The sequence below is a fragment of the Danio rerio genome, chromosome 17 (assembly GCF_052040795.2).
Source record: "Danio rerio strain M-AB ecotype USA chromosome 17, GRCz13ab, whole genome shotgun sequence".
Lineage (NCBI taxonomy): Eukaryota > Metazoa > Chordata > Actinopteri > Cypriniformes > Danionidae > Danio > Danio rerio.
In genome coordinates, this window is record NC_141037.1 from 35,279,135 (window position 1) to 35,519,279 (window position 240,145).

The 240,145-nt window shown below is 36.4% G+C and overlaps 3 protein-coding genes and 4 long non-coding RNA genes across 11 annotated transcripts; 1 reads left to right on the top strand and 6 right to left on the bottom strand.

Annotated features, from left to right (window-relative positions):
• Window positions 1-7,855: 7,855 nt before the first annotated feature.
• LOC147833125 (uncharacterized) lies at window positions 7,856-13,507 on the bottom strand. Its single transcript, XR_015513593.1, has 2 exons — window positions 8,460-13,507; window positions 7,856-8,354 (listed from the first exon to the last, which is right to left on the bottom strand). It is a non-coding gene; the product is annotated as an uncharacterized LOC147833125 (long non-coding RNA).
• A 4,815-nt stretch (window positions 13,508-18,322) lies between these two features.
• On the bottom strand, window positions 18,323-39,670 carry tedc1 (tubulin epsilon and delta complex 1). 4 transcript variants are annotated; one of them, XR_015513575.1, is made up of 8 exons: window positions 39,476-39,670; window positions 37,887-37,977; window positions 37,595-37,806; window positions 33,462-33,638; window positions 31,201-31,290; window positions 26,978-31,057; window positions 21,712-21,918; window positions 18,323-18,887 (listed from the first exon to the last, which is right to left on the bottom strand). XR_015513575.1 is itself a non-coding variant. In XM_087290773.1 (8 exons), the coding sequence occupies exons 1-8, from the start codon at window positions 39,605-39,607 to the stop codon at window positions 18,525-18,527; spliced, it is 1,359 nt and encodes a 452-aa protein (XP_087146899.1). In that variant the 5' UTR covers window positions 39,608-39,670; the 3' UTR covers window positions 18,323-18,524. The 4 variants fall into 4 exon arrangements, 2 of the variants coding, with proteins under 2 accessions (XP_087146899.1, XP_087146900.1); XM_087290773.1 differs by having other exon boundaries at window positions 26,978-27,064; XM_087290774.1 differs by lacking the exon at window positions 31,201-31,290 and having other exon boundaries at window positions 26,978-27,064.
• A 1,205-nt stretch (window positions 39,671-40,875) lies between these two features.
• On the bottom strand, window positions 40,876-48,857 carry dnal1 (dynein, axonemal, light chain 1). The gene is given in 8 exon segments (NM_001003442.3): window positions 40,876-41,932; window positions 43,711-43,851; window positions 43,922-44,048; window positions 45,335-45,390; window positions 45,466-45,521; window positions 45,635-45,744; window positions 45,897-45,935; window positions 48,822-48,857. Coding segments are annotated over 8 exon segments (579 nt in total). The 5' UTR covers window positions 48,825-48,857; the 3' UTR covers window positions 40,876-41,885.
• A 2,714-nt stretch (window positions 48,858-51,571) lies between these two features.
• Window positions 51,572-226,427, top strand: fut8a (fucosyltransferase 8a (alpha (1,6) fucosyltransferase)). 2 transcript variants are annotated; one of them, XM_087289657.1, is made up of 11 exons: window positions 51,572-51,699; window positions 99,426-99,500; window positions 144,206-144,748; window positions 188,220-188,338; window positions 194,093-194,255; window positions 198,019-198,133; window positions 208,924-209,161; window positions 216,441-216,687; window positions 220,422-220,598; window positions 222,329-222,479; window positions 225,060-226,422. In XM_087289657.1, the coding sequence occupies exons 3-11, from the start codon at window positions 144,546-144,548 to the stop codon at window positions 225,390-225,392; spliced, it is 1,746 nt and encodes a 581-aa protein (XP_087145783.1). In that variant the 5' UTR covers window positions 51,572-51,699; window positions 99,426-99,500; window positions 144,206-144,545; the 3' UTR covers window positions 225,393-226,422.
• LOC147840008 (uncharacterized) lies at window positions 159,812-164,796 on the bottom strand. Its single transcript, XR_015513594.1, has 3 exons — window positions 162,252-164,796; window positions 161,487-162,063; window positions 159,812-161,450 (listed from the first exon to the last, which is right to left on the bottom strand). It is a non-coding gene; the product is annotated as an uncharacterized LOC147840008 (long non-coding RNA).
• Window positions 166,786-172,892, bottom strand: LOC147840009 (uncharacterized). Its single transcript, XR_015513599.1, has 3 exons — window positions 168,908-172,892; window positions 167,116-167,519; window positions 166,786-166,822 (listed from the first exon to the last, which is right to left on the bottom strand). It is a non-coding gene; the product is annotated as an uncharacterized LOC147840009 (long non-coding RNA).
• Window positions 175,489-177,368, bottom strand: LOC148679561 (uncharacterized). Its single transcript, XR_015945089.1, has 4 exons — window positions 177,269-177,368; window positions 176,530-176,718; window positions 176,109-176,266; window positions 175,489-175,596 (listed from the first exon to the last, which is right to left on the bottom strand). It is a non-coding gene; the product is annotated as an uncharacterized LOC148679561 (long non-coding RNA).
• Window positions 226,428-240,145: the final 13,718 nt, after the last annotated feature.

The following is a 240,145-nucleotide window of genomic DNA, read 5'->3' on the forward strand; positions in this document are numbered from 1 at the left end:
ACATCACCAGTGCATATTCTATTCAAACATCAAGGGTGAATGAACATGTCTGCTTATGCTGAATACAGCAATTTTCCACAAGTTTTGCTTAAGGAAAGCATCCCCAAGCAAACCTCGCTCCGAATGGTTTACTTAGACACTTTTGGCCAAGTGATGCTCAGTTTAGTGGAAACATCTTTCTGGATTTTTGCATGAACCACAGAGATTGTCTCTATAATCATGTTGCTCCCTTGGGCACTTCTCTCTTGATACAAAACAAAGCCACAATAGATTTTTTCTTCCCTCACATATACTGTAGAGATTGAGTCTTAAGCCATAAATCTTCCCAATTTTGTCATCCAGGTCTCAACTAGCCAGCTGAAGCACAGATTGCCTTTCTTTTTTCACTAAAGCCTGAGGGCCCTTTGTTTTTTTGTCACAGAAAATGTAAGCATGAGTTTATAGATTGTATCTGACCATTGTGTTGTAAAACATACGGCATGTACAAATCCATGACCTACTTCTATTACAATTGTACTAGGATGTACAACAAATGAGCAGTGCACCACGTTGAATTCTATTTCCCACAATGCAATATAATTTGAAAAAACCATAATCAATAATGATTAAATGTTTATTTTTGACAGTTCTTTGCTTATTAAAAAAAAGTGATTTAAAGTGCTTTTATTATCCTCATTTGTATTGTAAGATTTTAAAATATTGTAAATGCAATCTAATTATATAATGCACATGTATGTATAACATCCAACACCCACCAACCTGTCAAATGCGGGTAGCTTTCAGCTGTGGCAGGTTAGACATTTACTCCCACTAGCCATTCTAGAGGGTTAAATATACATTTTAAATGGTAGTTTTCTTATCATTCATTCATTCATTCATTTTCTTTTAGGCTTAATCCCTTTATTAGTCCCTCTATTCGCCACAGCGGAATTAACCTGCTTATCCAGCACATGTTTTACGCAGCAGATGCCCTTCCAGCTGCAACCACACAATCCTTCACACACATACACTATGGACAATTTAGCTTTCTCAATTCACCTGTACTGCATGGCTTTGGACTGTGGGGGAATCCGGAGCACCCGGAGGGCACCCGCAGGGAGCACTAGTGAGCACTAGTGAATAATATGTCAAATCAACGGCGCTTAAATGTTAGCGGGAAATGGATGTTTTAAAATTTCAGTACCAGGAAAACACTAATAAAGACAACTCGGGAGTGTGCTACAGAGGACTGCATTGTTTTATCTCTAACTGAAATGATATTAAAGTGATTACATCTTACATCTTTTCTGGAAATTGACATTGCGGCAACAGCTGGAGGTTTGTGCAGTAAGCCACAGCATGATACAATGTTTACAGTGCTGATCCTATACTTACGGGTTTCTTCCTACCGCAGCCTCGCTTTTGTTTTTTAAAATGGTGGCTACATAAAATAAGCGCATCGGATTTACTTTTTTTAAGGTAAGTGGTTCCAAACAATTTATATGGGCTGAATTTAAACAAACAAGTTAAATTTAGTGATGCTCAACTTAATTTGTTTGCTTAAATTCAGCTCATATAAATAGTTTGCAACCCTTTACCTTAGAAAAAAATCTGTAAATCCAATTAATCATATTTTTTGTGTACTATTTAAAACACTACAGGTGCAATACTGTAGTATACACTGTGTAACATACCTTATATCTTTGCTCTTGGACATTCACACACAGAAGCTGGATCAACCTCAAAAAAAAAAGAAGAAATTCAAGAAATTGTAATGGTTATTTGGCATACTCTGTTTAAATACACATAAACTGTTCTGGCATGACTAACAAACAGCTGCCAAGTTCACTGCCATGTGAATTGACTGGCTTAAGGAGGTTTTTAGCTTAACTCAGGCTGGATTTTGATGTGTTGTGTTGCTCTTCAGCAGTCTGCTGCTCTGGTCTGTATCATAGATCCCTCCAGGCCACATTCTCCCCTCAATATGATCAGTCTTTCACGCTCAGCTGCTTTGGTCTGAGGATTGCTTAGGAGTTACAGGAGGGATCAATGGGCGGCTGTAAATCCTCCAGCCATTGTGATGGTTATTGATTTAGTGCTCAGAGGCTGTACTATCTGCTCCATGGCACTACCACAGCCGCACTCTCTCATATGTGCCATTGATGTGCCCCGGGGTGAGATCTCACCGCTTTAGCGCTTACTCTGCCTCTTACAGACACAACAGTGCATTAGTCTGTTCTAAAAACTGCTTTGTTACTGAAGCCCACTAGAGCTGATGGACTAAAGAGTCTCTTGGATAATTACTCAGAAAATGAGTCGAATGAGACATGTGGAGAGTTTTCATCTCATTTCTTTGTAGAATTATCCTGAACTTGGAAGTATAATTAAATTGTGTCGTGATTTTAGTAGGGGCATCTTTTTAGTTGTCAGTTAATTTTGTAAAGAGCACTGAGTTTTAAAGGAACACTCGACTTTTTTGGGCTCATTTTACCTATTTTTAAATTTCAAGTCCCTATTAGTTAAACAGTTTATTAATCCATTCAGCATAGCATATCATAAAATCGCACATCAGTCTAAATATTCAAAAAAAGTTTCAATAATTTTTCTGTTTAAAGCTTGACTTTTAATTGTACTTAGACTGACAGAAAATGAAAGTGGCCACCTTGGTTGCAGTAGGCACAATGGTATTTTTTATGGCTCATTCAGACGGGGCATCAGCGTCAATGCTTCCCATCAGTGTTGCCAGATTGGAAATGTCAAATTATCCAGCCTGATCTCACGAGAAAACGTAAGTATTTTACGTTTTGGCAGTTTAGTGGCTAATTCGTTCGAATTCAGTCGTAAGAAATTGTACGATTTTAAAAAGGAGGCATGGCACCTAACCCCACCCCTAAACCCAACCGTCATTGGGGGATGAGCAAATTGTACTAAAATGTACGAATTAGATCATACGAATTCGTACGAATTAGCCACTAAATGAAAAAGTTACGAATTGCTGTGAGATTGTGTTGAATTATCGTATCAGAACCTAAAAATTATCATATTTAGAGGAAAATAATCATACTGTACACGAGTGAAACTGAGTGTATCAAGCTATTATCTAGACAGTGTCTGACACAATGTGCAAATTACCACAATACGTACAAAATAAACAAACAAACAAAAAACAAAATACTAGGTGTACCTTAGTATGAAGGTTCAAACTCCACCTCCAGGTCGCTGTTATGGGATATCGGATGTGTGTTGCCAGATGTTAAGGGATTCATTTTGCAGTACAAATTGGTTGCCGTCATGGACCGCAACATAGTGCTGGTTGGCTTAAAAGCAGTGTACCCAAATTTTTAACACACTCTGAGGTGTGCAAGGGCCCATTTAGATTAGCTGTAATGAGTTGATTTCGTGGTTTTGTTTTGAAGAGATTATCTTTGGGAAAACACATTCACATGATGCATTTAAATGGGGAAAAACAAGAACATGAAGGGCAAACTCGCCTGTCCTTTTCACCTTCCTTTTTAGCACTTTATTTTTTAAACGATCAACCTCAACCTGAAAACGCATGCGGCAGGAATGTTATCTCAATTCTCTATGTTGATTGGGTAAGAAAATGTAACATAAAATGAGATAGAAAACATGCGTAACTCTACGTTCTCCTCACAGACAAAAGATTCCAATAAAATTGATTTTTAAATGCTATAAAATTCAGAAATTATCGTATATTTTAGGACTTTTTTATTGATCGTACATGGCACAGAGATCGAAATTATCATAGAAATACAATAATTACCTTATACTGACAACAGTGCTTTTCACTTTGAATGGGTGATGCCAAGCGTTGCCGAACTGAACTGTGGAGCCAATCAGATCGCTTTATGTAGATACCCCAGCTCAGACAGTAGCCGATTCCAATTGAGTAATTTAATTGGCTGATGCTGCTATGATGATCGCGTCAGCCCCAACTTCAGACAGGCCCTCGGTCAAGTGTTGATGCTGAAGCCCTGTGTGATTGCACCGTCACACAATGCTGTTACTTTTAATAAGCTAAGCTAAAAAAAGCTTAAGCCAGACCTGGAGATCAGTTGAATGGGATCAAAATGGTAAAACTTAATAGTTTAACTCTAAGGGAGTTATAAAATGAACCTGTCCTAAGGCTCATTTTTAAGTAAAAGATGAGACATGAAGAAAAATTGCAAAAGCTTTTTCTGATAAAAGTTTGGCTTACAATGTTGCAAGGTTTAATACTTGAAGGTCTATAGAAACACCCTCTCTAATAAATATTCAAAACAATTTTTTTGAAGGTTTTTATTTGTTGAAAATAACTTTTTTTTTTGTCAAAATTAAAGTTGTTGATATATTAGGGTCTTCTCAAACGAATAGTTTACTCAAAACTAATCATTTATTCTTCTTTCACTTGTCAGAAACCTGTTAGAATTTTTTTTCTATATTAAACAAAATAATATGAAAAAAAAATGTTGGTGATGCAGTGGCGCAGGAGGTAGTGCTGTTGCCTTACAGCAAGAAAGTTGCTGGTTCGAGCCTCGGCTGGGTAAGTTGGAATTTTTGTGAGGAGTTTGTATGTTCTCCCTGCATTCGTGTGGGTTTCCTCTGGGTGCTTCGGTTTCCCCCACAGTCAAAAAACATGCTGTACAGGTGAATTGGGTAAATATTCCGTAGTGTATGACTGTTAATAAATGTGTATGGATGTTTCCCAGAAATGGGTTGCAGCTATAAGGGCATCCGCTGCGTAAAACATGTACTGGAAAGTTGGCGGCTCATTCCGCTGTGGCGACCCCGATTTAATAAAGGGATTAAGCTGAAAAGAAAATGAATGAATGAATGAATGAATGAATGAATGAATGAATCAATGAAAAATGTTGAAAGCTAGTAGGGCGTCATGATGGCGCAGTGGGTAGCATGATTCCCTCACAGTTGGTTGCAGTTGGAAGGGCATCCACTGCGTAAAACAGATGCTGGATAACTTGCCGGTTCATTCTGCTGTGGCGACCCCTGAATAATAAATGGAGTAAGCTGAAACGAAAATGAATGAATGAATGAATGAATGAATGAATGAATGAATGAATGAATGAATGGAAGCCAGTCATTGACCTCCATAAAATAAAAAAAACAAATAGCATTAAAGTTAATGGTTACTGGCTTCCAAATTTTTTTAAAATTAACTTACTTTAACTTCAAAAAGAAAAAGAAACTCAGTTTTCTGACAAAGTGAAGGATGAGTAAATTAGGAATTTTGAGTAATTTGAAAAATGTTGAAAGACAGTAATCATTGACACTATTTGTTAATTATATTATGGAAGTCAACGGTTACCACTTTCAAACATACTTTAAAATATGTTGTTTTGTGTTTATGTAACAACAACAACAAAAAAAAAAAGAAACTCATAAAGGTTTGGAATCAATTCCAATTGTGAGTGAATAAAGAATAAATTTTCATTTTTGGGTGAACTATTCCTATCAGTGAAATTATTCGTCTACGATAAACTGAACATGATTTACAGCATTATTACCTTTAATCCACAGCCTCTGCAAATACAACTTCACACTAAAACCCAAAATGTGACATTTTCCAACCCATTACTGATTTTGCAGTCCTCTTTAAAGTTTGTTGGTCAGAAATAGATTAATGGTGACAATACTGACCTTTATAAAGAGGCACCTGTGAGGAAACATCTCCCCTGGGATCAATAAAGGATAGCTTCTTTCATCACCATAAATCTGCTGCACAGACATACAGACATGTGTCGAATAGTTGTTGAACCAGACACATGAAAGTCTCCCAGTAGACCTGATAACCAGTTCTTTCGCTTTCCAGTTCTTTTAGACTACAGAACATGTTCCTTCTCAACACTTTTTGGGTCAGTGCTTTAGTAACACACCTCACGCCTTTCGGTCCTTGAGGGGTTTGAAGTCTCAAATTCAGCCACACTTGTGAGGTTATGTGGGTCATACCATGCATTAGACCAGGAGGTTTCAAACTTTAAGATAACAAGAACCCCTGAATATACTTTCTGTGTGATTTGGCAATTGTGTCATGGTTACATCCTTTTCATTATTAAAGAATACAGTATAAAAAAATAAAATAAAAAAATAATTATCTAAAATTTGAAAATTAAGGGTGTACTTTGCATTGCCAAAGTATTCAATGAATTCAGAAAAATATTTCCTTTTACTGCTATTTAATAGCTTGGGATTAGTCTTTCTTTCTTTCTTTCTTTCTTTCTTAATTCCTTTTGCTTTCTCATGTTAATTTAATTTGACAAAAATACAGCAAAGCATATATTGTTAAACATATTACATGTATTCTAAAACATATATTATTCATTTATTTTATAATAAAGCATTTTATCCTCACCAGGGCTATTTGTACTTGATAACAGACGCAGTAAAAGTTATTGTTAAAAATGTTTTTATTTACATCAATTATAAGATAATTATGATGAATTTATATTTTTAAACATATTGATAGAAGATATATATTTTTTTTCTTTCAGTGATAAAAACTATTTTCCTAGTATGCTCACAGTTATTTAATGTATACAAAAGCAATTAATTCAATTAATCAATCAATCAATCAATCTATAATTATTGGTGACAAAAACCATTATGGTCACTTTAAAGGGCACCTAGGTTACCCCTTTTTTCAGATTTAATATAAGTCTTTTGCGTCTCTAGAGTGTGTATATAAAGTTTCAGCTCAAAACACCCATATGATTTTTCATTATACCTTTTACAAGATGCTGTTTTATACACATTTCCAGCAGGGGGTGGTTTTGTCGTACTGCGCCTTTAAGGCGAGTTCTGCCCGCCTACTTCTACATGCCTTCCCACGTGCTTTAATCTCCTCCCTCGGCTGCGTCAGACAACAGACTGACCTAAAGGAAGAAGGTCTCACGTAGCGTTTGTGAGAAATACTACAGTAAGAACTAATCTTTACTAATCAGTATTGTGAAGTTGCATTGATGAGTCACACACAATATCGTTACAAAGTTCACGCGCGCACAAGCACACCACAGCTGACACACACACACACACAGGCAGGCAGGCAGACAAACAGAGCGTGCTTAGCTTAGCACTGTTTTTGCACTCAAATATGACAGGATACAGGCTAACCTCCACTGCTGCGTGGATATCTGTTATGCTAATGTACAAAATAAACCTGATTTAACTTCCACAAACCACTGAAGCGTCTTCTTTTATAATTGTTCTGACACGCGGCTGTGCTGATGAAGCAAAGCTGAAGTAAATCGCTGTAATTAATTACACACGTGCACACGTTTTAAAACACTTTAAACATGTAAAACTTACTCTTAATCACATTTGATGATGATTGCTGATCCTAGGGAACAGAACAGACCTTTAATTCCCGGTTGCTTTGCGTATGTCTGGCTGGTCTTGTTGACATATACACATGACTACCGGAACATGTTAATGCGCGCAGCTGTCAATCAATTCGGTGGGCGGGGGGACCGCACTCCTACATAAAGTTGCGGTCGGTCAGAAAACCGCTCTGGTCCACCGTTTTTATGTTGTTAAATTGATAAAAAAGGACTGGGTGTGTTTATATCACCCCAATATGATGGTCTATACTCTATAGATACACATATGTTTGTCCAAATAGCTTGAAAAGTAGATTTTTCACCATAGGTGCCCTTTAATGAATTTAACACATACTTGGTAAAATGTATTTATTTCTTACATTTAAATAGATAAATACATACAGTACATGCATGCAATTACTGACCTCAAACCTTTGAATGGTAGTTTATTAAAATTACTTAAACTTTTTTATTGACTTCCCAGAAGTCAAATATTAGTTCCATAGAAAGTAAATATTACATTTCACCAACTTAAAAAGTAATTATTTCTTCTTTCTCCCAACTTTTTAAGCACCTCCTGCACCCTCTTTTAGCTCTGGGGATCCCCAAACCAAAGTTGACAACATCGGAACATGCTGATATATTCAGAAGAGATTTTGAGTGAAATACTGAGCCAGCAGCTCCCAATAAATCAAGTTCCCAGCCTCTGTATTTGATGAACTCATAAACATTTCCCCATCCTCAGGTCCTTTCTTATCAGTATTATGTCCCTGAGCTGCAGAGGCACCCGTATTCCATGTTTTATGAGAAGTTCAAAACCCCCCGCCTGCGGTAAACTCTTCATTTTTTGCTTGTCACTATATCTGGCATTGACGGTTAGATGGCTTTTGTGCTCTTACACCTTTGAAAGTAGATGAAAGCGATGCGTCAACCCTGTGTACCAAACACACCTCGCTTCATTAATTAGTCCGATGCATCTCTCCGCTCGCTCAGATCTCCAAGAAAACTTAAGAGTCATGCCCCTTCGACCCTCTTCCTCTCTGCCTGCAACAGAACGCAAACAGAAAAGACACAATTTAGCCAATTAAAAAGATACATTGCAAGGTGATTCTGGCAAAGCTCTGCAGTTCTGCACTGTGGGCTACTTACCAAGGCCCCATCGTACATCAGGGTCCTCAAGGGTAAAGCGGTCTTGCTCTAAGTCTGTGAAGAATGGCTCAAGTCTCTTCCTCTCTCTTTCCAGCCGAATACTTTTCGGAGGCATCACGGCAATGCCCTTTCTAATGGTCTACTGTCTAAATGAGCAGCGTTGGAGTGTGCAGTGGTGCCGCTCTGACCCCGTCGCCATCCATTAGGCGCTGTGCCTTTGAAAGCACTGTCTGTCTGTGCCACGCTCTCATTTGTGGCACTACGGTGCCATGCTCATCCCCAGATGGAAGCTGCCGTTTTGTCATAAGTAAAGAGTGCTGGGACTGGCTTGGATGTGGACTGGAAGAATGACTTTGGACCTCCAGGGACGAGCCTAATCAGGCTTCTGACTGAGAGCAGCAGCAGATAGCACTGTGTTTTTGGGGCTGTAACAGCAGCACATTTAGAGGCTCTCTCACACAAACAGCCAACTGTGATTTCTGGGTTGCCATGTTGAGCAGTTCCTTTGATAACAGATATAAATTATAAAGCAGTTATTGGAGAAACTCTAACACACTGCTGTTGATCATGGTAAATTTCTTTTACATGAGTCAAGGGATTATTTTATATCCAAATGATAAATAAATGCTAAATCCCAACAGCCGCATATTATTAGAATATTCGTATGTGTTTGAGGGTTGAGTTTACACACATGCTGGAACACTGCATGTATTGACTCTTCTAGAATAAATGTTGTTATTGAATGATGATTAAATAATGACAGAATGTGCATATTTGCTTTAATATTTTAAAGTGTAGCTTTAGATAAAGTGATGGAATCATCTGGATGAGTTTCACAGAATGTCAAAAATTCCACTAAAGGAGGTTGAGCCTTCTCATTTATGGCTCCTAAACTCTAGAATAGTCATTATGATAATGTCTGAGTCTCAGACACACGCACAGACCTATCTTTTTAGTAAAGCATACACTCAAAGCATCACATAACGGTATGATGCATGAATGTGCTCCACACAGGTATATGCACTTGACAAACCACCAGTAGGACACACTCTTCCTGTCCTAATCTACCTTTCTATGATGGTCCAGGATCAACCTTAATGAAATTATAGTTTTTAAAAGTTTTTTAAGGTTCAGGATTGACATTAGCAAAAGTACACTGTGTTTTTAGAGAGTTTTCACATTTACTTTATAGGTTAGTAGAGAAAGGAACACATATAGAGCAGAAGGATCAACCTACGACGTGGAGGTGGGTATCGAACTCAGGTCGGCATGACCATAGGATTGCTATGTTATAAGCACTAACGACTACACCATTGGTTTTTACATGTTAAGCTGTATTTAATTGACGATGGTCCAGGATCAACATTAGTGAATTTACAGTTTTTAAAAGTTTATGATGGTCCAGGATCAACTTTAGTAAAAGTACACTGTATTTTATAAGCCTTTTTGCATTTAATTTATAGGACAGTAGAGAGATGAACACCCATACAGCATTGAGAGGGGAGGAATCAAGCTTGGGAGGTGGGTATCAAACTCGGGTCACAGTGAACATAGGAGCGCCATGTGTTAACGCAGTTACCGCTACACAATTGGTTTTTACAAGTTACACTGTATTAAAAATAATAATGGTCCAGGATAAACATTAGTGAATTTACACTGTATTTAAAAGATGATGGTCCAGGATCAACATTAGTGAATTCACAGATTTAAAATGTTTATGATGGTCCAGCAAAAGTACTATGTATTTTTAGAGGGTTTCACATTTAATTTATAGGTCAGTAGGAACACATATAGAGCAGAGAGAAGGAAATTATAAACCTACAACCTGGAGAGAGGTATCAAACTCAGGTCGACGTTGTTAACATAGTAAAACCATGTGTTAATGTACTAACCACTACACTATTGCTTTTTACAAGTTACACTGTATTAAAAATAATGACGGTCCAGGATCAACATTAGTGAATTTACACTGTATTTAAAAGTTTATGATGGCCCAGAATCAACTTAAGCAAAAATACAATGTATTTTTAGAGGGTTTTCACATATAATTTATAAGACAGTAGAGAGGGGAAGAAACATAGAGCAGAGAGTGGAAGAATCAACTCAGGGTATCGAACTCAGGTTACCGTGAACATAGGAACGCTATGTGTTAATGCACTACCCACTACACCACTGGTTTTACACGATATGCTGTATTAAAAATAATGATGGTCCTCAACATTAGTGAATTTGGTTTTTAAATGTATATGATGGTTCAAGATTAACTTTAGCAAAAGTACACTGTTTTTAATTATATTTAATTTATAGAACAGTATAGAGCAGAGAGAGGGAAAGGATCAACCTAGGACCTGTAGGTAGGTATTGAACTCGGGTTGCCATGAAAATAGGAGCGCCAAGTGTTGACACACTACCCACAACAGCACAGGTTTTTACAAGATGTGCAATAAAAATAATGATGGTCCAGGTCTGTATTTAAAAGTTTATGACGGTCCAGGATCAACTTTAGCAAAAGTACAATGTATTTTTAGAGGGTTTCACTCATAATTTAAAGACAGAGGAAGACGTATAGAGCAGAGAGAGGGGAAGGATCATCCTATGACTTTGAGGTGGGTCGAACTCGGGTCTCCATGAACATAGGAGCGCTACATTTTAACGCACTAACCACTACACCATTGGTTTTTACAAGATATACTGTATTAAAAATAACGCTGGTCCAGGATCAACATTAGTGAATTCAGTTTTTAAATGTTTATGATGGTCCAGGATCAACTTTAGCAAAAGTAAACAGTTTTTTTATGAGGGATTCCACATTTAATCTATAGGACAGTAGAGAGAGAATCGCGTATAGAGCAGAGAAAGGGGAAAGATCAACCTTGGGCCTGAAGGTGGGTATCAAACTCGGGTGGCCATGAACATAGGAGCGCCATATAAAGCTGGATTGAGAGGGGCATAGGCGCAAAACTTGAGCCCGCATACTCCCTCAGTAAATGTGCAGTTGCACCCCTGGTCACATCTGAGAAAGGCTTGAATTTTTTTTTTTTTTGAAGTGTGGGTGGGGGCATGTAAAAGATCTGCAGAGTGGATGGCAACATCTACAGCCTGAGGTATCAAGACATTTGTACTGCCCATTACATTACACATAGCGCTCTTAGCCTCAAGTTCCTGAGAGCAAAGAAGGTCAAGGTGCTCCAGGATTGGCCAGCCCAGTCACCAGACATGAACATTTTAGAGCATGTCTGGGGTAAGATGGAGGAGGCATTGAAGATCAATCAAAAGAATCTTGATGAACTCTGGAAGTCCTGCAAGAATGCTTTCTTTACCATTCCAGATGACTTTATTAATAAGATATTTGAGTCATTGCAGAGATGAATAAATGCAGGCCTTCAAGCTCATGGGAGTCATGCACAATATTCATTATTCTATGTATTACTATTTTTTTTCTACTGCACAATGACTTTATATTCTATACTGTACATTATTTCTGTTAAGTGACAAGACTTTTGTCTGAGCAAAGTCAGACCTTACTGTCCTAAATAAATAAAATCAAGGCATGAACATATTTTATTTAGGTAAAATAAGTATAATCTAGAGGCCTTTGCCTTTCATATCAGCTACTTTTGATACCAAATGATCAACTAGAAGTCAAGTTGTTATTTGTTGTTTCTAAAACTTGGATGCGCAACAAGTCTTTTGTCAGGTAGAGTACAACATGCCAAGTAAATCACTTTCATTATGGTAAAGTTTTAACGCATGGCAATTGTAATAAGAGTAAAAACATTTGTAGTGACAACCAGCAATAGTACATTATGTTATAACTAATGGAAAATAATTTCAATAACAATTTAAAAATCAACAAACAAAATAAAACATAAATTAAATAAGATTTTTTTGTGTTAATGCATGATAAAAAATCTAAAATCTTTTCTGGTTTCACTTTGTCAAAAATGTCCTTAAAAGAGTTCATTTCATAAAAAGTCCTTCTGGAATCAGTAAAAGCAGGACAGTCCAGTAAAATATGTTTTACAGTAAGAGGAGTTTTGCAGCACAAACACTGAGTAGGGTTTTCACCTTGGAGCAAAAAACCATGTGTTATTCTCGTATGCCCAATACGACATCTGGTAAAAACTACTTGATCAAATCGATTCTTAAAATGTCTTAAAATTCTGTGTGAAACTTCAGGTTGGATTTCATGTAATTTATGGTTTTCTAATGCATCCCATTCCTTTTGCCACTTGTTTAAAATGTAAGCGTTGATAAAAGGTTTCATCTCTGACGGAGGAATTTGGCATTTGTTCACTACTTGCTTCAAAGCATCTTTAGCAGCTGCATCAGCTCGCTCATTGCCTAAAAGTCCGACATGTCCTGGAACCCAGCAAAAATGATGTGATAAAACTGATTTTGTAGTTGGTGAACTTTAGTTAAAATATTATCAATCAAAGGATGATCATTAGTTGAAGATTCCATAACTTGGAGGCATGATTTAGAGTCTGTAAAAATGATGGATTTCTTTTGTTGGGCATTTTCTATATACTCCAATGCTAAAAGCAAAGCGCGGGCTTCAGCTGATAACTAATGGAAAAAATCCTGGTTTGTGTACATTCAGAGCATCATCTGTTATCATTGACATTATCATTAATATTTTGCATTAACAAACATCAATACCAGCGTAAACATCCACATCCATGTCTTGCAAATTTTATGAATTATGTAAAGATAAGCTTCAAACCAATATTCCTATAAAAGTCACTAACCTATAGCAAATATTAAATGACTTGGAAATGGAGATTTCCAGTGTTTCCAAGCAGTCTGAAGAAGAAAAAAAAATAGTCCACAGTAATCAAAGGAGTTACGTACAAATCAGCCAATCAGATTAGAGCTTGCCAGAGGAGAAAGTACTTTCCAGTTTTATCTGCAATACACATTACACGACAGTAAACAAACAGTGTGTGGTCATTGCATCTGCCATCTGAAGCTGTGTAAGCTCAAAGGGTGACTAATAAGATTTTTCTTTTACTTTGTTTCATATCTTCTGAAATAAAGAGTGCATCATTGGGTCAACACTACATTTCGTCACGAGTTCAGCATGCCAAAAATAAAGAGTTCAGGGGTTCAGCTTTGAAACTGTGCTTGCAGAGTGGTTACGCTTCAGCTATGCAGCACCTTAAACACGAAGTGGGAAAACTGCAAGCTATTAATATTGATGCCAACATAGAAAACGTGCCACTTAGACCCCTTTCACACATCTGTAGCATCTAATTATTGAAATATTCATTAGAGAGGTGAAGGTAGAGAAAAACCCACCCACACACACCAGCTCTTGGCTTGACATTGGTTTGACCCTCTTCATAAGAGCATAATTATAAGCCTGAATTCCAGCTACATAAGCCTCAGTTCATTCAGAGCACACATCAAACATAAGGGAAATGGACCCAGCGAGTCTGTGTGTTTGCGTTCCCTCAGTTGTAAACAGCAATTTCTGGCCTAGATAAGGAGGCCGAAGGTAATGGAGAGAAAATCCTTTTAGAACTCGTCATGCTCTGTACAGCGTCTAGATTAGGATTTCTGCTCATAATCCTAATGAAAATCGGTGTTGGAAATGACTTTCTTAATCAGCTAATACTGCGGTCTGCGCCAGCTTCTATAGTTTGCCCAGCAGCTCATGTTATCTTGCACACCTAGTTTGTTTACAGCTCCTCCGATGTAATTGAGACCACACCAATTGGCTGGTAGTATCAGTCTTGCCCTTGAAAAGACGAAATCCTCTCATGTTATGAATCGCTCAGTAAAACTGGGTTTGGATCTCGGCAGGGAGCTGCTAATCATTACTGGGGTTTGATTTTTCCTAACTTCGATTCTAACTTCCACAGGTTCTGAAAGCAACAGACAGAATGACCTACTTTGGAAACTCTGTGCTGTTTTGCTCTCTAAAAGTGGCAGGGATTTTCAAAGAAAAAGATTTCAAAATGTCTGCCATTTCCTCTAGCACGCCGCAAAGTACAGGGATGTTCAGAGGTCAGCCATTTGCTTGAGTCTGAGTCATTAGAGTCGTTTTTTAGAGTGTAGCTTAATGCGTTTTTGTTCTCAAAACAATGTTTTTCATGACAAGTATTCACGTACAGACAAAAGTCTTTTTAAGCCATATTTATTTTCCAAGTAAGGTCATTCACATTGCAGCAGACATTTTAAATTCCCAAAAATTAACAGCAAAATAGTCCATAAATAAACAAAGAGATAATTATTCAAAGTTTCAAAAGAGATAATTATTCCAAAATGAAAATCATCTTGATTTAATTCCAGGGCCATATATTTTTCAGAACACAAAAGTAGAACAAAGAAGCTAAAACTAACCTCAAACCTAAATGTAATAGTTTTTCATTGTTTACTTACTATTAAGTTGTTAAAAAAACTTATTTGAGATCTGTTACCTGTGTTGAAAACAAAACAAACTATTTTTAAAAATGTGGGTTGATGTAATGGTGCCAGGCCCATGCAGAGACCATCCAAAGGGCATGTGCTGGAGAATTTTTTTACAGAGCGGTGGGGTGGGGGTGGGGGGGGGGGGGGGGGGGGGTTGTTGTTGTCGCGTGCGTTCTGATCAGCTGTGTTGTCACGCGCGTACTGTAGAGCGGGGGAGGGGGGGTTGGGCGCGCGTACTCAAGATCAGTGTTGTCGTGCGCCTACTGAAGGGCGGGACGGAGGGTGTGTCGCGTCACGGGGGCACTTTTGATCATTTTGGAAGGGCACTTTCTATCCAAGACTAAAAAGGGCATGTGCACTGCACAGGTTGAGCCCTATGTGTGCACGTGCCTGGATGGTGCCCACTGACTTCTATGCTGTAGTGTTTTTCCTCCTATATGGACGCCAATAGGTACCATTAACCAGCAGTTTGTGAAGTGAAGTTTATTTATAAACTATTTTCAAGAGAAGCATGTGCTTACGATTGACCGCAGCTGGTCCTGCATTAGCTAATGCATAATTCACCAATCTGATGATTCTTAACTCACTATAATTAACCAGAGTTTCTTACTTAAGTCATCTTCGCCTTGAAGAATCCCCCCTTCTACCCCTAAGCCTCCTTTGCCTTAATAGGGTGGCACTGCAGCTTAGCAGTAAGCACTGTTGCCTCACAGCAAGAGCATTACTGGTTCAAGTCATTAACAAGCCAGTTGATGTTTCCATGCAGAATTTGCATGTTCTCCCCATACTCGGATGGATTTCCCTCAGGGTCTCTGGTTTCTTCCATAGCCCAAATACATGCATCATAAGTGAATTGACTAATCTAAATTAGCACTATAGCCAAGCTCTTCACCAGCAGTATACCTCTACATAGAAATTCCTAATTTGTCATTAGCTCTAAATAGAGGGGGAGTTTTTGAGACCTACCTGAGCTCAAACTCCCCTCTCAATCTGCAACTAGAGAAAGCCCTGGGTTTGAGGATCTTATGAGCTCAGGGCTCTCTTCCAGGACAGCATGCCAAACTCGCTTTAAAATCAATCATCAGCTAAGTGTGAATTCTTGAAATATCTTATTACATGTTCAACAGAAAAAATAGGGCTGTCACTATATCACAATATCATTTTTGTTGTACGATATATTACACCAAAATATATTGCAATAAATGATATTATTGTCATTTTAAGACCATTTTATGCCATTATACAATGCCAGAATGACAGTATAATAGCATCATGAAGCAAGTACACTCTTCCAAAGAACACGTAATATTTTATTCTTAACAATATTTTATTTAATTAGTCATTTTAACAAATTAATAATTAGGCATTGGAAGCAGAATGTGAAAACACATATCTTAAACAAATAAATAATAATAAATGTTAACAAAAAAGGAAAGGGAAAAAGTAACAGAGATTGTGATATCTGGTACTAGATCTTCTTTCAGTTGTCAGACACTCACATGAAAATATAATTAAGTATTTCATAGTCAATACTATAGTGTTTTTTTTTAACCATACTGACACCTCCAACATAGACAGAGATGCTGCACAATCATCTGAAACGTTGCTAGAATTGTTTTTATGTATTGGTGATATATATTGCATCACCAAAAATGATTAAGGACATGTCCATGTGTCGATATATAGATGATAGTGACAGGCATAGAAAGAAGCACATAATTGTTTAAAACCCCACGAGGGAGAGTAAATGGTGAGGTAATTTTATTTTTGGGTGAACATCCCATGTGGTTGTTAACTCCAACTCATATTCTTGATAAGTCAAACTTTAACACCAAACAGCAAGGTTACAAATGTCCAAAAAAATTATTTTATTAGTGTTTCCTTCACTAAACTCAATATAATCCCTGAACTAGAACTCTGGTTGTCAAATGAAAGTAAACATGCAGTTGCAGTGAACACAATGCATATATTTCTCAGTGAAAATAAAATAAATAAATAAATAAATAAATAAAACAACTGGATCATGTTTTGTGTTGCATTTCTAATTATCTTGACTTCTTATAACCTGAGCTCTTTCTGGGATAGTCAGAAATGAACAGTTACACAAACGATAACAGTCAAGGTCAGGATTTTCATTAAATATACAATAAAGTTTGTTTTCAACCAAACTCTACTGTATTCCTTTCGAACACTTGGGATATATATGTCACGTGGATATTGTTGTGTGATATTTATAAAGCTTTAGCTCCTGTTCGCCAATCCAGGGTTTCTGCAGGTTTCAGCAAGTTAAATTTAAGACTTTTAAAGACATTTTTAAGACCATTTCGAATTAATTTTAGACTCATACAGGGCTAAATGCTAAATGATAGTTTTTCAAAGGGGCCAGTTGGAAAATATTTTTATTTGCACTATTAAACTTTTTAAGAATAATTGAATACATTTAATCATACAACAATAATAATTTAAAAATTAAAAACAAAATACTTTAGTTTATCCTCAGCAAAATATTTAAACTATTGTGTCAAAACAAGCAAGCTCTAATTGTATACATACACTGGGTTAGGGTTAGGGTTAGGGTTATGTTGAAATAACAATTGAAGAGAACTCAAACCAACTGAGTACACTGCAAAAATGCTTTTCTTACTTAGATTTTTTTGTCTTATTTCTAGTCCAAATATGTAAAAACTCTTAAATCAAGAAGAATTTTCTAGACAAGCAAAACATACTGTCTTGTTTTAAGATATAATATGCCAATATGAGTTTTCCCTTATAACAAGCTAAATAATCTGCCAATGGGGTAAGCAAAATAATCTTATGTCAAAAGGAAAAACAAGATTAATTTGCTTACCCCATTGGCAGATTATTTTGCTTGTTTCAAGGAAAAACTCACTTAATATTGGGATATTATTTCTGAAAACAAGACAATGTATTTTGCTTGCCTAGAAAATGTTTCTTGATATAAGAATTCTTAGATATTTGGACTAGAAACAAGACAAAAAAATCTAGGTAAGAAAAGCATTTTTTGCAGTGTACTGTAAAACCCAATAAGTTAAGGCAACTCAAACAGTTTTAGTTAAAAAACTAATCTGTATAAGTACTGTAAACTTACTCCATTTAAGTTGAAGTAATGAGTTATTTAAATAACTTATTACCTATAACACTGAGTTCAAAACTCTTTTTTTTTTAATGAGTAGAATTATCTTTCAGTACATTTTGAGTTAACTACATTCATTTCAATTTGATAAAGTTGACTGATGGGCTTTATGGAGAATACATGATCAAAGGAAAATTAGTCCTGTTTACAAAAGATGTAAGACCTACAACACAATATTTCAGTAAATTTAAGACTTTTTAAGGCCTAAAATTTTGTTTTTGATATTTAAGATATTTTAAGACTTTAAGACCCCACGGACAACCTGTATTCACACAAGCTTAAAAGCAGGACATTTTGTTTTATTATATCCTTTAATCGTGCAAAAAGGAACAAAGGCACACAGAGTTAACACGGTATGGGGGGTCCCCATCTCATTTTGGGGTGAACCATCTCGATAGTTCATCAGAAAATGCGCGAAACCAAACTTCACTTATTTAGCCTTTCAAAATGAAGCTTTAAGTCCAAGTCAATATATAGTGGCCTAAAAAGTCTGTTTATCTCTTAATTGGCGGGATGAGGATCACCCCCTCCATTGTGCTGGCCTGTCTTTGCAATTCCACTCTCATACTTTGCCTCAATCGCTCCAGCTGCCATTGCAGAACAGCCTCTCTCTCCCTCAGCTCGCCCAAAACCGTAGATGCCTGGAGCTTCCCAGCTGTCACTGCCAGGCCAGGTTCTGCACTGTGGAACCTGCGAGGTGGCTTTGTGGGCTGTGGATCCTGGAGACATGGCACAAAGCCTTTTGATGTGATTGCGGAGGTGTTACTAAGACGCAGACCCTCTAAATAACCCGCAACCGTCTTCTCCACCTCCATTCTCTGCCTGTCAGAAAGCCGAGAAGCCCCCTGATGTCCCCCCTAATGAGAAGGAGAGCTTGCTTAGACCAATGATCTGGAATACTGATCAAACATCAAATGAATGCTTATATCAAAAAGAACTGTACTGCGGTATCCCAAATGATCAGGTGTGTGGGAGCGTAAACGTCAGCGTATGTCTTGCATCACAAGAAATGCGTTTAGAATTGATGGGAGGAAAAATCAGCCTCAGACATTCAGAAAAAGACCTCAGTCCAGACAGACGGTCATTTATCATAACAGGTTATGGTTGCTGGTGGTTGTGCCACCTAATTATCCATCAGACCAACCACATTGAATTTCCATATAATGAAGCGTAATACATTCAGGCAACATTAGAACGCAATGGTGAGATGACCTAGTTATTATCATTTTCTTTCTTTTTACCTCATTATCAGGATATTAAAACACCTCTGAATACAGCTAAAAAGCCTTTGAACAGGTAATAAAAAAAGAGGTGAGTTTCATACGCACAGAATAAATCATTTTCCCTGGGGAACTAAAATCTATGGAAACATAAATAAGGGAATAATATTTATTATTATTATTATTATTATTATTATTGATAATAGCATTACTTTCATATTATGAAAACCCTAGAAGTAGATTTGTACAATAATAATCGTTAATCACTGATCTACAAATCTACATTATTACTATTAATATTATTATTATTATCATCATCATTAAGGATTATAACATTACTTTTATATTATGAAAGAGCCCCTATTGTGGGTTTTTGTAAATGACCTTCCATTAAGTGTGTAACACAGCATTAAGTGAATGAAAACATTGAGCTGAGGTTTAAATCTGACAGTGCACCGTGTTAAAAACATGTTTAGAATATTGATTTATCAAAATAACAAAAATTTAATTTAACGTTTTAACAAAATAGTCGACTCAGAGCTGAATAAATGAATTGTGTTGGGTTTGGATGTTTTGTCTGAATGCGTCAACATCGATACAGTGTGTCACCAAACATAAAGTGTCGGTTCCGGTGAAACGTGTACGCGCCTTTCCCTTCACACACTAGCGAAGTGCAGGGGATCATGAAACGAAGATGATGATCACTGACAGATGGAGATTTGGCTGCTGGGAATAAAGGGTTAAAGTTCATTTTCACAACAATACCACAGTATAGCCAATCTAGTGCTGTGTGTGACGAATACGGGATTCATCAGCCGTTTGCAATTAATGGAAGGAGACTATTTAATATGGGACTTTGTCAGACTTTGACAGGGACTTTGTCAGTAACTGTTACAGTTCATATGAACCAGTTTCTTCTTCTTACGGATCATAACATGCAAGTGTAATTAAAAGGGTTGCGTCATTTTCTGTAGTTTGCAAAATATTTATTTAATTGTGTGTTGTAACTTGTAATCACGTATCTATTATAGATCAATGCTTGTACTGAATCTCTTAAGTTAAATCTTTATGGGCTTTTTACATATTATTTCCAAAACCACATTGAAAACATGACGTGTGCTTTTTCCTTTACCGATTCAAATGCGTTTCTGAACTTGCAATCCTCTGCCATTTGTCTTTGCTGTGGCAACCATAAGCTGTTACTACACACGGGTGGCGTGGTCAGTGGTTTAAATTTTGCCCGTGGAATAATATTGAATGCGTGTCGTTGCCATTACTTTGGGTTAGGTTTAAGAATAGAGTAATATGCTGTGTTTAACTGCATTGCTTTATTACATTCCTGCATTGGGTTCTCACATACTCTGTGTGCAACTTCATAGCTCTGGTGGGAGTTTCACTTTGTCTTGTGCTGATCCCAGTCAACCAATCACAACAGACTGGGTCATTGGACCAATCACAGCAGATTAGCCTCCCGCAAAGGAAGGGTTTGTGAACAAATGAATTGATGAAGGATTCATATGGGAATAATTGGGATAGTTAGATTTTTAAAAATGCATATAAGACAGTTTTTTGACCTTGCATACACATTAGCCTGTTGTTGGAGACCCCCAAAACTAAAATATGACCTCTTAGAACTTATAATAGGGGCTCTTTAAAACCCTAGTAGAAGATTTGTTCCATTGTGTTTTATAGCAATAATATATTTTTAAAAAATAATAATAGAAATAAAAATAAAAGATCATTAATCAATGATCTACAAATCTACACAATTTTCATGATTATTAATATTATTATAGATTAGATTAAAGTTTATTGTCATTCCACATGTACAAGTACAAGAAATGTAGTTTAGGTCTAACTAGAAGTGTAGTAGCAGTAACTGCAGGATATAGGCATAAGCTTTAATGTGCAACTATAGAAAAACTATGGTGATATTTACAGATGGATGTACTATAAACATGATATAAAGGTTGTATTAACTATGAACAGAAATTTAGAATAGATTTATATATGTACAGGTTGCTTTTAATAATCAGAAGTATGCAGATAGATATTAAAATTAAAAATGCATATGTTTGGTGGATATGTACAATTAAAAGATGAATTAGTGCAACAAAGTGCAATGAATATTTACAATTTTAATTATTATTATTATTATTATTATTATTACTATTATTGTACTTTCTTTGTGTATTTGTGTGTTTGCAATATCCCATGTAACACATTAGAAAAACTGAAATGGAGAGGGACAGAGAAATAAAGCATAGAGGTATCCTATCAGTGCGGGACTGAGGTTATATAAATCTTAACTTAAGCTGTCAACATCTCAAGCACCCAAACTGACAGAACTTGAAATTGAAAACTTTATGAATATCATGCTGCGAAACCTGACCTTATTATAAGTTGAAGTCTTCCCGTCTGCACTTATGCGGGTGGATCTTGCCTAGTGGCTAGTCATTACCTGTGAGGCGAGCGCGAGTGTGGACTGCTCTATTCTTCTGGCTCTCAGTTCTGTCTGCAGCCTTAGCAACATCTTGTCAAGTTGTCTGACTGCTCTCCTGGTCTTGTCGCCATGGGGACACGTCGCCGTGACAGTCTGCCCCCCTGGTGGCCAAACGGCTGGCTTCACCTCGGACGCATCAGTAAGGGAGCTGTCCATCACACTGTCCTACACAGAGAATTGCAGAATATGGCATAAGTGCAACAGGTCAGGCAGGAAGAAAAAAAACATTTCTGAGGTAACGGAGATGCACTGTGCTCAAACTCGAGAATTCGACTAAAGCAATTATTTAGTCTTTGGATAAATTCACTACAAAGCTACACAAAAATTCTGTTTGATGCAGATTCTCATTTGCAACCAAAACACAAAATGCCTACAGTATTTCTGTCATGATTCTCTTAAGCAAATCAATCAGACATTCAATCATTCATTCATTTTCTTTTCGGTTTAGTCCAGGGGTGGGCAAACTCGGTCCTGGAGGGCCAGTGTCCTGCATAGTTTAGCTCCAACACTAATCAAACACACCTGAACATGCTAAACAGTGTCTTTAAGATCACTAGAAGTCTATTGACCTTATTCTAAAACGCGTAAGTGCGCCTGTTTTCGCGATTGTCTTAGAACTTCCGATTCAGTCGCCTATGGGAGAAATGACTAGGAATAATAAACGGCAGAAAACGGTCAAACTACTTGCTCTACAAACAACTGTTTACACAGAATTATAATTATTTTTTATATTATTATTTTTTTATATATTTTTTTGTATGTATGGGTGTATATACATAAGAAGGGTGTAGATATGTGCTGTGTAGGCTGCATTGTTGTCTGTATGCCTAGTTGATGGGGTGAAAAGGAAAAAAATCAATAAACATATTGGGAAAAAAAAAACTGTTTACACAGACCAAGTAGAATAATATAGTAAGAAAATATCAAATTGCAACATCAAGCAGCGTAATGAGCAGTTTTTAACGTCAAAAAATTAATGGAAGTGAATGTGACCGGAAGTCGTGAGACAAAAAGATTCAAATAGCAGTGCCCGCTCGTCGGTGGAGAATAAGGTGAATAAGCAGGTGTGTTTGATGAAACTGGAATGAGGGCTGCACGATTAATCAAAAAAAGATCACAATCTTGATTCGACCCCCCACACAATCTCGATCAATCATCTCTATGATTCAGCCAGTTATATTTCAAGTTCAGGAGAAGCACAAGTCTTCACATTGTTTTACATGCGTTGCTCAGCATCGTGGACACCTCCAAATGGTGTTGGAAGTACAATACACCCTGAAATGTAATGTCTGTGTAAATGAGCTGATGCACTGTTTGTTTACTACTGAGAGGATGCACGTGTGCCTGCCAATGATGTCCACTTTAGTGAACAGAACCTGCATAGGCTGTGAATACCAGGTAACACAGTTGTACATAACATTTAGTTAGTTGCACTGAGCAATCTTTTGAGAGCCACATGGGAGTTATGATTTGCATGTATGTTTTTTTTTTTCACAAAGTGACGACAGCCATGACATAAACCGCACTCTGCAGTGAAAGTGAAACCAAAAGTGAGCACATCATTTAAATGACCATATCACTTTTAGAGTTATGATTACGACAATCATTTGAAATGTTTTTCCTTTATACTAACACAGTGTTGTGCATGCAAATAAATGTTTACCAGTGTCACTATAACTACTCTAGCCTACTTAATGTTAAATCTAATGCATGAGGTAATCTGATAATGACAAATGTTTGATCTTGCCAGTGAATAAAATGGACTAATAATGTTGTCAAGGACAGATTGCAAACATACATCTAAAACATAATAATTCAGAATTATAAATAGTTGTATTCTGATGTAATCACTTTACTGTGTATTAATAACCAGGAAAAATGTAAAGTCTGTTCAAATCCACCATTCAGAGTCTAAACAAAACTTAGCATTTGATCCAACAGTTAGAATTACACATAGGCCTAATAGTATTATAGTTTATTTTACTGTGTTAACAATAATAATAGGCCTATTACTACCAAAAAAAAAATGTGATTCTCATTTTAGCCAGAATTGTGACTGGAACTGGAACTATAGCTCTTGATTCATGGTTTTTGATATGAGCTCTTGGTAGCTTCTTAGTTAAGGGTTGGGCACACCAATTCACATTTAGCTATCAAACAAAGTTGTGCCATTATTCCGAAAAAGTAAAAATACTAGTAAAGTAGGGATGTAACGGTATTGTAAATATTAATTTTTTTCGATATTACCGAAGTCGTATGACTCGGTAAAACTATAGGTCTTCTGAGAAAATTTGCTCAGGCGAATGAAGCGAACGGGAGGTAGCGAAAACTACAATTGCCATCAGCCCATGCTTGACCATCATCCCTTGCGGTCTTTTGTCGCTACAGATCCAGTAATGCGGAAATGGAGTGTGCTGCTAGAAGCGGGGATGAAAAGAGCTGGAAAACTCTAAAGCAGGTCGCACACCAGAAGCGCCGCTCGGCGCCGCGACACGGCGCGTACATGACAGATTAAAGTATCGCACACCAGACGCGCACATTCGAATGATATTTAACATGAAACTAATCAGATGGCGCTCTGTGGCGCGGCTGAAAAATGAACTGCGTCCTGAGCCGTCGCCGGGCGCCGCCGACTTGCGGCGCCGGTGTGTGTATCCTGATAGAAACCTATGATTAGAATTCTAAAATACATGGCGCTGCGCGGCGCGCCGCCGAGCGTCGCTTCTGGTGTGCGACCTGCTTTACACGCACAGTTCAGTCCTGCATCCTCTCCGTGTAAGTTCAGACTTCGCAAGTTTGATCAAGGCTGCAGTCTCTTCTTCTCAGTTTGATATGGAAAAGCAGATTATACCGAGGACACGGGTAAATCTTCAAAGAGAACAGTGTAACGTTACTTTATAACTTCAGTCACATCACCCTGGCTTCGTTGTTTCACTTTCTCAACAATAAAATGTAAACATGATTTAAGGAACTGCCTATTTTCATTTTAATATTAGCAACTTAGACAGCAGACATGTTGAGGCGTCGTGCTGCATATATGAGCGTCATCTTCACTGTGTGGATATTTATAACAAAACGGAGCCGATAACAACTGCCTCCTTTCAATTTCAGTGAAAATACGAAACATCCCCTCTCTTTTGCTGAGTATCAGTTTTAAGAATCGATAATGGCCATTTTAAAAGTATAACATACAATAAGTTTATACATTATAGGAAATAAAGGCAAGCGATCAGTCAATATACAGAATGTACGTGGTTACATTAATCTTTAACTTATCTTTGTGCTCAGCCAAAACACGTTACCTGAGAACAAGTAATAGATTCCAATGCCCAAAGTCAGGGAATATGTCGTTAGATAAAGACAACAAGATAAATGAAATATCCCGTTTAATAAATATAGTGAGATTAGATCCAGCGGGAGATGCTTGATGAGAAGTCCGACTAGCAGAGCTCTCATCTGGGTAGATGGGCTGAGTGTGATTAAATGTTGAATGTGATGAGTTTTCAACAATAAATAAATAAATTGAAACTTTATTTTTTTACATGGTTTAATAATTTTTTGTTATTAAAATTGAAGTTCCTGTTTCAAAGCTTACAGATAGATGGCTAATTTGTATGTCATTGACACTTTTGGCACTTTTGTGGAGTATTTTCATAAGTTTTGTTTTTTCCTGTAAATGATTCAATAAATATCGTACCGTGACATTCATACCGAGGTATTACCGTACCGTGAAATTCTGATACCGTTACATCCCTATAGTAAAGTAAAAATAATTTAGGACAAAAAAAAAATACATCCAAATATGTCGTTTTAAATTGTAAAGTGTAAAATCAGTGTCTTTAAAACTACCGAAGAGAGCAGAAGATCATGATTCATTTTCGTTATTCAGCTTGACATGTTTACTGCTCCAAAATCATTTAAAATGTTCCTCATAATAAAATATATTGTTCAAAGGGAAAAAAAGTTTTAGTTTTTTTACCCAGACATACAAAAACAATATTTTTAAGGCAGTTATCACAATACCGTTAAACTGTGATATGTTTATTCAGGGTTATCATACTGTCAGAATCTCATACCGGTCTAATGCCTAAACCCTTCATATTAATGTTTACTTGTTAATACTATTCTATATCAACATATTACAATATGTCAGAATAACACTGTGGGTGATGTTCTGGGTAGATGTTCCAGTTCTCTTAAAGTCAGACTTTGTAATGCATCTCCCCAAAAAAAAAAAAAATTGTGTAATAACTTAATCAACAACGGCTCAACCGATAGCCAGAGCTCTGTATCTGCTATTCTATGCCTCTTGTGTGGACAGTGACAAAACAATCTTGCCCAAATAGCACTCAATCCCCAAAATGTTTGGTTTTCATCAAGGACTATAGATTTCTCATTGACGCAGTGGGCATGCTATTTGATTTCCATTTCCTTTCTTCCTGTTCTTTGAACCGGGGATCTTCAGTCTGCGTTTCAAGAACCCAGACTAAATTTCTCACTAAAAGGCTTCAAAAATTGAATTAGCAGTAGTTCTACAACAGCGTTTGACAAAGGCTGTAATTGTGTGAAACATCTTAATGTGCTTTATTCTGATTGTGTGACATCGAGCCACAACATAAAAAGACTTGTTAGAGTAAAATAATCATTGCAATAGTCTGATATGCTGGAAGTGGGAAAACAAAAGCCCTCCAACATTTGTCCAACTTAAAGACACCCATGAGCTCACCATTCTCGCTGAATGGCAGTTAAAACATTGCGTTTTTACTTCAAAATGCCCACTGAGAGTGAAAAATGAAACCACTGGCAAGTGCTCAGGACGCACTCCTGCTAGTCGGGGACTTCTTTACAACTTCATTTCAAATTGGAAAGATGCCAGTGTGAGTAAGGGCTCTTTTCTGCCAGATTCACAGTCCTGGAGTGCCAGTGCATCACTGTGAGTGACAACTCAAAGCTGGACAAGGTTACCGCGGGCAGACCGACAGTCTGGCTCTCCCAAAAACAGTGGGCTAATATACATATTAGATTTAGCATCGCTAGTAACTTCTCAGAGTAAACTAATTTGGTCGTGTCGAAAAACCTTACCCATCTGTCTCCACGAATTGCTCATGTATAAATACCTGGGGCTGAGCAGCAATATGACAGAGTGAACAAACAGAATATTACATAAAGAAGCATGAGTGTGAATCTCACATTCTTCCCTGCATAGAAAGCACAGCAGACATACCATCCAGCACCAGAATAAAGGCTCGTGGAGTTTCCAATCCAGATACGCCTCCAGAATTTCATTCAGCGCTTGAATCCGCTCCAGGTCCTGAAATAAAACGCAACAAACAATCCTAAATTACACGCAGGGCAGCTCTGTTGTTTTTAAACAATAAAACCCCCAGTGGCTCTACAGTGTAAGTACAGTTTTGTGCACACTTGGCAACCGCTTTGATCTGTACTCAGAAGCAATTTTTCCCCTGTAGGAGCTTGACTAATACTGCACGTCTCTGCGGTTAGACAGAAGTGCTCCAGGGACTTAGGCTGATAACTCCTCTCAGCACCCCACACAGGCTGAAGGGCAATGGGGAGGGAGAGTGATCCCTGAGCTGCCCAGCATAACTTATAGAAGAGAGATCTATTAGCCTGTGTCTGAACGCATCTCACACTGTATACTTCACACACTCAGAGCTGACAGACCAAGGTCCAGACTACCTGGAGAAAGCTATTAGTTAACAAGCAGGACTTTTGCCGGTTGACACTTGACAGCAATAGGAGGTTGTTTTGAGCGAATAATACATGAAATTTGACTAATTATGTTGAAGCTACAGAAAACAAAAGAATGGATGATGGCACAAAAATGTGCAAAGCGACTATTATGGATAGGAAGAACTTCAAAAAGAATTGGATGGTGGTAATAAATCTAATATGATATAGTGATGACATTAAGTTGCTCAATGATGTGTTAGTAGGCCATTTTATTCCTGTTACACTGGAGAATGTGTCAGTATGCAATAATGGTGCAACATGACACATTTTCAGGAAGAATGCTGTGAACTTTGACAGAAACATTCAGTCAGAACATATTGATATTTGAAATACAGGTAAAGGTGAAAGAGATTTCACTGTTGCTTTCACTGTCATTCTGAAAAAAAGAAATTAGGCAAATAATAAAAGCATTTGAGTGCACATTGCAACTGATTAGGATAAAATGGTCCTAAAAAAGCAATACAGGTCAGTTTTAGTCCTTTCATGAGTCAGTTCCTTTAGTCTTATTGTCTATCTGTATTGATAAAGCAAAACATTGATTGATGTGGATAGTTTATTTACAAATTGTTTAATAATTCATAAATATATTTTAATCTAATGTTTAGCATAATGTTAATTTATGAATAGACTTTTGTTCAGTGGTTTGGTGGGGTCCATAAATCTGCATATATTTCATAAAAACAGTGATATCGTGCAACATTTTTACAACTTAACATACTTTGTTTCTAGTTTAATACATCATTAATTCCTTTGGTGGAAAAGCTTAGTTTTTAGCAGTCCTTTCTATATTGTAGTAGTCAATACTTTTATCTTAAAGCGTCAACTCAACCTTCAGAAATCATTAATTTCTGTTCATTTTCAATTAATTTGATTAATTTATAAATTAAAAACAAGGATTTTGTAACATTCATTTATTCATTCTTTTTTTTCAGCTCAGTCCCTTTATTAATCTGGGGTCGCCACAGCGGAATGCACCACCAACTTATCCAGCATATGTTTTATGCAGAGGATGTTTATCCAGCAGCAACCCAACACTGGGAAACATCAATACACACTCATTCACACCCATACACTATGGACACTTTAGCTTACCCAATTAACCTATACCACATGTTTTTGGACTCGTAAGGGAAACCACAGCACCTGAAGAAAACCCATTCAAACACGGGGACAGCATGCGAACTCCACACAGAAATGCCAACTGACCCAGCCGGGGCTTGCACCAGCAACCCTCTTGCTTAGAGGCAAATGTGCTACCCACTGCGCCACCGTGCTGCCCGATTTTGTAACATGACTAATTAAATTATATGATTTCAATCCATCAATCAATAAAAAAATCCTCATCTTCATGTTGAAAACAAGTGGTCACATCATGTCACCAGTGTTGGGCACGTTCCTTTAAAAGAGTAATTACTCATAGATACTAGTCACTGCTCACAAATAGTTACATAATTATAAAGGTAACTAATTACCAGAGAAATTAACTATTACGTTTCTTTAAAAATTGTAATTTGTCAAATGCCTATACAATAAATATAAAACATTCATTCATTCATTCATTTTCTTTTCGGCTTAGTCCCTTTATTAATCTGGGGTCGCCACAGGGGAATGAACTGCCAACTTATCCAGCACGTTTTTACGCAGCGAATGTCCTTCCAGCTGCAACCCATCTCTGGGAAACATCCACACACACTCATTCACACTCATACACTACGAACAATTTAGCTTACCCAATTCACCTGTACCACATGTCTTTGTACTGTGGGGGAAACCGGAGCACCCGGAGGAAACCCACGCGAATGCAGGGAGAACATGCAAACTCCACACAGAAACGCCAACTGACCCACCCGAGGCTCGAACCAGCGAGGCGACAGCAGTAGTATAAAACATTGTACACTAATCTACACAATTTTTATGTTGTTGTGGGACAATGTGAGAGACAAAGGCAGCATGTTCTCAACTATATATCTAGATATTATTTTGTTTAATTCTGTCTGAGAATGAAATGTTTGTGGTGGAGAAAAATGAAGTTTTATTTGTTTAAACGTCATGGCTTTACTGTATCTCCTCCTTTGGTAGCGGCGCTTACGCTATTCACCTGCGCAGCCACTAATTTTGTGGTGGCATGTGATGACATGAGTTGATTCATTAGATTAAAATTACTTGTCACAGATGCAAAGAGACTGTTTTTTCCAGGGCATAAGTTGCACAATGCATAAAAATTCTTGTCTTTCACCTCAACGAGGGAAAAGTAGTGCTTATATTTAGTAAATTTTTGTCTTTGTAGGCATTATTTTAAACCTAATGTGGTGACGTTAAGCACATTTTGTATGTTACAGTGAGCCTGCAATGCATTAAAACTTTTTCTTGTAAACAACAATTGTCAGTAAGCGCGCACACAAGCACAATTTTAATGTATTATGACAAATGTTCAATTTAACGTTATAAGGTCTAAATAGTGGCCTGTATTTTAAAATATATTGCTACATATGTAGCCTATTGAGACAATCTGCAATTTCTTGTTAACCTTCTCTCTTGCTTTGTTGTAAGCTGTAGTTTGATTATTATGTTTAAATTGTTATATGTTTGAACTTTAAAAACAAACACTGCCCACTCGCTGTGCACATAGCTGTGTCTCATTTCAGAGCTCTTTCTTTAATCGTAGTTGCCATGGTAGCATGTAACATAACCGATGCACCTTTGCTCGACCTTCAGGTTTTCATGACAGTAACGTGCACAAGCAGTTATCCAGATTATTTAAACTTAACTCCGATTAGTTAGATCTTCAACTTGCTGCTATAAAACCAATTTAAGCGTGGACGTTTATTTCGGCTCATTGAAGTCAGGTTTGTTACTTTAATCCCAGCTTTTCTAAATGACTTTTATTAAACAGCCCCCAGGTCTTTGGTGTGTGCCAATGACTGTGCATGTGCTTGTGTGTTGTTGCACTAAACATTTTGCTTACACCCATTACATTGGCTGTTATAAATAATAATCCTTCTTGTTAAAAAAAAAAAGAATCTGATCCCTAGGCAGAAACATAAAAAACTCATATTTTTTACTCACTTTCACTTTTTCCCACCTTTTTCATACTTTTTCTTCACATAAACTCTAAACAACCTGCTTGACAAAAACAGCCCCTTCATTAGATGTCAGAAGGGAGACTTTTTTCTGAGATAAAATACTCTAACAAAGCCTCTAAAGAACAAGAGAACAGAAAAGGGAACAGGAGAAAGTAGGCCTTTTGACTTTAAAGATCAAGATCCACGCTGTTCAAACAAGCAGGATTTCCCACCTTGTCAATCTGTCACACCAAAGAACGGGACGGCAGCTACGCTGAGGTAGATGCTTCATTACAACCTTCTCTAGAAAAGCCAGGGGATGAAAAATACATTGACAGCTGCGTGCAATCATTCGCCGATTGAAATGAGCTTGTTACCTAGCTTACGGCAGTTATTATCGAGCGCTGATCACCATATGCGCTGATGACGGATTGAAGCACTTAACCCACACCGAAGGAATACAAATGCGATGAGAAATCTCTGGAGAGAATCTAAATGAGTAAAAAGTGTCACATGTCATGTAATAACAATGATCAAGGGGCTGAAGTCATAACACTTGCCCAGTAGGACATCCTAAGACTGACATGTTCTGGTGTCCATATTTCATTAAAATGCTCCAGCGTTTTCATGTCACCTTGTCAAGTGCAGTGGATGTCATGTTGGTTTGATGGGAACCAGTAGCATGAGGATGACGCACAGCAGAGGAACTGATACTGGAGATGACCTAAAGAAAGAGATCACAGGTAGGGTTGTAACAATATACCGGTATGACGGTTTACCACGATTTCAACGTGCACGATTATCATACCATGAACAATTGCATATCAACGGTTTTAACCCTTAAAGACCGAGACAGCCGCCCGCGGCTAAAAATAAGTATTGCTCTTAAATGTTTAATAACTTTTGATCCGCTGATCCGATTCATACAATTCAAAGATTGGCATAAAGAAGAGAATCTCAGCTTTCCAGTGCTGTATCACATAACATTCGCCGACTTTCAGAGGCTCCGGAATCAGTGCGGTTACGTCATCAAAATTTGACAACGCTGATTTGACAAAGAAACGCTCGTCACTGTGTCTCCGGACAAATCAGACATGATACATTGATGCATTATCCCTCCTCCATGCCCAGATTGGTTCAAACTCGATATATTACAACCAATAAGCATAGGTTTCGCTTTTGTTTGTGGACCAAGCTTTTTGAACAACACGGAATGAGAGAAAGGCATAAATTTATGCGCGGCTAAATAAAACGCAAAAAAAAAAGTTTTGCATGAAATAATTCTCATACTAAGTACTTTTGCATGCACAGCAGCACAGAAACATGACAAAACAGTGACACAGCAAAGACGAACTGCTGCTCCTGCTGTTTTCAAAAGACGCAAATGAAGATGCAGCTGTTTGTCTGCATTGCAGACAACCATATCCATAGACAACCATATCCATGCTGGCACATAAAACCTAAGGATGTTCCATATTGAATCTAGTTTCGTTATGTAACTATTTATAGTATAGTAAATATTTATATCTATTTTTTACTGAGGATTTGCACCATGTTTATTTGGACTTTATTTGGACTTTGACACATTATTTATTATTTTCTTATTTTTATTTGTTCATTGTAAGTGGTGTTGTTTATAGTAACTAAAAATATATTATTTGGAAAAAGTCAAATTTGCTTCACTGTTCTATTATTTTGTAACATTTGTAACATACCGTATACCGCGAAACCGTCAAACCGTGGTATTGTTTTAGACGATTATCATACCGTGAAAAATTCATACCGTTACAACCCTAATCACAGGATATTTTTTTTACATTATAGAAAAATATTTTCTACAAAAACCACTACCTACATGCCTTCTACAACTCAGTGACTCATTTCCTTTTTTCAGTTCCTTCATGACAATTTGCATTAGTATAATAACATTATTATTATTTATTATATGCATACTTATATTTTTTAAATAAAAACTAGTTTAGGCGAGGCAGTGGCGCAGTAGGTAGTGCTGTCGCCTCACAGCAAGAAGGTCGCTGGTTCGAACCTCGGCTCAGTTGGCGTTTCTGTGTGGAGTTTGCATGTTCTCCCTGCCTTCGCGTGGGTTTCCTCCGGGTGCTCCGGTTTCCACCCACAGTCCAAAGACATGTGGTACAGGTGAATTGGGTGACTAAATTGTCCGTAGTGTGTGAATGTGTGTGTGAATGTTTCCCAGGGATGGGTTGCGGCTGGAAGGGCATCCGCTGCGTAAAAACTTGCTGGATAAGTTGGCGGTTCATTCTGCTGTGGCGACCCCGGATTAATAAAGGGACTAAGCCGACAAGAAAAGGAATGAATGAAAAACTAGTTTAGATGTGTCCACCTGTTAGGTTTGAGAGACGTATGGGGCAATAGGAAGTGCTTGGATATAACTTATAATAACGCTATTATTGTTCATTTATTCGTTTGCTAGAAATTACGACTGAATTTATAAAGAGTTTTGAAAAAAATCTTGGCACGTAACAAACTAAATTGTAGGCTAATGAATGTCTTCAGTGGAGTGCGTACAACACGTTTCCTTATCCACAAAAGTAAAGGAGTAAAGTAAAGAATAAAAGTAACGTAAAGAGAAAGTAAAGAGGCCAAATGGAGGAGGTTCGTTCTTTATCCTTGCGCAGATGGTCTGTTTAACTGTTTTCTCACTAGTGAAGCGTTCAGTTTTCACCATGTAAATTGCAAATGCACCACAGCGCAACACACTGGTTGGTTTAATGCATGTTTTGCTCAAAACACACCCATAACTTATTAAGAAACTAATCAGAATTGTTTTATTTTTTTGCCTTAACTGTGTGGAAAAAAATCTAAATTGTACAACGTACGCTTCATTTTTAAAACAGTTTTTATAGTTGAGTGACTCACCCTATGGGTGAATTTGGACCTTTCCTCCTGGGCTGAAAGTAAGCTTTTCCACTGTAGTCTTAGTTTCCCATGTTGCCACTGCAGTGCCTGAATTTCTTGATCCTTCTTCACCGTGAGTTCCTCACCTGATCCACATGCCATTAGATCATCCAGCCCACTAATTGGACCCTGGGGGATCTTCGAGGTACACAAACATGTTATAAAAAACAATTACAATAACTATGGAGAAACCTCTGTAGGCAAAACGTTCAAATCCATAAAACAAAATTAAATTTAAAAAAGAACAATCCTTCAGTAAATAATGTGTTTAACCCCAATGGAGACATGCACCCCAAGCTGCTTCCAGGGGAGATTTTGATTTTGCTTTTTTTTTTTTTTTTTTTTTTTGATTTTTAATTTTGCTAAAATTATTACTCAGGGATGATGAAAGATTAAGAAAAAAAAAACAATAGTGCTTTTATCCTTTTTAGTAAATACAGTTTAAAACTGCTGCTTTCAGCGATGTTTTAGAAGTTAATTACAGCGGTCTATAAACTACAGTATCATTTAAAAACATATTGTCACCAAAATAGTTATAAGATGTTTCTAAAGTCTCTTATGCCGCTACCAAGACAGCATTTGTTTGATCAGGAATCCAGTAAAGCTGTGCTAATGTGAAATATACTGTAATTACATATAAAAAGAAATACATTACTGTTTTATTCCCTTTTAAAACATTAGTCCTGTGATAGCAAAGATAAATTTTCAGCTGCCATTAGTTCACTCTTCAGAGTCACAAAATCCTTCCAAAATCATTCTAATATGCTGATGTGGGGCTCAGTATGCTGATTTATGTGCACATACATACAGAGAGACATTATAAAGACATATATTCATGGAGCAGGTGTTTTGAGAAACATTGCAAAGTATTTTTTTTTGCCTAATAGATGTCTTTATGTTGGTATTAAAGAACAATATATTTTTTTCATCTTTTACGTTATAATATGCATTCTATTATTATCATCATGATACTAATAAATGCTGATAAAAGCTAGAAACAAAAGCAACACATTTTTGGTTTGGTATAATAATGGGTTTTGGCAGTGCATAAACCAAGTCTGAAAACACTGACTCATCTAATTGATAAACTTAAGATTGATCCAAAAATCTAACAGGATTTTAAATCATTCTGCTCTCTTTCAAATTCTTTTAAAGACAATTCGATTAGTTCAAATAAGAGTAAGCAGGAGCTAAAGTGATCAGTGCTTGCCAAACTCACCACCACAGTGGTTGCCAGGGTGTTGTTATATGATTTGTGGGGTGTTCTGGGTGGTTGCTAGCTTACCTGCTACAAACAAAAGAGCTCACCTTAAGAAAATTATCCTCAAATGTACGTGTACAATGTTTTTTTTTGTCCATGTTTTTTTTTTTAATTCTCACATAAATCAGATTCCTTTTATTCACAGTACAATACTTCTCCACAGTTATACTATTTGTGAATTAATCAATGTCTAAAGCAAAAACATTAAACTGATGTATACTTAAAGAGATAAAAAAAAAACTTTTCTCCCTGTTCATACTCCCTTAAGGGGTTTGAAAGCTTAATGAGGTTCCTTCTGTTAAACACAAAATAAGATCCTTTGAAAACATTTAGAAACTAGTAACAATTGACTTTCACATACAAATACTATAGAAGTCAATGGTTAAATGTTTCCAACAGTTTTTAAAATAGCTTCTTTTTAGCTCAAGAGAAAATATAAACTTAACCAGGTTTGTGACAAGTGAAGTAAATAATGGCATCATTTTCAGTTTTAGGGGAATTATTACTTTAAGAATAGTATCATTAGCATCTGATCTCTTAGGAATGTCCCCTCATGCAAGTCTTGATAAGTGCAAAATGAGGCTTTTCAATTTTCTAATTTTTAATGCAAGAAAATGTATACTTTTACAATGGATCTCAGATAAGGCTCTCTCTGTTAAGATGTTGCATCGAACTAGTCTTTAATATGTGTCGTTAGATTATCTGACCTGTATTGGCCATGATAAAAGTGGAGTTTTTCATAAAGTTTGGGAAGATTTCCTGGCATTTGTTAATTTTGAAATTGCTTCTATCCTGTTAAGAGGATTCATTTTAAAATATTATGGCTGTTTAACACTTACTGTTAATACTTCAATATTCTTTTTTCCCCAGATCTACGGAATTACTATGTACAGTTGAAGTCAGAATTATTAGCCCCCTGTTTATTTTTACCCAGATTTTTAACAGATTTTTTTCAAAACATTTCTTAATATTGTATTTTTAATAACTCATCTGTAATAACTGACTTCTTTTATCTTTGTCATGATGACAGTCAATAATATTTGACTAGATATTTTATTAAGACACTACTATACAGCTTAAAGTGACTTTTAAAGGCTTAACTAGGTTAATTAGGTTAACTAGGCAGGATAGGATAATTAGGCAAGTTATTGTATAATGATGTTGTGTAGACTATCGAAAAAAATATATAGCTTAAAGGGGCTAATCATTTTGACCTTAGAATGTTTTTTTTTTTTATTACAAACTGCTTTTATTCTAGCCGAAATAAAACAAATAAGACTTTCTCCAGAAGAAAAAAATATTATCAGACATACTGTGAAAATTAGCTTGCTCTGTTAAACATTATTTGAGAAAAAAAAAAAAAACATTTCAAGGGTGGGGGGAGGGTAATAATATTATATTTGTGCATATACATTGGTCAGTAATGAAGCCAAATCTGGAGCTTATCTAACAAAATAACTCACAATAATGGTCCAAAAACTAGTCCATCCAAATTTATATGTTATAAAATAAAATTAAATACAAATTTGAAAAAGAGGAAATCAAAAGAAGCAAAAAATTTGAAAAACTTTTTTTTTGCAATATTTTGCTTGAATTTAAATATATTATCTTCTAATTTCTAAATATGTTTGGTGACTAAAATAATATTTAAAAAATGATCCGTTTAATAAATCTGTTTTGTTTAAATGCACTAAAATACATTGCCTATATTCACTGATAAATAAATGAAAATATTCATTTTCAAAATGTGGTGTACTCAATTATGCAAAGAACTGTACATACATACATACATACATACATACACACACACGCACACACACATATGTATATGTATATATATATATATATATATATATATATATATATATATATATGTATATATATATATATATATATATATATATACGTATATATATATATATGTATATATATATATATGTATATATATATATATGTATATATATATATATATATATATATATATATATATGTATATATATATATATATATATATATATGTATATATATATATATATATATATATATGTATATATATATATGTATATATATATATATATGTATATATATATATGTATATATATATATATATGTATATATATATATATATGTATATATATATATATGTATATATATATATATATATATGTATATATATATATATATATGTATATATATATATATATATATGTATATATATATATATATATGTATATATATATATATATATATATATATATATATATATATATATATATATACACACACACACACATACACACACACACACACGCACGCACGCACACACACAGAAAAATAGTATCATTCTCCCTATCTACAGAGTGATCAAAAGTCATGTTTGTCTTAGCAAATACCATCACTAAAATGATGAAATAGACACTTAGAATACCTCCATTAGATTTGTTTTTTTGTTTTTCAGACTAAACCAATTAGGCTTTCAAAAGAAGTGAAACAGCCTTACAAATTGATCCTAATTGTAAACAGAATTTTATTCCGTGTGTTTCATTCATGATTGCTTTTCATTAGAATTGTATTAAATTAGTCAGCCAAACCACAAGTTAACTCTTTAGCATCTTGTGTAATGATTTTGAGAGGCTGCTAATGTGATTTAAAAATCAACACAGTTCCTTTTTTAAAGAATATGTGGTAGAAAAAAGGTGTCTGTAGTATTATTCTGCTCTCTGCTGGCCTTATATAAAACAACACATGCTCTTCTTACATTACCAAAACTAAAAGCAATGAGCATATTTTGTTATTTTCCCTATTATCAGACCCCCAAAACCCCAGGTCTCACCGTTGGTGCAGAAGAGAGCGTGTCTAACTGATAAACCTTCTCTGCCAGCAGGAAGTCCAGCAGATTTCCCGATGCCAGCAGCCAGCCAAGCGCCAACAGCAGATCTCGGCTCTCCATCTCCTCTATGTGACTCGTGGGCCTGGGCTCCACCACCCAAGGAGCCCCATAGCCACAGTAACACAGAGCACTCCTCACAAACAGCAGCTGTGTGTCTGCAAGCACAGCACTGTGGGTAGTACAAACAGCAATGCATCACATATGGACTGCAGTTACAGGCAATGATCAATTTTACCAAACTCTTGGTGTTTAGAGTCCCGGCACGCACAGTCCAGTGCAAACGCTCTCTGCAGAAGCCTATTTAACAAACTCCACATGTCCACCACCTAAAAGCAAAGCAGATTTTTAAGCACACTAAGCAAGGTTTGTCTAGTTAATCATGAGTTATCTATAAAATTATAATAAATTAAATTATAAAAAGAAAAGGGTATGCAGTGCTGCTGTATAATAATGGTGCTATCAATCAAGCCTTTATTTGTCACTACACTTTCGTATAGCAAAATTGGACCCCCCAGACCATACACAAAACATCACAAACAACTTTTCAGGGGAGACAGATCTTAGGAGGTAGCATTTAGAAACGAAGAAAGATACATTTGGACAGTTAGGCTAAAAAACACCCCCTCAGCTTGCCCTTGATTAGGACAAAGTGAGAAAAGGGAGAAAAACAGCCCTATCTTAGCATAAGCACACCGGCAAGACACAACATAGACAGAGGAGATGGGAACAGGGGTAATGGACGGTGAAACCAAGTTTGATATTTATATAACATTTTAAATTGGGGGTTTAAAGTAGGCATGGGTTTCAAGATTTACCGTGGTTTGAAAAAGTCAAGGTTTTAAAACGGCAAAAGAAAATAATAATAGTAATAATAACAAATAAATGTTATATAATTTCTAAGGTATATTTAAAGTGTTTTTGAAACTAATGAAGCTAGCAGAAGTCAATAATTTATTTAAATTATTTAGCCTGAAATGTTTCCTGTTACAAAATATTATAAATGTTTCCTAAAATGAAATATTGTGTATTTAAAGGGGGACAAAAAGTTTTCTTAAGACATTTTAAAAAATTGTTATTTTAGAGCAGTAATCACAATACCATGAAACCATGATATTTTTATACAAGGTTATTATACCATCAGAAACTTATACCGGTCCATGTCTAGTTTAGAATCTTTTAGATGCCACATACCCCAAATATGACCATTCAGGTGCGAGGGACCCTTATCCTAAGTTGTAAAAAAATATCTATATAGATGCTTTTATAAGAACCCAATTATACAATGAAAAATAACTATGCTAATTGCTATGCTTATCAAACGTGTATATAATGTTTGAAAAAGCATTGTTTCTAATAAGTTACAATACATTTTTTCTATTTAATATAGTACTATATTTATTCATTCACACATCTAATGACATATTGTGGCTTTTGTTAACTATTTTAAACAAACTGTTAACGTTACATATATAATTTCATATACTCCTAATTTACATAAGTATAATGTATCATAAATGTATTATTAAGTATTGTTTTATAATCAATTTTACAATCATAAAGATTATTTAAAAATAATTTCTGTTTTACTTTCTGTACTCACGTTTACTCTGTCTATCTATCTAACGTTATATCTATCTAACGTTATCTATCTATCTATCTAAGTTATCATCTCCGACTGACTAAATGAATTGTACACAAAGCGTGGAATTATCATGACATTTTATGGGTAACGTTAAATAATAAACGTTAAATATCTATCATATCATTGTATAAGTATGGTTTAATAATTACAAGAAACATTAGAAATAGCCATTCGGGTCTTACCGCATCTTTTCTGTTGAACTTGGCTCTCCTGAATATCTCAGCTGTCGGAATCGTCTCAACGTTTAATCCAGAAAGTAGTTTACAGAGAGACGTTATGACTTCTTTCACTTTAACGCTTTTTGCGCGCTGCATTTTGTTTACAATACTAATATTTTGCTTGTTGACAGCAGCAATGGTCGTTGAGCAAGAGTCACTTCCTAGTTGAGGGACTTAACGCTGTTTTGATTAGTTGTCGTTTTGGCGCGGTAAATGATTGACGTGAGTTCTGACCAATAAGAATTGTAGACAGCCCACTTTTTCCGGAACGTCATACTATGCGCAGTTGATTAGTCTGTTGAGTGTTTTATCTATTTTACAACAAAGAGAAATTCATTGATGCTCTCCAGACAAGTGTTATCTTAAAAGGCTTAATGATAGTAACACCAACTGTTCTTTTTGCTTAGTGAATCCTGATACTTCTGTTAATTTATTTTAAACTCCTTCAATGACATTTTGGTGTGATGTTCTTGATTTTATTAAAGATTATGTGAAGGCAGATTTTAAATTTACATATAAGAATGTTATCTTAAGTTTCCATGAATGCGAAAAAGGGAAATATTTATTTCACAGGCCTAAACCTTTTTTTTTTTTTGGCCAAATTTCATATTCACAAGAGCAAGTTTTGTAAGTGTAAACCTTTTTTTCTAATTCTTAAAGTGAAATGAAAATGTATTTTGAGCCTATTGAGGGATCAACAAACTTAAAAGCAAAACGGACAAGGACTTAGATGAATATATTGGCACGTATCTTAGACTAAATGACTGAAAACCCCTGGATTGTTGTTGTTTGATTGATGACAATTTGTTGTTAATGTTTTTTAAGCATTCAATAAAAAAGTATATTGTTTTATTCTTATTATTTATATTCCTACTCCATGTTGTTATATATTTAAAATGAAGAGGTTCTTAAAGAATCCGAAAGCATTCGAGTTAATCGGTCAGTATTATTTTATTGACTGCAATCCGCTAAGCAATTTGCTTTTTAACAATATTGAAGTTGCAAGAAAATGTGTTGACATGTAAATAATGACCAAAATCCCTTTTCAGTCACATGAATTCAAAGAGGACAAACAACTTATTAAGATGTAACATTTATGATAACAAAGCTTAATACAATATATATGTTGTCATTTTTTGCTTAGTGTTAAGTCAGATGTGTATTTAATGTACATACACATATACTTGTATTATTAATTCAGTAATTCAAGTAAAGGAAGATTGTTTACACCGTTACATTTTAAAGAACTTTATTGCCCCCTACTGTTAAAGGCTGGTCATCCCCCCCCCCCCCCTTTAATAAAACTACATTTAATTCTCTGTTAAAAATAATAATAATGAACAGATATATACACAATACAGTATAACTTGTGCATAGAGGACAAAATAGTTTATTTTCTTAAGTGAAACACAGTAAACAACAAGAACAAAGTTTTAATGTAGTAGACAGGTTGAACAAACATTAAAACATGCTTAGCATACAAAATGTAATCATGCTTATAAATTTGTTTACAGGAAAAGATTCCAAAATCTTTTAATTACAGTATTACTATGGTGCCTTTGGCTATATTAAACTCAAGTTACTCGTGCTACAAAGTGTTAAATTGTTTTCGTTGTGCAACGTCCACATACAAAGTACATTAGTGTGATAAAACACATTATTAAACTGTATGGAAATTGAATAACCTGCATATACATTACATTTTTTGCTAATGTTTAAATATTTTAGCGGGAAATACAAAAAAGCAAATGCATATAATTAAAACAGTCCTTTTTTGAAGTCATTAATGTAGTTTTGTTGTAAGCAGACTCCAACAAGAGAAATACTAAAACATAACACCACTAAAAAGAAACAGTTCAAGCCTACAGTGTGACTTACACTTAATGCATAAATCTTTTTTATTTTTCCTGTGTGCAATTTAACATGTTATTGGTCACCCTGAAGAATGTACAAAGTAAGAATGCTTTGTCTTTACCTTCTAATGTTTACTTCATATGGCAACATTTAGATTTTGTGATTATTCAAGTCAAAAGGTTGAATCAAGTTCTTTTAAATGGTAATATGGAGTACAAATATTGGTTTAAATGACAATGACAGTTTTTACAGTGTAAGAAATTAGTACTATTCAATCAGTACTGCTGCATGAATTTAATGATTGTATATGTCTCTACTTGTGCTAAAGCTAACAAAATGGCCTCAAGTGTGCTTTTCAAATATACTCAAACAGTGTTGAATCTCAAAAAAATTGATCTTTAGCTTAATTCCATATAAATACACATAAAAATGCAAATATTGCACATATTTTAAATAGTTAAAATGCTGGTGTTTGAAGAATAAAAATGCACCAACTTTAGAATATTCTAAATAAATTGATTTAACTCTCCCCTTCAGCTTCCTCCTCTTGTTTGATGACAGGGTTCCCTAAAAATGAAAAAGATTATTGTTATACAATGCACTTAAAAACTAGTTTCAAACTGAATAAAATTAAAATAAATAAATCTACAAATTTCAACAGAATTGAGGTTGATAAAAATGGAGTTTTAAATTGCACCTATGATAAAAAAATCTACTTTTCAAGCTGTTTGGACAGACGTGTGTAAGTATAGTGTATAGACCGTCATATTGGGGTGATTTAAACACACCCAGTCCTTTTTTTCAATTTAACAACATAAAAACTGTGGACCAATTGGAGCGTTTTTTAGTGTGGCCCCCCCCGCCCACCAATATTGATTGACAGGTGCGCGTCACCATATCCTCAATTTGTTGTTTCACGTCCGCAATTTTCAGCGTGTGAGTCAAAGCGATGTCACTACAGGAACACCCTTGCCCTATTTTTAGATGTAAGGCTCACTGGGCTCAACAAAAGATCAACATTCACCACATGATCATTGTAATCAGAATTATTGTTTGTAACTTAGTTTGTTTGTAGGTAGGTTTGCAAACTAGTCTACTTTTGGGCGGCGCCCAGTAAGGATTCGGGACACTTCGTGTTTCTGCCGCGCCACAGAGCTCCATCTGAATAGTTTTATTTTAAATAACATGCAAATGTCCGTGTCTGGTGTGCTGTCGCGGCTCTAAGAGGGCCATCCGGTGCCTCAGTCAAAGTTAATTCAGTGTGCGTGGTTTTTAGTCTTGGTGTACAAGCTCGGAACTTTAAACTAGCACACAGTTGGCTGTAAAACTATCCGCTTGTTAAGTGTGATGTCACGCGAAGCAGCTTCCGGGTCCAAGCACTCTATTCAACTGAATGGGGAGATTCATGAAATGCTTCTAATAAACGTTTACAAAGCGATTTAATACTTTCGAAAGTCACGATCGCAATATACATGTCCATGCTTAATATCCAATGGCCAGAAAGTGATTAATTTTTTTATAAATTGTTAAATTTTTGGTATTTGTTATGCAGCAAGCCCAGAGATTGTTGTGTACACTATGACTTTATATAAAATTAACTTTAATGTGTGATAGGAATAAAACGCGATCATAAACAAATGATTTCTCCACTCAAATGAATGGCGGCTTGGACCCGGAAACAGTATACATACGTCACAAACACGTCACCACTTAACAAGGGGATACAAAGACACAGATGATTGTGTACTTCCTGCTTGGTCTGTGTCCGAGTCGTACATGTACGGCTGAATGCTGACCCTCTCATTCATGCTGCTTCTCTCTGACTGCCTGTCTGTTGCCAAACACAGAGCAGGGCAGAGCCTTGTTACGTTGGGCGGGAATTTGAAACTGATTTTCATGTGACGCAACACGCCCCTAAAACAGCGAGCTGTGTACACGCTCCCTAAATGAAACTTTTTAACACATTATAATAAAAAAATCTGAACTGTGATTTGACCTGAACCTAAACTGGCACACTCAGAAGAATCATAATATTAATATTAAATCATAACAAAAAGAGTTAAACTATGTGCCCATTAAGTTACAATCTGTTTGGGCACAGTACCAAACAATCACTAGATTAAATTAGTTAACTTTTTTGGTCATATTGGACTACAAGTAAACACATATAAAACATTTAATCTTTCTGAATCATACACATTATTGTTTTTACAGTATTACTTACCATATTGTAAATATTCATGTACCATATTCACATAGCCATAACCAAATTTTGCAAGATTTTTGATAAGTAAAAAAAGGTAAAACAATCAAAGAGCAGATAGAGGGTTAAATATGCTATTTACCATCTAGCTTTTTGAGTTTGGGAAGTCTCTTTGTAGCCTCCTCTATCCAGTTGCCATCTGCAGAATATTTTTCTTCTAATGGGTTTCCCACAAAGACAAGGTCAACCAGTGATGGAAGATCTGCCAGTTTCAGAAACTCCCCTAAAGAAACAAACAGCTTCATAAATGTTCATCTCTAAAGCAACGTGATTAAAGCTGCTATTAGACTCACCCCACTCCTTCACCAAGTTGTTGGACATGTATAAGACTTTAAGTTTCTTCATGACATGAATTCCCTTCAGTTTTTCTATGAGGTTATAAGAGATCCACAGCTCCTCCAGAGTATCACCCACTGCCTCCTATGACAACAGAAGACATTCTGAAGTTGATTTCTAGCTTTTAGGGTAGTGTATGTTAGGGCTGCATGATAATGGAATTATCTGACATTGCACTGTCTTAATAAACAATGAAATCATAAAACATCCCTTGAAAAGTAAGTGAAAAAATAAAAAGCACTATTTTGTTTTGCTGCAATAAATAAATAAATAAATAAATAAATAAATAAATAAATAAATAAATAAATAAATATATATATATATATATATATAGCAATATGAATCTAATTTCACTGGATAATTTGAATAGCTCTATTTGGAAAGATCTGCATTGATCTGCACTTAATATAATATAATATAATATAATATAATATAATATAATATAATATAATATAATATAATATTATATTATATAGTATAATATAATATAATATAATATAATATAATATAATATAATATAATATAATAAATTACAATCATAAATAAATATGACAGAGCAAAAATAACAATTAAGTTAAAGTAAAAAAATTAAAACAAAGTTAAATAAACAGTGCTTTAGGTTTTTTTGTGGAGTTTACCAGTATTCAGATACAAACATTTAACCATCAATCAAAATAACATGCTCATCATCCAATAAATAATTTTTTACAATAATGTAAAAATTTCATCTTTATATGTTATTCTTCAATAAACAATCTATTTCAGCTAGATTAATCCAACGATGTGACTATTGTAGATTTACACATTGCAATATCTATGCTCAAATGATATACAGTATTGTTCAGCCCTACTGTATGTTTACTATGACATACACATTTGTTTTAATGCTATACAAATGCTATTAATATCTCAAAAATAAATGTTGACATCAATTAAAAAATAGTGAACTATGTCAAGTACACATGGGTAGATTAAAAAAGAGCACAGTGATACAATGAATAATATTAACAATATAAAAAATATAATTTGGAAATAATATTGATTCACAGCTTATAAAAATAATTCAATTGACCACTTGCACACACACGTGCACAAAAGCACAAACAAAAAAATTTATTGAGACATCTTTTTTATTGCCTTGCCATAGAACATGTAATGCACATGCATAAGATGTCAACGTTTTCAAAACAAATATTTTTGAAGCTTTCATGGAGATAATAGTGGTATTATTTTTAAAAGTTTATTTTTTCAGGCCCTACTGCCATGTAAATTATTGGCCAAATCGCAAAAACAAAAAGAAAAAAAAAATAGATGAAAATATGTTGTGTAAAGGCCTCTCATATGTTTTAATGTTCTTTTACTTTACTTACGAGTCCATTGAGGTTTTTGATGTTATTCCGCCCCAAGGACAATATCTTAAGGTTTTCTAAGAGAAAAATAGAAACATAATATTCAGGGATCAGAAATGCACATAAGTTATGCTCTTGAAAGGTGTACTTACTTAGACCATTTAAGTTGGCAATTTTTTCAATGCAGTTTGTAGACAAGGACAATCTCCTGGAAAGGACAGTACAATAAAGATGTAACAGTGAGTTATTATCTCTGACTCACATGGTAGCTGGTGTATAAGACAATACACACAAAAATTAGAGATGAATATTTAGACTTACTCGCAGTTGACAAGATTAGAGAGAGATGCATCCATTTTTTCAATGGGAGGGATTTGACCATAAAGCTTTACTGCCGTGGCATCATTTGCTTTTTCACCAGTTTTTTCCTCCTAGTATTTAAAAAAAAAAAAACAAGTAAAATATTTAAAATCATTATATATAATTCCTAAACTAACACAAATCAGATCATACATTTTACTCAAGTAATGTTTAAAATTTGGAAAAGTTAATCAATAAACTAAATTGGCAAAAAATGTTTTACCCATTTCACCAGGGCCTCTTTAATAGTTGTTGCTTTTGCCTGAAAACACAAACAACAGACATGTGACTAGTCACTCACAACAAAGTGAAGCAATGTTTTGCCCAAGTCGTGGCAAAAATGAAGTTTGGTTTTAGAGCACGTCATTCTACGGAGACCGCAAACTGTTACTTTATTGAACAAACCAGGGCCGGAGTGGGACTCCTTTTCAGCCCTGGGGTTTCAAGCCTCAGACCGGCCCACCTAAGTTCACGACTCACTATATTAAAATAAGGTCATTTCCAATTCAGTTTCTAATTACACTATCACGTCTTTTTTTTTTTTTTTTTTTTTGAGAAAACAGCTGCTTTAGAACTTCAAATGTTCGACAACCCAAACAGTATTATATGTCTCAACAATAAAAATGAAAATAATAATTTACTCAGGCGAGGATCAAACCCGGGTCGGCGACGTTGTAATCTAACGTGCTAACCACTGGGCCACAACGGTTGTATAATGAGTAGTGACTTATAACATTATAAACCTGCAGGCTGGTTATATATGAAAAGAGCAGAGAGCTGTATTAAATTAATGAATAAGAAGACTGTGGTCAAGTAAATGAATAAATTAATTTAAAAAGTGTGACTGCTTAGAGCAACAGATTCTGGAGCTAGGGACACCGGCCCTCGCGGCCAAAAAACGGACCGGCCCACCGGGAATTCTCCCGGTCCTCCCGATTAGCCAATCCGGGCCTGGAACAAACTAAATGTAGTTGTTGGTGCTGTCTTTCTTGATTTTAAAAAGGCCTTTGATAATGTTAACCACAATGTACTTTTAACTAAATTATCGAGATTGAATTTTTTTTCGTTAATGCATTATTATGGATGGAGTCATATTTAAAATCGAGAAAGCAATGTACAAGAATTAATGAGACACGCTCACCATTCATCAATTGTAATTTTGGAGTTCCACAAGGATCATTTCTTGGACCAATTTTGTTTAGTTTATACATTAATGATTTGCCTTATTGCTTCAGACTGGTTATACTGTTCATGTCTCACCCTCAATGTAAGTAAAACTGTGGGAATGTTTTGTTTTTTTAATTAAGAAAAACGAGCAGCATTACTCAGATATTTTAGTTAATGAAGTAATAAATATAGTTGATCATTTTAAATATTTAGATATAATTATTGACTCAAATTTAAATTTTAAAAAACACATTAAGAAGGTTTTCAAAAGTGCTAGAGCAACCCTGAAGATCTATAGAAACATTAGGCATCAGGTACAGTACCTATGGCTGTAGCTAAACTTTTTATGAATACAACGATTTTCCCTCACTTATCTTTTTGTGCTACAAGCTGGTCCCATACGAACATTACAACATCAAAACAATTGTATAAACAAACTGTTAAAATTTTAGCTAAAAAGCCAAGGAGCTATCATCATTGTAATTGTATTGCACAACAAAAATTACTAACATTGGACAGTTTCTTATGTTATGCTGATGTGTGTTTAATGTATAAAATATTTAATGATCTTGCACCACCACCCCTCAAACAATGTGTGATTGTAAGCAAGGAAAATATACGATATATTCAGTTAAACTTAAGAGAACTGTGTTTGGACAATCCGTTTTTTCAGTCACAGCAGCAGAAAGTTGAAATAAAATACTAATGTATATCAGAGAGAGTACCACTTTTAATCATTTTTAAATTGTTCTCAAAATTTGACTTAAACAAAATCAAACATGCAGCGGCTGCATATTTGATTTTGTTTAAGTCTAATTTTGAGAACAATTTAGCAGCCACTGATTTGATTTCATTTTATTGACAATGATGTATTGTATTGTATTGTATTGTATTGTATTGTATTGTAAGTGTATAATGTATTATCTGTTAAATTTGTTACAACTTCCTGCCCAGGGACTACAGATGTAAATTAGCTTTATAGCTAACTCTGGCACAACATGTCATGTTGTACATTGTTCCTGTATAAATAAAAATAAATAAATACAGTTAAGAGGAAATAATAACATGCTACTGTATGTTATTAACAGTTAACAAATTATTTATTAACAAATGACCCTCAAAATAAACACTGTTCTTTTGTTACTTTAAAGCAATTGTTTTTTATGTTATAAGGTTATGTATAGAGCAATTTAAGATGTCAAAATACCTAGTGTGAAATGATCAATATAGTATTGATGTAAACCTTTGTCCTGTAAAAGAGTGTTTTTTTTTATTTAAACAAGTATCTTATTTGTTTAACAATTGGCATATATATGCCAATTGTGTGTGCGTGTGTATATGTATAAACACACACACACACACACAAATACAAACACACACACACACACACACACACACACACACACACACACACATATGCAGTATTACTATGGTATACATGGTAAGATTCCAAACTTTTATAGTTTCACTTTTACTAATTAATAAGCAGTTAATTAGATCAAAAATAGTTTTATTGGAATTTTTTTAAACTTTTTTATTATAATAACGATTCAAGGGTCTAAACGTACCCCTAAATGCTAAAAATACCATAAAGATTCTGCATTTTCAATATTGAAATCAGCAACTCTCAAGCTGATAAACGCAGATGCTAATTTACAAGCTGGCTATCTTCTCGGTTATGTGTGTGGTCTAATCTTAACCAAATGTAATTACTCAGCTAAAACTAATGGATGCATTGCATTTAAAACTTAACTACCTAATGTTTAAACAGCTAGCATTGAGGCTAAATGTTTATGTGCTGCAACTGTCTGACACAAGTCATGAACATCAATGCAGCTTGTAATTCTAGCCTGCATAATAGCTTCCTGTTACATCCAACACCAAACACCTGATTTCCTCCTTTTAAGGAACATATATTTGGTCTCAGTGACATCGCATTATAAATCGTATTAAAGGCAGAAATAATAGGATGGAAACTCACCATGTTGTTCTTTGCGGTTGCTATGGAACTGCCCTCACGCACGGCGCGTGCGCAAAGGGATGCTTCCGACATTCACTGAGCCGCGTATCCGCAAGCAGAAACATAGCGCTGGCCGCGTTGCCATGTGAAAATTTCATTATATAATTATTCTAAAGAGCAAAATGAACCAAAAATGCGAAAATGACTATGAGAGCGAGCTAGGATAAATAAATATAAATAATAAATTTTAAACACCAGTTAAAACATATATAAAAGGTATGAAACACTTTTGGGAATGTTATTCCTGCAGCTCGTTGAAATACTGAAGCTTTTAACTCCTTTTATTTTGTTGCCCTCGATCGCCTACTTTCATGTTGAATAAAAGTTTAAATTCGTGTAAACGTGTGTAAAACGCATTCACACGGTCCAAATCTTGTATTATGCTTTAAAGCAGCTATACAGGAAGTTTTATTGTTGCCTCTATAATGTCGTAATATACCTTACACTGAACAGTTTTAGGACTGGGATTGTATGTTGCAGTATATGTTCGCCATGCATAACATCATTATCCTGGCTTTATGTTTACAAAATCCAACTGAGTGGTTCATGGTGTGATTCCTTAGTTAGACCACTGGGTGGGAGTGATGTAATAATGATTGCAATCACAGACACGCACGCACGCACACACACACACACATGCTTTGGGGTGCTTTGGGGGGGTATAAAAGACGGAGTATGATAAATGACTGGAATGCTAATCATTTCATCTATCATTTTAAAATAATACATATGTCATAAAGTTGTAATAACAGATTTTTATCCTAATTATGACTTTCTATTATTTCTTATCTCATAATTATAAATTATGTCATACAGTAAGGGTAATTTATAAAGTTTTATGCATCATTTTTATAATTTTATTATAACAATTTAATGTTTCATAATAATAATATTACAAAATAAAGTACCCATTATGGAGCAGTCCAGCATTAAATTGTATATATATATATATATATATATATATATATATATATATATATATGTGTGTGTGTGTGTGTGTGTGTGTGTATTTTCTTTTTAGTTGTACATTTATTTTTACAATAAAAACATGTAAAATGTAGAGATTGCATTACTTAAAATATTGAAAAGAAGATTGAGCAATATAACAAATAGCAATATAAATAAAAATTAAATAAAAGCAGAAAGGGTGCATTTTAGGACTTCAGCCCCATAGCTGGAATTGCTTATGGCCCCAAAAACACTAAATCCGCCCCTGACTACAGGTAAAGCTTTACATTACGTGTTAATTTGTCTGTCAAACTTAAGATTCGTAAACTATCAATAATAAATATTATAAAGTTTGATTAATAAAATCAAACTATATCTGTATATTATTTAATATGCTCTGAACCAACATATTTTGATATTTTGATTAACATTAGCTTTCCGAGTACTGGGTTGCAGCTGGAAGGGCATCCACTGTGTACAACATATGCTGGAAAAATTGATGGTTCATTCTTTTGTGGCGACCCCTGATAAATTAAGGGACTAAGTTGAAGGGAAATGAATGTCTGACTGAATGAATAACATTAGCGATGGTTAATAAATGCTATAAAATGTATTGTTTACTGTTAGTTATTGTTACTTATTGAATTAACTATAGGTAACAAATTAGATCTTTTGTAAAGCAACACCCAAATATCTATTTATTACACCATTTAACCAATTTATATTTAGGACAGTGTTCTGAATCATTAATCAGTGAATTAAAAGCAAAATATAAAATATCTAAATGTTAAAATCAGAATTATTAAACCCCCTTTGATTTTTTTTTCAAATATTTCCCAAATGATGTGTAACAGAGCAAGGAAATTTTCACAGTATGTCTGATAATATTTTTTTCTTCTAGAGAAAGTCTTATTTGTTTTATTTTGGCAAGAATAAACGCAGTTGTAATTTTTGAAAAAACATTTAAGGTCACAATTATTTGTCCCTTTAAGCTATATATATATATATATATATATATATATATATATATATATATATATATATATATATATATATATATATATATATATATATTTTTTTTTTTTTTTTTTTTCTTCCCATTTAAATGTCACTTTAAGCAGTATAGAAGTGTCTTGAAAAATATCTAGTAAAATATTATTTATCATGGCAAAGATAAAATAATCAGTTATTAGAAATGAGTTATTGAAACTATGATTAGGAATGTGTTAAATCTGTTAAATAAACAGGGGGCCAATAAGTCAGGGGGTTTAATAATTCTGACTTTAACTGTATGTCTATAAACATATAAACTTCTGCAAAATGTTACATGTTGTAGTCTATATAGACATTGCAAACATAAAGTTCCCAATACAATCTAATGTGTTCGGAATGGAAGCACTACATGGGAATATTGCATTTTCAAGCCTGATGTCAGACTGTATGTTCATTAGAAATTGAATATGTGTTAATCTGTACCACCCTACTGTGTCTTATATTTGCATAATAGTTTTTTTCATTATTATTCTTTTTTCATATAGTCCCCCATGGTCGGTCGCTTTAAATTGCTTTGTCTGCGGTCTCATTAGTTGAATGCCTATTTGTCACATTTATACGGAGGAAATCAGTCGCATTACGCAGGCAAAACCATGAATAATGAGATCCAAGAAATTGTCCTCAGTGCCGAGGAACACTTGTATCTTGGTGATCTGACACACGCATGCGCAGTGCAGCCCAGTGACAGCCGAGCAGCCTCCTCAAGAGCCCAGCAGTGAGAATTCAGACAGCAGCAGTCAAGCTCTCCAGTTCCTGTTTCCGCCACGACTCGCGAAGCATCCCTTTCATTAAAAACATACGCGCTGTGGAGATACCAGTTCGCTAGTGCCAAATCAAGGTAAGTGTATCGCTGTTACATACGACCACATTGTGTTGAGGAAAACGACGTTTTTCTCGCCGGCGAGTTCGCTCCATCCCGGCCTGTTGCTAGCAGCCTTGACTGCTGAACGATAAAAATAACGGTCAGGTTTGCAGCTCGGGTGCATTGTGCTTTCGCGCCGTTATACTGAAGTCTGCTCTGGTCACATAGTCATTATATGGTCAATGTGATCACGAAACAACTGTATAATGTGTTTATGTACTAGAAAGAGATGAATAGGATTGCGAATGGTTATAGAGGTGCCAGATATGTGAAGCCTTCTTTCAGCAAATCCTATAGCGCAAACGAGTCTGCCATGCAAATATGCCGTTCGACATTATTAATGAATTGTTTGTATTATCACGGCTTCCGAAGTGATGCAGCGTAAATGGACGGCATGTTGGACAGAAAGCAGAAATCACAACAGCAGCGCTAGAGTGTCCATGTTTATGTGGGTAGAGAGGAGAGAGAGGCAAGTTAACGCGAAGCCACTGCAGAAAGCGGAGTGTTTACTTTTATGCCACTGTGAAGAATGCAGCGTACTTGGAAAGGAAATATGCTCAAAGGGATAGTTTGCTGGGGTGGATATGAGCTACCTGGTGCTGTTGTTCTTATATCTACATGAATTTGTTTTCTATAAAACAGACATTTTGAAGAATGTTGTGTATATCAAACCTGACGTGACACTGAAAGGGGGCTGAAAATGTCAAGCCTCGGAAATGGTCATAAATGTGTAATAAAGTAGCCAACAGAACTACTTGACGATTTTCAGTTTAAAAAAAGTGATCAAAAGAATTATTTTTTAGTTAATAGCCTGTATATGTGATGACTGATGAGAGGAAATCCTCTAGACTATTTTATTTTAAATGTTTATAAAGCTTATATATAAATATATTAAATGAAATGTTATCTGAAATTTACACAACACAAATATTAACATTTTACTTCAAATTCATTCATTTATTCTTTTTTCTTTGGCTTAGTTCCTTTATTAATCATGGGTCACCACAGCAGAATGAACTGCCAACTTATCCAGCAGATGCTTTACACAGCAGATGCCCTCCCAGCTGCATACTAGCAAACACTATGGCCAATTTAGTTTATTCAATTCACCTACTGTATGTCTTTGGACTGTGGAGGAAATCGGAGCACCCGGGGGAAACCCACACAAACAAGGGGAGAACATGCTAACTTCACACAGAAATGCCAACTGACCAGCCAGAACTCGAACCAGCGACCTTCTTGCTATGAGGCCACAGTGCTAACCACTGAGCCACCATGTCACCTTACATAACCTAAACCTAGTTAATCCTATATTCTGTGACGTTCTGCACTATACATTTCTTACTCCACTATACATTACTACTTCGTTTCTATGGTCAAGTTCTGCAGTTTCAGCTGGATTTTCTTTGTAATTACATTGTTAAATAGTATACATGTCAAAAATGTACTCTCTTTGCCTGAAACATAATAGATCCTTTTCACATTTCCAGGTTTTTAAATAGTTGTGTAAATAGTTGAGAAAAATTAGAGCGCAGTGAACCAGAGAGTACGGCAAATATTTATTTTTCTACGATCCCATTTGCTGAAATAATTTAAGAAAAACTCCACGATGGTGTTATCAAGACTTTCAGAATTCAGAGATTGATGACGGCAGCCAGAGGAGAGAATAATGCCAAATTTACTATCAGCCCCGTAGACGCTGCATTAGAAACACCTCTCATTAGCGGTAATTTGTTTTTTATAAGTTGACACAAAGATTCTATAATACAGCCATAAATGCATATAATATGTTTAAAAAAAATTTTATTAAAAACTTTCAAGGATTTAAGATTTGGATGACCATTAAACATGTCATAACAGTCTTGTGAAAAGGGTCCGTAAATGTGAGTCAATTAAGACAACATTTACATTTTTTAATGAATTATACCCAAAGAAAGAAGCAGGTAGTAAAAGCATGTTATGCGCTTCGATGACGCATGGAATGCTTATTCCGGGTCCAAGACGCTACTTATTTGAATTGAAAAAATATTCATATATGGCCACTATGTGTACAGTATGTGACAGTCTCTGGACTTGCTGCATCACAAATACTAAAATTTTAACAATTAAAAAAAATTGATCACTTTCTGGCATCGAATATTAGGCATGGTTATATATATAGCGATCATGATTTTCAAAGGTATAACAACGCTTTGTAAACATTTATTATTACCATTTAATGAGTCTCCCCAAACAGTTTGATAGAACGCTTGGACCCGGAACCCACTTCGCGTGACGTCACACTTAACAAGTGGATTACAAATATGATGATGATGACGTTTTCTTGTCAAAGTTCCCTCAAGTCTTTTTGCTTTACTGTACAGGGTTTGTTCTCAACTGCAATTGAAACAGAATTAAATGTTATATAGGCACAGGCATTATTTGTCTCCTCCAGTGCTTTTCTTTACTTAATCCACTGCTATCAAAACTATTAGACACACTTGAGGACGTGCACCATTAATTATCATCTTATAACAATTTGGCTTCACTCTTATAAGGCTACTTTGTGGTTTTATCTCCCGTCATGTCATCTGCTGTTTTAATCGATGCTTAGAAAACATTTGCCTCACTTAAGAGCCTTGTAAAATCAATGTGTTCTACAGATGTTCGGCCATAATGCCCAGTCCCTGCTTTTCCAAGCGTACAGCGATTAAGTGCCTTCATTGTCAAGTGTGTTATTACATCTACTAAGACTCATGTGCATTCTTTCAACATTCATACATCTTTAATAGTGCTTTTTTGCACTGAAGCAGCTTATCTCGCTTGACTTGAATTAATGATATAATTAAATGTGCCGTTTTAATTGATACCTCCACAAGCTTGGGTATCTGGTTAGAGATGATGAGATGTTTCTCCTCTAATGTCAGATGGCCATAATTAAAAATTAAACTGCTTTCTAAATTTGCCCTGGATCATTTGATTTGTGTGATATTTCTCTGTTGATAAGCAACAATGTATAACACAAAATTGTGAACATTTCAATTCATATTGTAGCTACATGTTATGTGTATGTTGTGACACAGGGTATACAGGTCTATTCTTGTGTCAGTTAAGAATACTATCTCAGTCAATATACTGTGTGATGATGACTATTTGTTCAAATAACAAATTTATGCTTGGCTTTTAATAATACACCAATATTTTACAGATGATTCTCTATCTGGCCATCTGAGATTTTCAACACAGACTCATTTTGTAAACGGAGGCCTATTTACGTTTCTAGAAATCATGAATTATGTAGCCAGAAGTACATATGGCTGCGTTTTGCATTTAACCCTCTATGGCACAGGTGTCAAAAACAACCCTCCAGGAACTGAATTTGATATGTGCTCTATGGCATTATTTGCCCTCAGGCAACAAACCATTTTTTTTTTCCTACAAACGCCCCGTTTAAAATCTAAAAAATAAAAAAACACAAAAAACTAATAATTAGTTGGTCACCAATACAGTTTGATGTGGGCGTGGGTTTGATCTTTCTTCTGGGGCAAAAGAGCCGTTTTTTGGACCATGTCGTGCTTGAGCGTGCTTGCTAGCTGGACGCAAGATAGATTGAACTTTTTAAACATATTTATATTTAAATATCTTTATATTAAAAATATGTGTGATATGCATGGATATGTGAAGAAGCATATTTGATTGAGAAAAGACACTTTTTGTTATTATCCATATACTAAAATGGTAGTTTGTCATTTGTTGCCTCAGGGCAACATTGTGCAGTCAGACCACTTTTGTAAAAACAATAACATCCTATGAATGGAAATGTGCAGAAATGTATAGGTATCACCATAATATATATTTTTTGCTTCACTGTATACTACTCACAAGAAAATTTATGTTGAAACATTTCATTGAAGTAAAGAACAAGATTGAGAAGTTAGGCTCATTCCTTCCGACTGCGAGCTTGAAGAGTCACATTAGCTATGTTTCCATTCAAAGATGCAAATTAAACTTACAAAAAGCTACAGTTCTGCACAGTTTATGTTTAACCCTGAATAAACAAACCTGATTAAACTTGTTGAGTTCTTCAGGCTTGTTTGAAACCTAGTGTGTTGAAGCAGGGTGAAATATTTCTTCCTCCTAAAACAAAAATTCATGCCATAGAGGGTTAAATCAGTGGTTAATCAGGTTAGTCAGTGCTTTTAAAACCAATATTGGTTGGGTTTAGGGAAAGTGGAGGGTGGGTCAGGTCGATCACTCAATCAGACAGTCAGTTAGTTGACAGCGGCCTCTGATGGATTTACGTGAGAACAGCAGGAATAAATTGCACTCGCAAGTTAAATTTAAGATCTTAAAAAGCGTACACAGTGGCCTCTGGTGGATTTGTGGTTCCTGTCTATGGTTCCTGCATGTGTAGTACTGCCAAAAGTGCCAGGAGTAAAAATGTTAATACCCCACCAGCGGGGCAGGTTGTAACAGGCAGAGCGTTAAAAACCAAGCGGCAACCTCCCGCTCTCCCTCGGAAAGCTAATAAGGAAATAACTGAGACTGCAATTCATCGAAATTCCGCTAGTCCTGGCTCCATAATAGAGCAAATTTCAATTGAGCCCACTGTTAGAATGGCCAACTTTACTGCAGAAAAAAAGGTGTTTACAGCCTGATACAAAGAACGATTTTGGTTCATATTGCTAATATTACCCTTGACAACTGTGAGGGGGGTGATTTTTTTAATAACTCATCTGTTTCCTTTATATTAGGCTATATTAAGTTTGCATAATTAAGAGCGTGGCCACTTGAGTGACAGCTAGGTCTCGCTGGTCACCGTCACTTCACCTCAGCTGACTCCGGCAGATTAGCCACTGAACTCAGCATATTCATCATATTTTTGTGTTGTTTTATGTGGCTTTACACAGTCAGTTGCCTTTTTTACTTATTTCTTACAATTATCAGATGATTTGGGATGCTGTATGCACTTAATTGTGCTCACAAACCATTCATGTGGCCTCTGTTTCCCATGTGAGTAAAGTTATATATTTATACACCATCTCTATAAATTTATTTGTTTTATTATAGATCATTTATCGTTTATATTTTTCTTTAGAGCTGTAAAGCACTCCAGAATCTGACAGATTGATTAGCTGTAGGCTCTAGAACAGTCATCTGAAGCGTTGTCATACAGTTTTATGCTGGATTTCATCAATAGTCTTGCATTTACTCAGACTACATACACACAGACTATATCTGAAGTGTTTGGAAGTGGTTTGCGTTTTCCTCTGGTAGAGAAACGTCATAAGAACAATGCTTAGTTGCTTAGTGTATTACAGCAGTGTTTTTAAAAGTCTAAACACTTTATTGATATAGTGTACAGCCACGCACATGTGGTCAGAATACAAACGAGTCACAGGTAATAAAGTATTAAGCAATATCCCAAAGTAACGTCTGTCTAAGCCAGATCCAAGCAAAATGCCAGCAGGTGTCTGTAGGTCCGCTCACTCTCCGCCTTTTTGCCCTTGTTTGGTATCCCGCCGTGGGTGCGATAACGCGCGAACAAAATGGTGACGGACGCAGATTTCACACAATGAATTTGAATTCAAATAGTAGCTATATTTCCACACCACTTGGCACTTTTTAAAAAAAATTCTACATAGCACAGTGTTTATTTATTTACTTATTGAATAACACATTTTGATTCATTTGCATTAAACAAACGTAAAGCATTTTTAATATAAACATTTCTCAACATTACGCTCCAAATTGACAAATTACTTTGTTAGATTAATTGGTGTCCAACAGTGTGTGGCTTATTTGTAACACCTTGTTACAACTAACCCCACTGTGTCATGTTTTCCTATAAACTGGCTACCAGTCACTTTGTGTATTTTACATCTTTCTAAATGATTTCATTTTTCAGCTTAGAATACGGTAATCACAACAATATAAGATTTCACTAACATACTTTCACAGATTTTTTTAAATAAAAAAATATAGAGTATAATAATAAATACTTTTATGCTGCAAAATTGGTTTCTCCTGTATTTCTCATCCAAATTTCGCCAAACTTTTTTAAGAACTGGGAGGAAGCCTTCTGCCGACACTGTGGTGAAAACCTTGGAAGCATTCCATGGTAAATCCTAAGTAAATACCCTAAAACTCTGTGTTACATTTACCTTCCGTTTTTTTGTGACCCATGCTCCTATAGGCTACAAAGGTTATTTTTATGGGTCAGGTAGAAGTCCCTCCTTCATCTTTCACTTTTTACATTATAGTCAAAGAAACTGAATGAATTTGACACTCTTTTGCTATGTTTGCTATGTAGAGCTGTCCTATCCAACAGCAGTCCCTGTAACCTCCCTAAGGGGTGGCTAATTTAGCTAGGAGCCTTTTACAGGGATTTCTCTTACAAATACACAAACACATAGACTTTTAAACATGTTTTGTCAGGTGTTTACATTATGTTTATTATTAGTTTGCATTTGGTGACCTAATATACTACACTAAGTACACTTAAGTCATTTGTAAAGGTTAGATCAGGTACAAGTTAATAATAACCTTGCAGGTAAGATAATAATAACCTTGCAGGTTAGATTAGGTAACAAATTTATCCTTTTTTGTGCAGTATCAAACAGCTTGCTCTTGTGCAAACAGTACCAGTTTTAAAAGGTGACAAATGATACATCCGTTCATGTTTTCATATTTAAATAAAACTAGCTGTTAGAAAGGTTGTATCAGGGTGTGATGTGACCTTACTTAAATTACCAGTCAGTGAAGAAGGCCAGTATGTTAGTAGTCTTCATTTCTTTTGGTATTGTAATTATCTCTCTTGTTGAACGTTTGCTTTTAATCTTAAAGTTATTTTCAGTCAATCACAACTCTTGTAAATGAACCATAAATATGCATTAATTTGTCATATGCCCCTGGAGTCTCTTTGCAGTTTCTGCTTCATAAGTGTCTAGTAATGACTCACTCGACTCACATGGTTATGGCCGTGAAACATTAACTTGCAAACATAACATGTGATTATGGGATTTCCATAATGTGTAGTTTTGCGTTCCTGCGTGATCTAAAGCTACCTTGGCCCATAAAGGTTTTGCTTGTTGTTTTTTCAAATGAATGATACATACAGTTACAATCTGAATTATTAGCCCCCCTGTTTGCCCCCCACCCCTTCCTTTTTTTTTTTTTTTTTTTTTTAACGGAGGGAACACATTTCTAAACATAATAGTTTTAATAACTCATTCATGATAACAGATTTATTTTGTCTTTGCCATGATGACAGTAAATACATTTTTCAAGACATTATATACAGCTTAAAGTGACATTTAAAGGCTTAATTAGGTTAACTAGGCAAGTTAGGGCAATTAGGCAAGTTATTAGCCCCTTTCACACATATAGACCTTTCTGGAAAATTACCGGCAATTTTCCGGATAGGTCTGTATGTGTGAACATGCCTTTTTTCAAAATAATGGTACATTCGTTCCGGCAATTTTCCGTGCTGCATTGTGTGATTGTAGAAGAAAGATTGCCGGAAAGAGCGCGTTCTAGACGTGGAACGTCTACTTTAGACAATTAAAACACTCAGACACATTCACATCCGCATGGTTTGTGAAAATAAAAGCCTTTGAATATTTTTTCAGACGCATTTAGCTGCTAGATGTTAGCCAGTGGCATTTCTATGTTCCTTCTTAATGCCAACTGTGTTAAAAAATTATTGATAAAATGTTTTAGGGTTGTATTGATAGATGATGCCATCGTGCATCAGTGATGGTCAGTAGACAACACAATGCTAAGCCGGCATCGCCAATACTCCGCCACGCCCCCGTCGCAAAGCATATGCATGTGGAGGCAGTGAGGCAGTGAGTGCCAGCACACACATATTAGGAACTATATTAGGAACACACATATTAGGAACATCTCGAAATCTGAAAGTGTTCCTTCATATGTTTTCATATAAGTTGTTCACAATACTAATCCATCCACAGAATTTGTAATGTTGTCAAGTGTGTAAACATTTAGCTGTGGTTCACGTTTCTACATTTGGATGTCTCACAATGCAGCTGCATGAATGCTAAAGCTAAAAATAAAAGTCAAACCATCAAAAAAAGGCCATCTATGTGTACAAATATAAGCGCAGCAGTGTATAGGTCATTTCTGGTTAACGATGTCAGAATTTGCCTGTATTTTGGAATAGATGTGTGAATGGTCTTTTTCGTAAAAATTCCAAAAAGTCCGTGCCTGTGTGAACACCTTTTTTATGAATTTACCGTGAATTTTCTGGATATTTATCGTTATCACTGTATGAAGGGACTATTGTTTAACGATGGTTTGTTCTGTAGACTATTGAAAAAAGATATAGCTTAAAGGGGCTAATAATTTAATAATAAGAAATTTTAAACTGCTTTTATTCTTGCCGAAATTAAACAAATAAGACTTTCTCCAGAGGAAAAAATATTATCAGACATACTGTGAAAATTTCCTTTCACTATTAAACATCATTTGGGAAATATTTCAAAAAGAAAGAAAAAAAAATCAAAGGGGGGAAATTATTCTGACTTCAACTGTATGTGGTGACTGCACATGGTCATGTAACTGAACACTTTGCCTAGTGGAAATCCACTACACGCATGTCTGTCTTGTCACATTTGTCATATATGAGTAATGAACTGAGAAATCTAATAATGCCCTCAATAGATAATTGTCTCCTGGGGTGAATTATGAAGAAGAATTATTAACCCAAGGAAAGACAGTTCTGGTTTATGCTCATTTTATTGAGATTGAATGAAGGAGTAATAGAGTGTGGGGATTTGCTACTTTCTTAACATACATTCGCCCCGTGCTGTGAAGTGAAGGTCAGGATGGGGGCTGTAGTAAAGCTCAAAATCACGGATCAGACAGGAGCAAAGGGAATCTCTTTCCCCTCCCCCGCTCCCCGTGCTCATCTCTTCTATTCTGCCAATATCAGGTGACTACTCTTGGCTGAGTTTCCATAGCAATGTGGGCAGTGGGCGGGGATAAAGAGGTTCTGATCAGTTTTAATGATAGTGTAGTTTGCCTCTCTGAAAAGGAGATGGAAAATCTCTTCCAGGAGGTTTTGATTGGAATGGCAGGGAGATGTGGGATTGGACGACAGGGACCAGCGTTTACAAGTGCAGGTGTGTGTGTGTGTTTGCATGAGATGGATGATGAAGCTGCGGTGGGATAGGATAATCACATGGATGAGATCTCTGGCGGGGATCCTAATGGCAGACCATGTAGCTTTCCACATGATGAACATTCGCAGTCACTCTTTCCCCATTCTACCTCAGTGGCGGTGGACAGCAAGGAAGAACGACCCAGCTATTGTCTTTACTTGCTCTCTCTTTCCCAGGACAAGGGAGACCATAAGTCATTCTTCAGGGCCGTTGGAGAATATAAAAGTCTGTGTGTGTGTGTGTGCATGCTTGTGCATTTGTGTGTGTTTTGCTGGTAGGTTCTTGGCTCACTGCTTTTGCGCCCATCAGACTTGACAGTGGCCAACGACAGGGAGCTGTTTCATCGGCTATAAATACCACACTGCAATGTGGAGCATCGCTGTGGCAGCTGCAGGGGAACTGCTCCGCCATCGCCCACACACGAGGAGAGGAAGGGTCAGGATTACACCAACCACAGACCTTGTTTGACCCCTGCAGGAAAATGATATGTTTTTGCACAAACATATGGTTTGAATGATTAAATTGGCATATTTGCGCTGGAAGCCGTGCATTTGCAGTCATCATAGTCAATGATTACCTACCTCAGGGCTTCATTTAAACCAGAGGAAATTTGTCGCACAACGAGTTCTCCATGCCCTTGCCATAGTCACAGATGAACGGGAGCGATTGTGCCAAATGCACATCTGCATAGGCAGTTGGTAGACTCTCTCAGATGGCAGGGTGAACAGTCCTCAGCAAATTGAGTTGAGACCCTTGTTTTGAGTTGCGAACCCAAAGGCGCTCTATTTGCACAATAATCGTGTCTTCTGCTTGAGCTTCTTGCATACAATCAGGCCAAGGTTAAGAGGCAAAAAACTAGCAACAGAAATAGACTCTAACATTTTTTTGCAGGTCCTCATGTATTTGGTTTTTGTTACACCCCATTATTCACCCCGCTTCTTCATCTGTGCTAGCAAACACGCATCAGCTCGCGGGAAATTGTTGATAGGTACAGTAATGCGCAAGGTTGGGCAAGTTACTTGAAAAATGTAGTATGCTAAGCTATTAGCTCTACTTAAAATGTAGCTTAACTACACTAAAAGCTACTCTCTGGGAAATGTAGCAAGCTAAGTTAAAAGCTAGTTTTAAAATATATAATTTTTATTGCAATAAAAAAAAATACATCCTAGCTATTTTTGCAATTTTCATTTTTAAAAAGAAGCAACTTAAATCCAAGTCAATCATATGTTAGTGATCAATAAAACTGTCAATGAAACATATGAGGCATAATTACACAGTTCAATTGTTTACTGCAAATAATATGCTGTACCAAACAGAAACAAATTATAGTATATAACAGCAAAAAACGAAAAAATCTAATAAAACCAGGTGTTACACATCAAAATGCCATTGTTATTTATATTAAAGGGAGATATTTAGCAACAAGCATTATATTGTACATTTACAACTCTTTATTAATGAATTAATAGTAATTAATACTAATAGTTATTATCAATGTATACATTGTATACTCCTCTTCCATAGTCATCTTTGGTAGGCAATATTACAGACCAGAGTGAGAGATGGCAGTAATGCACCAAAAAGTTTGCTGTCGACCACCATAAAACAGGTAGAAGAAAAAAGTAATCACTCTCACTGTCATATGAATTTACTTTCATCGGCTAAACAACAACCTCACAGCTCCGTGTATGTCGGTGCCGTCACTTATTATTCTGCGATTGGTAAATGAAGCTTGTGTGGACGTTTCTGCGCTACTTGACAAAAAATAGCTTTGCTACAAAAAACTATTTGATTTATAAAGTAGTGACGCTGCTACCACCACGCTGCTAAGAAATGTAGTTAATGTAGTAGCATCACTACTTTCCCAATGCTGGTAATACACTGTTTTTGACTAGATTAGTTTAGAAACAATTTTAACAAGTAGCAGAAGACTTATATGAATGGAATTGATATTTCAGATCAAGCAGATTTTTTTGTGCAATTTGACATGCTTTTTTTTACAGCGCATTGTGTTCTGCATCCTGATTGACTGTAGACCATTGCCAATCAATCTCCTCCATGCCGCGTCACCTGTATAGTACAGAATGTGTTTAGCTTGCCAAATTTACATACATTTTCGCTAACAGTTTGCCTTTGAAGTGCTGTACTGTGTGTTTGCAAGTTTTCTTCCTAACAAAATCCGTAATTATGATGAAACCTTCTGCACCATCAAAGGCACCTGCGGTAGCACCCAAATAGCATAGGGAGATGCTAACCATTGGACAGAAATGACTTTTGGACATGCTAATGGAAGGTACCCTGCAGGCACAGGATGTCAACATGACGTCATATTGACGGTGTACCACAACGTTGTAGGGATGTTGGATTTTGTTTGGAAATAAAAATCGTGTTGATGACAGAACCCAATGTCATGCTGACATCAATGTCCAACGACCAACCTAAAATCAACCAAATATCAATGTCTAATCATGTTACACCTTGATGTGGTGTGGACATTACCACTTTGACATCTATCAGATGCTGGATTTTGGTCACTTCTAACTTAACCTAAAATCAACCAAAAATCTATGTAATTTGACATCATTATTGGACGTCGAAACAATGTGGTCCTTGGACACTGGCTAGACATTGAATTTTGCACACTTGACGCCATGACCTAAATCTAACCTAATATTATTGTCTTATGATATTGTGTGCCTGCTGGGTAGAAGTTACGTGAGTGTTAAATCAAGAGAAAAGTGTGAAAATGTTAATGTCTATCTAAGAAATGTGTATGTGTAGTGAGGGGTTTTACAGCCTTAAAACGTCTATAAAAATTGTATAAAATAAAGCTGACTACTTTGTGGATTTCACCTATTGCAGGCTACTTTTGAATAACTCTCATGATTAATGAGGGAGCACTGTATACTAGGGATGTAACGGTATTGTAAATACTGTCATACCGCAATATTAATTTTTTTCGATATTACCGTAGTCGCATGACTCGGTAAAACTATAGGTCTTCTGAGAAAATTTGCTCAGGCGAATGAAGCGATCGGAGGTACTGGAAACTACAATTCCCATCAGCCCAGGCCTGGCCATAATCCCTTGCGGTCTGTTGTCGCTACAGATCCAGTAATGCGGAAATGGAGTGTGCTGCTAGTAGCGGGGATCAAAAAGAGCTGGAAAACCCTAAAGCGGGTGTTGTCGCCGCGCGCGTACTGAATAGGGGTGTTGTCGCGCGAGTTCTTATCAGCTGTGTTGTCGCGCGCGTACTGAATAGCGGTGTTGTCGCACGAGTTCTTATCAGCTGTGTTGTCGCGCGCGTACTGAATAGCGGTGTTGTCGCACGAGTTCTTATCAGCTGTGTTGTCGCGCGAGTTCTTATCAGCTGTGTTGTCGCGCGCGTACTGAATAGCGGTGTTGTCGCACGAGTTCTTATCAGCTGTGTTGTCGCGCGAGTTCTTATCAGCTGTGTTGTCGCGCGCGTACTTATCAGCTGTGTTGTCGCGCGCGTACTGTAAAGCGGGGACGGAGGGTATGTCACGTCGCGGGGGCACTTTTGATCATTTTGGAAGGGAACTTTCTATCCAAGACTAAAAAGGGCATGTGCACTGCACAGGTTGAGCACTGTGTGTGCACGTGCCTGCAAGTTGGGGAATACGACTAATAATCAGTCATGGGGACTGCAGAAACACAGCACACTGTTCAGATTGATGCAGACATGAGATCTCTATCTCACTCATGGTTTGTCCTCTCAAGTGGGGGAAAGACAATGCACAACATTACCCACTGCTGTCAACCTGGGCCAAGTCATATCTCTCTTGTCCCAGAAACCTCAGTCCCAAATGAGAGGGTTTTTTTCTGTTGCAGGGGACATTGTAAATACCCAGAGATACCAGCTTTTACCAGATTATATTTATATGATAATTTTCCTTTAAACCCATCTCAATCTAAGTGAGTGAGTGATTAAATGTTGAATGTGATGAGTTTTCAACACTACTAAATTGAAACTTAATTTTTTTACATGTTTTAATTTTTTTTTGTTATTAAAATTGAAGTTCCTGTTTCAAAGCTTACAGATAGATGGCTAATTTGTATGTCATTGACACTTTTGGCACTTTTTTAAAGTATTTTCATAAGTTTTGTTTTTTCCTGTAAATGATTCAATAAATACTGTACCGTGACATTCATACCGAGGTATTACCGTACCGTGAAATTCTGATACCGTTACATCCCTACTGTATACTCAGTGGTGAGTGTCTGGTCTGGATAGTAGCATTACAGAAGACAATCAGGAAACCCATTGCAATAATCAAAAGATATTTAAAGTTTGTTGGATGAGTATTGTGACATCCAACTGAACTGGAATAGTGGATCAAGGGCTCTCACAGCAATGAGATGAGAAATCTTTCTATGGTGTTATGACCGAGCCATCAAAATTATATCGTTAAAGTCTTTACTTTCAGAACAGAAGCCAATTTTTAGATTTTGGTTGTCAATTTTGATTTCATCGTGACTTAAAATCCACAAAGAAAGTCTAGTAGGTAGTTCAGTAAAAACAAAATACATCCAATTTAATAAGACTTAAGAAAAATTTGGAAATTGTGATGTAGTATACCACAATCACAAACATTCTTTTCTTAGTGAGATGAATTAAAAAAAATCACAATGTTTTCAGTCAAACGGATCATTTTCTATGCAAGTTTTACTGGGACTGAATGAGAGGGAAAACACATGTATGATCTGGAGAGGATTACAAAATGCACACATGCGAAACACAAATGTACTTGACCTTTTTAAAGAAAGCTAGTCCCATCCAAACAGGCTTTATGCTGAGTACCCAGGGGGCTGTCTGAGGTAAGGATGATGGAAGCATTTTTAAGGCATCCAGTCCGCATTGCTAGTCTGCATTGCTTAGCTTTGACCTGAGTGAGACTGCTGCCTCAGCTCAACTGGAGCATGCTCAATGGCATCCCTAATGTCTTGTGGATCGCTAACGGCTTCTCTAGGACAATTAAGCATCTCTGCAGTGCTTACAAAGATGGATGGATATCTGCATATACAGCACAGAGGTAGGCTGAGAGAGCAACCATGGTGTCTTTTGGATTAATAAACAAACCAGATTTGCAGGGTTAGGGCATCTCATCCATCAAGTGGCAGTTCTCAAGAGTCATCGGGTCAGGATTGGTCAAGCTCAAACATTGCTACGCTTCAAGATTATCAGAGTTGGACTGTACGTCAGTGAGTTGTTATCCCTGTTATGCATGAAGCAGGGGTGAGGGATTGTTATACTAAGAGGATTCAGGAGGTTTGGCATGACTGGATTTTAAAGTGTTCAGACTGATATCTTTAACAGCTTCAAGCATGCTGACTCTCGGAGCACATGATACCGGTAACAGAGGGCATGGAGGGTAATGCAGAGAGTAGCCTAGTTATAGTAGCACGGGCTTTCTAACCCGGACTTTTTGCCTTCTTTTGCTGTACCTTTGTCTCTTTGGGGCTTTTTTCACCTGGTCACTTCATGCATTTTTTCTTATCGGAATCCAATCATAAAAAGACAAGGTGTAATTGCCTTCAGAAAAGAGATAAACTGTGTCAATCCAATTGCTTTACCTGCAGGAGGTGGTTTGGAAGGCAAGTCTAAATGCATCTAGTTGTTAAAATCACATATGTAAAATTTACTCTTCTCAAAATGTCAAAAACAATGTGAGATAAAAGCTGTGACATGTAGGGCTGCACTATATTGGAAAAGTCTGATATTGCGATATTTAATTTTTTTGCGATAAATATTACAATATTAATACATGCTTGACTAGCTCTATTTGATGGTTTTCTGGGTAGTCTAACATTATTCAGGTACAGCAATAAATAAATACACTACAATACATGCTTTTCATACTTTGTCTCATTTCTAGTCCAAATATCTAAAAATTCTTATACCAAGCAAAAAGAAATAATCAAATAAGTCAAAATTAAATATTTTTTTTTGTACAAGCTAAATTATCTGCCAATGGGGTAAGTGAAATAATCTTGATTTTGCTTTTAAATGTAGATATTTGGACTAGAAACATGACAAAAATAAGTAATCTAAGTAAGATTTTGTGGTTGTTGCATGAATATAAATTCTGTATAAATAATTAAATGCAATATTTTGATATGCAGTCGCAGGCCTTAAAAACACATGCAAATGATAAATCTTAAAGTACTCCGTGACTGACGTCTTTAAACACAACCACGCGTTCAGTTTTTACTGTTGATATTTGGCCCCAATTAATCAAGAAGCGATGATTTTGTTCTCTTTGACAACTTGGATGGACTTGGACTTTTTCTAGATATGCGCATACATTTAATTAGCATCTTTGGATAAAAACATAGCTGCTGACTCTGTAAAATCATGTGTGTTCTGTAGGTCCTGGTAAACTATAATTTAGACTTAACATTGCATATCTTGGAATGTAACTTTTGCACATGCTCACATTGTGATATCAATTCTGAAACGATATATTGTGCAGCCCTAGTGACATGTATAAATATTGTGACTTTTTTTATTGACAAGAATATGACATATTCAGACTTAACAATGCTAATGCAAGGAAAATATCAAAGATGACAGTTTGGGATTTTTGTTTTGTTTGATTTTATATTTTAGTTTCATTCTATTTTTACCATTTACCATTAAGCAATAGAAATAGTATGCTTAATTGTTATTAATCGACAGCTTTAACATCAGAGACACATTACATCCTATAGCCTGTAAAATAGCTTATGTTTTTTAAAGGGTGACACGGTGGCTCAATGGTTAGCACTGTCGACTCACCAAAAGAAGGTGCAGTTAGCATTTATGTGAGTTTGCATGTTCTCCCCGTGATGGCATGGGTTTTCACTGGGTACTCCAGTTTCCTCCATTGTCCAAACTTATCTGTAGGTGAACTGAATAAACTAAATTGATCGTGGTTTGTGTGTGTGAATGACAGTGTATGGATTTTTCCCAGTAATGGGTTGCAGCTGGAAGGGTAAAACATGCTGGATAAGTTGGCGGTTCATTCTGCTGTAGCAACCTCTGGTGAATAAAGGGACTAAGCTGAAGGAAAATTAATGAAATCAACGTTTCTTAAAAAAGTCATAAAAAAGCAGGGTATCTGATAGGGATGCTCAAAATAATCGATTAACCGTTAACCGAAAGGGTGCGTTTGTAACCGATTAATGCTATCAGTTGAACGATTAAAAATATTATTTTATATATTTTTAGTTTGGCTGCATAAGGGGCCGTTTGAATGTGCCTTTGCGTTAAGAGGGGCATCTTTTGCATGCGGCTCATCCCAGAGCAGCAGTTTGTGTTGTCAAGACAACTACAGAGAACTTTTAAAGAGCATGGTTTCCGCACCATATAATCGCACCAAAACATATTAAAAAGTAAGTGAATTATAACAGCGTAAACTTTTCTGTAACCGTATAGTGCTGTGCGCTTTCTGTTTAACCCTTTGGCGTTACTTGCTGACTGACTGACTGACAGGTGCGCGATGCGTGAGGCCAGCAAACTCGACGAAGCTTTCAGTTGAGATGAACACAGTTTCTATAGTTATAGGCTACTTTATTTATAGATAAAGTATGACTTTGTATATAATCACTCTATCTTGCTGGAGTTTATAGCCGTTTCGCTTTACTTCAGGACACATTAACACCGCTCTGAAGGTCTAATCACTGTTTTAAGTTATCCAGAGCTGTATGAATGTACAAATCTTGAATATCTTGAATATTATTAAATATTACAATTGTAAAAACACAGACAGCAACACTTTTGCACAATCGATACCCAGCTGATTCAGTCGTTTCATAAGAGGACCGCGCTTTCTTTTCTTTTTTCCTTGTCAACATAAAGGCAGTGAGGTGCGCCTTTTTTGGCGCCTTGTTCAACTGCAAGACATGCTTAACTTGCGGGACGATAACGTATAACCCGTGCCTACAGACACATTTGCCAAAGAAGCAAAATGGAAGAAGAATATTGCTGTTTGATTGTTGAGGCTAAACCATTGCTGATGTTGACCTGGATCTGCGTAATAAACGCAACAAATAGCCTTTACCTTTTATTTTACAGCTTATAAAGCATGTATACACATTAATGCAATATCATATTTAAACAACAAAACTGCTTACAAAAAGTCAAGATATGCGCGCGTTGTTGTCTTTTTATCACCGCAGCGTGCGCACTTGAACCGCGAGAGAGAGAGAGGAAACCATACATCAGGACATATTCTTTAAAATAATGATTTCTATTAAAAATGTAAAAAGGTTTTGTGATTCATAATAATACCAGCGGGGCATTAAATGAAGGCATATTTTCTGTGGAGCGAGCAATTTGAGGAAGTCTGCGATTTTTATTTGACGGAAGAAAAAAACATATGATTGGGAAAAAACAGCCTATGCCGGTTATTAAAAAGAATCAGTCAGTATTTTCGTTTTGTAATATAAATTAATTATTTAAGTGAAAATAATTTAGGGCAGTCCTATTTATTTTATTCATTTTATTTAGTATATTCTGTTCTTCTGTGCTAAACACTGCAGGTGTGTGAAAATGCTCTATTGTTATGTTCTATTATTAATATGCTAGCATGTTAAAATAAATCAGTATTTTATGCAATATTTAATGTGTCAGACACAAAATAGACACGTCAATTTGTTTAATATAAAATTAATATTAATCTGACCAGTTAACTGTTAATAACCGATTAATGAGCGGCGGTTGTCGGTTAGCAAAATTAACCGAAATGAGCATCCCTAGTATATGATGCTTTAGTATAAAAACTATTTAAATTAGCATATGGTGTGAGATTTGGAGGTTTGATTTCTATCAGTTTATGTATAGCCAAAAGCAAATGGAACCATTTTCACAAATCAAATCTGATCTGAGAAAATGCATGAAGTGGCTAGGTGTAAACAGACTCTTTCTGTTTCCCTTTTTCTATTGTTTCTGCCCTCTAAAACTTCCTCCCCATTCAACTGAATTGAAAGTTTACAATGGAGTATTAGAGGGAATTCTTAATAAGACCCTGCCAGGCCTTCTTGCTTGAACCTTAACATGGAGCACTAGTGAAATATTTGCTTTTCACTGTTGCTGTTTACATAACCTGAATTGAACACTTAAGTTGTTGCTCATTGTTGATTTTCTGTACAAATCTTGGCTATACCTTTTGGCTAGAAGCCCAGCTGCCCCACACCCACTGTGTAGAGTTGTTAGCCTGGGGAGTTCGGCTCAGGTGGGCTCTGCCGCCTACACAGAACAAAAACTGCTGCAAACCACAGCCGGGTTTGAGCCAGAAAGTGAACTCACATTGCCATCAGAACTATTCAACGTTTTCAAACTGCTTTACTTAACATGCACTAGTTTGCATGCCAGCATGCTGCTTGCCTTTTTTTATATCCCATACATCAGCTAGTCCTCCAAACTATTACAAAGCAAGTAACCGCTGGCCATTTAAAACTTAAATCTGTACACTCAAAAGGGTTATGATCACAGTGTTTATCGGCTGCCGGTGGTTTTCAGTAGCGCTGGGCAAGGCAGAGGATGAGTGGAATGCTAATTTGGTAAAGAGCCAGAGGAGCAAACCTCATGTGACACTGATGACAGAGAGACAGGGAGCTGAGCAGAGATATGTCACATTCTGCGTTCTGTCCTTTTCTACACTTCCATCTTTTTTGAGCAGTGCAGGAAAAGTCTCGGTAGAGGGTAAAATGGTTGAGCAAGCACCCTTTGCCTTTTCTTTTACTGTACAGGTCAAGGATTGTTTGGTAACAGCTCCCTTTCTTTAACCTAGCTTTCAGTCTTTTCATCTTTCCGTTGTCTGTTTCCTCCTTCTGTCTTTATTCTTTCATTCACTTTGAAATCGACTGCTTGTCGAGCAGCATCTTTGAGCCAGGCTATCGACTACAGTTTAGACACCACGGAGTAGCATTAGCCCATGCCAGCAAGAGGCGTGTAAGGCAGAGAAGATCCTGTTCGGAAAAATAATCTGATCAGTGGATTTGTCGACTTAATTTTTTGCTAATCCTCATGGTGTTGTGGCGAGCCCTTTTGTGTTGAAAAGGCACAGGTTGTCTTAATTGGGATCAAGAGTGGGATTGCCACTCATGCCAGCTACAACATGCTTTGGTTTAACAAGCAGAATTTGTTATACAGTTTAATGGACATTGATTTTACGGAATTGTTCAGCAGGGCTCCTTATTTTGTCAGAGTGTATATTGATACATACTGAATTGTGTAGCTATTTATATGATTTTAATTTTTTAAACTATATCACCTTTCATGGGTAGTCAAGAGATTTTGGTAACTGGCAAAAGAAATACTGAGAACAAAACATGGGAAACAAAAAACATCTTGATCTATTTAGATTACAGTTACATTAATGATAGCCAGTCATAAACCCTTAGCACAGAGATGCTTGTAGTTTACTTTTGTACTTGTCCTGTTGATATTTTTCTGTCCCCACTATAAAAAAGGTGGTGTTACCAGTAGGGGACTTTGACACTATTGTCACGTAGTAACGATATTACCGCTGCGGCGGTAAAGTTGGCAAGTGAAGAAAAGGGGGGTGCGATCAATAAGTGAACAGTGGATTTTGGTGCAATTGAGAAGTGAAGAGATTGATGGTCGGGGCTGTCGGTAAGTGAAGCGCATTGGGGGCGGGGCGATAGATAAGTGGAGAGCGTTCGGGCGCAGGGTGATTGGTAAGTGAACAGCGGCTGCGGTTGGGGTGATCAGAAAGTGAAGACTGTGGAACAAGGTGAAGGGGGGTGAATGGTGAAGAGGGGAGGGGGGTTTGGGGTGAGGTTGGGTAGGCCACATATACAGATTCACAATTAACCATCAGGCCAGGTGCTCCCTATAGCCAGTCCGCCCCTGGGTGTTACCACAGACTTGGTTTGGTTTAAAACTGTTTAAAATGAACAAAAAGAAGAGGAATAATAATAATAATTTTAAAAGATGATGCCCAAGGTTCTTTGCCAATAGTTTTAATTTTCAAGAATTTTAGTCTTTTGGGACATTTATTATCTTTCATAAAATCTCCAGATTACACCAACCTCCCGTTACACCATCTGGACAATTTGTAAGTCCACAAAAATATCAGAATGACTCCAGGAATTTAATTTCCCCTCATAATTATGCAAAATTAAAATAGTATGTTGCATGATTCTTTTACAAAACAAATGTATTATGTTTTTAATTTGCAACGTTCAATTCAAATTATGCAGCAACCTGTAATTTCACTCCATGACAGCTATAAATTATTAAACACACAGGAAAACAATAGCATACTGTGATGAATTGATAATTATAGTTATCAACTCATTATAACTGATCCTTACAAGATGAACAGAAAAAACAGAAAACCAAACATGTACACTCGCAAAACATGAAAACACATTTAATAGATATAGATAGATATATAATAGGTAACACTTGCCAGATGGGCTATCAGACCATCCTTATCAGTCAACTTTGAACACACTTAAAACTAGAGATGTCAGAGTTGTAAAAAAGGGGCAGGAGAACTTTGGTCACTGTTCAGTCTCATAACCATGAATCATAATAAAAGAGATCAGAGGAAGTGGTTGGGAACATGCATTATCATTTTTCAAGCTCTGCATGTATAAACGACTGACCATAACGGATGCAGACAGCAGAATTGTTATGTGTTCTGTTTTGCTGAGGACCTGGCACTGGATATGCTGGCCTCTTTTGCACTTAACTGACATCCATGCTAATCAGTGTGCCTAGTGACAGACTCTGCGCTGCTGCACGCTCAAGTTTGGTGCAAATGGATGTTTCGGTTTTTCACTGATTTGCACGGTTTATTGGGGTGATCAGAGCATCTTTTGTGTGCATTAACAGTCGCGCATAAACAGGCTTTTCGGCATGGGGGAATAGAATTTCAGGCCCGTTGAGATGCCCTTGGGAGGCAATCATAGAGGCGCTAAAGCTTCTGAATGCCTGTGGCCTACCGCATGGCACCACAACATTTATTTGAAATCACTCAACATTATTTATTAGCAGCTTCCTCTGTGGGGTTTTGTATGTTCCATTTATGCGCTTATATCTTACCTGCATGCTAGCTGGAAACCTGGCGTGACATTATAGAGCGTTCTAGCAGGAGGCAGCTTGCGAGAGAGGTATCATTTGTCTGAATGAATCACCTCATCTCCTCCTCTCATGCCGCACACCCGGTGATTTTTACAGCTCTGTGTAATTGGCCACTCTGTTTCCCATCTGTTGCATGCTTGCATTGCTCGTCATATTCCCTCGGCTGTCCTGCCCACCCTCGGAACCAGCGGCACAAGGGAGTTGTGTGTTTTTGCCAACAAGTGACGACAGAAGCAAGATCAAATAGAATTCATAAAAGTTGATAAACATCCGCCTGCCATTTCATTATCTCTCGTTCTCCTCTTCACGAGCTAGAGGTGTGGGTGCCATTTATTTCCTCACAAGAAGGCCTCTCCACTTCTCATGAGAACTTTTCCATTTCACATTCTTGCCCTCGGCAGTGGATCAGACTGTCAAAGTTACTTGCGTCTCCGAACTCCACGATTCATCACTTTGCTTTTTGTTTGTCTTCTTTCCCCGAGACAAAGAGTTGTGGCCCATTTCATATATGCCTTGGAGTTTTTGTCATCTTCAATTCAACTACAGCACTACGTTTTTTGTTTTTTATATTTAGTCAAGGTTAAACTTTGGAATATAGTTCAAGCTGTTGGTGCTTTTTTGAGTTGAAGAATTGCGCTCCTCGATCAGCGATAACCTGAAAGACATCACAGATTGACTTTTTCACAAGAAATGCTGTTGCTTTGATGCATAGACATACACTTGCAGTAACACATTTTATCCTATCGAAGATACAGACAAAATAGATGCCATCAGTGTTCCTTTTATGATTCATATTCATATGTCTAACATGTTGCTGTATTCTTGCTATGCTTCTCCTTGTTACCTGTGCCACACCTTTTGTTTTTGTTTTTTATTGGTGTTTGATTCTGTTCCTTTGTTTTCTTGTATTTAAACCTCTGTTTCACTTTATTTTTGTTGTCCTATTTGTTCGTGTTTTGATTGATGTGATTTTTAATCGAAATCGATCGAAATTTATGCTCAATTTCGATTATCGAATCAAAAAATAGAATCGTCGATGCTGCCACGCCCCCATGTCACGTCAGCTTGGCTTGCCAAGCAGGAAAATAACAGACTTGTGCTTGTTAAACTGCAGAAGCAGGAGACCCGTCGACAGAACTTAAACCCTCTCCTCTTTCAATGAAGTCGCCTGTGTGTAAGCATTTTAGATTTCTAGTGAGTTATGTTGACAACGTTCGTGTTGTCGACAAAAAAAAAACACAGTTTTGCAAGCTCTGCTTTGTACTTATTACATACGGTTCGTCCGATAGACAACATCGGCATCGCGATCCTCCGCCCGCCCCCCTTGCAAATCCGCTCGCAAAAAGTACACACTCAGGCCCTGTTTACACTGTTTTTGTTTTTAAATGGCATTTTAGAACGACAACGATTTGATATCCACTGTGGCGTGTAGCATTTCTGAGCAGCCCTCCTTCCTCTCTACCTCTGAAAATGCACATCACGTGACCACACAGACACAGACGCACTCACAGCCATGAGCTTGAGACAGCAGGTTCAGGCAGTCAGAGGATTGCTTCAATCTTTCACTCACTTGTACTTAGTCATGACTAGAGTGTGTACTTTTTGCGAGCGGATTTGCAAGGGGGGCGGGCGGAGGATCGAGTCACTTGTTTTCTGGACTGTTTCTGATTTCTGATTCTGATTGCTGAATTTGCTCCAGTCAGTTTTACATTCAGAAATTGTTCTTATATGCTGATTTTCAATCTCTTATTGGCTTATGAGGTTTCTTTGTTTTCACTGTGAGTAAGTGTTCTTTTCAGTGACAATCTGAGCATAGCACAGGCCGAGACAAAAGCTTGTTGTCTTTGGTCTCTGATTAATTGTCTTCCAAGGGTTTACCTTATCCAAATGAGGACTCTTACACATACTGTAGAGCACAGAGGACTCTTTGACTGAATCCTCAGTGTACAGTCATGTCAAATTCCTGAGTCTTGGTTTGATCCTAAAGCTCTTTATTTTGAACTCAGTTTTAAAGCCATGGTGTTGAAAAAGGCTTTTTTTTTTTTTTTTTGTACAATTTCTCTCTCTACATAAACATGTCAAGTGCCAACTTTTTATGAAAGCCTCAGCAGGGTGATGTTGACTAGTGGATGCATGATAAAATTGCAGAAGACAGGTTTGTTTATGCTGTTCAGTCAGGAAAACATTGTTAAAAATGCCTTTATTCAAAGGGCTGCAACATTTTGACACTTTTTAAAAAGGTATTTTTTGTTGTTTATGGACGGTTTTGAAAAGTAGATACAGTAGGTCAATTATTCAGTTCAGATTCAGTTCAGTGTGGTACTGTGACATTGTGAAACATATAATGTGCACCCACATGCTTTGCATAGTTTTAACATTGATACATGTTGTAGTCAAATGGCATACTTTATTTCAGGCTGTAATAAAAGGGCTTACTGTTTTAGGTGTGACACACTATGAGCCTTTTAAAACATGCCAGTCATGCATTTAGTTTATGAGCTGTTTGTATTGCCAAAGTCATGACATTGTCTTTTATTAGCCAAGATCACTGGTTGCCAACAACTTGTTTCCTGGTGTGATACTCAACCAGAGTCTATCATTTATTCATTCATTCATTTTCTTGTCGGCTTAGTCCCTTTATTAATCCGGGGTCGCCACAGTGGAATGAATCGCCAACTTATCCAGTACATTTTTACGCAGCGGATGCCCTTCCAGCCGCAATCCATCTCAGGTAGACATCCACACACACATTTACACACACACTTATACACTACGGACAATTTAGCCTACCCAATTCACCTGTACCACATGTCTTTGGACTGTGGGGGAAACCGGAGCACCTGGAGGAAACCAACGCGAACGCAGGGTGAACATGCAAACTCCACACAGAAACGCCTACTGAGCTGAGCATCGACCTTCTTGCTGTGCGGGGACAGCACTACCTACTGCGCCACTGCGTCGCCATCCAGAGTCTATCATTAACAATAAATATATTATCAGTATATGGAAATATTTTCTTGTGGTTTCCCTTGCTAATCCTTTCTTGACTGAAGAGCAGATACTTATAGCAAGTGTTTAAAATATAAACGTGTGTCTTAGAGTGTTTTTACACTTTTTTGTTTAGCTCTTTTGGTTTATTTGCTCACACAACAGCAATAAAACTTATTGAGCATTCAAAACAATTTTGTGCTGAACATTTATGTATGTTTGCATGTACTGTATGTACATGCATGTGGTGGTATTATAGCAGCTAAGAACTTTTTAAGAGTATATACAAGTGTCAAGGGAGTCAAAACAGGAGTTACTTTATCACACACCCAAATGAATATCTATTACAACATGTGTTTCCAACACCATGTTGAACTTTAATGATCATTCTCGCTAATATTATGTCAAAGTCTATTGTCAATTTTATGGTCCCCTCTTGGGAAATCATGTTTTTGGTAGTTTTATATGTCTATTTTTTTCTGATCTTTGATTTGATTTTTTTGGTGCACACTAAACCATGCCAATGCACGTATTTATTAAAGGACACATACCTTACCCCTTTTACAAGATGTAAGATAAGTCTGTGGTGTCTCCAAAATGTGTCTGTAATTATTTCAGCTCAAAATACCCATCAGATTATTATTTATTATAGCCTCCAGAATCTGTCCATTTTGGTGTCTGAATACATTGTAGCTGTTTTTATAGCCTGTGGCTTAAAACTTCTCCACGCCCACCGTTCCAGCATGCGTGTCTGCTACTCATCATGCGTTACATCAGATAAACAGCACAGTGACATAGACAGACTCGGATGAAGCTGAAATACAGCTCACCAGTCAAAAATACCAAGTAAGTTCTTTTCATTTATTTGTGGTGAAGTGTATTTAAGCCTTTCTGAGATGAAGAGAAACACAAATGCCATTTGCAGTACACACACAACGCACACACATATAAGTGTTTACTGATACCATGCGGCCATGGTGATATTGCAGTTAAGAATTACATAGGGATTTTACTGTCTTTATTACAAACCTACATGTTTTAAAACGTATAAAAATCACAAAGAGTTACTCCTAAAAAATATTTTAATCTCAGTTTATTTGCGGACATGTGCTTCTTAGTGGACAGTTACATATATGTTATTATAAAAACATGGCACCTGTCAATCAATTTCCTGGGTGTGGAAAACCAAACTTCTACATCATGTTGCGATGGCCCTCAGAATCACTGGGATTTGGGTCACATTTTAATTTAGGAAAAAAAAAAGACTTATTAGGTTTACATCACTCTAATATGACAGTGGGGATACTATACTTACAGCCAGTTCTGTCTAGACAACTTGCAAAAGTTGATTTTCATCATAGGTGCTTTTGAAATTGAACCACACACTAATCAAGCAATCACACTAGAGTTCATTTTTAATTAAACCAAACCTTCCAAGTGTCAACACACCCTTAGTCTCATAGTCTCATGGCATCAGTTCATGCGCTCCCTGTCAATAGAACGCATTGACATTTGGGTTGCCATGCTCTGCTTTAGTCGCAGTCATTTAATCTATTTCAATATTTCTCACTTAAAATGTACAGTATATTTGCACACATGAAAAAAAAGAAGTTAAAAGTCATTTAATGGACTTTAACTTCTTTTGTATTAGTTAGTAATTGTAAACCTACTATTCTGTCACATGTTTTATGCAGCCCTTCCAACAGTAACCCAGTACTGGGAAACATCCATACACTCTCACGTTCACACATGCACTCACACACTACGAGGAAACCCACACGAGCATGGGGAGAACACACAAACTCCACATAGAAATTCCAACTGACTCGAACCAGTAACCTTCTTGCCATGAGGCAACAGTATTCACCACTGAGCCACCGTGCCCCCCACATTGTTATTTTTTTAGGTGAAAATATAATTTTTGCAAGGTTAATCCACCAAAAAAGATCAAAATGTGACCATTTGCCTCCACGTTCGACAGGTTTTTCAGTTTGACGGCTTCAGGCCTAGTATTCTTAATCACGCCTATTTACCATTAGTTTGCTATTAGGGGATGATACGTAAAAAGAAAACCCTGCCCCCTACTCAATTGGAAGTACATCAACATACTGAAATTAAATTCTCAGCTACTTCCGCTTCACACAGAGTTTTAGAACGGGCTATTTACTCTGATATGTGATTTGTTTATTAACTCCATAAAAGAATAGTAGTCCAGCACTCCCTCATTAAACTGAAGATGATTCTTCAAAGCTTTTCTGCATGTACAGCACAGTCTGAGCATCCTGAGCCAAATGACCAATATGACCATCTCGAAATCACTTTGAGTCCCTGCCCAGAACCTAGTGACTACCATCTGTAAGACAGTGTCTCCCAAACACACAGGAACACACCCTCAAATCTGTCTCCATGGCATTACCAATTGTTGGTTCGCATCAGTGTTTCTTGATCACTGAATATGCCTAGTTCTCCGCCAGCTAAATTACATTTCAACACACACAGTAATTTGGTGCAGAATGGTGAGGGCTTAATGATGCTGAAACTCATCACCCTCATGAAGAAGAGTGCAGAAAGGATCTGCAAGCACCATCAGGCCTGACATTATGAACCACTGGAGGTTCAGGTCTGCTTTGTTTATCCTCTTCTTGTTTAGGTCTACTGTTGTAAAACAGCATTGATTTATTCATTCATTTAAGACAGGCCATAGTTTTTACATGATAAGGGCACTCATTTTTAAAAGTTCGGTTAGAAACTTTCTAAAAGTGAACGTACACCAGAATCAATTTAAGCTTATTTCTAAATGATTATGGCTTATATAAGGATTTAAAGTTGTTCAATTAAGTCACAATTTAAGTTAAATATGCTTACTTAGGGGCCGATCACACTGAACACGTTTTGGCGTTGAGAGGCACCTTTTTTGAATGAGTTACTAACACCTTGCCTCGTATTTTAACCACCTGCTGCGCCTCACATTTTTGCCATTGTGTTGTCAAGACAACAACGAAGACTTTTAAAGATGGAGGAGAGACTTGGAGTTGTTCTTTTGAGTTATCCTGTGCTGTATGACTAACAAATCTTGAATTTCACATTAATATTAAATATTAAAATTATACCAATATCAACAGCAACACTCGGCCCTCTTAAATAGCGATTACACCGAACATGAGGCAAACTGCTCTAGAGGTCTGCATGGGACAAATTTTTGAGTCCCTCTCCCACAAGGTTTTATTCCACACCCGATTACTCCTGCCTTATTAACAGCCTTTGTTCACCCGCTGCCTATTTAGAGTATTTTTTTTTACCAGACCCAACAGTTCCCGCTAAAGTTACATCTGGTTTCCAAAATTAATTGAACTGGGTACTACCAAAAGAGATAGATACAGTATAACAGATAAAAATACAGGTTTTGCAAGAATTGTAGGCTAAATTTCAGTTTTGTTTGCCCCTTTGTTATGAGACTTGAGTGCTACCTTAAACATGAGGTTTCAGTCTTATGACTGCTACAGAGTAAAACTTTGAGGTATTATAACATCGCGCAAAGGGTAATTTTTTTCAATTTGCGTCTATGACGAATGAAAAAGACTCGCATACATCAGACTTGCCTGATGTGGGTTTCCTAACAGTAAACTGACCATTTTCTAATGCAAGCTGAAGGACAGCGCATTTTCAGTTTGCTCTCCCATGTTGGTAAAGCCCGTTCTTAGGACTGTTATGCAGATGATGCCTGCATAGACTGTGCGGAAAAAAGAGCAGGTGCAGAAAGCACTGGTTATTCATTCAGCTCGTGACCACTGGCTGTACCGGTGCTCAACAAAACTGAGGAAGTAGCAGATGTGTTGTTCTCAGATAATTTGGGACTCAGGAATGCTATATTGTTAGCCCACCCTCTCCCGTTCAAATTACACCAGAGTTGCCGACCACTACCTTGTTTTATTGTGAAATCTATTCCTGCATCGCAAGAAATCTGGTCGGGTCCCGTGGGTCCTGAATGCAGATCTCTACACCACACTGCCTTTTTTGTTGACAAAAAAAAAGAAGTGTGCTGTGCTTTTTATGTTGCTAGGCAACTGCTGAATCAGCTTTGTATTGTTACACGAGCGCTGCTGTTGATATTATTATAATTGTTATATTTAATAATATTGTGATATTCATGATTATCATACAGCTCTAAATAACTTGAAACAGTGACCACTTGTTTTTTTTTTCATCTTTAAAAGTCTCCATAGTCAACTTGACAACACAAACACTGCTGTCACCTCAACAGAAACCCTGCCTCTGCTTCTATTTGATTGGAGAATAAAAAAGTTGAGACTGATGTGTCACGCTTTTTGCGCTCAGAGTTGACAGGAAAATATCGATTCAGTCATTTTATACAAGAATCCTGTGTAACCCAAGGTTGAACACTTACATGTAACTAAAGGGGCAAAATAATGACCCAACTAGGATTATGCCTACAACATTTATGTTGACCACCCAATTACATAAGTTACTTTATTACCATTCCCAAAATAGCTTTACTGCTTTCCATGATCTAGATCCAAACAAGGGATCAGGTCCTGAATGAGATGTTTGATAATTATCTTCCTAAAGTCCCTTGAGAGGGATTTTCTGTTGTTTGGTTTGTTTGCTTGTCTTTAATTTTTAATGTACCAATATTAGCACTGACTGTGCATCTACATCAAACTGCAGTTGATAGGTTCTTTGACAACACAAATGATGAATTGCTAACAAAAGTGCTTTAACAGCCAGCCTTAACCCAAGATGAATATGGAACAAATTGGTGGACATGGCCTGAGGAGAAGCCACATTTAGCTGTGTTTATTCTTTAACACCCTTTCTCACTGCTTCCTCTCCTCCGTCACTCTGCTCTGCTTTTTAGCCCTTGAGGCATCTGCAAGCACTGTTTTTTTAAAGTTTTTTTTTGACGAAGCACTTATCAACATATCATTAAAACCGACTGCAGAGCACCAATTCAAACATGAACATCACTTAGCATAATGTTCACATGCCCTACTAGCAATGCATCCAGGAACTGGAGAATAAACATTTGAACATGTATGCGAGTACCCATGCATAAAAATTCTGTTCTGGTGCTCCAAATTTATGATGGCATAAAACACGTCTCACAATTAAAGAAGTGAAGTGTAAATTCCTGAGTATACTGCATTTATCTGCATACACTAAGGTATTTGTACAGTGCACGCAATGTGAACTTCGTCTTCAGAATCATGTGCGCAGGCCAATCCTTCTAACCATGCATATGATGAACACACAGCTGGCACATGCGCTGGTCTAGCTCTAGACTTGCACTTGCAATCTCAGACACCTGCGCTTCCTCTGCAAGTGACGTCAAGTGCAATCACCACCTGCACTCTTCCCTACAGGACATCACATGCAATTGAAACAATTTATCATAACTAGCTGCTTTGATGTTTAAACGATTAAAATTAGTTTACTACTACAATGGATTTATTTATCGTCACCTTGGAATTATAAGGTTCTATCTGCGTTTTAAATGATTTTGAGATATTGAGCTTCAAAGTCTTTGCATTCCATAGCAAACAGTATGTGTGTATCATTAGTTTTTTAAATAAAAAAGTCTTAAAATGTAATTATATGCGGGCTTTTGTCATCTTATAAAAGCACTCGATCCGACTACCAACTCACTTTTTTAGCACAAGATAATTAAGATGGTTTATTTATGTTTACTTAAGTACAAATATGTGGTCCCACTTTATATTAAGTGTCCTTAACTACTATGTACTTACGTCAAAAAATAAATACAATGTACTTACTGTGTTTATAATGTAATTGAGAACAATTGTGGTGCTTTTGAGTTGGGATAGGGGTGGGGTTATGGACAGGTTTGGTGGTATGGGTAGGTTTAAGGGTGGGTTAAGGTGTAAGGGATGGTCAACAGTGTATTTACAAATGTAATTACAAAAGTTAATTACAGATGTAATTACATACATGTATTTAACCAAGCATAAGTACACAGTAAATACATGTATTTACACAATAAGTACATTGTAACAAACTATTAGTTCCTGTGTAAGTACATATTAGTTAAGGCCACTTAATATAAAGTGGGACCAAATATGTTTATTGAAATGGTCAATTTATGTTTGTTATACTCACATGTATCTTTATTTTCAAAATGTAGGAATAAATGTGTTCCCCAGTTTGTACATGGGCTACCAGCAGCTGTGAGATTTCAGAGTTAATTTTTTTATACTATACGTTAGGAACTAGTCTACTTTTCTTGCCTTTTAAGTAAATCAAAGGAGTATTGCAATAAATAGTTTTTATGCTTTTCTCCTTAACCTCTTACTGTTCCTATTGCCTAAGCATAGAAAAACTATTAAAAAAAAAGAAAAAAACGAGTCAAGCCATGAGAACCAAACCGAAAACCGTGACTCCCCAATCCTCTTCATTTTTGTCCACCACAATCCGGTTCTTCATTTATGTCCACAACACTTCTCCCTCCTCTGGTAACATGCTGAATCTTTTACCCTGATCTGTTCCGGAACCTCGGATTTTACAAATAAGCATTGTGGTAGACTAATTATCAAAGAAACCTTCAGAAGACGTCTGTTTCTTATTTGTTTTGCTGCTTAAAGTCCGAATTTATATATATATATATATATATATATATATATATATATATATATATATATATATATATATATATATATATATATATATATATATATATATATATATATATACCCTTCAGAGTGACAGCAATGTTTTGTCAGCTTTTCATCCTCTGAAAAAATGGTTGATGGTCATCTAGCAAACTATGAACCACTGCCTCCGGTCCACAGTAAAATTGTCAAGCATTGACCAGTCCGCAGTGATAAAAAGGTTGAGGACCACGGTCTCACAGGACTCTTACAGGACATCACTAGTCTCTCACAGACATCACTTGTCAAAAATGTTACATCACTAGTCCTTCACAGGTCTCTGGCAAAACATCACTAGCACCACTAGTCTTGCACTGGACTCTTACAGGAGATTACTTGTCTCTCGCAGGACTCTTAAAGGACAGTCTCTCACAGGACATCACTATTCTCTCATAGGACATCACATGTCTCACATATCACTTGTCTCGTACGGGTTTTACAGGACAACACTAGTCTCACATACTTCACTAGTCTCTCAAAGACATCAGTCTTTTATAGGACATCACTAGTCTCTCACAGGACTCTTACAGAACATCTTTAGTCACAGAATGTAGAGTATGCGACTTATGAAACATTAAAACTGCTCTTTTACTCCTAAGTTTAAATAGGATCTAAAATGCAGTGGCCTTGAAATGTTGGAAACTCTAGGTTTGTTTTTACTTTGATCTGCACTGAATATCATAGAGAGCCCTGGAAGGCACCTTGATATGAAGGTACAAATCACAATGTTTCATGCTACGTTTTCTCCTCCCACAGAAAACATTATAAGAGAGGCCTTATGTGGTTTAATGCATCAACACATTAGTAGTGAAAGGAACCAGCTTTATTCAAGCAGAAATAAAAGTACAATGCACTAAATGGCATATTTAAGTTAAAAGAGCTATAGAAACACTTAAAAGCCATAGTTTGATCAAATGGATTTGATTGGATCCATTTCCATGAGGATTCAATGTGCGTCCTTGTCTTTAATTGTTGATCTGAAAACAAAACCACCATACTGTTACATTATCCCCTAAACACAACGCCAACAAAACAAACTTTGTTTGGTTACTTTTTTGTCAGTGACAATGCCTCTGATTGGTCCCTTGCTAATGAAGTCTACAAGAGTTCACATATTTTGCTTTGAGTTTAAAGGTCTGCCTACTTAAAATAAATACAAAGACATTTATCTAACTATTATCTTTTGGACAGAAAAATCTCCAAACACCAGACAAGAAGATTCCTAGAGCACACATTTCTAGTTCCTGAGTTTATGCACATGTTTTAATAGAGGGTTCTTTTGAAGCCTGTCTGTTCAATGGTGTGTGCATGCTAATGTATATGTAAAACGTTTAGCAAATACTTTGGGCTTAAGTGTAAATGTATGTCCATGCCTGCTGTATGTAGCTTTGTGTTCTAGCAGGGCTCCATGCTGTTCACATCGCCATCAATTTTATGTTCAAAACCAATAATCTTTCAGGCTCTTTGTCTATTTTTGTAAGCCTGGTAGACCTGATTCTCTCACACATAGCCTGCAGTTTGTGAGCAAATTTATGCCATGTTTTAAATATTGCACACTTGCTCTATTTAGCATTTGGCTCGCATCCATTACATATTTATTTGATAGTCTTAAGATTTTCTTCTCTTAAATACACTTTAAATTTACATCCATGCATCCATTCTTTCATTCATTCATTCAATTTCTGTTTTAACAAATGGTTAGGTTTCCTTTTAACTAGGTTTCCTAGTTGATTTTTAAATAAATTAAACTTCTTTTCAGCTAGCTGGTTTTCTTTATGTCAAAAATGATCCATTACATATTTTTTTAAAAGTCTCAAGATTTTTTACTCTTAAATACGCTATAAATTTCCATCCATTCATCCGTCCATTCATTATTAATCCATTTTTTCTGTTGTAACAAAAGGTTTGGCTAGTTGATATGTAAATAAATTAAACTTTTGATAGTCCTAAAAATTTCTACTCCTAAATACACTTTAAAATTTTCATCTATCCATTCGTTCGTTCGTTCGTTCGTTCATTCATTTATTCATTTTCTGTTGTAACAAAAGGTTTGGTTAATTGATATGTAAAATCTCTTTTTAGCTAGCAGATTTTCTTTGTCAGAAATGATCCATTACATATTCATTTGATAGTCTTAAGATTTTCTACTTTAAAATACACTTTAAATTTTTATTCCTCCATCCATTTTCTGTTGCATCAAAAGGTTTGGCTTGTTTACGTATATGCAAATAAATGAAACCTTTTTTTTTATAGCTAGCAGGTTTTCTTTTTGTCCGTTTCCACTGAGTGGTAGTGTGCGGTACATTTCGATACGCTTTTATGGCCATTTCAAAGGTCAAAATGTACCAAAAAGTGAACCGTATCGTACCACTTTTTAAGTACCCTTTGCAAAGGCAGAGCTAGACGCACAGCTGAAAACTATTGGTTTACAGAAAAACATCACTAGCGCATAAGCAAGCAGGAGAATGAAAACAAAGGAAACAAACCTTGTCGTTGTCTTGATGAACAGCCACAAAGCCAAGAAGAACAAAATCTGAAGTGTCCTGTTTTTGTTTTACGAAAAGTGAGAGCGGTTTCACTTTCTCCAGAGAGCTCACATGTGTGTCTATATTTGAAATAACAAACTTTTTGAGCTCATGATAATAATGTGCGCGTAATAATTGAAGTACATTCGATCCTTTCAGAAACAGACAAACGCGAGAGTGACACGCAAAAAACAAAGGAGAAGCCGGAAAAAGCAAAGGAGCAAATGATTGTTTTAGCAGCCTAAACCATAAATAAACTCCCATGTTTAACAATTATCATCGCCTTTTGGACTATTATAAACTCGGAATGACGGAATTACTTTCTAACAAGAGGTTATATGTGCTGGTGAAGAATAAGGATACAGATGAGAGGTTTGCACTGACTGGGCTATATGTTGTGTGCTGTTTTTGAACCCAAATAAGGACTGTGTGTATGCTGTGTGTAGTTTTTCTGTAATATAATATCATTTTCTGTAATACAATATAATCAATTTATATTGTAATTGGTAACATCGGAGACTATAAGGGGGTGTATGTGTTCATGTATGTTGCATTTATTTATTTATTTTGTATAATTGCAGACGTTACAGTAGGCTATTCCCCACTGTTATTGATCTGCAGTTATAATCAAGTTATTGAGTATATTAAGTATTTATGTGTATAAAGCATCTGATTTGTGAGACGTGCTTCTCATATGATATTGGAACAACCTATTCAGCTTTACTTTGAGCAAGATTTCCTTGAGCGAGAATGACTTCGAGTGAAACTACTATTGGTACCCTTTTGGTAGTAAAAACACAAGCCTGATAAAGGTGACCCGTACCGTACCATACTATACCAGTCAGTGAAAACGAACCATTAATGCCAAAAATGATTCATTACATATTCATTATTTATCATTTGTTTGTGGTTATTGGTTGAGGTGTGAACCTACACTGATCTCACGGTTCAGTTACGATTATCATGCCATCGATTCAGTTCAATTCGATATCTCGGTGCATCACAGTGCATTGACGATACTTTCCATACACAGTTTTAAATATGGGGGGTTCTGTGTTTATAAGTAGTTGGAGTGTTGTTAATACTCACCCTCACTTCCCTCGCCATAGTAAGCTACGGTGACATACCGTATATGAGATAAATGACGTCAGTACATAATAACCGGTTTTTATTATTAATGAACTGATACCGAATTGTCAGCGTATGCACCGAAGAAACAATTAATTTTGACACCCCTAGTAAATGGGCTGGTCATTTACAGTCTATAAAGTCTTTGGTTCGACAAACATTTGTGTTTTTTTTTTTTTTTTCAAATAAGAGACAGACTGTAAATCTTAGGTTTATGTAACTCTTTAAAGTCACTGTGTCAGCTATATTCTATATAGTAGCACACTAGCATATAGATGGCTTCAAAGGGAATAGACAATAGCTAAAAGCCAGAAAAGAGAACGGACAAAAATAAATGTTTCCGAACAGTTGTGATTGTGTCAGTGGGAGAAGGAGAGTGAGAAAGAGAGCAGAATTTGGAGAAATGAGACCAAACAACGTTTTCTTTCAGACTATTTCAGTCTACCCTGCATTTTTCTTTCTCTCTCCACTTCCCTTTTTTTTTTGAATCACCAGTTTGTCTGTGTGGGACCTTAGACACAAACACACACACACACACACACACACACACACACACACACACACACACACACACACACACACACAGATATATTCTCAGGAACTTAGTTCATTTAGAGGCGGGTGCACTCTGGAATCTTACCAAGAGGCTGGTATCTTAGACAGCATCCGCACATCGCAAACGATTTACTTGTCAGAAAGTCTTTGTTTGCTTAGTGTGACTTCCTAACACATTAATTGCCTTTGTGGAGAATGTAAGCTCCAACTGAGTTCTGGCAGTGTCAGAAATGTCAGGGCATATGCCTTGAGCGCCATTGTTTTCTTATTCATTTGTTTACAAATATTTATGGCCTTTTAAATTGCCATGCAAATATAATGACAATTGACAAGCACAAACACAGATAAGTGGATGAGGATGTTTCTACAGATTTTAACAGAAAAACGTAAATATATTTTTCCTTGGCCTTGTTGCCTAAAGTGTTGATTTACAAATATGTTTTAATCAATACAGTCTAGTCTAGGCATAGGATGATAACCGGTTTCAATATTTACAGTGGTTTGAAAAAGTCAAGGTTTTAGTACTGCTAAAATGTTCTGTTATACCATTTCAAAGGTATATGTAAGGTATATTTTTGATGTGTTGTACAGAAATCTGTGTTTTTGAAACTAATGAAGAGAGCAGAAGTCGATTACTTATTTTAACTATTTAGCCTGACATGTTTACTGTTCTAAAATACAGTTTCTTAAAATGAAATAAATTGTGTTCAAAGTGGATACTTTTTTTGTTTTACCCAGACCTTTAAAAAGTACTTGTTTTAGAGTAGTTATCGCATTACTGTGAAACAGTGGTATTTTTATCCAAGGTTATCATACCGTCAGAAAATTATACTGGCCCATAGCTAATAGTCTCATTGGGAAAATGTGCCCTAGTGTACATTTTGGAGAATGTAGAAATATGTGCTCGTGAGTACATTGGGCTACATTTTATGTGTAAAATGAAAGCTACAGACGGTATAGCTGAATGCTTACCTCCATATAGACATTCCAAGTTGACTGGTTTGCTCAGTAGTTCACTGTGAACAGTGATAGACTTGAGATTTAAAGTGGAGTGGAGAAGACTGGGGTTTGAGTCAGATTAAGGACAGTTCCAGAAACCAGAAAAAACCAAACCCAAAAAAAACAGTTTGAGGTTGCGGTAGAAGCATGCGGCTGCGATGGCTTAACTCCTCTTGCTTGCTTGGGTTTAGGGAAGGGGTGTGTGAGTCAGTCAATATCAAGCTGCATATTATAGAGAAGCCAACCATCTTCTTCTAAGGATGCAGATGAGAAGGATGTTAATATACGCAGAAATGTGTACATCAAAAGGTGTCACGGTGGTGCAGTAGGCAGCAGGATCGCCTCACAGCAAGAAGGCCACTGGTTCGAGCCTCGGGTGGGTCAGTTGGTATTTCTTTGTGGAGACCTCTAATTTATAAAGGGACTAAGCCCTAATGAATGTGTACAGCAGCCTCTGGTAGATTTATGAGAAAATGTGTCCCTGTAACGTTTTTAAGATTATCTAAAATGTACATGGCACACTGTAGTTGATTTGTAAAAACAAAGCGGCACAAAAACATAGTCCAGGGGGTTCAGGAGGTTTTCAAAAATGTAGTCCTGGGCACATATTCCCCATGAGCCTGGGTTGTAAAATAGGAAATTTTCTAGTTTAAGTCTAGTTTAAGGATATTTATTAGCTAGTGACAAAATTTGCGTTTAAAAATACAAAACTTATATAAACATTTAAAACTTGCAGTTAATTAAATATTTTTTATGTCACCTCATACTTAAGTTCAGGGGTCACCAAACTTGTTCCTGGAGGGCCGGAGTCCTGCAGGTTTTAGCTCCAACCCTTATCAAACGCACCTGATCAAGCTGATCAAGGTCTTATCTAGGTATACCTGAAACACCCAAGCAAGTGTGTTGAGGCATGTTGGAGCTAAACCCTGAAAGGACACCGGCCCTCCAGGACCGAGATTTGTGACCCGTGCTTTAGTTTCTTGTCAAATCAAAATCAAATGCTCTCTAGTCTCTAACATGTCCCGTCCCCTTCAAGACGCTTTTCATTAGCTTTTTATTTGATGTGCTTGAGCCACTCTTGCTGTCTGAGCTGTGATCAAAATGAACCGCTATTGGCTGTTTTATTAAAAGGGGCAGAGCTACTCTGTCCCATCCTCTCTTCATTTCTCAGTTGAGATTATGTCAAACATCAAATATAAAATGCCCCTTTTAAAACCCTTTATGGGGCCTTGAATACAGTGCTGTTAATCTCGGGAGTTATGTTCTAAAAATAGCCCGCAATAGGTGAAATCTGCGAAGTAGTCACCTTTATTTTTTACAATTATTAAAGATATTTTATAGGCTGTAAAACCCCTCACGACAGTTTTCATAGTATACACTTTTCTCAGACAGGCATGAACATTTTCACACTTTTCTCTGGTGTTTAAACACTCGCTTAACCTCTACTTTCCCTTAGCATGTCCAGAAGTCCAACTTTTTGTGCGATGGTTAGTATCTTTCTTTTGCTTGGCACTTCAGTGTCACACTGCTAGCGATTAAAGATTTATGTAAACTTGTACTGTACAGGTGACACGGTACATAGGAGATTAATTGACAATAGTCTACAGCCAATCAGGACGCAGATGATGCATTTTATTTACATTAAAAACTAATTCCTTTGTTTTTTTATTATTTTTTTGTAAGCGTCACTTGCTCTGTTTTTAATGTAGTAAACAGCATCTGTCTTGTTCAATTCAGTTTAAGCTTAAATTAAAACTTTGTATTGCTTGTTAAGCTTACAAAGACATAAAAAAATTTGACATTTTTTATCATAATTGTTCACAGGCATTAATTATTATTAATCATTATAATCCATATTTTTTACAACTGATCATCAATCAAAACTCAATAAGTGTGACAGGCCCAGTGGGAATGTGACACATACTGATGTTATGAAACAACCAGAATATTTTTGCTGCATTTATGCCATGTCATAATTACAGGACTCACATGCATATTATTCAATGACAACCCAGATGTTTTACTCTGAGTTGTTCACTGACTCTCAATTATGTGTTTCTGCAGCTACATCATGCCAAAATTAATCTGTATAATCTGACGAATCAATACATAAACCACCAAACAAATGATACATGAACATCGTTATGTAGATGCATTCAAAAGAGAGTTGACCCACAAGTAAAAATGTTCACACAAATTACTCACCCTTAAGTGGTTCTACAACTTTTATATATATATATATATATATATATATATATATATATATATATATATATATATATATATATATATATATATATGGAATGTATTTTGAAGAATGTTGTAAAGCGGTAACTGTTGACAAATACTATAAAGGTCTGTGTTTACTGGTTTTTTAACATTTTTTCACTAGGGTGTAGGCCTGTTACGATATCTTTTTTTGTGTGGTACGATTTATAGCAAAAAAAAATTTATTGAGATAAACAACATTATTGTCATTTTAAGACTATTTTGACATTAATATCATCATAATACAAGTACACTCTTCTAAAGAACAAATAATTCATTCATTCATTAGTTTTCTTGTCGGCTTAGTCCCTTTATTAATCCGGGGTCGCCACAGCGGAATAATCCACCAACTTATCCAGCAAGTTTTTACACAGCGGATGCCCTTCCAGCCGCAACCCATCTCTGGGAAACATCCACACACACATTCACACACTACGGACAATTTAGCCTACCCAATTCACTTGTACCACATGTCATTGGACTGTGGGGGAAACCGGAGCACCCAGAGGAAACCCAGGCGAAGGCAGGGAGAACATGCAAACTCCACACAGAAACACCAACTGAGCCAAGGTTCGAACCAGCAACCCAACGACCTTCTTGCTGTGAGGCGACAGCACTACCTACTGCGCCACTGCCTCGCCCAGAACAAATAATTTTTTATTCTTAAGAATATTACATTAAATTATACACTATTAAAAAAAAATCCGTAATTTTACGCAAAAACATGAAAAAGTAAAATAACAGATGTGAAATTACAAAAATTTACCAGGAATTAAAATTTAAGGAAATTTCTATAATTTAAAGTCTATTATTTTACAGTAAATGTATGTAATTTAACGTGTTATTTAACTTTTTTTTCAGCACCCCAGCTGCCAGAAAAAAAACCCGTTAAATTATTTTTTTACTGTGTAGTCATTTTAACAATTTAATATTTAGTCATTGAAATCAAATTGTGAAAAATATATATTCTAAACAAATAAATAAAAATAATAGAAGTTAACAAAAATGTCCAAAGTAAAAAGAACTACAAAAAAGCAACAGATCTATTTCAGTCATCAAGCATGCACATGTAAATATACTGTAGTAATTTATCCTAATTACTATAGTTTACAAAGATCCTCTAAATGTCGTGGACGCAGTATTACTAGTCAAGATCACACGTAATATAAGCATGCAAATCCCTTTGCTTGAGCGCCGATTTTCTCTGTTCATGCACAAAACTTCTTGCACGCCCTCAAATATACGCAGCTCAAGCGCATATTTTCTTGTGCGCTCTCAAGTAAACACTGCCGAAGTGCGATTTAGTGCATTTATGTAACAAGTATGTCTTCAGCATTTATTAGATTTGCTTGGAATATTAATGAATGTCTCCGGTAAACCTGTAGAACAGCATTTATGTGTCCTGAAGTAAAGTAAAACGACTATAAACTCCAGCAAGTCATTGTATGCAGAGTCTTAGACCTTTATCTGTAAATAAAGTATAATTATGGAAGCTGTGTTTATCTTAACTGAAAGCTATGTCATGTTTTCTGCCATCATGCATCACGCAGCCCAGTCAGTAAGTCAGTTAGTCAGCAAGTAACCTTAAGGGGTAAAACAAATAGGGCACAGCCCTACTACAATTACAGAAAAGTTTGCTTTGTTATAATTCACTTACATTTTGATACGTATTGATGTGATTATAAACCGCTATTAAAAATAAAAAAAACAAGCAACAACTGAAGGTTTTGAATAAAAAGCTGTAATGTAGCTGTGGGTGGAATACATTTTGGTGTGGCGCCCCACCATGGAAGAATGAATGCTCGATTGAAGCGAACTCTAGAGCGGATCGATTGTAGTGAGAATGCAATGAGATCTGAGCCCAGTTAAATCACAGTGTTTTATGGATATGTAATAAGCATACGTCTAACTTCTCTCGTAAGTTTCGGGAGTCTCCTGCAAATGCACAGAGACTCCCGGACGCCTGCAAATGAGTGATAATCTCCCGAAAATCGCGTGTCTTCCTCCCAGTCCTCAAATACATCGCGCACCCTTCTCAACTCACCCCACAGCATCCCTCCTTGCTCTTCAGACTCGTTGCATGCACCTTGTCAAACACCACCAAACCACCACCACCTGACAGCTGAGTGGGTCTCTACTAAATAAACTGTGAAACTCTGACCAATGTGAGGAGAGTTTACTCACACCTGACATGTTTTAGCTCTTTTGGTCCGTTTAGAAACTTTGCCATGTGAAAGCGAAATGCACCAAGAACAGAGCAACAATGTAACAATTGTGATCCCTGTTTCAGAACAAATGAATCGATTCTCTGGTGTGAAAGCACCCTAAGACATTGACCTACAATGTGTAATGTAGTTTAGACATGAAATAGCTGCTTAGCTATACAGCAATTTAGCATGTCTCCACATGATGTTGCCAAGGTCAGATGGTTTAAGTCAGAGTTTAACTGTTGTAATTATGATCTGATGACAAGAAAGAATTTTAAATACCCAAAAAAGAAAAGTAATTGTTACATAAGCTCCAATGCATCTTATGTATCACTCAGAAAAGTATTGTGACAAGACTGTCGATGTTGCACAGTCTGTCAAAGGGTCATTTTGGGGTCACATCATGTGAAATGACAAGCAGATGTTTTCAGAGACAGCAAAAATCGCAGTTTATGTCCTCGACTAGCTGTCAAAGACTCCAGATCGCTTGTCATTTTCACATACTCTTTTCAGTGACAGCATATGTTTGTGAATGTGTGTGTTTTGTGAGGTGCTGGTATAGCAGCATTACAGGCCTGCCAACACCTCCCACTGCTTTTGACCCCTTCAGGAGACGCAGCCATCCAGAAATGCCCATCTGTGCCTCTACCTCCTCCGGCGAGATCTCAGTGTGTGTGTGTATGCGCTTATACCTGGCACTGATCCACACACATTTACAGTGCGAATCCACTGCAGGAGTGTTTGCGGTTTGCCACCGCCCCATCATCCCCATGTGCTTGTAGAGACAGTGCAAGTCTGCAGCTGCTGCCCAGCATGAATAGAAACATATTACAGCGGCGCCCATCACATGCCCACTGACACGTCGCCTTGTATTTCACCTTTAATCTCCAACTCTGCTGACTTCGAGTAAACACTCTGCTCATGAGTCAGTGTTTGTAATGGGTTTCATGACAAATGCTTGGTTTTGCAAAGATTATTTGGTTTTTCTTTTGATATGTCAGATATTCATAAAAACAAAATATCCCGAGGGCCATGGAAGTCTTGTGAAAATGATGACAAATGTTAGCGCTGACTGTCAACTGGTGAAAAAGTTGACCTGTCATTTTCTGTAATACTTAACATTTTTGGGCGACGCAGTGGCGCAGTAGGTAGTGCTGTCGCCTCACAGCAAGAAGGTCGCTGGGTTGCTGGTTCCAGCCTCTGCTCGGTTGGCTTTTCTGTGTGGAGGTTGCATGTTCTCCCTGTGTTCACATGGGTTTCCTCCGGGTGCTCAGGTTTCCCCCACAGTCCAATGACATGTGGTACAGGTAAATTGGGTGGGCTAAATTGTCTGTAGTGTATAAGTGTGTGTGTGAATGAGTGTGTGTGGATGTTTCCCAGAGATGGGTTGCGGCTAGAAGGGCATCCGCTGCGTAAAACGTGCTAGATAAGTTGGTGGTTTATTCCGCTGTGGTGACCCCGGATTAATAAAGGGACTAAGCCGACAAGAAAATGAATTTTTTTCTTTTTAGATTAATTTTGAATATAGGATGTTGAAGACCAGTTTGTATAATATTTGGCTACGTATTTCATGCATCTTTTTGGTAATGTAAGTTAAAGGAGAATTTGTTTTACATTTACACTAATGATCACATCCTGTGTAATGTAAAACTCTCACTATTTATTTAACCATTAACTATGACTTTTGCCTCATTAAAGTCATAATTTGCTGATTTTTTCATAGTTATTATGGTAGTAGTTGGGTTTAAGTATTTGGGTACGATTGTGCAGAGTATGTAGTTCAAAACAGCCAATATCTCAATAATAGTCAGGTAATAAGCCACTAGTAAATAGTAAGAAATTTGTTACTTAACTTTGTTTAACTCCTTTATATATATATTTTTCAATATAGAGCAGTGGTTCCCAAAGTGGGCATCGTGGGACAATGACAGGCGGTTGCTTGGTGATTTAACAAATTAAAATAAATTTGATTTAACTATTAGAATTAAAATGTTTTAACCAAAACCCACAGAAGATAACATAGTAGTTTTTTAATATAAAAAACAGCAACATGCAAAATTATCTTTTTTTTCATTGGATTGGTGTGTTTACGTTAGATTAACAGCACACCAAAAGCATCAGCTGCAGCAGATTGATTTTATAGCACCAAGTTAAACTTTCTGACACCTTTATGGCAATCAAATACAATAAAAATAAATACAACTGAATATCGAAAATGATCTCTAATTGGCAGTCTCCAAAATTAAACCAAGAATAGACTTGTGCTGAAATCATTCTTTCTCTTTAGTTAAGATTAATATTAAATGAAACAAATTAATAAATGACTATAAAAACGATATGGTTGTTGTTGCACTTTTTTGTGTTGTCAATATGCATGTGTTTATGTAGGCCTGTTGTTGTGTGCATTGTTTGTATATTTATAACCACCTCAGAGGAATTTGTGAGTTGCGAGTCACTGGCATTATTATTTTAGGGGTCATGGGCTGAACAGTTTGGGGACCCCTGATATAGAGAATGGAAAATTAACAATGATTGATAAACAAATAAATAGTTATCTTGAATCGGTCAAAAACATTTGCCATATTGTCCAACTATGCATTCAGCTAGATGTAATAATATTTTAAAATGTATTGTTTGTACATTTTAAAGGGGTCATGAACTGAGAAGCCCAAATTAACCTGCTCATTGACATAAGTGCTTATAGTGCTATAAAACATCCTATAGGTTCTAGAACTCAACACTTTGTGGTTTCTCTAAAATCAACTTAAATTGAAAGCAGTCAGACAAAACCAACACAGGCTCATTGTGAAAATGTATCCCTATATATATATATATATATATATATATATATATATATATATATATATATATATATATATATATATTTCTGAAGATCGTGAATTATGTAGCCAGAAGTATGTATGGCTGCATTTCGTCTTTAAAATAAGCGCTACAGGGTGGTATGTTGCCGTTCATTTGCGCGCTTACTAGCTGACCGCTTACCTCCCTATGGGCAGCTTTTCTGCAGTTACCAGTTTGTCCACTGGCTCACTGTGTACGTCGGTGGACTTGAGACATAGAGAGGAGTTGACCACGATGACAGGGTTTGAGTTCGGTGAAGAACAGTTCCAAAAGATGTTTAAGACAAAAACTGAAGACAATAAATAAAATAAACAAGTAATGCGTCAATCGATGCTTATAAAAAACACTATTGGTTGGGTTTAGGGAAGGTGGAGGATGGATCAGATGATCAGTCAGTCAGTCATCCAGTCAGTAAGTCAGACGATAGCGACGTCTTGTGGATTTACGCGAGAAAAGCGAGCGCGAATGGCACTCATGAGAGAAATTTGAGATCTCAAAAAGCCTGCACATCGGCCTCTGGTGGCTCCGCTAAAACAAAAACTGCTAAAAAAAATTTGCTCCTGGGACGTATTTGGTGCTCTCCAGAAATTTATTTAGTGCTAAGTTTTAAGAATGAGCCTCGGTTGGACATAACCACATTCTGGAATGTTCTCTATTATGTAAATCAGGGATGTCAAACTCAATTCCTGGAGGGACACAGCTCTGCACACTTTAGTTCCAACCTTAATTAAACACACCTGATCAAACTAATTGAGTTCTTCAGGCTTGTTTTGAAACCTACATGTAAGTGTGTTGGAGCAGGGTTGGAACTAAACAGGAATTGAGTTTGATCTCCCTGATGTAAATGGTGGATAAGCCCCACCTTCTCAGAATATCGACGGCCGATTCTGCTTCATGGCCTGATTAGACCTGTTAATATGCAAAAATGTTAGCCAATCACATAGTAGGCATTTACTTTTGAGTCTACAATTGGTCATGTTCATTCAAACAGAGCTTTCTGGTGATTAATGTCAAAAACAGCACAGAAAATAGACAATTACTTCAAAATTATCATTTTTAAGTAAAAATATTAATTGCAATATAAGTGGACCTCAGAGAACAATACATAATAGAAAAAAAATAGGTAGTTCATGACCTTTATTATGGAATTAAATACACTTTGCCATATATAGCTCTTTATTTTGTCAGTTTTATTGAATTTGTTTTTAACTTTAGTACATTTTCATATTTTGTTTACTGGTTTATTTTTTTAACTGATTTAAATAATTTGTAAGTGGCTATTAATTCAGTAGTTTTGTTTTTCTTTCTGTTTTGTTACAGTATATTTTTATTTATTTTCTTTCTTTACTCTTTCAATTTGCTGTAAAAGGCCACAAGGTGTGACATTTGTCATTTCAGTTTTCGGAAGTGGATTTATCAGCACCCTCATACCCTGCATTGATTCCGGCTTAGTAGCAGACTTCTCCCAGACAATCCCTGCAGGATTACATCACCAAAGTGTGAACTAGGAAGAGGGCCGCAAGCCTTCACTTTCACACAGGTGCGAACATTATTTAGCAGGAACATCCTGGAAAGTCGATAGTGTAAAACCCGGCATTGCACTTGGTGCAAATCATGTTCAAAATTTGTTGCATCACACATATCTTAAAACAGGCTTTAGGGAATGACAAAACACGCCACTTTGCCTGTGCAAAGAATTTGTCGCCGTAACTATAAGAGCAGACACTGCGGCGGATACCCTCCCTGCAGCTGACTGGGATGCCAATGACCAAAGCACTCATAAATCATTCCGATTGGACTTTGCGGAGACAGGATCCACACATCTCTCCCTTCCTCAGTCAGAATTCCAATGTCTGGAGCTGAAATATTAAGCACCGGCATCTCATAGGTGCGGTAGCTCTGGAAGAGAGCATTTAATAAAACATAACTAGCTTTGCCTTGTCTGTGCTCTAATACACCAAGCACAGGATTTGCGATCGACTCTCCCTTCTTCTATACCGAGAGTGCTGTGCCATGAAATATGAATTTCTTTACTTCTCTTCTGCGGGAGATGGTTTCACCTCACATGAGATCAGGATTGTTATTTTGATCCGAAATTGCACCTAAATTATTCATGTCACTATCGTCACTAAGTGCTTTCATATTAAAGTTACCCGCACAGTTGTCAATTTCATAAAGCAATAGATGTTTGTACCTGAAGTACACTTTTTTGGGGGAAACAGGAAGCTCTTCTGTAAAACTAAAAAATGCAGCAAGGTCAAGTTGACTGTTTTATGAAAGCTGTTCCTGCAACAGATGAATATTTTAAAAAGGTCTCTATTTTTCACCCAATTTTGACCAAATATCTAACCCAGGCTCATTCTGATTACGTACCCCTATATACATTTCTGGAGAGAGCAAAATACATCCTAAGATTACGTTTTTTGCAGTTTTTGATTTCGTGAATCTGCCAAAGACCGCTGTGTATGCATTTTCAAATCTCAAATATCTCTCGTTAGTATCACTCACGCCTGCTTTTCTTACGTAAATCCACCAGAGGCCGCTGTTGACTGACTGAGCAACTGACCAATCCCCCCACCCTCTCTCTTCCCTAAACCCATCCAATTGTATTTTGAAAAGCACCTATCGACCTGCCCACCCACTTCTCTAAACTCAACCACAGTGTTTTAAAAAGCAACCCAGAAAAAGAAAAGCCCCCTGATTTTTACCATGTTTTCAGATTTTACCTTGCTCTCACCGTTATTCACTTGTTTATTTTATTTTTGACTATATTTTATTTAGACTTGTTTTTTTCTTACGTGCTTTCTGGAACTATTCTTAACCAGACTCGAACCCCATCATCACAGTCAACTCCACTCTACATGTCAAGTCCGCCGACATACGTGTAAAGCTACCAGACAAACTGGTAACAGTGGAAAAGCCGTCCACATGCAGGTAAGCAGTCAGCTGGTTACCGTCAAAAGCAACGGCGTCATGCTGCCCCTTAGCGTTCGTTTTAAAGACAAAAAGCAGCTATACGTAACTCTGGCTACATTATTCGCGATCTTCAGAAACGTATATAGGGCTACGTTTTCAGAATGGGTTTATGTTGCAAATATCTGACCATACTGAGATCTTATGAAAGGGCTTTGGTAAACATCCGCATCACATAAGGTATCTTTCTTTTCTTTTAATCCGACTGAGACCATATTAGACATATTCAAATGTTTACTTCTGAATGAAATTGAATTTGGATCAAGCTCAGTCAGACATAAGCACCTCATCGAATGAGGTGTTTACGTAAAGGCTTTACAGTCCTCAATTTTAATTCGAGCTCTTACGATTGCAAGTTTAGTTGTTTGAAACTTTTTTTAATAGATTAGATGTCGTATTGAACTTTGCTGTGAATGAAAACAAAGCTGTGAGCAATAGAATAAAAGTCTTTACCAAGGCTCATGCTATATACAACTCCCTGAGAACGTAATTTGACAACTCATAACTTTCAAACCCGATTTATGGAGTTAAGGAGTCATTTCTTCAGCAGAACAATCAGTATGTTGTTAAACAATCCGCTGAACACACTGTACTGTGTCCCTCATTGCCTTGCTTTCATTCTTGTCAGAAATTTAATGGTACTAAGGTTTATTCTCACAAGAAATTCATTTTATTTTATAGTCAGAAACAGGCCTTTGTGATGTTTTTATGCCTGTGTGTGCGTTTGTACTTTTTTATGCTGCATTGTGGAGACCAAATGTCCTTACAAGGGTGGGGACTGGCCTTTGGATTGGGTTGCAAAGAGTGTGGGTTGGGATAGGGCATGTAGTTTGGTCTATAGAAAGTCTCACTGAAACCTATTATACATACATTTTTGGACTTTGGCCTAATGTTTTTTTTTTTTTCTGTTACAACTGATGTTGCCATTCATCTTGCGCTCTGTTGCCACGGCAGCAGGGGAGAGTGGGTGTCACTGGTCTGAGCCGGCCACATCAGCACCAATCATAGAAACAACTGATGCTTCTAGCTTTCAGAACGGCGTCTCTCTCTCTCTCACATACAATATTTCACCTCCAAAGTTTTACTGTTGACACTTCCACGCGCCTTTTCATGAATACCCTTGAGGAGAAGACAAATTACCCCTGTCTTAGGGCTCTTTCCTACTGACTCTAAAAAATGAGGAGAATATTTACTTGGTGTCAGTGACGTGAATATATTTTCTTATGTTACAGGGGGAGGGAATCGTCATCACATGTCCCAGCTAAGCCTTTGATAGGACGCACAGTCCGGTAAGTTGCCTATTTCATGTGTCTGTGCTGTTTAAATGTGTTAAATAATGTTCTTCTTAATGGCTAGGTGTTGCATTATTGCAGATTTAACTATTCAGTATATGGCACTGTATCACAATCTAATCATTGGGTTACAATTGAAACTTGAAACAGAAAGCACATCCACAGTGTGTAAGTGTGGGCAAGTGAATCTGCGGGATACGTTTCAATCTTTTTCATGTGGCTCACTTCACTGATGTCCACTACAGTGATTCTGAGAAGTAAAATATCGATTCAGAGATCTAAAGCCAAGGTTTTTAAGCCTTAGGGGTCCGTGAAGGTCCTGCAAGGGCTCTGTGGAGAGAGATATAAAGTATATTCTTTTAAAACCTACAAACTTTTATACGTGTCAAATTTCTAAGTGTTATACTTTATCTACTCTATAATGCAATGTATTCTATTAAAGGATAAGTCAAAGTTGACAACCTAAGTGCAGCTTATTTATAACCAGTGTTGGGTTAACACATTATAAGTAAAGTGTGTTACGTAATATAATATTACTTTTCCAAAGTAACAGGAAAAATAACTCTCTACTTTAAAAAATTAGTAATATTATTTGAGTTGCTTTTTTAAATAATTAACATGAGTTAATTTTTACCTTACTTAATTGGCTTTTACAAAATATATTGCGGGATAAAAAATACCTTACTCATGTTGAATCACACACTCAATGAGAGAGCATGCTGCAGGTGAACAGACAGCCAGCTCGCACTTATGCTCATCATCAGGTCTCTTTTTTTCACAGCAGATGAGTCAGTGTACTGTTCTAGTAAGTGAATTACTCAGGATATGGGGTTATTTCAAGTTAGAGGGAGTATCCAGTATGTTAGTACCAAAGACGCGAACCGTTTGATGACAGCCTTATTATAAATGATTGCTTTACTATAAATGATTTCATGTTGTTACTCCTTGGCTTTATTGCAGTCTTTATCTCAATGAACAGTGAATTTACTAAACTAATAACACAAAACATACACATGTAGCAAACACATTTCTTTACATGCTTTCATTAATTTGTGTATACAGCATGTATAGCTCTGGGATCAGAAAGTTCTCAAAATGTAATTTGATCCTAGATTTTTTAAAGGAAATTAAAGGTGTAGATTATACAGGTGGTTGTTAAATGCAGAGCTTCTCTATAAAAAGGTGAAAAAACACCTGCAAGTTCTTAAAGAGATCAAACCTCAGCCAGGTAAGGAAAAGTGAAGCCAAAGTAACTCAAAAATAATATATCGCATTACTTTCCATAAAAAGTAACTAAGTAATGTAATTAGTTACTTTTTTGGGGGAGTAACTCAATATTGTAATGCACTACTTTCAAAAGTAACGTTCCCCAACACTGCTTATAACTGTAATAAGGACAAACCAATTCAAAATAAACCAAACTAAAACAATCAGCAGTTGAACTTTTCTTGAGCCAATTTGTACGTGGCCATAAACAGAATATTTAAAAACAGTAAGTTACACTGTTTATAACAGTACTAGACAATGAACCATGAAACTAAAGGACTGTATCTACAAAAGGAGTAATCACTAAGTAAATCAGAACAAGACACTAAGCAATAGGAGCACATAACAAGATTGTATGAGGGGAAACACAGGGAATCATATGACAAAACAGGAAATCTGACTATGATAAATGTCTGCATGAAACGGAAGTTGTTTTATAGCAATATGTTGATGTACGTTCAACTAAAATGTAATATTGTGAAGGGGCAGGGCTTTCATTTTGCGTATCATTCCCTTTTAGCAAACTAGAGGTAAAAGAGGTGTGGCTGAGAATAGTGTGGCTGAAGTTGTCAAACTGACGTCATCAGAGAACCATTACTCAACACTGAAGTAAATGGTCAGACTTTGATTACCAAACAAAATATTTCAGTGAATTATCTTGCACAGATTCATTGTTCCTCTAAATAATTTCAATGTGTGCTAGAAAAATAGACATTGTCAATTTTGATTTCACACAGACTTAATAAATATACGATATATATGAATGCTGCAAAAAGTTACTTTAATAGGTATAATAACCAAAACAATAGTAAGTGCATTGCTTTATTGTATATGCGTGTTTAGAGTAAACTAAATGTTTCAATCTAGTTAATTTTCAATTTTGCAAAGGGAGGATAAAGTACAATAGCCAACACTTTACAATAAATAAATGTTAGTTAATGCATAAAAATCAACAGTGAGAAAAGGGCAGATTTGGTATAGTGTTAATATTTGCTTAAATATTAGTAAAAGCAAAACTGAATGTTATTAAATATTAATTCCAGTCAATGTAATAATACATAATAAATGTAAAATAAATAGCATGTTATTAGTCATTAACTAAGAAATTATTGTAGAATATTATTATTATAATATATTGTAGAATAGCACAAATGTTCAGTGTTTCAATCACCAATCAACACATTCACAATCACTTCAGCATGATTAATATTTGTTTTGTTTTAATTTGATTTACTTATTTTCGAACAGAAAATACATTTCAACATGGTCGAAAATTAGTAAGATGAAGCACAAGCTTATTATTTTCCCACCCCATTACCACGTACATCATTCGTCTATTACTTAAACTTATTTCTACTTTTACTTATTTCTTCTTTTTACAAAAGACATATTTTATTCTTTTGGCATCTGACAAATTGTTTTTGATTCCATTTGTACCTTTACATTTTGTAACAGACTCCAAAAAATATATAAATAAATAAAATAAAAAAACCTTGGTACTGCAAACAGCTATTAATGAAAATTTCATCATACCTTTCTCATTTTATCCTTTTTCAATCACCTTCATCATAATATTCCTTTAATAGTATATATTTAAACTTTTAAATTGATTATTACCTTGACATTGTTTAAGAGTCTAATCTAGACTGTTCCAGCAAATAAACAAATGTAAATATCCCGCTCGCTTTCTGAGCCTTGTGTAGTGAATTCTTTCTTACACCCCTATGATTGATCCATCAACAGAAAGAGCTGCAATTGGCTCTAACACTCTATCGCTGTTCAGCGATGAGTGACACTTACAAAAGGCAGCAGTGATCACAGCCAGTGTTGCCAACTTAGCAATTTTTCAGACCCCCTTATTGATAAATAAAAAAAAAGCGACTAGCAACAAATCTAGTGACTTTTTTGTGTGTTACTATAGATTCTGTATAGACTCTCATATGCCCATACTATAAAGCGTAGTGCTATTAATATTTATAGTTAAACAAACAGAAACGGAATAAAGTGATGACGTCAGTAATATGCAAATTGACATATGATGTAATTTAGCAAAATTTAGCGACTTTTCGGGCAGAGTTTAGCACCTTTTTATTGAACACTGATCACAGTTGATCCATAATAGACGCAGAAGAGAAAACACGCTCTGCAGACACGCCCTCGTATCTGTATCCAGAAGTATCACTCCTAACAGCCAAGAGGAGAGGAAAAGTTACCTCACGCCAACAGGTCAAAGGTCCAGAGTGAGAGAGAGCGAGTGAGAGAAAAATAGAGTTTACTTTCAGTTTCTTTATAGCAGTGAAATATCGGCTTCAGTTGTAACTTTAGTGTCAGTGAAAGACTGTCCAGCAAACACATATGCAGTGAATTGTGCAGAGTTTCTGCGTTTTTAAGTAGCTGGCATGTTTTAATTACTCACTTTCGCCTCCCTCGCCATAGTAAGCTATCGCAATATAGTGCAAATAAGATAAATGACATCAGTATGTAATATCCAGTTATGATTTATTGCTGAATCGATACCAAATTGTCCACATCTGCATTGCGGTGCACCGAAGAAACAATGAATTTTGACACCCCTAGCTGTATGTCTAATTGACTAAAAAATTTTTTATTTGATTATAGAGTTTGCTAGTGAATTTTTAATTATATACAATTGCTTTTCCTGTAAATTTATACACAATTGTTTTGCCACAATTAAGTAGGATGGATAGTTTTTTGATGAATTATGTTTTACCCTTTTCACATGCATTCTTTCTGCGTTCTTCTGAGCGCTCACTACAGGTTGGGGCAGCACTGAGATGAGGCTGTAATGTTGTTAATATTATTTCTCTCCGGGTGAATAAGCATTCTTCTGCATGTGGGCTGAGTGAGTCAGCCCTGTTACCACTGCCTTGTCTGTCCAGACTCAAAGCTGCTGCTCAGCGAAAGCGAATCCCCAGCACAACCCCCCCCCACCCTCTTAAACGTGTCTCAACCATCTTTCAACAGGCCAACTAGAGCATGACAGCAGCCTCTCAGCCTCACTCCCCTTAAACCCCCTCAGAACACTCTCCTCTTCTCTCCTTCACTCTTTCCATCTCTTTTTCTGTCTTCCCTCTATCAGACGACACAGTCGGGGGGCAAATGTGTCACATCTCATAGCTCAAGAGCTTCATTATTAGGTCCTTCCTAAAGATAGACACTCAAAATGTGGCTCTCCATTTTTTAGTTTTAGAAATGATGACAGACGTCATGAAGCCTGACGTTTTGCTCTTGAGGCACCTGGGTTTCTTTCTAACGTTCTTGAAGGCTCTTCATTAAGAGCAAAATAAAATTTCCTGGTAAAGGCCATACCGGCTAAATGCATTAGACTCCTGCCATGAGAGCTAATGAGAAGACATTTAAGGCGAGCTATTGACAAGCATGCCTTTGTTTTATTTGAAAGAAACTGTCCCGTGGGGCTTAATATAGCTTTCAAAGGCAAGTTTTTTTGGGATGAAATGTCTTTGAAACTGTTATACTCTTATACAGTGGGGGAAATAAGTGTTTAACAGGTTATGTTTTTTTTTTTTTTTCCTGGGAATAATATTTCTAAAGGAGCTGTTGAAATGGAGTTGAACCCGATTTTGGTAAAAACCCAAACAATACAATCATAAAAATAAAACACAAAAATCTTAAATAATTGGGATGTGTAAAAACAATGGAATGACACAAAGGATAATGTACTGAACTACTGAAATGTATTTGATAGTTTATATAAAAGGCTTTATATAAAATATTGTTTTGGTGATGGCAGCTTAGAAACGCCTTTCATATGGAGAATGAAGTCACTTGCATTGCTCAAGTGTGATTTCTTCACAGACTTCAATAGAGTGTAAAAATCTGGATTTTATTCTCTCTTGGATTCAAGGCAGGTAATTAGCTGGGCCATTCTACAGCTTGATTTTCTTTCTCTAAAACTATTTAAGACTTTCCTTGGCTGTGTTTTGGATCATTGTCTTGCTAAAATGTCCACGCTGGTTTCATCTTTATCATCCTGATAATGTAGATGATGAACTGAAGCAGCTGATATTCATTTTTACCGAGTAAGAACAGGGGGTTGTTGAATAGTTAATGAGAGATTTTAGTTTCTCTGCCTTTTTATACCTTCTTTTCTTCATGTGTTCAATACTTCTTCCCTTTGTCATTTCATGTTATTAAACATAACTTCAATTTTAAACTAATTAGTTTTGTTTTCTTTGCATATATGGATTTACTTGAGTGGTACCAATATGCGGTGAAAATGTCAACTCAGCAGATTCTTAAGAAATATGTTTTCTGAGAAAAATGATGACGTGTTAAAATTCTTAAATGGAAATGGTGACTTCCTCTTAGATCAGGGGTGCCAAAACCCAGTCCAGGAAGGCTGGTGTCCTGCATATTTTAGTTCCAACCCCATTTAAACACAGCTAAACCAGCTAATCAAGCTCTTTCCAGGTATATTAGAAACTTCCAGGCAGGTGTGTTGAAGGACGTTGGAGCTAAACTATGCAGGTCATCGGCCGTCCAGGACCGAGTTGGGCACCCCTGTCTTAGATGATTGTAAGTAAGCACATGTGTTACGTCCTGCCTTGTTTTTCGTCTTTTTAACATAAACATGAATAGCAGTAAGACTGTTATGTGTTTTCTTAACTTGTTTATTAAATCTAACTTTCAAAAGGATGCACAAATAAGTACAATTTCTGTATCTTTGTCTATTTAAACAGTTTTTTTTTTAAATCTGAATTTCCAGTTTTCATTACAGTGCTTATAATCGCAAGATGTTCCAAAATCATTCTAAAAATCTGATTTAATGCTTAAGGGCATATTTATACATTTTCACACTCGTTTCCTCTCAATATGCAGCAGGCACCTTCTTATACGTGCTCCATGCTTCTCAGAAAATATTCTGCAATTCTTAGAAATCATCCACATAAGTAAGTGGACTTGACAAACCACCTGCAGGACACACAACCTCGTCTACAAATGCTCAGAGAGAGAGAAAAAAAAACCTCCAAACAAACTTATAATATTTTTTAATGTAATAAATGTAAGGAGCCTGTTTAAAACTAGCATTTAAGACCCAACAGGGCCCCCTTCTCTTTAAACTGTTACTTTCTGATATGATGAAGATGAGAAAGCATATGGATGTTTCTTTTCTTAGCTTTGATGACAGAAAGGTGTATATTCCTGTGATAAGGCTGTCATTTAGTATTCTGTTGACATCTGACAGCTTATTGCATCTGCACCTTTGTTTTTTTGTCTCAATTGCATACTTATTTCCCTGACACATAAATACAGCATATGGAGACAGAAGTCAGACCTCCATCATGTTCCACTTTATAAAAAGAAAGAGCCCTTTAGTAAATAAGTAGACATATGCGCACCTGTTGATTTCATTTTTCTGGTGAGATGATATAATGATGATATATGATATATTTAAATGCAGATGCATAAATCCAACACAGGCTCATTTTGAAAACGTACCCCTGTACACATTTCTGGAGATCGCAAATTATGTTGCCAGAGGAACATATGGCTGCATTTTATCTTTAAAACAAATGCTACATGGCGGTATGACGTCGTTCCTCTTTTTCGATTTCGCAACCAGCTGGCCGCTTACCTCTGTATGGACGGCTTTTCTGCTGTTACCAGTCTGTCCAGTGGCTCATCGCATTTGTTGGAGGATTTGAGATGTAGAGCAGAATTGACCATGACAACAGGGTTTGAGTCTGGTGAAGAATGGTTCCAAAAAGTGGGTAAGAAAAAAAAAGAAGCCAATAAATAAAACAAACAAGTAAATAACCTGAAAAATAAAAAAAATAAAACATTTAAAAATAAAACCTAATTAAGTGATTAAAATCAGGCAAGGCCTTTTCTTTCTTTTCCTGGATTGCTTTTCAAAACACTGTCCACTAGGCTTAGGGTAGTGGGTGGGCGTGTCAATAGGTGCGTTTAAAAACCATTGGTTTGGTTAAGGGAATAGGATGGGTGGATTAGTCAGTCAGTTAACCCACCTGTGGTGGGTTTACGTGAGAAGAGCAGGCGAGAATGGCACTTGCTAAAGAAATTTGAGATCTGAAAAAGTGTTTACAGCGGCCTCTGGTGGATTCGCAAAATCAAAAGCTGCAAAAAATTGTAACTCCTGGGATGTAATCAGAATGAGCCTTAAGGTGTAAGTTTGACTTGCACGAAGCACGTATGATGGGAGGGATGTGCACATGTTGTGCAAGTGGCGCACATGTGACTTGTGCGCATTTTCCAGGTGCACATAGCTGAAAACATCTCAACTTTTCCGAGTGCTGCGAGCGCACTGCAATTCTTGTAAGTAGAACTAACCAATCTACTTCACACTTTGTATGGAATATACACATTTTAGTAATAACGGCAGACTAATTACCACAGCACAACCAAACACCCAAGTGCTTTTTCTCCATAAACTTGTCATCCTCTGAGAAGAACTTAATTGGTTGCTTAGTTACAATAGACACCAGGAGAGTGTGAGCGTAAAGCTCATTGTAATGGTCAAGGAAACCATGCGCTCACGCTTGTCACTTCAGGTCAGAATAACAACACATGCGAACATGAGTGCGGTGGCTAGCAACAGTGAGGAGATTGTAAATAAAAAGCATGTAAGGATGTCGCTAGAGTGGCTTTTTAATTTTTTTCCTTGTGCATCCCAACCACTAGCTCCCTATCTGAAAGATTTTTAGCATATGGGTAATATAGTCATCCAACTTCACAATTTGTAATGTTAAGATGTATTTGAATAATGTTGGTAGGTTCCTTTACTTGAAAGCTCAGATTTGATTATAATAATTAGTTTTGTTTAAAGAGTTTGAGGTTTACTGTATCATTATTATTGACACCTTACATATGTTAATCTACCTTAGTTGCACACGCTTTAATGCTTATGTTAAGAGATCAGATATTTTGTTTTAATATTTTTGTTTTTGACTATTAAAAGTATTTGGCTTAGTAATGTTGGTAAATTAAAATAAAGTGGTTAAATAAAAATAAAAAAGTCCTAATATTCGTAAATGTATTGTTCAAATATTTTATATAATTATCGATATTGAATGATATGAAACATGATTATTTTTTATTTTTTGCAATATCGCCCTAAATCTGTGTTTACTTTGTGCAAACATATCTTTTGAAGTCAATATTGTGAATCGGTTTTCCGTGTTGTTTTCACTTTGGTCATTTTTCTACATGACTCATCTGCTTTGGAAGTTGGCCTTATTCTGAGTAGGAGTTTGCTACCTATAAATTGGGTCAATCCATTAATTATAATGTCAGGATCAAACCTGAAATTTTGAGAGACGATAGAAAGTATGTGTATTGGATCTAAAGTGGTCTGGACCTGAACCTACTTTCAGATTCAGTTGAACTAGCTTGTTTAAAATGTACAGATGTCCTCACAAGTCTATCTTTGATGTATTTTTTTGTTAATGAAGACCTATTTTTTTCAACAATCTGGCTCTAAATAGAAGTCAAACATATACACTTGCAGTTTATCTCAGCTTCGTTTACAGTGATGAGTAAAAATCTATCACCCCAGCAGCTGTTGATCACAAGCTCACTGATCAGCTTAACGAAAAGCCTTTTCGCTCATTACATAACACACACAAACACTCAGATTGTCTCAAGTCATTTGGATAATGTTGTGACCTCAGCAGATTCACTTAGCAAAACACAAGCACATGAAAATCAATTGATATATACACAGATGAGCCGAAAACAGTTTGACCATGTGCCTGATATGCTATTGGTCTTCTCTGTGCTGTGTAAACAGCTGACACCTGCTGAGGTGTGGACTCTAGAAGACCCTGGAATGTCTCCTGTGATATCTGGCAGGGTTGTGACGGTGACTGGAGTTTCTTACTGGTTAATCTACATATGATAATGCAAGTATTACCTGGGGTGTAGTATCACTTCCTTTACATAGTTTAAATATTTCTTTGTGCCTTTTAGTTATGCTTTCACTTTCTAATTAGTTATAGTTTGGTGCCAGTTGCTTGAAACCAAAACAACAAACGAGTATAATGACACACTTTCTTAATTCATCATGCTATGGAGAGCTTTTATTAATTGAACAAGCCAAAAAAAAATAAATAAATAAATAAATAAATACACCATTCTATAGCCCCAATATAAACAAACTAGGCTCATTCTGATTATGTACCCCTTTATACATTTCAACAGAGGTTGCTGTTGACTGACTGACTGACTAATCAACTGACCGATACCCCCACCCTCCCCTTAACCAAACCCAACCAATAGTATTTTTAAAAGTGACTGACTCACTTACCCATTTCCCTAATCCCAACCGCAGTGTTTGGAAAAGCAATTCAGAAAAAAAAAAATTATTTGTCTGATTTTTACTACGTTTTAGATTTTACCATGTTTATTTTATTTATTTAATTTTTTGGCTTCTGTTTTTGTCTTACCCGCTTTCTGGAACCATTCTTAACCGAACCAAGTTTTTTTGGTTTGATAATAATACATAACCCTACAGGTACTGTATGTGGTTTATAAGCTGGGTCTTTTAAAGTAGTCAGTGAAACATGACTTCTAATCAGTCCAAATTTCAGTTTGATTACTTAAATAAGTTTAAAACACCTTAATTGGTGTTAGTCAGGGATGTAACGATTGATTCTATATACATGGTTCTATGTGATTCATGATCTTGATCTCTTTCATATCTTTAGCACTTGTCATGTTCAGTGTCATTGATTTAATAATACGAATTTTAAAATCCGACAAAATAGCATGCAGACGTAACTGTAAACAAGAACATAAAGTCGTATGTCATACTGTCTCTGTGACAACAAAGGCCAGACATCTGGCTTCCGTGGACCGGCACTCCTCTTGATTTGAATGAGAATGGAGCTTCCTCAAAACCAATATGCACTTTAAACCATCAGCTAGGTGCTCTGGGATTCAGGGTGTCTGCTGGGTCTTAAAAAAAAGTCTTAAAATGTCTTAAATTTCAAAAACTACATTTTAGGCCTAACAAAGTCTAAAATTTACTAAAATATTGTGTTGTAGGTCTTAAAAAATTGTAAACAGGTCTTAATTTTGCTTTGTCTAAGTAAAGCTACTCAGTCGGGTTGACATCCATCCCACAACCAACAATAAATCTCAATTAAAAACATTTTATTTTTTATTTAATTTTTTTTATTGCAAAGAGATACAATTCACAACATCTGTTAGACATTTTTTACAGCAAATTCCACATTACATTCCCTAATCAGCGAAGAAAAACAAAAACAATGACACCATTCCTAATGATAATACCAGACAATTAGAAAAAAGTCTTACTGTTTAACCTCGCATAAGTCTAAAATTTTATTCTTAATTATCTTTAAAGGGTTTAAAAGTCTTAAATTTGAAACTTGCCACTTTCGCACATTAAGCAGGTTTGCAGTAAACACAATAGTCACTGTTGTTCAAAACATGTATCCTGATTTGTTCAAAAACAGATTTGAATTGTTATTACAATCAATTTTCATCAGACTCACTGTGAATTGTTACATCCCTAGTGCTAATACTAAGCTGGATATTAACATACAGGAAGTATTTGCAGTGATGCTGATTTTTTTCCATTTCAAACATCTCTGTTTATTTGCGCATTTTACTGAAGCATGGAAGTTATACAAACTTCTGGCTTGATGTATTACAACAGGATTGGTTCTGCCGCAGATGCTCAAGTTGCTTAGCAACAGATGTTAGTGGTCTTTAGGAAATGTTGGCTGAGGGGCTTGTTTGCTTGACAGTGCTTATAGGAGCTTCCTTCACTAAATACCAATAAAGTCATCTCATGGCATCTCTGTCGAGAGCACTCACATGCTCTTATCCATATGGCAAGGGTGATGGGGCTTTTCATGGAGGCTGACCTTACTGTGTACTGGGAAAATACCCAAATCATCGCCTGAGCTATTTTCTGTGTTATTCTCTTAACAGACCACTGTTGCAGAAAACGTACTACATTATATGAATATATGTTTAAGCAAGGTGACAGTGGCTCAGTGTTTAGCACTGTAGTCTCACAGCAGGAAGGCCGCTGGTTCGAGTCCCAGCTGGGTCAGTTGGCATTTCTGTGTAGAGTTTGCAGGTTCTCCCCGTGTTGATGTGGGTTTCCTCAAGGTGCTCCGGTTTCCCCCACAGTCCAAAGACATGCGCTATAGGTGAATTGGATGAACTAAATTGGCCGTAGTGTATGTGTGTATGGATGTTTCAGCTGAAAGGACATCTGCTGTGTAAAACATATGGTGGATAAGTTCATGTGGTAGTTCATTCCTCTGTGGCGACACCTAATGAATAAAGGGACTAATCTGAAGGAAAAATGAATGAATGAATGAACATTTAAGCAATGATTGAAAATTAGTTCTGCTTGATTAGGGTTTGACACTATATACTGTTGTTTACACCCTGACCCATTTATCATTAATATGAAAATCTAACTAGCCTTGGTGGCTTCACAAGCAAATACCATCAAGGTCCAACAATTTGATTTGTTGTTGTTGTTGTAGTAATTTTTCACCTCTGCCCAGACATAGTCATTCAAATTTCCACTTGCTCTACAAATGTCGTTGTTATCTACTATAATAAGTTATTGTGAATTATTAGATTATTTTTTCATTATTTTCTGTTTATGACGTATATAAACTTATATATTTTATCTTAGATCTTTATCTTATATTAGATATTTGCTTATTTCACTGTGATGTAGATTTGAGCAATTAAGCTTGTCAAAAAAAAATAAAATAATGCAGGGCAGGGCTTGGTTGTTGGTTGGGAGAAGACAGATCTTAATGCGAGTTTGCAGTCAACTACAAGAAAGGGCTGGTCATAAATGAACAAAATTAGTCTTAATGATGTGAGTCAGTCTGTAAGTGATTAGCCCAATCCATTTATTTAATGTATTATAAAATGAGTATAATGATATAACCAAAAATCTCTGTTTAAAATAGGTTATACTATGCATGCTCAAAATCAACTAACACTCAACTAGGGACAATAAATTTGAATTGAACATGTATAACTTTGCATAAACTCTCCAAAATACTTTTAAAGTCTGATTAAGGGTGCTTTCACACTAGCAGTTTTGGTCCGCACCTGTGTTCGTTTGACATCAGAGTACAGAACGTTTAGATAGTGTAAACATTGTCTTCTGAAGAGGTGGTGTGGGATACAGTTCATGCAATCTATGAACGTATGACTGCAATTGTACCAAATAACGAAATTAACTATCAACTGTAAAACAAACTTTAGTTTTCATAACATCCATTCATGTGTGTGTGTCTGTGTATCTAATTTTAGTGACAAGTAGGACTGACTCAGTAATACCAGCCAACACTTCCGTTTTTCCCAGGAGTCTCCCGTATTTGGACCAATCTCCCGCAACCCTCCCGTTTTGTTATGTCTCCAAGAAAACTCCCATAATTTCACCCCCACCCCCTCCCTTTTTTGATGCAGTCTGTAACACCCTTGGGTCGCCAACTTTGGTACTGTATCTGATCGCAGTGGCCACCTAAAACCCCTTGCATAATACAGTTACTAACACCACAGTACAGGTACTTTCCTATCCCGGTTCTCAACAGTGTTATTCAAAGACCTCACCTCCGAACACCCTCTTCCCCTCCCCCCGGTCTCCTGGATTTTCAGATACAAATGTTGGCAGGATATGGACCCAGTGCATACAGTGTCTCCACCAAAAACAACTTCTGCAGACATTGCATAATGTTCTGAACTAATATTTTTTGCGGCAGATGTATGCGAATCAATCTCTGTATTTTGATAACAAAACCAAAACACTCAGTAAAAGCAGAACAAGCTTGACAATGGTTTCAAAAAGAAAACAGACAATGTGAACACAAACCAGCCAAGGGGCTATTTAACTTGGATTCGGACCAGGCTTTCGAACCAAGTGTGAAAGCATCCTAAGAGCAATGGCAAATACAGTTGTATAGCTACAACATAATAGGCCAAATGATTGAAGAATGAGTGAAGGAACTTTAAAATAAAGTACAAAACCCAATAAGTTCTTATAACTTTTTTCCTATTTGAGAAAGACATGCAAGGAAAGCTGGCTAAAGTTTGATGAAGTCCCAGCAAAGGCTTAGTCACATGGAAATGGCTTTACTGTCTTTCCTGTGCAGCATACTTGCTTTAAAGCTGCTGCCGCAGCAAACGTTTTCCTCAGGAGTCTGCATGAGATGACGGCTGTCCCGGTAGTGCAGGGGAGGAACGGGAAGGGTGTTGACCCGCATCAAGCACAACAATGCTGTAATGTTGACAACATTCTTGCACACTGTCTGCCGCACAGTCATTGTTTTAGCACAGTTCAACATGCAGTTACTTAGTGAACTACTTCTCAAGAGAAGCTATGACCTTTGTGTTGGCACTTGTCTGGAGTGTACATACTGTTGTTGCTCGCTCTCCGGGTTGTTAATAGAATAATGAAGACAGATCAGCTTTTATTCTGCAGCACAAACTAGGAGCAGGTCCAGACTCTGCAGGACGTCTGAAGCTTCAACCACCAGCTTCATCCATCTGCAGCTAGCACTGTCAGCTTTGGAGAAACCAAGCAATGCCTGCGCTCACTGTGGCTCTAAGATTAGATGCTTGGACGGAGGTCACCCGTCTCCTTTGTTTCTTTTTAATCAGCCCTGTGGGCTGTTGTCAGAGATCACTGCCCTCCATTGTTTAGGGATGTCAGAGGAGGCAGTTCTGCTTAGAAAAGAGCCTTTGGATGCACTGAGAGCCTCCATTGTGGTTGTAAAGAAGTAGGATGAGGTGCCAGGATGAGCCAGAGCTCCATGACTCTGTCTCTGTTGTGACTTTAAGATGGTTGGTACAAAAACTCCTAAAGTGACAGCCATGAGTGGGAATAGGAGCAGCTGCAACAAATTCAATACATTCAGAGATGCCTTAGAGACCATCATAGGCATGGCTAGACCCCATTTACTGAAGCACAGGCCCCAGTAAAAGTTGGATGTGCCACAGAATAAACTTTGAGTTATGATTTACTTTATATGCAAGTGTATTAGAGTGTTAATCCCAGAATAAGGATGTTATTCCCTATGTACAATTGAACCAACGCTTGTGAAATCAGTATAGTTTAGTTCAAAACAAACTGACTCATGCATGCAGAAAACCATTCCTGTGCATCTTATGCACCACTCCAGCTTGATGCTGATGCCCTGCTCCTGCTCCCGCTCCCGGTGTGAATTCCAGTTGTTAAAATGCATGATGAAAAAATATTCTCTGCTCACGTGCCACTCATATGTTGTGAATCCGGCATAACAGCCTATTATGCGCAGGTGTCGGCATGCAGTAGATTTTGCAAGCTAAAAAAAATGTTGAAATAGTATGATAATGGTTTTATTTTGACTATGCATGGCTCCAACTTATTGTATTTTGTATTCTTTCTTTAAGTCTGGCGTGCCCAAAGACTACAGAATACACAAGACATGTTACTCGTATAGTTTTAATTGGAGAGAAGTGTAACAGTCAATATGGCGCATGAAGCCCCGCTTACTGGTACAGGAGCCAATCATTGAATTGCTATAGACTGACGTTTCTCCAGAAGAGAAGGTCGGAACAGAGAAGTGTTTTTGTGACACTAGAGTCTTAGCGAATACCTGTTTCACAGACATAAGAAATATATCCAAAAAAAGCTTGAAATATGTATTTTAAATGAATCTGTCATGAATCTGGTTTGTTGATTGTCAACCTTTTCCCTTCTGTGTTCTCCTACCAGCTGTTAGCTCTTGCAATCAGCGCGAGCGCTGATCAGCAGTCACCTGTTCTCGCTTTGTCATTATTGACACTCCTATATCTACCTCCCTATTTTCTCCCTCTGTTGTCAGATTATTGTTGCTCTGTGCGTTACTCTCCGTGTGTCTTGTACTCCACTTACCAGACCAGATCCACTTTGTCTCGTCTAGTCCTGATATTGTCCGATCGTGTTTAACGTTAAATGTACAAGTTTGCTGCATCCTGCTGATGTGTGCTCATACATTGTGCTCTGACCATCAGCACCAGGAGGTCAGAAGTTCCCGCATCGCAGTGATGGGCACAGGACCAGCTCGCTCTCTCTCGGCCAGGGTGGCCTCTTTAAGTTTCATTTGTGAAGATCCAGCTCTGTGTGTTCTGATTTAACGACAAACTGCCTTGGTTGACTTTTCTTCATCAAAAGACTTGTGTTAAACTGCAATACCTCTCTTTGATTCTGTTCCGTGACAGAATCACTTACACTTTACAAAGTTTTTTGGATTTGTAATGTGTATGAAACGAACGAGAGGTACAGTTTTTCCTGTCAAACGCACATCACATGACAGCAATTAATCAAACATCCACAAACTTAAAAAAAAGAGTCAGTCACTACATTTACATGGACACCAATAATTTGATTTTAATGCGATTAAGACAATACATACACAGCTGTTTTACACTCTTTGCACCTACCCAGATAGTGAAGACCACAGACACCTGCATCGTGAAATGCAGAGGTTTTTTTTCTTCTATTCAGCATGCGGTATGAACTTCCATTAAAAACAGCGCTCTCCAGCAGTTCATAGTTGTATCCAATATCTTGTTTGTCACGGAGGGCGTGCAGGAAATAATGTTTGTGAATGAAAGTGAAAGTGCCACACTGCAGTTAAAGTCAACAAATTAAATATGAAACACCCGAAATTACATGAAACTCCAGAGGAAATGTGGATAGCGTGCTATAACATGTAAAACGGGATCATGAAAAGAATAATCAAAAAGCAACTCATGTACACATCGTAGTCTCATTATTCTCTTAATTATATTAGTAAATAATTTGATTGCTGATGTCCATGTAAGTGTAGTCACTGTCATTTCTGGAAGAGATTTGTAATCAAGACCAAGTTGTAAACTAGAGGATGATCATGTGTAGAACGGCGGACTGAGGTTGGTGTCGTGATCTTGTTCCTTTCGAGTGCGCATTAGCTCGGACAACCTGAAAAACTCCCTTTATTATTATTTGAATGTTTAGAAACTAAACTTATGAGACAGTTATTGTTTAATTTTATTGGTGTGTTCAAAGATGTAATGTAATGTAATCATAAGCTTGCCAAACTGAATTTGATGTTTCCCCATTAAGTTCCTGATCATACTGCCTAATAGATGTTTCAAAGATGGCCGCCGAGTGAAATGACTTAAAGGGACTTTGGCAGTAGAGCTTTATGTCTGGCAAGGTCCCTGGGGGCAATTGTAAGCATTTTGCTTCTTTTTGAAAGAAAAATCATGTTGAATAAAAAAAATACTAAAATGATTTACAGTGACATAAATACTGGTACAAAAGACGCTATTCTTTTGACCGTTTATTCTCAGTCAAAGAATCCTGGAATCATCTTACAGCACATCTCAAGACTGGAGAATGGCTGCTGAAAAAATATATTAGTATTTGTTTATTATTAAAATAGAAAGTAGTTGTTTTAAATTGTAATAATGGTGTACAGAATTGCTCTTTTACTGCATAAACTGTTAAATAAATGTTTTGTGACCATGAAAGACTTCAAAAATCACTCAAATTTAATTTTCAAACTTACATTGATTCTCTGCATTATTCATTTAAAAATATTTTAGTTGATTAGTTATGCTTACCTGCAATTGTCGTTTCGCTCTGTGATCCTTTACTGAGCTATGTGTCATTTCACATCTGTATGATATCTTTCATGAAGCCTCAAAAGACAGATTTAACAGTTTTGGGCTGTTCTTCCAATCATGGAACATGGATAGATGCCAACTCCAAAAAGGACACCATCAAAGTGTCAAATAATTGGTTATACACTGGCGTGAACATAACTGGTATGCAGGTGGTATGATTGAAATAGAAAATACAGACTAGATATATTGCACACTAGATTTAATTCATCTGAATGTGATTCATTAGACTCATTACACGGGCTCATGCAACTTTGCCATGTTTGTGGTTTGGAAAAAGAAAGTAAAATAAAGTTGGTCAGAGATACGGCAATACTGTATATGCAAATCACATAATTAAAACACAAGTTCATGTTAAGATTTCAACATCTTAAGCATTTGGTATGTACTGTATATGCAACTTATATGTAAAATTGTAACAATGGATGTTTAATTATGAGCAGTGTGAGGACCAAGCAACATCGCCAGGTACTCCTTTGAGAACCACACCAAAAAAAGTTATGCACCTCTGGTCATACAGAGTAAACAGTGATAGAATATTAACTTAGCTTTTTCTTTTGTTCTTCAATACGTATATTACAGGGTGGAGTGACAGTCAGATGATGCCAAAGGCTTAAAGAGAGGTTAGATGAGCTATTACAAACTGGTAAAGTCTGTCAGACAGGCCAGACAAACATGATGGCCGTGCCGCCTTCCACTGAAGCGGAGAATCAGCTCTGACAAGAGAGAGAAAGAGAGAAAAACCAAGACAGAACAATAACAGGCGAGGGAGAACTCAGGTGAGACATATGTTCCGCTGATGAAATGATTTATCCTCCACCCATAAAACAACAGGGTGAGACGTTGGCATGATTGCTCTCACGTCAGCGCGTTCAACGTAGCTAGGATAGGCAGTTCAAACACGTCAGCTCACACACTCGTGGGCTTTCCTCATGTTCTTTCATCCCTCTGAGGCATTTGCAAAACCGATTAGCCCTTTCTAGCATGACCGACTCGTGGAATCATCAGTGCTGCTCATTAACCAAGCAATACTCAGCAGATCAATACTCTGTGCAAGCCCAAGAAGAGACTCCGAGGCTGATTTCAAACAACTACCAGACTCACAGCGTATTCTGTTGCCCATAGGACTGTATTAAACCAATTGCAATGACATCAGTCATTTGTCAGTTGCTAACATGCTAACAACTACCTTGGCTAATTGCTCATAGCTTCAGTTGATGGTTGTACGCCTGAATTAGGGGCAATTGATTTGTGATTAAATCTTTCAATCAGAGGTCCGGCTGTGCGAGATGGGCAAAAGAAACCTATCATGGTTTTCTTGAATTATTCTATTGCGATTTCGATTTTATTTACGATTTTGACACACACAGACGTATTACAGTGTAAATCTGAAACTTATTTCCTAAGGAAAACATTTGTGTGAAACGTGATTCTAAAACAGATATTAGGCGAAAATAAAAGTCACCTGGTAAAGGTTTAACAAATTGTCTCTAGAACAGACTTGGGGAAAACAAATATACTGTGTGTGTGTATGCGCACCGTCAAACAGAAGTAAGGCTCCCATGTTTGTTTGACCACATGTCAGAAGTAGTTTCGTGTACTGTTGATTGTGCGTTCAGAAGTGTTTTTGCCAAGCATAGATAATAGATCTCTGTGATGCTTGCGTAAAATAGTCCGTTCACATGTCTTTAGCGTGCACAAGTTTGTTATTTTCTAATGGAGGTGCTCGGCTTGTGCATGACGCGTGGGCGTATTCCATGCAGGGGCCGACTTAATGAATTGGGGGCCCTAAGCAATTCCAGGTATGGGGCCCAACTGTGTATTTCTTATTTTTGTAAATCAACTTAAAAAATATATTTTAAGTGGAACCTTTGTCATCTTAAGATAAAAATTAAATACAATAAATTCACAAATAAAAAAAACAAGTTCACAAACTACAGTTAGTAAGCCATATTTGTGATAAGATTTGATTTGCATGTGCAGTTCGTAAAGAACATTCCACTATTCATGGGGCCGCCTGTTTTTGAAAGGACGTAATAAAGTAAAATCTTAATGGTTATAGACAGATCACCGATCACATATCGCACCATATGATTTATAAATGATCTATATGATTAATTTGGGCAATTCTTGGCATTTGTTAGGGTCCCCTAATTCCCCAGGGCCTTAAGCGGCTACTTACCTTGCTTATTGGTTAAGTCCATCCCTGATTCCATGCTCACCCAATTGAAAACATGTCAACTTTTTAGAATGCTGCAAGCGCAACCCGAGTCACGTAAACAAGAACTGACTTATCAGTTTTATCCTTTTTATAGAATATACACATTTCAATAGTCTAAATACCTCAGATCAACGCAGAACACCCAGAACCCGCAGAGCCCAGTGCTTTTTAATTATCTCCATAAGTATAACTTGTATTGGAACTGTAGCAATGTTTGTTAGTTTGTCATGCCGGGCAAAGACAAAAGAGCACAAGCTCAAAGCACGTTGAATGCTGAAGGAAGTGACGCACCTCGCGCTTTCACATGCTTTTAGACGCGATATGTGACTGAGAGGTCCTGGAAATTACCTGATTCTGCAATACAAAAGCCTTTCTCTTTCCAAAGTAATCCCACACCACAGATGTTGACTTTATCATGCACCAAGTCCTTCTGTGCTGATCTTATCCTTCCTGTTTATGTACTGTAGGAAATTTGTTATTAAGCTCAGTCTAACCATTTTCGCTCTCTCTTTGGACGCGCTACATTATAGTTGGTTCAAATGATATACTGCGGGGATTTTGAAATCGTATATGTTCAAATCACGATTTCAATTAATCACACAGCCCTAATCAGAGGTCTTCTTTTTCTCTCGCTTTAGGGCTCTCAATTTACCACATGAATTTACTAATTATTTATGGAAAAGTTATTGTGTTAAATATTTTGGTATTGCAATTATTGCACCCTCCCACAGACCTATGTAGTTTACTGTACAGCTTTATAAAGTTGTTTGGTGACAAACATGATGTCATGATGATGATCAATAAAATGATGATGATCAATAAAATGCTATTTTGCCCATGAAATTCATGGTTTTCTCACAAAATGTCTTGAGCTCTGAGTTTTTGTCTATTTGTATATTATGATATAGTTAAACACACAATGGGTGAAACTGTGACTCAATGTCTCATTCATATAAAGAGCTGTTAACTCCAATGCTGAATTAGTCATTTGAATGAATTGAATGCCTTAATGACTCAGCGAGTTACTCATAAGACATGTACCACCAACCACTGCCAGTTTTACTTTCTTATTTAGAGGATTATTTCATTAGGTAAAATGATTTCATATTTTCATATGAAAAAGGATAAAGCAGGTTCTCTTAAAAATGAAAATTCTTTCATTATTTACTTGCCTTTGTGGCCCTTAAAACAGTATGAATTTCTTTCTTTTGTGGAATTTGTAAAATGCTGTTTGCCAAACTGCTTTAGAGCTGCAATACACAGTCTGTAAACATATTTTATATATTATATAACTGCAATCATGGCTGTAATCTTTCAGTCAGATTTAATGTGATTTTAAATTAATTAGATTAAGCGATTCATCGTGTAATTAATTAGATTATACATTTTAATCGTTTGACAGTCTTAATAAAATCAGATTAGATCTGAGTGCTTAAAGCTTACGAATGTGTCCATGGAAGACAACCTTTCTGCCTACTGACATAGCACAGGATTATAATAGGATGCATTGTAAGAAAACACACAAAACAAGCTATTTTCTTAAGATTCCATCCTATTCTCTTTCATTTACTTGCCTTCCCACATGTATGCAAGACACTTAACATGGGCTTGATTGTTCAATACTACTTATATATCAAATTGAGCGCTTTACACTGTATGTGCAAAATAAGTGTATCGACAAAATTTAACTCATCACAAAACACACATGAATGCATGTCAATGACAAGTGGAAATATCAGTGCATCTAAGCTGACCACTTGTAATCACATCATTGAAACGAATGCTAAAACATTGCCATTCATCTGGTTCACTTTCTGTGAAATTTTTTTGATGGTGCTAGGCCTGTGACTGTAAGGAATGTTTGTTGTGCGATATATTGTCACAAAAACTGTTGTGATAAGCGATATTAATATTTTGCGAACATTTTATGCCAATGAGTATGTTATGATTATATAACAGCATAATATTGCAAATAATAGCCATCACATGCTCCAATCGATCAGCCAGAGATTGGTGTCGGCCGATAATCACATTTTTTCTCGATCGGTACTCGCTTATCTGGCCGATCACATAAACCAATTGTAAGTGTTAGTTTACAGTTTTACAAGCAGATGAAGATTTTAACTTCTTAAGACTTATTTCTACTTTCGCCTGGTGCCACATCTCGGACCTGTGCTGACTCTACTGCACGTGCACCTCACGAAACGGATAAGGCTTTTATTCTTGACCCATTCGCCGCTAAGATATTCTTTAAAACAACAGGGGGTGGTCAAAAGAAACTGATCGGAAAAGTCCAAAAGATAAACAGAGAAGTAGTAAGTTTCCGGAACTACATCATATTAATAATATTATGGAAGCGTTTTTAGTAAACTAACTATTTTTAAAAATTATTTTAATTATAAAGACAAGATTTTTGTAACCATGCAAACTTTGATGCATCACTCACTTTTGTTTATATCTCGGACAGTTCTACCTATTGAAGTTTCTTAAAATATTAATGACAAGAGAACATTGTTTACAAATATTTTGTTTATTATATCAAGAAGAAAATTCAAAATAGGTACACTTACTAAAAAATACTGATTTTTTATTTTTAGATTTAGCCTGCTCCACAATTCACACACTACTGTCTCATCCCTCAGTTTTTTTCCACACTTTTTAACAAAAACTTTCCTTCTTTCCCACTGTAGCTATTTCTAGCCAAAAATTGTTGGTCAACTGGATATCCATATGATCACGCATGGACGGATCATAAAAAGATGTCTGCACAGGCATACCTGATTCAGACAAAATCTTTTCAAAATGATTTGTATTCAACAAGATGAAGCACGGCCAGCCGAAATCATGTTGCGCCCATCAAAAGTGAACCTCAGCAAGCACAGCAATGACTTCACATTCGCCGCCAATCTTAAGCGAACTAGCGAACACGTTGAGTACAAACCAGGCTTTATGTATGCAAACCTCAAATGCACTCCAAACTTTTTCTTCATTAAGGCATGTTTAATTCTTCTTTTATCAATTGCAATAATTCCAAACTGCATTGTCATTCATTTTTCTTACCAAATTCTTTATCTGTTTAATCTATTATTTTCTTTAAAGCTGCTTCTGACCATGGCATGTCAACACTAAATGGTTTTAAGAGACGTTCTTAAGGGATTAAATGCAACATCCTTAATTTGATCTTTTAGGAATGGAGAAATCTCCACTTAAGTATCGTACTATGAAAATGTGCCTTATGCAATGTTAAAATTATATAAAGCTTGAAGCATTGGAATCAGTACTCGGCCATTCACCATGACAAGGAATCGGTACTCGGTTCCAAAAATCCTGATTGGACCATCCCTAATGCACACTTTAAAATACTCATTGTTCTTACGGATATTTAGGCTGTACAATTTGATGTTGAAAAGGTGCATGTCCTATTATATACACTATTACATGTCCCATTAGGTAAATATCCTAATATAAACGTTGACACCAGTGAGGTAGAATGTAAATGTAGTTGTAAAATGGCTTTAAAATTATTCATGAATTTGTAAATATGTATTGCAGTTCCAAAAACATATTGAGGTCACTTTCAAGTATTGCACGATAAGTCGATATATTGATTATTTGTGACAGGCCTAGATGGTGCAGTGAAAAGGGATGGGATAAAATAAGATGATACAGCTATTGGTCTCATGTCTTCATCTGATGCAAATTCACAGGTCAGAGTTCACCAAGTTTTAACTTTGGAACACAGCAACATGTGAAACTTCCAGTTTGATGAATTTGCATGTGTATGATTGGAGGTTTATTGGGTGAAAATTGCAGTGTGACCATGGGTTAAAAACTAAGTTACCCAAAGTTACCCAACATTAACCATCTCTTGAAAAGAGAGAACAAAAAACTACCGTTTATGGAATGCGCACATTATAATTGTCTTAGTTTTTTCAATATTTTATTTTCTTGCCTTTTAAAGTATCCTTTTTGATAGCTTTATGTTTCTTTTCTTTTGAGAGTCCTGTAGATGATTTGTTTAAGAATGAAGGAATGTAATCACCTTGTCAAAAACACCTACTATTCTCTCACTCATCGAGACTCAAACGGAGAGTTTGAGACCGTCAGACTTGGCAGAGGTTTCCTGCTCATATTTTGAGTCTCAACACGCTTCTCACATCATCCTGACTCTCACACTTCTCACCCCAGTAAGATTTCATTGAATTCACAGCTTACACTGAGTGCTTGATCTTGGTGGAAAAGGTGTGAATATCTTAACTACTTTCTTTTCATTCTTTTGCTTCAAGTATACTTTACGTTTTATAGACCAGGACAGATTGCCATTTCTTCACTAATACCTCCAGGCCACAAAGACAAGCTCAATTTTCCTTTGGCCTCCAACTCTTTTTCTCCTTCTGTCATATTCTCGCATGTATTTCTATCATGTGTGCCGCAGCAAAGGTCATCTATTGTGTAGGCTCATAAAAAGAACAGATCAGGGCTGAATTAAAGCCTACTTTATCCTAAGGCTTCAATCAGCCAACCTGACACTAAATACATCTGACAACCGCCCAGGCACCGCTCTATTGCTGCTCGATGTCTTGTGCCTTTTCCATTAAGACAAAATATTGCTCTGTACTTACCTCATGGCCTGAGCTATAATATGTTCTCACTAAACATCCATCCAATGTTTAGCGAATGCTAGCATGATGCATATAGATTTATCTTAGCTCGCTTTTGAATGCCCTATACCTATACCATAAAACACACACCCACGTGTACACTCAACCTTTCCGCTCTCATAAGAAGCTAAATCAAATTTATACCCAACCTCAGGCGCACTTGCCCAATCGCACTTGCAGCTCACCAAGAGTCTATTATGGCTCTTGACTCAGCACTCTAAAGTGCTGAGATGATTCAGCATCAGTCTTTCAGACTGCTCTCTTGTTGGAGATCTGTTCACTCCTACAGATGCAGATTTTACTGTTAAATAGAAAGGATTGAGTTTAAAACTGCAAGATCAGAATGGGATGTTACTGAGTCTACTGTTATTATTATTATTGGACATATTTGGGGTTATAGGTTTGTTCTATAAACCCCTAATACTGTGTCTAGACTGGACATTTGTCATCCGCTTGTTGAGTGTGACGTCATGTAAATGTCCTGATCAGGACATTTACCATAGTTATGAAATGCCAGGAGTGCATCTCACATTGCTAGATCTAAAATTATCTTCGTATACAGGATTGTATCACCATCACCTTACCATATTACACTCTAGGAAACGTATAAGCAATTAGGGAAAAATCATAATCACGATTATTTTTGTGATAATTGTAATCATGATTATTCAAAACGATTATCAGTTGAAGTCAAAATTATTATTGGTTCTGAGAATTTTTTTTTTTTTTTTTATAAATATTTCCAAAATGATGTTTAACAGAACAAGGAATTTAACAGTATTTCCTCTAATATTTCTTTCTTCTGGAGAAAGGCTTTTTTGTTTTATTTAGGTTAGAATAAAGGCAGGTTTAAATATTTTGAAACCCATTTTAAGGTCAATATTATTACCCCCCTTAAGCAATACATTTTTTGATTGTCTGCAGAAGAAACTACTGTTATACAATGACTTGCCAAATTACCCTAATTAAACCTTTGAGTTGTACTTTAAGGGCCTACTCACACTATGCCATCCGTACCCTGCCCAGGCCCGTTTCCCGGATCGTTTGAGAAGTGTGAGTGCGCTGAATCGGGCTTAAGCACGGTTCACTTGGCCGGCCCCGTCCCGGTTGAAAGAGGTGTACCTGAGCGCGGTTCACTTGGGCTTTGCGCCAAAGCCCGAAACTGAAAGCGAGATGTGACTTTTAAGGCGCTGTTTCATATGGATTTATTAATCAAACTTCCTGTTCAATGAACGCAAACTGTCTCGTCTTATTAAAGACGAGAACTCCTCACAGCACGACAGCTGCACGCCTTCAGCAGACCTCTTCATTCCTGTAGCACGAGAGCTTTATTACTGTTTATGACGCCAAAAGTGACGGAACTGTTCGGCGAGTGAGTGCGGGCCGTCGGGGGAGACGGGAGGGGGGACAAGCGTGCTTTGGCCCGGTTCGAGGCAACTGTACCTAGTGTGAGTACAGCCTAATTTGAATGCTTGTATTTTGAAAAACATCTAGTAAAATATTATGCACTGTCATCATAGCAAAGATAAAAGAAATCAGTAATTAGACATGAGATATTAAAACTATTATGTTCAGAAATAAGTAAAAAAAAAAAAACTTCTTTTCATTAAACAGAAATTGGGGAGGAAAAGGGTTGGGAGGGCTAATAATTCTGACTTCAACTGCATATATACAGTTATTTTCCACCCTGCAAAGGAAAGAGAAATAAATACAATAGAATAAAAATATGAAACAAACCGTGCTTCAAGCATCTTCACCCTAAAAAATACACTTTAGCTACAAAAATCCTTCAGTAAAGAGCAGCCAGGGATTTTCTCATTGTTTGATTAATGATAAAAACAGCATTTCGCATTGTCACTTTAATGGTTTCTCTTTCACGTGTCTTTTGATTCTCAACTTGTTTGTTTATTACACAAATGAGGGTTATTATGAATAATCACTAAACACCGCGTTGACACCTATTTGACCATTAAAGCGCTCACGTTAAGATTTACTTTACTTTAGATGTCTGCGTCCTCTGCTCGTCTCAGTGTGCGAATGAGACCGAATGTTGACCGCGTGCTTATGTGTGTGTGCGTGCCCCACACACACATAAGCACGCAGTCTTTCGCGCTCAGAATTGCGGCCAGAATTGCAAGCTCAACACACTTTTTGCAGCAGCAAGTTTTGTCGAGGTAAACAGCATTTATTTTCATTATATTACATCACATCTGGTTAAGATTTGTCTGTCCAAAAGTTGAGTAAGACAGACAATGAAACTTGAGTGGGCTGCTATGGCTTGATTTCTGTTTCCATTTGGGGATTTCATGCACGCACAGGCCTTAGTTACACAGAGATATATCACAACAGTTGCATTTATTTATGGTTGAGATTTTTTATTGACAATGGGAGAACCCCTACTCTCTGACCCTGAGGCAAAAGTCTCTGTAAAGTCTACTTCAGAACATATCAGTAACTTTCAGTGGGAATCAGGTCAATCGGTGGTCAATTCATGTGTGAAAATGAAGCCATCTTGAATGTGAAATATGGATTATGTCTGACATGGTTGTTTAAGAAATACACTGTTAACAATTTCCTGTAGAATCTAAAGTAACTTACTGGCAGCAGTTTGCCAGTAACTTACTTTAAATCAATTACAGCAGAAATACTGTATTTATATTTGCAGCACTATTTATCTTGCTGTATAGGTTAGTATTGTATATCTTTACTGTAAAATATACTGTGATTTTCACATTGCAACTTTAAAATACAGTAACATACAGCATAACTGTAAAATACAAAAGATCAAGATCAATCATTGGTTACGCAAACTTTAACTATACCTTTTCTAAAATACTAAGGTGTTTTAAGCTATTTTATCTGACAGACTGGCAAAAATATGCAGTGAGTTTCTGAGTTCTCTTATCCTTCCAACATAGTTTGTTCTTTCGAGGTAATCTGGGAACATGTTTAGTGCTGCGAATACATTGGAAAAGCATTTCCAGCTTAATCAAATTTGTCATTAACAGTGAAAACAGTTTAATATAGGCTTCTCTGAAACTGTGAATATTTCACTTAAATTTTATTTAGGCTGGATTATTATTTTATTTAACAAACCAACACAATCTCATGGCAATTCAGGAGTTTCAAAAATGTATTTTTTCCAAGAAATATATACAAATTATATTTTTGTTTGTGCCTCTCCACAACTATATTATTTGTTTCGCTCTGAGGAAAATAAGAATTTTTCATTTTTATTTCAAATACCAATTCAAATACCCCCACCCCCCTCCCCTGCGGTCTCTTGAAACTGGTGTATCCAACGAATAGAAGTTAACATAAAAACAAAAACAGAATACAGTATCAAGTATCAATTATACAAAGTAAGTCCATCATTCGGGATCCTGATAATTGCTTTGTGCAATAAACAAGGAGATTTTGTCAACAGCTGAAGTCCAGATCTTCAATGTACTCATTTGTACCAAGTTCACTCGAGCTGTGGATAATTCCAACATTATAATGTCCTGAAGTTGTACCAACCACTTGCACATGTCCAAATTATGTGGAGGCAGCCAATATTGGGCTAGTAGTTTTTTAGCAGAAGTTAAGCCAGCCAGCCTAACAGCTTTTCATAGCTTGGTGAGGTTCATCGCTCAGTAAAAGAGTTGAAGGATTCACTGGTACAGGATATTCAATAATTTTGGATATGATAACATAGACCTCATATAAAAAAATAAGAATTTAATGAATGCTTCACTGGGGTTGTTGCATCACAAACCTCTGTCATATATTTGCTAATTTTTAAATATGTCATTATTTTAAAGTTTATGTCTTGAATATCTAATTTTTCCATGCTGCTGCTTGTACTTCCATTTTCTTTGCCTTACACGCGGCAAGTTCAGGCGAGGGAGTGTTTAATAAGAGACTTATGGCAGGAAAATATGCGTTTACATTTTAAAGAAAATATATTACAATATTAAAAAGCAATCATAAGTTTGATCCTATCTTTGTCGTAACAAATTCCCTTAAATAATGTAGTTATTAGTTGTCTGCCAGCATCAGTGTTTATTGAAATTGAAATAAGATTTTTTTTTTTAAATATTGTGATAAGAAATATCGTTATAGCAAAACTTGTGACTGTTTTGGGAAATGTGGCTTGTTGTAGATGTCATGGGATGACTGATCGTGAAAGAATGTGTAGTCTGGCCCATTTGTTACCCATGACAAGTCAAGATTTTGTCAAGAAAAAAATCACATAATCTGACATAGTGACTTTCATAACTGACAATAAAAATTGTGTGATCTGACCGGGGCTTTACAGTGTAAAAAAGCTATCCACTGTATTTGTTAGGGTTAAAAGAGTTGCTGCCAAACAACACAAACTTGCTAGAAACATATTAATAACTGCAATAAATATCCACTGATAAACTTGTTTACATTCTATCAGCGATGTCCTGCAGACAATAATTGAAAGCTGTTTAAAACAGAGATTTTGTTATGGTTCGTTTGTGTTGTGTTGTATGGTTGATATTAGTTGATATTGTGTGCTCATCGCCAGCAAAAGATGGATCTCAAATCCTCATATTAATATACAGTAGCTCAAGTATTCAGTGTGATTCACACAGCTACAAATACACACAAGCTGATACACCTATGAGGGAACACCAGATTGCCTTAACAGGTGTTGCCTGCTTAATGTGACACTTATTGAATATAAAACTGATGAAAGAGACAAACCAAAGCTTTTCCCTCCTAATTGCCCTCCCACCCCCTGCTCGAACAGACCCACTCTTTTGCATAATTGTTTTTTTTTTCTCTACACGCATGCACAGGTTCCTATGAGAATGTATCTGTTCTCTCCGAGCAGGTGTGACCTTTTCTCTGATGATCTGTAAGAGCCGCAAGCCAACTCTTTTACACAGCGTGTGTAGTTTGCCCCTCATACTTTCTCACCTTTATGTTTTTTTGCAAACATGCAAATTTCTTGCAACTTTCACACTTTAACCACAATCTATCGCTATATGTATTTCTCACCCTCACACAAATTGGTCTTGACCTAGATTTTAGGATGCAGTATCAAACTAATAACACAACATAATTATATAATGTATTTTACATATAGCTAAAACCAGAAGTTTACATACACTCTAAAAAAGGAACAAAACCATTTTTTTTAAATGTCTGATGGTAAATCGTACTATGTTTCTATTTTAGGTTCGTTAGGATTACGTAAATGATTTACATTTGCTAAATGCCAGGAAAATGAGAGATTTTTTGGGAGAATTTTTTATTAATTTCTAGACAAAAGTCGACATACATTTCCTTGGTATTTTTTTAGCTTTGCTTTTAAACTGTATATCTTAGGTCAAATGTTTTGGGTATCCTTCCACAAGCTTCTTACAATAGTTTAAAGGAATTTGGGCCCATTTCTCCTGACAGAATTGGTGTAACTGAGTCAGATTTGTAGACTGTCTTGCTCGCACAAGCTTTTTCAACTCTGCCCACACATTTTCTATAGGATTGAGATCAGGGCTTTGTGATGGCCACTCCAAAACATTCACTCTGTTGTCCTTTAAGCACATTTTAACTAATTTGGCAGTATGTTTGGGGTCATGGTCTGTTCGGAAAACCCATTTGTGGCCAAGTTTTAATTTCCTGGCTGATGTCTTGAGATGTTGCTTTAGTATTTCTACATAATGTTCTTTCTTCATGATGCCATCTGCTGCTGCCTCCATACTTCACAGTTGGGATGATGTTCCTAGGCTTGTAAGCTTTCCTCTTTGTCCTCCAAATTTAACACTGGTCATTATGGCCAAACAGTTCAATCTTAGTTCCATCAGATCACAGGACATGTCTTCAAAAATTATTATTTTTCCCAGTTTAATTTACTTAATTGTAATCTGGCTTTTTTTTATTCTGGCTTGTTGATTTTACCATGTTGTCACAAAAGAAAGAAGTATGTTTGAGGTTTTCCTTAAATACTACAGTTGTGCCTCTAATTAACTCAAATGTTGCCAATTATCCAATAAGAAACTTCCAAAACCTTGACACCATCATCTGAGCTTTTTCAGAGGCATAATAATCTTTTTGTATGTAAACTTGACTTTCATGAAAAGTTATAACAATTTCTCGAAAAAAATATTTATCACATTATTCTGCTATTAAGCAAAACAGAATTTTTTTTATAATAATAACTTACCTGAAAGAGAAAAAGTTTAGTTAAATTAATATCTGAATTTTTTTTAAATGGTTATGTGCTTTTTTATACAGTGTATGTAAACTTCTGGTTTCAAATGCATTTAACACATGCACTACCAGTCAAAAGTTTGGGGTCAGTTTTTTTTTTTAATTAATTGAAAATTAAAAAAAAAAAATTCAATTGTACATTATTTATAACAAATTTAAATACCTGTGTTCTAATTGTATGTAGTTTCAAATGAAATCATTACTCAATTCATTATTGCTTTTATTACTATTACATAAATAATAATAATATTAATAATAGTAACAATAATAATTCATATTAGTGTGATTTCTGAAGGATCATGTGACTCTGAGAACTGGAGTAATGAAGCTGAAAATTCATCTTTAAATCAATGGAATAAATTATTAAATTATATGATAAACTACTTTTGAACAATTATTCTATAGTGCAATAACATTTCTCAATTTTACTATTTGCACTGCATTTTTGATTAAATATACACTCTGCAGCCTTGGTGAGCATGAGAAGCTTATTTTAAAACATTTCAAAATCCTACTGACACCAAACTTTTGACTGGTAGTGGATGTTTCTAGGCCAGTAAATAATTTATGATTTTGAATCTAGCAGTTATTCAATCACATTAATTGCACATCAAAAGCCCTAAATATGACTGAGAAATACCTCCAAAAGTTATTATTGTGTTAAACGTAAAAAACATCAATAATTGTTTAAAATTGATTTAGGAAACACAGCTTTGTGCTGATCAAAGATGTACAAAACATCTACTGTAGCTTCCAGCGTTGTGGATGTGACATTTTCAGTAAAAATTTAAAACATAAATACACAAAGAAGGTATTAGTTAACATTATATTGAAGCATCTGTTGATACACTCCAAAACAACTAACCACAGAGTTATGGGATCAGAAAAATATTAATCTGTAAACAGTTTTTATAATTTAAATGGTGAAAATAAACATGTTAATGGATGTGTCCAAAAAAGTATGCAAGTTTACAGTATGCAACATACTGTACTTTGTAGAAAATCTGTGAATTAAACTGCACAAACCAAAATAAATTATGCTTATCAAAAGGATACGAGTTGGCAAATAGAACAAACATTATTGATTTTATTTCAGAATTAAAATAGCTGATTTTTGCACTGATTTTGAGACGGTGCTCACTGCAGAGCCATTTGAGCAAAGCCGAGCTCCAGCGAGGGGGAGCATGAGCTCTCGCTCCTCCTCCTATAAGCTGTTTTAATGCGTACACCAACCCCACCCCTAACCCTACCCCCAGTGACATCACTCGTAGAAGAAGTGCAAGAAAGGAGGAGCGAGAGCTCATGCTCCCCCTCGCTGGAGCTCAGCTCTGGCCAGATGGCTCTGCAGTGAGCACCACTTGCTGATTTTTGCACTTTTAAGGAAAAGTTTTCGTTTTGGATGCGACAGTTGTGATATTATCACTTGTGTAACTTTTGTAAATCAAATATAATTATTTGAAAACATTGACGAAGACTTTTTTTTGTGCATTTTACTTTACCATAAAATAAAAGCCTACTCGAAAAACCTAGAAAGGGTTTTGGTAAAAACTTTTTTTTTTTTTTTTTATCATGGCATAGTTGACATTTGCATGGAATTGCTCTATTGTCTAAATATAATTCTGACGTGTTTACAGAACAGTTGAAATAAATCATATATAATTTATTTTTAGAAATGTAAAGGTTTTATTAATCAAACCACCCTAAAAATGTAACGCAGCTGTCTTCAAAATTTGGAAATAGAAAATTTTATCAAGCAACAAATAGTCATATTGAATTTGTCAAGAATACATCAAATTTTAGAATGTAATTAAAATATAATAAAATACCATTGTTTTAAATTAACATCATGACAATCTTTCTGTATTTTTGGCTAAACAAATGAAGCATTTTGTGAATGTCACAATACTTCCCCCTATGAGGAGACTCATGCTGCAATCAAATCCTCCTGGGATGTTCTTGCTTAACGTTCTTGACAAGTAGTATTAAGTCAGGTGCGATCGAGTCACTTTCATCAGCACAAAAAGGGTGTTGTACCTACTTTTGATAAATTAATTGAAAATACAGCAGGGTTTGTTAACTCTGCTTATTGAAAACAAAGCAAAGAATTCAACTGGGAATTCTTTTCAATTGTGTTTTGTCACTGACAATTCACAAGAGTTGACTGAGCATCTGCACCCGAGTTTCGCAATCATGTTAGCTGATATGATGCTGTTTTTTGTGCATTAAACTTGTAAATACAAGTTATCCAACATAACTTGTTTCACCATCAGTGCTGGAGCTACATCTGCAATAATCAAGCACACATCAGATTCACATCAGATGTGCCCTTCCAGTGGTGCTCCTGTGTTGTGCGCGTCCTCCTGCCCTTCTCCCGTTGCGAGTTTGGACTCGGGCCTGGAAAAAAAGCGAGCCAGGAGTGATGATTGGAGGGTAGAGTACTCTAACACAGGAATTATGCCATGGTTGAGACTAAAAGGAATTTGCAAATTGGCCTTTCAACCTCAGAAGTGGGTTTCTAAATTTGCCGCCTGAGCTAAAAGACTTATTTTGTGTTTTCTGTTTATTTACGGTTGTGAATTGCATTTTGGGATCTTGATCTCTGCTCTGTCAATTTTTGATGTTGAAAGATCAACTCTACAGTTTAACAAAGCGAATTTTATTGACATTTTAGTAGTTTAAAATAATATAACGTGCAAGCAGTGATATAAAAGTAGGAAAATAAAATATAAATCTTTAAATAAATGTACTGGCAGCTTGTAACAATAAATATATGTTATGTAATATACAACAATCCAGACAATATATTTCTTTAAACTATTAAAAATATTAATAAAAGTAAATATTTTCCCAATGTTTTTAGGTTAAAAGTTGTCAGAAGATCAAGATCTCATAGTGCGATTCAAAAGCATAAATACATTTGGAAAACTAAAAACATGAATAACAAAATATTAAAAATCACATTTTTTTGTGTATATATTACGTCATCTTTACCAAATAACTATATTTGAATTTCATTTATATGGACAAAAACATTGAGATAATTCTCAGCTTATCGTCTTTTATAGGAAAAGTCATGCAGGTTTGGAATGACTCGAGGCACAGTGATACAAAAAAAAAAAAAAACATTTTCATTTTGGGTGAATAATCCCTTTGACTTTTAGAAACTCATCTGGAGTCTATTGAGTTCTGTTCCATTTCATTGCGTCTAGCTGTTTTATACAAAACAATGTGGCAGAAAAATAATGCATGACCACCGTGGTCTTTCATACATGATCATTTTTCCCTTTGACGCTGCTGTGAATTTTCAGGACGCAGTCATTATCTCAGGATTTAATCTTAGTATTTCCGTGCAAATGTTTTCTGTTAGCTTTGGACCGATTCACACTGAATATCAGCATCCATTTTGGATAGACTCCATTTGAAGAATTGTTCTTTCTTTTAACTCTGATTCCAGAAATCTCTAGTCATTTTATCCCTCCAAATATTTTTTTTTTTTTTTTGTGAGCTTTTGGCTGACAAAGGAATGGAGACAGTGCTCCATTCCAAGTTTCAGACATGAGTTTACTCACACATGAATTAAAGCCCACATTTACATGTAATTGATTTCACTACGCAAACCAGATAAATGCAGATTCCTGCAAGACTTCACCCTGGGGGCAAAGGTTCATTCAGCACTTCCTTGAGACTCTACACCTCTTGCAGAAAGTACACAACTAAGGTTGGTGTGTTACAAGCAAGTCAACGTGAATGATTGTCGAGATTATCATAATATGGTTCAGTCTGAACACACCAGTATTATATCATCAGACATTCAGACTACAGGCAAATCAGATTTTTTTAAGTCTTTTCAGGCAGACTGGCTACACCACTAAACGCAAGTGATCAATTTAGATTTGTGCATCCAGACATAACCAAGCTATCTGCATGGGTTGCTTTAGTAAAGATGCAGGCATACCCACGAATGTGACAAGGCATTCAAAACGAATGCAGGGAAAATGGAAGTGCATCATTTCACCTTCCAAATAAGCACCCTGTCGAGACACATCGCAGTATATATACCAATTTTTCTTGTGCGAAAGAGCAGACAGTAATTTTATGTGCTGCAATCATGGCTTCACTGTGCAGTGGGGAATGCAGTATTTTATGTAAAGTATATATTAATACTCCTTCCATTTCACTTTTCATATGCATTGTTTTATTTATTTATATTTTATATATTGCCATCTTTGAAAAGCATTTGAAGTGTCAGCTAAAATTTCCATTTATAATGAGCATTTTCCTCCTATGCCTTCTATGATTATGTTGAGTTATTTTACTTTAAAGTAGTACCCCTATATACATTTCTGGAGAATGCAAATTATATAGCCAGAGCTGCATATAGATTCACTTAATCTTTAAAACCAACGCTATTAGGCAGTATGTCACCGGAGATGGCTTCTGTTTCTTTTCGTGCTACCATGTGACCACTTACCTCCATATGAACAGCTTTTTCACTGTTACCAGTTTGCCCAGTGTCTCGCCGCATACGTCAGTGCACTTGAGATGCAGCGAGGAGTTGACCACTTCAACAGGGTTAGAGTCTGGTGAAGAACGGCTCCAGAAAGCAGCTAAAACAAAAACAAAAGACAAAAAAATAAAATAAACAAATAAATAACAGGGTGAGACTGTGGTAAGATCTGAAAATGTGGTAAAAATCCGGCGGCTATGAGAGTTTTTCTTTTTCTGGGTTGCTTTTGAAAACACTGTTGGTTGGGTTTAGAGAAAGTGGAGGGTGGTTCAATCGGTGCTTTTGAAAACACTATTGGTTGGGTTTAGGGAAGGAGGTGGATTGGAGTATCAACTCAGATGGTCAGTCAAGAGCAGCCTCTGGCGGATTTACGTGAGATCAGCAGGCGCGAATGGCAGTCATAAGAAAAATTTGAAAAACTGCCAAAAAAAATCTTAACTCCTGGGATGTATTTCGCAATCACCACAAATGTTTATAAGGGTACGTATCAACAATGAACCTGGGTTTGGTTTTTGCACTGGAACTCTTCATATGAATAAAGTGTGATTTCTTGATTTTTCTGGCCTAAAAACATTGTCTTTTTCTCTACTTTTTAGCCTTCTGTTCACACTGAGACAGTGTTTTTTCTTTATAAGATGTGCACTCTGTTGCAAAAGGATGCAAGGCAGTGGATCCACATGCAGAATTTATTAAAAGGATTGTGAAAAGAGGTAGGGTCGAGCATCAGCAAACTACAATATAGAAGGCAAGACAAAGGGTTAATCCCAAACAGGCAAAAGTTCATGGCAAGTAGCAAACAGTCATTAAACGAGATACAGTCCAGGGTACAAATACAAACAAGGAAACGGTTACAACAGTTATACAAAACTTAGCAGTAAGCATGTGAGTGTTACAGTCACCAGCGATCTAGCTACTACAAATCTGCCACAAAACGGACTACAAATCTTGTTATGCACCTCACACACACACCTGTTCCAATTTTCCCTGATTACAAACACACACGGACACACAGTTGAAGCTTGTCAACACTGATTCCCAGTACTATAAATACATCTCACTCCCTCACAATAGTCGCTGAGACTTGTTGTTCCTGTAACCATTTAGAATCGTTTTTCCTTGCCTTGTTTACCCATGCTGTGTTTGATTACTTGCCTGTTTTTGACAACTCTTTTAAATTGCCCCTGATGATTCTGTTTGCTCTTGTGATTGGCCCTTGCCTACCAAACTATTCTGTTTAATAAAGACACTGCATTTGGATCCTCAACCCCCCTGTGTGGCTTAAAGGAAGAGTTTACTCAAAACTGAAAATTACTGCTTAATTTACTCACCCTCAAGCCATAATGTTTTTATGACATTTATTCTCTCAGATGAACTCAGAATAAAATTTTAAATTTTATTTATAACTACAGTTGGCTTTTATTTTGTATAAATCTGTCGTCAAACTAACCCATACACAGCCAGGGAGTTAGCGCATATCTTATGAAGCAAATCGATGTGTTTATGTAATAAATAAATATTTCACATTTTTAAATTATAAACTCAAATTACTTGGTTATAATCTCGAAACACTTAAACATAAAGCTTGGATTTGAAGTGGGCTTGTTTTAAAATATCAACAAAGGACTGCATCTTAGTCAATACCCTAAAATAAACAGAGCAGTTAGTCTCATTTTGTGTTTGTCGCTGTTCTTATGTGATATGGCCTATTTAACCTGCTTACATTGAAAGCCCATGGGTTGTAGATACTGTACAAAACATGACATGCTTGTGTTTTTCATCTTCCTCTATGATTAAAACATTCCTCTCTTACAGTACCTGCACGTAAGCTTACAGGTTATCAGTGATTCCCACAGGACACTGGATCCGTACAGGAGACAGACTGCATAATGTAGTGTGAAGGCAATGGGAGTGGTCCATAGACATGTAGGGCTCCCACAATGCACCTCTATACTGGAATGAAAAGAGCTGACATTTTGCACATCAGTATGGGAAAGGAAATTAGAGAGTCTATTATCCTTGCTGCGTGCAATGTGTGTGTGTGTGTAAGAAAGAGAGAGAGAGAGAGAGAGAGAGAGAGAGAGAAAAGACAATCTTTAACAGTAGAAAAGCTGCATTTTCATTTGCAGCTGCATTAACTAAGAAATGTCAATAAAACATTTTAAAAAATCTACTGAAGAGATAGGAAGTAACTAACAAAAGAAATATCAATACACTACTGAATTGTGATAGTCTGTCATCGCAACATTGAATCGATAGGTATTTTAAACTATTGTATTTCACGTTTTAAAGCAGTAGTTTACTCAGATATAAAAAGCTCTGTCGTCTTTGATTACGCTCATGTCGATTCAAACCTGCGTGTCTTTCTTCCTTCTAAAGAACACAAAGGGAGAAATGTTGAAAAATGTACTGTTGACGTCAAAACTGATGGGATGAAAGTCATACAGGTTTGGAAAGACTCAAAGGTGAGTAAAATGATGACAGTTTGTTTATTTTTACGTGAAACGTTCCGTCTTTTTCATCACCTTTAAGAAAAAGCATTGCATATGAAGTTTGCGGGTAATGCATTGAACTCTTCATGTCACTTTGCAGAACCGAGTTATGAAAATCCTAATAGTGGAAGTCAAAGTAGCATGACTGCACACATGGCTGCTCATCTGTATCAAGTGCATAGGCCAACTGTGTGTTTTTTTTTTTTTTTTTTTGCTGCGTCAACAAGAGCAAGCTGATTTCAGGAATGTCATTAGCAACAGCATTGTGATATTGTACATGTCATTGCAGTGCATGCAATGTAAGCAAACTGACAATTTAACCCATCATAATTAACAAAGATATGATCCAAAAGATGTTAAATAACTCATGCTACACTCAAAACAAAAAAGATTGTAGAGTTTGTTCAAACTACTTATTTAATAGGAGTTTTTTTGTGGGACAACTTAGTTTTTTTTGTTCAATCCTCTTTGTGTTTGTAAAAAAAATATAATAAGTTCATTCATTCCTTTTCTTTTTGGCTTAGTCCCTTTATTAATCTGGGGTCACCACAGCAGAATGAACCAACAACTTATCCAGCATTTGTTTTACGCAGCGGATGCCCTTCCAGCTGCAACCCATTACTGCGAAACATCCACACACACCCATTCACACACATACATTATGGACCATTTAGCTTACCTAATTCACCTGTACCACATCTTTGGACTTGTAGGGGGAAACTGGAGCACCTGGAAGAAACCCATGCAAACACGGGGAGAACATGCAAACTCTACACAGAAATGCCAACTGACCCAGCTGGGGCTCGAACCAGCAACGTTCTTGCTGTGAGGCTGCATAATAATAAGTTACTTCAATCAATTTGTGTTGGGAAAACGAAGGAATTGTGTGGAACCCAGCCTTTTTTTACAGTGTAGACTAATATAATATACTGATATATTTGTTTAGCTGAAACACCATGGGTTGTTTTTTCAAAAACAAATATGAACGGATGTTCTATTAATCAACATTAATAATGGTAATATCAAAAGGAATAACATCTAATCAGCTATAAAAAAACTTGCAAATTCAAATTAATGTAAAAAATAATCTGTTATTCACAACTTAGAGCACTACACCCAGCGCAATAAGGCGCAAGATGTGTTTTGCGCGATATGTTGCTGTTTTCAGACCAGCGCAAGCCTCATTTTCACACTTTGTGCCATATTGCTTAAATAGCAAATCCATTTGTGCCACTTTGTTGACTCATGGGCATGCTGATCTAAAATGGAGGTGTGTCAATGGCGCATTGCTATTTTGAAAAACTGAAATAGACTGCACCATTGACCAACTCAAACCTGCTCCAAAGTCCAGTGCAGAGCGCGTTAGTTATGCGCCTATTCAGGTCTAAACGCTTACACATTACTTAATACACACAGGATGTACCGTAATACACAAATATCTTTACATATGAAAAAAGGAATAAAATGATCCTTTTCTACATAAACATAAAAACTACTACCTCCATACCTCATCTCAGGGTGCTTTTTTCAGATTATTCAGTTTATTTTCATTTGCATTTGTATAATGTTATAACAGTATTATTTATTATATGCATATTACTATTTGCTTTAGTTAAAACAAGTTTAGATTTGTTTGAGCAAACATTTTTACAGGTTTTTTTTTTAATCATAAAAGTATTCTCTGAGCTCTGCATGATTACAGTTGATGCATTAGAATCTCCTCACACAACCATTGCTGTCTACAGAGTATGAGCGAGCACTTGGATTTCATCTAAAATATCATAATTTGTGTTACAACGATGAACAAGTATCTCAGAGGATTGAAATGACACAAGAGTGAGTAATTTATAACAAAAAAGACATTTTTGTAAATTGCTGACACTGATTGGGATATGGGCAGCATGGTGGCTCAGTGGTAAACACTGACGCCTGACACCAAGAAGGTTGCTTGGCCAGTTGGCATGTCTGTGTTTCCATGTTCTCCCTATGTTTGCGTGTGTTTCCTCCAGGTGCTCCGGTTTCACCCACAGTCCAAAAACATGCGCTATATGTGAATTGGGTAAAAAAAAATGGCCGTGTGTGAATGAGAGAGTGTTTCTCAGTACTGGGTTGCAGTTGGAAGGGCATCCGCTGCATAAAACATATGCTGGAATAGTTGGTGGTTCATTCTGCTGTGGCTATCCCTGAAAATCAGGAGCTAAGCCAAAGGAAGTACTGTATATACAGTACCGGACATCTCCAATCAGTGAGTCTGCTTAAATTCTACCCCTTTTTTCAATTGGCTTCAAACTTGCATTCATATCTGCCTCCAGCCAATCAACAGCCTATTGATAAACTCTATACCCAGTGTTTAATCTTGTCAAATACAGAAGAACAGATTGGCTGTTACTTCCAGTTTTTGTTTTTTGTTTTAGTAATAGTTTTCATTAACAATGACCTTGCTTCTAACCATTTCAGTCTTTAGAGAGTTTGCCTCTCAACCTCGATTTGAAACGAAAAGAGGAAGAAAGATACTTGAAACCCTGCCGAAATCCACCCTAACCTGAGCAGGCTGTTGTTCAGCCCCTGCACGCTTTCATAAATGCAGGCATTAATTATGGATTTATTGCTGTCCTTGTCTGTGCGCTGCTGTGTCACTATGCAGATCTCAATTATTCATGAGCTGTTGGAGCAGGGTAACGGGTGGCGCACTCATGCGGGACGGTGCAGTTTACAGATTATTCCTCTTTCAGTATCAAATCGTCCGGTTCACTTTATTGCAGTTTTTTAATGACTTGCTCCCCATTTCTCATTTAAAACTAAGACTAATGGCAGTCAGTGGTGACATTTCTGTAATGAGGATGTTGAGTGTGTACTTAACACTCACACTCTGTGATATATGTTTGTGTGTGGAACTGGGAAGCTCATCTTCACCCCTGAGTGTACTGAGTTAATTACAAGTTTAAATAAGTAGAATGTCATGCTGAAGAGGCACTTTATTTAGTGTAGTAAAATGATATGTCCTCCTGCATTACACACTTCTGCCCTGGAGAAATGACGTGTCATTCACTCTTTTGCACACATTAAAATAAGGAGTTTTATGTAGATTGAACAAATGCTACACTTTTATAGCATTTTGTTATTTGCTTGATACGCATTTGAAATGGTCGTCATGGTTCCTAACACTGAAAATAGTCAGATTTCTAGCACTATGAATAATTTAGCTCCACCATAATAATTTACCCTCCTATTTCTAACTCATACTCATTGTTCTAATTCAGTCCTAACCATACAGTGTGATGGGCCATAGTCACGCTGGTTTTGTAAATACAATATATTAATTATTTTCACAACTGTACCTTGCAGAGATTTGTGTATGGCATGATATACATTTGAGGTCAGAATTAATGGCCCCCATGTTAATTTTTTCCCCAATTTCTGTTTAATGGGGAGAGATTTTTTTCAACACATTTCTAAACATTATAGTTTTTAATAACTCATTTCTAACAACTGATTTCTTTGCCATGATGACAGTAAATAATATTTGACTAAATATTTTCCAAGACACTTCTATACAGCTTAAAGTGACATTTAAAGGCTTAACTAGGTTAATTAGGTTAACTAGGCGGGTTAGGGTAATTAGGCAAGTTATTGTATAATGATGGTTTGTTCTGTAGACTATCGGGGAAAAAAATAGCTTAAAGGGGATAATTTTGACCTTAAAATGGTGTTTAAAAAATTTTTAACTTTTATTTTAAAATTTTATTCTAGTCGAAATAAAACAAATAAGACTTTCTTCAGAAAAAAAAAATATTATCAGACATACTGTGAAAATTTGCTTGCTCTGTTACACATAATTCGGGAAATATTTAAAAAAGAAAAATAAATAAAAGGGGACTAATAATTTGTTCTATTTGGGTATATATTGGCTATAAAACTAACTTATTATTATGTCTTGTCATTGCAAGAACTGAATATGATTTCAGTTTAGGAACGTCTTTTGTGAGGACTAAATTTGCAGAGCCCAACCCAGCAACACAGAAACTACAGTAATGCTTGATGTCACTATTGACTGCTGGCCTGGGCAATAAAAAAAAAAAAATGCAGTCTTGATAATTATTTTCCATATTGACCGATAAAGATACATATTTCTTTATGAGTTGTTAATGCTTCTAGATTTAAAAGTGTACCCCAAAATGACGGAAGCCACAACAATAAGAGGGTCCATATTTTATATTATAAATTTTCAATGGCTGAAAATTCAGTATATTTCTAATATCAACACACTTTTACATACTTATTGATATGCATTTTTGATGTGTGATTGGCTCTTAGATGAATATTGAGTAAAAAAGTGCAGAGCTTATCATTGTTATTGACATAAATTTTATCGTGATTTAATAGAAAATCAATTATCAGCCCAGCACCACTTCAGAGCATTGTTTGTGTTTAAAAGAAGTCTAGGAGACGTCTAATAGATGTCTAAACATAGACTTCTTGGGTAAAATAAATTTGGGCTGTCAGTAAAACTCCAATGACATCTACCAATAAATTAAAAATAGACTAGTCATTTTTTTAAATCTGATTATTTAATTTATATATCGTATATTTATGAGATCCAAACAATGTTTCCAGGTTTTTATGATTAGGCTACTATGTTATTACTTTAGATTTAAGTACAGCGGTTTTCTTTTTACTTTTTAAGAACAGTGCTATTTTAATGAACCTTTAAAAGCACATTTTAATTAAAAAAAAAAATTGTTTGTTTGTTTTTACCTGTAAACACAGTTGATGTTCAAACTATTCACAATGTTTAAAGTGGCTGACAATATTATATATTTTAAATAATTGGAATTAATCTGCCTCGTTTTTGAACAGTGCACTGCTGTAGCTGCTTTATTAGGCCTACAGTGCTACTATATTTCAATACTGGTCATTATGGTAGTACTTTGAGAACCAATTTTTTTCTGAGGTGGTACTTGGTGAAAAAAGTTTAAGAACCACTGACTTAGAATATTGTTAGAAGAGTGGTTGCATCGTGGCTCAATGTTTAGCTTGGTCACCTCACAGTAAGAAGGTTGCTGGTTTGAATGAGTGTGTATGGGTGTTTTCCAGTACTGGATTGCGGCTGGAAAAGGCATGCGCTGTTTAAAACATATGCCGTGATTTATTCCGCTGTGGCAACCTCTTAAAAAGAGACTAAGCCAAAGAAAATGAATGAATGACTGTTGTTAGATTAAAACTAGCCTTGTTTTAGCCTAGACGTCTATGTTAAGACACCTATTAGATGTATTTTAAACACAAAATTGATTGATAGGGATTGTTATTGTCAAAAAGATTTATTTATTTTAATTTTTTTCTGCTGGACCGGATAGCATTTAGTGTGGTTACTTAAAAAATTGCATGGATTATTATTATTATTTAATTTTTTTTGCTTTTATTTCTGTATTGTGTGTGGTAACTGTTTCATAGAAGCTATTAGGTACTCAAAACCCTGCTGTATTGCGAATAAGGATTGCAGGGTGCTAAATAAAAGTGTTCATGCAGTTGCACATTTTTGTTAGGCTTTTACTTCTTTCTTTTCTACACAATACAGTATGTCGAAACCATTTTTAAAGATTAGTTTCAAGGTATGAGCCGGGCAGATTTGAAAAGGAGCTTTTCATAATGAATGTTGGAATACAGTATTGACACAGCGCTAATAATACAAATGAGCAGAGAAACTCTGTAATAAAAAGGACAGCAGCTCATGTATTAGAATATAAGCTGATTTCAGTATATGCCAGCAGGAGTGTGGGTAAACCCAAGTGTAGTTTCTGTGTAGTAGTGCCCCATGTGTGCACCCCGTCGACTGCAGTAGTGATGTGCATAAATAGCTGCCGGCCCGCTGCACTGAGACACTAGAAGGTCACTCTATTGATTCAGTCCCGCACTGCGGCCTTTGATTACCGGGCCTGACACACCACCGCAATCTATAATGCATTGTATATGCTCTGTACAGAAATCCATAATGACTCTCTATATTCCGCCCTCTTTCATAATGAAGGATAAACGGTGCCTACGTTCCCCAATCTGTCAGATAGGCCCCTATCCGTCAGTCTGCTTTTATATGCACAGTGAGTGGCACATTATTCCAGCTCTGTAAATGGTTTACTTTTAAGATACGACTGAGCAGGCTTGTGGGTGTGCTGCGTGCATTAACTTGAGATTGTGATACAAGAGCAATTGGACTTGTGATTGCACATTTAAGTAAATATATGAAAGTACACGCATTTGCAGGTTAAGCTGGAGTCACAGACTGTGTGTGTGTGTGTGTGTGTGTGTGTGTGTGTGTGTGTGTGTGTGTGTGTGTGTGTGTGTGTGTGCTGGTTTATCTTGGATTCTTGGGGACAGTCTTAACTGAATGCAATGTGATAAATTTGCTGGATGTTTTATTCATGATAAAGTAGAGCTTTAGCATTTAAAAAAATAGAAAGGAAAAAAAGACTGAAAGAAGAAAAGATAAATTGCAGAAAATTTTAACATAGGCTCATTCTGAAAACGTAGGCCTTTACACATTTCTATAGAGATTGTAAATTATTTTTATTTTTGTTTTCAGTTTTTTTTTTTTTTAAACATAGAATACATAATCTCTAGCAAATCAAGTATAAAACTTTCAGCATTAAACCTAGGGGGGTTCATATTACAGGGAAGGCAATAATAAAAATGCATAAATAAATAAATTAAGCTCAAAAGATGAATTGTATGAATGTTCAGTAATAATTTTGGGCACAACAATTTTTAAATAATATCAGTGAGGAGCAGACAGAGCTTAAGTTCATTTTAGAAATGTTCAAAGTTTGGGGGACAGGAAGATCCGGAATTCTGCATTTTGTTTTTAAAACGAATGCTACGGGGCGGTATGACGCCGTTCGCTTTCTCGCTTACTACCTGATCATTTACCTCTGTGGGGACGGCTTTTTTTTGTGTCAATTGGTGCTTTTAAAAACTTTATTAGTTGAGTTTAGGGAAGTAGTAGGGTGGGTCAGTAGATTGTTCAGTCAGTTGACAGTGGCCTCTGGTGGATTTACATGAGAACAGCAGGTGCGAATGGCGAGAAAAATTTGAGTGGTGGATTTGTGAAAACAAAAACTGCAGAATAACGTAGCTCCTGAGACGTATGTAGCGCTCTCCAGAAATTATATATATATATATATATATATATATATATATATATATATATATATATATATATATATATATATATATATATTATAATATAAAGTATGGTGGGCCAAATCAAAGGTTACAAAGGGCCAACTTTGGCCTGTGGGCCCTACTTTGGGCATCTCTGACCTAAACCCTACCATCATGATGAGTTTAAGTGAGATTATTCAAATTCATACAAAATAAACATCTCATCTATGACAGCAAAAAATAGTAAAATAGTTCAACTGCCATTTAGATCTGCTGTCTTTGTTTTCCTTCAAACAAAACCTAAATAAAATCTTCTTCTTGCCTGCCATCTTTTCCCAAAACTGCAACAATTCATTGTGTGTGAATTCACTTTTAGCTGACTCGACATCTTCAGTTTCACTTTAATTCTCAGTAACAGCTGTACGACTGTATCCTTGTCAGCATCTTACTTCAATCCAGTCTTCATATCCTTAAGGAGGAAAAGGTGGAGCTGATAGACTATCTCAAACCTGCACTTACGTCTTTATCTCTTGCCGTCCTATCATCTCACTGACCATACATACGGCTTTGTTTTTACAGGAGCAGATCCCCTGTAGGAAGAGGAACTCATCAGAGTCGTCAGTTCTCTAAAACAAAGTCTCCAGGGATCTCAAACCTCTCCGCCCCTTCTATGCAAGGGGCAGCTGCCATGATATAACCTCCAAACCTCAAAGAGCACACACACACAAGCCAGACCCAGAGACCCCCTGACGTCCCCTGCTTCCTCTGTGGAAGAGTCCCGAGGTAAACATGTCTCAAATGCCTGTCTTGTGAAAGGGGAGGGCAGCAGTAGGCGCCATGCGTCCGTGGACGGGCTCGTGGCGCTGGATTATGCTGGTGCTGCTGGCCTGGGGAACGCTGCTATTCTACATCGGAGGTCACCTTGTGAAGGACAGTGAGCATCCGGAGCGATCCAGCAGAGAGCTGTCCAAGATCCTGGCCAAGCTGGAACGGCTCAAACAACAGAATGAAGATCTCAGACGCATGGCCGAGACACTCAGGTCGGTGAAAGCTTATTTCATAGAGTTTGAATTAAGATTTGTTTTCAAATGTGTTGTGCTCAAAAATAACTTTTGCTGCTTGTTTAAAGTTCTTATTTAAAATGAGTTCAAACAACACAAATCTTTAGTTTTGGGTGGGACAGCTTTATTTGTTTATGTTCAAGTCACTCAAATTTGTAAAAAAATAATTAAGTTAAACTAACTTAATCGATTTGTGTATAGAACCCAGCATTTGTTTTACAGTGTAATTCGTTTGTTGGGTTCTACTGTATGTATACCTGACCGGTAAGCCGTCTGACAAAAAAGTGCCCTTCTAAATCAAATCAGCAGGATGCCCTTCTAAATCTTTCACTTACTTCGAAGACACTACTGACTAGGCTTACATGGACATCTGTAATCTAGCTGTTTACCTTAATAGACATAAATATAATATAAGGAGTTCACGTGAAGTGCTTTCATATAAGAGTTCCCGGTAATTTTAGGTGACTTTAACTTCATTTCGGCAGTTTCACATTCACTTATGAACATTTCATTCATGCCCCCGTGACAAACTGTGGTATTAGACACAAAAAAGAAGTAAGGACTAGTGAGAGTGTTATGGAATTTAATAACGCACATCAAATGGAAAGAAAAAAACATTTCGCGATGTGTGTGTGTATGTCGGAAAATATGGTGAAAAGTCCTACATAAGGGTAATAGTTTGATTGCGGTGTTTACTTCAATAATGCCACTAATATATGCATACTCCACATGTCTTATTTGCATTTCTGTTTAGTTCAGTTATGACTTTAGTCGCATCAAGGTAATCAAAAATCGCTGTTTCAAGCTTATGTAGGCCTACATCTCAAAATTCATGTTTAACCGATTAAACACTTTGTAAACACAAGTGCATCTTATTGAACATCATTTATTTTCATCACCAATTATCATAGTGGAACAGTTTCTCAAGCAGTTTGTGATACATTTTGGAAACGGGAGATGAGCCTCTGGTCTAATTAAAACCTGTTCTCGAAGACTTACTTTTAGTAATTATTTGGGTAGCACACATATTCTGAATACCCTCCACAGAATTCAAATGAGCCATTTTAATCTAAATTTCAAGATTACAGTGAGATTAATGTAGATTAAAAAAAAATAATCTATGGCCACCTATATTGAAATCACGTGAATAATAGCATTTTGGTCTCCCTGTAAAATATAATGATGACAGAAAAGGTTGTGTTGGGTCCTACCTAAATTCTTTCTTACGTTATCAATTAAAGGTGTTTTCTGTCACTGATAGTTGCTGCATTAATGCATTCAGTGTAAACATTACAAGATTGTGATCTCAATTCTCGCGCAACATGAATGATAAAGGATGAAGATTTGCATATATTTATTAATCCTTCAAATCGCTGCATTCAAATTTTCGTTTGGTCAAGAGAGATTAAGTTTTTACAATTTTTCAGTTAGTCACAAACAGTCAAATAACACAGAAGTTCAGGGAGAAGTCCCTTTAGGGAGAGTTTGGAATATGTTGTAGAATTGAACTTCAGCCTGCGAGATACCAAGTGGGATATGTTGGGTTTCTTTAATATGCAATACATATGGGGTTATAGTCTTCGATCTTTCTCAGCAAATGAGAACATTTCAATCCAAGGTGTATGGTGTGATTTGAAAATGGTTCTATCCAGCCATAAGCAGTGTTATTTTGGTCATTTTATATATTGATAGGGTATTTATTAAAAACTATATATTTTTAGATTGTTGTAGTGTACTGTAAATGTTTTAGTGGTATGAGTTTTTTTTTTTTTCTTTCTTTAGTTTTATATTTGGTCACACTTTATTTTGATGGTCCGTTTGTTGAATTTAAGTTAAATTGCATCCACATGCCAACTATTTTTTATTAAATTATAAGCAGACTGTTAGATTTGGGTTAGGTTGGGGTTAGGGCTAGTGTAAGTTGACATGTACCTGCAAAGTTTCTTATAATCAGTTAAATGTCTGTTTAAGGAGCAGTATCAACAGACATTAAGCAGACAGTCTAAGGACCATCAAAAGAAAGTTTTACCTTATGTTGATTTCTGTTTTAGTTTCATTGACAGCATTTTCTTAAAAAAAAAAAAAAGCTCTAGTATGTATAATATTTACAACCATTTTTTACACTAAAACTTTTTCATCTATTATTTTGATTTTATTTCACCTTTATGTTTTCCTTTTTTAATTTTGTTTACAATAACATCAATGTCAGTCATAAGTAATTTGGGATGTGTAACAGGTTTTTAGTGCATTTGACCATATTACTTTACATATTACTTTAAACCAAAAGCAAGTTAGCGTCTCTTATGCTGGTAATATGTAGTTTAGCCAGCCTTACCTCACAAGGAAATCCAACTATTTTATGTATTAGCAGAAAAGTATCTAATTCCTACCACTATTTATACAATAGCATTTTTTGTTCATACTATCATTTTTAAAAGGAAGTTTCCTTTTAAACCCAACCATCTAAACCCTACCGTCATGATGAGGAAGTCATAGTAAAATGCATGAGTGAGATTGTACAAATTCATACAAATTAAACATTAATAACAAAAAATTATGAGTTTCCATGAGATTGTGTTGGGTTTATCTGGTCTCCGATTAACTGAGACCAGCTATAAGCGTAACCACTTAAAACAGCTAAAAAAGGATGTTAAACTCCTCTGAAACCCCGCCTGATCCGCTTAGGCTGGTGTTAGCATTATTGTTGTTTTTTTTATCCATCCCATAACTTTTATTTATTTAGTGCTTTTCACATGACACATTGTTTAAATCCAACACTATATTAAAATGTTTGTATGTAAAATCTCAAAGCCTTATAGTATCAGCATTAAGCAGATTAGAGCTTGGCAATAGTATACAGTTGTTTACATTCTGCCATGAAATAAACAATCTAGCAGCTGAGATTTGCGATGAATAATGAGATTGGATTTAGCATACTTTATTTAGCATGCTAACAGCTTAGCGGTACATTTGATCATGGGGTGAAGCCGTTGAAGAATCCATTAGTTTCTAGATTCATACAGTTTAATGGCTACTGATATTAATCATCACTCTGGAGCAAATTGCATCAAATGCAGCAGTCCATTTCAAAACAATTCCTCTCAGAAAAGCACTGTTAGCAGTGTTCCTGTTATGCATAATGATAGTGTGGCTCAGTTGGTCTGCTTAGATGTGCTGGGCAGTGATCCTCATCTGCCAGTAGCTGGTCTTATGTGGTCAGGACTGCACTCGTCACTTCCCATCATGAGCTGTGGTTTTTGACAGATGGCCATTGGACTAAGTTTGAGCTGCTTTGCTAGTTAAATGATCATTAGCTTTAGGGAATTCTTGTATAATCAACAGATGCAAACGCACTTCCTCACAGTTCACCTGCATGCTAAAGTTTTCATGTGTGTGTATGTGTGTGTGTGTTTGTGTGTGTGTGCGTGTTTGGCCTAATGCCATGCATTTGCAGTATGCAAACTGGGCTGTACTGTGTATTTCACTAAGCTGTGGTCGTCAACTCTCTGCTTATGCATTATGTAAGCCCAGTTATCTGTGTTATTGTAAATTATTAAAATGACCTGGCTGACTTATTCTACAAATGCTTCTCTTAATCATCTGATATTTGACAGTAAGCACAAACACATGCACACATGATCCCAGAAGCTTGAATCACATTTTAAACAGTACAGTTGAAGTCAAAAGGATTAGCCCTCCAGTGAAATGTATGTTCTTTTTTAAATATTTCCCAAATGACGTTTAACAGACTGTGGAAATATACATTTATTAAATCTAGTTTTATATTAACAGTCATATTTATATGATTAAAACCTTAATTATAATAATTATTAGCCGCCTTAAATGTATATAAAATGTACAAAAAAATCTTAAGTTTAAATAGTTGTGTGGCATCAGTGTGTGAATATAGCCAGCATCTAATGATAAAAATTAATTAATTGTTTTTTATAGTCACACTTCATAAAAACAGTCTGCAGAAACACTGATTAACATTTTTCCTTTTGTACATGTCATCAGAGAGGGAAGCTCTCACCCATTATTCACAGTCTCTCCCTCATTAGCATAGACAGCCCTGAGTGAAAAGCAGCCATCTGGCATTAGACTTTTTACATCGTAACTGCCAAAGATAATGTCAGCACAATGTAAGTTTTAAGAGGCACAGACGAAAACCATAGACTATTGTACTGTATCATCTTCCGAGACTCTTCTTTTGGCATTTTCAGTTTTACACAAGAATAACAGTTGTCCTGTTTTGAATCTGTCACTATGCTAACACATAGGGTGTACTGACACTATGCACAGTTGCCTTGAACCGGGCCAAAGCACGCTTGTCCCCCCTCCCGTCTCGACAGCCCGCAATCACATTACATTCGGGCCTGGGCTCGCTTAAGTCATCGATGATGCGCTGTTCAGTTTAATAGAAGAGAAGCGCTCTCGCTCAGCACAGTAGAGATTTCTTTAGTTATATCGTTTAAGTCGTTTTGATGCGTTGACACACAGTCAAATATTTCACCGAACAGATCAGCCACTTTTGGCGCTCATAAACAACCATAAAGTCCTTGTGTTGCAGGAATTAGGAGGTTTGCTGAAGTTTTGCAGCTGTCGGGCAGTGGGGGGTTTGCATCTTTAATAAACTATGACAGCTTGCGTTCATTTATCAGTAAGAATGATTAATTAATCAATATGAAACAGTCCCTTAAAAGGCATGTCTCGCTTTCAGTTTTGGGCTCAGGCGTATTTTGCACTCAAACACAAGAGTACAGTGCCAAAGCCCAAGTGAACCGCGCACACCTCTTCCAACCGGGCCAGGGCCAGCCAAGTGAACCTTGCCTGAGCCCGATTCAGAGCACTCACACTTCTCAAACGATCCAGGAAACAAGCCCAGGCATGGTTCAGATAGCATAGTGTGAGTAGGCCTATAAGCATTTGTAGCCTCACGCCCTTTTTAAAAAGAGGGACAGGTGCACAATTTCATTTAAATTTAAAGCAACAGTCACCAAAATGGCACAATTTGAATCAAAGCCTATGAGGGGCAGTTTCAAAGAGTTATAAAAAAGTTATAAAAAATGATTAGTGGCGTATTTAAGCCCAAAACTTCACATACATACTGTAGAGACCCTAGAGACCTTGTTTACATCTTGTAAAAGGGGCTTAATAGGTCCTCTTTAAGAAATATTTTCTTTCGATTGTCTACAGAGCAATCCATTGTTATTCAATAACTTGTCTATTTATTCTAACTTGCGTAGTTAAACAATGACCAGTTAAGCCTTTAAACTGCACTTTCACTTGGCAGTATCTATCCTAGTTTTCCTATTTAAGCTTAATTAGACCAAAACTAATTTAAATTCTTATGACCTCTTCCAAATGGCCACCCTGACCCTATATCTATGGAAAATCCATAGAAACATAACCTTTGTGCAACATCTCTGCCTGATCCTTTTTAAAGCAAGTATGAACCAGATGTAGATTTTATTTGTGATTAAATTATTTTACTTACATTAGACATTAACTCACTTTACCTGTAAGAACTGGCTTTTACTATTAAATGCATGTAATGTCATTAAAGTGCAGTTTCCCAGTACTTTCTTCAGTAGTTTTTAGAGACCTATTCTTGGTGTATAGTATTTTCACACAGCTTAAAGTGATAAGTATAAATTATATGAACTAGGGTTTAATAGTACTGAATGGGTTGGACATGCTCTTTAAAGTTTGGATTAGAATCAGCTTCCCGTCAACATAAAGAGGAAGCATTTCACTTCCTTCACACATGTAAACAAGCCTACAGTATAGGAACAACAGTCTTGTTTGGCAAAACACCAAGAGAGACTTTTGATTAAACTTTGATTTTCAAAAGCCTTTTCGAAATGAAACTGTTTGTGTATGATATTAACAAAACAATAATTTTCTGTAATGATAATTAATACTTTGCTTGTATTGTTATTCCTTAAACTACCCCACCAAAAAAATGTTTGGATTGCATTTCTTAACTCCTAATGTCACTAGTTAACACACTCAATGCATTTCTTTTTTCAACACCTCCCATAATTTCTAAAACCTCTACCAAATGGTTGATATGCCGGTTTATGGTAAAAGTACTGGACTTAACACATATACTATGAAAAAAATCTGAAAATATGAAGTGTAAGACCAATTTATTTATCAAAATATTAAAAATAAAACATTTTTGAATAATAAATCATCTTTATTGTTGAAGTATGCCATATAATATTTCAAATTCTCATTTAATGCGTGTTCTTGTTTTGTTTTTGTTTTTTTTTTCACAATAAAACCAAAATTAAGTGTTGTAGTGCAATAGTATAATGATTTTTATTTTATTTTATTTTTTGTAAACCAACAATGCTGTGTGTAACTATTATTTATAACAGTCATTTTTAAAATGATTTTAACAGTTATTATTTAAAACAGTAAAAACATGGTCAATCGTTTGGTTGAGGGGCCGTCGAAGGGTTAATCTTGATAATTAAATAAAAAACACTAAAACTGCCAGTAACTTATTTAATCATTAATTTAGATGGTTTATTCAGAAATTAAACAAGTTTCAAAAGCTGTAACCACACGGGGACCTATTTTAAATCTCTTGAAAATCTAGCATTTTACCCATATATTCATGACACTGACTTTGTCAAAAACGTGAATACTGTCATCCTTTTTTTATATATGTTTATGCTGCATATGTCATATGTATATTTGGTAACTGATATGACCCCTCGCTTTTTTTTTTTTTTTTTGCTCAATAGTTTTGTTAACTATTTTGTGTTATATATTTCTTCTTTTTATTGGTATTGTGCTGTTTTTGTTAAATATCTTATAAAAATGTTAAATATAACAAAATATTACAAAAAAAAAAGAAACAAATGTCTTTATGAATGAATCAATTATTTATTATCCATTTGGTAAAATAATTTTTAATTCATTTAAAAATACTGCAGTGTTGCTCTGAGATACGCAAACGATCTGCTACGGCTTTGTTTAGAACTGTTTTATTGGTAAACATGAAAGAAAAAAAAAGTCTAAAATGTAACCTGAACTGTTGGATAATATCACTTTTGTGATCATGGTCATGCACTGACATTTAGGAATATTACTAAAATAGATCTTATTGCTTTCATGACTTTAATTAAAGGCTCAATCCATTCTAAAAGACATCATGAATGCTTTTTAACTCTCGTGGCATGTTTTTGTTTATTTTTTACGCAAGGTGAGCAATGTATTTGATACTGTAAAATCGCACATTTCTAAAACAATAGCCGTTTTTTCTTGGAAGCTAAATATTGCACACCTTAACAGTGATCAGTTTCAGTGAAGTATTTCTCCGATACAGATCATTTCATTCTACAGACAATCATACTTGATTGAAAACAGCTTCTGAATGGGCACTGAAAACCATGGAAAGTGCCTTTTAAATACGAAAACTCTAGAGGCATTGTTTGAAAGGAATATTTGTATGAAAGAATAGGATCAGTACAAATTAAGCTCATTTAAATCACCAATAGCAATGCAAGATTTTTGCTTTCAATTCATTACTGAGTAAAGCCAAGAGATTCTGAACTCCTTAGCAAATTTGGCTTTTCATTTAGAAGAAAGGAGCTGTGAATATTGTTTGCTACATATTCACAGTAACTCTGATGAAAACTGGTTTTGAATTCCGATGATGTATTTGCATCAGATATTTGACTACAAAGAGTGCATACTGTATGTGTGTGTGAACATCACTTGAAGTAGAACAGGAAAAGCGTTATTTGTAATATATGAACATGTACCATCCTAATGAATTGAAACGGTTAGCTCTCCTCCTATCTCTTCACCGCAATACAGTATCAGCGATGTCAGTCTTTCATTAAGCACTTCCTGTGGGAATTATCAGGCGCTGATACACACACACGCACACACACACACACACACGCCGCGATTCCCCATTAGAGCCCACTGATGCTTCATCTTGCTTTTATATTGACTCCTGCGTAAATGAAAATGTGGATAGTGTGCACACACAGAGGGTTTGTTCAGCAGAAATTGGGATGAGTGACGGAGCAGGCCAAAGATGCTGCTGTGATTGATCCAGAGAGAGGAGTCTGATGAAAAAGAAGGTGTGTGTGTGACTTCAACACTGACAGACATTTATTATAATCGCACACACACTTCTCAACTCACATCATGATGATTTGTGTTGTCGTTTGGAGTGGAATTGGAACTCATACTGCGATAATATCAATGCTTCATTCACATATACTTACCATATGTCCAAATAGGCCTACTTCCCTAATAAATAGTATGTCAAACAATAGCTGTGAGGATCAGTGCATGTACAGAAATACCGGAACAAAAAATGTCACTGTAGGGTACACATTAGTTTCTAATGACTCATTTTCACTTATTGTATGGTTTAAATAGCGTATGGTACATTAATTTTTTCTTTATTTTCACTGTGAAACATACTAAAATAGCATATCATACCACTTTTCACGCAAGCTTTTTCGAGTTCCCATGCTCATTCAGTCAAGATGGATGATGGTAAACGAACTTGGCTGACTTGCTGTCTTCAAAGGATGTTTGTACATCTTGTACTTAAAGGAAGCTTGCCTTAAGCCATATAGACAAACTCTTCCATACCTCTGAAGAGAAATACTGAGTGATTAGTTGGAGGATAATGTGAGGTGGTGGGATGTCGAACATAACGGTCAGCTGACACAGTGCAAAGGCTGAGGCTTATACTGTGGGGGAAAAAGTAATGCATTTAATATTTAAGACGACTCTCATATCAAGAACAAAGTCCCATGCATTGCTCAGGCGTGTAAAAGAGTGTAAAAATGTTGATGGTTCTGTGGGTTTCGTCTTTTAAATCTGATCTTTATTTAGAATTTCCTATTGGATTTGATTCAGGTGATTGGCTGGACCATTGTACAGCTTGATTTTCTTTCTCTGAAAGCTGAGTGTTTTCTTGGCTGTGTTTTGAATCGATGTCTTGCTGAAATTTCCACTCTTGTTTCATCTTCATCATCCTGATGATGTACTGTAGATGCTGGACTGAAGCAGCTAATATTTACACTGACGGAGGGCAGAGGTTTGCTGAATAACTACTGAGAGATTACAGCTCCTGTCTGGGCTTTCTCACCTTCCTTTCTTCATGTGTTTAATACTTTTTGCGGTGGTATTTCATTTTATTATACATAACTTCATTTATAAACTAATTAGTTTTGTCTTCTTTGCATGTATAGATTGGTTGTTACCGACACCTGGGTCCGTTCTTCGTATGTGAATTACTCAGTTAGCTGGATTTGGTTATTGACGATTTGACACGATCGAGGATTTTCTCATTCTTCAAAGCTGATCCAAGAGTTGTCATAGCAACAGTTCAACTCAAACCTGGTCGGGAGCAGGCTGAATTCATATAAACAGGATTAGATTGGCTGAGTTCAAGCAAAAAAAATACTGAAAGTATGTACCAAATGCTGATATTTTCATGGAAAAATAGTAAATATTTTAAACTATATATATATATTAGGGATGTGCGGAGCAGCCGGTATTTGTATTTGTATTTGTATTTGTTGAGGGGGGAAAAGTATTTGTATTTGTATTTGTATTCGAGTAAAATTCAAAATGGCGCAAAAATATATATTTTTTCTATTACACTTCTAATTTACGTTATAGTGAAAGTATTGTTTAATTATACCCATTATATAAATTATAGATATGCAATATTGGCTGTTGTTTTTGAACATGTGGTAAGAAATGTCATTGAAAAGAAAATAACATAGAAGCCATTATCTCATCCATGGTTAAACCAACAACTAATAAAAAACCATTGTGAATATTATGAACCCCACCACCACCGTTCTTGTTGAAGGACACTGAATAGACAGAATAAAAACAAATAATACTTCAAAAAACTGTTCTTCTTCTGAAAGAACTTCTTTCCAATGCACAGAATTCCAAAAACTAATATTAACTAAATAAATCTAAATAAAACCCTGCCCGGGAGATCTGGCAGAACAAAAGTATTCTATATATTACTAAAAGATACAGTCCTGCTATTGTCATCTGCCTGCCACAAAACAGACACAAAGTTTGTTTGTTTGTTTTTTTATGTTTGAAACTGACTTGCTGGGGCAGAATGTGGCTGTGTTGATGCTTTTAGGATGCTTTTAGTGCATGTGATAATACATTACATAGAAGGTTGCGCGGTGCTCTGTTCAGTGAGAAGCACTCTTTATGGCAAGCCTTTTTAGCATTTAAATCTTTGTTCTGACTCGATAAATATATTAGAGATATCTCTAATTATATTTTGACTAGTCATAATTATAATTCCATTACTCAGAATGACAATTAGAGATATCTGCAATTACAATTGTACTAGTACGAAATCAGATGAATTTTGACTAGTAACAATTGTAATTGATATCTCTGAGTTTTTACTAGTCATAATACATTTAGAGATATCTTTAATTCATCATATTTAGAGATATTTACAAATATATTTGAAGATATCTCTAATTAATTTACTAAAAGTCTAATTACAGTTGTAGATATCTTGAATTGGATTTTTGACTAGTCAAAATTCATTTAGAGATATCTCTAATTACAATTGTGACTAGTCAAAACTCATTTAGAGATATCTGCAAATATTTTTCAATGGAAGTCAATGGAGGAATATGACTAGTCTATCATAATATATTTGCAGATATTTCCAATCTGACTAGTCGAATTATAATTATGACAAGTCAAAATATAATTAGAGATATCTCTAAATATATTTATGGATAGTCTGAACAAGGTTTAAATGCTAAAACGGCTTGCCATACGCTCTCACCCAGTAGCACAGTGGAGAGTTCTCTAGTTATATCCTTTCAGTCGTTTTTTATGCAGTGACATGCAGTCAAATATTTCGCCAAACAGTCCTTTGGGATGCGGTGACACGCAGTCAGATATTTTACCGGACAGATCCGCCACTTTTGGCGCGCATAAACAATCATAAAGCTCTCGTGCTGCAGGAATGAGGAGGTCTGCTGAAGGCGCGCAGCTGACGTGCAGTGAGGGATTTGCGTCTTTAATAAACTACGGCAGTTTGCGTTCACTGAACAGTAAGAATGATTAATAAATCCATATGAAACAACCCCTTATAAGTCACGTCTCGCTTTCAGTTTCGGGCTTTGGCGCGTTTTGTCTCTCTCTCTCTCTCTCTCTCTCTCTCTCTCTCGCTCTCTCTCTCACTCACTCACTCACGCGGGCATGCACTGTGGTCTCATGAGGAAACGCTGCTTTTTGATATAGTGTTTTTCTTGCTCCCGAATACAAATAATTTTTCAAGTATTTGTTCGAATCAAGTTTTCGTAAAAACACGCTATTCGTGCCTTTCCGAATACCGTATTCGGGTTCGGCTCCACCCTTAATATATATATATATATATATATATATATATATATATATATATATATATATATATATATATATATATATATATATATATATATTAATAAAACTTGTGCAATCTGCACTCTAAAATGAAAGTACAAAGACTGCCACCTGGTGGTGCAAAGACAAAACTTATTGACATTAACTTTTTAGATCACTTTAGTACAATTTGTGTAATATAATAGACATGCACAATATTAAACGCAATAATACATTTATGCAGTCATAAACATGTTTTGACAGTTAATATGCCAGTGATTTGATGCTTCATAAAAGTTGCAGATACCTTTACCAATATCAAAATGCTTTTGTAACCATCAAGTTTTTCTTTACACCGATTAAAAAAACCGTCTACTATAATACTACTACAGTAAGGAAAATCCGCTCTAACTGTAAAACGAAATAAATTGCTCCTAACACATGAAAGGGCCAAGCATGCAGCCCGCAACAAAGTGTAAAGTTATTGTGTATCATATTTAACAAAGATGACGCCATTACGCTGCTGTGCCGTCAGCCAATTGTTGCATTGCTGATCATGATTTCGAGGATCGATAGATCTGTCCTTCACAACACACGCAGCGATCTCAGATCAGTTCATCCAGACATTTTATCTGATTCACGAACTTGTTTGAAGAACCAAATTAGCCATAGATTAGTTATCAAGATGAACAGATCCAGGATCTGCCAAATCATCTTAGATCATTTAAGCGAGGTACGAAGAACGGACCCCTGGTGAAAATTTCAAGTCAACAGCTCCTTTAGAAATATGTTTTCTAAGAAAAATGGTGATGTGTTGTCGTAATAATACAATGACAGCGTACAGCACAGAATCTGCTGTATGTCCTGTATTGTTGTTACAAGGCCAATCACATGAGGCGTCTAAACGTGTGTAAAACATGAGGCACCTTTTCTCTCTATTTTGTCTACATTTAAAACTAACAAACTTGAGTTTGCAAAGACATGATATGTGAACGGCCCGTACAGCTTTCGTCTTTGAGCAACAATGGCATCGATCACAACTTTTTGGGCTTTATTGTTCCTACCAAGTCAGAGTACTTTTGACAGTAAAAACTCAAGCCTGATTCAATTCAGTTCATCTTTATTTCTATAGTGCTTTTGCAATGTAGATTGTGTCAAAGCAGCCTATCAGGGTGACCTGTACTGAATAGTAATGAACTGTTATAAACTGTCCTGCTCTTTGTAAACAAAACACGGAGGTACACTTTGGAAGCTTTAATTTGGCCCACACTCTATCTGCGTGTGTAGAAACATATGCACATGTGTAAATAAATATGTATGCAGTTTTTTATATTAATTTTTGTATTATTATTAAATATTTTCCAAATATTTAAACAAATTATGTACAGTGCAATTTGTAAACTAATAGTTTCTGTCTTTTGATGCGTGTATTGTAATACATAGCATAACAAGTTTTCCAACACAGACTCCATGTGAAAACGTACCCCTGTATATATTTCTGGAGATTGTAAATTAAGTACCCAGAGAAACATGCATTTCGTCTTTAAAATCAACAATACGGGCCGGTATGATGCCGCTGCAGCTTCTGTTTATTTTCGTGCTCCCAACTGACCGCTTACCTACACGTGGACGGCTTTTCTGTTGTTACTAGCTTGCCCAGTGGCTCGCTGCATACGTTTGTGGACTTGAGATGCAGAGAGAAGTTGACTGCGATGATGGGGTTCAAGTCTGGCAAAGAATAGTTCCAGAAAGCAGGTAAGACAAAAACAAAAGCCAAAAAATAAAATAAACAAGTAAACTACAGCAGTGGTTCCCAACCTGGGGTCCGCGCCCCCCTAAGGGGGGCGCCTGAGTTCACAGGGGGTGCGCAGGAGAGGATAAGTATTGAGGTAGAAAAAGGCATAAAATGCTCCACTATTATAAAGGGCTTTGCATTTAATCGAAAATCCGATTTAGATTTCGGTTTCAAACGATTATAAAAAAGCATTAATCGAGATAAATGATTATTGCATCATATTTTGCCACGTTCCAGTTGTACACGTGTTGCTCTTAAAAGCGCGAAAGAGCTTATGTGTGTGTGCAGCACGATCACGCAGTCAGAAGCATGCGGCCGGTCAGCATTGACTCTCATTCACACACTGAGACGAGCAGAGGAGCGCAGACATCTAAAGTCATCTTAACGTGAGCGATTTAATGGTCAAATAGGTGTCAAAACGCGGTGTTTAGTGATCATTTACATTAACCCTCATTTGTGTAATAAACAAACGAGTTGAGGATCAAAAGACGTGAAAGAGAAACCATTAAAGAGACAGCGCGCTATAATCCTTCTGCCGGCTGTTTTTTATCATTAAAAAACATAACGAGAAAACCTTCGCTGCTCTTGACTGAAGGACTGCTGTAACTAGTTGAAGTCAGAATTATTAGCCCTCTTGAATATTAGCAAACCTTTTCCTGCCCAATTTCTGTTTCATGGAAAGAATATTAACTTATTTCTGAACATATTAGTTTTGATATCTCATTTCTAATTACTGATTTCTTTTTGTCTTTGCTATAATGACAGCACATAATATTTTACTAGATGTTTTTCAAAATACAAGCATTAAAGTGCAGTTCAAAGGCTTAATTAGAGAATAAGGCAAGTCATTATAACGGTAGTTTATTCTGCAGACAATCAAAAATATATATTGTTTAAGGGGGCTAATAATATTGACCTTAAATTGGTTTCAAAATATTTAAACCTTTCTTTATTCTAGCTAAAATAAAACAAATAGAAGAAAAAATATTATAGGAAATACTGTTAAAATTCCTTGCTCTGTTAAACATAATTTGGGAAATATTTATATAAAAAATAAAAAAATCTCTGGAGCGCTAATAATTTTGACTTTAACTGGCAATGGTTTTGAATAATCGGGATTACAATTATGAGCAAAATAATCGTGATTATGATTTTTCCCAAAATCGAGCAGCCCTACTATTATATATGTATTTTTAAGTACCAAAAAAAAAAAAATCTAAACGCATGCTTAAAATTCCAACATAATAGTGAAAATAAATAAAATAAATAACTTTAAATAATTATTTAAATTTTGCTCACTCGCGCAATCTGCTTGTCAACGTGTTGTAAAGGCAAAATCAAAACAAAAATGGCAGACAAACGTAAATGCAGTGATTCTTCAGAGGCGAAGAAAAAGATTAGACAGTATGACAAAGCCTACCTAAATTTTGGTTTTATAGAAGGCCAAGAAAAGTTAAAACTGATTAATTAATATTTTCTATACATATTACTATATATTAATATTACACAAACACACACACACACACACACACACACATACATATATATATATATATATATATATATATATATATATATATATATATATATACATATAAATATATATATATATATATATATATATATATATATATATATATATATATATATATATACACACACAGTATATATGTGTGTGGGTGCGTGTGTATTTATATGGTGGGGGGGCTCCAATGTTTGTATATGTTCATGGGGGGGGGGCCCCAAAGAAAAAGGTTGGGAACCACTGAACTACAGGATGAGAACGTGGTTGATCTGAAAATGTGGTAAAAATTCAGGCGGCCGCGAGGGCTTTTCTGGATTATTTTAGAAAACACTACCAGTTAGGTTTAGAGAAGGGGTGAGTGGGGGGACAGGTCGGTTAGTCAACAACGGCTTGGGGATTTTACGCAAGAAAAGCAGGCACAAATGGCACTCGTGGGAGAAATTTGAGATCTGAAAAAGTGTACACAGCAGACTCTGGTGTATTCACCACACAAAAACTGCACAAAAAACGTACCTCCTGGGATGTATTTTGCGCATTCTAGAAATGTATACAAGAGTACATATAGGTAATGAGCCTGGCTTGAAGTTTTCAGCTCCTGCATTTTCAAATTCATTCTGCATAATCTGCAGATTTTCTTTTACAAAATTCTGCACATAAATAGAAAAATAAATTCCATGGATTGTGTCTGGCCCTGCCTCTGAGGGGCCATAAACTACATGTTTGTAATAATTTGTCTAATTTGTTCACTTCAGGCACTAATATGTAGCTTTCAAGTAGCAGTGTTGACAGTTTAACACGTACCTTTGGAAATGGTACCACCATAGTGAAAGCTTTTGTATTTTTGCCTTTGCACCTGATTGTTGAAAAATCTCATGTGGATATACGGATAAATTTTGAAATAGCAGGATAGCATGGTAGATGACTCAGGTTGGTTTTATTTTTTTTGCACACACATTCAAAGCTACGTGCAATAATATATGTTTGCTGTTTGCTCCTGTTTTCTTGATTCTCAGAGGTGTTTCTTGGTGTAGATCAACATATGCAGGTCTATTTCTTTATGTGATTTCCACTGGTGTTCTCAGTTCTGTTCCAAGTTGCTTTTTGTGTTGGTTGTTTTTTATTTTTATTTAATTCTGCTCTCCTCCATATCCGAGTTCATCGGTGTGACAGCAGCATTCGGCATTTTGATTTCTCCAATTCATTTTCCAGGAGTAGTTCATCCATCTCCTCCCTTGAACACTGTCTCTGGAAATATTTTGTGTGCAGAGAAAATTGAAAAGAAGGCAAGGATAAGGGTGGAGATGGACTTTGACTGATAAAGCTGATGTTTTGCATGATAAGAGCGGATATTTACATTTTTTATGACGCCACACAGATTCTTCTGAACCAAGACATGTGCCAGCATGTGCAAGACCATCTGTTTCTACATTTTAGATCATTTTAAATATTATTATAAAGTGGATTAATAACATTAATCCAATATTAGCTTAATATTGATGTTAATTGTTAAATCAGCAGCAAAACTCTTTAGCCTGGGTTTTATGGTGCCTTGAATAAAGTGGCATTGCTTTGTCATTCCTCTGGAAATTTAAAGATTTCAAATGGTTATCACAACAAGACTCATACAGTATATAATAAATGAAAATAGAAGCACATCTAATGATATAAAAACCCAGGCTCATTCTGAAAACGTGCCACTATATACATTTCTGGAGATTGTGAAATATGTCTCAGGAGCTACGTGCAGTTTTCATTATCACGAATGCACCAGAGGTCGCTGTGTACACTTTCTCAGGTCTCAAATTTATCTTGCGAATGCCATTCATGCCTGGTGATCTAGCGTAAATCCACCAAAGACCTCTATTGACTCACTTAATGACTGACTGATTGACCGACTGACTGACCCACCTTCCTCCTTCCCTAAACCCAAGCAATAGTGTTTTCATAAACACCTGATTGACCTGCCCACCCACTTCTGTAAACCCAACCTGATTGACCTGCCCACCCACTTCTGTAAACCCAACCAACAGTTTAAATAAAGCAATCCAGAAAAAGAAAAGTCCTCGCCTGATTTTTACCACGTTTTTAGATTTTACCACATTCTTACCTTGTTATTTACTTGTCTATTTTATTTTATGGCTTTTGTTTTTGTCTTATCCAATTTTTGGAATCAATTTTCGCTGGACTCGAACTCTGTCATTGTGGTCAACTCCTCTCTTTGTTTCAAGTCCTTCAACCTACATGGCAAGCTATACTGGACAAACTGGAAACAGCGGCAAAGCCGTCCATACAGAGGTAAGCGGTCAGCTGATAAGCGCGAAAAGGTTTGGCATCATACCGTCCCATAAAGTCTCCGTTTAAAAGATGAAATGCAGCCATATGTACTTCTGGCTACATAATTTGCGATCTCCAAAAACACATATAGGGCTATGTTTTCAGAGTATCAGCTATAAAATAAATGTTACTGCTTACACTGTAAAAAGTGAAAACCTAAACAAATTATTTGACTTGTTACAATTAAATGAATTAGGTTTGACAAATTAAATTTATGATGTTATATTTTACCTAATAAATAAAGTTAGTTCTTTTAGGTGTAACAAGTAATGTATCATTAATAGCGAACAATACTTGCACTTGCCACAAAACATAAAATTATTATTATTATATTAACATAGGAAGGAAATGATTTGTACTGTACTGTGTGTACTGTTCCATTCTTGTTCTCTAAAATAAAGTAGTAAAACTTGTTACACCTAAAAGAACTAACCTAATTCATTAGTGAAAACTGTCATAAATTGGCAGTATGGTGGCGTAGTGGGTAGCGCAACTCCCTCACATCAAGAAGGTTGCTGGTTCAAGCCCCAGCTGAGTCAGTTGGTGTTTCTGTGAGGAGTTTGCATGTTCTCCCCTTGTTCGTGTGGGTTTCCTCTGGGTGCTCCGGTCCAAAAACATGTGCCATATGGGAGTTGGTTCAGCTAAAATTGTCCTTAGTGTATGTGTGTGAATTAGTGTGTATGAATGTTTCCCAGTGATGGGTTGCAGCTGGAGGGCATCTGCTGCGTAAAACATATGCTGGATAAGTTGGTGGTTCATTCCGCTGTGTCCTGATTAATAAAGGAACTAAGCCAAAAAGAGAATGAATGAACTGTCATAAATGAAGTTTGTCAAACTAAATTCATTTAATTTTAACAAATCAAAGTAATTTAAGTTTTTATCTTTTACAGTGTATCTCATACATTTTGAAATGAGTTCATATCAAAACTTTTTTATTTATCTACTCTATTTGCAGTCCAAATAAGAGAATAACATTTCAGATTTGCTTTGATTTTACTAATTAGCACCAGCCAATACATATTCCTTAGAGGCCCCCCGCATAAGTGCCAGGAGCCAATCAGAACATGAGCCAAGTGTGGAGACTGTGAATTCTGGATTCAGTGACGGTCCATTAGTGCTTTTTAAATGTGACTAATTACATTTGAGTTCAAACTTGGCCTTTCATTTGGCCTCTCTGTTTAGTGCGCCTGTAATAAAAAAACATTAAACTGTAATTAGCTCTGATTTGGCTTTCCCACACTCAACTCGCACTGACAGATTTCCAAAACAAACTATTCTACACCACCTCCAGTCATCTGTAAAAACACATACACATAAACACACAGTTCTCAGGACTCAGATTTGTATAACAAAATTGCATTTAAAGAAGCTCATCATTTGCAATTATAATGTGCATTCAAAGAACCCCATCTTTTGCAAACACAAGCAGTCAGTGACATCGCACATAGAAACACTTTGAAAAATGATTTAGCAGGACATTCTACCTAAAATATTTGTGATATATTGTTCATCTCTTATTTTTTTTATAGCTTAGCCCTTTATTTATCAAGGGTCGCCACATCAAAATGAACCACCCACTATTCCAGCAAATGTTTTACACAGCGGATGCCCTACCAGCCACATCTCAGTACTGAAAAAACTATGTTACATTAATATACGGTCATTTACCAACAATATTGCCTATTGTATTCCATTAAATAAACATTTGACCTTATAGGATTGATTTAATTAGACATTCAGTTAACGAACAACAACATGTTAATTAATTAAATGTTAATTAGCACTCGGTTAAATAGAGTTCAAATATCCTGGCAGATGGGACTCCTTAACGGATATTGTTTTCTTTTCATGTGGCTCTCAGTTGATATTGTACAGTTATCCGATTTAATATCTGAGGGCAAACAAATGCAGTGATTTTTTTTTTTTCTTACAATCGTAGATCATTAGCAGGGGAAAAATATTACACGAGCCGATCAATTGACAGCTTTCTCCATAATTCATAAAGGTCCAAGCTCTTCATTCCACTTTGTACTTGTGCTTAAGAAAATGTAACATATTTTGTGTGTAGCATTCAGCTGGGTTGTTTTTATAATAACATTGGACAAAATGATACATTTGGATTCAATAATACAAAATGTGCTGTGAGAATATAAACACAGGCTTATTGTGCATATGTAACCCCTTATAAATTTCTGGAGAGTGCGAATTGTGTAGCCAAAGCTATGTTTACTGCATTTTTATCTTTAAAACAAATGCTACAGGGTGGTATGTCGCCGCCAACAGTTTCTCTTACTTTTTGCATTACCGGTTGACTGCTTACCTTCATGGGGACGGCTTTTCCAATTTTACCAGTTTACCCAGTACCTCGCCACATATTTGGCAGGCTTGAGAGGCAGAGCGTAGTTAAACCTGACGCCAGGGTTCGAATCCGGCAAAGAATGGTTCCAGAAAGCAAGTAAAACAAAAACAAAAGTAAAGTAAGCAAGTCAATTACAGGGTGAGACCTTGGTAAGATCTAAGAACGTATTAAAAATCAGGCTGCCACAAGGGCTTTTGTTTTATTGGATTACTTTTGAAAACACTGTCGGTTGGGTTTAGGGAAGGGGGATGACCGGGTCAACCACTGCTTTTGATAACACTATCATTGGGTTTAAGGATGGGGATGGGTTGGGGGATCAGTCTGTCGGCCATTTAGTTAGTCAGTCAGTCAGTCGACAGCGGCCTCTGGTGGATTTACACAAGAACAGCAGGCACAAATGGCACTTGTGAGAGAAATTTGAGATCTGAAAAAGCATACACAGCGGACCCTGGTAGATTTGTGAAAACAAAAACTGAAAAAAAAAAAAAAAAACGTACATCCTGGGACGTATTTTGCAATCTCCAGAAATGTATTAAGGGGTATCAATAATGAGCCTAGTTTTGGATAATGGATTATAATCGATAGGTGCTGAAGAAAGTAATAATTTTTTTTTAAAACGGACATGGACAAAAACATAAAATGGCATGAAATAGCATCTGTTTTGTTACCAGAATTAATACATTGAACATGTTTTATTTATAAGAGTGCTGTTGTATGGACAATATATGCATGGCACAATGTCTTCACTGTTTCATCTTCAAGTCAGTTTATAATGTGTGGGCTGATGAAAGCCATGAAATTGGGACTTTGTCATGTTTAATTGCTCCTGTCGTTTGTTACAACCTGTAGGACATCTTGGGTACAACAAAAAAAAGAGTGTGTGTGAGTGAATGTGAGTGAATGTGTGTGTATGTGTGCGCGCGTGTGTGTGTGTGTGTGTGTGTGTGTGTGTGTGTGTGTGTGTGTGTGTGTGTGTCTTCTTTTTCTGTCCATACAATGAAAATCAATAGGGTCCAGGGTTGTTTAGGATCAAAGTGACTTTTATTGGATAGAGAAGCATTTTTTTCCCCTAAAATATCGTTTCTGTGTTTATACAGTATAGAAGGTCGTATCGGGTTGGAATAACTTTAGTAAACGTTTGGCAAAACGTTCAAAGGTTTTTATTTATTAATGCAGAATAAAATAAAGACGTCAAATTGCTATTATTAAATATATTATTTAATATAATAATAATAAATATTTTGAGGCACTTAAAGCACTTTACACATTTGAGGGGAAACTCCTTGACCACCACCTCAAATAAGGGCTGGAATACAGTTCTCAGCTTTTAAAATCTGAATGTGATTTAAAAAAAAAAACTACAAATCATATTCTTGCTTTTACTTTAACAATAATAAATGACTTAAAATCTCTCAAACGAGCAGATTAAATGCATTCCATACACAACAGACTTTGACACTAGACATACGACAACCAAAAATAAAGTTTGCACTAAAAACACATTTGATTTTTCTCTCATATGATGGAATCCCAGTCTGAGCTGAAACAATCATTCTGTGGCCATCTGACACAGTTATATTTGGCGAATTAGTGGCTAATAAAAAAAGTATGATTTGTACACTGTAAACTCCAACAGTCAACTTTGTCAAATGAAATGAGTGTAGTGAACTCAGAATTGACTGAAAGTTAATTCTATTGATTAGAAAAGAGTTTCGAACTCAATGTTGAAGATAATGACTTAATTAAATACCTTATCACTTCAACTTAAATGGAGTAAGTTCACAGTACCTCAAACGGTTTTAGTTGCCTTAACTTAACATTTATTGGCTTTTACTGTGCTCGAACTGCTTCATTTACTCAAATAGATTAAGTTCACAGTACTCAGTAGGATTATTTTTTAAACTTAAATGGTTTGTTGCATTTGGTTTCCTCAAATGGTTTGAGTTACCTTAACTTACTGGGTTTTTCAGTGTAGGAAAAAGCAGATTGTCCAAAAAATATTGAATGAAATCATACAAATTCAGAAACTTTTACAAATTGCTATCAGATTGTGATACCCATCCAACACGACATCAAAATCTGCCAACTTTGTCTGCTAACAATCTGTACTTGACTTTCGCCTATAGCAATAGCACATTGGGCCGTAAATCTCCCCCCAAAAAAGTAATGTAATGCATTCCTTTAATCTGTACACTGACATTTGAGAGTAGGCAATTGAAGTTTCCAACACTCCATGTTTAATCACAGTATAAGTAGAACCACAGAATCTTGTTTCAGCAACTTAAATACATTGTCGTTGTTGAACAGCACCGTGAACTTATTACAGGGACAATCCCTCTGGAGTCACCCAGGGTTAAGTGCTTTGCTCAGCAGCACACTGGCATTGGCTCTTGGCTTTCTCATGGCAGGATTTAAACCAGCAACCTTCCAGATACAAAAAATCATCCCACCACCCTGTTATACTTGACACTAAGGCTGCACAATATATCGTTTAAGCATCGATATCACAATGTGATAATTTCCAATAGTCACATCACAAGATATGCAATGTTATGTCTGCATTGTAATTTATCATTTGCATGTGTTTTTAAGGGCTGTGTAATGTGTGTAATGTACTCGAATTGCAGAGCACTGTTTTTTTGGCACACTTAAAAATGGAAAACTGATGTCTCTGAGCACTGTAACAGCTACAAAGAGACAACGCTATCTCATTCATATTAAGATGTATCTCATTCACAATAGACCAAGCTGATTGGTTCTAACCAACTATATGTCATTATTTAATGCACAGACATGCTGAAAACTCAATGACGTCACTGTGTACTGCCCAGTACTGATGGCCAATCACCAAGCTTGAATTTACACAATGACTTCAGACGTTGCTGCACTTTTTTTTAAACCGGAAGTATGAAGTTGCTCTAAACAAAACAAAAACAACAAACTTTAACTTCTTAGTGAACTATATGTGTCATAATAATGTTTTTAGCAACATAGCATATACACTCACTGGTCATTTCTTTAGGTACACATTACTGCCGTAATCTTCAGTGGCTTAAAATGATTAGTTTTAGCAGAAATAACACAACTAACAGTTCTGTTATGACATTATTAGAAAATTTGTATAGTACTGAATATGTAATTTTGGCAATGTTGATGTGTTTGGTCTTGGCGGGATAGATACAGTATGCTATGATGCTGCTGCTTTGATGATTGGTGCAGATCATTTTCTGAGACTTGCTACTGCCAGAATATTTACAGATATACTGTCTGGAATATAACACTGCTGCTGCAAACATAACATAACACAACATAACATAACATACACTCACTGGCCACTTTATTAGGTACACCGAACTAGTACCACGTTGAACCCTTTTTGCCTTCAGAACTGCCTTAATCCTTTGTGGCATAATTCAACAATGTACTGGAAATATTCCACAGAGGTTTTGGTCCATATTGACATGATAGCATCACACAGTTGCTGCAGATTTGTCGGATGTACATCCATTATAGAAATCTCCTGTTCCATCACATTCCAAAAGTGCTCTATTAGATTACGATCTGGTGACTGTGAAGGCCATTTCAGTACAGTGAACTCATTGTCATGTTCAAGAAACCAGGCTGAGATGATTCGAGCTTAATGACATGGCACATTATCCTACTGGAAGTAGGCATTAGAAGATGGGTACACTGTGGTCATAAAGGGATGCACATGGTCAGCAACAATATTCAGGTAGGCTGTGGCCTTGACACAATGCTCAATTGAAACTAATGGGCCCAAAGCCTGCCAAAAAATATCTCCCACACCATTACACCACCAGATTTCTATCAATTAGAAATGATCAGACAGGAGGTTTTGAATATCAGAAAATAGACTTTATTCTCCATAATAAAGCTGAGAAAGAGCAGAGCAGACCTCATAGCATTCTCCCCCTCTGTCTCTGCTCCTTCTAAAGTCTCTCCTGCTCCTTCTAAAGTCTCTGTGTTTTTTACAATTTTTATACAGGTTATTTTCCACACCCCTAGGTGTCTTGATTTAACTCTTGACCATTTTTGAATAGGTTTCTAGTCTAAGGGGTCCTGCTATTCTTGGCTCTTAGCCAGCTTGCTATGGTCAGCGAGACGTCACAGTTCTATGTCATGTCAGCAACTGTTTTGAAACCAAAGTTCTCTCTCCATAGATGCAACTTATGCAAAAGGACTAAGTGTTTACATACATTGTCATGATAGCATAATCACTTGATAACATGTTACTCATTCTAACTTTTCACACATATAGCTTCATACAAGTATTTAACATATACAATCAGTGCTTCACATATTCAGTTATTCTACACAATCAGTCACTCAGCCTTCTCCTAGTGTTGCTCCTGTGCAGGCATACTCATCTTACACAGACATATCACTGTATTTTTAACACAGCCTGGCATGTTTGCTGCATACATTTTGAGAAGAGAAAATTAACTGCTTTACACTCAGAAAATACTTCACACAGAAAATACTTTACACAGAGATAATAAAATCTTCTTCACTTGAACAGTTCTTGGCTCACAGGAGTGGCACCTGGTGTGGTCTTCTGCTGCTGTAGCCTATCCGTGGTTGTAAAGAGTAGAGTTACTGTTGCCTTTCTATCAGCTCAATCCAGTCTGGCCATTCTCCTCAGACCTCTGGGATCAACAATATCCAGTGAGCAGCTTTTATAGAAATGTCGCTCACTGGATATTTTCTCGTTTCGGACCATTCTCTTTAAACCCTAGATATGGTTGTGTGTGAAAATCTCAGTAGATCAGCAGTTTCTGAAATACTCAGACCAGCCCATCGGACACCAACAACCATGTCATTTTCAAAGTCACCTCAATCACCTTTCTTCCTCATTCTTATGCTCGGTTTGACCTGAAGCAGATCATCTTGACCATGTCTGCATGCCTAAATGCATTGAGTTGCTGCCATGTGATAGGCAGATTAGAAATTTGCAACATAGAGCAGTTGGACAGGTGTACCTAATAAAGTGGCCGGTGGGTGTATTTCTGTCAACATCTCAAAAAGTGTTTTATTGTTTTGTTGTGCCATCTGAAACTTTCTTCTTATTTTTATTTTTCAATTACTGTAATGGTACCTGAATAATGTTAGACTTGGAAAACAGCGATAAAACAGTTCATTTGCTCGGTGGCTTTTTCTTGAATGTAAATACCTATGCTTGTAGATCGGTTATTAGCTTTCATGCTGATGCATTCCCCTACATAATCATCCCAATCAATCTAAAATTTCGAATTCTTTCCAAACAGAGATTTCCAAGTCACATGGTGAAATTGTATTCTTATCGCAAGATATATTGCAGAATAACAAAATATCACAATGTTAGATTTTTCCATATTGTGCAGCCCTACTTGACATGGTCATTCAAAGTGTAACATGGGTCACATTGTGGCATCATCCAGCTCATGTTCAGCACGTCTATATTTGTATCAAACCAGATGTCACACAAAGCGTTGTCCACTTTGTCAGCAATGACTGAAGCGGTTGACTGTCTGTCTGAGTGTTTCTCACTGACAGCTCTTGTCAATCTCACATTTCCTCACAGAAGGTTGAAACCGTAGCCCCCAGCAAGCCGTTGGTACTTTCGCCTGAGTGTGTCAGTTTTTGGCATCATCCTCTTTCCGTTTTCACACTTATTTTCGCTCCGTCTGCGTTGGCGTAAGCCTACTTCGGTACAAGTGTCTCTGCCGGCTGCTACAACATCGCGCAAGATTCCAGCGTCAGCAGAAAACGCAAGGCCTCGTGGGATTTCCATCACACCTCTCTGACAGCAGTTCACAAGCCCTGGTGTGTTTCTAAATGTTTGCCTCGGCTCCTGCTGTGAGTGATGTGGCCTCATTAGCTGATGATTGCTGGTTATGTAATGCCACACGATGAAGCTCAGGTTTCTGAGGAGTTGAAGAGAACAGATAGAGAAGGGAGGTCAAGTGCCTTTATTTGTTCCTGAATTAGTAAGAAGACCATCTAATGCTTCACACACACACACCAGTGTCCTATCATGGTGGACTGCTCGTGAGTTATTAAAGCTTGTGTCTGGATTGCGTTTGCTGAAGAATACAGGAAAGTGCATCCACAGCATATTTACTGTAACTTCGGTATGTGACCTATTTATGTGTGAAAGTGCAAATTATGTTGCAAATAATTTAGACAAAGGATAAAGTGGAATAAATAGGAGAGCTGGTACTGATTACATCGACAGAAGCAGAGGCATTCACAATTGCAGTACTGTTCAAAATGCTTGGTTCAGTACACATTTTTATATCATTTATGTAATGAAAGGAAGCATTACGTTGATAAAAATATGACATATAAAATTTAAATGAATATTTTCTTGAATAAATGATGTTCTCTTAAAATTGAAACTGTGAGAGAGAGTAATGCCTGCTTTGTCATTAAAGGTTTTAGCAACATAACTGTACACTACGTGACTAAAGTCTAATCGTTGATCCCAGTTGTAAGAGCTACTAATAATAATTTGACTTCTAGGTGATCATTTGGAAAAGTGGCAGAAGGTAGATTTTTCAGATGAATCATCTGTTGAACTGCATCCCAATCATCACAAATACTGCTGAAGGCCTAAAAAAACGATTTGAACTTGTATGAAATCTAGATTCTCATAGAATCAGTCAAGTTTGGTGAAGGAAAAAATCATCGTTTGGGTTAAAAGTCAGTATGGGGGCGTGCAAGAGTGGATGGCAATATCAACAACCTAAGGTATCAAGACATTTTTGATGCCCATTACATTACAAACCACAGGAGAGGACACATTCTTTGGCAGGATAGCACTCCTGCATGCTCCAGCCTCCACATCAAAGTTCCTGAAAGCAAAGAAAGTCAAGGTGCTCCAGGATTGGCCAGCCCAGTCACCAGATATGAACATTATTGAGCATGTCTGAGGTAAGATGAAGGAGAGGCGTTGAAGATGAATCCAAAGCATCTTGATGATTTTTGAACGCTTTCTTTGCCGTTCCAGATGACTTTATAAATAAGTTATTTGAGTCATTGCAGAGATTTATGGATGCAGTCGTCCAAGCTCATGGGAGTTATACCCAATATTCATTCTTTTCCCACTGCACAATGACTTTATATTCTATACTGTACATTATTTCTGTTAAGTGACAAGACTTTTGTCTAAGCAAAGTCAGACCTTACTGTCCTAATTAAATGATTAGGGCATGATCGTATTTTATTTTGGTAAACGTGAAATCTAGAAGCCTTTGCCTTTCATATTAGCCTCTTCTGATACCAAAGGATCAACTAGAAGTTAAAGTTATTATTTGTTGCTTCTAAAACTTGGATAGGCGACAAGACTTTTTTTTCAGATAGTGTAATTTGCTTAAGCAAATGGATGACTTCACAAAAAATAAATATAGGTGCACATATTCCAGACTTTTGAGCATGTGAGATTCAGATTGACTTTTGGCTCCTGTGTGTTCAAAATGTGTCATAAAATGTCATTATGCAGCGCAAGTATGTCCGTTTGCACACAATTGCAAAAACCATAGTTTCAAAAAAATGATAGACTGTGAGTCTCCATTTCATTCCACTTCACAAAAGCAAATTTCCCAAGCCAAAGTCCATGCACTAGTGATCAGCCACCAGGTGGAGATCAAAATGTTTTGGCTTTAATTTTACAGTACAGTTAGCATAAATGATCTTCTGTTATGCTCGCTTTTTAATCATGACAGATCACAACTGCTTCACTAGACGTAGGCCTTGTCCCAAATGGCACACTTCATACAGACTTACAATGGCTGCAGCATCCACATGTCCGTTAAGTCCGCAAGAATATAGTGTGTCCATTCATCATTTTAACTCTCAGAAGGGTGCTTGCAATGCACTTTTTACAGCTTCCATGCTCCCTTGGTACACACTTCCTCTGAGACTGCAGTGAAGCGTGCTCAATGCTGACTTCAACCCAACAGTTGACTAACTTACTATAGGCAAGATTTTTACTGGGAATACATTTACAGTACTAGCAAGCCACAAGCTACATTCTTGTTGTTTCCTACAGTCATACTACTTATTACAGGGAAAGTAAGCAATTATGGGGGCAAAAGAAATATTGATTTTATATTAAACTTTAATAATTAAAATCATGTTGTGACCAATCAGAGCCAAGTAGTTCAGTGAGCCGTGTAAAAAAGATATATTACCATTTGAAGTAATTTACTTTTTAGTTTATTCCCTTTTTCTTTCTTGCTCTAATGCTGAGTTTAGACTGCTTGATTTCAGCTGATTTTAAAGAAATTGCAGACGAATGCCTGAAATCACAGGCATATCGGGGCTCGTTCACGTGAGTAACAATCACATAGTGTGAACTATCAAAGACAAGAACTGAGAGAATCTCAGATGTGTTCTGATTGAAAATAACATCGGCGATCACCTACAGCCAATGAGAGAGCAGCATTCACTAGTATGGGTATCTGCAAGCCAGTGGTAGGTTGGGGGAGATGTTCAAAGTGCTTTTTTTCAGTCTATTTGGACCCAAGAAATTGAGTAAAAAATAGTGTACATTTGGCAGAAGCACCCATGTCTGTTTGGTGTGTCATCTGAGCAATATCACAACTGGGTCGAAATAAAAAAAATAAAAAAAAAGTTGAGGGGAAATTGCTAATTCCCTTCTAATTAAGTTCAGTATTGCCAAAGTACTTCAAATATGTAATATATTAAAACCATCCAATAAAAATAATGATAATAATAAAATAAAATATACTAATACAGATAAATAAATATAACAATTATAATAATAATAAAAAGTTAAATTATTTAATAATAATTCAAGTGAGCAAAATAAGTGCTTTCTAGCCCACTAAAGGCTTCTTTCTCATTATGTAGTTAATAACAAAAGATATATTTTATGACCTAGTGTTGTTTCCATGTCACTTCTTGTGTGTGTTTGGTTGTTAGATGTAGTTTGCGAACCAAGACAAAGTTGTCACACTGTAAAAAAAAAAAGTTGAGTAAACTTAAAATAATTAGGCAACCTATCACACATAGCTTTTTGAGTTAACTCAACAAACAGGGTTTGAAGACCAGTGAACTCAAAATATTTTGTTGAATTCTTTAGTTCTCTGAACAAAAAGTATCATGTTCACCCAACAAGATATTTTTGTTTGCTGAACAAAAAACATCATGTTCAACCAACAGGATATTTTTGTTTGCTGAACAAAAAATATCATGTTCATTCAACAAGACATTTTTGTTTGCTGAACAAAAAATATCATGTTAACCCAACAAGACATTTTTGTTTGCTGAACAAAAAATATCATGTTCAACCAACAGGATATTTTTGTTTGCTGAACAAAAAATATCATGTTCAACCAACAGGATATTTTTGTTTGCTGAACAAAAAATGTCATGTTCACCCAACAAGATATTTTTGTTTGCTGAACAAATATTATCATGTTTACTCAACAAGATCTTTTGTTTGCTGAACAAAAATTTTCACGTTTATTCAACAAGATCTTTTGTTTACTGAACAAAAATGATTATGTTTACCCAACAAGATTTTTTTAGTTTACTGAACAAAATAAAACAAACTGATTCATTATGCATTTACTATTAATTTTTAGGATTCAAATTAAATACACAAGAATAGTCAATTCACTTTTTTTTATTTTTAACTGTGTTCAAATCACAATCCAAAACATTTGCATACAAAATCAGCATTTGACATTAGCCGTGTTCAGCATTGGGCTAGTTTGTACACAACTAGTACTGAATGTTTCCAGATTTGAAAAGATTGACATAAAATAACTGGCAACCTTACTAAAACCAAGCTATTAGTGTGTCTAAACACTCAAACCAGGTGAATATGCAATCATCTAATCAGAGTAAACCCTAAAAGCCACTCCATTCATACAGTCTTTAAAGTGTACAGCACTTTTGTCAACAAAGTACATAAAGTCCAAAAACAGACCTCAAAACATTGAAACAGTGGCACATTAGGAAGTGGTCACGGGTCAGTTGCCGTTACTGTGTGGAGTTTGAATGTTCTCCCTGCGTTCACGTGGGTTTCCTTTGGGTTCTCCGGTTTCCCCCACAGTCCAAAGACGTGTGGCACAGGTGAATTGGGTAGGCTAAAATTGTCCGTAGTGTATGTGTGAATGAGTGTGTATGGATGTTTTCCAGAGATGGGTTGCAGCCGGAAGGGCATACGCTGCGTAAAACAAGTTCATTGCGCTGTGGCGACCCCAGATTAATAAAGGGACTAAGCCGAAAAGAAAATGAATGAATGAATGAACTGAACTCTCGCAGATCATGTGCCACCAACCTCCATAAAACATGCTGAATCACTTAAAAAGTATATTTGAGTTCTTTTGGGTGTTCCATATTCAGTCTATACAAGAGGCTGAACAAGTAAGCGAAGGCTGCAGGCAGATGTGTGATATCCTGAAGTACTATGGCCTCCTCCAAGATTTTAGCGAGGTTCATCACATATTGCAGGGATGCAGAAGTGCCATCATCATCTTCCACCACAGTGAAGATTCCAATCCTTTAATCTCTGGTGCTGTGGTCTTCAAGATCCGTGTCCTTATAGGAGATTAAGTAATGGGAAAATTAATTGATGTGTAATATTAATTACTACTTATTAATGTTATTACTATTATGCAAAGAAAATACAAACATGTAATACTTTCGTACATACAAACAGTAACACTTTGAATAGTCTATAATATATAATAATTGAACAATACATTGACAACTTTTTAATATTTAGCAAATTTTTTAACTTTTATTTTACATAAAATTGCAAAGATTTACTTTTATTTGATACAGTTTCAATTGTGAAAGTTGTTTATTGTCCTGTTTAGAATATAACTGAGCCTTTAATTGTCCTTCATAAGGGATTTATAAAGCATAAATAGTCCTCACTTTAGATTAGGTCACAACTGGATGAAGTTAAGCTCATAAAGCATATACTAACATACAAAGTAACTATTATTACATACCTTAATATTAGGATATTTAAATGTTAATTTGAATAGTTTATTAATCGTGTACTTAAGCATTCTGAATGATCTTAAAAACACCAACTATTCTTAAATAACTGGTTTGTAAATAATGCAATACTTAAATTAGTAATACAAATGAATCATTAAAGTTAAAAAAAATACAATCATTGAGCACTTCATGTAGAGTTATGCTTAACAGAAAATAAATTAACTATTCGCTAATACTAAATAAATTTTTTATAGCGTGCAGCTATTATAAGTGTTACCAAGCAGACTAATAAATGTAGAATAGGGTATGAAAAATGGGTAACTTACCAGACATATCTTGAGAAAGCAAGCAGAATTTTTACGAAGAAAAATTGGCAATCCCTCAAGAGCTGCTCTTTCTCGATCGGTGACAATATCAGTGACCTAAAGAAAAGTCATTTACAAAGGGTGTTTTACAATCTTATTGTTTTGTAAGTAAAAATGTACTTAGTACATTTAAATGAGCATAGTATTTTATTCATGCTGTTGAAAAAACACATGGCTTTATTTTTAAAAAAGAATTTTGTGGTTTCCATACAATGGAATTTGATAATGGTTGTGTTGGCAAATTTAGAAAAATGTTTAGTTTCATGTGACAATTACTTTGAGTTAAAAACTACAGCTATTATTTTCTATTTTCCTCTTTGAATGTATTCATTTGAAATGGTCACTCAAAACAAGTGAAACATCTGTTATTTATCTTACTTCCATCTCACAATCAAAACACAACTTGACACAATTAAAATTAATGCAAAAGGGCTGGACAATTAAATTGTTGCAATTACGTTTTATTAGACTGTATTACCTGAGCATGAAATTCTTGACAGGACAAAATATGTTGCACATGTTAAAAACATCAGACGGGTGTATAAGAAAAAAAAAATCTTAATGAGTACCTGCTCATCCATCTTGTTTAAAGTTGTATCCATCTCTGGACCCATTGAATCCCTTCTTTTCTGTAGAGTTTCAGGAGAGGTGCTGTATATTTATCAAGTCACTTGATTAACTGTCTCAGGAGATCTACATTACAGATCTGAGAAAACTCTGTGCAGATCTACAATATACAAAAAAAACATACATATTAATATTTACACATTATATATATATATATATATATATATATATATATATATATATATATATATATATATATATATATATATATATATATATATATGTAAATGTAAATATTTAAATGTTCAAATGCTGAATACAGATGTATTTTGAATTACCTATAATAATAATGTTGTTTGTTATTTTTAGCATTATCATTACTACCTTGAATGAAACCAAAGCAATTGCAATATAGTGACTTACCTCTTCCTTAAAGTCCAGGTTATCTCTCTCTAATTTCTTCCTGGCTAAATCTCAACAACTTCTTTTGGGCAAAGAGAAAAGGTTTCTTGCATCTGCTGGTGAATGACCGTCAAATTTCACTGATGATAGCAAATCTCACCTCCTCAAGGAAATCTTGCATTGAATTATGTCATTGTCAATATTTCAGTCCTTTTGAGCAAAAAGAAAGAAAAATATATATTTAGCCCTTTATATTTTTTATGTAAATAAAAGCTAGCTGACTGTTAAAGCAAGTTGGTCTGAATATGATAGACATTTAGTCGAGCTAACAAATCAAGCAATGAATTACATGAAAATCACACGATTTTCACACAAATTACACAGTTAAACACGTCACCGTTTGTTCCACTGGCTCTGGTTCGAAGGGAAAAAAGGTTATGATGTGCGCAATGCTGACAGCAATCTAGATAAACAGGACATAATGTTATATTTGACTTGGATACCTGATCTGGTATGTTATATGATTCTCATTGTATTAATCGTGAGTTATTAAAGCAAATGACTCGATTGAAATCGCTATTTGTTTCAAATACATTCACTCTAAACTTTTATTGATGTAAATAGCCAAAACCAAGTGCACGAAACAAGTAACTCACGGCTAAATTATAACAAATAGTTCCGTATTAGGATACACGCGCACATCAAAGCCAACATATCAAATAATATAACGTTAGATGACAACAAAAAAAGACATACATACCTATGATTTAGCAGAAACGTCGTTGGCCTGCTCTTAACTAGGGATGGCTGACGTGAAACTGATGTTTTGACACAGTGTCGAGATCCCGAAGCGCAAGTGTTTCGAATCACTGCACCGAAGCATGATCCGAAGCACCCAAGTCACGTGACTAAAGTGTTTCGAAACACCTAGTCACGTGACTAAAGCGATTCAAAGCATCGATCAGCTTAGAAACGTTTCGAGACCTGGTGAATCCTAATTTGACTGCCAAGGTCTCCAAATTATCCCTGTCTCAAATGGCTCAGAGCAGTGTGGGTTTGCTTATTGATTCTATGCTTAGCATGATGTTTTGGGTTCGAATCCCGACTTCGAAATCATGGTTTTATGTATTTTAATCATGTTTCTGTTTTGTGTAGCCTAAATAGGATACAGCTACAGTTACGCCATCAATTTAGCATCATTTTTGTAACATTGTAAAACAATAATAAATATTTTTACAGGTTGGGTTTAGGGTTTGGGTAGACATTAATAAAATACAATAAATGGGAAATTTAATGAATAATATAAATAATTCTTGATAACTTCAGGCCACCGTTTTTGATCTAGCAACAACCCTGTTTTAAGACAAAAACAAGACATATTTATTCACAAATTGTTTATTCGGATATCAGACCAATGTTGAAACAAAACGATACAAGAGCAAAGCATTACCAACTGGTATTAAAGCATTTTAAAACAACTGCTACTGACTGGCTTCGAAACCTACTACTCCTGCATGGATGTCTGACACCTTAACCACTGTACTATGTTACTTGAAGGATTCCACTTTCACAAAGTGGGGTTTAATCCCTCAATTTGTTCAATCGTTCTTTGCTGAAGCTGTTTCAGTGCAATATATATAAAAAATGACCACTAAATGTCACTGTAGAGTGAGGTTTCGAAACGTTTCGAAGCTTCGACACATTTGCTTCGACTGTTTCAGTGTTTCAAGAAGCCTCGCTTTGCCCACCACTACTCTTAACCGCTCTATCACGGTCTCTCACATCATTAATACACTGGTAAAATAGATCGGGCAGCCAGATGGGTAGCACATCGCACAAAAACATGTATACAATTATATACAATCGATTATGAAAACGATTGACACGTAGCTCCGCAGAAAGAAAGATGGTTCGTTTTGTCGCGCGCACGTGTCAGGTACCCCCTGCAGTGAGCTATATAGTAAATTGCGCTTGCGCCAGAAGCTTATAAGGCGCATGCGCCAACAAGAAGAATTTTCAACGCAAAACTAAGAATTTTGTATTAGTTCAACGAAATATTTTAAGTTTTTCACATTGAAGCACCATATTTGTTGAACAAACTAACTATTATTTGTCAGCATTTCAAATGAAAATATTTAAATTCAGTTAACTTATTAATCTTTGTTCAGAGGACTTTTTGAAAGTTGGCGTTTTTACAGTGCAGCTATTCTTCCTATTTTAAAGTCATGCAGTGTGAAACCCTCTGTTGCTGATCCATCTTGCAGTGTAAACAAAGCAGCGATGAAATGCTACCCAGATAGTCATGCAGTGTGAAAACATCTATGACGTGACTAATTTGAAAATTGCGCAGTCTGAACTCAGCATAAGTCTACATATTATAATAAAAATGACAACATTATTAAGATTAAAAACAAATCATAATAATATTTTAAAATGCAAACTTAAGTAAAGCATGATTTAGGCAAAGAAATCGAATTGGAATATCATTTAACAAAATTGTCCTTTACAGTTGAAGTCAGAATAATCAAACCCCGTGAATTGTTAGCCCCCCTGTTTATTTTTTTCCCCAATTACTGTTTAATGGAGAGAAGATTTTTTTCAACACATTTCTAAACAATAGTTTTGATAACTCATTTGTAGTAACTGATTATTTTATCTTTGCCATGGTGACAGTAAATAATCTTTTTCAAGACACTTCTATACAGCTTAAAGTGACATTTAAAGGCTTAACTAGGTTCATTAGGCAAGTTTAGGGCAATTAGGCAAGTTATAGTATAACGATGGTTTGTTCTGTAAACTATCAAAAAATACAGCTTAAATGAGCAAATAATTTTGACCTTAAAAGGGTTTTTAAAAATTTTTTAAACAAATAAGACTTTCTTCTGAAGAAAGAATATTATCAGACATACTGGTAAAATGTCCTTCCTCTGTTATACATAATTTGGGAAATATTCAAAGAAGAAAAAACAATTCAAAGGGCGGCTAATAATTCTTACTTTAACTATAGTACAAACATAAAATGGAATCTATGAAGAGGTGGTAGTAAAGGAGGATGTTTACCTTATAAATATATTAAGTGTGGCAAGCAAGAAGAGTATTACCAGATACTGGTATAAGAATGACACCCCCTGTCCCTGGGGTGGTACCTTTACAAAAGGTACATATTTGTAACTAAAAGGGCCATATTAATAACTCAAGGGTACATATTGGTACCTTAAAAGTACAAAAGTGTTCCTCTCAAAATATGTATTAATATAGGTGCTGTTGTAGGTACTAACACTTTTGAGGTACGAATATGGACACTTTAAGTATAAAAGTGTACCTTTTGAAAAAGTACCACCCCAGTGACAGTGTATCTCTGGCTCTGGATGGCCAGTCCTCCACTACACCTTGGTCCTGCATTAATTTCAAAGTGCTACCCAGTACTAAAATAGCAGCTCTATTGACACATTCCTTTCAATAGACAACAAAAGGGTATGCGACTTCTAATGTAAATATCTATGTTTGTTTATTATTTCATGTGCAATACGGTAACATTTTATATTTTTAAATGTAAAATGTTCTGTTGTTAAATTTTAAAAAATTCTCTATAAAAATTAAGTAATAAAAAAAAAATAAAAGCTTAACCAAACTCTAAAGTTTGCATCTTTCTCACGATCGTTTATTTAACCCACAGACCCACTCTCTCACACACAAACCTCATCCTGCTGATTTTCTTTCTCACTCTCTTCTCATTTCATCCTTGACCAGCCAAGAATGGCATAAATGTTTGACGTTGCAATTTTTGACGTTGCAGCATCTCTCCTCATTCTCAGTTTCCGTCTCTGTTTTCCCATTGACAGGCATCCATATGACCATTTGCATCCAGGTGAAATAGGAATGCCTTGTTTACCATTTCAAAACCCTACGCACGCCTTCCCATAAATACATTTCCATCAGTCTCTCCTCAGATAAGACTTCTGGAGGCCTATCCTCATTTTTTTCTCCCTCTCTTTCTCCCTATCGCTGTGTGTCTCTCTCTCTTTTTCAGGTGAGGTGGTTTTTCACAATGCTTTCTATTCACGTCAAACACATTTCGAATACAGCTCAGATTTCCTCTACAAACCCACTGCAAGGACGCAGAGCTGTGCATGAAAAAGAGGAGGACCAGCTCTGCGATATTATCCCCCTTCTTTATTGTAAGCCTAAAAAACATGTCCACTAAGACAGCGTATGTACGCCAAACGTCAATATGCGACAAAACCACTTTGTTTCTATTATAGTTAAGTGAGCTGTCTACGTTAAATGCGCAGCCACTTTGTAACATGCCAGCTTTACTTCTATTTTTCATGTCCTGCACAGCCACTTCAGACTCTTTTTGTTTTGCTTGTCATTTTTTTGCTGCTGAAAGAAAATGATTTCATGTACAAACCAGAGCGCATGTGCAGTCACACAATTTATTGAAACAAATACAGATTCACTTTTAAAACGGGAATGTCTGGAATAGCATGGATCTATCTATCTATCTATCTATCTATCTATCTATCTATCTATCTATCTATCTATCTATCTATCTATCTATCTATCTATCTATCTATCTATCTATCTGTCTGTCTGTCTGTCTGTCTGTCTGTCTGTCTGTCTGTCTGTCTGTCTGTCTGTCTGTCTATCATCTGTCTATCTATCTGTGTCTGTCTGTCTGTCTGTCTATCTATCTATCTGTCTGTCTGTCTGTCTGTCTGTCTGTCTATCTGTCTGTCTATCTATCTATCTGTCTGTCTGTCTGTCTGTCTATCTATCTATCATCTGTCTATCTATCTAGCTATCTGTCTGTCTGTCTGTCTATCTATCTATCATCTGTCTATCTATCTATCTATCTATCTATCTATCTATCTATCTATCTATCTATCTATCTATCTATCTATCTATCTATCTATCTATCTATCTATCTATCTATCTATCTATCTGTCTGTCTGTCTGTCTGTCTGTCTGTCTGTCTGTCTGTCTGTCTGTCTGTCTGTCTATCATCTGTCTATCTATCTGTCTGTCATCCGTCTATCTGTATGTCTGTCTGTCTGTCTGTCTGTCTGCCTGCCTGTCTGCCTGTCTGTCTGTCTGTCTGTCTGTCTGTCTGTCTGTCTGTCTGTCTATCTATCTATCTATCTATCTATCTATCTATCTATCTATCTATCTATCTATCTATCTATCTATCTATCTGTCTGTGTCTGTCTGTCTATCTATCTATCTATCTATCTATCTATCTATCTATCTATCTATCTATCTATCTATCTATCTATCTATCTATCTATCTATCTATCTATATACATACACTCAGAAAAAAATACAAAAGCTGTCTCTGAAGTTTCCTTTTGTACTTTACTGGTGTATAATGCACTCTCAGAAAAAAAAACACACGGTGGTACAAATAATGTTCCTTGGGGAACAATTTTGTACCTTTGTAAAAATTGTACCTTTTATGGTACAGAAAAGGGCTCTTATGATACTGTTCTGTGCCTTTTATGGTACAACTGAAATTGAGGTACACAATTGTTCTCATATAAAAGTACAAAAGTGTTGAACAACTTCTTTTTTTTATTACATTATCTATGAAAATAAATATTACAGGAAAGGCAAAGTGATTTTATGAATAATTTTTATATTACAGTTTTTCTCCATTCGTTTGGTGCATTTCTTGAAACAGAAATTACATTCTCAAAATTCTAAGATCATTTGGCAAAACTGTGTTACAGTTTAGCACAACACTATAGCTCACTTGCAAAAACTCATATCTTTCCAAAAACAGTTGACTCATGCATCAAAACTAAATTCTGTCCCCATATAAAAAGTCATTGCCACAAAAATGGCAAATATTCTTCTCAATTGCTTTGGATTATTTCTTTAAACAGACATTTTCAACACTCTTGGTCCTTTTGCCAAAGTAATGTGGATGGTTCAGCACAACATCATAGTTCACCTGCAACAGCTCGTACCGTTCCCAAAACAGTTCACTTCTGTGTCAAAACTAAATTTCCTTCTCATTTAAACAGTCAGAGCCCCCCAAATGCTTTGTCCCTTTAGCATTGTGTAAGCACTGCAAGTCAAAATGTTTAGATGTTTTGTCACTATGGCAAAGAACCACTAAAATATCCCACATGTCCACCTTACAGTCTTATCCCAGTCCTTTATTGACAATGGTTACTGTACTGCTTTTGTCTAGCTAACAGAATACAATTGTGTATAGAACTGAAAAAAAAATAGGATTTTAGTTTAAGAGGAGCCTCCAAGGTTTGACGTCACACATTGCATAAGGAAATTGTAACCATTATCAGTCACACACAAAGTAATTTCCATACATCAGAATGAAACAAAACATACTGTAATATAAACACACAAACAAAAAAACATTGCAAATTATATGCAGCTTACTGTGCTGGTCATCTGACGTGTTAAATTCCTCCTTTGTTTGTCAAGTTCTAGTTTCACCTGACTTTGTTGATGTAATACAGTTTTTCTTGTTTGCTTTGACCTGGTTAAAGAAACTAGGGTAACACTTTAGAATAACTATCCGTTATAACTAGTTAATAGACGATTAATAAACTGTTAGTTAACAAGTTATAAATGACTTGTTAAACAAAAGTTAATAGTTTGTTAATTATTTACAACTGTACCTTATAGATGGCTAATAGATAACTCACAAGCCGTTAGTTGACAAGTTGTAAATGACTTCTTAACTGTATTTTAATTATTTATAACTATACCTAATAAATTAGTAATAGATCATGAACAAGCTGTTAGTAAATAACTTAATAAAGGCTTGTTAAGTATCAGTTAATAGTGTATATATGTTATTGGGACGTTATTCTAAAGTTGCAGCTATTCTTCATTTATTAACTGTTAGTAAATGAGGAATAGTTGCAACTTTAGAATAACACCCCAATAACATGCTTAAGCTAATAACTAACACTTAACTATTATATTTACTCACACTTTACAGATCAGTTGTTCACCCTATAATAACACCAGTGAAACTTTTTTATTAGACCACTGGTGTAATTTTAAATTTTTATTTATTTTGTTTTCATGTTTAGCACTTCATGGGTTTGTATTCTTGCATACTGCTGTACTGCCATGTCATGGTTCAGTATGTGTGTTTCTATACATTAAAGACAACTTTTAACATTTCATCTGTGGAGTTTCTTTGGTAAAACACAGCACACAGAAAAGCCTATAAGTGGAACAAGGTTTAGAATCAAACATTTTATATTTTAAATATTACATCAAATTTCTGTAGCTTGAACTTTTTTCCATCCATTTGCTGTTCTACAAGGATTCATTGGTATTAGTAGATGGTTAACAAACGATGAACAACTCTCGTCTGTAAAGTGTGAGTAAATATAATAGTTAAGTGTTAGTTATTAGCTTAAGCATGTTATTGGGACGTTATTCTAAAGTTGCAACTATTCCTCATTAACTAACAGTTAATAAATGAAAAATAGCTGCAACTTTAGAATAACGTCCCAATAACATATACACACCATAACTGATACTTAACAAGTCTTTATTAAGTAATTTACTAACAGCTTGTTCATGATCTCTTAAAAATTTATTAGGTATAGTTTTAAATCATTAAAATACAGTTAAGAAGTCATTTACAACTTGTCAACTAACGGCTTGTAAGTTATCCATTGCCCATCTATAAGGCACAGTTGTAAATAATTAACAAACTATTAACTTTTGTTTAACAAGTCATTTATAACTTGTTAACTAACAGTTTATTAATCGTCTATTAACTAGTTATAACGGATAGTTATTCTAAAGTGTTACCGAAACGAGATTCAACTTCATTTTCATTATCACTATCCCAGCAGAGCAAAAGACAGGTCTTGCAAATGTGTAAACCCTCTCATTGGATTGACACATTTTTCCCACCATTTTCCAAAACTCTAATTGTTTTAGCTATGGTAACCAAACAGAAACCATCTATTCCTAACAATTAGAAACTACCAAGATCAGTATGAATTCACTGAAGCACCGGTTTGACACTCTCACACAAATCTTCATTTACCAATCAGTCTGCAAACATTGAAAATGGTGGAAGGTCTGTGTTGTTCTGTGACAGCATGGATGGAGGAGGTCAATAGTGGCTATGTGCCATACTCCCAAAAGATTTGACTGTATATTGGTTTACATGCGTTTTCTCATATATTTACAGTATTTAATTACTTTTGTCGTTTTTTTTATTTATTATTTGTTTACAGCATTTCAGTTTTCAGCCACAGTTTGAAAAATGTCATGAATTCAAAATAAATTTAAATCAAAGCATTTGTAACGAAGTGGCTGACACAGAGGGATCAATTTGCAATGGTTTTATTAAACACAGTTTAATAAACAATAGCACACAGATGTTGTGCGTGCGCAAACTCACATCAAACACAGTAGTATGTATTCGTTGGGCTGGCGGCAGGTGATGAGTACCACGATGAGTATCAGGAATGAGTATGCAGGCATGGGTAAGAGGCAGGCTGCTAGTATCAGAGTCGGTAAGCAAGCTAGAGTTAGGGATGGCTGACGTGAAACTGACGTTTCGACACAGTGTCGAGATCCCGAAGCGCAAGTGTTTCGAAACACTGTACCGAAGCATGATCCGAAACACCCAGGTCACGTGACTAAAGTGTTTCGAAACACTTGGTCACGTGACAAAAGCGATTCAAAGCATCGATCATTTCAGAGGCGTTTCAAGACCCGGAGAATCTGCATTTCACTGGCATGATCTTTAATAAGTCTCCGTCTTGTATGGCCTAGTGGACCGTGCGTGTGCACTATGATATTGTATTTCAAATTTATTTTGGGTTCGACTCTCGACTATTACAAATACTCCAAAATCATGATTTTATGTATTTTAATCATGTTACTGTTTTATGGTGTAGCCTAGATAGGATACAGCTGCGGATACACCATCAATTTAGCATCATTTTTGTAACACTGTAAAACAATAATTCATATTTTTACAGTACTGTGATGGGTTTAGGTTTTGGATAGACGTTAATAAAATACAATGGGAAATTTAATTAATAATATAAATAATTATTGTTAACTTCTGGCCACAACTGTATCTGATCTAGTAACAACCCTGTTATATGAACAAAATACAAATTTATTTACAAATGTTTATTCGTATGTCAGAGCAATGTTGAACAAAACGATACAATAACAAAGCGTTACCAACTGGTAGTAAAGCATTTCAACACACTTGTGCCAGTCTGGATTCGAACCCATTATTCCCGCATGATAGTCACGTACTCTAACCGCTCGACTAAACCATCTGATGATTCAAGGCTAAAAAGTGGGGTTTGCTACATCAATTTGCTCAACTGTTCTTTGCTGAAGCTGTTTCAGTGAAATACAGATAAGATGACCACTAGGTGTCACCGTAGAGTGATGTTTCGAAACGTTTCGAAGCTTCGACACATTTGCTTCGATAGTTTCAGTGTTTCACGAAGCCTCGCTTTGCCCACCACTAGCTAGAGTTCAAAGGCTGGTGGCTAGGATCAAAGTCGGGATTCAGGCTGAAGTACAAGGTAGGCAGCAGGCTAGACTGGGTCAGTAAACGAAGTAGGATCACAATGGGAAAGCAGGCAAGGATGGGAACGCTCAGTAGTGTTAGCCGGGGCAGAACAAGACTTCGCAATGAGGCTGTGTGTGTGTGCTGCTTATAAGTGTGTGGAGAGTGATTACTGGATGCGCTTCAGGTGTGTCGGCAATCAGTGTAAGTGGATGACGTAATGTCAATAGTCCGGTGATGGTGACCTCTGCTGGTCAGCGAGGGGAATGACTGGGACCGAGTCGGTGACACCTCCACTCTTTCTGCAACAAGCTAGTCATTTATCTACCTAACTTAATCTTACTTATCAAACAAACCATTGATTCACTAGCTTCTCTGAATGGTATTAGAGTAGTAGAATATAGCCTAAGGTGGATATACAGTATAGAGTTTTGCAAAAAAAAAAAAAAAAAGTTATGTTATGTTATGTTATGTTATGTTGTGCACGTTCTGGCCAAATCTGACTCAGAATCATGTTGTGATTAATCAAACTTTGTATATACTATTCCATATACTAATGATGTATTGTTTTTTTAACCAATTTAAGATGTTTGACAATGTTAAGATAAATATGTTGCATTTTGGCTTGGTTTTTGACTTATTTATGAGCTATATATGGACATAAAGTTAAATAAAAATATCCTGGATTTAAAAATATATTGTGTCTAGCCTTCACTGAGCTCAAGTAATAGTTTAATATATAAACATTGTGACTTAACTTGACTGTTGATGTTTTAAATGATAATTTCAAATAGCCAACATTTCTCAAAATGAATATATCTCGTTTTGCTACGAATGTCTTCGAATATATTTCATATTTCTAAAGGTGCTGTTGTAATGCATACATAAAACAAAAATGTATTGAAAACATGAAGAAATGATTTGTAAACAAAACATGAAAAGACCAGACAACAGCTGAAATCTCCCAGCAGTTAGAAAACAAATCTGCTCCTTGTCAGTGTAAATTAGTGTAAAATAATATTAGCTGTAATTAATATCAATCCCAACACCTACATTAGCAGGATGATGAAAGAGGCGTCTTGAAGCTGTCATTATTAAATAAGGCTTTTATACAATTCAATAGTTCAGTTCCTTCTCCTCGTGTCTCCATATACAGTATATATTTAATATCTTTTACTCATTTGGGTTTATATTCAGCTTTTAAATTATGTATATTTTTAGTAGGGGATTGAAATGTTTTAAATCCACCAACTTTCAAAACACAATTATTTAATTTATTTATGTTTTTTTTTTTTAAAGATGGATAACTTTTAAATATATTTTAACCAATTAAATAGAGAATTTGGATACTGACTATTGTTAATAAATGAATATGTTTTTGTGTGTGTGTGTGTGTGTGTGTGTGTGTGTGTGTACTTTGGAGGTTTGGGGGTACTTTGGGGTCTTTTCTTTTTTATTTCTTTTGTATGGAACGGCAATCGTAGGCCTCATTAATCCACTAATAAGCAGAACAGTGTTCATGTATGAAGGAGAGATCTTGTCCACTAGAAGCTAGATAAATAGAACAGTAAAACTCCTTGTATTTTCTGTAGTCATTCAGCTAGTACCAAATGAAGAGTAACATCTGCTGGCCTTTAGGTAATGTTACTCTGTTCCCCCTGGTGTATGGAAATTATAATTAACTTTATATGAAAGCAAGCAGCTATAAAAGACAGAATCTGCTGGATCTGGAGCACACTAAAGGTAGTCATCTCATAAATGAACTGCATTTGACTGAAGGAGTGCTAGGGAATGATGGAGGTTCAGGTCCTGGGATGTTCGTCAGTAATGAAATTTATAAGATGGAAATGTGTGTGTGGGACGTCAAGAGCGCACTCTGGGCAGGCTTCGGTCAACTGTTTGTGTGCCTGTGTTTGATGTATAGCCCCTGCCACCATAGAATTGCCCGCAGTGCCTGCCGCAACTGATCATTGCATTAAATTGGCACTGGAAGCAAGGAGCAAAGACCCCTGGGAAATTAGCCAGCCACAATTCACCTTGACCCAATAGGCCACTCGTTCACTCTCACTCACACTGGTAAAATTGCGCACGAGCGTTAACGCGGGTTGTATGAACATGTCATATTTTCTGGCAAGGGTTGTGCTAATGTGTCCCTCTCTCTGTCCTCCAGGTTACCTGATGGTCAAGCCGATGGTGGTCCGGGAGCTGTGGGTAAATTACGTAACCTTGAAGAACAGCTGATAAGAGCTAAGGAGAAGATCAACTCTTATCGCAGTCTCCCTGCTGATGGTATGTAAATTGATACATATTTATCTAACTGAAGGGACATTGTAGAGTTTTGTTGTTGTGAAATTGGGATATAAAACTAACTAAACAATAGGGAATTTGTGTTGTATATTGATAAATAAATCTGAAAAAAAAATGAATTTTAATGTTTTAAGTGAAAAGGTAGAAAAAGAATGTATACTACTACTAAAAATAATAATGATAATAATAATAATTGTAGTAATAGTAATAATAATGGTTTTAGTAATAATAGTAATAATAAAAATAATAATCATTCATTCATTCTCTTGACGGCTTAGTCCCTTTATTAATCCGGGGTCGCCACGGCGGAATGAACAGCCAATTTATCCACCACGTTTTTACGCAGCAGATGCCCTTCCAGCCGCAACCCATCTCTGGGAAACATCCACAAACACTCATTCACACTCATACACTACAGACAATTTTAGCCTACCCAATTCACCTGTACTGAATGTCTTTTGACTGTGGGGGAAAACGGAGCACCCGGAGGAAACCCACGCGAACGCAGGGAGAACATGCAAACTTCACACAGAAACACCAACTGACCCAGAAGAGGCTCAAACCAGCGACCTTCTTGCTATGAGACGACAGCACTACCTACTGCGCCACTGCATCGCCCAATAATAATAATAATAATAACAACAACATCATTGATAATAACAATAATAATAATAATTGTTGTAGTAGTTATAATAATAATACTCTTATTATTCAAAAAAGGTAATGATTCGCACTCAAGTAATTTCTTTGTCATTTTTTTTTTTTCTTACATTCTATGGGTGATTACCCGATTATTCGGCACACTGCCTTTCTCAGGGTAAAACTTAATGAGTTTGATGGAGGGTTTTTTTGCGGTGCAGTCTTTGGTGTACAGGGAGAAGAGCAGTGGGGAGAGAACACATCCCTGGGGGGCACCAGTGCTGATGGTGCGGCTGTCGGATGTGATTTTGCCCATTCTGACTAGCTGTTGTCTGTCAGAAAGCTGGTGATCCATTGACAGACAGAGCTAGGCAAAGGGAGCTGGGTCAGTTTGTATTTGAGCAGTGATGGAACAATGGTGTTAAAGGCAAAACTGAAGTCCACGAAGAGAATCCTTGCGTAGTTCCCTGGTTTGTCCAGATGTTGTAGGGTATAATGCAGTCCCATGTTGACTGCATCATCCACAGACCGGTTTGCTCTATAGGCAAACTGTAGGGGGTCCAGCAAGGGTCCAGTGATGTCCTTCAGATATGCCAGCACTAGTCTTTCGATTGACTTCATGGCTACAGATGTTAAGGCAATAATAACTTGTAATATATTAATAATAATAAAAACTTTTATAATAATAACTTGTAATAATGATAACAACTTTAATAATAATAATTAAAAATATTAATAATTAAAAATAATAATAATAATGGTTAAAAATAGTTAATAAGATAATAATAGTTTTAAAATAATATTAATAATAATAACAACTCATAGTAATAATAATTATAGTTATAATAATATTTAAAAAACAATAACAGTTATTTTAATAATAATAATAATAATTGTAATAATAATAATAATAATAATAATAATAATAATAATAATAATAATAATTATTATTATTATTATTATAGTAATAATAATTATAATTATAATTTTCCCAGTGATGGTAAGGGCATCCGCTTCTTAAAACATGTGCTGGATAAGTTGGTGGTTCATTCCGCTGTGGTGACCCCTGATTAATAAAGGGACTAAGACAAAAAGAATATGAATGAATGAATAAATGAATATAATAGTAATAATAATAATAATAATAATAATAATAATTGTTTTGTAATAATAAAAATATAATAGTGATAATAATGTTGATGATGATCAAAATGATGATAATAATACTAATAATAATAATAATTATTATTATTATTATTATAAATTATTTATAATTATAATAATAAAATTGAGTAACTTAAAAAATATAACTGAATTATTTATTATTTAATATTATTAAATATATTTACTTTTATTATTTATTTTTACTATTAGAAAATATATTTTAATTTTATTTGTTCAAATATAAAACCAATAACTCATCCAGTCCAAACCACAATTCTTGAAGAAACCTTTTCCATATTTAGCTTTTTATCCCTTTGGGCATGTTTCTAAACATGCCCAAAGGGAGGTTTTGTCAGATTTAATAAACCTCTGGCTATCCTGAAATTAAAGTAAAAACCACACATACACTCACACACACATTTGAGTGTGTGGCAGTGTGTGAGCACTGACAGATCATCTTCAGATTGCTGTTAATTCTGAGTGAAGGAAGTATGAAACGTGTCAAATTAATAAGAACATTTTAATATGGATGAAAAGTGTGTGCGTGTGTGTGTGTGTGTGTGTGTTTGTGCGTGCGTGCGTGCGTGCGTGCGTGTGTGTGTGTGTGTGTGTGTGTGTGTGTGCAGTGAAGGACGTTCGCATCACAACAGGGAGCCTGGATAAATCGTCCTCCAGCCACCCTTTGCCTTCTGTCTTCACTGACACACACATATATACAGTGGCCTCGAAAAATCATTAGACTCTTAAGATACACTTAAAAAGAAATGTCATTATATATTTTTCATTTCATATATATATTATTTAACTTATGTTTAATACTGTATATGTTCCAGCAGAAGATCCAGAAATGCTGGTTCATTTACGATGCTATTAAGATTTAACCCTGTCCTGAGTCCTCTATAATAACCCTGAACACACGCACACACAAACCTCTATGAGTGGTTTCTAGGTCAGCAGCTCTAATAGTATTGCAGTGAATGATCTTTTGAGAGAAGACACTAGAGGAACATTATACACAGAGGATCACAGCAGTGTGCTGGATTGTCTTACGGCTGCTGATACCCTTATTGAATGACACTGCTTTTTAATCCCAGGCACATCTTTGTTCTCCCTGTTACGCACATACATAAGACACACAAACTACAGGAACTCGCACATACTTTTATATGATCAGCAGGACGCATCAATAATTTAGTGATGTATGCGATACCTGCTGTACTGAATGAATACAGTTCCTTGAATGCTGTTTGTTCTGTCTCCAGCTGTGCTGAAATGAGTTTTTTAACCCTCTGGCTCTGTTTGCATGGCAGTCAAAAATGACCCTTTATTTTCTAACTGAAATAGTTCAGTCAAGCTAATGTTGTATATTTTTGTTTAGTACTTTTTTATTATTTTAATGTGAACCTGCTAAACACTTTTTCAGCAAACTGAATAGAAAAAGTTTTAAAACAAATAGGAATAAATTGAATTTCAAAAAGTATGGCACGTTAGCTCAGTGGTTAGCAATGTCACCTCATGGCAAGGTGTCTTTGGTTTGAGTCCCGGCTGGGTCAGTTGGCATTTCTGTGTGGAGTTTGCATGTTCTCCCTGTGTGCTTGTGGGTTTTCTCTGGGTGGAGTAAGGGACTAAGACAAAAAGAAAATTAACGAATGAATGCATTTCAAAAAGGGAGAAGCAGTGGTGCAGTAGGTAGTGCTGTGGTCTCACAGCAAGAAGGTTGCTGGGTCGCTGGTTCGAGCCTTGGCTCAGTTGGTGTTTCTGTGTGGAGTTTGCATGTTCTTCCTGCATTTGCGTGGGTTTCCTCTGGGTGTTCCAGTTTTCCCCACAGTCCAAAGACATGCGGTACAGGTGAATTGGGTACACTAAAATGCCCGTAGTTTATGAGTGTGTGTGTGTGGATGTTTCCCAGGGATGGGTTGTGGCTAAAAGGGCATCCGCTGTGTAAAAACCTGCTGGATAAGTTGGCGCTTTGCTCCGCTGTGGCGATAAAGGGACAAAGGGACTAAGCCGACAAGAAAATAAATGAATGAATGAATGATTTTCAAAAATATAAATTATTGTGAATCTATTTTTTTTTCAAATGTAAAAAAACATCAATCTGAATATAACCAAATTCAAACTTGTGTCAAATTTTAGGTAAAAAAAAACGTTCAATACTGTAATAGTCATTAGCTAAATGAAATTAGTTTCTTATTCATTTAAAGCGTGTTCATTTTGACCAAGAGAATCTGAATCTCATGTCAATACAATACAGGACAAAGAGGAACCAAACTCAACCAAACTAATGACAAACCAAACCAGACACAGGTGAACATAATCAGTCAATCAAAAAAAAAAAAAAAACTACTACAGTATATCAATGAAAACTAGGGCTGCACTGAAAAGAAGATTCTGGGCCAAAACAGAAAAATGTTTCAAGCACTTGGCCCCAAAAAAATAAAAAATTCTAAATAAAAGTTATGTTCCTATTGGCTTAGTCTCTTTATTAATCTGAGGTCACCACAGCGAAATAAACAGTCAACTTATCCAGCATCTGTTTTATGCAGCGAATGCCCTTTCAGCCGCAACCTAACACTTGGAAACACCCATACACTCTTGCATTCACACACACACACAGACACTACGGCCAATTTAGTCCATTCAATTCACCTATAGCGCATGTCTTTAGACTGTGGAGGAAACTGGAGCACCTGTAGATCCATGTTAACATGGGGAGAACATGCAAACTCTACACAGAAATGCCAACTGACCCAGCTGAGGATTGAACTAGCGACATTCTTGCTGTGAGGCGATCGTGCTACCCACTGCACCATCGCGATGCCCCGTTTTGTTACAAATAGTTGTTATTTTTTGCAAATAATATAATTTTGTACGAATTTTTAATTTTATATTAATAAAAAAACAAATGCCAATAAAACAGCCAAATTTACTGACAGTAAAGGGGCGCAATTTTACCAGTGTTACCATGACTGCACAGTAGCAGTATTGTGAGCAGCAGGAACACGTATACTACATAGAAATATCATATCGGCACATTATTTGAGTGGACTTTTTTTTTTTTAAATATATCATTATTAAAATTTATATATATATATATATATATATATATATATATATATATATATACATGTGTGTGTGTGTGTGTGTGTGTGTGTGTGTGTGTGTGTGTGTGTGTGTGTGTGTATATAAATTATTAATTATTATATATTTTAATTGTTCTTTTATTTAAAAAACTTGTAGTATATTTTATTCAACACCTCTACTTTAATTTCATCAATGCTGGAATCCTGTTTATACTTTATATTTTGTAAAAAGCATGATAATTGTTTTCAAACACTTTTAATTAACAGAATGTTCAAATAATAGTGTATTATAAAAGTGTTTACTGTCACTAGTTGAAGTAAGTGCATGCTTGTTGAACTCAATTTTATTTTTTTACTGACTTACTGACCCCAAACCTTTTAACAGTTTTGTTTTACATTTTTTTTACTCCACTTAGGAAAAAAAGAACAACAAAAACAATAATCATTGGGGAAAAAAGAAGATACATTGTCTATCTGATGACAAGTGAAAAAGGTTGATGAAGTTAACAGCCAATGGCAGTAGGCAGGACATAAACTGATGCTAATTCAATTGTTTTATGTTTGCCTCTTACCTTTATTAGTTGGTAAAACGTACATGTTTACGTTTTGTTATATACTGTATGTATTTGTGTATGCATATCTATGCAGAGGTTTATATATGTGCCTATGTGTGTAAATATATGTATGTATTTGTATGTATATTTGTAAATTGTACTATAGGCTACTTTTATGCATCATGAATTTAGTTGCCTCTGGCGTCAAATAAAGTGTTAACTAACCAACTTTCACATTGTTAGGGATCATCATCTCTGAAATAACTCTTGAATGTTTGTATTATGCATGTGTGCAGGCCCAGGAAAGGATCATGAAGAGTTAAGGAGGAAGGTGGAGAATGGTGTGAGGGAACTGTGGTATTTTGTGCGCAGCGAAGTGAAGAAACTGCCGCTGATGGAGACTGGAGCAATGCATAAACATGTCGACACACTCATGCAGGACCTGGGACATCAGCAGAGGTTACACACACAACACACTGTGTATACATAAGCAATTCACTCATATAGACATTTTGTCCAAGACAGTCATTCATTTTCCTTTGACTTACTTCCTTATTCATTAGAGGTCGCCATAGAAGAATGAACCGCCAACTTTTCAGGCTTAGGTTTTATGCAGCAGATGCCCTTCCAGCTGCAACCCAGTACTGGGAAACACTCATACACCCATATCACATTCACACCCACTCATACACTACAGCCAATTTAGCTAATCTAATTGACCTATAGTGCATGTCTTTGGACTGTGGGGAAAATCAAAGCACCCAGAGGAAACCCACACCAACACAGGGAGAACATGCAAACTCCACACAAAAAATGCCAACTGACCTAGCCGGGACTCGAACCAGCGACCTTTTTGCTGTAAGGCGACAGTGATAACCACTGAGCCATCGTGCCACCCTTGTCCAATACAGTGTTTGGTTATAAGTTTAGTTTTTACATGAATATTCCTGGTGCTATGATGCAAAAATTTCGACATAATATCTCCAGTTTTCAGTGTTATGTAATTAATTAGCAATCCTAATATGGTGATTTGGTGGTGAAAGAAGCTTTTCTTACTGCATTATTTAGAACAAGAAATGTTTGACATTGTACATGTCTTTAAAATCACTTTTCATCAAATGAATAAAATCTTGCTAAAAAAAAATTAAGAATGCCCTTTTAAACATTCCTAGTATGTCCTTTACATGCCCTAAGCTTTCAGTATAAGTGCTTACATTTTGTATTTATAGTCATCATGTGGGATTGATTTTTAGGAATATATTTTTCCTTTCTGAAGTCCAGATTTTTATAAACATATGGAGCATTTTGTCCACTCATAAATACTTAATAAGTAAATAATTGGATCAATTTCCCACTCTGAACCACTCTGGCTGTTAATTATGGAATTAAATAAACATCAAACACAACAGCTGCTGTAAAAAAAAATATGGAGATGTCATTGCCTAAACATTCAGTTAGTATACATCTGAAATGATTGGCCAGTCTCTCATTTACATCTTCATTACCCCAATAACTCAAATGACTTGAAATAGAATATAATTAAATGAAAAAAGATGAATTAACTACAGCTGCTTTTCATCCTTGTTTTAATTAGCTGAGACGTCAAAACATTTTACTGTACAAATGAACAGATAACTGTTTAATACTTTTAAGTCCGGGCATAGTAGAAGAATACTTGGTACTCATGCATGCACACTTCACATCATTTAATCAAATCTTGGTGAAAAATGTAAGATTGTCCTTTAAATTTTTCTTTTAGTGTTTTCTTTACATGCCTTAAGCTTTCGATAAAACAATGTACATGTTGTATTTATAGTCCCCTGTAGAACTTATTTTTAGTACATTATTATTCCTTTTTGGGTTAACATTTGTATAAACCTATACAGACAAATACAGCATTTTGTCTATTAATAAGCTCAATGAAATAATTAGATCAATTTCCCACTCTGAACCACTCTAGCTGTTAATTATGGAATCCAATAAACATCAAACACAACAGCTGCTGTAATAAATACGGAGATGTCATTGCCTAAACATCCAGCTAGTATACATTTGAAATGATTGGCCAGTCCCTTTAGAGTAGTGGTCCCCAACCTTTGGGAGGTAAGTGTGCATAGATTGCTAGGCGACCAGCAACGTTTTTTTCGAGACAGTGGCTGTTTCGAATTCCAAGAGTGCTGAGAATTGACTTGCGTTCTCGTGGAGACCGGTTTTGCCAGGTTACCTATGAAGAACTAACTCGGGAGACGGCGAGAACACAGAACACATCATCTGAGAAATGAGATGCTGCGTTCTTCCTGATGGTCACGTGACTTTCACATATTTTTAAGAGTAAATTATTTAAAGGTTTCAGCATTCATACAACGATTTATTGTTTTTTCCCCTTTTTAATATATAACATGCACAAAAGCCTTACAAATATATGTTGCACAATATAAATAAATCAACATTTAACATGTTCACGTCAATGTTTACTTTTACCATCTACGTTAGGGAAACTCCTGAGATAAATACGCTTTATCTCTGAACTTTAGTAATAAATGTATATAAAATCCCACCTCCTTTATCCCGTCGCAATGATTTCTGGGACATCCTCTACCAAACACACATCCGCGAACTTTCACCCATCCTCCATTCTTGCGGTCTTCAGTTATGCAATTAAACTTTGGTTGATGATGACGTTACACAGAACATGAGGATGCAAGAATGCTGAAGAACGCATATTGAGAAACACCAGTCCTCGCTGCAGCCTGCAGCTTGATGACATACTGGACCGGGTCCACTACATAATGAACGATTGTGTACTGTACATCTCCCCCAACCCTAAAACCAACCGTCACAGTAGTATTGGCAATACCTTAGTTTGACTACTATGTATTGAACCTGGTCCAGTATGTCATCATGATTACAGACTGCATCGGATACAGAGACAGAAGAAATTCTGTTTTTCTCAGAGGATGAAGAGCTGACAAAACATTGCTGCAACTCTGACAAGTTTTATTTATGGACAAAATTTTAAAACGCTGCTGTGTTTGTCTAAGGTAATGACCAAAATGTGTATATTCCATACAAAATATGCTGATTGGTCAGTTCTTGTCACCTCACTTGTGGTGCGCTCGCAGCATACTGAAGATGTTTTTAACTGTGTAGACCTGGAAGACTTGAGTGATTTACTCCCAATATGCATGCACAAGCCCCACACCTCCATTTGAAATAACAAACTTGCCATATCTCCACCAGTTGATCTTCTTACACAGACATGCTGGATTCACCTGATTTATTGACAAATGGGTTGCGGATCCATACCTCTGGCAGTTTGTGGGTCCTTCACTGGGCCTTTTCCCCTTTGCAAAGAAACTTTCCAAAGACGTCTGTTTATTACTCAGTTTGCTAGCTTGTAGGTTAAATTTTGGCACTCAATAACCAAGAGAATATGGTCATTTTTCAAAATAAAAGATTTTTCAAAGTAAAAGATGGCTCACTCAAATAATAGATAACACTTATCTAAATAATTAATGATTTTTTTTCTGCTGCACAGTACCAGTTAATCCACGGGGGTTGTGGACCACTGCTCTAAAGCTCTCATTTACATCTTCATTACACTAATAACTCAACAGACTTAAAATAGAATATAATTAAATGAAAAAGGATGAATTAACTACAGTCTTTATTTAATCAGCAGAGACATCAAAACATTTTATTGTACATGAGAAAAGATGAATAACTGTTGAACACTTTTGAATGCCGGCATAGTAGAAGGTACTCATGGATGCACACTTTACATAATTTATTTTGCACAAGCTCCACTTTCACTTGTCCTAATCATGTGCTACATTTTGATAAACAGAAGAAAAAAAACTCCATCTGTAATCTCTTTTAAACAGCTGTAATCTCATGTGGCAGTAATAGCATTACTGGGGTTTAATGGGTGTGCATGTTTAGATCAGTGTGTTCGCTCACACTTCAGAAAAAAGGCACCCTTTTAATGACGAACAGCCGCTAAAAAATAAAAGTCATTACCAGAACGGTGGTAATTGCGTTGTGTATGATTAGCAATGCATGGGCCAAGCCAACTTCAGTTTGTGACTATAAAGCTAATTCAATATTTTGTTACAAAATGCTGTGTAATTAGCCATAATAAATGGGTTTAATTAGCAGAAACACTGTGATATGGTTGTTCTGAATTTTGTTTTACAATGTTTTTTTTTTATGTGATCTGTAGGTCAGTCATGACAGACCTTTATCATCTGAGCCAGGCGGATGGGGCTGGAGATTGGAGAGAGAAGGAAGCTAACGAACTCTCTGACCTCGTACAGAACAGAATTATGTATCTACAGGTACTGTAAATCATACTTGCTCAGTAATTTTCTCTTTTTATTTCTGTCTTTAAGAAGGTCCAGATGTACAGGAATTTTCAGATTCAATTAGATTCAACTTTATTGTAATTACACATGTAGAGTATTGGATAACGAAATGCATCTATCATCTAACCAGAGTCCAAATAGCAGTATTTGCAGCAAGAATAAGTGAACTAAAGTCAAAAAAGGTTTTGCCTATGCTCAAAATTGGTCCTCTGCTTTAAACTCATCTAAGTGCACTTTTTTGAGACAGGGTATTAAAGATGGAGACAACGCGGTTCATTCAAACCCCATGTTCAAATGCTGCCAGAACCAAGAAGTGAACCACTCAAAGTCCAAATAATAAATATAGTATGTTACAATATACAGATAGAGCTAGTATTATGGATACGAATAAGGTCTATTTATAACTTCTAAGGTTTTACAATAAAATACATAATATACAGATGTACTTACTATAGACTTATAATACAATTTCATTCATTCATTCATTATTTTATCGGCTTAGTCTCTTTATTAACCCGGGTACGCCACAGCAGAATGAACCACCAACTTCTCCAGCAAGTTTTTAAACAGCGGATGCCCTTCCAGCCACAACCCATCTCTGGGAAACATCCACACACACTCATCCACACACACACTACGGACAATTTAGCCTACCCAATTCACCTGTACCGCATGTCTTTGGACAGTGGGGGAAACAGGAGCACCCATCGGAAACCCACACGAACGCAGGGAGAACATGCAAACTCCACACAGAGCCGAGGCTTGAACCTGCAACACATCGACCTTCTTGCTGTGAGGCGAACGTGCTACCCACTCCACCACTGCGTCGCCCTATAATATAATTTAAATTAGACAATCGACGTATGTGCACTTTGGCAGAAAAATATACGATGACATTTTCAGTAGTTTGACTTTAGTCTTTGATGACATTAATGACAACTCTATCATCAAAAAGTTTGCCTTAATCTAGACACCTGGAGAGCAAAACCTCCACAGAACTTGAGTACATATACCTGTCAATTTTCAATTCATTTTGAGCCACATATGCAGATCACCTCTCAAACGAAGGTTTTTAAAATAGTTTTATATGCAGCTTTAGGCAAACAATGCTGTAATTATGAGTGTATTGCAATAGCCATTTTCTTATAAATAGATTTCTATGGGAAAACACTGAATTTGAAAACACTGAAAAAAACTGAATCTGTTTACATTTATATAATTTGCATATTCAGTGAATTTTCAATGTTTTACTACTCTAATACGTAACGCAGCGGTGTCGAAACTCACTCCTGGTGGACTACTGTCCTGCAGAGTTTAGCTCTAACCTAAACAACTAAACCACTTTTCCATAAAGTTGGGCATTGATAAAAATGTATATCTTCATGTGAAAATTATAAAAATAGTAGACAGAGAATTTTTTTGGTATGAATAAAATGTCTGACCTGATTCATTACAAAATGAAAATCAAATCAAGTATTATTGTCTTTTATTAAAATGTATGCATTCGAAATCTAATAAAGGCTCCCGGAGGAGTGTCAGACATTTAAAGGGGTCAATCTTCCCAAAAATAGAAAATTTTAATTGAACCAATGGGAATTTTAATTACAGAAGACTCTTTGATGATTCATAAAAGGACCTACTAGCACGTTAAGAGTCAAAAACACTTTTACAGTAAAACAATAAGAAGGCAGTTAACTGACAATGGAGTGAGATGTGCAGCTTTATTAAATAGAGATTGGTCAGACAGACAGCGGTCAACAGGTACAAACAGTAGCATTAAGGCAATCCAGAAGTGTAGTCAGAAACAGGCGAGTGGTCAGTACAGGCAGCAAAACAACATTAACAAGAAAACAAGACAAGGGATCAAAGAACACAGTAAGACATGGCAAGACAAGAAAACAAGGCTCTGCAATGTGTTTGTCAACATAAGCAGTCTAAATAGTCTATGTAATCAGTCTTAGATCAGCTTCCAGCTGTGTGTATGGAATCAACAGTGATTCCAGAACAGGCGTGTGCAAGGTGCACAACGGGATATGTAGTTCATAAAGTGACAGAAATGTAGTTTGGGTGAAGGTGCATGTTTATACCAGCAATCTGCAAGCCTGGGTCCCTGGTGATCATGACAAGCACAAAATTGATAACTTTAGCTTCTGAAGTGAAGTGAAGCGAAGCAAAGTGAAGTGAAGTGAGCTTTTGTCAAGTATGGTATTACCCACACATTTTGACCATGAAGTTAAAGCACAAACACACAGCATACACTGGGGCAGCTATTGCTTCCAGCACCCGGGGAGAAATTAGGGGTTAGGTGCCTTGCTCAGGGGCACCTCAGCTGGGTATCGAAGATGGAAAGAGTTTGTTTTCTTCACTCGCCCTATCTTCAATTCCTGCTGGGACTGGGAATCAAACAAGCATAACGCATTGGTAACACCGTTCATTGTTTGTTCATGTTAGTAAAAATATAAACTATAAAGTTAACTACATGTCCTGTATTGCACACAAGTGTTACCCGTATGTAGGCCCAGACAAAATCTGCTCTGATTTTGAGAGTGTCATATCTAAAAACTTAATATATGGGGGGAAAAAAAAAACCTTTTTAATTTTTTTTATTTTATGTAAAAAATAATATACTGTTTGAAATACAACCTGAAATTAAACAGAATTTTAAGACATTTAAAGACCAGATGTCCAGATTACCAGATGTCATATTGGACATACAAGAATAACGTTTTTTGCTTTTATATCAATGTTTGTACTGTGCAATTCCTCACAGTAAAACACATTTTCCTGGATTGTCCAGTTTTTAATGATTCCAGAAGGCTTCTTTATCAAATAAACATTTTTAGCAAAGTGACAAAGGGAGGAAATATTTTAGAATTTTTATTATGTATTAGCTTTAAAAGTCTTATTTAATTTATCTATTTATTGGTATGTCGATTTTTTTATTGTATATTTATTATTGAAAAGTTCTTGCCATAAAAATAGCCTTGGTTGCTGACATGTAATGTATTTTTTATTTAATGCCATTTTTATTTAATGTTTACAATGCAAATCAGATTAGATCCACTTATTTGGTAAACAAAGCAAGTCTCTCATATAATATATCAACTAAGAGGAGGAAAATATTACTTTACAAACTGTACTGTAGATAAATTATAAGAACACTTTCATTTTTGTCTATAATTATACTGCAATCCTTTTTTTAAAAAACTGCATAAATATAAAGGGGGGCTAAAAATCTGTAGATTTCTGTGCACGTAGATTCCATGTGGACCTACCATTATTTGAAATTGTGAATAAGTTGGTGTGTGGAAGTGACAAACGAACAAGTTATGGTAACACTTCAGTTTAGGTCACAATTCATGCTATTAACTAATGGCTTATTACCTGCCCAATATTAAGATATTAACTGCTCATTAGTAGTTATAAAGTATGAAATTATTCTGCATCTCTAATCCTACCCAAACCTAAACCCAACTTCTATCTTACTAACTATTAATAAACAGCTAATTAGTAGTTTATTAAGCTAGTAGCATTACCATTGTGAAGGATAGTAGCATCTGTGTGCAAGTCCAATATGAACTAAGGATAGCTGATGTTGTACTGCAGCTTCTTTTGTTTAAAGGTAACTGTGTAGTTACTAGTGCAGTGAAAATCTGTTTGCTAATTGTAAACACACATGAACACATTAGTGCATTGAATGACTTTACGTTTTTGTGAGCTAAACTAGGTTTTTTTGTACTAAACATTGTATCAGTTGATGAAATATGCCTATTTTCTGTAAATTTAAGCAGTCCCATAAAACTTTAGTATTTCCGTTGTATTCCTTGGCCACAACTGCTGGTATTTTTCTGTAAATTTAACAGATTTTTTTTAACAGTGTAAATAAATTAAAGCTAAATTATAAATGTTGTGTTGATTGAACTAAACAACATTACATTACCTTTATGTAGCTAATTTAAGTTTACTCAAATAAATATTCTTTCTTTAAGGAAACTTAACTCGGTTACAAGGAACCTGTTGACATAAAAAAACTTAATTAAAGCCAACATATAATTTTTTGAGTGTAGTTAATAGTTTGTTAAAACTGTGAATTCTGACCTAAAGTGAAGTGTTACCAAAAAACAAAATAATTCACAACCTGTCATGATCACCAGCGATCCAGCCTGTGCAGATAAACGCACAGCATTGCATAGAACTACAAATCTGCCATTAAATGGATATAAGATCCAGTCATGCACCACTCACACACCTGACCTAGATCCCCATGATTGCAGAAGCTACTGATGTACTGATTACTTGGATTATTTATACAGCACACACACGCTTGAGTGCTGAGTCTTCTGTAATGTGAAGTGACACTGACAACAGGGGTGCGGATCCAGACGCAGGTTTATTTAGCAGAATGGTCAGGCTAGCAATGGTCAACACAGGGGCAAACAGATTTATACTGGCAATCCAGAGTCGTGGTCATAAACAGGCAAATGGTCAAAAGGCAGGCAGCACACAGGGTAAAACAAACAAAACAAAGCAAGGTTCAAAAAACACGGAGGGCAAGGCAAGGAAAACAAGTTGCAATGTTCACTAACAGATAAACAAGACCCAACAATAAAGTGTGTGTATTTAAAGTCTATGTAATCAGTTCGTAAGAATGTAATCTGTCAGGATTAGGAAGTTGTGTGTGTGTGTGGTGCATGACTGGATCTTGTAGTCCATAAATGGCGGATTTGTAGTACATTAGTGATCTGCAGTCGCTAGATTGCTGATAGTCATAACACAACCAATTGGTTGCTGTATTTACCTTTGAAAGGAATGACACTATCTGTAAGCTATATAAACTATACAAACAACAGTATGTGATACTCTTTCAAGATCAAATATTAAGATTTACAATTATAACACGGCTCATAGATATCTTATTTAGCAAATGACACAGCTTTCATCCCTTACCGCCCCTGTTTTTCTTCAGCACATTTTGTTTGTTTTCAGAATTAAATGTGACATCTGTTTTGAATAAATTGCACAGCTGAATAAGATCAAACACACACACAAGCACCCATCCTTCTCCCCTTATATCTATGAGAGGGGGGATTATATTTCAGTTGGCGGGACAGCGGTATATTGTCCCTCTCTCTGAGATGGGACGGGGCGGTTGTTTTGCGCTGACTCTACACTGGAGACTGAACTGACATTCAGCTGCAACACAATGCAGTGCCGTGCACACAAGCACGCAGACTGTAATCAGCAGAGCTCAGCCTGATTCTGACTGTTAAACCCGCAGCCTGAGCGTCTCCTGCAGAAAGACTTTAAACCGCTATCACACACTGCCAAAGTTACAGTTGGAATGTCAACAGCACACTGTGGCTTTTGTTACTTGATGCATTTACCTGATCATCTAGATGACTGCATATTTTGGATGAAGTTACGAAATATGAATAAACAGGTCTCTAATGCCAGATGCAAATAAAAAAAAATTTAGCTATATTTTTTTTAATTAATAGGCTTTTACTATCATTTGCTTTTAACCTGAAGGTCATGCGCACAGTTATACTCTATGGAATTTAGGTCCACACACTTATAGACACAGTATTTGGTAAAAAGTGGTCAAATGAATTGCAAAAATGGACATTCTTTGTCCATTGAACAAATTATACAAGTTGACATAAAATATATGACTTAGATCACGGTAAATATGAGTTTATATGCTATTGGAATACATATGGTTTGTGCCAAAAACACTTGTTCTTATAGTCATTAGGGATACACCGAATTTTTATCTGATTTGGGCTACTTCAGAGCAAGTTTGTTTACAGAAATAATGAAGAGTAATAATTATTTTAAACAACGTTTGGACTATTCTTACATTTTAGTTAACCAGCACACCACTAATTTATTATAATATGATGAAAATCTTAGTGTTTAGGGCTGTATACAGTTGAAGTCAGAATTATTAGCACCCCTTTGAATTGCTTTTTCTTTTTTAAAAAAATCCTAAATTATGTTTAACGGAGCAAGGAAATTTTCACAGTATGTCTGATAATGTTTTGTCTTCTGGAGAAAGTCTTATTTGTTTTATTTCGGCTAGAACAAAAGCAGTTTTATTTTTTTTTTAAACCATTTTAAGGACAAAATCATTAGCCCCTTTAAACTATATATTTTTCAGATGGTCTACAGAACAAACCATCATTATACAATAACTTGCCTACATTTACTCGTTTACAGAAATAATGAAGATTAATAATCATTTCAAACAACATTTTGTCTGTTTTTTTATTTCAGTAAACAAACAATGCTTCTTATTTAAAGTTACTTTTAGGCAATATGTAGAAACAAGCAAATATTTTACGAGAAAACATGGTTTTCTCCACGTCTTGTGAACTCTTACGGTGTCAGTTCTTTAAATCTGCCGGTTTTAGAATGTTAAATGACCCCCCCCAATCACCCCATTATTTATACAGGCTTTATAAGATTTTATAAATCTCAATTACCAAAAATTGCCACTGGTATCGTGGTCCAGGGTCACAGATACAGTATATTCTATACATAAAAGACTGCAAAATTGTTTCCACATAAATATTAAGCAGCACAAAAGTTTTCAACATTAATAACAATAAGAAATATTCCTTGAACAACAATCGGCATATTAGAATCATGTGACACTGAAAATGTCATGACTGCTTTAAAAGTCAGTGCTTATATTCATATTTTATCATATTAAATTTTAAAGCTACAGCAAAAGTCTCAAATGCCATCAAATGGGAATCACTGATATATTGCCAGTTTTAATTAAAATAATGGTGAAGCTGTATAAAAATCTAGTATAATCTGGGTTAAATTAAATATATTTCTAGTTAAATGTCGACAATATAGACACTGATGTCTTATAAGACAAAAGTTGGGAAAGACTTCTCTCTGTTATAACCTGCTCATTGGGCCCAAGGGGAAAGTTCTGTGCTACTAGTACTTCGTTAACTTTGGCTAATAGCTTTTTGTCAGTGCTCTCCATCAGAGAGACAGTTAGAGCCGTAATGAGAGCCGGAGTGTGATTAAAGTGATGGAGTGTATTTTACTCCATGTGTGTGAGAGACAGACAGGTTGATAACAGAGAAGCTGTGTCTCTTATGAGGAATGACAGTCTTCTGTCTGTCTCACAACACCGCTGTCATCCATCTCTTATCTCCGTCACTGCTTTTATTCTCTTCACTTCAGTCGTTCTCCTCTCTATTGTCTCAGGACGAGAGAAACAGCGATAGATGGAGAGACCTTTTTTTTCCACCCTGTTTGTTTCATCTTGTCATTCAGACATTATATTCTTCTGGCGTCAGGGACAGATTCATCATTTCCTCCAGCACATACTAAAAATATTTTCACGCAAGTGATGAGTGGAGAGTTTCAGCAACCTTGACAAATCTGGCTCTCTGTGTTTATTCTTGCTGGTGGTCTTGAAAGATGTTTAATAAAAAATTCTTGAAATGATCGGTACAAAACACTCATGAAACATGTCAGTCTAGGCAAATGCAAAGTTCTTGTTATGTTCAAATTCTGGGTACTATTTATGTTACAATTCATTCATTGATTCATCCATTTTCTTTTTGGCTTAGTCCCTTTATTATTTCAAAGTAACCACAGCGGAATGAACCACCAACTTATCCAGCATATGTTTTACGCATCCGATAACCAGCTGCAAACTATCTCTGGGAAACACCCATACACACTTATTCACACACGTACACTACGGACAATTTAGCCTATCCAATTCACCTATACCATATGTCTTTGGACTTGTGGGGGAAACCGGAGCACCCGGAGGAAACCCACACGAACACGGGGAGAGCATGCAAACTCCACACAGAAATGCCAACTGACCCAGCCGAGGCTCGTACCAGCGACCTTCTTGCTGTGATGCGATCATGCTACCCATTGTGCCACTGTGATGCCCATGTTACAATTGGACCCTACTTAAATTTAATACAGTTCACCAAAAAAAACACCATAAAGAGTAAGAAATAAAGTAAAAAATAATCATGATTTTCCATTTTAAATTATTGCTTTTTAATTATTTGACCTAAATTCTTTAAAATAAAATAAAAAATGTTAAAATCTTTTTTATATATTTCCCAAATGATGTTTAACAGAGCAATGCATTTTTCACAACAGATACTCATATAATATCTTTTCTTCTAGAGAAAGTCTTATTTATTTTAGTTCAGCTAGAATCAAAGCAGTGAAAAAAAAATCTTTTTAAAAAAAGTTTTAAGGGTAATATTATTAGTCCACTTAAGCATTTTTTTCAATTGTCTACGGAACAAACTGATTTGCCTAATTACCATAAAACTTAAACTACGCCACCAAAAAAAAATGTTTGGATTGCTTTTCTTAACTTCTAATGTCGTTTATTAACACACTAAATGCATCAATGCAAAACACATCCCATAATTTCTTAAATATCAGCCTCTACCAAATAGTTGATATGTCAGTGTATGGTAAAAGTAGCAAAATTAATATATATACTATGAAAAAATCAGAAAATTCGAAGTATAAGACCAATTTATTTAACAAACAGTTCAAAATAAAACAATTTGAATACTAAATCATTTTAATTTTTGAAGTATGCCATAGAATATTTTAGATTCTCATTTAACATGCTTTCTTGTATATATATTTTTTATTTTTTACAATTAAAAACAAAATCAAGGGTAGTTGTGCAACAGGATTGTCTGTTTAATTATTTTGTAAACCAACAAGGCTGTCATAAAACAGTCATTCTTTAAATGACTTTAACATTCATTATTTAAAACAGTCAAAACATGGTCAACCATTTGGTAGAGCGGGCAGTAAAAGAGCTTACTTGTCTAATTAAATGAGTTAAGCCTTTAAATGTCACTTTAAGCTGAATACTAGTGTCTTGAAAAATGTCTAATATTATGTTCTGTCATCATTGCAAAGATAAAAGAAATCAGTTATTTAGAATTATTAAAACTATTATGTTTAGAAATGTGTTGAAAAAAATCTACTTCCCGTTAGACAAAAATTGGGAAAAATATCAAAGGAATATATTTAAATTTGAATTAATATTAATTAGGTTAAATTTAATGAAATTTAAGGATTAAAATTCATGTTATCATTTTTATGTTTAAGTCATTTAAAACAGAACGTCTGTGTCGGTTTGTAAAGCTCAAGCACTAGAACATGACACTAACAGTTAGAAATTTTAATTGGTAAGCCTAAATAAATAATATCAAATAAACAGACATATACAGTATAAGCAGTTTAAACATTAAATTGGCAAGTATAAATACATATAAGTGCAGTGTGCATTTTTTATTTATTTATTTTTTTTGTTTACAACTTATTAAATCTTTTGTATTTTATATAAGTCTGTGCTGTTGCTATAAACCATGGGTTCCCAAAGCATGCAACCCCCAAAATAACAATTCCAGTGTTTCGGAAACCCACTATTCTCAGAGGTGTTTATAAACATACAAACGTTGCACACAATGATGCACACACACCAATAGGTCTATATAAACACAAGCATATTGACAACACTAAAAAGTGCAACAGTCTAACAATCGTTTTATTAATTAATTTAATATTAACCTCATCTAATGAGACTGGTGGGCAATGTTTACTGCACAAGTTTATTTTTGGTTTAATTTTGGATTCATCCTCTATGTTCAGTAGTGTATGATTTAAAAAAAAATGTTTAGGGTTAGGGTTTTAATGTATGTGAGTGTTGTAAAGGTTTCATAGTTTACCATAGTGCCATAAAATCAAACTGCTGCAACTGACTCTATTAATATTAAATATTACAATTTACACAATCAAAGGAAAAAAAAGATTGAAAGGCTGATGGCTTTTTATTAGCATGTTTTTTTGTTTATGTAATGTCCAAGTCACACTAGAGTTTGAGCTTGCAAAATTCTGTTGTACGACCCTGTGAATATGGCCGGGATTGAACAAGATGATTAGACATTTAAAAAAGCGAGCGAATGGTCCATATTTTAAATTCCTGGCCAGAGAGGTCATGTTTTGATCTTCGATTGGTCTCACACAATCATGTGATGCAATTTTGCCGGTCAGAGTTCACCAAACTTGAACTTTCTAATGCAGCGAACTGCTAAACTTTTAAAATAAGATTGCATTTCCATTCTGCCGCATTTACGTGCATATGAATGAAAGTATATGGGAAGAAAGGTCTGCAGCTTAACTTGTAGTTCTGTAGATTATGGATAAAATATGGTAATTCTAATAGTTTAATACATTATTATTTTTTTTTTTTTTAAATCACCAAGTAACCTGCCTACATTGTCCTGTCACCCCCACTTTGGGAACCACTATTATAAACAATGAACAAATTGACCTGTGAACATCATTATCATAATCACATTTTCCACAACACTGGAGAATGTTGACACTTTATAGGCATGTTCGTGAACCTAAATGAGAAATTCTCACAAGACTTAAAACCAAAATACATACTTAAGTAAATAAACAAACTATCAGATACATATGCTAGGTTAACCAGTGTTTCCGATTACTCCCATTTTGTTTCTTTTCAAATTACTCACAACATATTATTAAGGGCTAGCAGATCAAGAAACCTATGCCACAATAAAATGTTGTATAGGACAGTATTGTACTTCTCTTCTACTGTAATACACTGTAGTTTAATACTTTTAAGGTACTCTAGAAGGTAGTCTTCAATGTATGTGTAGAAAGCTCTTCACACTTCTCTGTCTCTCTGTACTGATCTGTATCCACAGAACCCTCAGGACTGCAGCAAGGCTCGTAAGCTGGTGTGTAACATCAATAAAGGTTGTGGTTACGGCTGCCAGCTGCATCATGTGGTCTACTGCTTCATGATTGCCTATGGCACGCAGCGGACGCTCATACTGGAGTCGCAGAACTGGCGCTATGCCACCGGAGGATGGGAGACCGTCTTTAAACCTGTCAGCGACACTTGCACTGACCGCACAGGGGCCTCCACTGGACACTGGTCTGGTCAGTAACAAAAGTGTTCACTTAAATGAGGATGGAAAAAAAATCACCTACACCTATAAATAGTATGAGTGAAATGATTAAGAGTAAGCTTGTGTGGCCTGTAAAATATTGAGGAAAACACAGTAAATAGATTATGGGAAGATCAGTCTTTATTTATACATTTTTTATCTGTTTACATTGTATTGTTTACCTTATATTCACATTCAGATTATTTGAATTATCTGCCATTTAGCTCATCTTTAAAAATGTGAATCACTTAATGCTAATGTAACCTAGTTAAAATGAATATCCTTTTTTCATATTGTATGTTTTTGTTGTGTACCGTTCATACAAGCTGTGCATATTGTGATGTGCGAATTTATTAACGTGCTAATTTATTTAGTGTTATCAACACAACACAGGCTCATTGTGAATATGTACCCCCGTATACATTTCTGGAGAGCACAGATTTTGTAGCCAGAGCTACATATGGCTGCATTTAGTCTTTAAAACAAACGCTGTCGGGCGGCATGACGCTACCAGTGGCTTCTGTTTCTTTTCGTGCTTACCTCTATGTGGACAGCTTTTCTGCAGCAAACTGGACTAGAGGCTGCTGCTGCTGAAGAGCTACAGTACAAGAAAACGTTTGGCACATAAACAGTGGTTTGCAGACATCGTTGTTTTGCACTAACTAGCTTAACGTTATTTTACCAGTTGTTTCATCGTCTTCATGTGTTGTTGTACTCTCGCTGCCAGTTTTAACGAAAAATGTAATTCACTTTTTTTAATTCTAGCCTTTTCAGCACCACCTTTGACCTTTTTGTTGTCCATTTTTCATTTCACACGTATCTCTTAAGAAATGATTTTGCTGATGAGCAAGGTGCTGCTGTTGGGGAGTCGAATGATAATTCCGTCATCATTAACCTGCAGGCTGCATTCTGCTCATGGGGCTGCGAGAACTTAAATAAAAAGAGTGGAGCTACGGTAAAATAAAGAACGAAAAGAGTGAGGCTATGGTTAAATAAGTAAATACATAAATGAATGAAAAAAAGAGCGACTGCTGAGAATGCAGGCAGCTAGGGCCACTGTACTTTGAGGCCAAAAAAAGGGACCGGACCACCGGAATTCTCCCGGTCCTCCCGATTAGCTAATCCGGGCCTTTGCGCTGCGTATGCAACATCTATAAGTCATTTAAAACAATTAACTGCAAACTGAAATAAATATAATCTGATTATAGGTTTCATGAGATTATTTTTTGTGATTATTTTGCGTTTAAATTAGGAATTGTGCAGGATTGCAAAAATCTGAGACATTACCCCCTTTCACACATACAGAACTTTCCGAAAATTACCGGCAATTTTTTGGAAAGGTGTGTATGTGTGAACAGGCCCTTTTTGAAAATACCGGTAAATTCGTTCTGGCTATTTTCCGGAAACAGAAGTCGTAAGATTACAGGTAATTTGCCGGAAAGCTGCGCTGTGTGAATGCAGAAGGAAGATTGCCGGAAATAGCGCATGCATGTCTAGAACGTGCTGACGTGAGACGCCTGCCTGCTTTAGCCAATCAGAACAGTCAGAAGCATTTACGTCTGCGCGGTTTATGAGAATAAAAGCCTTTGAATATTTTACCAGACACATTTAGCTGCTAGATGTTAGTCAGATAACGTTTATATGTTCATCTTAATGCCAACTGTGTAAATAATTATCGATAAGATGCTTATGATAAGCTGTTGTTTGTTTACCTTCAAGCTTTGCGTGTGCCCGTGAAACAGCCCGTGAGCTCCAGCACACACACATTTCATGTACATCTCGACATGCGAAAGTGTTTCTCTATAAGTTTTCATCAGAGTTGTTCACAATACTGATCCATCCACAGAGTTTGTAATTTAGTCAAATGTTTACAAATACAAGCGCAGCCGTTAAGAGGTCATTCCTTGTTAATGATGTCAGAATTTACCGGTATTTTTGAATGGATGTGTGAATGCTCTTTTCCGGAAAAATTCCGTAACATCCTCGCCTGTGTGAACAGCGCTTTTTTTAATTTACCGGTAAAAACATTCCGGTAATGTTCCAGATATTTACTGGTATCATTGTGTGAAAGGGGCTTTTGTTGATTTTGGGTTGGATTCAAAGATCGCAGAATCGTGTAACACTTGGGGCTCTGCTGTATATAGTGTCATGGCTTTGCAATCAAAAAAATGTTGTTGAAATGGAAGTCAATAGGGCAAAAACATGAAAATAATGAAAGGTTGTAAATTTGAGCAGTAAATAAGGATTTAAATAACTTAAATATGCTTAATCTGTTTTAAGATTATGAATAGCTCTTTTTATTTTATATACTCAAACGTTTTCCCATTTTTTATTCTCAACACATGTTGTCATATCACTTATTAATAATGCAGTGTGCTCATTTATTTATTTATTTTTCACAAATGCGACTCAATTCAAGAACATTCAATCAACAACGGACCATTTTGAAATGTTAATTAGGGAAACACACTAATGGCCATTTCGCTAATGGTCATTTAATACACACTGGCCCTGTTTAAGAGTCTGTCTAATAGGCTGAATCGAGCGTTCAGGGGAAACTCTCTACAGCTGGAGTGAACCTGCTGTGCTCTTAAAAGGCAAAGTGAAGGGGAAGGAGAGACTGTCTATAAAACATGAAAGAAATGACCTCAAAACAAAGCAGCACTTTCCCATCACTCTTTCCTCCCAGAGGACACAATCACTTTTAGTTTGCCCTTAAGCCTGAGAGTTTCTGCGCTTTGCGGCCCTGTGAGATTGACAGAAATGGAGAATGAGCAAGAGAATGATATTAAACATGCTATTCCAACTCATTACTTTACATTCATGCGCTTGGCAGGCACTTTTATCCAAAGCGACTTGCAATGTATCTAAGATGGAGCTCAAAGTTGGCTCTTTTTTTTCCCTAAGGATTCAAACCCATGACCTTGCTGATGCCGTCAGTTTTCACCCATCTCACACATCTTGGCTTCTCGTAATGTACGCACATACTGCCTGTGTCTAATTTAAATCAGGCTAATTCCAGCGCATCTTTCGAGAGAGGTTCCTCAATAACGTACATAGCATAACCCAGTTAATGCCTCTAGTTATGACACACATGGGGTCAAAGGCCAAGCGAAATCCTTTAGGATAATCCTGCAGACTTTTAGAGCAAATACCGCCACAAACATGCACACCATACACTCACGGCATTAAAAAGAAGCAGTGGTACAAACTTGCACAGACAGCATGAATTAAAAATAATAAAGAAGCCTCCTCCTCAGAAGCCCTCCCCCCTTCAATTTATTCATCAGGATGCAAGGACAAGATGTAATTTAGATTCTCTCGCAGCTCTAATGAGGATGAGAGAGAGAGAGAGTTATTTTGTTTATCAGTGCAATGAGGGGTGCTGGGCTGGAAAAACCTCATCCCCATGCAAAGAGCCTAACAGCAAGGTTATATAAGAACGGCTAGGGAGTTTCTCCCGCACTTCTTTGTGTAGAAAAAAAAAATACTTTTTAACATTTAATGCTGCATAAGGCATAATTTAAACCTGCCGTGCATAGTCTCTTTGAAGACGGTTTTCCCGGTTTTCTTTTCTTCCTGTTACTTCATCTTTGTGATTGAACTATATGGATTTTTCAATCGTTATTGGCTTTTGATCTGGATGTGCACATTTTCATCATGCCCGGCTCAAATTAATGTGCATATATACAGTTTAATCAATAGCAGAGAGCTTTATAATCAAATTTAAGGATTTGTAAGTTATGCACATACAGTATAAGATTAAAATTGCAGATCCAATTCATTAATTTATTCAGTTTCCTTCGGCTTAGTCCCTCTACTCATCAGGGGTCGCCACAGCGGAATGAACCGCCAACTTATCCAGCATCTGTTTTACACAGCGGATGCCCTTCCAGCTGCAACCCAGTAGAGGGAAACACCCATACACACTCATAAACTACTGCCAATTTAGTTTATTCAATTCACCTGCACTGCATGTCTTTGGACTGTAGGAGAAACTGGAGCTAACCAACACAAACATGGGAAGAACATGCAAACTCCACACAGAAATGCCAACTGACCCAACCAGGGCTCGAACCAACACCTTTCTTGCTATGAAGTGACAGTGCCAACAATTGAGCCACTGTGTCGCCCTTGCAGATCAAAATAATTTTAATTGTTTAAATTATATTATAGTAATAATAACCTGTCTCTGTGTGTGTGCAGGTTTCTGTCTGTTTGTGAAGCTTAAGGGCTAGAACATGACACTAGCAGTGTAAAAAAACTAATTGGCAAGTCTTAACTAATTGTACATTTTAGTGCAGTGTGCATTTCTTTGCATAAGATATATTAAATCGGTGACACAGTGGCGCAGTAGGTAGTACTGTTGCCTCACAGCAAGAAGGTCGCTAGATTGAGCTTCGGCTGGGTCAGTTGGCGTTTCTGTGTGGAGTTTGCATGTTCTCCCTGCGTTCATGTGGGTTTCCTCCGGGTGCTCCGGTTTCCCCCACAGTCCAAAGACATGCGGTACAGGTGAATTGGGCAGGCTAAATTGTCCGTAGTGTATAAGTGTTAATGAGTCTGTATGGATGTTTCCCAGTGATTGGTTGCAGCTGGAAGGGCATCCACTGCATAAAACATATGCTGGATAAGTTGTTGGTTCATTCCGCTGTGGCGGCCCTTAGATTAATAAAAGGGACTAAGCCGAAAAGAAAATGAATGAATGAATGAGATATATTAAATCTTCATTTTATATCTATTTTAGGTCTGTCAGCTGCTAAAAACCATAACATTTATTTAAACCTTGAACATCTAGGGTCACATATTAAGCTGTAAAATGTTGTAAAAATACAATTTTACATGATTTTACAGTTCAAACACAGGTTTTAGCAAAACGAAAAAGTAGTGGGGTGCTTGAATGACATACAGTTTAGTAAATATATAGTGGTTATCTTGAGAACTTGTGTATCTAAAACAAAGCTGCTCAGTTATTGACCCTATTTTTCACTAAGAGCGAGCACTTTGTGTCGAGCCTTCTAATCTTATTCACTTCCATTGATTTTTAGCCATAAACAACAGATTGCTGCTTCCAGATGTTACAAAGTGACATTCATTCATTCATTTATTCTCTTTTCGGCTTAGTCCCTTCTTTAGTCTGGGGTCGCCACAGCGGAATGAACCGTCATCTTATCCTGCAAATGTTTAATGTCCAGTGGCAACCCATCACTGGAAAACACCATACACTCTCATTCATTCACACATATGAACTACAGACAATATAGCTCACCTAATTCACCTATACCGCATGTCTTTGGACTATGGGGGAAACCGGAGCACCCGGAGGAAACCCACATGAACATGGGGAGAACATGCAAACTCCACATAGAAATGCCAACTGACCCAGCTGGAGCTCAAACCAGCGACCTTCTTGCTGTGAGGCGATCATGCTACCCACTGCACCACTTGTGCCCTGCAAACTGACATTTCTGATGTTATTTTTAGTTAAATTTTAATGTATAGTCATGAACAAGCTGGTTTGTAGTCTGACCATTTACTATCATTTGTCATTCCTAGTCATTTTCCCATAAATATTAAATGGTTCTAAGACAATCACAGAAAAGAGCTTATTAGGGTGGATAATCAGGAGTTCTTTATGCATCACACTGATGTACTGTAAAGTGTCATATGTGAAGGCACAATCAGTCATAAGTGTCAATTTTTGGAAATTAACATTTATACATCATCTAAAAGCTGAATAAATAAACTTTCCCATGTACAGTTGCAATCAGAATCATTACCCCCCTGACTAGATATTTTTCAAGACACTTCTATAGTTTAAAGTGACATTTAAAGGCTTAACTAGGTTTAATAGATTAACTAGACAGGTTAGGGTAATTGTGCAAGTTATTGTAAAATGATGATTTGTTCTGTAGACTATCGAAAAAATATATATCTTAAAGGGGCTAATAATTTTGACCTTAAAATGGGCTAATAATTCTGATTGCAACTGTATAGTATGTTAGGATAGAAAAATGTGCAACTATTAAAAATCTATAGGATTCAAATGCTTTTTTTTTCATTGTATGAAATTGTCTTTAATAGTGTTCAAATTAAGTTTTTAACAATGCATATTAATAACAAAAAAGCTTTGATATATTTACAGTATTTTGTGAAATGTACAAAATACAGTGCTCAGCATAATTGAGTACATCTATTTTTTTGATGTGATATGAATATGAAACTATTACTACTGTATTACTATCCATTTCTCAGGGAATACAGGCATTATATGTTGGTGCATTTAAACAAAACAGATTTGTTAAACAGATTCATTTATTAAAATAATATTTTAGTCACCAAACATGTGTAGAAATTGAAAGATAATGCAATAAATTCAAACAAAATATTGCAAAAAAAAAATACAACCTACATCTACTACATTTTTTATTTTTATATGAATTCAAAAGATAGATTTGTGAAGGGTGTACTTATGTATGCTGAGCACTGTCTCTTCAAGAAACATGATTTTTGCTTAATATCCTTATTATAAATAACAATATCCATAATTATCCATATTTATTTATATTTTATTTATCCTTAATTATGCCTTAAACTATCCATATTTGATTAAAAAAAATAATCCATCCCTTTAAGACTGTTTAAGAACCCATGGTGACCCTGAGTATAACATTATTCCAACTCTCAGAGGTATTTTGCCATTTTATTTTGAGATATTTTGCCATTCATTTGTAATATTTTCCCTAAAGCCTGAAACATACTCTTGGCGTTTATGTGAATGTAAGCGCATAATAACACATCCAAAGTAATGACACAGATATCTGAAGGGAACTTCATCACTTCGTCCCCTTAAGGGTTTGTTATCTTGACAATAATATAGGAATGTATGTGAAGTACAATGTGTGTGTATATGTGCCGACAAAATGTGCACCTTCAAAAGATTGTAAGTCATTTTGGATAAAACCGCCTGCTCAAATCATTAATATAATTTAATGTAAGTGTCCGTGGGAATATGCGTCTATTTTAATACCTTGGCGTTGTAGGTTTTTGGCCTGAGGGTGTTCTTTTTTTTTTTCTCCCGCTCTCACGTTTTCAGCCCACACACTTAACTGTGCTCGCAGCTTCACTGTGAAGCTTTATTGACTTGCCAATTGTAAATTAATCTCCTATCGGAAAAGCATGTTGAGCCAATTTACATTCCATATTGCAATATTTAATCTCTCCAGGGCATTCCTTTGTCTTTTCCGCTCATTGTCTTTTGCATTTGTGTGTAGGTGAAGCAAATGACCGGGACGTTCAGGTTATTGAGTTGCCCATCGTGGACAGTCTTCACCCTCGTCCACCTTACCTGCCCCTGGCCATCCCTGAAGATCTCGCAGACCGGCTTCAGAGGCTTCACGGAGACCCTGCTGTGTGGTGGGTGTCTCAGTTCGTCAAGTACCTGATCCGCCCTCAGGCATGGCTTATGAAGGAAATGCAGGAGGTCACCACCAAACTGGGCTTCAAGCATCCTATTATAGGGTAAGACATTACACATACAGACATGATACAGTGCAATCCAAACCAGTAGGATGACTACATGTTTCACAGTTTTTTTGTTAGTAGACCAAAATATATCAAGTTTAATTGACCTTACTAAGATAAAATAATTTTCCACATGGTTGAGATTTTCTTGATTAGCATTTTTTTTAATCAGTTTCTTTCTAGTAAACATCTTAGAGGTTGGTATAACTATAAAATATATGTTATTTAGGCTGTGGTTCCCAAAAAAAAATAAATGAATACACACACACAAACTGGCACATATCATTTATGTGGACTTTCTATAGGCGTAATGTATTTAATACTGTAAATCACTTCTGCATTGAGTGATCGGCGACCTGTCTTGTGTGTACTTCTGTATTTATAGTTCTGCATGCTGTTTTTGTTGCTCTGGAATAACATTTCTAAAACAGTAGCAGGGAACAGGTTTTTATATTCCTTTGTGTTGAGTTTCTTTGCGGGTATTTTGCTTTTCTGAATGCTACAAATAGCTAAAACGCGCTCATTCAGAGGCAGGAATCAGCGGACGTGCAACAACTTTAATCATAAGGTAAACACAAAACAAAAGTTTTCATCTGGAGCTCCTTCACAGGACTCAACTCTTGTAAGTACTTGCTCCATCGGGGTTGCGGCTATCAGCACCAGTCACACTCGTCACCAGTACCAAGCTAACCGCGTTATGCATCGTTGCGACGTCAAGTTACATTTTTTGACAGATGCGCGTCGGTGTTGGCGACCATTGATGGGAAATTTAAGAAATAATATCAATAATTCTTGTTAACTTCTGGCCACAGCAGTATGTAATCTATAGCTGATTAACCATGTGGATGGATGATAACAGCCCCTACTGGCCCATATCTATCAGCTGATAACCACTGATAATGCCCATTCAATCGAGATGGATCCAAGTGCGAGTGGCCAAATTTGCCCATTGGCTTCTGCCCATCATGGCCTAACCATCACCATATCTTAATTGGCGTCATCACTTCACCAATCAGCTGGTGTGTGATATGCAGTCTGGTGCAATATGGCTGTCGGCCCGTCATCATCCAGATGGATGCTGCACACTGGAGATTTGCTGGAGATTCGCCCCTAAAATGTGTAAAGAGCTTTGAGTGTCCAGAAAAGTGCTATATAAATGTTAGGAATTATTATTATTATTATTATTATTATTATTATTATTATTATTATTGATGTTATTAAGTTTTTATTGAGTCCGAGGTCATAGATGAATAGGTGTGAGAAAGAACTTCACCGAAAACAGAGCTCACAAGTGGCCGAACGACATACCTGAAACATTAGCCGATAAGTCCCGAAGCCACAAGACCAGATAGAACTGCTCAGAGACAGGTAATCCTTAGCAACGCCACACAGAGTCCTGACAAGACACAGAAGCAGCATGAGCAGACAAGCTCAGATACAGGCTCAGAAATTAACAATGACTGAAGCGGCTGATCAGAGCAGCTGATGGTCGTTAAGCAATGAATGAATAAAACCACGTGACCACAACAACACAGATACATGCAAAAACAAACGCACGTGGTGGTTATCAAAAAATTACCATGTGAAAACAACACAGACATCCACAGAAAGTGCGCACAAACCCACAACCATGGCACTTATACAATAGGTCTTACCCATGTCATTATACAATTTTGTGAAGTTTCACAAACTAATTTCGAGAAGAGCACGTGTAATGATTGACCGCAGCTGGTCTCTTATCTACAATCAGTAGTTAGCCAATCAGATTAATCCAAACTCACTAAAACACATAAACAAAACATTTTGTGAGATGCAACTTCATACATTCATTTTCCTTTGGCTTAGTCGCTTTATTAATGAGGGGTTGCCACAGCGGAATGAATCGCCAACTTATCCAGCATATGTTTTACGCAGCAGATGCCCTTCCAGCTGCAAACCAGCACTGGGAAACACCCAAACACTCTCACATTCACACATGCGCTCATACACTACGGCTAGTTTAGCTTATTTAATTCACCTATAGCGCATGTCTTTGGACTCTGGGGGAAAGCACCCAGAAGAAACCCACTTGAACAAGGGGAGAACATGCAAACTTTACACAGAAACGCCAGCTGGAGCACGAACCAGTGACCTTCTTGCTGTGAGGCGATAGTGCTAAGCACTGAGCTACCAAGATAACTTGGTTAATTAGGTTAGCTGCACAAAATAGTTTAAATAAGAAAGTCATTGGACAACAGTGGTTTGTTCTGTAGTCCACTGTTTCTCAACCCCGTTCCTGGAGGACCACCAGCTCTGCACATTTTCCATGGCTGCGTCCGAAACCGCATCCTTCCATACTATATAGTACGCCAAAATCAGTATGCGAGCCGAGTAGTATGTCCGAATTCATAGAATTCGAAAATCAGTATGCGAGAAGTACCCGGATGACTTACTACTTCCGGCGAGATTCCGGAGTGCGCATCCCATGCATGCTGCGCTATCCCATGATGCCCCGCGAGCAAATTCATGAATGGAAGTAAAGCGACGCAACTGAGGCAGGTAGGTCACGTGACCATGACAAAATGGCGGATGTAGTACGTCCGAATTCCATTCATACTTTTCACATTCATACTGTATAGAACGTACTTTTCTAACGGCCGAGTAGTACGTTTAAATTGAAATGCAGTACCTATTGAGTTGTAGGCGGTTTCGGACGCAGCCAATGTCTCCTTCACCAAACACACCTGATTCAGATCATCAGCTCATTAGCAGAGACTAAAGACCTGTAAAGGGTGTGACAGACAAAGGAGACATCCAAAACATTCAGTGCTGGTGGTCCTCCAGGATTGTGGTTAAAAAAACACTGCTGTAGTTGAATTATATTGGAGCTAATATTATTGAACGTAAATGATATTTAAAAACATATTAAAAAAAACATTTTATTCTAGCCAAACTACAAGAAGTAAGACTTCTTCAGAAGAAAAACCATATAATAAAATGACCTTGCTCTGTTAAACACAAACTGGGAAATAATTGATAAATATTATATATATAATAATAAATTAAACATTATATATATATATATATATATATATATATATATATATATATATATATATATATATATATATATATATATATATATATATATAATTGAGACAGAGAAAGTTATTGTAATTGCAGATGTTTAATATGATATGTTTATGTTATCATTTCATGTTAGCATATATTATTTTTTATATATATACATAAATATAAAAGTACAATTCCAAGAGTGACAATAGTATAGCAGAAAAAAGCCAACATATGTGGTTAAATCTATGATGTAAAGCACGGGTATTGAATGCATTTATGTATGAAAGAGTGCGAGAAGGAGAGAAATCCTTTCACACCATCCACCAACCACTGCTTCGACAATCAATCTCCACTTACACCCACTTTGCTCTCTTCTGGGAGCTCAAGCATCACAGCCATCTTTTTGTCTCTATCTCTCTCACACACACACCGTTCCTTCTTTCCATGTCATCTTTTTATTCAGCCGCCCATCCTTGCACTCACACATAGACACATAATAGTTGGCAGTTTCAGAAAATCTGCACCCCAAAGCGTGAAACCTTTAAACATGCGTTCAAAAATCGAGAGAAATTTTATTCTGCTGCTCTGTATTTTTTCCTGTTCTTTGTTGACCTTGAATCCTTTTCTCATATGGACACACACAATCAGCCTGACCCAGGTATTGCTCCTCTCTCCAGGGTGCATGTGCGCCGGACAGATAAGGTAGGGACGGAGGCAGCTTTCCACCCCATAGAAGAGTACATGGTGCATGTGGAGGATCACTACCAGAGTCTGGCACAGCGCATGCATGTGGACAAGAAACGGGTTTACCTCGCCACTGATGACCCCTCACTACTGCAAGAGGCCAAGACCAAGTGAGTACAGTTCATCTAGTCTGTCTTATTCCAATTCAGTTGATCTTGTGTTAAAGCGCAGGTGCCAAATCCAGTTGTTGGAGTGCCGCAGCTCTGCACAGTTTAGTTCCAACCCTGCTTCAACACACTTACCTGTAGGATTTAAATAAGCCTGAAGGACTCGATTTGTTTTATCAGGTGTGTTTAATTAAGGTTAAAGCTAAACTTTGCAGAGCTGCGACCCTCCAGGAACTGGATTTGACACCTGTGTTTTAAACAGATAGTTCACCCTAAAATGAAAATTACCTAATCATTTACGCTTCCTTGTGTGGTTTTAAAATTTTAGGAGTTCTGTTGAACACAAAAGGGGCTGTTTTGAAAAATGCTGGTTGCTGGCACCCATCAACATCCATAGTAGTGTAATGGAGGCCAGCTAGTAAAGGGCTATGCAGGTAAACCGTTAGAGGGCATGGTCTTTAGCCTCCTTTTTAGAACAGACACCCATACATAGAATATCCAATTCGATCCTAGCTCAGGCCAGGTTGGGTGCAATAGGGCCGGTGAGTTACACGCGGGTGCTTGTCCTGGATGGGAGTGAGGTTTAAGGGGTGAGTGTAACATCGGCCAGCTAGCGAAATGCTATGCAGGCAAGCCTCACTTCTCTGACCTCTAAAGTTGCTCTAGCGACAGACGCTAGAGGCCGTGGTGTTTAGCCTCCTTGTTAGAGCAACCGACTCCCATACGAAGAATCGCCGTTTCGATTCTAGTTCAGGCCAGGTTGGGTGCAGTAGGACCGGTGGATTACAGTAAGAAAAATAAAATTACTATAGAAGTCCCAATAGCTCACAGCAACCAGAAATATCTTCTTGTGTGTTGAACAGAAGAAAGATACTTAAATAGGTTTGGAACCAGTGAAGGGTGAGTAAATGATGACAGAATTAAAATTTTGGATGAAATAAGTTGTGTAAAATAATTTTAAAAAACATATTTAGGGATTTTTATTAGAAAAAAAAACAAAAAGAATCATTATGAATATATTTTTAAAAATTATTTTCAAAAATGATCCTTTACACTCTCATGTGTTTCAAACCAACAAGAGTTTCTTTCTTTTGTTTAACACAAAATAATATACTGTATTTATATCAGGTCAATCTCTACTGGTTTCCAACATTCTTCAAAATATCTTCTTTTGTGTTAAACAGAAAAAATAATTTGTGAGTCATCTGGTTGACCTTTCTGTTTACACTTTTAATCAGCAGGTTTTATGTTTTGCCATTTCACAAAATCCAGAGTGTAACAGAAGAAATGTGGCAGGAGGCAGCACTGCAGGCGATAATTTGTTCACATTTTACACCAAATTTACCTCAGGGGTCAACTTGAGGACACTGACTAGAAAACCTGGCAAAAATACTCCTTAAACAACTTGTGTTCATAAACTTGTGTATGCTCTTACAAATAGTATTTTTAAATTGTACTATTATTAATATTTTTATTTCATGATCTATTTTTTTTTTTTTGTTTAAAATATAATAAAGACAATAAGTAAACATGACAATCAGGCAAATGAATAGTCACATATGATTCATAAAGCCATTTGGCCTAAATGCAGCACTGCATTTACACAGCCTTGACGTCACGAGCTTGCCTGAAATTATGCTAAAATGCTGTATAATGTAGTTCACTGATGTGTGCTGACAAAAGAGCCTTTATCAACTCATGTTTGTATCATTTGTGTGTGTGCTTGTGTACAGGTACCCTGATTATGAATTTATTAGTGATAATTCCATTTCCTGGTCGGCTGGACTACATAACCGCTACACTGAAAACTCTCTGAGAGGAGTCATCTTGGATATCCACTTCCTATCTAGGACCAACTACTTAGTGTGCACCTTTTCCTCACAGGTACATTTTGACCCATTTCTTCTCAAAGTTCTGTAGTTATCACACATGTACATTTTGTCTGTTTCTATTCACTGAACTCTCGTGATGTCTGAATTGTGTGAATGTACTAGCCAAGCTCCTACTGTTTTTCTATGGGGGGCCTATTGTTCAGTTTATTTTTGTTCGAAACCTTTTTCGGGGGATTTACTTTAGAGTTTTTTCTTCTACTACAGTCAACTTTTTTTTTTTATTGAGCTTCTGCTTTTACGGATAAACTCGTATTGTCCACAAATACAATGCGGACTTCACGCTTCGCTTTGAAATAGCATGCTGATTTTATATTTGGTTTGGGTTTTGGGTTTTAATGCCAAACAGGATGTCTGGCAATAAGTAGTCTTGCTAATCCCAATTTGTATTATCAATAGAAAGTCTGGTGAATTTATTCTGGCCAGTAATCCCCCACTAAAGACAGTTTTGCACGGGACGATTTTTGGCTGTCAATTTTGGACGCTAAAATCAATTACACTTTGATATTTGTGTATTAAAAACAAACATCAAATCTTCTGCATGGAATAAATATAATCTGCCTTGTTGTGAGCAGAACCAATCCATAAATCGTTTGACTTATTGCTTATTATGCATACTCAAACCAGTATATTGGAAGCAAAGCGGAGCAGAATCTTTAGAAAGGCACAGTCCAATCCAATACCACTCTGAACTATTTGTGGTTCTTGTTGTAAGGAATTTATTGAATGCATAGCTCAATTACAGTTGATCTTTGTATAACATACTAGCCTATAAATAAATGTGACAACTACAGTGGTACATTGAGTTCATGCAAACTTATTGGCATCACTATGATCAAACTCTTTCCTTACTGCTGATTTGTCTCCATCGTAGAGATCTGTAGTCATGGTGATGACATTCTCACCCACTCACTTTTTACTTTTACCTTTAAACTTGCAGACACGTGAGATACTGATGCCCATGGTCTGTTACACACCAAATCTTCTGCATAGACTTGTTGTGCCTTGTTATGAGCAGTATAAAAGCCTTATTTTGCACACTCAAACCAGTATATTGGAAGCAGAGTGGAGCAGAATCTTGAGAAAGTCACAGTCCAGTCTGTTAAAATGATTATCATTAATAAGTTCAAAATTATTTATTAACTTCCGTTCTCCATACACCATCATCCAGTGTATTTAATGGAATAATTAGGTCCAAAGTCTTTATAAGAATTGCAAACTCTGACATAAAATGTCAAAGTGTCCCAAGACTTTTAACCAGGATCTCACTAGTGTCATGTCGAGGAACAAGGGTATCTACTACACAACACCTGGTGTTATTAAGCAGTCCTGAACACCTTGATGATTGGTTCTGATCTGTACTTCTTGGGTTGGAACTAAATTTTTGCCAGATTCACGCAGGATGTCAGCATCAACGCTTCACATTCACTTTGAGTAGGTGACATCAAGTGTTGCCGAACTGAATTGTGGATCCGTCAACACCACTTCAGCGGCACTGCTTGCTGCAGAAGTTGCCAATTTCTTAATTTTTCAAGCACCAATGGAAGCGTCAGCCATTCAGATTGCTTTATGCAAATACCTCAGCTCAGACTGTAGCTGATTGCAGACTAATTTCATTGGCTGACACTGCTGTGACGATTGCGTCAGCCCCAACTTTAGACACGCCCTCCATCAAGCGTAGATGCTGAATACGCAATTAAGGACAGAGTCCTTTAAAAGAAGGATGGGCCAAGAAGTCCTCATTGCAGTGTATAGCACAATGACGTACTGGAGCAGGTCCAATACATAGTTAACAAGGTTTAAGGTTGTCGTAGGTGTACACGTTAATAACTACGAGGGTTGGGTTTAGGTTTAGGGTAAGTGTAAACGTTATTTACACACAATGTAATGGGTAATAGTTAATTTATTACCGCTTGCATGCACGTCCACTACAGGATTGGACCTGATCTAGTACATCAGGGGTGCTCAACCCTGTTCCTGCTGATCTACCTTCCTACAGAGTTCAGGTCTAACCCTGATTAAATACACATGAACCAATTATTAGGACCTGTACGGCACTTGATAATTACAGGGAGGTGTGTTTGATATGGGTTGCAACTGAAATCTGCAGGAGGGTAGATATGCAAAAACAGGTTTGAGAACCCCTGCAGTACATCATCGAGCTACAGGCTGCACCAAGGACACACTCGTGTTGGCTACACCCTTCTGTAAAGAAACATTAAAATCCTATAGGGTGTCCAACTTTACAAAGGATAATTTCAAGGCAAGGCAAGACTTTTTTTCTGGGGAAAAAAACTACTGGAAAGGCCTGCTAGTCAGATCCAAACTATTTAAATAAAACAGTATGCCAGACTGTTCGCAAGCACTCTGCGGGTACATTCTTCTAATAGTCTTTTATCTTCACTTCAGTGTTTCACGAGGAGCACTTAACTATTGCAAAGTCTATTCATCTTTGTCAGGTGCACCTGCATAGCCTCTCATCGCCCCTCTACCTCAACTCCCCTATACTCAGAAGATTGGTCTTGAAAGCTGCTTGTGAACGTGTGTCTCTGTTTGCCTTTTCCGCTGTGCACAGGTGTGTCGAGTTGCCTACGAGATCATGCAGACTCTCCACCCGGACGCCTCCTCGTACTTCTACTCCCTCGACGACATCTACTACTTCGGTGGACAAAACGCCCACAACCAAATCGCTATCTACCCGCATCAACCACGCAACAGCGACGACATCCCGCTGGAGCCTGGAGACGTGATCGGCGTCGCGGGCAATCATTGGGACGGATACTCTAAGGGAATCAACCGCAAAACGGGCCGCACCGGCCTCTACCCATCCTATAAGGTCAAAGAGAAGATCGAGACAGTGAAGTATCCCACATACCCAGAAGCGGACAAACTTCTCAAGAAACCGTAGAGTGAGAATAACAATTAAAAACACTCCTGAAACAAGGAAACCCTGGATCGCCCGGATGGGAATGCACTTTGCGTGTGTGAGTGAATGTGTGTGTACATGTGTATGTGTGTGTGTGTTGTCTAGGGGTTCTTCGAATGGGTTTTGGGACACCTTCCTAACTCTGGTGCTTGTACCTTGAGTCCCCCTGAAATGGCAATCAGGGTTGTGGAAGACAAAAAAAGGATGAACTCAAGACAACAAACGGAAGGCACTGTACTGTAGGTACTTTCTAATTAATCTCCGGGTAATGAAGGGAACTAAATACGTTTATTTAAGAACACAACTTGAAGAAGTGACTTTGCGACTCCAAACCGATCATGACAAAGGAATCATAAACCCGGGTTTACTCTTGTCCTCCTATGCTCTTATACCTCCTTGTGCACAATGATGGCGTCCTTTACTCTAGCCTCACTCCACTGGTTTCTCTCATGCCATCGCTTTGCCAACTGACACTCCTCGTCGCACCCATGAGCTATTAATTTCCACTGCCATTCTGTGCTTTTAAATGTGACTTCTGCTGTTTTTATTTTCATCGTGAAGTTTTATCATGTGTTTGTGCGCGCGCGTGCGTGTGTGTATGAAGTGTGCGGATTGGAAAACGGTGCCTATGAGGGCGATTTACTCACTTTTGCGGAAAGAGTTTTGACTCTGGAGCCTTACGGACCAGCCTTTCCATGCGGATTTACACTCCCCCCCTCCTTTCCACATTGTGTCTTATCCACAGTCCATCATGTTTTTTAAGAGATCATTTCATGTTATTACATTTTAAAATACGGAACCGATAAGAAAACAACACTTAATATGAAGATAATGATACTAATATTATTAATGATGATGATGATGATGATGATGAAGAGAAAGAATAATTACGGTAACAATGACACTCGCTGTCATTATGAATTTTAGTTGATCATGAAGGAGTTGTTCATTGTTTTATGTTCGCGGGCATTGTCTCTTTGGTAAGCAGATCAAATAAAATTGATCAGCCAAACTGGGTTTCAGTCTGTACCTTATTATTGACTATGTGTGTGTGTTTCGACTGTTCTTAAGGGACAATTGAGTTAAAGCTGACAAGAGCTCCCTTTGGAAGCATTTTAGAGTGTTAAATGCAAAATTATTCATAATGAAAATGTTATTATATGTGGATTAGGTTGGCCTGTAATAAATATAATTAGATTTTAAACACAATAGCTTTATTCACTAGAAAATCAGCCTGAGGGTTCCTCTGGGGAATTCATTGAATCTAAAATATTAGATTTTCTTTGTTCAATTATTGCAACAATTAAGGGCAATTCACACTGCACCAACTTACACTGACTAACACAAAAGGACACTTTGTTAGGTTTTGACAAGTGTCTGCTGTCATTGTTGCTTATTTTGCCAAGTTAACATGTGGATTCAGGGTTTGTTGGCTCATTGAATGTGATGTTCAGTAATCTGATGACTGTCAGTGTTTGTTGGCATCTGTCAGTGTAGTCAATTGTCTCTTATAAAGTTCATAATTCCTTAAAAACTATTCACTTATTCTCTTTATTATTTCATTGGAGTTGGTTAAGAAAAAGAAAAAAAAATAGTTATTTGGTCTGTGCGACTCTCTGATTGGTGGATTTTTCTGCAAAGCATCATGGATAATGTAGTTTTTAGTCATTATTTGTTATTATTCACATGATTTTGATTTATTACTAGCAAATAGGTTTAACTAATGCCTAGTTCAGACTGTGTGATTTTAGCCCCGATTTTGGCTCGCCGATAGGTTTTGAGAAATCGCCGTCAAATGCCTGAAATAACAGGCAAATCGCTGCTCGTGCACGTGAGTGACAATCACACAGTATGAACTATCAAAGACGCGATCTTAGAGAATCGCCGATGAGTCGCAGATGCCTGCGAGATATTTGGCATGCTAAATATCTGGAGCTGTCGGCGATTCAAATCATGCCGTGTGAATTGAGTTTTGACTGAAAATAACATCAGTGATCGCCTACAGCCAATGAGAGAGCAGCATTCACTTGTGTGTGCGTGTGTGTATACCTGCTGCAGGCCAGTGGGAGGCTGGGGGAGAAGTTAAAAGCGCTCATTTTCGGTTTATTTGGACCCACGAAATGGAGGAAAAGCTAGTGGTTTGACAGGATTCAGGAGCAACCGTGTCTGTTTGATGTTTTATACAGAGAGAAATTAGTTTATTATCAACATTGAGGAGAAATGGCTAATTCCCTTAAAACCCAGGTGAGCAAATATGTAAATTTTCTACCCCATTAAATGCTTCTTTCTCATTATGTAGTTAATAACAAAAGATACACTACGTGTTTTTGGCTGTGAGATGTAGTTGGGACGAAGTTTTCGGCGATTCTTCCTATAGTAAAGTCATGCAATGTGAAAGTCCCTGTCGCCAATCCATCTTGCAGTGTAAACAAAGCAGCGACGAAACGCTAGCCCAGATAGTCATGCAGTGTGAAAACATCTGTGACACAACTACTTTGAAAATTATGCAGTCTAAACTCGGCAGAAAGCGCATTCAACTGGTGTGTAAATGAAACTGTATTGAACAGCTTGCCACATCATCTAATTCGAGAGCTGCGTTGTCATTAAGGATATTTTCTGATTTACTTCTATAAGCAAGAGAGTTTGAGAAATACATTTGGTAAATTTGGTCATGTGAATGTACCTACAACCTTCTATTGTCAATATGGTCTGATTTGGACGCTTTGATTTAAAAAAGTATTTTATTTAACATTACAGATAATCTAAATTAGATTGCTGTCTTTAACTGAACTCTTCATTGATTAAACAGACTTATTTCATTGATATTATACATTTTTTATGAAGTTCACCCAAAATTTTTAATTTATTATTTAATTATTTAAAAATTTACTTGCCCTTAAAGACCCTGATATAAACCATTTCAAACAAAATCAGAGAACAAATTGAAATGAGGTGATATCAACTAAATATGGTTAAAAGAAATTTAGCCAGGAATTTAGTTCCCCAACAGGCACACGTCATGAGACGTTATTATTAGGTTACATTTTGGTTGTGACGTCAGGTAACCAAAATTCAATTTCTAGCCAGCGTCTAAGGACGTTATTTTGATGTCTAATAACGATGTTGATATTTGGTTGATTTTAGGTTGTGTTGGAAAGGGACCAAACTCAAACATTGATCCAACATCATATTGATGTCCAATTCAATCTTAAACCAAGGTCCCCATAATATTGGGGTACAACATCAATCTGACGTCATTTTGATTATCTGTGCCTGCTAATCGTTTTAGTTTGAATCAGCTCCCCAAAGTTGAATTATCATTGGTTTGAGGCAATTACACAATTGGCGGGTGTGTTCTGGAATGTTCTCATTTTTAGTGGTCAGACAGGAGACAGCATTTTTTTTTTTGTTTCAAAAACATTGATACTCTTTTCAGGCAATCCTCCATCCTTGTAGCGCACATTCTGAAGTATGAAAAATGCACTAATCTGTGCTCCACATTTGCCGAATAAAAGGAGCAAACTTGACATCATTATTTCTAATTTCATCAAGTGGATGCACATCTACTTTAATTTTTATACATCAGTTTTACTAAACTGTTCTCACAGCAACCATCGTTGTTGTGTTTATGGGTACACGTTTAAAACCCCACCTACGAAAACAGTCATCATTATCATCGCACATCCTATTCTAACTTATTTTTAACGTATATCCACTACTTCATGTTAATAGCCATGTTTCCATCCACCTATTTTTATGAGCATTTTGGATATGTGCATAAAAATGTGCTTAAAAACATGTGAGTAAATAAGTAGGATAAACTTTTTTATTCTGTAAGAAAAGATGTGCATAAATTATGGTGGAAACACTTACCGAAGAAATATGCGCTTAAAAAAAGTCATGTGATTTTGTTATAGGAGATCATGTGATGATAAAAATTTGTGTAAATGGACAAACCAGCAGGCTGAGCACACTTTAAAACATCTGAAATGTTTTGGTCTTTCTAAAACACCCTCACCATTTCAGTATTAGTGTTATTATATTATTAAAGGGGTGGTCCACTATGATATCATATTTTAAACTTTAGCTGATGTGTAATGTAGCTGTGTGAACATAAACAACATCTCTCATCTCTGAATGTAAAAAGTTCAATACAAAGGGAGACCTTGGTTTTTACAGAGTTAGCTTAGCAAAGCCTACAATGAACGAATTTTGGGGACTACAAAAAATACTTCCACCCCCTGTGAGATCACAAAAGTTCTTTTACTGCGCACACAAACTGCGCAGGGCCGTGGCCAGAGGCGCTGTAACGTAATAGCAGAGATGACGCTAAAAATGCGTCCAAACAATGCTGTTTCCACAGAACTTCATCTGTTCCTCTGCATATTCCGGATACATGTGAAAGACGTCGTGTAATGCGTGGAGTAAAAAAAAATACAGGTTAGCTTACCTGACTCGTGGTAGCAGCAGGAAAATAAATCAAGGCTCACACAGGTAGCATCCCACATCTTGTGCTTTATTCTTCTGTCACGATATATTACAGAAAATATCTTAATCCGAGCATCAGCGAAAAAGAAAAAAAAATTCCTGTGCACATGCGCTTGTTGCAGAAAGTTCAGACATTCACACACACACACACACATAGACGCACACACACAATGGCAAACGCTCTTAAAGGAGCCGCACCCCATTTTCACTCAGACACTTGTCAGATTTTTTTTTTAGAGAGCAGGCTGGAGGTTGACTGTTTACACAGCAGAAAAGCGCGTGCTTTTACAGGCGTGACGTGGAGACGATCCGCGAATCGCAGCACATTATGATGATGACCAATCAGAGTCACTTAAGGGCGGGCCTTTCAGTGGAACTAGGAAATATGACAGTCGTTTACATGTTAGCTGAGTAGCTGTGTATAATCAAAAATGACGTGATTTCCTTCAAGTGAAACATGAGCACACATTGCTTTGCATCTTATAAACACAGCCAAGCCTTAAAATTACATTCTGGACAACCCCTTTAATTACCTACAAAACTCTCATGTCTTCAGACGCCGCCACGTGTTCATTGCGTGTCGGCATTGTCTCCTGAGGCGCAGGTCGTTTATTAAATAAGAAAACACTTCTCCTACCACAGAAAATTTCGTTTTTATTGTTGATTTTTGATGCCAGTTAATCAGAAATTGACATTTTTGTTCTCTTTGACTGCTTTATTCACACGTCTTTTATGCATTTATGTTCCAGTTTTGTGCATAATTGAATTCACATTTTTGTATACTTGTTTGACAAAAAGATGATATTACGTTTTTTTTTTTTGTTTTTTTTTCTTCAATACGAATTCGTTAAAAGCAGAAAGTCCCTTCATGTTAGAACAAACAAACGTGTGTTTACATGTGCCACCTGCAGGTGCTTATGCAATTTTTGTACCATGGAGAGGTGGGATTGTTCGGTGCTGTCAACAATTAATTACAAATCAGATTTATGTATGTGTGTGTGCGTCACAGCCCAAATTACAGCTGTTGGAAGTGTGTTCAGTTCCCTGTGGTGGACTAAACAGAACAGCGTTTCTCTGAGGTTTTTCTGAACACGCGGGTCACACGCTGCTCTCATTAATTAAACCACAGCACACTCTGAGCAGGTATTGAACCAAATTGCCATTTACAATTATTTATTAAATTGACCAGTGAGCCGCATGCGCTTGTGAAAATAAGCTCCCTCGACCCAGCAGGATGTCATGATGTTGTTCTTGGAGGCTCTCAGAAGAATACTGTTATCAGAGGACTGCATCTGCTGTCTGGTGCCTCGTGAGTTCCTCTGTGCTTTGATTCCGGTGCTGATAAATTTGGGCCTTGCTGTAAACATTGCCGATGATGTTTCTTAAAGTTGTAGCTCACTTGAAGTAAAAAAAAATTAAAAAGGGCTTTAAATTAGTGTGTGTGTCTGCATGCACTTGTCTGTCTGTGTGTGATTAATGTTAGTCTCAACAATTATGGCTTGTTTTCATTTTTAGAACTAAATAAAACTATTAATAAATTAGCAGTTCACCCAAAAATTGGATAATTGCTACAAATGTGCACAGCCTCAGGCCATTCAAGATTATTCCAGCCACATTTTGATATTTTCAAACTATGTGAAACATTGAAGTAGATTTAATTGCATTTTGTATGCTTTCTGTGGGTATAAAATCACAACATGAGGCGTCTTTGGTCATAACCATTCTTAAATCATGATACGGTTAAATGTAGAAGTTAAATAAAAAGTAAAATACAAAATGATTGTGCACTTGAGCAATATCACACAAGTAGCAGTGCAATATGGCTGTATAATGGCACTGGTGTCAGGCATGCATTGCCTTATGGTCCGTGCACACCGGGACACTTTTTGCTCGCGTTTTCTGTCAACGTTTAACACCTTGTGACTAAATAAAGGGTGCCAATATGATCGTGCACACCAATGCGCAAAACGCCAGGCGTAAAAGCATCATTTTTTTTAAAGCATTTTCAAAATTATTTTGTGTAGCGCCATCTAACGTCAAGGAGTAATTTTGCATACTCTTCTGCTCGACGGCAGTTAAAATCGCTTGGGTTTGAATCCGGAAAAATGTCTTGGAAAATTGCTGACAATAAACGGAAGTGAAAATCCTCCCAGTGTGTTTGAGCCTTTATGGCTGCATTTACACTCAAGATCTTGATGGTCAATTTCGATTTTGTGACTGTATCTGATTTTTTTGATGACCTGTATACATCATCTTTTAAAAGTGACTCGTATCCGATTGACTGCATTTACACTGCACACGGCAAAGTGTACAATGACCAGGAAAAAAAAGAGCAAGTGCTGACTGACAGCTGATAATAAAAGAGCGCCCTTTTCTCCATTCCTGTATTTAATGTGTTTCATTTTTTAACATTCTTTTTGACAACTTGTCTTACTATAGTTTATAACAGAAAGGTTATCATTTGGCCTTCTTTTTTTAATCCAGGCCTTTTTAAACCAGTAGGCATCTTAATCGTAATGTCCATGGCATGATCTATGCTTGTGATGTATGCACTAGTTTTATATTAGTTTGTATTGGTTACGTGGGGGATATTGCGCACTCTTGCTCTCTCGTTAACATGCTTAAATACTAAAAGCTTGTTTAGTCCTCATGTATGCGATTTAAGGTTTGTGACTCTGCTGAAGTCTGTTAATCTGTCGGATAAATTTCCACATATGAACACGGCCTGAATCTGATTCGAGTAAATCGGAATCCATTTGATTTTTTCTTGTTTACATGTACGAGAGCCATATTCAATCTGTGCCACATGGGAGAAAAAAAATCAGAATTGAGTCACTTGAACCATGCAGTGTAAATGCAGCCTTAGTGTCCCACCAGTGCTGATATACAGCCATACTGCACTGTTACAAGTGTGATATTGCGTTTATACAACAGTTTGATAGCATAATCGTGTATATAAAAAAGAAAATCAAACTAAAAACCCTTTTGTAAGAGGAACTACCTTCTTCCGCCATTCATTCACATTTGCAGCTGACATTAAAACAGCAGAAACCACTGCTCATTTACCAACATCACTTTAGAGGTAGTATTTGAATGAATCTCTAGCATAATGTCTAAAGTCATGACAAAACAGGTGATTTTGCTGACATATTTAGAACATAAGGCTGAATAGCATGAAATGCCATCAGTCTATAGAGATTTCCCAGTATTTCTTTGTTGCAATCTGAAAAATCACAATAATTAACCCCAGAAATCCAAAGCAAAGCAAACACTACAAGACTATGGTATAAATACTGCACTACAACATACAAAAGAGATAGAGATCAACCTAGAAAGTCATTTACTTGTTTTATAATGATTTGATCAGCTGTAGTTTGAAATTACACTGAGTTTTTCTCCTCTAAGGGCTTATTGTGCGGTCTTTGTCGCCATCTTGTGGCGGAATGTCAACTGTCTTTGCTCTGCTCAGTATGACAGGCTGATGGATGTCGGTGTGCTGTATTTCCGAAATTATAAATATTTAAAATAGGCACTAGCCTTTAAATAAACTGCATAGTTGCAATCTAAACAACTAGTCTCGACTAAAAAGCCTCAGAAGTACATTATGTTGTCCAACAGTTGCAAAATTTGTCAGACTGTACACTCTCAGAATAAAGGTATGTGAGCTGTCACTGGGGTGGTACCTTTCCAAAAGGTACACATTTGTACTTAAAGGGTCCATAATGGTACCTTAAAAGTATATATTAGTACCTAAAAATTTTAAGAGGAAAGCTTTTGTACTTTTTAAGTACTAATATGTACCCTTGAGGTATTAATATCGACCTTTTAGGTACAAAGTTGTACCTTTTGAAAAGGTACCACCCCAGTGACATCTCTTCTTACCTTTAATTCTGAGGGTGTAGTGAGTTTGTTCATCTGCTGACACTCTATATGGGCGGAGTAATACAGAAGGGTGAGGAGGCTGTACGAGTGCTGCTGTTGTGGAATATTGCATGGCTATCAGCCAATCAGATTCGAGAACCAGACAAAACTGTTAAATAAACATATAAAAAATGTTTAAATGTAAATGTTAAACAAAAAGTAAAATACAAAATTATTATATATGCATTCATTCTTTCATTTATTTATTCATTTTTCTTCGGCTTAGTCTCTATTTCAAAGGTCGCCACAGCGGAATGAACTGCCAACTATTGCAGCAGATGCCCTTCCATTCACACCCATACACATTCTTACACACACACACACACACACACACACACACACACACACACACACACACACACTATGGCCAATTTAGTTTATTCAATTCACCTGTAGCACATGTCTTTGGACTGTGGGGGAAACCGAAGCACCCTAGAGGAAACCCACACCAACAAGGGGAGAACATGCAAACTCCACACAGAATCTCAGAGCCCAGCCGGGACTAGAACCATTGATTTTTATGCCGTGAGGTGACAGTGCTAACCACTGAGCCACCCATTCTTGTCTTATAGGACAACTTTGAAAAACGATTTTGAAACAGTTTAACAAACTGCCAACTGGGTGTAAGAAAACTAAATATTTATATTAAAAATCATGAGTATATTTATTCAGTATCTTAATTAAGACATTTTTATAGTTATTTTATTATTAATATCTGTAGTAATTTTGTTTTTACGTTAGATGTGTCAAGAATTTTCAACATTTGTGAATGGAGATGAGACTGCACGATGGCGCAGTGGGTAGCACGTTTGCCTCAAGGCAAGAAGGTTGCTGGTTTGATCCTCAACTGGGTCAGTCATGTTCTCCCCATGTTTGCGTGGGTTTCCTCCAGGTCTCCGGTTTCCCCCACAAGTCCAAAGAAATGCGCTATAGGTGAATTGGGTAAGCTAAATCGTCCCTAGTGTACGTGTGTGAATGAGTGTGTATGGGTGTTTCCTAGTGATGGGTTGCAGCCGGAAGGGCATCCACTGCGCAAAACATATGCTGGATAAGTTGGCGGTTCATTCCGCTGTGGTGACCCCAGATTAATAAAGGGACTAAGCGGAAAATAAAATAAATGAATAAATGTGTTTGGAGACGAGACAAAAGACTGCCTTTGTGAGTCTAATTACGTTCCTTTGACTCTTAAGTAAAAAAAGAACATTAAATTGCAAACAGTGTGTGTAAATGCTGGCAAAAAAATTTTCATTTTTGCGTGAACTGTCCCTTTAATCGTACAGAATATTTACAAAACAGCAGCTGTAACTCTTTAGGAGGCAGAAGATAAAGTGCTCCGATGAAGGGCAACAATTTGCTCAAGCAGGAGTTGACGAATTGCCTCTAGAATAGGTTTTCTCGAATGATTAGCGTCCTGTCTGCCCGCAGCCTCAATTAACTGCCAGAGACCTCCATCTCTTCCTCTTTGTCGTTGGCATTAGTTTGCATGTTGGCTGCAGCGGCGTGTTTCTGGTCTGGGCTTTTAGCGCCGTTTTAGCAGCTGGGCTGATCTGATAGCTCGGGTGATTAAGAGGTTGCGCTGCCGCCACGACACGCAGAGAAATTGCAGCGCCGCTCTTATCTCTTCACACGTTAAACGTCTTTACTTTAACAGCCGCTCCTCGTCTCTCCCCCTCCATCTGTCTTTTTCCGCTCGAGATGCAGGACTATAGGATAGAGATTTGAAGGGAAGAGGGTACAGTATAATTCCTTCCTAAATCAATCACAGCTCAGTTACTGAATGTCAATGCTTGCTTAAGGTAAGCCTTTCTAGGCCCGGAAGCTTACAACTAAAAAGTGGGCTTGACTTTTATCATAGTCGTTTGTCAGGTAGTGTTATATAGGTAGAAATTTCCTGTCAGAAACATTAGCTTTTTACAAAGTCAAACCAGAGCCGTTTCTATTTATACTTATAGTTCCCTTTTGTGCTAATAAGTGCCTGTAGGCTATACGTGTTTATACTTCACATAGATGAATGTAGGTTTGTCTGAGAACTGAATTGTGGGATCATAGCCTCAGTTGGGAAATAAGAAACTGGAAGTCGTACTTGTAGTGTGGTTTTGACCTAATTAGCTTAAAGGAACCTTTGGGGTTAAATGCAAGGTAAGCTCTGTCATCTTATCTGCTACGTGCTGTCGGTCAGCAGAGAAATGAATTTCAGTTTGTTGCTTACTCCGATTCTCTCTGTAGTCTTCTTCACTGATTGTTCTCACCATAAAATATTAAAATATGAAAATTGACTCTTTGCTAAATGCTATTTTACATGTTTATGTCTTGTTATAAAAGATGTGTCTTTGCACTTCATTATTTTACACAATTCATTTGCCCTCATAATATTTCATCAAAAACTATATTCTTTCCTTCCCCCTCAAAATGATTTTCATCATTTATGATCACATGAATGTCTTTAGGGCGGGGCTATCAGTGTGTCTCTTCTTTTGTCCATTCATCAGTCTTCTCTAATTTTGTCATTTTCTTTTTCTTTTATTTTTCTTTATTTTTATTTTTATTTTTTTTATAAAAGTGTGGAGTTATTTCTATCAAATTGTAAATAACATTGTTGTTAATTAAAGATAAGTTACATTTAATAAATACAGTTAAAATCAGAATTCTTAGCCCCCCTTTAATTTTTTTTTCTTTTTTAAATATTACCCAAATGATGTTTAATAGAGCAGGGAGATTTTCACAGTATGTCTGATAATGTTTTTTTCTTTTCTTTGTTTTCTGGGGTAAGTTTTATTTGCTTTAATTTGGCTAGAATAACAGCAGTTGAAATTTTTTATAAACATTTTAGTCAAAATTATTAGCCCCCTATAAGCAACATTTATTTGATAGTTATACAGTAACTTAATTACCCTAACCTGCCTAGTTAACCTAATTTAAATGTCACTAAGCTGTATAAAAGTGCCTTGAAAAATATCTAGTAAAATATTATTAAATGTCATCATGGCAAAGATCAAAAAATCTGTTATTAGAAATGAGTTATTATGTTTAGAAATGTGTTGAAAAAAATCTTCTCTCTGTTAAACATGAAAACTATGAAAAAAAATTACCAGAGGGCTAATAATTCAGGGTGTTTAATAATTCTGCCTTCAACTGTACGTTTCAATAAAGTTAAAGTTTAAAGTTAAAGTTTATGCAAGAAAATTTGTTTTGTGTTATTTAAAAAGTTTGTTTGAAACATTTTTCATTATTTTGATTGTCATTCTATCCTCTCAATGGCATCTTTGTTTTGAATTTAGACGACACATCATCTGTAAATTGTAGAACAAAACTAAAATAACTTTTTACTAATCTAATTCCAATCTAATAGATTTGATTAAACTATTAAACTTCTAAGTACTCTCTTTTTTATTTTATTTTTTGTTTTAATTTATTTATCTTTTTTATTAATATTATATTTTTTCTTTGAAATACAGCGATTCTGTAAACATTTAGACACTGTCCATGTGCTGATAGTGCTGTTTACAACCCAGACTCCTTCTTTAAACATATGTCCCAGTAGCTACATTTTTTTTAGCAGTTTTTGTTTTCATGAATCCACCAGAAGCTGCTGCATACGTTTTTTCATATCTCAAATTTCTCCCGAAAGTGCCATTCATGCCTGCTGTTCTCGCATAAATCCACCAGAGGGTGCTGTCATCTGAACGATCGACTGACCCACCCTCCTCCTTCCCTAAACCCAACCCATAGTGTTTTTTTGTAAAAGCACTGATTGACTTGAACCTCCTCATTGTGGTCAACTCCTCTCTTTGTCTCAAGTCCGCCAACGTACATGCAAGCTAGTGGACAAACTGGTAACATCGGGGAAAGCCATCCATACAGTGGTAAGCGGTCAGATGGTAAGGGTGAAAAGGAATGGCATCACACCGCCCAGTAGCGCTTGTTTCAATATGAAATTTAACCATACGTACTTCTGGTTACATAAATCATGAAATCCAGAAATGTATACAGGGCTACGTTTTGAGAATAGACTTATGTTGGATGTTTACATGTGAATATGTCATTTTTCAGCCGGATCTCACAAGGAAACATAACTATTTTGCTCTTTAGCTGATAATAAATCGTATTTGGCATGCTGTCATGGGAGAGAGACCTGAGCTCGTAATATCCTCGAGCCCGGGGCTCCCTCCTGTTAGAAGGGCGAGGGGGGAGTTCGAGCTCAGGTAGGTCTCGAGAACTCCCCTGCTTGTCGCCGTGTGAGAAGTGTAAACTAGGGCTGTCATAGGTGATAATTTGGTTTAGTCTAGGCGGGAGGAAAATAGGGAACCCTGGGAAAACCCACACGAACATGGGGAGAACTTGTAAACTCCGCACAGAAACACCAACCAGCCCGATAGGAGGTTGGATCAGTGGTGTTCTTGCTGTGAGATAACAGTGCTAGTCACTGGGCCACCGTGTCGCCCTATCAGAAAAAAGGGGGGAGGAATTAGGGGTGGAAGGGGGAAGCTTCAAGATGAAGATAACTAGAGTAAAAAACTCAGGTTATTTATAATGCTTCCGTAATCATCTAATAGGACAGATAACGGAGATAATAAGGAGCCAGCCGTGTTGATCATAAGCACGTGATCCTCTCAAAATTAGTTTATGAATAAACCACACCAAGTTCACACGAATTAGCCATTAAATCAAAGTTATGAATTGCTGTGAGATTGTTAAATTTTCAGTGTCTTGAACTTCTCACTCAATAACACACACAAGTCTATAAGTTAAATGAAAAATTCGTCATCGAAGAAACACCCCCCTATATTTGCAGCTATTGTCATCTATGAAGTAATTAGTTCAGCCTTCAATACAATCTAGCAATGCATTGTTGTTTCACAGAACCGTACATAAAAGGCTTTCATGCTTTTTTAGACACAACCCCTTTGCAAACCAATCCTAAATTGACCTTCATTATAAATATGAAGCAGATTAGAGTTTCTTTGACGCATCTCGAAATGATGTCAGTGACCCTAGCAGCTTTTAAATGGCAAAACTTCCCCTTTCGTTTTCTCTCCGCGACTGCCGGCGAGTCGTATGGATGCTTTGAAATGACAAATGACTTCGTCAGCCCCGTAAATGAGAAATCACTGAACCACATCAGACAGCAGATGGAATCCGTTACTTTAAAAGCTTTTTGGAGGATTTTGCATTGAAAAGAAGTAATTGTCTGTCATTTGTGTTGTCATTAAATGGACTGTGTATGCTTGTGTGTGCGTGACAGTGTGTAGGGAGACATAGATCTGTGTTTTTTTCCTCCATTCATTCAAGTGTTCCTCCAATATTCTGTCCTTATAAACTGTTTTACTATCCTGGCAATGCTGCTCTTCGCATGAGACACTTTTTTCTTTAAGTGGACACTAGGGGGTCATATTGTATATATCTATTTCTCTGTGTGTGTGTGTGTGTGTGTGTGTGTGTGTGTGTGTGTGTGTGTGTGTGTGTGTGTGTGTGTGTGTGCAAACTGTCTGATAGCTTAAGCAATTGCTTAAGCTCTGAGGACTGCCACCATCGAGCAGCAGTCTCAAACTCAGTTCCAGTTTAGCTCCATCTCACACCTACTTGGATATTTCTAGTAATCTTAAAAAGACCTTGATTAGCTGAATCAAGTATGTTTAATTAGGGTTGGAGTGAAACTGTGTAGAGCTGTTGCCCTTCAGGAACTGAGTGTGATACCAATGCCGCAGAGCCTTCCAGAGTGCATGAGCAGGTGTGAGAGCCGACAACATCGTGTATTCAAGCAGAGATTTTGGAGTTTAAGGGCATGGAATAGAGGCCCATTTGCCATTGGGGTGAAACTCTGTATGTGAGTATTTTATTATAACATTGATGATTGGCTGAAGACCCACTTCCTGTCCATTCTGGTTCCACCCATTTAAAAGATCTCCTAAGACTCCACTGTAGAGATCTGCGCGGGACTAAATTTTGAATCCTGCTCCCGCCAGGTTTAACCTGACAGCTCCCGCTTACATTCAGCATTTATTGTCCCGCTGCCCGGCCCGCCCCGCCCCGTTTTCTACCCGCCGCGCTCGATCCCGCTAAAGAGCGGGGGGAGAACAAAACCGAAAACCACCCAGCTATAGAGTCCAGACAGCCTATAACAAGCTGTCTGTATAAACACACAAACACACAAGCACCAAGCACACACACAGACAAAGCTCTCTCTCTCTCTCTTGCTCTCTCTCTCTCATTCGTGCGCACTAACACACACACACACACACACACAAGCACCAAGCACACTCACAGGCAAAGCTCTCTCTCTCTCATTCGCGCGCGCACACACACACACCTCTCATTCGGGCGTGCGC

Excerpts from the sequence above, each read along its gene's own strand:
- tedc1 (XM_087290773.1), bottom strand. The coding sequence starts at position 39,607 with ATGCAGCGCGCAAAAAGCGTTAAAGTGAAAGAAGTCATAACGTCTCTC. Across the intron at positions 21,919-26,977 it reads CTTTATTCTGGTGCTGGATG|GACAGTGTGATGGACAGCTC; the intron begins GTATGTCTGCTG and ends TTCTCTGTGTAG. Across the intron at positions 18,888-21,711 it reads CACTCGCGCTCGCCTCACAG|GGGGGACATCAGGGGGCTTC; the intron begins GTAATGACTAGC and ends CCTTCTCATTAG.
- fut8a (XM_087289657.1), top strand. The coding sequence starts at position 144,546 with ATGCGTCCGTGGACGGGCTCGTGGCGCTGGATTATGCTGGTGCTGCTG. Across the intron at positions 194,256-198,018 it reads GACCTGGGACATCAGCAGAG|GTCAGTCATGACAGACCTTT; the intron begins GTTACACACACA and ends TGTGATCTGTAG. Across the intron at positions 216,688-220,421 it reads TTCAAGCATCCTATTATAGG|GGTGCATGTGCGCCGGACAG; the intron begins GTAAGACATTAC and ends TCCTCTCTCCAG.